The sequence below is a fragment of the Eumetopias jubatus genome, unplaced genomic scaffold, assembly GCF_037043125.1.
Source record: "Eumetopias jubatus isolate StellerSeaLion01/CBP00866 unplaced genomic scaffold, mEumJub1_p1.0 scaffold_6, whole genome shotgun sequence".
NCBI lineage: Eukaryota > Metazoa > Chordata > Mammalia > Carnivora > Otariidae > Eumetopias > Eumetopias jubatus.
In genome coordinates this window covers 121,138,757-121,421,823 of record NW_028274812.1, presented here as the reverse complement: position 1 = coordinate 121,421,823, position 283,067 = coordinate 121,138,757, and the positions used below count along the sequence as shown (strand labels likewise).

The following is a 283,067-nucleotide window of genomic DNA, read 5'->3' as shown; positions in this document are numbered from 1 at the left end:
GCCAAGCCCACTGACTTAAAATTCCAAACTTCAGGGACCTGGTGTGGTGAGGACCTGTGCTGGTCCTCTGAGAAAGAGTCTCATCATGCTAGGACTGATGCAAGTTTGGCCCAGAAGGGCAGTCGTGCCAGAGTGCCAGAGGTGTGGTATTTAGAGCAAGCAGGCTAAAGAATTATTGTCCTGGTCAGCTCCCCTCAACAGGTGTCTCTCAACCTATGCTGAGGGGCAGGAGGGAAATGGCACCTGCCAGTTCTCTTGTCCTCAGAAAGGCAATGTCACCTCTCACAGATGCACCCCAAAAAGAATTAAAAGTTTCTCCCTGTGCCAATTTGGTGATCCTCAGATCATCCAGTCTGCCCCAGGGTTGTTTGCCTGCCTCCACTCCAGGAATAGGGCAGCGTCCTCAGAACTCTATGCCAGCCGAAACTGCCAACCTCTCAAACTTCAGAGTTTGAGCCTCGTTGGCTGCAAAAACTCATGAAATTCAGCCCCTCTCAATTTCCCAGCCAATGGCTTTGGAAAAGTAATCTTGTGTGTATCCCTGTGCACTCCACTCTCTCTCTCTCTCTCTCTCTCTCTCTCTCTCGTCTTTCACTATGACTAGGACTCCCTCCCCTCCACAGCACCCACAATCCACTTCTCCCTCAAACCATATCTCACTTCGTACCTTCTTTGAAGTGGGCTCTTCTCTCCCTGTAGTTGTGCAGTTTGTTCTGTCTGTTCTTATGTCAATTTCTTGAGTATTCAGAACAATTTGAGAGTTATCTAGTTGTGTTTGAGGGACAAGGCAAGCCTAGAGTTCTCCTGCTATGTTGACATCTTAGCTCCCCCCTCTTCTAGTTTCTTTTTAAAGCCAAATGTGTAGTCTACTTGGGGAGCCTTTTCCTAAAATTTCACTTTCAGTTAATCATACTCATTTGTGCATTCATTCAAAAAGCATGTACTAAGTACTCATTTGGGGTAGAGCCCAACAGTGAAGAGATGAGTATGTAGCACTGACCATGGGCATATGTCAGAGCTAGAGACCAGGATGCCATTTCTAGGCACGTGACTGCCCCATCCCATTCTTATGGTGGAAGAACAAGAGGCCATAATTGTATAACATAACTTCCCAACCTCTACTCTCTTGGACACAGTAGATCGGATTTGAGGAGGCAAATGGCTGACACAAAATTGGCCAATCACAATTATTTCCTAGGAATTTGGAATTGAGACTGAGAGAGGAAGAGTTTGTCTCCCTCCATATAAAACAGTGTGGCTGTCAAAGCTATTTTCTGCCAAGTAGCAGCTACTGCAAAAATAAATGGAGCAGGCTGAAAAGGAGAAGTGGAGATAATGGAGATAATCTCCTAGGTTTATTGTTAATGTATTTCATCTTTTACTGAGTCCCCAAATTACCCCTGCTTATGACTTTCATGAAATACTCCATATCCCCGTGTTCTTATAATAAATATCTCCTTTAGCTTAAGTTAGCTCCAGTGTGCTTCTGTTGCTTACAATTAAGTCTTAACATGGTGTCCTTGCCCATAAGCAGATCTCAACTTAGTAAGACAAACTGAAAAATACATTATACAATACTTGATGGTGTTGCAGGACTCTGAATTCTTGAGGCAGGAACTGTATTTGTTGTTTGTTTTGTTTTATTTTAGATTTTATTTATTTATTTGAGAGAGAATGTGCACAACAGAGAACATGAGCAGGGGGAGGGGCAGAGAGAGTGAGAGAGAAGTAAACTCCTCACTGAGCAGGGAGCCCGATGCAGGGCTTGATCCTAGGACCCTAAAATCATGACCTGAGCTGAAGGCAGATGTTTAACTGAATGAAGCACCCAGGCACCCCCAGGAACTGTATTTGTTTTATTCATCCCTGTATCCCTGGCACATTGTAGCAGCTCAATGGAATGTAGTTGATTCTAAAACTATATGAGTGAAGGAAGAACACTGGGACCTTGAACAGGTTACTTAACCACTCTTTCTCCAGTTTCCTCATCTGAAGGGGCCCTTAGAAATTATTTGGTTTAAGTCTATAGTACAGAAGAGGAAGCTAAGGCCCAGAAAGTTACAAACCATTTGCCCAAATTCACACAGCTAGTTAGCAGCAGAACTGAAAATACAACTCATGTCTCCAAGCTCTGAAGCCAATATTCTTTTCATTGCCCTATGACACTCCCTGCTGAACCAACTTCCAGTGACCTCAATGGATAATACACCCACAAGTCCCCAAAGTCAGCCTCCCCTCTTTAAAACTTCTTCAGTGTAGGTTCATAATTCACCATATGGAAAACTCTCAAAAAGGAAATTCCTGGTGTTGATCATCACTGGGCTTGTCTAGCCACAGACACCATTCAACAAATGGGGGAGGAGTCACCCAAAGCTGGTGTGTCATGAAAAGACCCAACATGAGGTAACCAAGACAACCCACAAAAGTACTTCTTGGTTTTACTGTCCACTGAAATGGGATTTTTCTCTGCCCTTGCCAGTCATAAGAATAAATGAAGAATTGATTACCCCAAAACTGATGGGCAAAAAACATTCTCTCAAATACAATGATTGTGAAAGGCATATCTGAGTGGGACCTGGAAAGGAGTTAAAACAAACCTGCTAACCAAGATACACAAAGAAAAAAAATCTACTTTAAAAAGGACAGCAAGGGAATGATGAATCCAGGATTTAGGATGGTAATTACCATCCTAAATTTTGGGGAGAGAGAGGTAGAGATATAAGATGCTAGAGAACCAGAACACCAGAATTAAATTATTGTTAAGGTACTGATTTTTGTAGTGGCAGTGATAAGTGGTGGATTTTTTTACATTATTAAAAATAAGTAAATGAGCAAATTAATAAAAGAAGGACCAAGGAGAGAGTGTGTCATGAACTAAAAATTATGAATAATCTAATTCTAGGCAATTAATTTCTTGTTTCCATAGACAAGAAAAAAACAGTAAAAGAGTAATTATGGTGTTAAAGAAATGTCTTTATTATTTATCTCAAACCAGAAAATATATATTACATGACATTACAAATATTCTTGAGTTTTGTTATTGTTTTACTTATTGTGACAATTAATTTATTATTGTCAGGTAGAAAATAAAAATCTCTTTAATTTGATTAATATCTGAGCTAATCTATGCATGCTAAGTTAGTGTCAGCCTTACTTTAGAGAATACTATATTAGAAGCAATAGTGCCTGACCTACTACTAGAAGACACTCTGTGATAAACATGGGCTTCCTGTGGATGGCTTACAATATCAGACTGACATGCTAAAACTTGCTTTAGTTTCTGTTATGAAATAATTGAGGACACACTCTTTCAGGTCCTTTAATGTTTTTAAATGAACAAGAACATATATTTCTAAGACTTTGTGAAATAGGGTTCAAGATTCAAACAAAACTAGGAAGGAAAACTGGAACCAACTGATTAAGAAAGTTGGAGGGGCGGAGCAAGATGGCGGAGGTGTAGGAGACCTGGATTTCCCCTGGTCCCAGGAATTCAGCTGGGTAGGGATCAAACCATTCTGAACACCCACGAACTCAACAGGAGATTGAAGAAAAGAATAGCAACAACTCTCTGAACAGAAAAGTGACCACTTTCTGGAAGGTAGGATGTGTGGAGAAGTGAATCTGAGGTGATATTCAGGAGGATAGATGGTGGGAGAGGGGCCTCTGTCAGCCGATTCTGGCAAGTGATAGAGCAGTGGAGCACAAAATCGGAACTTTTAGAAGTCGGCTCTGCTGAGCGACATCGCTCCAGTGGCTAAGCAGGGGGTGGAACCCACGCTGGGACAGAGTGGTCTCAGGACCCTCAGGGTCACAGAAAGACCGGGGGTGCCTGAGTGCGGCAGAGCTCCCAGGTACTGGAGCGGGGAACCCGGCTGCAGAGACAGAACCGAGGAGCGGGCTCTCAGCTCGGGGTTGCCATAAACCGTGATCCATGGCACAGTTGGGCCACTGCTCTTCCAGCAGGGACCCAACAAGGGGCAGATCCGGGAAGACTCCCCTTCCTCCCCTGGGAGGAGCAGTGTGGGAGCGCACCGCAGGGATCTGCTGGGTTTAGAGACTCCACACGGAGTCGTGTGCCAGAGATAGAAATGCTCGGTCACAGGCCGGGTGAGCATGGAGTGCGGCCAGAGACCGGAGACAGGAGTGACTGACTGCTTTTCTCTGGGGGCACACTGAGGAGTGGAGCCCTGAGTTCTTGGTTCCTCTGGGGCAGAGATTGGGAGGCCACCATTTTCACTCTTGTCCTCCAAAGCTGTAGGGAAAGCTTGGAGGGAACAAAAGCTCCTGAGAGCAAACACGAGCAGATTACTTAGCCTACCCCCACCCCCCACCCTGCAAAGACATTTGGGAACCACAGCAACAGGCCCCTCCCCCAGAAGATCAGCAAGAACAGCCAGGCAAGACCAAGTTTACTGATCAATGAGAACGGCAGAACTCCAGCGCTAGGGGAATACTGCACATAAAATTCATGGCTTTTTAACCATGATTCTTTAGTGTTTCAAAGTTAATTTTTTTAACTGTCTTTTCTTTCTTTTTTTTTTTGAATTTCTCTTTTTCCCTTTTTCAACCAACATCTTATCAATCCCTTTCTTAAAAAATAATTTTTATTTTTCATTTTTAGACTCATATTCTATCTCTTCATAGTAGTTACCTTTATTTTTGGATATATATATAAGTTGGTCTCTCTTTAAAATTTTGAGATACAGTTTCTTCTAACAGATCTAAATATACCCTAAAACTCTAGTGTATGGCTTTGTTCTAGTCTCCTGCCTGATCACATTCTCTCCCTTTTTTTTAAATCCTCTTCTTTCTTTTTTCAACCAACTTATCTTATCAAATCCTTTTATATAATCTTTTATAATTTTCATCTTTACAATCATATTCCATCCCTTCATCGTATTAACCCTTATTTTTGTACATATATGTTTTTCTTTGTTTAAAATTTTGGGAGACACTTTCTTCTAACAGACCAAAATATGCCCAAAATCTAGTGTGTGGCACTGATCTATGCACCAGCCTGATCATATTTGATCACATTCTGTTTCTTTGTTTTGTTTTCTTTTTGTTTTTATCTTTTTCTTTTTCTATTTTTTTTATCTTTTTCCTTTCTTTCCCTGTCTCTTCCCCCAGTTTCAGATCTTTTCTGATTTGTTTAGTGTATATTTTCTGGGGACATTGTTACCCTGTTAGCATTTTGTTCTCGCATTCATCTATTCTCCTCTGGACAAAAAGACAGGATGGAAAAAATCACCTCGACAAAAAGAAGAAGATGCAGTATTGACTGCCAGGGTCCTAATCAATACGGAAATTAGTAAGATGTCAGAACTAGAGTTCAGAATGATGATTTTAAAGATACTAGCTGAGCTTGAAAAAAACATGGAAGATATTAGAGACACCCTCACTGGAGAAATAAAAGAACTAAAATCTAACCAAGTGAAAATCAAAAAGGCTATAAATGAGGTGCAATAAAAAAATGGAGGCTCTAACTGCTAGGATGAATGATGGACAAGAGAGAATTAGTGATATAGAAGACCAAATGATGGAAAATAAAGAAGCTGAGAAAAAGAGAGATAACTACTGGATCATGAGGGCAGAATTCGAGAGAAAAGCAATACCATTAGATGAACAACATTAGAATAATTGGGATCCCAGAAGAAGAAAGACAGAGAGGGGCAGAAGGTATATTGGAGCAAATTATAGCAGAGAACCTGCCTAATTTGGGGAATGAAACAGGCATCAAAATCGAGGAGGCACAGAGAACCTGCCCTCAAAATCAATAAAATAAGGTCAACACCCCAACATCTAATAGTAAAACTTACGAATCTCAGAGACAAAGAGAAAATCCTGAAAGCAGCTCGGGAGAAGAGATCTGTAACCTACAATGGTAGAAACATTAGATTGGCAACAGACCTATCCACGGAGACCTGGCAGGCCAGAAAGGACTGGCATGATATATTCAGATCACGAAATGAGAAAAATATGCAGCCAAGAATACTATATCCACCTAGGCTGTCATTAAAAATAGAAGGAGAGATAAAAAGCTTCCAGGACAAACAAAAACTAAAGGAATTTGAAAACACGAAACCAGCCCTACCAGAAATACTGAAAGGGGTCCTCTAAGCAAAGAGAGAGCCTAAAAGGAACATAGAGCAGGAAGGAACATGGACAATATACAGTAACAGTCACCTTACAGGCAATACAATGGCACTAAATTCATATCTTTCAATAGTTACCCTGAATGTAAATGGGCTAAACGCCCCAATCAAAAACACAGGCTATCAGATTGGATAAAAAACCAAGACCCATTGATATGCTGTCTGCAAAAGACTTATTTTAGACCCAAAGATAACTCCAGATTGAAAGTGATGGGGTGAAAAACCATATACCATGCTAATGGACACCAAAAGAATGCTGGGGTGGCAATCCTTATATCAGACAAATTGGATTTTAAACCAAAGACTTTAATAAGAGATGAAGAAGGACACTATATCCTACTTAAAGGGTCTATCCAACAGGAAGATCTAACAATTGTAAATATCTATGCCCCTAACATGGGAGCAGCCAGTTATATAAGCAAATTAATAACAAAAGCAAAGAAACACATCAACAACAATACAATAATAGTGGCGGACTTTAACACCCCCCTGACTGAAATGGACAGATCATCTAAGCAAAAGATCAACAAGGAAATAAAGACTTTAAATGACACACTGGACCAAATGGACTTCACAGACATATTTAGAACATTCCATCCCAAAGCAACAGAATACACATTCTTCTCTAGTGGCCATGGAACATTCTCCAGAATTGATCACATCCTAGGTCACAAATCAGGTCTCAACAGGTACCAAAAGATTGGGATTATTCCCTGCATATTTTCAGACCACAATGCTTTGAAACTAGAACTCAATCACAAGAGGAAAGTCTGAAAGAACTCAAATACATGGAGGCTAAAGAGCATCCTACTAAAGAATGAGTGGGTCAACCAGGAAATTAAAGAGGAATTAAAAAATTCATGGAAACCAATGAAAATGAAAACACAGCTGTTCAAAATCTTTGGGATACAGCAAAGGCAGTCCTGAGAGGAAAGTATATAGCAATACAAGCCTTTCTCAAGAAACAAGAAAGGTCTCAAATCCACAACATAACCCTACACCTAAAGGAGCTGGAGAAAGAACCGCAAATAAAGCCTAAACCCAGTAGGAGAAGAGAAATAATAAAGATCAGAGCAGAAATCAATGGAATAGAAAAAAAAAAGAACAGTAGAACAGATCAACGAAACTAGGAGCTGGTTCTTTGAAAGAATTGACAAGATTGATAAACCTCTGGCCAGACTTATCAAAAGAAAAGAGAAATGACCCAAATCAACAAAATCATGAATGAAAGAGGAGAGATTACAACCAACACCAAAGAAATACAAACAATTGTAAGAACATATTATGAGCAATTATATGCCAGCAAATTAGATAACCTGGAAGAAATGGATGCATTCCAGGAGATGTATCAGCTACCAAAACTGAACCAGGAAGAAATAGAAAACCGGAACAGACCTATAACCACTAAGGAAATTGAAGCAGTCATCCAAAATCTCCCAACAAACAAAAGCCCAGGGCCAGACGGCTTCCCAGGGGAATTCTACCAAAGATTTGAAGAAAACTTAATACGTATTCTTCTGAAACTGTTCCAAAAAATAGAAAAGGGAGGAAAACTTCCAAACTCATTTTATGAGGCCACCATTACCTTGATACCCAAACCAAAGATCCCATCGAAAAGGAGAATGACAGACCAATATCCTTGATGAACGTGGATGCAAAAATTCTCACCAAAATACTAGCCAATAGGATCCAACAGTCCATTAAAAGGATTATTCACCAGGACCAAGTGGGATTTATCCCTGGGCTGCAAGGTTGGTTCAACATCGACAAATCAATCAATGTGATACAATACATTAACAAAAGAAAGAATAAGAATCAAATGATCCTCTCAATAGATGCAGAAAAAGCATTTGACAAAGTACAGCATCCTTTCTTGATCAAAACTCTTCAGAGTATAGGGATAGAGGGTACATACCTCAATATCATAAAAGCCATCTATGAAAAACCTACAGCCAATATCATTCTCAATGGGGAAAAGCTGAGAGCTTTTCCCCTAAGGTCAGGAACACGGCAGGAATGTCCACTATCACCACTGCTATTCAACATAGTACTAGAAGTCCTAGCCACAGCAATCAGACAACAAAAAGAAATCAAAGGCATCCAAATCGGCAATGAAGAAGTCAAACTCTCACTCTTTGCAGATGATATGATACTTTATGTGGAAAACCCAAAAGACTCCACCCCAAAACTGCTAGAAGTCATACAGGAATTCAGTAAAGTGGCAGGATATAAAATCAATGCACAGAAATCAGTGGCATTCCTATACACCAACAACAAGACAGAAGAAAGAGAAATTAAGGAGTTGATCCCATTTACAATTGCACCCAAAACCACAGGATACCTAGGAATGAATCCAACCAAAGAGGCAAAGAATCTGTACTCAGAAAACTATAAAATACTCATGAAAGAAATTGAGGAAGACACAAAGAAAGGAAAAACGTTCCACGCTCATGGATTGGAAGAATAAACATTGTGAAGATGTCAATGCTACCTAGAGCAATCTACACATTCCATGCAATCCCCATCAAAATACCATCCACTTTTTTCAAAGAAATGGAACAAATCATCCTAAAATCTGTATGGAACCAGAAAAGACCCCGAATAGCCAGAGCAATGTTGAAAAAGAAAAGCAAAGCTGGCGGCATCACAATTCCAGACTTCAAGCTCTATTACAAAGCTGTCATCATCAAGACAGTATGGTACTGGCACAAAAACAGACACATCGATCAATGGAACAGAATCGAGAGCCCAGAAATGGACCCTCAACTCTATGGTCAACTGATCTTCGACAAAGCAGGAAAGAATGTCCAATGGAAAAAAGACCGTCTATTCAACAAATGGTGTTGGGAAAATTGGACAGCCACATGCAGAAGAATGAAACTGGACCATTTCCTTACACCACACACAAAAATAGACTCCAAATGGTTAAAAGACCTCAAGGTGAGACAGTAGTCCATCAAAATCCCAAAGGAGAACACAAGCATCAACCTCTTTGACCTCAGCCACAGCAACTTCTTCCTAGAAACATCGCCAAAGGCAAGGGAAGCAAGGACACAAATGAACTATTGGGATCTCATCAAGATAAGAAGCTTTTGCACAGCAAAAGAAACAGTCCACAAAACCAAAAGACAACCAACAGAATGGGAGAAGATATTTGCAAATGACATATCAGATAAAGGGCTAGTATCCAAAATCTATAAAGAACTTCTTAAACTCAACACCTAAAGTACCAATAATCCAATCAAGAAATGGGCAGAAGACATAAACAGACTTTTTCCAAAAAAAAATCCAAATGGCCAACTGACACGTGAAAAATTGCTCAACATCGCTCGGCATCAGGGAAATCCAAATCAAAACCTCAATGAGCTACCACCTCACACCAGTCAGAATGGCTAAAATTAACAAGTCAGGAAACGACAGATGTTGGCGTGGATGCGGAGAAAGGGGAACCGTCCTACACTGTTGGTGGGAATGCAAGCTGGTGCAGCCACTCTGGAAAACAGTTGGAGGTTCCTCAAAAAGTTGAAAATAGAGCTACCATAAGATCCAGCAATTGCACTACTGGTTATTTACCCTAAAGATACAAATGTAGGGATCCGAAAGGGTACGTGCACCCTGATGTTTATAGCAGCAATGTCCACAGTAGCCAAACTGTGGAAAGAGCCAAGATGTCCATCGACAGATGAATGGATAAAGAAGATGTGGTATATATATGCAATGGAATATTATGCAGCCATCAAAAGGAATGCAATCTTGCCATTTGCAATGACATTTAGAACTGGAGAATTTTATGCTGAGCGAAATAAGTCAATCAGAGAAAGACATGTATCATATGACCTCACTGATATGAGGAATGCTTAATCTCAGGAAACAAACTGAGGGTTGCTGGAGTGGTGGGGCATGGGAGGGATGGGGCGGCTGGGTGATAAACATTCGGGAGGGTATGTGCTATGGTGAGCACTGTGAATTGTGCAAGACTGTTGAATCACAGACCTGTACCCATGAAACAAATAATACATTATATGTTAAAAAAGAAGCAGGAGGGCAAGAATAAAGGGGGGGAATCGGAGGGGGAGATGAACCATGAGAGATGATGGACTCTGAAAAACAAACTGAGCGTTCTAGAGGGGAGGGGGGTGGGAGGATGGGTTAGCCTGGTGATGGGTATTAAAGAGGGCACGTTCTGCATGGAGCACTGGGTGTTATACACAAATAATGAATCATGGAACACTACATCAAAAACTAATTATGTAATTTATGGCGATTAACATAACATAATAATAATAATAATAAAAAGAAAGTTGGAGTCTAGTTTTGAATAGCAACAAGCTGGCTTGTTAGCACTTTACATTTTACTGTTAATTGATTGCCAGCCACTTGATGAGCCCATATTCTATAATCCACTCTAGAGATCACTGCTTTGTTAAAAACAGTAACATAGATAAATCTAATAAAATATTAACATTTGAGGATTTCTGGTTAAGAAAATATGGGAATCCTTTGTGCTATTTATGCAAGTCTGAAATTATTCCAAAATAACAAGTTTATAAGTAAATAAAGCAAAAATTTAATATAGGATTTGGAATGCCAAAGGAGCAAGATTGGCAATTAATTTGAAAGGCTCAGAGAATTTGACATCAGTACTCACGCATTATTTTCATAAAGATAAAAGAACAACAGCTTTTAGGAGAATGTAAGAAACTTATAGAATTGAGATTAAATGTTAACCCAAGTTTGCACATAGTTAACTGAAAAACCACAAGCCAGAGTCCAGGTCATGGAGGGACTTCCTTTAGTGACCTAATAATCATGCAGTAGTGAGGAGCATTTACAATGAATTCATATGCCGTGAAATCCTTCAGTGAACAACTATAAGATAATTTCTGTGCAATCAAATCCCCTAGACTGAATAAAGATAAGAAATGTTATCTTTAAGTTGTCCAGTTTCTGGCAAATAAAATTTCACAGTGCAGGGGTGGATAAGGTATAATTGAAGAGAACGGCCTGCAACAAAGAATGCTAAGTCCCTCAGAAGAAATTTCCAGCTGATGGACATTGGAAAACTCATCCTGAGATATGGCAATACAAGGAAAAAGCTAACTTTGTTAAAATAGATTTTGTCACTGCAGTTTTAACACAAGTTTAATGGGTATTTTTTTCTTTCAAGATTTTATTTAAATTCAAGTTAGTTAACATATAGTATAGTATTAGTTTCAGGGGTAGAATTAAGTGATTCATCACTTGCATATAACATGCAGTGCTCATTACATCAAGTGCCCTCCTCAATGCCCATCACCCATTTACCCCATCACCCCACTTACCTCCCCTCCAGCAACCTGCAGTTTGTTTTCTGTAGTTAAGATCTCTTATGGCTTGCCTATTTGTATCTTATTTTACTGCCCCCCTACCCCATGTTCATCTGTTTTTTTTTTTCTTCAATTCCACATATGAGTGAAATCATATGGTATTTGTCCTTGACTGATTTATCTTGCTTAGCATAATACTCTAGCTCCATCCACATTGTTGCAAATGGCAAGATTTCATTCTTTGCGATGGCTTATTCCATTGTATATATATTCCATTGTATATTCCATTGTGTGTATATATATATATACCACATCTCTTTATCCATTAATCAGTGGATGGTCATTTGTGCTCTTTCCATATTCTGGCTATTGTGGACATTGCTGCTATAAACACTGGGGTACACATGCAATTGTTAGATCATAGGGTAGTTCTACTTTTAACATTTTCAGGAACCTCTGTACCATTTTCCAGAGTTTTCCAGAGTGACTGCACTGCAGTTTACATTCCCATCAACAGTGTAAGAGATTCCCCTTTCTCCACATCCTTGCCAACATCTGTTGTTTACTGAGTTGTGAATTTTAGCCATTCTGACCAATGTGAGGTGGCACCTCATTGTGGTTTTGATATATATTTCCCTGATGATGAGTAATTTTCTTCATGTGTCTGTTAGCCATTTGTATGTCTTCTTTGGAGAAATGTCTCTGCATGTCTTCTGCCCATTTTCATTAACTGTATTTTTTAAATTTGGGGGGTGTTGAGTTTGATAAGTTCATAGACTTTGGATAAAAGTCCCTTATCTGAACATGTATCATATGACCTCACTGATATGAGGAATTCTTAATCTCAGGAAACAAACTGAGTGTTACTGGAGTGGTTGGGGGTGGGAGGGATGGGGTGGCTGGGTGATAGACATTGGGGAGGGTATGTGCTACGGTGAGCGCTGTGAATTGTGCAAGACTGTTGAATCACAGATCTGTACTTCTGAAACAAATAACGCAACATATTTTAAGAAAAAAAAAAGAAGAAGATAACAGGAGAGGGAGAATGAAGGGGAGTAAGTCAGAGGGGGAGACGAACCATGAGAGATGATGGACTCTGAAAAACAAACTGAGGGTTCAAGAGGGGAGGAGGGTAGGGGGATGGGTTAGCCTGGTGATGGGTATTAAAGAGGGCACATTCTGCATGGAGCACTGGGTGTTATGAACAAACAATGAATCATGGAACACTACATCAAAAACAAATGATGTAATATATGGTGATTAACATAACAATAAAAATTTTTTTAAATAAATAAATAAAGTCCCTTATCTGACATGTTATTTGCAAATAGCTTCTCCCATTCAGTTGGTTGCCTTTCAGTTTTGTTCATTGTTTCCTTTGCTATGCAAAAGATTTTTATGCTGATGAAGTCCCAATAGTTCATTTCTGCTTGTGTTTCCCTTGCCTCTGAAGACATGTCTAGTAAGAAATTGCCGCAACCTGGGTCAGAGAGGTGGCTGCCTATATTCTCCTCCAGGATTTTGATGGTTTCCTGTTTCACATTTAGGTCTTTCATCCACTTTGAATTTAGTTTTGTGTAGGTTGTAAGAAACTGGTCCAGTTTCATTCTTATTATACATTGCCGTCCAGTTTTAAACACCATTTGTTGAAAAGATTTTTTTCCACTAGATATTTTTTCCTGCTTTGTCAAAGATTAGTTGACCATAGAGCTGTGCGTCCCTTTCTGGGTGCTCTATTCTATTCCACTGATCTATGTGTCTGGTTTTGTTCCAGTACTATACCATCTTGATGATTATGGTACAGCTTGAAGTCCGGAATTGTGATGCCTCCAGCTTTGGTTTTCTTTTTCACATTACTTTGGCTATTTGGGGTCTTTTCTGGTTCCAGACAAATTTTAGAATTGTTTATTCTAGCTGTATGAAAAATGCTGGTTGTATTTTGATAGGGATTGAATTGAATATGTAGATTGCTTTGAGTAGTATAGACTTTCTAAAAATATTTGTTCTTCCAATCCATGAGCATGGAATGTCCTTCCATTTCTTTATGTCTTCCTCAATTTCTTTCAGAAGTGTTCTGTTTTCAGAGTACAGACTTCTACCTCTTTGGCTAGGTTTATTCCTAGGTATCTTATGGTTTTTGGTGCAATTGTAAATGCGATCAATTCCTTGATTTGTCTTTCTGCTGCATCATTATTGGTGTACAGAAATGCAACAGACTTCTGTGCATTGATTTTTTTATCCCACAACGTTGCTGAATTCATGTATCAGTTCTAGCAATTTATGGTGGAGTGTTTTGGGTTTTCTTTTTTTTTCTTTTTTTTGGGGGGTCTACATAGAGTATCATGTCATCTGTGAATAGTGAAAGTTTGACTTCTTCCTCACTTATTTGGATGCATTTTATTTCTTTTGGTTGTCTGATTGCTGAGGATAGGACTTCCAGTACTATGTTAAACAACAGTGGTGACAGTGAACATCCCTGTTGTGTTCCTGACCTTAGGGGAAAGCTCTCAGTTTTTCCCCATTGAGGATGTATTAGCTGTGGGTCTCCTGTATAGGACCTTTATGATGTTGTGGTATGTCCCTTCTATCCCTACTTTCTTGAGGGTTTTTATCAAGACAGGATACTGTATTTTGTCAAATGCTTTTTCTGCATCTATTGAGAGGATCATATCATTCTTGTCCTTACTTTTATTAATGTGGTGTCTTACATCAATTGATTTACAGATACTAAACCACCCCTGTCCAGGAATAAATCCTACTTGGTTTTGGTGAATAATTCTTTTAATGTACTATTGAATTAGATTACCTAGTATCTTTTTGAGAATTTTTGCATCCATATTCATCAGGGATTACGGCATGTAATTCTCCTTTTTCGTGGGGTCTTTGTCTGGCTTTGGAATCAAGGTAATGCTGGCCTCGTAGAACGAATTTGGAAGTTTTCCTTCCATTTCTATTTTTTGGAACAGTTTCAGAAGAATAGATATTAATTCTTCTTTGGATATTTGGTAGAATTGCTCTGGGAAGCCATCCAATCTTGGACTCTTATTTGTTAGGACATTTGGTTACTGATTCAATTTCTTTGCTAGTTATGGGCCTGTTCAGATTTTCTATTTTTTCCTGTTTCAGTTTTGGTAGTTTATATGTTTCTGGGAATTTATCAGTTTCTTCCAGATTGTTTAATTTTTTGGCATGCAAATGCTCATAGTAATATCTGATAATTGCTTGCATTTCTTTTTTTTTAATTTTTTTATTGTTATGTTAATCACCATATATTACATCATTAGTTTTTGGTGCAGTGTTCCATGATTCATTGTTTGTTCATAACACCCAGTGCTCCATGCAGAACCTGCCCTCCTCAATGCCCATCACCAGGCTAACCCATCCCCCCACCCCCCCTCCCCTCTAGAACCCTCAGTTTGTTTTTCAGAGTCCATCATCTCTCATGGTTCGTCTCCCCCTCTGACATACTCCCCTTTTCTTCCTCTCCTGTTATCTTCTTCTTTTTCTTTTTTCTCAAAATATGTTGCATTATTTGTTTCAGAAGTACAGATCTGTGATTCAACAGTCTTGCACAATTCACAGCGCTCACCGTAGCACATACCCTCCCCAATATCTATCACCCAGCCACCCCATCCCTCCCACCCCCAACCACTCCAGTAACACTCAGTTTCTTTCCTGAGATTAAGAATTCCTCATATCAGTGAGGTCATATGATACATGTCTTTCTCTGATTGACTTATTTCACTCAGCATAACACCCTCCAGTTCCATCCACGTCGTTGCAAATGGCAAGATCTCATTCCTTTTGATGGCTGCATAATATTCCATTGTGTATATATACCACAGCTTCTTTATCCATTCGTCTGTTGATGGGCATCTTGGCTCTTTCCACAGTTTGGCTATGGTGGACATTGCTGCTATAAACATTGGGGTACACGTACCCCTTCGGGTCCCTACATTTGTATCTTTGTGGTAAATACCCAGTAGTGCAATTGCTGGATCGAACGGTAGCTCTAATTTCAACTGTTTGAGGAACCTCCATACTGTTTTCCAGAGTGGTTGCACCAGCTTGCATTCCCACCAACAGTGTAGGAGGGTTCCCCTTTCTCCACATCCCCGCCAACATCTGTCGTTCCCTGACTTGTTAATTTTAGCCATTCTGACGGGTGTGAGGTGGTATCTCATTGAGGTTTTGATTTGGATTTCCCTGATGCCAAGCGATGTTGAGCACTTTTTCATGTGCCTGTTGGCCATTTGGATGTCTTCTTTGGAGAAATGTCTGTTCATGTCTTCTGCCCATTTCTTGATTGGATTATTTGTTCTTTGGGTGTTGAGTTTGATAAGTTCTTTATAGATTTTGGATACTAGCCCTTTATCTGATACGTCATTTGCAAATATTTTCTCCCATTCTGTCGGTTGTCTTTTGGTTTTGTGGACTGTTTCTTTTGCTGTGCAAAAGCTTCTTATCTTGATGAAATCCCAATAGTTCATTTTGGCCCTGGCTTCCCGTGCCTTTGGCGATGTTTCTAGGAAGAAGTTGCTGCGGCTAAGGTCGAAAAGGTTGCTACCTGTGTTCTCCTTTAGGATTTGGATGGACTCCTGTCTCACGTTTAGGTCTTTCAACCATTTGGAGTCTATTTTTGTGTGTGGTGTAAGGAAATGGTCCAGTTTCATTCTTCTGCATGTGGCTGTCCAATTTTCCCAACACCATTTGTTGAAGAGACTGTCTTTTTGCCATTGGACATTCTTTCCTGCTTTGTCAAAAATAAGTTGACCATAGAGTTGAGGGTCCATTTCTGGGCTCTCGATTCTGTTCCATTGATCTATGTGTCTGTTTTTGTGCCAGTACCATACTGTCTTGATGATGACAGCTTTGTAATAGAGCTGGAAGTCCGGAATTGTGATGCCGCCAGCTTTGCTTTTCTTTTTCAGTATTCCTCTGGCTATTCTGGGTCTCTTCTGGTTCCATACAAATTTTAGGATTATTTGTTCCATTTCTTTGAAAAAAGTGGATGGTATTTTGATGGGGATTGCATTGAATGTGTAGATTGCTCTAGGTAGCATTGACATCTTCACAATGTTGATTCTCCCAATCCATGAGCATGGAACGTTTTTCCATTTCTTTGTGTCTTCTTCAATTTCTTTCATGAGTATTTTATAGTTTTCTGAGTACAGATCCTTTGCCTCTTTGGTTAGATTTATTCCTAGGTATCTAATGGTTTTGGGTGCAATTGTAAATGGGATAGACTCCTTGATTTGTCTCTCTTCTGTCTTGTTGTTGGTGTATAGGAATGCCACTGATTTCTGTGCATTGATTTTATATCCTGCCACTTTACTGAATTCCTGTATGATTTCTAGTAGTTTTGGGGTGGAGTCTTTTGGGTTTTCCACATACAGTATCATATCATCTGCAAAGAGTGAGAGTTTGACTTCCTCTTTGCTGATTTGGATGCCTTTGATTTCTTTTTGTTGTCTGATTGCTGTGGCTAGGACTTCTAATACTATGTTGAATAGCAGTGGTGAGAGTGGACATCCCTGCCGTGTTCCTGACCTTAGGGGAAAAGCTCTCAGCCTTTCCCCATTGAGAATGATATTCGCTGTAGGTTTTTCGTAGATGGCTTTTATGATATTGAGGTATGTACCCTCTATCCCTATACTCTGAAGAGTTTTGATCAAGAAAGGATGTTGTACTTTGTCAAATGCTTTTTCTGCATCTATTGAGAGGATCATATGATTCTTGTTCTTTCTTATGTTAATGTGTTGTATCACGTTGCTTGATTTGCGGATGTTGAACCAGCCTTGCAGCCCAGGGATAAATCCCACTTGGTCGTGGTTAATAATCCTTTTAATGTACTGTTGGATCCTATTGGCTAGTATTTTGGTGAGAATTTTTGCATCCATGTTCATCAAGGATATTGGTCTGTAATTCTCCTTTTTGATGGGGTCTTTGTCTGGTTTTGGGATCAAGGTAATGCTGGCCTCATAAAATGAGTTTGGAAGTTTCCCTTCCATTTCTATTTTTTGGAACAGTTTCAGGAGAATAGGTATTAATTCTTCTTGAAATGTCTGATAGAATTCCCCTGGGAAACCATCTGGCCCTGGGCTTTTGTTTCTTGGGAGATTTTTGATGACTGTTTCAATTTCCTTAGTGGTTATAGGTCTGTTCAGGTTTTCTATTTCTTCCTGGTTCAATTTTGGTAGTTGATACATCTCTAGGAATGCACCCATTTCTTCCAGGTTATCTAATTTGCTGGCATAGAGTTGCTCATAATATGTTCTTATAATTGTTTGTATTTCTTTGGTGTTGGTTGTGATCTCTCCTCTTTCATTCATGATTTTGTTGATTTGGGTCATTTCTCTTTTCTTTTTGATCAGTCTGGCCAGGGGTTTATCAATCTTGTTAATTCTTTCAAAGGACCAGCTCCTAGTTTCGTTGATCTGTTCTACTGTTCTTTTGGTTTCTAGTTCATTGATTTCTGCTCTGATCTTTATGATTTCTCTTCTCCTACTGGGTTTAGGCTTTCTTTGCTGTTCTTTCTCCAGCTCCTTTAGGTGTAGGGTTAGGTTGTGTATTTGAGACCTTTCTTGTTTCTTGAGAAAGGCTTGTATTGCTATATACTTTCCTCTCAGGACTGCCTTTGCTGTATCCCAAAGATTTTGAACAGCTGTGTTTTCATTTTCATTGGTTTCCAGGAATTTTTTTAATTCTTCTTTAATTTCTTGGTTGACCCATTCATTCTTTAGTAGGATGCTCTTTAGCCTCCATGTATTTGAGTTCTTTCCGACTTTCCTCTTGTGGTTGAGTTCTAGTTTCAAAGCATTGTGGTCTGAAAATATGCAGGGAATGATCCCAATCTTTTGGTACCGATTGAGACCTGATTTGTGACCTAGGATGTGATCAATTCTGGAAAATGTTCCATGGGCACTAGAGAAGAATGTGTATTCCGTTGCTTTGGGATGGAATGTTCTGAATATGTCTGTGAAGTCCATTTGGTCCAGTGTGTCATTTAAAGTCTTTATTTCCTTGTTGATCTTTTGCTTAGATGATCTGTCCATTTCAGTCAGGGGGGTGTTAAAGTCCCCCACTATTATTGTATTGTTGTCAATGTGTTTCTTTGCTTTTGTTATTAATTGCCTTATATAATTGGCTGCTCCCATGTTCGGGGCATAGATATTTACAATTGTTAGATCTTCTTGTTGGATAGACCCTTTAAGTAGGATATAGTGTCCTTCCTCATCTCTTATTACAGTCCTTGTTTTAAAATCTAGTTTGTCTGATATAAGGATTGCCACCCCAGCTTTCTTTTGGTGTCCATTAGCATGGTAAATGGTTTTCCACCCCCTCACTTTCAATCTGGGGGTGTCTTTGGGTCTAAAATGAGTCTCTTGCAGACAGCATATTGATGGGTCTTGTTTTTTAATCCAATCTGATAGCCTGTGTCTTTTGATTGGGGCATTTAGCCCATTTACATTCAGGGTAACTATTGAAAGGTATGAATTTAGTGCCATTGTATTACCTGTAAGGTGACTGTTAACTGTCTGTTGTCTGTGTTCGTTTCTGCTCTTTGCTGCTTTTAGTTTCTCTCTTTGCTTAGAGGACCCCTCTCAATATTTCTTGGAGGGCTGGTTTCGTGTTTGCAAATTCCTTTAGTTTTTGTTTGTTCTGGAAGCTTTTGATCTCTCCTTCTATTTTCAATGATAGCCTAGCTGGATATAGTATTCTTGGCTGCATATTTTTCTCGTTTAGTGCTCTGAAGATATCTTGCCAGTCCTTTCTGGCCTGCCAGGTCTCTGTGGATAGGTCTGTTGCCAATCTAATGTTTCTACCATTGTAGGTTACATATCTCTTCTCCCGAGCTGCTTTCAGGATTTTCTCTTTGTCTCTGAGACTCGTAAGTTTTACTATTAGATGTCGGGGTGTTGACCTATTTTTATTGATTTTGAGAGGGGTTCTCTGTGCCTCCTGGATTTTAATGCCTGTTTCCTTCCTCACATTAGGGAAGTTCTCTGCTATAATTTGCTCCAATATACCTTCTGCCCCTCTCTCTCTCTCTTCTTCTTCTGGGATCCCAATTATTCTAATGTTGTTTCGTCTTATTGTATCACTTATCTCTCGAATTCTGCCCTCGTGATCCTGTAGTTGTTTCTCTCTCTTTTTCTCAGCCTCTTTATTTTCTATCATTTGGTCTTCTATATCGCTGATTCTCTCTTCTGCCTCATTTATCCTAGCATTTAGTGCCCCCATTTTTGATTGCACCTCATCAATAGCCTTTTTGATTTCGATTTGGTTAGATTTTAGTTCTTTTATTTCTCCAGAAAGGGTTTCTCTAATAACTTCCACGCTTTTTTCAAGCCCAGCTAGTATCTTTAAAGTCATGATTCTGAACTCTAGGTCCGACATCGTACTAATGTCCGTATTGAGTAGGTCCCTGGCTGACGGTACTACCTCTTGTTCTTTTTGCTGAGGTGATTTCTTTCGTCTTGTCATTTTGTCCAGAGGAGAATAGATGAATGAGAGAACAAAAGGCTAACAGGTTTACAACGTCCCCAGCAAATATACTGTATACAAATCAGAAAAGACCTGAAACCAGGGGAAAAGAAAGGGAAAGAAAGAAAAAAGAAAGAGAAAAAGAAAAAAAAAGAAAAAAGATAAAAACAAAAACAAAACAATTCAAAAAAGGCAGAATATGATCAAATATGATCAGGCTAGTGCATAGATCAGTGCCACACACTAGATTTTGGGCGTATTTTGGTCTGTTAGAAAAAAGTGCCTCCTAAAATTTTAAAGGAAGAAAGACATATATGTACAAAATAAGGGTTGATACAATGAAGGGATGGAAGATGACTGTAAAGATGAAAATTATAAAAGATTTTATAAAAGGACTTGGTAAGATAAGTTGTTTGAAAAAAGAAAGGAGATTTAAGGAAAAAAAAAAAAAGGAAAAAGGGAGAGAATGTGATCAGGCAGGAGACTAGAACAAAGCCATACACTAGTGGTTTAGGGTATATTTTGATCTGTTAGAAGAAACTGTATCTCAAAATTTTAAAGAGAGAACAACTTATATATATATGCCAAAAACAAGGATAACTACTATGAAGGGATAAAATATGACTCTAAAAATGAAAAAAAAATAAAAAATGTTTTTTTTTTTTTAAAGGGATTTATAAGATGTTGGTTGAAAAAGGGAAAAAGAAAAATAAAAAAAAGTCAACAAAAATTAACTTTGATGAAATAATGAATCATGGTAAAAAAAAAAAAAAAAAAAAAAAAAGAAGCCATGAATCTATGTGCAGTATTCCCCTAGCGCTGGAGTTCTCCTATTCTCCTTGATCGATCAACTTGGTCTTGGCTTGCTGGCTGTTTGTGTTGATCTTCTGGGGGAGGGGCCTGTTGCTGTGGTTTCCAAATGTCTTTGCCGGAGGCAGAATTGCCCCGCCCTTGTCGGTCCAGGCTAAGGAAGCTGCTCCAGTTTGCTCTCAGGAGCTTTTTTTCCCTGCAAGCTCTCGGTACAGCTTTGGAGGAGCAGGGCGAAAATGGCGGCCTCCCAGTCTCCGCCCGGAGGAGCCGAGAACTCGGGGCCCCACTCCTCAGTGCGCCCCCAGAGAAAAGCAGTCACTCCCGTGTCCCCGGTCTCTGGCCGCACTCCGTGCTTACCCGGCCTGTGATCGAGCGTTGCTATCTCTGGCACCCGACCCCGCTCGGAGTCTCCAAATCCAGCAGATCCCTGCAGTGCGTTCCCGCACCGCTCCTCCCCGGGAAGGAAGGGGAGTCTCCCCGGATCTGCTGCTTGTTGGGTCCTTGCTGGGGGAGCCGTGCCCCGACTGGGCCGCAGATCACAGTTTATGGCAACCCCGAGCTGAGAGCCCGCGACTCTGCTCCGTATCTGCAGCCGGCTTCCCCGCCCCGACACCTGGGAGCTCTGCCGCACTCAGGCACCCCCGGTCTCTCTGTGACCCCAAGGGTCCTGAGACCACACTGTCCCGGGAGGATTCCACCCCCCGCTTAGCTACTGCAGCGACGTCCCTCCGCCGAGCCAACTTTTAAAAGGTCCGATTTTGTGCTCTGCGGCTCTAGCACTTGCCAGAAGCGGCCGGCGGAGGCCCCTCCCCCGCCATCTATCCTCCCGAATATTGCCTCGGATTCACTTCTCCGCACGTCCTACCTTCCAGTAAGTGGTCGCTTCTCTGTTCAGAGAGTTGTTGCTACTCTCCTGTTCGATCTCCTGTTGAGTTCGTAGGTGTTCAGAATGGTTTGATCCCTATTCAGTTGAATTCCTGAGACCAGACAAAATCTAGGTCTCCTACTCCTCCGCCATCTTGCTCCACCCCCCAGCAATTGCTTGCATTTCTGTGGTGTTGGTTGTGATCTTTTTTCTTTCACTCATGATTTTATTTATTTGGGTTCTTTTTCTTCTCTTTTTGATAAGTCTGGCTAGGGTTTATCAATTCTGTTAATTCTTCTAAGGAGGCATTTTCCAGTTTCATTGATCTGTTCTACTTTTTTTTTTATTTCTATATCATTTATTTCAGATCTAATCTTCATTATTTCCCTTCTTTTGCTGGATTTAGGGTTTATTCGTGGTTCTTTTCCCAGTTCCTTTAGGTGTAAGTTTAGATGGTGTATTTGAGACTTTTCTTTCTTCTTGAGTTAGTCCTGTATTGCTATATACTTCCCTCTTAGGACCGCCTTTGCTGCGTCCCAAAAGTTTTGGATTGTCATGTTTTAGTTTTCATTTGCTTCCATGTATTTTTTAAAATTCTTCTTTAATTTCCTGGTTAACACATTCATTCTTTAGTAGAATGTTCTTTAACCTTCCTGTATTTGTGGTATTTCCAATTTTTTTGTTGCAGTTGACTTCAAGTTTCATAGCATTGTGGTCTGAAAAATATGCGTGGTATGATCTCAATTTTTGTACTGGATGAGGCCTGATTTGTGACCCAGTATGTGATCTGTTCTGGAGAATGCTGCATGTACACTCGAAAAGAATGTGTTGCTTTAGGATGAAATGTTCTTAATATATCTGATAAGTCTATCTGGTGTGTGCCATTCAAAGCCCTTGTTTCCTTGATGATCTGCTTAGATGATCTGTCCATTGTTGTGAGTGGGGTGTTAAAGTCCCCCACTACTATTGTATTATTACCAATAAGTTTCTTTAAGTTTGTTATTAATTGACTTATATATTTGGCTCCTCCCAAGTTAGGGGCATAAATATTTATAATTGTTAGATATTCTTGTTGAATAGACCCCTTTATTATGATATAGTGTTCTTCTTCATCTCTTATTATAGTCTTTGTTTTAAAATCTAGTTTGTCTAATATAAGTATGGCTACCTAGCTTTCTTTTGATGCATGATATGCATGATAAATGGTTCTCCACCCTCTCATTTTCAATCTGGAGGTGACTTTGGGTCTAAAATGAGTCTCTTGTAATCAGCATTTTGATGTGTCTTCTTTTTTTATTTATTCTGGGACCCTATGTCTTTTGATTGAAATGTCTAGTCCATTACATTCAGAATAATTATTGATAGATATGAATTTTTTGCCGTTATGTTGCCTGTAAAGTCACTGTTCCTATAGGTTGTCTCTGTTCCTTTCTATTCTTTGTTGCTCTTGGTCCTTCTTTCTCTCTCAAAGGGTCATCTTTAATATTTCTTGCAGAGCTGTTTTAGTTTTCATGAGCTCCTTTAGTTTTTGTTTGTCTTGTAAACTCTTTATCTCTCCTTCTGTTCTGAATGATAGCCTTGCTGGATAAAGTATTCTTGGCTGCATATTTTTCCCATTTAGCACATTGAATATTTTCTTCCACTCCTTTCTGGCCTGCCAGGTGTCAGTGGGCAGGTCTGCTGCCAACCTTATGTGTCCACCCTTGTAAGTTAAGGACATTTTGTCCCTAGCTACTTTCAGAATTCTCTCTTTATCTTTGTGTTTTGCCCTGTTTTTGCTGATTTTGAGGGGAGTTCTCTGTGCCTCTTGGATGTGAATGCCTGTTTCCTTCCCCAGATTAGGGAAGTTTTCAGCTATAATTTGTTCAAATAAACCTTCTGCCCCCTTTTCCCAATCTTCTTCTTCTGGGACTCCTATGAGATAAATATTATTGTGCTTTATGGAATTGCTGAGTTCCCTAAGTCTACCTTCATGATCTAGTAGTTTTCTTTCCCTCCTCTTTTCAGCTTCATTATTTTCCATAATTTTATCTTCTATTTCACCTATTCCCTTCTCTGCTTCTTCAGTCCTTGTGATTACAACCAGTCACTTTTGCATCTCAGTTATAGTATTTATTTCAGCCTTACTAAGTTTTAGGTCTTTTATCTCTGCAGCAAGGTTTTTCTCTGCTGTCTTCTATGCTATTTTCAAGCCCAGCTAGTAGTGTTATGACTATTGATCTAAATTCCTGTTCAGCAGAGTGGTCTTTATCTTCCAAGTGTTTTAATTTCTTCCAAATTTTTTCTTGTGATTGAGTTCCGGTTTTAAAGTATCATGGTCTGAGAATATGCAGGGAATAATCTCAATCTTTTGGTATCATTTGAGACCTGATTTGTGACCCAGTGTGTGGTCTTTTCTGGAGAAAGTTCCATGTGCACTCAAAAAGAGTGAGTATTCTGTTGTTTTAGGGTGGAATGTTCTGTCTGTGTGGATAATCTGATGTTATTCTGACGTTCCTCCCTCCATATGTAAGGAAATTCCTCTCCCTAGCTATTCTCAGGATAGATTCTTTGGCTGTAAGATTTGCAAACTTCACTATTTTATGTGGGGTGTTAATCAAATTTTATTGATTTTGGGAGAGGTCCTCTCTACCTCTTGGACATGAATGCTTGTTTCCTTCCCCAGATTAGAGAAGTTCTTAGCTATGATTTGCTCAAATATAACTTTTAGTCCTCTCTCTCTCTCTCTCCACCCCCTCAGTAATCCCAATAATTCTGACATTGAAACGTTTCATGGTGTCACTTATTTCTCTAATACTGTTTTCATGGATTTTAAGCTGTTTGTTCCAGGCCTCCCCTTTTTCCTTCTTTTCTATCAGTTTGTCTTCTAGATCACTAATTCATTCTTCTGCCTAGTTTACCCTAGCTGTTAGAGAATCTAGTTTACACTGCATCTCATTTATAGCATTTTTAAGTTTGGCCTGATTAGCTCTCATTTCTGCCCTTACAGAATCTATGTTGCCCTTAATGTTTTTCTCCAGCCTAGCTATTGTCTTCATAACTGTTACCCTGAAGTCCATTTCTTTTTAAGATTTTATTTATTTACTTTGACAGAGGAGAGAGTTAGCAAGAGCAGCAACACAACCGGGGGAGCGGGAGAGGGAGAAGCAGGCTCCTCGCTGAGCAGGGAGCCCAATGTGGGGCTCGATCCCAAGACTCTGGGATCATGACCTGAGCCAAAGGCAGATGCTTAATGACTGAGACACCCAGGCACCCCCTGAAGTCTATTTCTGACATCTTGCTTATATCAATATCCATTAGGTCTGTGGGAGAGGCCATTATCTCTAGGTCTTTTCTTTATTGGGAGTTCCTCCTCCTAGTCATTCTGTTGAGTTGTGGTTGAGGGGATGTACAGTTGAAAATATCAACCACAATCCAGGCAAGGTGCACCCTGGGAAATTTAGGAGCAGTTGGCAGCCACCACCAAAAAACCCAGCCAAAATGAAACCCGAGAATAAGATTTATAAAGTATAAAAATTTAAAAAAATAAACAAACAAAACCCACAACCCCCCCCCACAAAAATGACCCAAAAAACGACCTCTATGTGGGTGAAGTAGAGTGTTTCAGCTCTTCCTGGGGGTATTTTGTTCTCTTTGCTAGAGAATAGTACTTCTCAGAGATACAGGGAAATTAAAACTGGTATATATAGAGAGAAGTAGTATTGAGTAGGGGAAAAAAGGACTACATCTTCAACAAATCAGGAAAAAATATGAAATGGAAAAAAGACAGTCTCTTCAATAAATGGTGCTGGGAAAATTGGACAGCTATATACAAAAGAATGAAATTCAACCATTTTCTTACCCCATACACAAAGATAAACTCAAAATGAATGAAAGACCACAATGTGAGACAGGAACCCATCAAAATCCTAGAGGATAACATAGGCAGTAACTTTTTCGACATTGGCCACAACTTCTTTCAGAACACATCTCCAAAGGCAAGGGAAACAAAAGCAAAAATGAACTTCTGGGACTTCATCAAGATAAAAAGCTTCTGCATAGCAAAGGAAACAGTCAACAAAACAAAGAGACAACCCACAGAACGGGAGAAGATATTTGCAAATGATACTATGGACAAAGGGCTGATATCCAAGATCTATAAAGAACTTCTCAAACTCAACACCCAAAAAACAAATATTCCAGTCAAGAAATGGGCAGAAGGTATGAATAGACACTTCTCCAAAGAAGACATACAAATGGCTAACAGACACATGAAAAAATGTTCATCATCATTAGCCATCAGGGAAATTCAAATCAAAACCACATTGAGATACCACCTTACACCAGTTAGAATGGCAAAAATTGACAAGGCAAGAAACAACAAATGTTGGAGAGGTTGTGGAGAAAGGGGAACCCTCTTACACTGTTGGTGGAAATGAAAGTTGGTACAGCCACTTTGGAAAACAGTGTGGAGGTGCCTCAAAAAATTAAATATAGAGCTACCCTATGACCCAGCAATTGCACTCCTGGGTATTTACCCCAAAGACACAGATGTAGTGAAAAGAAGGGCCATATGCACTCCAATGTTCATAGTAGCAATATCCACAATAGCCAAACTGTGGGAGGAGCCGAGATGTCCTTCAACAGACGAATGGATAAAGAAGATGTGGTCCATATATACAATGGAATATTACTCAGCCGTCAGAAAGGATGAATACCCAACTTTTGCATCAACATGGATGGGACTGGAGGAGATTATGTTAAGTGAAATAAGTCAAGCAGAGAAAGTCAATTATCATATGGTTTCACTTATTTGCGGAACATAAGGAATAGCATGGAGGACATTAGGAGAAGGAAGGGAAAAATAAAGGAGGGGGGAATAGGAGGGGGAGATGAACCATGAGAGACTATGGGCTCTGAGAAACAAACTGAGGGTTTTAGAGGGGAGGGGGTGGGGCGATGGGTTAGTCCGGTGGTGGGTATTAAGGAGGGCATGTTCTGCTTGGAGCACCCGGTGTTATACACAAACAAAGAATAGTGGAACACCAAATCAAAAACTGATGATGTACTGTATAGTGACTAACATAACATAATTTAAAAAATAAAAATTTAAAAAATAAACTAGCTATTGTGTCTGTCAAAAACAAAAAACAAAAAAAAAAGTAATGATGTACTGTATGGTAACTAACATAACATAATAAAAAAAAATAAATTCTTGTTCAGATATATTGCTTATATGTGTTTTAGTCTCTGTCTGTGATATCTTCTTGATCTTTTTTTGGAGAGAATTCCTCCATCTTGTCATTTTGGCTTAGTTTCTATCTTCTGCGTGTTTTGAAAACTTGTTATGTTTCCTGTACCTGAGAGTAATGTTATATTAAAAGGGTCATACAGGGGCGCTTGGGTGGCTCAGTCGTTTAGCATCTGCCTTCTGCTCAAGTCGTGATCCCAGGGTCCTGGGATGGAGCCCCGCAATGGGCTCCCTGCTCGGCGGGAAGCCTACTTCTCCCTCTCCCACTTCCCCTGCTTGTGTTCCCTCTCTTGCTGTGTCTCTCTGTCAAATAAACAAATAAAATCTTAAAAAAAAAAAAAGTAAAAGAGTCGTACACTCTCCAGGGCCTTGCACTTCAAGAAGTGTTTCTGGTGGATTGTGCACCTGCTGTTGCATTTTGGCTGCTGTTTCCCACTGGTCAATCCTCTGCAAGTTCCTCCTTTCATGCAGTGGGGATTGTTTGGACATTTAACTAGGTGTGCTTTGATTTGTTTGTTAAAATAAGCCTGGAAAGGGGCACCTAGGTGACCCAGTGGTCAAGTTTCTGACTCTTGATCTCAGCCAAAGTTGCATTCCCAGCGTCATGAGCTCAAGTTCTGTGCCCAGTGTGGAGCCCACCTCACACCTGCCATGCTGTCTCCCTTCAACCATGGAGATCCTTCTTCCAGTCCTCAGATTGATTTCCTGGGTGTTCCAAATGATCTGACCTCAGTACAGCTGTGTTCCAGGGCAGAAAGCAAGTTTCAGTGGTATTTTTATTGTTGTTGTTTGGGGTTGTTAGGTTTTGTTTTTTAAAGATTTTATTTATTTATTTCAGAGAGAGAAAGAGCAAGTGAGGGGAAGAAGAGAGAGAATCTCAAGCAGGCTCCCACTGAATGCAGAGCCTGATGTGGGGCTTGATCTCACGACCCTGAGATCATGACCTGAATTGAAATCAGGAGTCAGAGCTTAACAGACTGAGCCACACAGGCGCCCCAGCTTTTGTTTTTTAAAGTACATTAGGAGGAAAATAATTCATCTCCTCTAATAACAAAAGAACAAAACACAACAGAATTAAGGCCTCTGTCACAAGGATGAAATGGTGGATTACCTCCTTCCTTACTCAGTCACTTTGGAATTAATGTGAGAATCATACTTTTTTTTTTTTACCAAGTTCTTTGTGAATGGATGCTGTATTTTGTCAAATGCTTTTTCTGCATCTACTGAAATGACCATATAGTTTTTATCCTTTTTCTTATTGGTATTGTGTATCATGTTGATTTGTTTGTGTATATTGAACCACCCTTGCATCCCAGGAATAAATAAATCCCACTTGATTGTGGTGAATGACTTTTTTTAATGTATTGTTGGATTCAATTTGCCAGTATTTTGTTGAGGATTTTTGTATCTATGTTAGATATTGGCCCATAGTTCTCTTTTTTATGTGTGTGGTGTTGTTGTTTTTTTAAATCTGGTTTTGGTATCATAGTAATGCTGGCTTCATATTTGCAAGTTTTTCTTCCTCTTATATTTTTTGGAATAATTTGAAAATAGGTATCAACTTTTCTTTTTTTTATGTGGTTATTTCTTTTTCTTTTAATTTTATTTTATTATGTTATATAAGTCACCATACAATATGTCATTAGTTTTTGATGCAGTGAGTATCAACTTTTTTAAAAATGTTTGGTAGTATTCCCCTGTGGAGCTGTCTGATCCTGGACTTTTGTTCATTGGGAATTTTTTGATTTCTGATTCAATTTCATTGCAGGTAATTGGTCTGTTGAAATTTTCTATTCATTTCTGCCTCAGTTTTTGTAGGTTACATATTTCTGGGAACTTATCCATGTCTTCTAGCTTGTCTAATGTATTGGCATATAGTTTTTCATAATATTTTTTGTAGTTGTTTGTATTTCTGTGGTGTTTGTCATTTCTCCTCTTTATTTGTGATTTTTGTTTATGAGTCTTCTCTCTCTCTTTCTCTCACTTTTGACGAGGTTGATTAGAGGTTTATTGAATTTGTTGATATTTTTAAAGAACCAACTCCAGTTTCACTGGTCTGTTCTATTGTTTTTTTAGTTTCTACATCATTTATTTATACTCTCATCTTTATTATTTCCTTCTGCTGTGTTTAGGTTTTGTTTGTTCTTTTTCTAGCTCTTTTATGTGTAAGGTTAAGTTGTTTATTTGAGCTTTTTTTTGCTTCTTGAGATAGGCCTGTATTGCTGTAAACTTCCTTCTTAGAACTGCTTTTCCCACATCGGTAAGATGTTGGACTGTTGTGTTTCCATTTCCATTTGTTTCCATATAATTTTTAATTTCTTCCTTGATGTTTTAATTGACCTATTCATTCCTTAGTAACATGTTCTTTAACCTCCTTGTGTTTGTGCCCTTTCCAGACTTTTTCCTGTGGTTGATTTTTAGATAGTGTTGTGGTCAGAAAAGATTCATGGTATGACTTCAATATTCTTGAATTTGTTAGACTTGATTTGTGGCCTGATATGTGATCTATTCTGGAGCATATTCCATGTGCAATTGAAAAGAATGCATATTCTGCTGTTTTAGGGTGGATTGTTCTGACTATATCTGTTAAATCCAAGTGGTCCTGTGTGTCATTCAAAGCAACTGTTTTGTTGTTGTTGCTGATTTTTTGTTTGATCTGTCTATTGATGTAAATGGGGTGTTAAACTCCCCTCCTATTATTCTATTACTATAGATTAGTTCCCTTATGTTTGTTATGTTTTATGTATTTGAGTGCTTCCATTCTGGGTGCATAAATATTTATAATTGTTATATCTTCTTGTTGGATTGTAACCAATTGACATAGTGTCTTACTTTGTCTCTTGTTAGAGTCTTTGCTTTAAAAGTTTGTTTTGTCTAAGTCTTGCTATCCCAGCTTTCCTTTAACATCCATTTGCCTGATAAATATTTCTTCAACCCCTCACTTTCAATCTGCAGGTATCTTTAGGTCTGAATTGAGTCTCTTGTTTTTTATCCATTCCATCATCCTATGTCTTTTGATTGGAGCACTTAATCAATTTATATTCAAAGTAATTATTGATAGGTATGTACTTATTGCTATTTTGTTATTTGTTTTATGGTTGTTTTTGTAGCTCTTCTTTGTTCAGTTATTCCTTTGCTGTCTTCTCTCAGTTTGTTGGCTTTTTGGTGATATGTTTGGATTCCTTTTTCTTTATTTTTTACCCATGTATTACTGTTTTTGATTTGTGTTTACCATTAAGTTTGTATATAACATCCTCTGCAAATGGCAGTATCAATAAGTTGATGGTTGCTTAAGTTTGAACTCACTCTTTTTTCCTCTCCCAACCATGTTTTAGGTTTATTGTGTCATAATTTACATTTTTTAATTTTGTGAATCCCTTGACTGATTTTTATAGCTATACTTCATTTTACTATTTTTGTGTTTCCTACTTTTCTTACTCGTACTTATCATCTTTCCTTCACACTCAAAGAGTTCCCCTTAACATTTCTTGTAGAGCTGGTTTAGTAGTCATGAATTCTGTTAGCTTTTATTGGGGAAACTCTTTATGCCTTCTTCTACTCTGAATGATGACCTTGCTGAATAGAGTATTCTGGCTGCAGGTTTTTTTTTTTTTTTTTTCATCATTTCAAGTATATCATGCCATTCTCTTCTGGCCTGCAAAGTTTCTGGTAAAAAAATCAGCTGATTGTCTTATGAGGTTTCCCCTCGTATGTAACCATTTTCTTTTCTCTTGCTGCTTTTAAAATTCTCTTTTTATCACTACTTTTTGCCATTTTAATTACTATGTATCTTGGTACAGACCTCCTTGGGTTGATTTTGTTGAGGGATCTCTGTGCCTCCTGGATCTGGATTTCTGTTTCCTTCCCCAGATTCAGGAACTTTTCAGCTATTATTTCTTCAATGAAATTTTCTACCCTCTTTTCTTTCTCTGCTCCTTCTGGGATCCCTATAAAATGAATGTTGTTATGCTTGATGGTGTTGCTGAGTTCCTTTAGTATTCTTTGCTATTATTTTTTACTATTTTTTCCTCTAATTCCTGTTCAGCATGATTGCTTTCCAATGTTCTGTCTTCCAGGTATATGACTCATTCTTCTGTTTCCTCTAGTCTAGTATTTATACCCTTCAGTGTATTTTTAATTTCAGTTATTGAGTTCTTTATCTTTGATCGGTTCTTTTTTATGTATCCTGTCTCTTTGTTGAGGGTCTCACTGAGGGACTCCCTTCTTTTCTCAGCTCCAGTGAGTATTTTTATGACCATTATTTTAAATCCTTTATCAGGCATATTAATTTCTATTTCACTTAGCTCTGTTGCTGTGATTTTTTTTTCTGGTTTTTCATTTGGGACATATTCCTGTCTCCTGATTTTGTCTAATTCTCTGTCTGTTTCTTGTTAGAAAAGTCAGCTACATCTCCTGCTCTTGAAAGTAGTGGCATTATGAAGAAAAGACTTGGTAGTGCCCTGCAGTGCAGTGTCTCCTGTTCACCAGAACTGGTGCTTCAAGGCTGTCTTCTACATGTGTTGAGTACCTCTGACAAAGTACAACATACATTCATGATAAAAAAAAAGTAGGTCTAGAGGGAATGTACATCAAAATAATAAAGGTCACATATGAAAAACCCACAGTGAATATCACCCTCAATAGGGGGAAAAACTAAGAGCTTTTTCCCTAAGGTCAGGAACAAGACAAAGATGTGCATTCTCACAAGTTTTCTTCAACATAATACTGGAAGTCCTAGCTACAGCAATCAGACAACAAGAATAAAGGCATCTGAGTTGGTAAGGAAGAAGTAAAATTTTCACTGTTTGCAGATAACATGACATTATACTTAGGAAACCTAAAAGACTCCACCAAGAAACTACTAGAACGGATCAACGAATTCAGTAAAGTCACAGGATACAAAATCAATGTAGAGAAATCTGTTGCATTCCTATACACTAATAATGAAAGGGAAATTAAGCAAACAATCTCATTTATAATTGCACCAAAAATAATATCTAGGAATAAAATTAGCAAAAGAGTTGAAAGACCTGTACTCTGAAAACTATAAAACACATGAAAAAAATTGAAGACAACACAAAGAAATGGAAACACATTCCATGCCAATAGATTGGAAGAACAAATATTGTTAAAATGTCTATTCTACCCAAAGCAATCTACACACATTTAATGAAATCCCTATAAAAATACCACCAGCAGTTTTCAGAGACCTAGAACAAACAATCCTGAAATTTATATGGAACTACAAAAGACTTGAATAGCCAATACAATCTTGAAAAAGAAAAAACTGGAGTTACCACAATTCCAGACTTAAAGTTACATTCCAAAACTATAGCAATCAAAACAGTATGGTACAGGCATTAAAATAGACACACAGGTCAATGAAAAAGAACAGAGAACCCAAAAATAAACCCACAATTATATGATCAAATCAACTTTCAACAAAGGAGGAAAGAATATACAATGGAGAAAAGTCTTTTCAAAAAATGGTGTTGGGAAAGCTGGACAGCTACATGCAAAAGAAAGAGGAACATTTTCTCACACTATACACAAAAATAAATTCAAAATGTATTAATCTAAATGTAAGACCTGAAACCATAATAATCCTAGAAGAGAGCATAGGCAGATCTCTGACATTGGCTGTAGTAACATTTTTCTAGATATGTCTCCATCAAAATAGAAAGCTTCTTCACAATGATGAAAATAATCAACAAAACTAAAAGGCAACCTATGGAATGGGAGAAGACATTTGCAAATGACATACCAGATAAAAGATTAGCATCCAAAATATATAAAGAACATATAAAACTCAATACCCAAAAAATGAATAATTGAATTAAAAAATGGACAGAAGACATGAATAGACATTTTTTCCAAAGAAGACATTTAGGTACCAAGATACACATGAAAAGATGAGAAAAATGCAAATCAAAAACTATGATGAGATACCACCTCACACCTATCAGAATGGCTAAAATCAACAACACAAGAAACAACAGTTGTTAGCAAGGATGTGGAGAAAGGGAAACGCTCTTGCACGGTTGGTGGAAAAGCAAACTGGTGCAGCCACTCTGGAAAACAGTATGGAGGTTCCTCAAAAAGTTAAAAATAGAACTACCCTATGATCCAGCAATTGCACTACTAGGTATTTACCTAAAGGTACAAAAATACTAATTTGAAAGGATACATGCACCCTGATGTTTATTGCAATATATCAACAATAGCCAAATTATGGAAAGAACCCAAGTGTCCACTGACTGATGAATGGTTAAAGAAGATGTGGTGTATATATATGCAATGGAATAGTACTCAGCCATACAGAATAATGAAATCTTGCCATTTGCAAGGACATGGATGGAGCTAGAGAGTATTATGTTAAGTGAATTAAGTCAATCAAAGAAAGACAAATACAGTATGATTTCACTCATATGTGGAATTTAAGAAATAAAACAAATGAACAAATGGAAAAAAAGAGAAAAACAAACAAAGAAACAGATTCTTAACTGTGGAGAACAAACTGATGGTTACCAGAGGGGAGGTGTGTGGGGGGATGGGTTAAATAGGTGATGGGGACTAAGGAGTCCAGTTGTGATGAGTACTGGGTGTTGTATGGAAACATTGAATCACTATATTGTACACATGAAACTAATATTGCACAGTATGTTAACTAACTGGAGTTTAAATAAAAGCTTAAAAATATTTAAAAAATAATCCAATAGGCTGGCAGCAAATTAAGAGCTTTTCTTCTCCTTGTAGGATCAAAGAACAACACAGGCATAGAGTTCTCACTGCCTTTTATGTTATGAATAACTTTCCTCTGAAGCCCTAGATGACTCCTAGTACAGTGGTAATATGGAGTAAGAGATGGCCACAGGGTGAAAGAAGAGTTACCAAGAAAGCAAAAATAAAAATGATGTGTCTGGAAAGATGTCCCAATGCAGCTCATGGTGTTCCAGCCATGGCACCAACAGCCAATAATAGAGGGATTTCCTGTACACCTGGGAGTGGTCCAGAGGTTGTATAGGACCATAAGAGAGCTTGGCTTTCACGATTGAGCACAAGCCTGTGGGTGGGGAGGGGATAGAGGCCTAGCTTGGCTGAAAATAAGTTTCTGCCACCCAGTGAAATGGACACAAAGAAAAACTGATTCTAGCTATAGAAGGAAAGTTCCATTTATTGTCCATACAGGTTTGAGGTCAGAAATGCAAAAATCCTACTTGACTGTAACAGTTTTTTCTAGATCCCCCTTTCCCCCATAATCATCCCTGAACAAAGTTCTCTCAAAATCTGGGTTTCCAGAAACATGGAGAAGGGCAATGGGGTCATGAAAGGCACAGATTGGTGGGATATTCCTTATAGCTGTTCTTTCAATATTTCTCTTTCTCCCTTGGCCTTACAGATATTAATTCTCCAATTTTATTTTGTAAATCTCCAAAGAGTTCAACCTCTTCTCCTTTGCTTTCTCCAGAGAAAGGTTTCTCTCTGTGAAATGATTAACCACACTCCTTCTTACAGTATTCAGTGTGTGGGTGGGTGCCTTGTCCTAGATGAGATAAGTTTCTTTTCTGCTCTGTGATGTCTTGAAAAAATGGAAAAAATGAAAAATATCTAGAGAGAGAGAGAGAGAGCACAACAGACGGAGGGAAATCAGCTCACCAGAGGAAGTTCCCCAAATCTTCTTCCTTTCCTTTTTTTTCTCTCTCTTTTTTTGAATGGGAAAATATTTATGTATACTGATCAATATTTGTGTTCACATATCATGGTTTGGGAAGAAACCCCGAGACCTCCAAGGCTATCTGGGTTCACTATGGAAAATGGTAGAGAACATAAGAATGAGATAGTCTTTTTTACAAGATAATCATGAATTTCTGAGGAAGGATTTGGAAACAATTTATTGACACATTGAAAAGTCATATAAAGTGCTAATAGGACACAGCTCCCCAACATTCCAAGAAACAAACATCAGATACTTTGAAAGGAGAGGACATTTATGGACTACTTATTTTTAAATACGTATGTTGTGATGAGCACTGGGTGTTATATATGCAACCAATGAATCACTGAACACTACATCAAAATTAATGATGTACTATATAGTGGCTAACTGAACATAATAATAAAAGAAAGTTGCATTCTAAAAAATAAATACATAAATATGTATGCACCAGCAGTGAGGGGAGGGCACCACTTTCACTTCCTTCCTACTTTGCTTCCTCCTGCCTCTACCTATCTCTCTCTTTCCCTCAATCTAGAATCCCCCTAGGCAATCTCCCCATTTGTCATATCTACTTTCTTCTAGTCATCCTGGCTAATAAAGATTCCTAGGCTGAGAGTCTGAAAGAATGAATGCATCCTTTCCAGAAGCTGATATTGAGGTCTCAGTCTGGGAGTCCTCACAGAAGTGACCATTTTCACATCTCAAAGCTGTCTCCTGAACTCAGCCCTTCTGATGACTTAGGGCAGCTCCTGGTAAAGAGTTCACTGTTGGGTTAAAACTCAGATCCGCACTTCTCCATTGTGTATCATATATATATATATGAATATATACATATATATATATTCTTCTTAAGACTTTATTTGTCAGAGAGAGAGAGAGCACAAGCAATGGGAGCAGCAGGCAAAGGGAAAAGAAGCAGTCACCCTGCTAAGCAAGAAGTTTGATACAGGACTTGATCCAGGACCCTAAGATCATGACCAGAGCCAAAGGCAGATGCTTAACCAATTGAGCCACCCAGGCATCCCATGTAGGCCTCCCCACTTTAAGAAAGTCATTTACCCTCTCTGAGCCTCAGGTTATCATATGAGAAATGGTGACAAGAAACAGTGTTACCTTGGGGACAATATAACATTGCCCTGTCTGCCTCACAAAGTGAGAACTCATAAACAAGATGATATTTGCAAAGCTCTTCACCTGGGTTGTTCTTCTGCCACTATTTATTATTACTATTAAGGCTTTTCTAACTCAATTTGTATTTCTAGGATAATAAGATTAAAAGCAATGGAACTAAACACCTGGCACACATAGTATGTTCTCAGTGAATGGCAGCCTTTATTTTTGTTGTGGGATTCCTGCTCTGGGCCTGGAGGACAGCAAGCACAAGGTAGGCCCTGAGCACCCAATGCAGTTGGGACTGAGGAGCAGTGCCACAAGCCCACAAGTCTTTCCAGGAAGTTGCCATGAGCTCCTCTTTGACAAGAGGTCCCTCCTTTATACACTGCAGGTTTCTAAACATATTTAAACAACACATTAGTTTATATAAGAGAATATGTTAAGATAGGGAATACTATACTTGGAATGGGAAGATCTGGGCTTTCATTGGGACTTGAACACTAATTTGCTGACTGACTTTGATTACGTCTCCAGGTCTTTGTTTTCTTATGGAGAGAAAGCAGGTGTTTGACCAGATGATCTTTCAGGTCCCCATCAGTTCATGTATTCTGTATAGTGTATTTCTCATATTCTCACACTCCCACATTGGTTTAAAAAAATGAACTCAGGTATTAAATAGGGCACATTCTGCATGGAGCACTGGGTGTTATGCACAAACAATGAATCATGGAACACTACATCAAAAACTAATGATGTAATGTATGGTGATTAACATAACAATAAAAAAATGAACTCAGGAATCTTTTTTGTTCATCAGGGAGTTAAATCTCTATATTGTCATTTGATTTTTTTTCCCACATCCATTGTTTTTTCAAAATGTAAAATTTGGGGCACCTGTGTGGCTCATTCAGTTAAGCATCTGCCTTTGGCTGAGGTCATGATCCTGAGGATCCTGCGATCAAGCGCTGCATCAGGCTCCCTGCTCAGCGGGAATCTGCTCCACCCTCTCCCTCAACCTCCCCACCTCCACCATTGTTCCTGCTCTCTCAATTGCACTCTCTTTCTCTCTCTCAAATAAATAAATAAAATATTTTTAAAAAAGAAAATGTAAAATTAATGTTATTACATAAACATTAATATTATAGAAAAGTAAACATAAGTGAAAAGAATAATGTAGTGTTGGTATGAGTGATTGAAGAGTAATTTCCCATTTCAGTAGTCATAAATATCTCCACCACAATAACCTTTAGCATGACATAAACCATTCTCAAAAGGCGTCAGAACCACAAATTATACACAGATATAGAAAGGGAAGCATGAACCCAGAGCAGTAGAGAAGAATCCATATGGCAGACACTGTTGGCTAACCCAACTCCCATCCTCTTCTCCCCTTTGAATCTCCACTATAGACATAAGTATTGAGCATGTTCAGGCTCTTTTGCATACAGGAATGGCTATGTGGCACAGTCCTGGCTAATGAAGTGGAAAAGGAAGTCTACCAGGAAGCTTGTATGATAGTTCTTACCATCTAAAAAAACAAAAACAAACAAACAGAAAGCACTGGCACCACCTTTTCCTATTTCTTCTTTGATTGCAAATGCAGAGCCTGGGACTGGAGCCATCTTTCAACCACGAAGGAAAGATAAGGAACACAGAAAAGCTGTTTCTGATATTGGTGAGCTCCTGCACCAGCTGCTGGACTGCCTATCTCTACACTTCACATTTTTTGATAATTAAATACTGTTTTTGGCTGAATTTTGTCTTCCTAAAATTCATATGTTGAATTTCTGATCTCTAGTATTTCAGAACATAACTATATTTGATGATAAATTCTTTAAAGAGGTGATTAAGTTAGAATGAGGCCATTAGAGGCCATCACATCCAATGTGATTGGTGTCCTTATAAGAAGAGGAAATTTAGACACAATAAGAGACAGAGGAATATTAAAGCACAGAGGAAAAATCATGTGAAGGGGTAGCCATCTGCAAGCCAAAGAGAGTAGACACAGGGGAAACCAATACTGCTGACACCTTGATCTTGGACTTCCAATCTCCAGACTGTGAGAAAATGAAGTGTTTGTAGTGCCTTGTTGTGGCAGCCCTGGCAAACAAATACCCTATTACTTAAGTTGTTGTTACCCATGTTTTCTGTTGTTGCTGGCTGGACTGATGAAACCCTGGGCCCCAGGGCTTTGACCCAGGCTATCCCAAGAATGTTGCCAAGGATTCTTGGTCTCCTCAGGAGAAAGAATTCAAGAATGGACACACAATACGGTGGATGAGCAACACAAGGGAGAAAGTTTATTAAAGTGAAAGTACACTCTTGAGATGTGAAAGTAGGAGAGCTTGAGAGAGAGAGAGCAAGAGAGCACTGCATGCCCTGGGGGGTTGGTTTTCTATCTTTTATTGACAGCTGTTGCCTGGGAGGAGGGATATTCATTACTTGGGGCAGGGATTTCTTGGAAGCAGGGTTTTCATGTCTTTTCTTCCTTATTTGGTCAGGGATTTCCTGTCATGGCACCAACCAACTTGGGCCTGTCTGATTTGATCAGCTTCTTTTAGAGGGCTGCCAGAGCAGGCCTCTGACTTTCCCAGGACAGGCCATGATTTTCTCTTTGCTGGCCTCCAGGTATTCTCTTAGAACCTAACTAACTGCCTCTAACACTTTTACTTTCATCTGAAAGCATTCTTGATACCTTTCAGTTCTTTAAAACATGTGATGGGATTCTTGGGGCTCAGGTCAGATATTTTTAATTCTCTCATGTTGAAACAAATAAAGTATGACTAACATTTTTTGCCTTATGTAATAACTACATTCTTCACAACAAATATCTTTTTTTAACTTAAGAATTTTTTATATTTTAAATATATTTTATTATTATTATTTTGGTTTCTTTCTCAACCTCTTTATTATGGTTATGTTATTTATCTGTTACACAGCTAGGTCATTGCTATAATTTGTATTCTATTTTGAATTCCCCCCAACTACCTGAGGTATTATTTATTTATTTATTTATTTATTCATTATTAAGTTTTTGATTCCTGTATAGTTAGCATACAGTGTTCTATTAGTTTCAGGTGTACAATATAGTGATTCAATAATTCTATACATTACTCAGTGCTCATCGGGACAAGTGTACTCTTTAATCCCCATCACCTCTTTCACCCATCCCCTCCTACCTCCCCTCCGGTAACCATCAGTTAGTTCTCTATAGTTAAGAGCCCACTTCTTGGCTTCTCTCTCTCTTTTTCTTTGCTCATTTGTTTTGTTTATTAAATTCCACATATGAGTGAAATCATATGGTATTTGTCTTTCTCTGGTTGACTTATGTGGCTTAGCATTATACTCTCTAGCTCTGTCCATGTTTTTGCAGATGGCAAGATTTCATTCTTTTTTATGGCTGAATAATATTTATTATTTATTAATCATATATATACCACATCTTTATCCATTCATCTGTCAACCCATCAAATGTCTTTAAAAGTTTTTGCAGCAATTTTCTACAGCCTTTACAACATTCTTTCACAGAATTTCAGCAAAAGGAATATTACCCTAATTAAACAAAAAAGAAATGAATACAGTTGAATAAGGTAAATTGTAGATTTAATTAGAACTGTGACAGCCCAGGAGTCTTTCACAACAACAAAAAAATTAGGAAACTTGACAATTGTTACTACAGTTGAATAAGGTAAATTGTAGATTTAATTAGAACTGTGACAGCCCAGGAGTCTTTCACAACAACAAAAAAATTAGGAAACTTGACAATTGTTACTGTGAACGTTTATATAATTATTTAACTTGCTTTCAAGTTTTCTCAAATAGTCATCTTTTCACATGATGAAAAGAACAAGCAACTAATGCATTTGACTTTGTAACCCTTGGGGAAAAGGGTACTTAGTATAAAAGTTCACCTGCAACTGCCAAATGTTGCACAAAAACATCACCCATGAATCACTGAGTTTGTGAATTAATAACTACTATCTGTTAAAAGGTGTGTTATATATTGCAATTAGTCATAATGTTAAGTTCTAAGAAAAGATAGTTGATTTCAAAAATAATTTTTTAAAGATTTATTTATTTATTTATTTGAGAGAGCAAGAATGAGAGAGAGAGAGTACATGAGAGGAGGAGGGTCAGAGGGAGAAGCAGGCTCCCCGCTGGGCAGGGAGTCCAATGCGGGACTCGATCCCGGGACTCCAGGATCATGACCTGAACCTAAGGCAGTCGCTTAACCAACTGAGCCACCCAGGTGCCCCGATTTCAAAAATAAGCTAGATGAAGGAGAAGGTCAGGAAATAATGAAGGAAAATATTAACTTTTCAAAAGAAATTAAATTTTTACATAAAAATACACAAAGCCAAAAGATACAATTTTGCAACATATGGTAGACCATGAGATTCTTTCTTTACTGTACAATAAACTCTGTCATATCAGTAAGAAAAAAGTGGATAATTCTATTAAAAGATGGGCTAGGGGCGCCTGGGTGGCTCAGTCGTTGGGCATCTGTCTTCAGCTCAGGCCATGATCTCAGGGTCCTGGGATCCAGCCCCAGATTGGGCTCCCCACTCAGCGGGAAGCCTGCTTCTCCCTCTCCCCCTGCTTGTGTTCCCTCTCTCACTGCGTCTCTCTCTGTCAAATAAATAAATAAAATCTTTTTTAAAAATAAATAAAATAAAAGATGGGCTATTAATAGCTAGTTCATGGCAATAAAAATGCAACTAGCCATTAAACATGGTACAGATTTTTCAGTTACACTCATAAGTAAAGAAATGCAAATCAAAATAACAATGCAGTAAAAACGGCTACCTATATACCATTGTCACCCAATAAAGCTTGATAAAATTTGGCATTGGTGGAGTTTACCCAGCAGTCTCTGGTGATACTGATGTGAAGGTAACGTTGTACAACCATTTTGGTGGGCAATTGCTGTTGAAATTTAAAATGCATATAACCTTTTCCGGGTAATTTACCCTATGGAAATGTGTTTTTAAGTACATCTTTATTTACCTATCTGTCATCTATCTATCATCATCATTATCATCATCTATCTATAGATATCTATATATAAGGATGTTTATTGCAGCATTATTTTTATGGCCAAAATAGTTGGGGAGGAGGAAAAAGATGATTAGATAAATTAAGGTATATACATGCCATGGAATATTTTGCAACTATTAAACAGAATGAGGTAGATCTAAATATGCTGATATGGAAAGTTCTACAAGTCATATTGTTAAGTGAAAAAGTGAGATTCTGAACCATATACATAAACACCCATATATAAACATATGTACGACATATATGTGTGTATAGGTATGTTATATATTCATATGTGTATATATATTTATAATGATTTCATTTTAGTATAAATGTGAAGGATTTACATCATGTCTGTATATTGGAAACAGGTTTAAGGGGACAGGGTCTAAAGTGAATGGAGTTTATTTTGGGGTTCAAGATGTCCTTCATTCTGAGTCAGCACTGAACACAAGGGCCAACTTGTTAGTTCATGACTCCAGGGAGTTGCTGGTCAAGGAAGTGGGTCCTGTTTAGCTGTAAGAAACCTACTGATTTCAGTTGATGTGAATTTGAAGCACACATTACATTACACATACATTACATTACTTTATAAGGGTCAACCTATTATAAGACATCAGTTTGAGGGTTTCAATTTGACCTTGGGGAACATCAAAACCTGAAGAACCAAAGCCAAACCACACACACCCAGGTGAGTTTCATTGTCAAAACCATTGAAACTGGCTTGGATCCACCCGGCAGCAGGGAAGTGAAAATAGGTCCACATATCACCACCCATGGCCTGGCTGAACCCCTCTCTAAATTTAGACATTGTGTGGAGGGGTGCAAACCTTCCCCTTAGTTCCTTGGTTTCTCGGGCACAACTTCTAATGTGCATCTTCTGTCTTGCCCTTATTCCAACACAGGCTTCATGGAAGGAAGGCTCATCAATCTGGGCTTTCCAGAATGTGGTAGCTGAGATTCCACCAACACTGCCTAAGAGTCTTAGAATTGCTTTAACAAGGGCACCACACATTGAGGGTTTGGGAGAAATTTCATCTTTGAAAAAAATAAATTTGCAAAGGTTTATTATTTAATTCTGTTCTGTTCCCCTGTCAATCTCCAAAGAAAGTGCTTATAGGTGAGAAAATAGGTGAGAAATATTTTTTTCCAAGAGCCAACCAGAAATGAGCCAAAAAGTGTGTGGTGCAAGTCACTTTTGGATGGAAAATGGATTATCTTTGTTTTATACTGACCCACAGAATGAAAAAAAAACAGAATTTTTTTGACATAAAATTTGTTTGCTCTAAAAGTTTGAAAACTATTAAGCCATAGTAAATCATCATGATATGGTTTAATTGTAAAGTACACTCATCTTTAAAAATATCTACAAGCTAGAACCTTGCTTTTTGCTGTTGCTGTTGTTTGCTCTACACTTGGCAGAAAGCCCAACTCTCCAAGCATGGCAGAGTAGAAGAGGAAAAAATAAGCTAGTCCTTAACAGCACCACTTAGTGGCTGAAACACCTTGGGCTCAGCTATCTCTGGACTTCTTAAGTAAACTAGAAATATTTTCATGCTTTAAGCCAGGTTTTTCTGTTACTTGTAGCCAAGAAAACACATTTTAATATATACAGAGGCTTTAAAGTCAAGTGGGGAAAACTATTAAGTTAAATAAGCAAGTAATAGTATTAATTATGACTACATAAACATGATCAAAGGGCTTTGGCCACACAGAAGATTAAACAATCAGGCCTGCTCAGAGGAGCTGGAGAGAGCTTACCTGAGAAGGACCATGAATGTTGGCCTTATGAAGAAGCCTCTTGTCAGGCAATGAAGGCGGGAGGGGCATCTTGGAAGTCATAGAGGCGCTTGGTGTCTAGGAAATAGTGAGGAGTTCAGTGCGGCAGGAAGGAGAGCTGGGAAGGTGAGATGAGACCAGGTAATTAAGGACTTGGCATGGCATGCTAAGAAGATACAGTTTTATTCTTTGGATGACAGGGGATGTGTGCATGTGTGCATTCATGAACATTCAGACATGTAGATACACACACTCCTCCTGCCTAATAAAGAATCTGCCTGGCCTTTGTCCAAGTTCCTGGGGGGAAACCTTCCCAGTGATTGGAGTATTTTTGTTATTTCTGGTGGTCCCTGGTAGTTTATGCTGATGAAGTGATTCTTGGTGGTCCCTAAATACATCAGGATGGCAGTAGCCATGCTGGAAAGACCAACAATGTCATTAGAGGATTGGGCTTTGAGTCATGTGAGGTCATCCTAACCTCTGGAGAGTGGTAGGGGGCTAGAGATTGAGTCAATCTCATGGCCAATGATTCAATCAATTGTGCCTATGGGATGAACCTCCAATAAAAACTCTGGACTCCAGGACTCAGTGGCACTTCTTGCTTTGTAAACACATCAGTGTGCCAGGAGGGTGGTACCTCCTGAGGACACAGGGAGAGGGCACAGAAGCTCTGTGTCTAGGACTTCATCCAGGTCCTTGGTCTAGTCCTGATTTATATCCTTTATAATAAAACTATAATCATGTATACAGCATTTTCCTTGAGTTCTGTGAGTCATTCTAATGAATTATTGAAACTGAGGGGTTATGGGAACCTCTGAACTTGTAGCCAGTTGGCCAGATGTGCGGGTTGTCTGGGGGCACTGGAGCTTGTGGCTAATGTCAGAAGCAAGGGCAGTCTTGGAAAGGATAGTGCCCTTCACCTGTGAAGTTTAGCCAAGTTTGGGTAGTTGGTGTCAGAAGTTACATCACTGTACATGTGAAAAGTGACTCAAATTTGGAAGAGAGCATTGTATGGAAGGTGTGGTATAGCCCGGGGCCTATCCTACAGAAGCCTGAGTGCTGGGGTCTTTAATCCAGGGTATGAAAAGGGCTTCTCTTCACTTCAAGCACACAGACTGACTTCTCTTTCAGAAAAAAAATGCTTACCTTTCATTAGAAAGGAGCTGGGGGGGTCAGGAGTGAAGAGATCTGAGAAAAATAGGGAGAACAAAAATCATCCCAACTGGCCTCTGAGGCAGCTCGTTGTTATCACTGTGACTCCTCATCACAGGACATAGTACTGTGGCCAGCATGTAAATGTTTTGCTGCTGCTCAATCCCATTTTTCAGAGAAAATAATAACAAAAGCAAACATAATAATAACTACCATTTATTGAACTTCAGTAGTGGGAGACATGTCAAATAACTTTTTATTTTTGTATCTGATCCTCATCGTGGTCCTGCTAAAAGATATTATTCCCATTTCACAAGTGATGCCACATTTGGGTAAATGGCCTAAGTCTCATAGCACACATAGAGCTCAGCTATGAGCCTAGCTCCCTGTGACAGCAAACCCTGTGCTCTAAGCACCATGACTCATTGCTTCTCACCCAAAACAATAAAAATGCAGGGTCAGAGTTAATGCCCCACAGAGGAGGTTATGACCCATTTACGGGGCTTTGCAAGATGAGTCACAAGGAGTGGAGGAGGCTGCATGTTCTCCACCACCTACCTCTCTCTCATCCTTCCCAAATCTACTTCCCTGCTAAAGGCTGCATCTTTACATGTAGTGTAAGATGTGTACTACACAAGTGTACTACATCTACACTTGAGTGAGTGAGTGTGTTAATAGAATCATGGGACTCAGGGCTGGAGGCTAAATGGAAGGATGTGAAGCAGAGAAGGGAAGGGTCCTTTTAACTTGCAGGGTGATTTGGAACTCAGGAGAGTGGGGGCAGAGTGGTGGTCACGCTAACTTGACTAGGATGTGGTTACTCATTCAAGAGAGGCAAGGGTGATGTCTGGTAGTGAGGCATAAATGCTCAGATAATTGTGGTGAAGTCACAAAGCTGGGATTGGGGGATATATTTTCTGCCCAAATCAGAGAGGTGAAGCAGGGATATAACAGATGGAGGTGAGAAGACAAAGATTAAATGGGCGGGATAAGGTATATATGGGTTCAGATAGCTCCAGATTTGAATCTTGCTTTTACCACTTTCTCCATCTCTCTGTTTTAACTATTCTTAATCTCTAAAATGGTTATAGTAATATCTACTTCATAGAGTTGGTGTGAAAATTAGTAATAAGATAGGTTAGGAACCACGTACAATGCTTGGCACAAAATAGGCATTCATAAAGTAATATCCATTTTTTATTTTTATTTTTATTTTTATTTTTTATTATTATGTTCAGTTAGCCAGCATATAGTACATCATTAGTATTTGATATAGTTTTCAACAATTCCTTAGTTTCATATAACACACAGTGCTCATCAATACATATGCCCTCCTTAATACCCATCACCCTGTTACCTCATCCTGCCACCCATCTCCTCTCCAGCAAACCTCATTTTGTTTCCTATAGTTAAGAGTAATGCCTCCCTCTCAGATTTCTTCCCATTCAGTTTTACCTCCCTTCCCCTGTGGTCCTCTGCATATTCCTCATGTTCCACATATGAGTGAAACCCCTTTCTCTGCTTGAATTATTTCACTTAGAATGATCCCCTCCAGTTCTATCCATGTCGATGCAAATGGTGGGTATTCATCCTTTCTGATGGCTGAGTAGTATTCCATTGTATATATGAACCACATCTTCTTTACACATTCAGCTGTTGAAGGGCATCTTGGCTCCTTCCACAGTTTGGCTATTGTGGACATTGATGCTATGAACATTGGGGTGCAGGTGCCCCTTCTTTTCACTACATCTGTATCTTTGGGGTAAATACTCAGTAGTGCAATTGCTGGATTGTAGCGTAACTCTATTTTTAATGTCTTGAGGAAACTCCATACTGTTTTCCAGAGTGGCTGTACCATCTTGTATTCCCACCAAAAGTGTAAGAGGGTTCCCCTTTCTCCACATCCTCACCAATACTTGTAGTTTCCCATCTTGTTAATTTTTGGCATTCTAACTGGTGTGAGGTGGTATCTCACTGTGGTTTTGACTTGTATTTCCCTGATGTCTAGTGATGTTGAACATTTTTTCATGTGCCTGTTAGCCATTTGTATGTCTTCTTTGGAGAAGTGTCTGTTCATGTCTTCTGCCCATTTCTTGACTGGATTATTTGTTTCTTGGGTGTTGAATTTGAGAAGTTCTTGATATAGATCTTGGATACCAGCCTTTTATCTGTACTGTCATTTGCAAATATCTTCTCCCATTCTATGGGTTGCCTCTTAGTTTTGTTGACTGTTTCCTTTGCTATGCAAAAGCTTTTTATCTTGATGAAGTCCCAAAAGTTCATTTTTGCTTTGTTTCCCTTGCCTTTGGAGACGTGTCTTGAAAGAAGTCGCTGTGGCCAATGTCAAAGAGGTTACTGCCTATGTTCTCTGCTAGGATTTTGATGGATTAACGTCTCAAATTTAGGTCTTTCATCCATTTTGAGTTTATCTTTGTGTATGCTGTAAGAGAATGGTCCAGTTTCATTCTTCGGCATGTGGCTGTCCAATTGTCCCAGCACCATTTATTGAAGAGACTGTCTTTTTCCCATTGGATATTCTTTCCTGATTTGTTGAAGATTAGTTGACCATAGAATTGTGGCTCCATCTCTGGGATCACTATTCTGTTCCATTGATCTATGTGTCTGTTTTTGTGCCAACACCATGCCTTCTTGATGATCACAGCTTGTAATATAGCTTGAAGTCAGGCATTGTCTTGCCCCCCACCCTTGGTTTTCTTTTTCAACTATCCTCTGGTGATTTTGAGGTCTTTTCTGGTCCCATACAAATTTTAAGATTGTTTGTTCCAGCTCTATGAAAAATGTCAATGGTATTTTGATAGGGATGGCATTGAAAGTGTAGATTACTCTAGGCAGCATAGACATTTTCACAGTGTTTATTCTTCCAATCCCTGAGCATGGAATGCTTTTCCATCTCTTTCTGTCTTCCTCCTCCATTTCTTTCATAAGTGTTCTGTAGTTTCTAGAATATAGATCCTTTACCTTTTTGGTTAGGTTTATTCCTAGGTATCTTATGGTTTTTGGTGCTATTGTAAATGGAATAGATTCCTTAATTTCTCTTCATCGGTGACATTGTTAGTGTATAGAAATGCAGCTGACTTAAGCTCTCAGTTTTTTCCCATTGAGAATGATATTCACTGTGGGCTTTTCATAGATGGCTTTTATGACATTGAGGTATGTTCTCTCTATCCCTATATTTTGAAGAGTTTTAATCGGGAAAAGATGTAGTTTGTCAAATACTTTTTCTGTATCGATTGAGAGGATCATATGGTTCTTGTCCTTTCTTTTGTTAATGTGACCTATCACGTTGATTGATTTGCAAATATTGAACCATCCTTTCATCCCAGGAATAAACTCCACTTGATCATGGTGAATAAGCCTTTTAATGTACTGTTGGATCCTCTTGGCTAGAATCTTGTTGAGTATTTTGGCATGCATATGCGTCAGGGATATTGGTCTGTAATTCTGCTTTCTGATGGGGTCTTTGCCTGGTTTTGGGATCAGGGTAATGCTGGCCTCATAGAACGAGTTTGGAAGTTTTCCTTCCATTTCTATTTTTTGAAACAGTTTCAATAGAATAGGTATTATTTCTTCTTTAAATGTTTGGTAGAATTCCCCTGGGATGCCATCTGGCCCTGGATTCTTGTTTTTTGGGAGGTTTTTTATTATTGCTTCAATTTCCTTGCTGGTTATTGGTCTGTTCAGTTTGTCTATTTCTTCCTGTTTCAGTTTTGGTAGTTTATAAGTTTCCCGGAATGCATCTATTTCTTCCAGGTTGCCTAGTTTGTTGGCAGATAGCTGCTGGTAATAACTTCTAATAATTGTCTCTATTTCCTTGATATTGGTAGTGATTTCTTCCCTTTCATTTGTGATTTTATTAATTTGGGTCCTTTCTCTTTTCTTTTTGATAAGCCTGGCCAGGGGTTTATCAATCTTAATAACTCTTTCAAAGAACAGACTCCTAGGTTTGTTGATCTGTTCTACTGTTCTAGTTTCTATTTCATTGATTTCTGCACTAATCTTTATTATTTCTCTTCTCCTGCTTGGTTTAGGCTTTATTTGCTGTTCTTTCTCCAGATCCTTTAGGTGTAAGGTTAGCTTGTGCATTTGAGATTTTTCTTTTTTTAAGAGACGCTTGGATGGCTATGTACTTTCTTCTATGGCCTGCCTTTGCAGTATCCCATAGGTTTTGAAATGATGAGTTTTCATTTTCATTGGTTTGCATCAATTGTTTAAGTTCCTCTATAATTTCCTGGTTGACCCATTCATTCTTTAGCAGGATGCTTTTTAACCTCAAAGTGTTTGTGTTCCTTCCAAATTTTTCCCTGTGTTTGAGGTCCAATTTCAAAGCATTGTGGTCTGGAAAAATGCAGGGAACAATCTCAGTCTTTTGGTATTGGTTGAGACCTTATCTGTGACCCAGTATGTGATCTATTCTGGAGAAAGTTCCATGTGCACTTGAGAAGAATGAGTATTCTGTTGCTTTAGGATGGAATGTTCTGTATATGTCTGTGAAGTCCATCTGGTCCAGTGTGTCCTTCAAATCTCATGTTTCTCTGTTGATCTTCTGTTTAGATGATCTGTCTATTGCTATGAGTGGAGTGTTGAAGTCTCCTACTATTAAAGTATTGTTATTGATATGATTCTTTATTTTGGTTATTAGTTGGTTTATGTAGTTGGCTGCTCCCATTTTGGGGGCATAGATATTTACAATTGTTAGGTTTTTTTTGTTGTTGGATAGACACTTTAAGTATGATATAGTGTCCCTCTACATCTCTTACTACAGGCTTTGGTTTAAAATCTAATTTGTCTGATATGACAATTGCTACCCCAGCTTTTTTTTTTTTTTTTTGAGTTCCATTGGCATGGTAAATGGTTCTCCAACCCCTTACTTTCAAACTGGAGGTGTCTTTAGGTTCAAAATAAATCTCTTTTAGACAGCTTATGGAGGGGTCCTGCTTTTTTATCCAATCTGAAACCCTGTGTCTCTTGATGGGAGCATTCAGCCTGTTTGCATTGAGAGTAACTATTGAAAGATATGAATTTAGTGCCGTCGTATTGCTGTAAAGTCTCTGTTTCTGTAGATTGTCTCTGTTAATTTCTGGTCTATATTACTTTTGGGGTCTTTCTTCTTTTATAGAATCCCCCTTAATATTTCTTATAGGGCTGGCTTGGTGGTCACATATTCTTTCAGTTTCTGTTGGTCTTGGAAGATCTTTATCTCTCCATCCATTCTGAATGACCGCCTTGCCAGATAAAGTTTTCTTGGCTGCATGTTTTTCTCATTTAATACCCTTTCTGGCTTGTCAGGTCTCTGTGGATAGGTCTGATGTTATTCTGATGCTCCTCCCTCCATACGTAAGGAAACTCCTCTTCCTAGCTATTCTCAGGATAGATTCTTTGGCTGTAATATTTGCAAGCATCACTATTTTATGTGGGGGTGTTGATCAAATTTTATTGATTTGGGGAGGGGTCCTCTCTGCCTCTTTGGACATGAATACTTGTTTTCTTCCCCAGATTAGGGAAGTTCTCAGCTATGATTTGTTCAAATATACCTTCTATTCCCTCTCTCTCCACCCCCTTAGGGATCCCAATAATTCTGACATTGGAATGTTTCATGGCATCATTTATCTAAGTCTATTCTCATGGGCTACTACCTGCCTATCCTTATCTTCCTCGGCTTCCTTCCTTTCTATCAGCTTATCTTCTAGATCACTAATTCATTCTGTCTCATTTACCCTGGCTGTTAGAGTATCCAGTTTAGACTGCATCTCATTCATAGCATTTTTAAGTTCAGCCTGACTAGATCTCATTTCTGCCCTTAGAGATTCCATATTGTCACTAATGTTTTTTTCAAGCCTAGCCATTGACTATTATTGTTATTCTGAGTTCTATTTCTGATATCTTGCCTATATCCATATCCATTAGATCTCTGGCAGAGGACATTGCCTCTGGTTCTTTTCTTTGTTGGGAGTTCCTCCTCCTGGTCAATCTGTTGAGGGAGGGCTGAGAAAATGGGCCGAGTCCAAAATACCAACCACAACCCAAGCAAAATTCACCTTAGAAAAAATCTGAAGTGGTCAAAAGCTACCACAGATACCCCACCAGAGCCAAGATGATTTAAAACAATAAAAAAGAAAGAAGAAAAAAAAGAAAAAAGAAGAAAAGAAAAAAGGGAGGACAGAGAGAGAGATTATAATCTCTCAGGGTGGACAAAGCAGGGTGATCTGCCTGTTCCTGCTTGATTTTTGGTCTGTGTGTTAGAAGACACTATATCCCAAAATTGCAAAGAAATAAGAATATATATATATGTGTGTATATATATATATATATATATATATATATACATAAAGATAAAATTGAATAAAGTGAAAAGTTGACTAGTGTGGGGCATAAATCTATAAAACATATATGTGAGAAAAATAAATAAAAGTTGAGAAGCGACTTAAAAACATAGGTTGGGACAGAGGAGCAAGGTGGCAGAGGAGTAGGAGACCTAAGTTTCGTCTGGTCCCAGGAATTCAGCTGGATAGGGATCAAACCATTCTGAACACCTACGAACTCAACAGGAGATCAAAGAAAAGAATACCAACAACTCTCTGAACAGAAAAATGACCACTTTCTGGAAGGTAGGACGTGCGGAGAAGTGAATCTGAGGTGATATTCAGGAAGATAGACAGTGGGGGGAGGGGGCCTCTGCTGGCCTCTTCTGGCAAGTGATAGAGCAGTGGAGCACAAAATCAGAACTTTTAGAAGTCTGCAACTGAGGGACGTTGCTCCAGTGGCTAAGTGGGGGGGTGGAACTCTCACTGGGACAGTGTGGTCTCAGGACCCTCGGGGTCACAGAAAGACCAGGGGTGCCTGAGTGCAGAGAGCTCCCAGGTATCAGAACAGGAAATCTGGCTGCAGAGATGGAGCCCAGGAGTGGGCTCCCAGCTCGGGGTTGCCATAAATCGTGATCTGTGTCGCAGTCGGGTCACTGCTCCTCCAGCAGGGACCCAACAAGTGGCAGATCCAGGAAAACTCCCCTTCTTCCCATGGGAGGAGCAGGTCCAGAGCGCACCACAAGGATCTGCTCAGTTTGGAGACTCCACATGGGGTTGGGTTCCAGAGATAGAAACACTCGGTCACACGCCGGGTGAGCACGGAGTGTGACCGGAGACCGGGGAGACAGGAGTGACTGACTGCTTTTCTCTGGGGGCTCACTGAGGAGTGGGGCCCCGAGTTCTTGGCTCCTCTGGGGCAGAGACTGGGAGGCTGCCATTTTCACTCTCGTCCTCCAAAGCTGTAGGGAAACCTCGCAGAAAACAAAAGCTGCGAGAGCAAACCCCAGCAGATTACTTAGCCCGCCACGGCAAGGGTGGAGCAATTCCACCTCTGGTAAAGACATTTGAGAACCATGGCAACAAGCTCCTCCCCAGAAGATCAGCAAGAACAGCCAGCCAAGACCAAGTTTACTGATCAATGAGCACAGCAGAACTCCAGCACTAGGGGACTACTGCACATAGAATTCATGGCTTTTTTCCCATAATTCTTTAGCCTTTCAAAGTTAATTTTTTTAACTTTTTTTTTAATTTTTCTTTTTCCCTTTTTCAACCAACATCTTACCAATCCCTTTTTTAAAAAATCTTTTTTATTTTTCATTTTTAGAGTCATATTCTATCTCTTCATAGTAGTTACCCTTATTTTTGGTATATATATATAAGTTGTTCTCTCTTTAAAATTTTGAGATACAGTTTCTTCTAACAAATCAAAATATACCCTAAATCTCTAGTGTATGGCTTTGTTTTAGTGTCCTGCCTGATCACATTCTCTCCCTTTTTTTTTAAATCCTCTTTTTTCTTTTTTCAACCAACTTCTTACCTTATCAATTCCTTTTATAAAATCTTTTATACTTTTTATCTTTACAGTCATATTCCATCCCTTCATCATATCAACCCTTATTTTTCTACATATATAAGTTTTACTTTCTTTAAAATTTTGGGAGGCACATTCTTCTAAGAGTCCAAAATATGCCCAAAATCTAGTGTGTGGCACTAATTTATGCACCAGCCTAATCATATTTGATCATATTCTGTTTTGTTTTCTTTTGTTCTGTTTTTGTTTGTTTTTATCTTTTTCTTTTTCTTTTTCTATTTTCTTTCTTTCCCTTTCTTTCCCCCTGGTTTCAGGTCTTTGATGATATGTTTAGTGTATATTTTCTGGGGACATTGTTACCCTGTTAACATTTTGTTCTCTCATTCATCTGTTCCTCTCTGGAAAAAAGGACAAGACAGAAAAAAATCATCTCAACAAAAAGAACAAGAGGCAGTACCGACTGCCAGGGACCTAATCAATATGGACATTAGTAAGAAGACAGAACAGGAGTTCAGAAGGATGATTTTAAAGATACTAGCTGGGCTTGAAAAAACCATGGAAGATACTAGAGAAATCCTTATTGGAGAAATCAAAGAAGTAAAATCAAACCAAGTCAAATCAAAAAGGCTATTAATGAGGTGTAATCAAAAATGGAGGCTTTAACTGCTAGGATAAATGATGCATGAGAGAGAATTACTGATATAGAAGACCAAGTGAAGGAAAATAAAGAAGCTGAGAAAAAGAGAGATAAACAACTACTGGATCACGAGGGCAGAATTCAAGAGATAAGTGATATCATAAGATGAACCAACATTAGAATAATTGGAATCCCAGAAGAAGAAGAAAGAGAGAGAGGGGCAGAAGGTATATTGGAGCAAATTATAGCAGAGAACTTCCCTAAATTGGGGAAGGAAACAGGCATCAAAATCCAGGAGACACAGAGAAACCCTCTCAAAATCAATAAAAATAGGTCAACACCCTGACATCTAATAGTAAAATTTACAAATCTCAGAGACAAAGAGAAAATCCTGAAAGCAGCTCGGGAGAAGAGATCTGTAACCTACAATGGTAGAAACATTAGATTGGCAAGAGACCTATTGCAAGAGACCTGGCAGGCCAGAAAGGACTGGCATGATATATTCAGAGCACTAAATGAGAAAAATAGGCAGCCAAGAATACTATATCCAGCTAAGCTGTCATTGAAAATAGAAGGAGAGATAAAAATAACTTCCAGGACAAACAAAGCCTAAAGGAATTTGCAAACATGAAACCAGCCCTACAAGAAATATTGAAAGGGGTCTTCTAAGCAAAGAGAGAGCCTAAAAGGAACATAGAGCAGAAAGGAACACAGACAATATACAGTAACAGTCACCTTACAGGCGATACAATGGCACTAAATTCACATCCTTCAATAGTTACCATGAAAGTAAATGGGCTAAATGCCCCAATCAAAAGACACAGGCTATCAGACTGGATTAAAAAACAAGACCTATCGATATGCTGTCTTCAAGAGACACATTTTACACCCAAAGTCACCTCCAGATTGAAAATGAGGGGGTGGGAACACAATTTACCATGCTAATGGACAGCAAAAGAAAGCTGGGGTGGCAATCCTTATATCAGACAAATTGGATTTTAAACCAAAGACTTTAATAAGAGTTGAGGAAGGACACTATATCCTATTTAAGGGTCTATCCAACAAGAAGATCTAACAATTGTAAATATCTATGCCCCTAACATGGCAGCAGCCACTTATATAAGCAAATTAACAACAAAAGCAAAGAAACACATCAACAACGATACAGTAATAGTGGGGGACTTTAACACTCCCTTGACTGAAATGGACAGATCATCTAAGCAAAAGATCGACAAGGAAATAAAGACTTTAAATGACACACTGGACCAAATGGACTTCATAGATTTATTCAGAACATTCCATCCCAAAGCAACAGAATACACATTCTTCCCTAGTGCCCATGGAACATTCTCCAGAATAGATCACATCCTAGGTCACAAATCAGGTCTCAACTGGTACCAAAAGATTGGGATCATTCCCTGCATATTTTCAGACCACGATGTGTTGAAACTAGAACTCAATCACAAGAGGAAGTCGGAAAGAACTCAAGTACATGGAGGCTAAAGAGCATCCTACTAAAGAATGAGTGGGTCAACCAGGAAATTAAAGAATAAAAAAAATTCATGAAAACCAATGAAAATGAAAACACAACTGTTCAAAATCTTTGGGATACAGCAGAAGCAGTCCTAAGAGGAAAGTATATAGCAATACAAGCCTTTCTCAAGAAACAAGAAAGGTCTCAAATACACAACCTAACCCTACACCTAACGGAGCTGGGGAAAGAACAGCAAATAAAGCCTAAACCCAGCAGGAGAAGAGAAATAATAAAGATCAGAGTAGAAATCAATAAAATCGAGACCAAAAGAACAGTAGAACAGATCAACGAAACTAGGAGCTGGTTCTTTGAAAGAATTAACAAGATTGATAAACCCCTGGCCAGACTGATCAAAAAGAAAAGAGAAATGACCCAAATCAACAAAATCATGAATGAAAGAGGAGAGATCACAACCAACACCAAAGAAATACAAACAATTATAAGAACATATTATGAGCAACTCTATGCCAGCAAATTAGATAACCTGGAAGAAATGGGTGCATTCCTAGAGATGTATCAACTACCAAAACTGAACCAGAAAGAAAAAGAAAACCTGAACAGACCTATAACCACTAAGGAAATTGAAGCAGTCATCAAAAATCTCCCAACAAACAAAAGCCCAGGGCCAGATGGCTTCCCAGGGGAATTCTACCAAACATTTAAAGAAGAATTAAATACCTACTCTTCTGAAACTGTTCCAAAAAGTAGAAATGGAAGGAAAACTTCCAAACTCATTTTATGAGGCCACCATTACCTTGATCCCCCAACCAAAGACTCCATCAAAAGGCAGAATGACAGACCAATATCCTTGATGAACATGGATGCAAAAATTCTCACCAAAATACTAGTCAATAGGATCCAACAGTCCATTAAAAGGATTATTCACCATGACCAAGTGGGATTTATCCCTGGGCTGCAAGACTGGTTCAACATCCACAAATCAATCACTGTGATATAATACATTGATAAAAGAAAGACAAGAACCATATGATCCTCTGAATAGATGCAGAAAAAGCATTTTACAAAGCACAGCATCCTTTCTTGAGCAAAACTCTTCAGAGTGTAGGGATAGAGGGTACATACCTCAATATCATAAAAGCCATCTGTGCAAAACCCACCATGAATATCATTCTCAATGGAGAAAAAGCTGGAGAGCTTTCCCCCTAAGGTCAGGGACATGGCAGGGATGTCCACTATCACCACTGTTATTCAACAGATTATTAGAAGTCCTAGCCACAGCAATCAGACAACAAAAAGAAATCAAAGGCATCCAAATCAGCAAAGAAGTCAAACTCTCACTCTTTGCAGATGACATGATACTTTATATGGAAAACCCAAAAGACTCCACCCCAAAACTGCTAGAACTCATACAGGAATTCAGTAAAGTGGCAGGATATAAAATCAATGCACAGAAATCAGTGGCATTCCTATACACCAACAACAAGACAGAAGAAAGAGAAATCAAGGAGTCGATCCCATTTACAACTGCACCCAAAACCATAAGATGCTTAGGGATAAGTCTAACCAAAGAGACAAAGAATCTGTACTCATAAAACTATAAAATACTAATTAAAGAAAGGAAGACACAAAGAAATGGAAAAACATTCCATGCTCATGGATTGGAAGAACAAATATTGTGAAGATGTCAATGCTACCTAGAGCAATCTACACATTTAATGCAATCCCCATCAAAATAACATCCACTTTTTTAAAAGAAATGGAACAAATAATCCTAAAATTTGTATGGAACCAGAAGAGACCCTGAATAGCCAGAGGAATGTTGAAAAAGAAAAACAAAGCTGGCGGCATCACAATTCCAGACTTCAAGCTCTATTACAAAGCTGTCGTCATCAAGACAGTATGGTACTGGCACAAAAACAGACACATAGATCAATGGAACAGAATAGAGAGCCCAGAAATGGACCCTCAACTCTATGGTCAACTCATCTTTGACAAAGCAGGAAAGAATGTCCAATGGAAAAAAGACAGTCTCTTCAACAAATGGTGCTGGGAAAATTGGACAGCCACATGCAGAAGAATGAAACTGGACCATTTCCTTACACCACACACAAAAATAGACTCCAAATGGTTGAAAGACCTAAATGTGAGACAGGAGTCCATCAAAATCCTAGAGGAGAACACAGGCAGCAATGTCTTCAACCTCAGACGCAGCCACTTATTCCTAGAAACGTCGCCAAAGGCAAGGAAAGCAAGGACAAAAATGAACTATTGGGACTTCATCAAGATAAAAAGTTTTTGCATGGCAAAAGAAACAGTCAACAAAACCAAAAACCAAAAGACAACCGACAGAATGGGAGAAGATATTTGCAAATGACATATCAGATAAAGGGCTAGTATCCAAAATCTATAAAGAACTTATCAAACTCAACACCCAAAGAACAAATAATCCAATCAGTAAATGGGCAGAAGACATGAACAGACATTTTCCCAAAGAAGACATCCAAATGGCCAACAGACACATGAAAAAGTGTTCAACATCACTTGGCATCAGGGAAATCCAAATCAACCTCAATGAGATACCACCTCATACCAGTCAGAATGGGTAAAATTAACAAGTCAGGAAACGACAGATGTTGGCGGGGATGGGGAGAAAGGGGAACCATCTTACACTGTTGGTGGGAATGCAAGCTGGTGCAGCCACTCTGGAAAACGGTATAGAGGTTCCTCAAAAAGTTGGAAATAGAGCTATCCTATGACCTAGCAATTGCAGTACCAGATATTTACCCCATAAATACAAATGTAGTGATCTGAAGGGGTACATGTACCCCGATGTTTACAACAGCAATGTCCACCATAGCCAAACTATGGAAAGAGCCAAGACGTCCATCAACAGATGAATGGATAAAGAAGATGTGATACACACACACACACACACACACACACACACACACACACACACACACAATGGAATATTATGCAGCCATCAAAAGGAATGAACTCTTGCCATTTGCAATGATGTGGATGGAACTGGAGGGTATTATGCTGAGTGAAATAAGTCAATCAGAGAAAGACATGTGTCATATGATCTCACTGATATGAGGAATTCTTAATCTCAGGAAACAAACTGAGGTTTGCTGGAGTGGTAGGGGGTGGGAGGGATGGGGTGGCTGGGTGATAGACATTGGGGAGGTTATGTGCTATGGTGAGCGCTGTGAATTGTGTGAGACTGTTGAGTCACAGACCTGTACCTCTGAAACAAATAATACATTATATGTTAAAAAAAAAAAAAGAAGAAGAAGAAGAAGACGAAGATAGTGGAGGGGAAGAATGAAGGGGGGAAAATCGTAGGGCGGGATAAACCATGAGAGATTATGGACTCTGAAAAACAAACTGAGGGTTCTAGAGGGGAGGGGGTGGGGGGTGGGTTAGCCTGGTGATGGATATTAAGGAGGGCACATTCTGCATGGAGCACTGGGTGTTATACACAAACAATGAATCATGGAACACTACATCAAAAACTAATGATGTAATGTATGGTGATTAACATAACATAGTAATAATAATAACATTTAAAAAAAATAGGTTGGGAAATAAGAATCTATTTGAAATGGGAGCAGGTTTAAAAAAAAAAAGAATAAGAAAAGAAACTAAAAAAGAAATGTAAAATTTTAGCCTGAATGAAAGCAAGTCATGAGGGAATATTTGGAGCTCCTTATATTATTTTCCCCTGGCGCTGGAGTTTTACAGTCCTGTGGGAAATGAGCTTAATCTTAGTCACCATTCTTATTCATTCATTCTTTCAGTCTGTCTTCTAGGGAATGGGCCTGCTGGTCAGCTTCTTTGGTGTCTTCGCCTGGGTCGAGTTACCCGACACTTTGTCAGGGGGATGGGCTTAATGTGAGCTGGTTGGCTGTGCAGCTTTGTTCCCTTGTGTCTTTCTGCTTCTCTTTAGAGGGTCAGAGCAAATATGGCCATGTGGGAATCTCTGCACCAGAGCTGCAAGGTCGCAGTCCACCCCCCTCAAAAGATCCTCCATGTCAATCCATCTCCACCTCTTCGCGTACCAAACTCCACAGACTCGCACATATTCTGAAGGAGGGGCCTGTTGAGTTGATTCTCAAATGTCTTTGCCCCAGGCAGAATTGCTCCACCCTTGCCTGGGACCAGGCTAAGTAATCTGCTCTGGTTTGCTCTACGTGGCTTTTGTTCCCTGAAGGCTTTCCATGCAGCTTTAGAGGATGAGAATGAAAATGGCAACTCCCAGTCTCTGGCCCTGGAGCCAAAAACTCAGGGCCCCACTCCTCAGTGAGCCCCCAGAAAAAAGCAGTCAGTCACTACCGTCTCCCTGGTCTCCAGCCGCATTCTGTGCTCACCCGGCCTGTGACCAAGTGTTTCTATCTCAAGCACATGACCCCGTTTTGAGTCTCCAAACCCAGCAGGCTCCTGCTGCACTCTCCCAGGCCACAACTCCTGGAGGAGGAAGGGAATTCTCCCCAGCCCTGCCACTTGTCGGTCCCCTACTCAAAGAGCAGTGGCCCGACTGTGCCTCAGATCACAGTTTCTGGCAATTCCGAGCTGAGAGCTCACCCCTGGGCTCACTCTTTGCAGCCAGCTTTCCTGATCCAATGCCTGGGAGCTCTGCTGCACTCAGGCACCCCTGGTCTTCCTGTGATCCCCAGGGTCCTGAGACCACACTGTCCCAGCGAGGGTTCCACCTCCCACTTAGCCACCAGAGTGAAATCCCCAGACTTCTAAAAGTTCTGATTTTGTCCTCCTCTGGTCTACCACTTGCTGGTAGCCAGCTGATGGAGGCTCCCTCCCCCTTCAGCCTATCTTCCCATATATTGCCTTTGATTCACTTCTCTGCACTTCCTACCTTGTGGGAAATGGTCCCTTTTCTATTCATAGAGTTGCAGCTATTCTTTTCTTTTTTTTAATTTAATTTTATTTTATTATGTTATGTTAGTCATCATTAGTTTTTGATGTAGTGATCCATGATTCACTGTTTTCGTATAACACCCAGTGCTCCATGCAGTACATGCCCTCCTTAATACCCACCACCAGGCCAACTCATCCCCTCACCCCCCTCCCCTCCAAAACCCTCCAAAACCTTCAGTCTGTTTCTCGGAGTCCATAATCTCTCATGGTTCATCTCTTCCTCCGATTCCCCCCCTTCATTTTTCCCTTCCTTCTCCTAATGTCCTCCATGCTATTCCTTATGTTCCACAAATAAGTGAAACCATATGATAATTAACTTTCTCTCCTCAACTTATTTCACTTAGCATGATGTCCTCCCATCCTATCCATGTTGATGTAAAAGTTGGGTATTCATCCTGAGTAATATTCCATTATATATATGGACCACATCTTCTTTATCCATTCATCTGTTGAAGGGCATCTTGGCTCTTTCCACAGTTTGGCTATTGCGACATTGTTGCTTTGAACACTGGGGTGCATATGGCCCTTCTTTTCACTACATCTGTGTCTTTGGGGTAAATACCCAGGAGTGCAATTGCTGGGTCAAAGGGTAGCTCTATTTTTTAATTTTTTGAGGCACCTTCATACTGTTTTCCAAAGTGGCTGTACCAACTTGCATTCCCAACAGGGTAAGAGGGTTCCCCTTTCTCCACAACCTCTCCAACATTTGTTGTTTCTTGCCTTGTCAATTTTTGCCATTCTAACTGGTGTAAGGTGTATCTCAATGTGGTTTTGATTTGAATTTCCCTGATGGCTAACGATGATAAACATTTTTTTAATGTGTCTGTTAGCCATTTGTATGTCTTCTTCAGAGAAGTGTCTGTTCACATCTTCTGCCCATTTTTTGACTTGATTATTTGTTTTTTCGGTGTTGAGTTTGAGAAATTCTTTATAGATCTTGGATACCAGCCCTTTGTCCTAGTATGATTTGCAAATATCTTCTCCCATTCTGTGGGTTGCCTCTTTGTTTTGTTGACTGTTTCCTTTGCTGTGCAGAAGCTTTTTATCTTGATGAAGTCCCAAAAGTTCATTTTTGCTTGTTTCAGTAGCCTTTGGAGAATGTATCTTGAAAGAAGTTGCTGTGGGCAGTGTCAAAGAGGTTGTTCTATGTTCTCCTCTAGGATTTTGATGGATTCCTGTCTCACATTGAGGTCTTTCACCCATTTTGAGTTTATCTTTGTGTATGGTGTTAGAGAATGATCTAGTTTCATTCTTCTGTATATGGCTGTCTAATTTTCCCAGCACCGTTTATTGAAGAGACTGTCTTTTTTCCATTGCAGCTATTCTTTTCTTTTATCTCCAGTTGAGTTCACAGGTGTTCAGAGTGGTTTGAGAGCTATCTAGCTAAATTCCTGGGACCAGACAAAATTAAGATCTCCTATTCTTCTGCCATCTTGGACTCCTCCCCTTTTTTTATGTTTAATATTGCCCAGTACATAGTAATGGCTCATAAGCCAAACTCTCAAGTCCTTTTGATATTTCCAAACGGTCTCACAGTTGGATGCTTCAGAACAACATGCTTTCCTATCTAGGCCTCCTGCAGTTTTGATTTAGGACACCAAGCTTCCCTATCACGTGGTCCCTGGAAGTAAACACCATTCAGTAGCCCTACTAAATTTCACCTTGTAAATACAATTAAGAGACAGAAAGCAGAACCTGGGAAATTTCCACCTTACATTCCTAAGAGAACAAGCCTTTTTCATCCTCTGATACTACTTCTCAGTGGGAGAATAGTTGGTGGCAGTTCCATCTAGCCACTCTGCTACCTCCTGAGGATGTGAGGCAGGCAGTAGGCCCTCCAGCCATGACGGGGAGAGGTTGAACTAGGCTGTGATATGAGTCAAACCCTTCTCTTCAAACCTAGTTTTGTGAAAGGCCTTGTCAAAATGTTCAGATTCAAGATGGAGGGTATGAGTGATTTCTGGATATAGCTCTATTTTGTACTGCTGGCCCTCTGTAGAGCAAACAATTTTAAAGAAGCCTTAGTCACAGATACTAAAGTGATCAGCCAATCTTGCTTTCCTCATGTCTGGTCCTAATGAACTACAGCACCACAGGAGGAATCATTTCCCCTCCAAAACAGACCATGATGTCTTAGACCTTAACAAAGTAGCCAAGTGAGGATCTATCAACAGCTTTTATCTGCTCAGATCCAGATTTGTCTGTTCTAGGACACTGCTCCCAGTTGGCTCCATCCCTTCTCTCCACTACCAGCATCATGTGGGACCATTTTTTGGTCTTTCTGCACTTGAGCCTGCCATGTTGGCACATTCATATTTCAGTGACTCTCTGTCACAACTTCCCATAGGTTTTGGGTAAATAGCATGGGCATTTAAGTGGGAGTGCAGAAAGATGAGCTGAACACAGCTCACATTTGCTGAGTACTGATGGCAGTCCAGGCCTTCAATTAATTGCATTCACATGGTGAATGTAGGATACATTTTCTAATCTCCATTTTGCATATGAGAGAGAGCCCAGGCTCAAAGATTAAGTAATTTTGCTGATGTTACTCCAAGAGAAACTTGTAAAACAAGAATGAGATCCTTTATTTGCCTAATGCCCAAATCAGGCTATGTCTTTTCAGCCACCATACTGGCAGGGCATTCTGAGGGCACCCAATATATACCAACCTGCCATGCTGAACTAAAAGGAGAATTCTAACCCTGCTTCACCACTGTGAGCCCTCTCTGGGCCTTGTTTTCCTCTTCTAAAAATGGTATGGTAATTTCATCTACCTCACAGCATTTTTGTAAAGATTTAGCGAGCAGATGTACCTACAATGCCCAACGTGGGGCCTGTACCATGGTTGGCTCCCTACCCTAGGTGATCAGTTGGCTGGTTGCATACAGAAGAAAGCACCTTCATTTTCCAAAGAGGTATAGCCTTTGGAGTCTGACTCCTAGACCCCATCCAAAGCCCCACATCCCCTTCCCATCTAGACAGAATCAGGGGGCCTTCACAAACCTTTTAGAATCTAGATTGTGGTTGAGCCATCATTCTCTCACATTGCAGATGGAGGACACATAAAATTAAATCAAGTGTTTGGTAGGAATTCATATAGGAAATGGGTGCCTGAACTATATACCTGACTCCCAGGCTTTGTCCTTAGGGTCAGAGGGAACATACTCAGAAATTGGTTACAATGTTTTTCTCTCAAAATATACCTCTACCAAAACATACCTCTAACAGGCTTAAATAATAAAGCAACGTAATAATACCTACCATAAGAAGCCCATAGTTAGGCAAACTCCAGAATGTATCAAGCTCTGATTGCACATGCTGTGATTCTTGAGACTCTAGTGTCTTCTAATGTAGCTGTTCTGCCAGGTGTCACAACCAGGCAAATCAGTCCTCTTTAGGAGTGACAGATCCTCTCCTAGAAGCTTCCAGTGAACTTCTCTTCATGTCTCAGTGGCTAGGATAGAGTCATGTGCATGTTGCAAAACCAGTCATTGGAAAGAAGGAAGCCCAGTGGTTCTTACCTTAGGTTGAACAGTAGAATTACACATCAAACTAAAAAGAGAGGCTGGGCTCCATCTTTAAAGGTTCAGATTCAGTTTGTCTGCAATAGAACCTGAACATCAGAACATTATAAACCCCTATGCATGCAGCCAATGACAGGAAAGAAGTTCATGGTGAAATGTGTGTTGGTGAGGCACAGCCATGACTAGGACATACGCCAAGAGAGAAAACAGCTCACACCCTCATTAAGCAAGATGCCTTGCTGAATTGTTGTGTAAAATCTTAGCTTTGCCCTCAACACATAAGAGATGAGTGGATTCCATGACAAAAACTCTGAACTCCACAACCAACTACCTGCTTCTATGGGGCCAACCTCCTCCCGTCCTTTCTAGAATGAAACTTTCTTCATCTTTTTTTTTTTAATGCCGGTGCAAGCATTCAGAGAAAAACCACTTCTAGGCATTCCAAGAATGAGGAGGGGCCAATAAAGGATGACATCTGCTTCATGTGCCCTGTGTCTAGCTGACCACACCCACTGGCTTTCAGGTTGGCTGGGGAGAAGACAGTCAGGGTCTGGATCTGGGTTGACATACATATGTCCGCTTGATGTGGAACAGTCTCAGGGGTCCTATATTCAGAGTTGCCTTAGCTGTAGCTGCAAAACGTCTTCTGTGTTCTTTGATATTTGTAAAGAGGGAAATGGGGAGTTTGTGTTTCTTAGAAAATGTGTTCATTTTCAACTGGTTCAGATAATTTTGAAAGAAACATGAGGACTTTAAAATGACTGGAAAGCTTTGTGTTTTGTTTGTTTTGTTTTGTTGGTTTTTGTTTATTCCTAATGAGTGATTTCCTACTTTGCATGCCTAAATATTCCAAGTAATATACTAGGTAAAGGTGGTGGAGACTGGCCATGATTATCACTAAAATAGGGAGTGCATGGAATACATGTTCACTACATATAGCTGGTCATGCTGGGTGCTGATGAAACTTTAGTCCCCCTCTCTGGGAAATTTAAACAGTAGTTGTAGAGACAGGACATAGCAACAAAACAATGTAAAATTACATGACCTAAGTACCAAGTAAGCCTAATAAGGGCCGCATGAGTTAGAAAATTTTCTTGAAAATTACTTCCAGGAGGAAGTAATTTCACCTGCCAAATGAACATAATAAAAAGTTATGAAGTAACTTTTCTTGAAAATTACTTGAAAATTTTCTTGAAAATTACCTCCAGGAGGAAGTAATTTCACCTGCCAATGAACATAATAAAAAGTCTATGTTTGAAGTGGGAATATAAGTTTGTTCTGATAACTGAATGTTGTGCCCTGGCTATGGAGAGACGACAAAAAGCAGATGAGTGAATGAAGGACTTGTCAAAGCCAAATCCCTCTTCCCAGAATTCAATGGAAAATTGACTTAAAGTGAGGAAGGCTTTTGTTACTGTCACTGTTGCAAAACACAATTGCCTCAGTTCTGACAACTATGAATTAGGAATTAAGCTGTAAGCATGAATAGTATAAGAAGCATAATTCCAATGTGCTTCCTACTAAACCACTTTTGTATAGTCTTTCACCAAAAAGAAATTATACTCCCACATTTATAAGAAATGCACAGGATTAAAAAAAAATGTTTCTTTTTAGAGCCAAGTTTGTCAAGCTGCAGGCATCTGATTGCTTTGCCTTTAGGTGTGAGGCGGCAGAGGGAAGGGGATTCCCCATGTAAGATCTCTCAATATTTCTACTCCCTGGGCCATATGGGGATATGGAAAGTCAAATGTGTGATCTCAGACAAATATAAGAAAGAAAAAAAGGCAACAGATTACATAATTGGATGTATCATTATGTCATTTTTCACTATCAAATAAAAGAAAAAGAACATTGACCCTTCACATGCACAAAGAAAATCTCAGAAACTCATACTAACCTCTGCAGTTAAAGTCCATTTTATTACTGAGGCAGATAGAACTATCTAGATTTCCACCTCTACAGATCCATTAGGTTTAAAAGTTCTTAAAATTTTGCTTATCTACTTAAAAATTGAATCTGCAAAATGGGTATAGATGCAAAGCTTTTAGCTTGCATGCATCCTTTGATGTTTTCATTCTGGCTGTTACAAAATACACTCTACAATAGTTTCTACCTTAACAACGCCAACTATCTATTTTTACAACCCACTTGCATTTATTTTCTTTTGAGGAAAATATGGGACAAATAAAAACAATTATTAGGAAAGGAGCCAAAGTGGAAGTTTCATATTTGTCAATGTGTATGTGAAGTTCATTCATTTTTCTCTTGTTATTTTTAGTCATCTTACAAATATGGAACCTCAGAGTCTTCACTTCCTTTGGTAATATAGCTCTTTCAGGTCTGGCAATTACAAATTCTTGACAATTTTTATGAGTTTTGAAAAAAAAGTAAGTTTCTTTTCTTATCAGAAAGTGTATTCTCCCCCTAGATGCATTTAAATAACTGAAATTGAGGACTTTGATGCAGCAAGTGGCAAAGGTGTCTGCTGACCATGCACTCCACTCTCAAACGTTCCTCAGTCCTTTGGTTGAGTATCTCACTCCTTAAAGGCAAGATATTATTCTAAATTCACTATCTTTTTAGGAGGCTCAAAGATAAGAGTGTTCTGAGGATACTTGCTAGGGGTTGCAAATTACTTCCTTATGTCTTTGGCAGCTTTGTTAATTTTTTTTGAAGTTGCTATTCTCTCTTAATGAATGACTGACCCCTGTTTCATCTTGTGGCCCTTTTCAAATTTAGCTATTTGGGTGTGCTTTTTCATGTACTTGTTCTCTCTCTCTCTCTCTCTCTTGGTATCACTAAATATTACCTTACCACTCAGTTGTAGTTTCACACAACCAGCTAAGTGAGTCCGTGGTGGCATTTACAGGAAACTGGGAGCGTTACTAGCACCCTCAATTAGAAGTGCCACCTCAGAAAGCAGAGCAGATAACACAACATTATTGTGGAAAATATGTCTGCATGATGCTCTGCTCTGTTTTTGAGTTTAAAACAAGAAGCTTCCATGAAATGGAAATAAACTATATATATGTTTAAATCAACAATAATTGTCTTGTTTCCCTCCAGTTCCCAGACCTCTCCAAAGCCAGTCTAATATTAATATTTCATGACTTCACCTGAGAACCTGGAAACTAGCCTCTAGATGAGAAAAGATGCAGACTTACCTGAGTCTGTTTCTTTAGAGTCCCTGTGCTTACGGCGTGAAAAATTCAACATCTACAGGGTGGTGAGGTGAAGTGATGGAGGCCAAGGCAGAACTCCAGACTTGCATTAATGCAAAATCAAGACTTCGAGATTCAAGTCAACCAGGCTAAAGAAACATGAGGTTCAATTTCTCCAGTAACTGGAAATAAGCTATGAACATTCAGTTTTCTTTCAGTGCATTCTGCTCTGAATTAAATTCCATTTAACAACTTATATGTTAAATTTCTTGAGTGTGCTGATGGTATTGTGGTTATGTGAGAGAATGTCCTGGTTCTTAGGGAGTAAGTGCAGAACTTTAGGGGTGATGTGATACGATTGTACAACTTATTTACAAATGGTTTGTGAGAGGAAGAGAATGAAAATATGGCAAAATGTTAATAATCAGGCCCGGGATGGCCTCCCAGAACCGCGACCCAGCTGCTGTCAGCGTCGCCGCCGCCCGCAAAGGAGCCAAGCCCCGCGGGGGCGCCGCCCGGGACCCGGTGGGCAAGAGGCTACAGCAGGAGCTGATGACCCTCATGATGTCTGGTGACAAAGGCATCTCTGCCTTCCCTGAATCCGACAACCTTTTCAAATGGGTGGAGACCATCCATGGGGCAGCAGGCACAGTTTATGAAGACCTGAGGTATAAGCTCTCTCTCGAGTTCCCCAGTGGCTACCGTTACAATGCGCCCACGGTGAAGTTCCTCATACCCTGCTACCACCCCAACGTGGACACCCAGGGAAACATCTGCCTGGACATCCTGAAGGACAAGTGGTCTGCCCTGTATGATGTCAGGACCATCCTGCTGTCCATCCAGAGCCTGCTAGGAGAACCAAACATTGATAGTCCTTTGAACACGCATGCTGCCGAGCTCTGGAAAAACCCCACAGCCTTTAAGAAGTATCTGGAAGAAACCTACTCAAAGCAGGTCTCCAGCCAAGATCCCTGACTGTCCAGCCTCTCTCTTTGTGTTGTCTTTTTATTTTCTCCTTAGATAGTCTTTCTCTTCATTTCTGTCTAGGACTCTGTATCTTAAGCTGTGGTGTCATTTTTGTTTTGTTTCTGTTTTTTAAATTAAGTCTCTGGTTGAGCCCTTGTGATGAATATATTAAATAAATACATTGGGGTTTTTTTAAAAAAAAAATCTTAATAATCAATCAACCTGGGTGCCTGGGTGGCTCAGTTGGTTAAGTGACTGCCTTCAGCTCAGGTCATGATCCCGGAGTCCTGGGATCGAGTCCCACATCGGGCTCCCTGCTCAGCGGAGTCTGCTTCTCTCTCTGACCCTCTTCCCTCTCATGTTCTCTGTCTCTCATTCTCTCTCTCTCAAATAAATAAATAAAATCTTAAAAAAAATCAATCAACCTAGGATGAAAGGTAAATTAGGTGTTCCTTTTATCTTTTTTTTAGGTTTGAATTTTTTAAAAATTAGGAAAAATACTTAAGAATAAATATAACAAAGATATAGGACCTATATGAATAAGCATATAAAATAATATTTAAGAATATAAAATGTGGTCTGAATATATGAAAAAAGTTACATATCGTTGTGGAAATGAATAAATATGGAATACTTTTTCTTATATTTAAATTTTGAAAACTCACTCATTTTTATGAATTTGGGAGGATATTAATTCAAATTGTAAAAAAAATACAGATGATTCATTTATTCATGGTTTTATTTTACATTTGCTTAGTTAATATTAACTCATCATACTGGACTCCAACATAGTAGCCCATACCCCTCAGCACCCACTCCCCATTCCCTGCAAGGTGTGGTGCTTAACAGGAGAGAAGGGAGAGGTGAGATCAGGGCTGGGGAGGCATTAAAAAATTGAACAATTCATGCTTCTCCTCAAGGATGTTGACAGGTTAATTTCACTATTCCAGGCTAGGAAAGGATGGACTTAGAACTTCTAGGGGGTCAGGGAATGTTGTGGCTTGAGATAAAGCCATGTTTGTGTGGCTGCTTTGGGATCCATGCATGAGCCTCTCATTTCCCATCAGTGCTATAATGTATTATTCTGCAGTTGGGTGTAATGGAAAGAGTGTTGAATTGTTGCTAAGAGAATTTGGTTACTGCCATTAGCTGGCTGTGTGATCTTTAGGCATGTTCCTTCACTTCTCTGGGCCTTTGTTTCTACCTATAAAATGCGGTGGGGGTGGACTAACTAAATCTTCAAGATTGCTTCCAGTTCTATTATATGCTACTCATTTAAAAACAAAAGGCCCCTGCTTCTTGAAGCCTGGTCCTTTCTTCCAAGTTAAATCTGTCAGAAAGTGACTGGGTGCCACACTGAGGAACTTAAACACATTAAAGGCTGAAAGCCAGTGTTACATGCAGATCAACAGATCTGACTCGAGTCAACAGATCAGTATAAATTGTGGGTCTCCACTCTCCCCCAGGAGAATCCATGATGTTTCTCTTGGCCACTTCCCAGCCCCTCAGAGTAGTGAGGTGCTGCAACCCACCTTGAGTATGTATGCTGGGGCTATAAGGGGGCATTTCCCTTTCACAAAATCAGATTCCCACACCATAGAGCATCATACACACTTACTTTGTATGATGAGATTTAGAAATTTCATGGCAACTCCTTGGCTTCAGTTGCTCTTTCTGTAATTAAGTCAGGCATCCAGAGAGCAGTATCCTTTCCTACTCATTTCTCTTCTCCCCATGCCCAAAATTGACATGGGAAAATATTTTTGTCAGATCTTTGTTCTGTTCCTCTGCTTTGAAGGGAGAATAAAAAGGACAGAAGATTTCTTCAGCGAATAGGATTGGTAGGAGGTGATGGTGGATCAATAAGAATGTAGGGGCTTTATTTGGTTTTAATTTTTGGTCACTAAGGGCATGTGGTGTTTCTTCCTTCTGATCATATCAATCAATTAGTTCATTTCTTCTCTGAAAGCTGGGATAGACTGCAAGCTTCCCAACTACTGGTACTAAGTTTTCTTCATCTTTGAGAAAATGTGGCCTCGAGGAGAGACCCTGGGTTTTAGAGTCAGACAAGCATGAATCTGAGGCTTCCTTCAGCACTAACTCAGCAATAACTTGACTACTGTTGGACTTCTCAACTCACTTTGGCTTCTAACAAGCATGGACGGCAGCCAGTGTCCCCTACGTCCCTTCCCTCCCCACCAATACCCCTTCATCTTGTGGGGACCCAAATGCAGGTGGTTATGACACATGATTTAGAGCATAACTTCCAGTAGTTGGCATCTGTGTTAATAGCCCATGGGAGGGCAGGGACCATGAGGGGGATTTCCTATAACCAAAGAGATGGTGTAATGTGGTGGAGTTTCTTTGGGATTAGAAATCAGGCTAATCCTGCCCTTTGGCCATGTTCCTTCAAATTTCTCAGACATCACACTCAAAGATAAAAATATTTATGCCAGGCACTTCACATAGAATTTATCTTCTCCCAAACCCTCTGGAGTCTGTAATATTATTCTCATCTGGACGTGGGTGAACTGAGCCTCAGGAAGCTAAAGGAAGTTAAAGGCAGAATATAAATTTGAACTCAACCTGGGTGACTGCAGGTTCTGTTCCATAATGAACATTGCACTGCACTGCAATTCACAGCCCCTTATCATCTCCAGCTAGACAAATTGTGAAGTTGACAAATCCTGAAAACCCCTTGATCTTCAACAGCTCTGTGTCCCTCAGGTGCAGGCAGTTCTCAGGCTGTCCCCTAGTGGCCCCAGGGGGTACCTACTGCAGTCCCTTAAAAAACACATCCTCCCACTCTCCACACTGGGGTGGGGCTCCTTTTTCCTCCTTAGGGTTAACTAAATCCACATTTCCTGATCTGTTTCAGTGTAAAGATAAGCAAGAAACAATGCCTGGGCCAGGAAAATCAAAGTTTAGTCAAGAGATAACTTTAAAATAAGTAGAAAACATAGGAAAGAATAATAAAAGCTTTGAGGGAGATGCAAATGGCTGAGGGAGATAATCATAGTAAATGTGTATGATGTTTTTTAGGATGAGAAGCTTTTTAGGATGATGCTTTTTAGGATGAGTAAGTACACAGTAATAAATACCATCATTGAGAGCTATGTACAGAGCACATACAGAGCACATTTACATTTGTTAATTCTAATCCTCACAAAAGTCCTCCAGAAAAGATACTCTTGTTCCCATTTTTGCAGATGAGAAAATCAAATTATAGCCCAGAGAAATTGATGATGGCCATGTAGCTAACAATGGGCAGAGCTGAAATTCAAACACATGTCTTTCTGGACCCCAAGTCAACCTGATTCCCATGATTTCGTACCATTATCTACCCCTCCATTTTAATCCAACCTTGTAGAGTTGGCTTCTTGGTGACCATTCAGCTGCTAAGTGGAAGGTTTGGATTCAGGCTTAGATGTCCTGTCCCTAAGTCTGCTGTTCTTTCCTAGGACAGAGCTGTTTGAGAGTGACCTGTAAAGGCCTTGGTGAAAGTGTGCCTTTGAAAAGGTCTTAATAAAATTAAAGAGTATTTATGTGGAGAAAAGGAAAAGGACATTCCAAAGGAGAGAACTACATGAGCTGTGGTAGGGGCAGGAAGAGTCAGGGCTTCTTTGGGAGTAGAGAGAAAATGGTATGGGGGTAGGTTAGAGACAAACTGTGAATGGCTTTCAGCAATAGGGCATTTGTAATAGAGGGGGTGGAAAGCCTTTGCACGTTCATAACAATGATGTGATGAGAGCTGCAGTGCTGTGGAGAGGGGTGGGAGTAGGAAGAGACTAGGGACCAGAGAGAAGCCTGTCATCCCAGGCCATAAGATGGGCCCTGGTAGTGGACAAGGTGGAGAACAAAGGTGTTGGAATGTGTTGCTGAACAAGGATAAAACCACAGTATTGGAAAGCACAAGAAGGCTATTTCAAGAAGCATTCTAAGGGCAGAATCTATAGGACCTAACTGGTTCTCTGAAATTGAAGAGAAAATCCAGGGTAACTGAGTTTTCTAGCCTAGGTAATGGAGAGATGGTGCACCATCCCATGGTGAATGGATAAGTCAAAGAAGATCTGGTCTGGATTTTTAAAATATTTACTTTCGAGGCTGTTGGGTGACAGAGGGAAAGCTGGGTGATATACTGTCAAATTACAGGAAGAGAAAGTGTTGAATTCAAGAACAAGAACACAGAGAGTTTTGGGTCATCTACAAGTAGCGATGGTTGCAGCAGGGAGAATCAAGAGGGCAGAGGTTCGGGTGCCTGGGTGGCTCAGATGGTTGGGCGTCTGCCTTCAGCTCAGGTCATGGTCCCAGGGTCCTGGGATCGAGTCCCGCGTTGGGCTCCCTGCTCCTTGGGAGCCTGCTTCTCCCTCTGCTTCCCTCTCTCTCTCTCTCTCTCTTTCATGAATAAATAAATAAAATCTTTAGGAAAAAAAAAGAGGGCAGAGGTTCTCAAACTTTAATGTGCTCAAGAATCAACTGGGAGACTTGGTACAGTTACCTGACATATGGTACATATTTAATAGATTTCCTTCCCTAGGAGATAATGTTTGCATAGAGTCTTAAGGTGTTGGTCTAAAGAAATGAGCAGTACAGTAATTTCAGGAAATATGGATGATATCTTAGTTGCTTTTGCTTGATTAGTTTAAATACACAGCCACTTACTACCTTTCAAATCATACTACATAAGCCTTTATTTAATCTGTTTACTATAATACTGATCTTAACCCTAAGTTATGTGAGCTAAGGTCTACACAGTCTCCATTGTCCAAGAGTTAAGAATGTGGACTTTGGATCTGTGAAGCTTGGGTTTGCACTTTACTACCTGCAAAATATGATCTTGGGCAATTTACCCAAATGTTGCAGCCTGGTCTCCTGCTCTGGATAACAGGATAACACATGTATACATCTCATAGGGCTGATGTGATGATATAATAATACAGCAATGTTCACGTACATGTACAAGAACATTTTAATAACTGTTGGTTGTAATTTTTATCATTGGTTAGTCCTTGGGGGAGGGGAACTCATACAAAGAAGCTGCAGGAAGATGTCCTGGTGAGTCAGAAGGTCATGAGTGGTTCCTTGAGTCAGGACAGGAGCAACATGCCAGCCTGTGCTACAGCAGAAGCTCATAGTGATACTCTATTTGAAACCCAACTAGGTTGCCATGGGTTGACAAGCAGAGGCCCCTTGCAAACATTCTGGCTACTTGGTCAAGTTTCTGATTTGGGAAATTACAATAATCTGTGGGAGAATTCCCCTTCTATTCCAGTTGACCAGGGAAATGAGCATTGTCATCACTTCCTATTCTTACTGTTGGCCAAGACTGATCTTTGTAGAGGGAATACACCATGCTCCTCCTGCTGGCTAGAAACCTCCCAAGAAACCGCATGGTCTGTGAAACATGCTATTACAGGCTGAAAAGCTTAATAGGCAAGCTAACAACAAGGCTTCTTTCTGATCTATAATTCAAATAACTTCTTAGGCTGATATGATTCTCCTTGCTTGACTGACCAATCAGTTATTATACTGATTTGGTCAATTTTTTTTTTCATCTTCTTGGCCCAGCCTATACCTTCAACATTATAAGAGCTGACATTTAGTGAGACCATTCCATGCATCAACACTGTGCTTAGCTCTTTAAAACATAATCTCACTTAATCCCTACAGCATCACTTATGAGGAAGCTACTATTTTCATTTCCATTTTGCAGCTGGGGAAATTGACACTGGAACCAGTGGGATCTTTTACCCAAGGGCACATCACTGCTGGTGTATATATTTGTAGGTGACCTCAAGACTTAAAATTCCTGAAACCTTAAACAATCCATTCATTCAAAATTGAAAAGAGAAGACAAAGCTATGTGAAATAGTTAAACAGAGTACAAAGAAATAAATAGCAGGATCATCATGGGAGGCCAGGTGATCTTCATGGAAGGGAGATATAAACAGGGAGTTGACAGAATGGGATTCCAATGGATAAAGAAGAGGGAAGAAGAGGAGGATACCTGAGTTGGGATGAGAGGGAAAGGACAGGCATAGGAGAGAAAGGGCTGGGGGTGAGAAAACAGAATGAGCAAAGGCCTTCACACTGTATTAAGGTGAATATGGCATAGCAAGAGTTGCTTCAAAAACAAACGATGTGTCGCTGCATTATTAAATTGTATTCATCTTTGCTTACTGAAGAAGCAAAAACAAATTGACTAAACAAAACTGCTTATTTTCTATGTTCTGCATTCTAGGGAGAGGGTGCACAATTGATATCAATGAGAAAATGTCTACACATTTCCCTTGCACTTAGAGAGATTGATAAAGGAGAGAGAAAAGGAGAAGACTAAAGTTTTCAAAGGATCTTGAATATTTCTATGTTGCTAAGGTATAAAGCCATTCATTTTAGAAGGGACATTTTTGAGTTTTTGATGAGTAAAGGGAAAGTATGGGTTGAGTAGGGAGTGGGAGGCTGAGGAAGGGGCTAATGGGGACCCAAGTGGGGAGGTGAGTCAGTGAGACAGGGAGAGAGTGAAGAGGTAAGAGAGTGGAATTTGGCAAAGGAGGATAGCCTGATAGCAAAACAGGCTGGTGGGAAGAGATAGAGGGAGCATGTAGATTGGTGTCTGAGCATATCTACTGCCAGTCCCTCTCACACTGAATCTGCAATATTTTGTAACAAACCTAATATCTTGGACGATGGTGTTGGTGTGTGGGATTCACACAAAAGGGATGATTTCCATATTCAGATCTGTGTAATAGAGAGGGATGAGGACTGTGTGGGAACTGAGACCCAAAGGAGATTATGGGCTCAGGGAGTGTGGGTGTGGGAGCCAGCAGCGGCCAGGAGAGTCCCTGTGTCCCAAGAGACAGGGGCATCTGAGGGGCTGTTGGACTTCCCACAGAATGTAGAGTAAAGGGACCAAGCTATTAAACAAATCTCAAGGATAGGGAGACCTCAGCTGGCACTTGGCCCTTCACAGATATCACTGTAGAAATATCTTATAATATTAGATTATTATTCACACAAAGTAATTGCTGTTTTGGTTTTGCTGTTTTTGCTTTTACCTGCTGTCTCTGACAAAAAGTCAGTTAGAAACAGATACTCCTAGGGAGTAACTGGTACTTTCATTATTTATGGCTTGGTTTCATGATATATATGGTCTCCTTCCCTTTCTCTTTTTACTGATCTCAACAGTATTTGAAAATTGGTATGCAATGTAGCTATTTACACAGTGGTCACTTTTGTAATTTCCCCTTCCAGAGACACAGGCTCCCTTATGAGCCAAAGAAAAATTCTCTCCCTCTCTTCTTTTCCTGTGCTCCTCAAGTCTCTCCTTAGTGGTCCCCATACTACTTGTCCTCATCTCTCTGATAAGCAGAGTCATGGGCATAACCTCACCCTCACCCAGCCCTGCCCTCCCAGGGCAACTTTGTGGTTGAGCTTCTCACACACCTCTGCTGACAATTGATGTGACAGCTCCAACCTTTCTGCAAAGTTCTAAACCATTGACCAACTCCCCCAAACCCCTTCCCTACCACACACACTCAAACCAGAATTATTCTGAGAACTGTTGATTCAGATTTCAAATAAGGACACATGAGTAGCAAAGAATAGAGCTGAAGATAGTCAAGGCTGAATTCTCTAAACTCAGATGAAAACACCATTGAAGTAGGTTATTATTATTTCCACTTTACAAATTAGGAAAATGAAGCTGTTTCTGCCTAGGAGGGGGAAAGCAGAAGGAGAATGCTCTAAGTGTCCTATCAAAGCTCTCCAGATGGAGACACTGTAGTATGCCCCTCATTCTGCCTCAGCAGCCATGGGATAATCTGTTAAGCAGAGAAAAGTCCTCACTTTGTGAAGAACACTTTGATTTCTTTAGAACTCAGTTTCTAAAGATGTTCTTCTAAGAAGAAATTTTCTTCTTTCTAGGGGACTCCCAGCAGAGTTCACACATCCTGGCTACTTTGGAAAATGCTCAGGTTATGGGCCAGATCAACTAAAACTAGCCAGGTGGCAACCTGGGGCTGCAGGTGCATGTGGGGGACTAGAAGACACAGGAACACTAGGACCTACTACATGGAGACACTAAGAAATTATTGTGAAACTATCAATGTATTCTTGCTGTTCATCTAGAGAGAAGGAAGATGTGGTCAGTGGAGGGGCTGGTTCCCAGTTGGCCTTTTTGTTTTTATTAGTTACCTTGCTTAATTTCACTGTTACCTGATAACAAACAAAACACAAAGCCACTTTGTATTCTTCTGGCATGCTTATACTTTAAACTAATCATAGGAATTTTAGGTCCAGAGAGAGAGTATATGTAGTACAGGGAAGAAGCACCCAATCTGGTATTAGGAGACATTGTTTGAATGCTCTATTTGTGTAACCTTCAGCAAGTTACCCTACCTCTTTGCTTGAATTTTTAGATCTGTAAAACAGGAACTATCTATCCCAGACTAACTGTGAGGATTAGACTTGGGTCATGAAAAGAGTCTGGGAGCTGCAAAATGTGTGTTAAATAATTTAATGTGTTGGGGCCCTGGGTAGCTCAGTCGTTAAGCATCTGCCTTTGGCTCAGGTCATGATCCCAGAGTCCTGGGATCTAGTCCTGCATCCGGCTCCCTGCTTGGCAGGAAGTCTGCTCTCCCTCTCCCACTCCGCCTGCTTGTGTGCCTGCTCTCGTCATCTCTGTCTCTGTCAAATAAATAAATATAATCTTTAAAAATAATAATTTAATGTGTCAAGGATTGAAGCAACAGGACTCAGACTTCAGGGCCTATCTGAAGTATGACTGGGAAGTTTGTCTTCAGCTTCCTTTTTCTGAAAATTTGCTCCCACTTAGTGGTTTCTCCTGCACAATTCAGACACCAAGTGTCTGGATATCTTGCCTACTGCACTGACTCTCAAGAAAAATATCAGAAGAAATTATTGCCATGTTCTTTCAGAGTAGGAAGATTCTCACTCCTCAGGGTGGAGTGCATTTCTGGGCTGGTGTATAGTCACTGCATAATCAAGGGATGTTTTCCCAGAGTATCATTTTTATTCCGTGATAAATCATTTTAAACATTGTTTTATATTTTAAATACTTGGACATGTCAGGAAGTAAAATGAAGAGCTCATTAGAATTTTAAAAGATTTTTTAAAAACAACCTTAAAGAAATGTTCCCATTTAAGACAGATAGGCATTTCAAATGATTTTCCCAAGCTCTGAAGATGCTTAATTTCTGGTACAACTTCCTCAGCTTATTTGATCAGAGAGAAAATTAGGTCCTAGAGAAATGAAGAGACTTGCCTATCTCCTTGCTATCTCCTCCTACAAGGAAGAGGTCCACGAGCAAAGATTTCTGTGTTGTTCTGTGATATATCCCCACTGTCTAGAACAATGCCTGATAACAATAGCTGTCACTCAGTAAGTATTTATTGAACAACTAAATTAATTTTAAGGGGGAAGAAGACTAGGAAAGCCTCTGAGTTTCCTAGGGGATATCCACATTAACTTAAAGAATGGGTCATGACATTTCCAGGAGCAGATAAAGATGAGATTTTTGATATCCAATTCTGATCCTATAAAATAAGAGTCTTTTTCTGTAGTAAAACCGACCCAAGCATTTCCTTAGAGATGAAAAGCCCTTCTTTCCTTAAGACCCTTATTAAAGCAGGACATACACTAAAATATTCAGAGATTATTTCTCACTGAGATTAGGAGTGAGTTTCACCACCTATAATTTTTTATAATGAAATTATATCACTTACAAAATAAGAATTATTAACTTTAGCACTTTATATGTATCAACAAAAGTGAGTGCTACGCAAATGACGTGTTTGCACCTTTCTTTAGTGCCCAAACAAGGCATTTATTGGCACCTCTAAGGAACATATACGCTAGCATACTGCTGTGTGTAGTGCTGGCCTCTTTCTTATTCCCAGAGGGGAAAGTGGCTCATACCAGCTTCATGGCTGGCCCTGCCACATGGGTGGTTTAACAGTGTCCCCAGCCCTCCAAGATTTGGTTAGAAAGAAAACCAGTTGGCTGACACATAACCAAACCATGACAGCCTTAACAGAACTTTCCTCACTCTTCAGGTCACCTACTCCACACCTGTGCCACACTTTCTTCTTTTGTGGAGCTCTGTTCCTTGTCTCTGCTGAAAGCATTTCCCTTCATGGCTGACATTTCTCTCCATAAGATCTCAGAGCTCTGTCTTTGCAGAGTGAAACGAACACAAGACATGAAGAGATTTGTTTTGTTTTGTTTTTTGTTTTGTTTTGGTTTGTTTTGTTTTGTTGTTTTGTTTTAGGGAGATAACAATCTTTGTTAGGGTAATACCATCCTAGACTGCTTGGAGTGGGGAAGGTGAAGCTTCAGGAATTGTTGGCTGCTCTGCAAAAGTACTTCAGAGGAATTTGAGAGTGGGGGCTGGGAAAGATTTGAGGAAAAAGACAAGGAAGACAGAGAAGGTACAGAGCTACATATCAGGAGTTTGAAGTCTGCAGCAAAAAGCAGGTAGGTGGGGGGGCGGAGCAAGATGGCGGAGGAGTAGGAGACCTAGATTTCGTCTGGTCTCAGGAATTCAGCTGAATAGGGATCAAACCATTCTGAACACCTACGAACTCAACAGGAGATCGAAGAGGAGAGTAGCAACAATTCTCTGAACAGAGAAGCGACCACTACCTGGAAGGTAGGACGTGCAGAGAAGTGAATCCAAGGCGATATTCGGGAGGATAGACGGCGGGGGAGGGGCCTCTGCCAGCCGCTTCTGGCAAGTGATAGAGCCGCGGAGCACAAAATCGGACCTTTTAGAAGTTGGCTCGGCTGAGGGACGTCACTCCAGTGGCTAAGCAGGGGATGGAATCCTCCCGGGACAGTGAGGTCTCAGGACCCTTGGGGTCACAGAAAGACCAGGGGTGCCTGAGTGCGCCAGAGCTCCCAGGTATCGGAGCGGGGAAGCTGGCTGCAGAGACGGAACCAAGGCGTGGGCTCTCAGCTCGGGGTGGCCATAAACCGTGATCCGCGGCCCAGTCGGGCCACTGCTCCTCCAGCAGGGACCCAACAAGCGGCAGAACCGGGGAGATTCCCCTTCCTCTCCCGGGAGGAGCGGCGCAGGAGCGCACCGCAGGGATCTCCTGGGTTTGGAGACTCCACACGGGGTCGGGTGCCAGAGATAGAAACGCTCGGTCACAGGCCGGGTGAGCACGAAGTGCGGCCGGAGACCAGGGAGACGGGAGTGACTGCTTTTCTCTGGGGGTACACTGAGGAGCGGGGCCCCAAGTTCTCAGCTCCTCCAGGTGGAGATTGGGAGGCCACCATTTTCACCCTGGTCCTCCAAAGCTGTACCAAGAGCTTGCAGGGAACAAAAGCTCCTGAGAGCAAACCCGAGCAGCTTCCTTAGGCCGGACCGACAAGGGCGGGGCAATTCAGCCTCCGACAAAGACATTTGGAAACCACAGCAACAGGCCCCTCCCCCAGAAGATCAGCACGAACAGCCAGCAAGCCAAGACCAAGTTTACCGATCAAGGAGAACGGGAGAACTCCACCGCTAGGGGAATACTGTAATAGAATTCATGGCCTTTTTTTACCATGATTCATTAGTTCATCAAAGTTAATTTTTCTTAACTTTTTTTATTTTTATTTTTCCCTTTTTCAACCAACATCTTATCAATCCCTTTTTTTAAAAAAAAACATTTTTTATTTTTCATTTTTAGATTCATATTTTATCCCTTCATAGTAGTTACCCTTATTTTTGGCATATATATATAAGTTGTTCTCTCTTTAAAATTTTGAGATACAGTTTCTTCTAACAGATCAAAATATACCCTAAATCACTAGTGTATGGCTTTGTTCTAGTCTCCTGCCTGATCACATTCTCTCCCTTTTTCCTTTTTTTTTTCTTAAATCTTCTTTCTTTTTTCAAACAACTTCTTATTTTATCAATTCCTTTTATAAAATCTTTTATAATTTTCATATTTACAGTCATCTTCCATCCCTTCATTGTATCAACCCTTATTTTGTACGTATATGTCTTTCTTCCTTTAAAATTTTAGGAGGCACTTTTTTCTAACTGACCAAAATATGCCCAAAATCTAGTGTGTGGCACTGATCTATGCACTAGCCTGATCATATTTGATCATATTCTGCTTTTTTTGTATTGTTCTATTTTTGTTCTTATTTTTTTTCTTTTTTTTTTTCTCTTTCTTTTTTCTTTCTTTCCCTTTCTTTTCCCCTGGTTTCAGGTCTTTTCTGATTTGTGTACAGTATATTTGCTGGGGACGTTGTAAACCTGTTAGCATTTTGTTCTCTCATTCATCTATTCTCCTCTGGACAAAATGACAAGATGAAAAAAATCACCTCAGCAGAAAGAACAAAGAGGTAGTACCGTCAGCCAGGGACCTACTCAATGCAGACATTAGTACGATGTCGGACCTAGAGTTCAGAATCATGACTTTAAAGATACTAGCTGGGCTTGAAAAAAGCGTGGAAGTTATTAGAGAAACCCTTTCTGGAGAAATAAAAGAACTAAAATCTAACCAAGTCGAAATCAAAAAGGCTATTGATGAAGTGCAATCAAAAATGGGGGCACTAAATGCTAGGATAAATGAGGCAGAAGAGAGAATCAGTGATATAGAAGATCAAATGATGGAAAATAAAGAGGCTGAGAAAAAGAGAGAGAAACAACTACAGGATCACGAGGGCAGAATTCGAGAGATAAGTGATACAATAAGACGAAACAACATTAGAATAATTGGGATCCCAGAAGAAGAAGGGGGGGGCAGAAGGTATATTGGAGCAAATAATAGCAGAGAACTTCCCTAATGTGAGGAAGGAAACAGGCATCAATATCTAGGAGGCACAGAGAACCCCTCTCAAAATCAATAATAACAGGTCAACACACCGACATCTAATAGTAAAACTTACGAGTCTCAGAGACAAAAAGAAAATCCTGAAAGCAGCTTGGGAGAAGAGATATGTAACCTACAATGGTAGAAAGATTAGATTGGCAACAGACCTATCCACAGAGACCTGACAGGCCAGAAAGGACTGGCAAGATATCTTCAGAGCACTAAACAAGAAAAATATGCAGCCAAGAATACTATATCCAGCTAGGCTGTCATTGAAAATAGAAGGAGAGATAAAAAGCTTCCAGAACAAACAAAAACTAAAGGAATTTGCAAACATGAAACCAGCCCTCCAAGAAATATTGAAAGGGGTCCTCTAAGCAAAGAGAGAGCCTAAAAGCAGCAAAGACCAGAAAGGAACACAGACAACATACAGTTAACAGTCACCTTACAGGCAATACGAGGGCACTAAATTCATACCTTTCAATAGTTACCCTGAATGTAAATGGGCTAAATGCCCCAATCAAAAGACACAGGCTATCAGATTGGATTAAAAAACAAGACCCATCAATATGCTGTCTGAAAGAGACTCATTTTAGACCCAAAGACACCCCCACATTGAAAGTGAGGGGGTGGAAAACCATTTACCATGCTAATGGACACCAAAAGAAAGCTGGGGTGGCAATCCTTATATCAGACAAACTAGATTTTAAAACAAAGACTGTAATAAGAGATGAGGAAGGACACTATATCCTACTGAAAGGGTCTATCCAACAAGAAGATCTAACAATTGTAAATATCTATGCCCCGAACATGGGAGCAGCCAATTATATAAGGCAATTAATAACAAAAGCAAAGAAACACATTGACAACAATACAGTAATAGTGGGGGACTTTAACACCCCCCTGACTGAAATGGACAGATCATCTAAGCAAAAGATCAACAAGGAAATAAAGACTTTAAATGACACACTGGACCAAATGGACTTCACAGACATATTCAGAACATTCCATCCCAAAGCAACGGAATACACATTCTTCTCTAGTGCCCATGGAATATTCTCCAGAATTGATCACATCCTAGGTCACAAATCAGGTCTCAACCGGTACCAAAAGATTGGGATCATTCCCTGCATATTTTCAGACCACAATGCTTTGAAACTAGAACTCAATCACAAGAGGCAAGTCGGAAAGAACTCAAATACATGGAGGCTAAAGAGCATCCTACTAAGGAATGAATGGGTCAACCAGGAACTTAAAGAAGAATTTAAAAAAATCATGGAAACCAATGAAAATGAAAACACAACTGTTCAAAATCTTGGGATACAGCAAAGGCAGTCCTGAGAGGAAAGCATATAGCAATACAAGCCTTTCTCAAGAAACAAGAAAGGTCTCAAATACACAACCTAACCCTACACCTAAAGGAGCTGGAGAAAGAACAGCAAATAAAGCCTAAACCCAGCAGGAGAAGAGAAATAATAAAGATCAGAGCAGAAATCAATGAACTAGAAACCAAAAGAACAGTAGAACAGATCAACGAAACTAGGAGCTGGTTCTTTGAAAGAATTAACAAGATTGATAAATCCCTGGCCAGACTGATCAAAAAGAAAAGAGAAATGACCCAAATCAACAAAATCATGAATGAAAGAGGAGAGATCACAACCAACACCAAAGAAATAAAAACAATTATAAGAACATATTATGAGCAACTCTATGCCAGCAAATTAGATAACCTGGAAGAAATGGGTGCATTCCTAGAGATGTATCAACTACCAAAATGGAACCAGGAAGAAAGAGAAAACCTGAATAGACCTATAACCACTAAGGAAATTGAAGCAGTCATCAAAAATCTCCCAAGAAACAAAAGCCCAGGGCCAGATGGCTTCCCAGGGGAATTCTATCAGACATTTAAAGAAGAATTAATACCTATTCTCCTGAAACTGTTCCAAAAAATAGAAATGGAAGGAAAACTTCCAAACTCATTTTATGAGGCCAGCATTACCTTGATCCCCAAACCAGACAAAGACCCCATCAAAAAGGAGAATGACAGACCAATATCCTTGATGAACATGGATGCAAAAATTCTCACCAAAATACTAGCCAATAGGATCCAACAGTACATTAAAAGGATTATTCATCACGACCAAGTGGGATTTATCCCTGGGCTGCAGGTCTGGTTCAGCATCCGCAAATCTATCAACGTGATACAATACATTAACAAAAGAAAGAACAAGAATCATAGGATCCTCTCAATAGACGCAGAAAAAGCATTTGACAAAGTACAGCATCCTTTCTTGATCAAAACTCTTCAGAGTATAGGGTTAGAGGGTACATACCTCAATATCATAAAAGCCATCTATGAAAAACATACAGCGAATGTCATTCTCAATGGGGAAAGGCTGAGAGCTTTTCCCCTAAGGTCAGGAACGCGGCAGGGATGTCCACTCTCACCACTGCTATTCAACATAGTATTAGAAGTCCTAGCCACAGCAACCAGACAACAAAAAGAAATCAAAGGCATCCAAATCGGCAAAGAAGAAGTCAAACTCTCACTCTTTGCAGATGATATGATACTGTATGTGGAAAACCCAAAAGACTCCACCCCAAAACTGCTAGAACTCATACAGGAATTCAGTCAAGTAGCAGGATATAAAATCAATGCACAGAAATCAGTGGCATTCCTATACACCAACAACAAGACAGAAGAGAGACAAATCAAGGAGTCGATCCCATTTACAATTGCACCCAAAACCATTAGATACCTAGGAATAAATTTAACCAAAGAGGCAAAGGATCTGTACTCAGAAAACTATAAAATACTCATGAAAGAAATTGAAGAAGACACAAAGAAATGGAAAAACATTCCATGCTCATGGATTGGGAGAATCAACATTGTGAAGATGTCAATGCTACTTAGAGCAATCTACACATTCAATGCAATCCCCATCAAAATACCATCCACTTTTTTCAAAGAAATGGAACAAATAATCCTAAAATTTGTATGGAACCAGAAGAGACCCCGAATAGCCAGAGGAATATTGAAAAAGAAAAGCAAAGCTGGCGGCATCACAATTCCGGACTTCCAGCTCTATTACAAAGCTGTCATCATCAAGACAGTATGGTACTGGCACAAAAACAGACACATAGATCAATGGAACAGAATAGAGAGCCCAGAAATGGACCCTCAACTCTATGGTCAACTTATCTTTGACAAAGCAGGAAAGAATGTCCAATGGAAAAAAGACAGTCTCTTCAACAAATGGTGTTGCGAAAATTGGACAGCCACATGCAGAAGAATGAAACTGGACCATTTCCTTACACCACACACAAAAATAGACTCCAAATGGTTGAAAGACCTAAACGTGTGACAGGAGTCCATCCAAATCCTAAAGGAGAACACAGGTAGCAACCTCTTCGACCTCAGCCGCAGCAACTTCTTCCTAGAAACATCACCAAAGGCACGGGAAGCCAGGGCAAAGATGAACTATTTGGATTTCATCAAGATAAAAAGCTTTTGCACAGCAAAAGAAACAGTCCACAAAACCAAAAGACAACCGACAGAATGGGAGAAGATATTTGCAAATGACCTATCAGATAAAGGGCTAGTATCCAAAATCTATAAAGAACTTATCAAACTCAACACCCAAAGAACAAATAATCCAATCAAGAAATGGGCAGAAGACATGAAGAGACATTTTTCCAAAGAAGACATTCAAATGGCAAACAGGCACGTGAAAAAGTGCTCAACATCGCTCGGCATCAGGGAAATCCAAATCAAAACCTCAATGAGATACCCCCTCACACCCGTCAGAATGGCTAAAATTAACAAGTCAGGGAACGACAGATGTTGGCGGGGATGTGGAGAAAGGGGAACCCTCCTACACTGTTGGTGGGAATGCAAGCTGGTGCAACCACTCTGGAAAACAGTATGGAGGTTCCTCAAAAAGTTGAAAATAGAGCTACCATTGGATCCAGCAATTGCACTACTGGGTATTTACCACAAAGGTACAAATGTAGGGACCCGAAGGGGTACGTGCACCCCAATGTTTATAGCAGCAATGTCCACAATAGCCAAACTGTGGAAAGAGCCAAGATGTCCATCAACAGATGAATGGATAAAGAAGCTGTGGTATATATACACAATGGAATATTATGCAGCCATCAAAAGGAATGAGATCTTGCCATTTGCAACGACGTGGATGGAACTGGAGGGTGTTATGCTGAGTGAAATAAGTCAATCAGAGAAAGACATGTATCATATGACCTCACTGATATGAGGAATGCTTAATCTCAGGAAACAAACTGAGTGTTACTGGAGTGGTCGGGGGTGGGAGGGATGGGTTGGCTGGGTGGCAGACATTGGGGAGGGTATGTGCTACGGTGAGCACTGTGAATTATGCAAGACTGTTGAATCACAGATCTGTACTTCTGAAACAAATAACGCAACATATTTTAAGAAAAAAGAAAAAGAAGAAGATAACAGGAGAGGAAGAATGAAGGGGAGTAAGTCAGAGGGGGAGAGGAACCATGAGAGACGATGGACTCTGAAAAACAAACTGAGGGTTCTAGAGGGGAGGAGGGTAGGGGGATGGGTTAGCCTGGTGATGGGTATTGAGGAGGCACGTTCTGCATGGAGCACTGGGTGTCATGAACAAACAATGAATCATGGAACACTACATTAAAAACTAATGATGTAATATATGGTGATTAACATAACAATAAAAATTTTTTTAAAAAAGCAGGTAGGTCTACGAGAAATTCATGGACTGGGGTTGATGAAAGATTTTTAAAAATAGAGCTATCAAAAAGAAAGGGAGGGCCGTCTACTCTTTTTTTTGTGGGTCTGTATTTCCAACCCTCTCTAAAGATTTATACACGTATAAATGCCCTATGTAGAAGATTTTAGGGGACACTGGGAAAAGGAACTGTCAAAGAAGAGTCTGCTCAGGGTAGGAAGGAGAGTTTGGCTATGGCAGGTGAAGGGAAAAGAGGGGTCTTAGCAGAGCAGATGTGTGAGGCAGACGTGACTTCTGAACACATAATATCCCAAAGAGTCCCGGATGAGAAAAATGCTACTTTTCCCATGTTGAGGGGTTGAGCCATATTTTGTTTAAACTTTAGAGAACAGCGTGACTGTAGCTGATACTTCAGTTCCACTTCCAGGTATCTTCCTAAGAATAAGAAGAGTTTAAATTCTGTGGAAATTCTAGAACTTCCCTTTTACATTTAAACAAGATTCCTCTGCTTCCATATCCTGAAATCCTTAAGAGGAGCTAATAAATATAAGCATGTTTATATTTCATTCTATGCATAAAGGACTTACTTGAGTCAACAAGTATTTATAACACATTTGCCTAAGGCTCAAACCTATAGAAAAATAAATGTCACTGTCCTTAATAATCTTATAACCTAATTGAAAATATGGAATAAAACAAATGAAGATTTGATGACATCTGTTTTAGTGTCAAGTCCTGATCAGTGCCAGGTTGGGGGGAGGTGAGGGAGATGTTAAGCAGGACAGGATTTAAAGAAAGGAAAGATCCTGGCAGACATAGGGGGCCTGGAAAAATTTTGGTGAGGGAGTGGGACTTGGAGAAGAATTTGAGGACTGACTACTGTTGTAGAGAACTACACAGAACTTCTCAGCCTCAGACCTATTGACATTAGGGGCTAGAAAATTCTTTGCTTTGGAGGCTGTCCTGTGCATTATAAGATGTGTAGCATTGTTCTTGGCCTCTACCCCCTAGATGCTGGTAGCACCCACTCCCCAGTTGTGACAACCACAAATGTTTTCAGACATTGCTACAAGTCCCCTGGGGACATAATTGGCCTTGGCTGAGAACAACATTTTGAGTAAAGGAAATAGCATATGAGTTCCAGGGAGAAAGAAAGTTGATTGACAGAGGTGAGTTCTGGTGCAGGCCTCCCTACAGGAGGCCTGAATTTGTCTGAAACAAATTCATGGACAAGGTTGAAATTATGTCACAACAAGGGACCAGTAAGGCACCAGAAGCTAGTGAAGCTATGAGAGACTTTCCAAGACCATTTTTCATTCCCATCTGGCTTGAGTGTGTCCGATCCTCCAACCACGTGGTGAGAGAAGACGTCCTGGAGTCTAGGCGCTGATGTCCTCTTAATCAGAATTGTCCACACCTGCTCAGTCAGTTGTAAGTGTCATTCATCTGGCCTACCTCCAGCTGAGTCAAGAAATATGCATCAAGCACACAATGGGTGACAGACATTTTGCTATGTGTGGAAGATACAATAATATGAGCATTCCTCCCCCCACCCAAGAAGCTCACCGCAAGTTGTAGGATAGCCCATGACAGAGGTGAGCACAAGACCACGAGGGATTGGGATGGGCTGGCAGGGAAGGCTTTCAGAAGGATGGGACTTGAATTGAGCCCAGAAGCTTGGATGGTTTTAAACAGGTCAAGGGAATATAAAACAAGGCCAATTCAGACAGGAGGAACAGCAAGAGTCACACTTTGAAGGCAAGACAGCTTAGCAATAATGATGAAGGGAGAGAGGAGATGTTATAAATATCAGGGAATAGTTATTAGGAAACAGTCATGTAACCAGGAGTGATATTCAAAATACTCAACAACTGATAAGCAAGGGAACTAACCCATCAGAATGGTGGTACCCCAATCAGAAGGATAAGATCTGTAGACAAGCAACAGAACTCTCATGGAGCCAGCTGGGGGACATCACCAAGGAAGCCCAGAAAATGGAATGGATGCTGCTCATTTCAAATATTTATTTAGTGTATGAATAGATTCTGCAACAGAAACAATCTATTCATACACTATTTAAATATTTGAAATAAACTTTTATTTATTTAATTAATGTGGAATAATGGAAATATACTTATATATTGGATGAATTTTTGGTTTGTCAATTCAGAGCAGTGTTACTGGGAAAGGCAAGCAGATCCTAGGGGACAAAAGAGATGGGCCTTTGCCTTTGCTTGCGTAAGGAGGGAACAGGGAGACTTGGGCAAGTGACTTAACCTTCCAGTGCTGTAGTTTCCTCATCTGGACAGAGGGATAATAAAATCCAGCATAAAAGCTATTGTGAGAATTAAACAGAATATGCATAAAGACCCTGGCTCAGAGAAGATGCCCAAGAAGAACAATAATAATGAAAACATTAAATTTGATTTAACTTATATCCCTCTGTTAGACTTTTCATATCAATTTCTATTCACACAGGTACACACATATAAAAACAAACAGGATTTGAAGGACTGTCTACCTCTTCCCACAGCTTATTAGGTAAGTCAAACTTTAAGGTCTCCAGTGTGGTGGAGAGAAAGCCTGGAGTGTGTATGCCTGTACTGGCAGCAGGTCCAGGCTGTGGATGATAGGATTTCTTATTCCTCAGGAGGAACTGCGTATCTGGATTTGGGAGGTGAGAATTCTACCACTGAACCACCAATGCCGTATCTAGATTTGTATGTGAGATTTCCCTATTTGTTTATTTTTTATTTTTTTAATTTTATTATGTTGTTAGTCACCATACAATACATCATTAGGGTTTTTTTTTAAAGATTTATTTATTTATTTGACAGAGAGAGACACAGCAAAAGAAGGAACACAAGCAGGGGGAGTGGGAGAGGGAGAAACAGGCTTCCCGCTGAGTAGGGAGCCCGATGCGGGGCTCGATCCCAGGACTCTGGGATCATGACCTGAGCCGAAGGCAGATGCTTAACGACGGAGCCACCCAGGTGCCCCATCATTAGCTTTTGATGTGGTGATCCACAATTCATTTTTTTCTATAACACCCAGGGATCCATGCAGTATGTGCCCTCCTTAATACCCATCACTGGGCTAATCCATCCCCCACCCCCTTCCCCTCTAAAACCCTCAGTTTGTTTCTCAGAATCCATAATCTCTCATGGTTCATCTCTCCCTCCGATTTCCCTCCTTCATTTTCCCCTTCCTTCTCCTAATGTCCTCCATGCTATTCCTTATGTTCCACAAGTAAGTGAAACCATATGATAATTGACTTGACTTATTGCACTGCTTGACTTATTTCACTTAGCATAATCTCCTCCAGTCCCATCCATGTTGATGTAAAAGTTGGGTATTCATCCTTTCTGACGGCTGAGTAATATTCCATTGTATATAGGGACAACATCTTCTTTATCCATTCATCTGTTGAAGGGCATCTCGGCTCTTTCCACAGTTTGGCTATTGTGACATTGCTGCTATGAACATTGGGGGTGCATATGGCCCTTTTTTTCACTACATCTGTGTCTTTGGAGTAAATACCCAGGAGTGCAATTGCTGGGTCATAGGGTAGCTCTATTTTTAAATTTTTGAGGCACCTCCACACTGTTTTCCAAAGTGGCTGTACCAACTTGCATTCCCACCAACAGTGTAAGAGGGCTCCCCTTTCTCCACAACCTCTCCAACTTTTGTTGTTTCTTTCCCTGTTCATTTTTGCCATTCTAACCGGTGTAAGGTGGTATCTCAATGTGGTTTTTTTATATATTTTATTTATTTATTTATTTAAAAGAGAGACAGCAAGAGCGAGAGAGGGAACACAAGCAGGGGGAGTGGGAGAGGGAGAAGCAGGCTTCCCACTGAGCAGAGAGACCGATGTGGAGCTCGATCCCAGGACCCTGGGATCATGACCTGAGCCGAAGGCAGATGCTTAACGACTGAGCCACCCAGGCGCCCCTCAATGTGGTTTTGATTTGAATTTCCCTGATGGCTAATAATGATGAACACTTTTTCATGTGTCTGTTAGCCATTTGTATGTTTTCTTCAGTGAAGTGTCTTTTCATATCTTCTGCCTATTTTTTGACTGGATTGTTTGTTTTTTGGGTGTTGAGTTTGAGAAATTCTTTATAGATCTTGGATACCAGCTCTTTATTGGTAGTGTCATTTGCAAATATCTTCTCCCATTCTGTGGGGTGCCTCTTTGTTTTGTTGACTGATTCCTTTACTGTGCAGAAGCTTTTTATCTTGATGAAGTCCCAAAAGTTTATTTTTGCTTTTGTTTCACTAGCTTTTGGAGATGTATCTTGAAAGAAGTTGCTGTGGCCAATGTCAAAGAGGTTACTGCCTATGTTTTCCTCTAGGATTTTGATGGATTTCCTGTCTCACATTGAGGTCTTTCACATATTTTGAGTTTGTCTTTGTGTATGGTGTTAGAGAATGATTGAGTTTCATTCTTCTGCATGTGGCTGTCCAATTTTCCCAGCACCATTTATTGAAGAGACTGTCTTTTTTCCATTGAGTGTTTTGTCCTGCTTTGTCGAAGATTATTTGACCATAGAGTTGAGGGTCCATATTCTGTTCCATTGGAAATCAAAGAAGAACTTAAACAATTCCCTATTTGTTTAAATGGAGGCAATTCAATTCTCCTTTTTTCAGAGGACAGGATGGATGTGGGTAAAGTTACTGCCTGAGACCGCATAATGTTCACTAACAGCCTGGAGAGTTCTTTCCAGATACATTAGAATGTAAATAAATACATAAAATTATAGGTGTATTCTCCTTTTCCATTGTGTGCTTACAAATGCACAATATTGCTGTAGCATAATTTATTTAACAGTTTGCTATTGATGGAAATCTAAATTGTTCCTAATTTTCACTGCTGCATTGCTGCTGGTGCCCATGTTTGTACATGTTTTTGCAAACTCCTGTGAGTGTATCCATATGATATATTACTAAAAGTGAATTGCTGATTAAAAGCTTTTACACATTCTACATTTTGTTATATATTCCTAATGATCCTCCAGAATGTGGTACAACTTTACACTCATATGGAAAATTATGACAAGCCAGTGTTTCCTAAAACTTAATATCCACAAGAATCAGTAGGAGGTTATTATGAGACGTCACTGGCTGAACTCCACCTGCCCAGAAATTTTGATTGCTAAGTCTGAGGTGGGCTCTATATATGTCTTATTTGTTTGTTTTTTTAACATTTTCACACAGTAAGTTTGACTTGAGAGGAGGTTGAGTATACAGGTCTGTGAATTTTAACCAGGTAGTAGATCTGTAGAACCACCCGATGGTGTAACAATCAGGATACAGAAGAGTTTCATTACCCTAAAAAGTTTCTTCATGCTATCAAGTTATAGTCACTCCCTATCCCCACCTCAAATCTCTGGTGAACACCAATATTTTCTCTATTACTATTGATTTTTTTTCTTTTCAAGTCTAGAATCATTTTGTATATAACCTTTTGAGACTGGCTTTTACACTTTGAATAATGCCTTTGAGATCCATCCAAGTAGTTGCCTGTATCAGTAGTTTGCTCCTTTTCATTTCTAAGTAGTATTCCCTGGTGTGGGTGTGCCAAGTTTGTCAGTTCAACCATTAAAGGACATGTGGGTTGTTTCCAAGTTTTGGGAATTGCCTTTTAAATAAACCCACCAAATGATTCTGATGCAAAAGTTCCTCAGATCATGCTTAGAAAACCAATCCTGGCATTTTCCCAAAAGTGGATATGAACAATCTTAAATTTTTGTTCATCTGATAAGTGGAAATGCTGTCTTATTATCAGATTTGCATATCTCTGATCCTCAGGGGATTGAGAATCTTTTAAAATCCATATTAGCCATTTGCAATTCTTCTGTGAATTGTCTACTTATATCCTTTGTCATTTTTTGAAATTGAGTTGTTTTTGCTTTTCATGTTTGACTTTTCATGTTTTGCTTTTCATGTTTGACTTTTAATGTTGACCACCATGTCATGGTGGTTTTTAAATTTATTTCATGGCTAAATAGCTTATTGGACAAGGCAGAGAAAGTAGATTAATCATTAGCAAGAGAGGATGAAGTGATATGTTTCAAAATGGGCCATTTAAGTTATCTAGATAGATAATTCTGTTGCCAGTCCTTTGTTGGAATCCCATCTGAAGGCCTAGGAATTTTGGTCAGTGTGAGTCACCCTGATTATTCCTCAACATATCAAAACATGATAGTAAAGCAGCAGGCCACAATACATACATACATACATAATAAAAAACAACAAGGGGTTAAAATTCTTAACATAAAAGTCTCCTAAAAGCCACTTTGGAAAACAGTGTGGAGGTTCCTCAAAAAACTAAAAATAGAGCTACCCTATGACCCAGCAATTGCACTCCTGGGTATTTACCCCAAAGGCACAGATGTAGTAAAAAGAAGGGCCATATGCACCCCAACGTTCATAGCAGCAATGTCCTCAATAGCCAAACTGTGGAAAGAACAGAGATGCCCTTCAACAGATGAATGGATAAAGAAGATGTGGTCCATATATACAATGGAATATTACTCAGCCGTCAGAAAGGATGAATACCCAACTTTTATATCAACATGGATGGGACTGGAGGAGATGATGCTAAGTGAAATAAGTCAAGCAGAGAAAGTCAATTATCATATGGCTTCACTTATTTGTGGAACATAAGGAACACCATGGAGGACATTAAGAGAAGGAAGGGAAAAATGAAGGGGGGGAAATCGGAGTGGGCGATGAACCACGAGAGACTATGGACACCGAGAAACAAACTGAGGGTTTTAGAGAGGAAGGGGGTGGGGGGATGTATTAGCCTGGTGATGGGTATTAAGGAGGGCACGTACTGCATGGAGCACTGGGTGTTTTATGAAAACAATGAATTGTGGATCACCACATCAAAAACTAATGTTGTATTGTATGGTGACTAACATAACATAATAAAATTTAATTTAATTTAAAAATAAAAATAAAGGCGCCTGGGTGGCTCAGTTGGTTAAGCAACTGCCTTCGGCTCAGGTCATGATCCTGGAGTCCCAGGATCGAGTCCCGCATGGGGCTCCCTGCTCAGTGGGGTGTCTGCTTCTCCTTCTGACCCTCCCCCCCCCATGCTCTCTCTATCTCATTCTGTCTCTCAAATAAATAAAATCTTTAAAAAAATAAAAAATAAATAAAAATAAAATAAAATAAAAACCACAACCTACTTTCAGCTCTATTAGTTTTGGTTCTATGTATTAAAGGGTCCTTTACTTTTGGTTATTGCAGCTGTTTTCCTGTGGTGGCCATAGCTGAAGATTGTTTTCATTGTTAATAAGCCTGAAAATTAAGAGATTTTTTTAAAAAGACCCCTGCATAGGGGCACTTGGGTGGCTCAGTAGTTAAGCATCTGCCTTCAGCTCAGGTCATGATCCCAGTCTCCTGGGATCAAGCCCCAAGTCAGGCTCCACACTCAATGGGGAGTCTGCTTGAGATTCTCTCTCCCTCTGCCCCTCCCCCTGCTCACTCTTGCTCTCTCTATCTCTAAATAAGTAAATAAAATCTTAAAAAAAGAATAGATGCCCTATAACTGGATGCAACAAATTAATGAGAATACCCTTAACCTTGTCCTAGTGGCAAATCAGATTTTTTCTGGCCTCACTGAGGCAAGTGTTACACCATCATTTTACACAAAGCATTTCCATCCCACATTTCTCTCTGTTTTGGATTTGAGTGGTCTGTGTGGAAAATCAGGCAAAGACATTGGCCCTGAGGGAGATTTAATCTCCACCAAATGGGCCTGGGGGCTGGACCAGATCAGCAGTTTGGAGAGTGTTGCAAGCTATGGATCCATTTTATTAATAATTGCCATATGGCTTTCATATGTTGAAAAGAAAAGAGTGACTCCGGAATTGTTTTCTGTTATGTTTACTGCAATTTATAAATATTGCAGTTGTATTATGGAGGTCACTGACTCTTAGAGACTGATCTGAAAAGAAAACTATTATTTATACCATTATGTCTAAGACAAATTACTTATGATTCCAAACATCTAGCTTATTGTTATATATAGAATAACATATTAGAAAACTGAGTAATGTTTGAAGTATATTGTACTTTGAGGAGCCATGAAAATGTAAAATTGGTTGCTTGAATAGTAAATTGTCTCGGACTATTCTGCCTTTTTAATTCTTGAGCTTAATATTTTAAAACAGTTTTGTGTAGTTTTTCACCTGCCTCCCCCCACCGTAAATTCAGTTTCCATTTCTGGGAGCTTTCTTTCTGTTTTAAATACCTTCTGTTAACTAGTTTTTAGTTAGTAATCAGGACTGTCACATTTGTTAGAATTGGGCCTAAAGGGTAAATAGATTTGAATGAAGGTGAAGGTCACTCATGTATGATGCACAAACTTTGTAGCATCTGTTTTTCTGTTTAGAGATCTTTTGTTCTTTACTCCTAAATTTGCTACTGGATTTCAGATAGTTGAAACTGGAGCCTAAATCTCTGAAGGTTTGTTTGTTTGTTTGTTTGTTTTGGTAGGTTGTTTCAATTCATTTTATCGACAATTTCCAACACACACTTGTCATGATTTTTTGTGTGACATTATTACATTTTACATTTTACATTTTTTTAAACTTTCCCTCTTACAGAGAGATTAACTTTAGGAGTTGCTGGATAACTCTCTATGTGAAGGCAGAGAAAGACCCCTTTTCTCCCTTAGACTAAGAGGGGTTGGAGTTCAACTTCTAAGTATATTTTGCCTTGTGTTCATCTCTAATCGTATAATCTTTTCTCTTCAAAAAAAGTTATAAATTCTCTTTAAGCAACTTTCTGATACTGTCTAAACAGAAGCTTGATTTGGGATATGTGAGTGAAACCTGAGTTCATCCCTTAAAGCACCCAAACAAAACTACAGGACCAACAAATCAGTGCTATCTCATCTCAACTCCTCCCACCCTATCCATCCATCATCCATCATCCATCCATCCATCCATCTGACACAGCTTTTATTTCATACCTATCAGATGCCAGGCACTCTGACTGATTCTTGGAAGGCAAAGGCAAACAGATGTGATCCAGTCTCTGTTCTCATGGAGTGAATCTCACATTCAAGTGGAAAAACTGAGACCAATAATAGGATCTACTCAATATATCAAGTGATGCCTGAGGACCTCACAGAGGAGTAGAACTGGTATGATTCAAAGCCAACAGTTCATGGTTATGAGATGCTAAATATATCTCAGTGTTCCCTGGACCTGGGTTGAAGCACTCCTTCCTCCACAGGCCTCCTTCAGAAAGAAGTCATATGACCATTTCCTATAATGAATTCACCAGTATCAACCAACCTATACCAGCACATGATTTTTCTATGTGGTAATAAACCTAAAGGGTAGAATGCAAAATATCTTTGTTTATTATAATTTATGTGGTTTGGGTTTTTCTTAAATAAGATAGTGGCAGGCACAGACAGAGACATTAGGGAGTGTATATGGTTCTGGAAAACACAAACAGTGAGGCTAAAGGTAAAAAGACCAAATACTCTCAATGTTAGAAAGATTCCATCCTCACAGCTATAGCAGGTGACTCATGAAGTATAGCTTTCTTTTCAGGTATTTTCATTTCAGGATCCGTTTGAGGTGCATGACTTTCCAGAACAATTCTGAGGTTTGTCATTGCAGAAAGGTCAGTGTTCCTCATTCCAAGGCCACCGCTATGGAACAGATGAGCTGGGGACCAAGTGTATTTCTAGATTCCCATTCAAGGAGCCCAAGTTCTTGATCAATCCCCTTATATCTCTTCTCTACTCCTAGACTCAGATGATGGCCTTCAGTGAAGAGGAAAGAGGAGACTTTTAGTGAAATGGAAAAATGTTAATTATGCAATGTTTAGTGACCAAAAGCTGGCTACAAACACAGTATATAACATCTGATACAACTGTATATGAATGGAACAGTACAAAAACACCTACCAAAATGTTATTATATTTTCTTCTTGAAGTTTTATAGTTTATGTTTCACCTATAAGTCTACAATCCATTTTGAGTTATCTTTGGTATCAGGTATGAGGTATGGCTCGAGGTTAATCTTTTGGCATATGGATGTACAGTTATCCCAACACTGTTTGTTTGTTGTAAAGACTCTCCTTTCTCAAATGGTTTGTGTACTTTTGTTGATAGTTGATCGACCATATTTGTGTAGGTCTATTTCTGGACTCTACTGTAATTCATTGATCTTTTTGTCTAACTTCAGGTCAATGCCACACTATTTTTTTAAAGATTTTATTTATTTATTTGACAGAGAGAGATACAGCGAGAGAGGGAACACAAGCAGGGGGAATGGGAGAAGGAGAAGCAGGCTTCCCGCGGAGCAGGGAGCCCGATGCAGGGCTTGACTGGGATCACAACCCAAGCCGAAGGCAGATGTTTAATGACTGAGCCACCCAGGCGCCCCAATACCACACTATTTTAATTAGTGTAGCTATATAGTAATTCTTGAAATAAGTAGTGTGAGTCCTCCATCTTTATTCTTCTCATTTCCTTATTTTAGTTTTGCTAAAATATTTCAGATATTAGGTATTTAAGGCATTATGACATTTCTCTCCTTATATTTCATTACACAGTGACATCACAAGCCACCATTATAATCCTTAACAACATTAATAATAATTTCATATTGTCCTCCAGTTCTTGGTACCTTTTCATATTTCTAGAAACAAATATCTTTTAATACTTCATTTCTATTTTTAAGTTTTTGAGGACTTTTCATACTGTTTTCCACAGTGGCTGTACCAGCTTGCATTCCTACCAACAGGGCATGGGGGTTCCTTTTTCTCTACATCTTCATCAATACTTGTTTCTTGTGTTTTTATTTCGACCATTCTGACAAGTGTGAGGTGAAATCTCATTATGGTTTTTATTTGTATTTCTTGATGATGAGTGAAGTTATGCATCTTTTCATGTGCCTGTTGGTCATCTGAATGTCTTCTTTAGAAAAATGTTTATTGGTCACCTGGGTGGCTCAGTTGGTTAAGCAACTGCCTTTGGCTCAGGTCATGATCCTGGAGTCCCAGGATCGAGTCCTGCATCGAGTCCCACATTGGGCTCCCCGCTCAGCGGGGAGTCTGCTTCTCCCTCTGACCCTCCCCCCCTCATGCTTTCTCTCTCTCTATCTCATTCTTGCTCTCAAATAAAAATAAATAAAATCTTTTTTAAAAAAAGAAAAATGTTTATTTAGTTCCTCTACCTATTTTTTAATTGGATCATTTGGGTGTTTTTTCTGAGGGGGTGTTGAGTTCTATAAGTTCTTTATATATTTTGGATATTAACCCCTTATTGGATATATCTTTTGTAAATATCTTCTCCTGTGCAGTAGGTTGCCTTTTTGTTTTGTTGATGATTTTCTTTACTGGGCAAAACCTTTTCATTTTGATGTAGTCCTACTAGTTTATCTTTGCTTTTGTTTTCTCTGCCTTAGGAGACATCTAGAAAAATGTTGCCATGGCTGATGTCAGAGAAAATACTGCCTATGTTCTCTTTTAGGATTTTTATTGTTTCAGGTCTCACATTTAGGTCTTTAATCCATTTTTTTAGGTTATTCTTGTGTAGGATGTTAGAAAGTGGTCCAATTTCATTCTTTTGCATGTAGCTGTCCAGCTTTACCAGCCAGCATTTATTGAAGAGACTACTTTTTTTCCAATGCATATTCTTGCCCTTTTTGTCATAGCTTAATTGACCATATATACTGGGCTTATTTCTGGCCTTTCTAGTCTGTTCCTTTGGTTTGTGTGTTTATTTTTGTGCCAGGACCATACTGTTTTGATTACTACAGCTCTGTCATATATCTTGAAATCTGGAGTTGTAATACCTCCAGCTTTGTTCTTCTTTCTCACAATTGCTTTGGATACTTGAAGTCTTTTGTGGTTCCATACAAATTTTAATATTATGTGTTCTAGTTCTGTTAAAAATGTTGTTGGCAATGAGCATTGGGTGTTATATGCAACTGAGGAACTACTGAACTCTACATCTGAAACTAATGATGTACTCTATGTTGGCTAATTGAATTTAAATAAAAAATTTTGTTGGTATTTTGATAAAGATTGTATTGTAGTTTCCTCAGAAAATTAAAAATAGAAATACTGTATGACCCAATAATTCTGCTACTAGATATTTACCCAAGGTAAACATTAATTCAAAAAGATGTATGATGTATGAACCTCTTTGTTTACTGTAGCATTATTTACAATAGCCAAAATATGGAAGCAACATAAGTGTCCATTGATAAACAAGTGGATAAGGAGAATGTGGTGTACACACACACACACACACACACACACACACACACACACACACACAGGAATATTACACAGCTATAAAGAAGGATGAGATTTTTGTCATTTGCGATAATTTGCCATTTGCCATTGTTGTCTAAAGGATATTACACTAAGTGAAATAAGTCAAAGTGAGAAAGACAAATATCACATGATTTCACTCATATGTGGAATCTAAAAAACAAAACAAATGACTAAACAAACAAAAAGCAGAATCAGACATATAAATACTGAGAATAACCTGATGGTTACCAGAGAGGAGGAGGGAAGTGGGAAGAGCAAAATGGGCAAAGGGGTGTGGGAGATACAGCCTTCTAGTTATGGAATGAATAAGTCATGGGAATAAAAGACATACCATAGGGAATATAGTCAATGATGTTATAATAGCACTGTATGGTGACAGATTATAGCTATACTAGTGGTGAGCATAGATAACATATACAGTTGAATCATTATGTTGTACACCTAAAACTAAGGTAACATTGTGTCAGCTATGCTCAAAAAAATTGAAATAAAATACTTCTTGTTTCTCTCTCCCATTAAGATCTCTACCACCTTTCTAGAAGAAAATACAACAAAACAAATTCACCTGATATTACCCACCACATCTCTTCTTATTACTTCTTACCACATTCATTACAGAAAACCTCAGCTAAGCATCTACCTCAGAGAGTGCAGAAGGAGAATGAAATTTCTGATAATATATGATTTTTAATTCCACCATAACAAAATAAGTGGGCTATCTTCTATTTGCTGATATTTTGTTATTGGGTGAAATTCAATGCATTGAAATTTTAGAAATCAAATCCCAATTTTATCTCTGAATTGCTTTGTGGTTTTGAACACATTCTCTCAGCATCTAACTAATCTTATGAGAATTATGCTTCCTCTGAATCCAAGCTTGGGATTAGTAAACCACAAAAAGTTTTCCTGAAGATATTAGGTATATCACAAATACCCTTAGTGTGTGGCTTTGGGGAAAAAAGAGGCAACAATATAAGCATCATAGTCTATTTCTGGTGTCACAATAAGTCACATAGGACAAGCACATAGAATTAGGTCCCTAAAAAGGTCAAGAAAAATCTAGGCATCCAGAGTAAAAGAATGGTCAGAAGTATGCTGAATCATGATGCAGTTAAAAATGGGACTAGGGGAATTTTCTCAATCTTGTTAGTATGCTCAAGAGATTTAAAGTAAGACTAGAAAAAGGAAACAAAGAGGAGAGAGAGGAAGGAAAACCAAGCAGATGTGCATTAAGGAAGTTACTTTTTTGAAACGTGCAAGGTGTTCCTCTGAGTGGCATCTGATCTAGAAGACTAGTCACAACGTTCTAGGGAAATTGCGCTCTGCCTATGTGTAGGAGTCATTCGTCAGTGGGAATGCCCCAAGGTGCTCCACTTCTTAAAAATTCATAAGGTAAAAAGTACAGACAGAATTTGTAATTCTCACCCCTACAGCTATCTCAGACAACAATTTGACTTAGGAATCATGCCCTGCTATGATAATGATTTAACCTCAATAATAATAGGTGACATTTGTGTAGTATTTACCATGTCCTGGTAACCTAAACACAATACATGTATAATTCATTTAATCCTCACAGAAACAACTCTAAAATGTGGATACTATTATTATTCTTTTTTTATAGTTAAGAAACTGAGGCCCAGAATCTTGCCAAGATCACCCAGTTCAAAAGTGGCAGTGCTGAAATTTGAAGTTAATTTTCTAAAACCAGAGTACAAAATTGTAATGTAATACCACCACTGTCTCACTAGTTTTCAGGCATTATCCATCATAAAATGATCAGATTCTATGCAAACATGTGTACATGTGCATATGCGCATGCACATACACACACATCCCACATGACAGCATCTCTTGGTTGTAAGTAAAGTTAACATTAATTTGATCAATCAACACTGCCTCTATTGGTTCCTCAGTTGCCTCCCATTCTAGGTAGCCACCACCATCTTGTGCCTGCCCTAGCACAAACAGATTCATTTCCATCTTGAGTCTTCAGGCTCCAATTTTCCCTCCTCCCAGAAGTCTTCCTCCCTCCTCTCTAAGTTCTGCTTTCCTCCAGGCCCTGCTGCAGGCCCAGTTCACGGAGCAGCTGATGCCATCTTCTCACCCCCTACACTCGTACTAGAATTGTTCATTTCTTACCTCAACATGATCCACACTGAGCTTCACTGCAATTTACTTTGTCAAACAAGAGTCAAGCTGGCAAGTTAAAGTTGTTGTTTTTCTTTTTTTTTTAAGATTTTATTTATTTGACAGAGAGAGACAAAGCAAGAACAGGAACACAAGTAGGGGGAGTGAGAGATGGAGAAGTAGGCTTCCTGCCAAGCAGGGAGCCTGATGCAGGGCTCAATCCCAAGACCCTGGGATCATGACCTGAGCAAAAGGCAGACACATCGACTGAGGCACCCAGGCGCCCCTAAAGTTGTTTTTCTTAAAGAACATTTTTATGTTTAGATATAACACATAAAAATGTGCCCTTAATAAATTATTATTAGCAAACAGTCTAGCCACCATCCAAGAGGAAAACTGTACATTGCAGGGATGAAAGATGTTCAAGGTGTTCTAGGTGGAAACAAATGCAAGTACACAGGCTCTGACACAGGAGAGCTTGGGTGAAACCAGGCTACTGTGAGTAGTTTATACTGAACATTGTGCTCCTCCATGCACTGGGTCTAGGGTTGGCTTCCCAAGCATGCATCCTGGGCTGTCACACAAGATCTTGTGCTCAAAAGAACCACACACTTGGTCCTTTGCCATCACCATCTTGAGATTTTTTGAAAAATATTTTTGATATTTTTTGTACAAGGAATCCCTCATTTTCATTTTGCACAGTGCCTGCAAATTATGTAGCTGGTCCTGGTTGGACCTGTCTTTAGAGTAGAAATGGCTGGTTCTCCTTCCATGCTGGTCCTTCACTGGCCTTTTCTGATGGCTAGAAGCTACAACCTTCTCCAACTCTAGTCCTAACACAAACCAAAGTAGGACCTTCAGAGAGAGAGCCAGCCCTTTTATTTCTGTCTTCTGCCCATACCCCAATAGCAATAGGCTCTCAAGGACTTCTCCACCCATCACAGAATCTGGGGCTTCCATCATGAGCTGAGAGTGGCCCTTCTTTCTTCTGGGGACTTTTTATTTATTTATTTATTTAAAAGATTTTGTTTTATTTATTTATTTTAGAGAGAGAACATGAGCAGGGGGTGGGGCAGAGGGAGAGTTAGAGAATCTCAAGCACACTCGATGCTGAACCCAAAGCCTGATGTGGGGTTCGATCTCATGACCCTGAGATCAATGACCTAAGCTGAAACCAAGTCAGACACTTAATCTACTGAGCCACACAGGCACCCCTCTTCTGGGGACTTTTAAATGCTTGTGTATGTTGCTTGCATTTTCATTGTGAGGTAGCATCTGTCTCTAGTCTGGTGATGGCTGCTGTAGACAGTATGTGAATAAGCAATGACCTCTGATCTTGGTGGTTACCCTTTGGTCAATGATCTTTATTATTTCTCTGTTGCTAAAGGTAATCAGGAAGCCCATAAGTTAAGATGTTTTTGAGCCATATTTTTTTACAGTACCCTCAACAATAGCCAGGGCTAAATCCTTGCCCTTTGGTCACACATTGAAAAACATAAGACTACTCCCTTACCTGCCTCCTGGGCATGGTTGTTAGGGGCACAAGTGAATAAACCTACCCCAGTGCTCCAAAGACTGCACCCAAGCATCCCCATGAAAATCTAAATCACTCTTCCTGTGTCTGTGGAAGTCTAAAATATAATACTTCTTTGAAAATAACTTTGAGCTACAGGGTGTAAAGTGGGAGATGAGGTGTGCTCCAGCCCTCTCTTCATTTTCTGATTAGCTAGAGGACATTTCTATGGTCACCTCAGCTCTCCAAGTAAGAACAAAGCTAGGTGCAGCATTCCCCTTAAGAAGGAAGCCTCCATCACACTGAGGCATCCTTCATCATTACAAGTGAATATTTAGTGGAGCACCCAGCAGGTTCAGAATCTTACCCTTAGTATCATCATTCATTCATGAAGTCCTTAAGTCAGTCCTTCTTTCACTCACCAGATCATTGACTTATATATTGCTTCATTCAACCAACATTTCCTGATATCTTATATGTCTCAGCCCTGTGTTGGGCAGAGAGGAGGACATATGAGAAATGCCAGTCATGGTCCTGCCCTCAAGCAGCTCACAGCTTGCTTGGAGGGCCTCCACATACAAGAAATAGTTAGAAACAAAAACAAAAACAAACAAACAAAAAACAGCTGTAAGGTACTGGTCGTAGAAAATCCTGGTAAAATTCTAAGGGAAACATCAGGGAAGGTGTCACTGAAGAAGTGCAGTTTAGGCTGGCTTTGATAGTTTGTACAAGTTTGGGGTAGGTAGAAGAGGGCATTCTAGTGAGTGGAAATAGCAAGAAGGTTTGGAAACAGGAATATATACCTGATGTATATGTGAAGCCTTTCTGGCTAGCCTCTCCAGAGTGTGCTAATTTACCAGAAAGATATGGAGAGCTTTGGAACAAGGCAGAGACTTTCTAAGTTGGTTTTGGAAGTACTAGAAAGTCACTCTCTGTGAGTCACTCTGTGTCCTTGAGCAACAATAACCATGCAACAAATCTAGTACTGTATGGTTTTAGGACTATAGCTTTTTGTAGGGAGGACTGGCTGGAGGAGGTGTGTCAGGGGGCAGAGGGCACCTGGAGAGGAAAGGGCAGACTACGGGGGTAGACATGGAGAGAAGCAATGAAACATAACTAAAGATTGGGGAGGGAGAGGGAACACTTATAGCTAAGAGTAAGGTTTCTAGCTTGGGCATTGTTATGGGTTGAATTTTGTCCCTCTCAAATTTATATGTCTTAATGTCCAATAACTCAGGATTTGACCTTATTTGGAGACAGAGACTTTACAGGAGTTATCAAGTTAAAATACAGTCATTAGGGTGGGTTCTAATCCAATATGACTGCTGTACTTCTACAAAAGGGAGGTTTAGAGACAGACATGCACACAGGGAAAAGTCATGTGAAGATGAAGGCAAGGATCAAGTATACCAAAGATTGCCAGAAAACTACAAGAGACCCTCAGATGGAACCAACTCCCAATACCTTTATCTCAGACTTCTGGTCTCCAAAGCTGTGAAAGAATAAATTTTTGCTTTTTTTTTTTTTTAAGAAAAGCAGAAAAGAAAGAACTGTGCTCTGAAATAACAAGAATTCACAGATAAGCATCAGAGCCTTGTTTTTTCCTTCAGAAAACACCTGCAGAGATAAAGCCAATCTTGTATGAGAGTCCACATTCAAAGAAGAAGGAACTTTGCCCACAGGGACCCTTACATTAAATTTCATGGAAAGATCTGGATTTGTTACCTACACTAAGTACTATTAGCCAACTCAGGTTTCACTTCCACCAAGTAAAAGTTACTTAGAAAGAAAATGTCAGATTTTTAAGATCACTGACAATATAAACACAATGATTCGGGATTTGGGGCAACTGTCATTAAAACAAAAATCTTTCATGATTGAGGAGTTAACCAAACACACCGAAGAAGGTGGTTTGTTCCTCTCCCACAATCATGTAGCTCCCTCTAGAGGACCCCTTTGCCACTCAAAAGTGAAGGGGAAACTTTACGGTTTCACCCACATTAGTTGATCTATCTTCCTGTCAACTCCTGCCCATAACTGTGGGGAAAAGAGTCACTGAACATGGTCTGGGGGGTGAAACTCAGATGAAGCTTTCAGCTCAAATGCCTCTTCCTCTGTGAAGCCTTTTTGGATCTCCCCAAGTGGTTTGTCACTTGTTCGTGTGTGTTGGTGCATTATGGCACAAAATATAATTTATGCATGTCTCTCTTTCCCTTAAACCATGAACCCTTGAGTATATATTTCTTTCCTTATTCATTTTTGTCTTCTTTCACCTAGCCATGGTGCCTGGCACATAGTAAGTGTTCAGTAAATAGATGTTTGTTGACTTAATAAATCAATAACATGCTAGCAAATTCATTGTCTTCTTTCTACCACATACAAATAAAATATTGGCACTTTCAAGATTAATATCCTGTAGGTCAGTGGACTTTTTTATGAACTGTAAGAATGAAAATATTGGGGGATATTAACCTTTTACAGTGTAGATAGGTTAAAAGAGTTAAGGCATTGTGTTTCTTGGAAGAAATAAAGTATTAACAGGAAAACAAAAATTCTAAATTATATGGTAAAATATAAGCATCTTTTGTCACAGATAAGCACAGGACCCAGTGGGAAGGAAACTTAGGGTAGTAAAGTTTCGATGTGTAATGTGTGATTTACTCATAAAGCCCAGAAGAGGCCTAGGGCTGCCAAGGGCAATGGGAAATTACAGAAATTAAGCAAAGGGAATTTAGGAGCAAGGAAGCACTCACTTAGTGGATCTGATTGGGACTGAAAAATCTCAGGCCTTCCAAAGGGAGTCACAAATAATTCAATACATTGTGCATGAGAAGCAGAGAGGGGGTGATTTCAGAGACCATTTGGTCCAGTTCTGTCACTAATGAGAATGCTCTGAGGATAATGTGATTGATTCAGAACCACACAACCACAAGACTCAGAACCTTCACATCAGAATCATGCCTTCAGATTCGGGAGCATAAAAATGAGAACTCTGACCTCTTTCCTGCTGCAATGACCAACCCTTCTATTTAAAGTTTGTTTGAGGCCATGGGCCGGAGGGAGGCAGCTTTATGAGCAGCCACTAGGCAGGCAGAACTGGCAAGAGTAGTGAGAAACCTAAGGTGGCTGAACTGTAAGGTGCTTCAGAACACAGAATCAGGGTAAGAAAGTTATTTTGGGGTTGGTTTTGACTATTAGGTCTAGGATTTGGTTTTAGGTCCAAACATTATTCATAAGTAAGCTGGATATGTGTCCTAGCTCTGCCACTTAGTAGCTGGCTGATCTAAACAGAGGGACTTACTCTTACACTCTTCACTTTCCTCTTCTTTGAAACAATAGCTTAAGTGATTATGAGCTCTGGTATCAGCATGACTACTTGTTCTCCTGATGCTCAGAAGCAGGTTGACTGAGGAAAAGTCAGTTGCCTCTTTGTTCTTCAATTTTCTCAAATGTAAAATAGGAAAATAAAGCTACTTACTCACAGAGTAGGTGTGATGGTTAAACAAGTTAATACACATAAAGAGTGTAGAACAGTGTGTGGTACATAGTAACTCCTCAATAAGTTGCCTATTATTATTGTTGGATTTACTCTAAGGTTAACCAAAAAATAATAATAATAATACCCATAATCCTATCACTTTAACACACTGTTTTCTTTTTTTATTTCATCCTTCCATAATTTACCCATGTTTGTAAATATATATATATTTATATTAGAGTTTTAATAATATATGTATATATTATGTACATATATATGTAATATATGAAATAATACATGTATAAATATATATTAGGGTTGTAATCATGTCATATATACCTAATGTTCTGCTTTAGTCATTTTACTTTATATCATAAACATAAACTTTGCACAATTTTCACCATTATCCTGCATACTTCACTGTGTTGCTGGACCATAATGGTTAGGCTTTTAGGTTGTTTTTAGCCTGTTTTTTTAAAAGCAAGATCAAGCCCTAAACACAATAAGGAGAATAAATTTGGCATAGGAAGAGATTCCATATGCCATTTTGCTTTTCAGTAGTGTACTTGCCCTTCTAATGCACCTATTCTGCCACCATGTTTGGCATACTCATCCGAAGGAGAAAAAAACTCCTGGAGCTTTCAAATACTTTCTGCTCAGAGAAGAAAATACCTGGTTCACTGCATCCCACTGTAGCAGTAACTTTGAATGCTATCCTACATCTCTGTAGGAGGGTTTCATTCCAAAAGAAAATGTGAAGGACAAGCAATAACAAAACCAAATGAAAGGCTCTTTAATATTGTTCTTAGAGTCCTAGTTAGGATACTTTAGGGATATAGGAGCTATACTGTACCACAAATAATATTTCCATGCCATGGTGGCTGTTGGGATTGGCTGAAATCTTGCAGTAAGATTCTTCATCCATTTCTGCATCTCTGAAATATACAGTTCTTACTAACACATTAATATAATATTTTCTCTTAAATAGTTTGTTTTATGTAAGATTGATATTTGTTTCAAGGTCCCAACAGAAAACATGATTAGGATATTTTGAAATTAGGAAATTTGAGTGGGGCTTAACAAAGGGCCTATTTATAAAAGTGGACAAGAAACCACAAAGGAAAGTGGAGTTTATTCCTGCACTTGTAACAAGGAAGCTCTTACCACTCCTATGTATACTGAAAGCCCAGAAGCCAGAAGGAGAGTTGAATAGAAAGGGCCATCTAAAGAGGAATAATGATGGCTGAGACTCAGCTAGTACCAATACAGTTGGGTGTAAATGAAAGATGCTCTCCTCCCTGCTCTGATCTCCTCCAGGATCTCCATTGGCCAACACCAACTAGAAGCTAGAAGGCAAGGGGCCATTGTGTGGTCACTCTCATAAGTCACCTAGGGTGGAGAATAAGTCTAGAAAGGGCAAAAGGAAGAAATCTGAAACAAAATTTTTGAGAGGTGCATTTCTCAAAGGGCACAGACCATACTTTAAATTCCTAGCTTGCTCGAGTTAGACAAGAACACAGAAATAGTTCTCATTTGTAAATGGGCATAATAATAGTATGACTAAAATGAAGCTATGGTCACTCCAGGAAGACCAGCCTTAGAAAAGATACTAGAAGTTTATATTCCTAAGAAGGTAGCAGAAGGCATGTGGGTGATTTGAAGGTACTTTCCCTAAGATGGTACTCTCCCTAATTCAGCTTGCTCAACTTTAGCAGCTGCTGCCTCTGGAGAACCAACTTGGGGGTGAGTTGGGGTGGAAAGCAGCAGAGAGTATATGAAGCAGAGTATACTCTAGTTAATCTTTCCCAGTTACCTTTAAGTTCCTCTTAACTTGCAGTCCTTGGAAATACATTTTCCTCTCCACTGCCCTGTAATTGTCAATAAGGAAACTCTGAGCTACCCCATAAGCTGTCTAGCACCTGTTTGACCAACCCTCTCTCCAGTTGTGGACCACCTGGAGAGGAACAAAAGCAAAACAAAGGGCACCTTTTTCCCCCTGCCCCCAGAGTGTGGGTCTCCCAGCTTCCTGCTATTCTTTAACTGCTTCTTCAGACTAAAGTAGAGAGGAGATGGACTTCAGGCCGTCTCTTCTGGAAGCAGAAAGTTGACATTCAGAAGGAAGACTTGTGGTTTTTGAGTAGAAGATATTTACTCTTTCACTGACAGGTTCTCTAGTTTTATGGCTGTATCCACATGGGAATTCAGAAGCAGAAGTATGAACACGGGAAGGAATAAGTAAGGCCTGAGTTGGGAAAAGAGACAAAGAATCAAAACCTCAGGTTAGTGCCTTAATCAACATTACGGTTCACCTTATACACATTTCTATGAATTAAGGTTAAGAGATATACGATTATAACTTTGCCTAAATACAATTTCAATGGTACCCAGTTATAAAAGGTGTGTAAAGAAACAGTAAGATTCCTGAGTCACCAGCATCTGAAAGTAAGGCTGAGGTCCTTTGTTGGTGCTTATGGCACCTTGGGCTGGCACTTTCTGAATCTCATAATTGAATGGGATATTAAACATCCTCTCCACAACCTTCCAGGAAGGCCATTTGTCATTTCCAGTGAAATAAGCTTCATTACCTTTTAAGAAGCTGCTCTTTTTTTTAACTACTCTTTTTGTTTCAACCACTTTAAGATATAATTGACACTTTAAAAAACTGTACATGTATAATGTATATAACTTGATGAGTTTGGTAATAAGTATACACCCACGACCATCACCACATGGTGTGACGCCATGCCATAATATATCCATCACCTCCAAAATTTCCTCTTGCTTTCTTTACTTATTCATTATTACTACTGCTAGAAAGTGTTACCCGATATTTGCATTTTGTCTAAATGTAATGTTCATGTCCAAATAAACTTCTTTACATCATTAAGTGGAATAAGAAAATTGTAAACTTCAGATATCTTGAATTCAGCCTTGGAGAAAGCAGTTGCTTTTGAGATTAAGTGCTTAATTAACCATTAGACTTTGTTTAGAAAGACAAGAGAAGGTTTGAAAATGTATATCCTTTATGATAAATTTCAAGTTGAATCTATACTTATTTTGTATGTTGTCATTTTAAAAAAGTGTTTATCAGTCTATTTTTTTTATTATGTTATGCTAGTCACCATAAAATACATCATTACTTTTTGATGTGGTGATCCATGAGTCATTGTTTTCGTATAACACCCAGGGCTCCATGCAGTACGTGCCCTCCTTAATACCCATCACTGGGCTAATCCATCACCCACCCCCTTCCCCTCTAAAACCCTCAGTTTGTTTCTCAGAGTCCATAGTCTCTCATAGTTCATCTCTCCCTCCGATTCCCCCCACCTTCATTTTTCCCTTCCTTCTCCTAATGTCCTCCATGTTATTCCTTATGTTCCACAAATAAGTGAAACCATATGATAATTGACTTTCTCTGCTTGACTTACTTACTTAGCATAATCTCCTCCAGTTCCATCCATGTTGATGTAAAAGTTGGGTATTCATCCTTTCCGATGGCTGAGTAATATTCCATTGTATATAGGGACAACATCTTCTTTATCCATTCATCTGTTGAAGGGCATCTCGGCTCTTTCCACAGTTTGGCTATTGCGACGTTGCTGCTGTGAACATTGGGGTGCATATGGCCCTTCTTTTCACTACATCTGTGTCTTTGGGATAAATACCCAGGAGTGCAATTGCTGGGTCATAGGGTAGCTCTATTTTTAATTTTTTGAGGCACCTCCACACTCTTTTCCAAAGTGGCTGTACCAACTTGCGTTCCCACCAACAGTGTAAGAGGGTTCCCCTTTCTCCACAACCTCTCCAACACTTGTTCTTTCCCTGTCCATTTTTGCCATTCTAACTGGTGTAAGGTGGTATCTCAATGTGATTTTGATTTGAATTTCCCTGATAGTTAATGATGATGAACATTTTTTCATGTGTCTGTTAGCCATTTGTATGTCTTCTTCAGAGAAGTGTCTGTTCATGTCTTCTGCCCATTTTTTGACTGGATTGTTTTTTCAGTGTTGAGTTTGAGAAGTTCTTTATAGATCTTGGATATCAGCCCTTTGTCCATAGTATCATTTGCAAATATCTTCTCCCATTCTATGGGTTGCCTCTTTGTTTTGTTGACTGTTTCCTTTGCTATGCAGAAGCTTTTTATCTTGATGAAGTCCCAACAGTTCATTTTTGCTTTTGTTTCACTAGGTTTTGGAGCTGTATCTTGAAAGAAGTTGCTGTGGCTGATGTCAAAGAGGTTACTGCCTATGTTCTCTAGGATTTTGGTGAATTTATGTCTCACACTGAGGTCTTTCATCCATTTTGAGTTTATCTTTGTGTATGGTTTTAGAGAATGGTTGAGTTTCATTCTTCTGCATATGGCTGTCCAATTTTCCCAGCACCATTTATTGAAGTGACTGTCTTTTTTTCCATTGCATGTTTTTTCCTCCTTTGTCGAAGATTATTTGACCATAGAGTTGAGAGTCCATATCTGGGCTCTCTATTCTGTTCCACTGGTCTATATGTCTGTTTTCGTGCCTGTACCAAGCTGTGATCACTGCTTTGTAATATAGCTTGAAATCGGGCAATGTGATGCCCCCATCTTTGTTTTTCTTTTTCAACATTTTCTTGGCGATTTGGGGTCTTTTCTGATTCCATACAAATTTTAGGATTGTTTGTTCCAGTACTTTGAAAAATGTCATTGGAATTTTGATCAGGATAGCATTGAAGGTATAGATTTCTCTGGGTAGCACAGACATTTTAACAATGTTTATTCTTCCAATCCATGAGCATGGAATGTTTTTCCATCTTTTAGTGTCTTCTTCAAACAAGAGTCCAGGGCCTTATGGATTCCCTGGGGAATTCTACCAAGCATTCAAAGAAGAAATAATACCTATTTTCCTGAAGCTGGTTCAAAATATAGAAACAGAAGGAAAGCTTTCAGATTCATTCTATGAGGCCAGCATTACCTTTATCCCCAAACCAGACAAAGACCCCATCAAAAAGGAGAATTTCAGACTGATATCCCTGATGAACATGGATTCCAAAATCCTCAACAAAATCCTAGGTAATAGGATCCAAAAATACATTAAAAGGATCATCCACCACGACCAAGTAGGATTTATCCCCGGGATGCAAGGGTGGTTCAGCATTCACAAATCAATCAGTGTAATAGAACACATTAATAAGAGGAGAGAGAAGAATCATATGGTCTTCTCAATTGATGCAGAAAAAGCATTTGACAAAATGTAGCATCGTTTCCTGATTAAAACTTCAGAGTATAGGGATAGAGGGAAGATTCCTCAAGTTCATAAAATCCATCTATGAAAAACCCACAGTGAATATCATCAACAACGGGGAAAAGCTGAGAGCCCTTCCCTTAAGATTGGGAACACGTCAAGGATGCCCACTTTCGCCACTATTGTTCAACATAGTACTAGAAGTCCTAACAACAGCCATCAGACAACAAAAAGAAATAAAAGGTATTCAAACTAAGACAAAGAAGAAGTCAAACCCTCTCTTTTAGCAGATGACATGATACTTTATGTGGAAAACCCAAAGGACTCCATCCCCAAATTACTAGAACTCATACAGCAATTCAGTAATGTGGCAGGATACAAAATCAATGCACAGGAATCAGTTGCTTTCTTATACACTAACAATGCATCTGTAGAAAGAGAAATTAGAGAATTGATTCCATTTACAATAGCATCAAAAACCATAAGATACCTCGGAATAAACCTAACGAAAGAGGTAAAGGATCTATACTCTAGGAACTACAGAACACTCAGTCTGTTTACTTTTTATGGTTTTTTAATTTATTTTAATTAACATATACTGTATTGTTAGTTTCAGAGGTAGATTCAGTGATTCATCAGTTGCACACAACACCAAGTGCTCATTACTTCAAGTGCCCTCCTTAATGCTCATCATCTAGTTACCCCAACTCCCCACCCACCTCCCCTCCAGCAACCCTCAGTTTGTTCCCTATAGTTAAGAGTCATCTTATGGTTTGCCTTCCTGTTTCCCTCTTATTTTCTTTTTCCTTCCTTTCCCCTGTGTCCGTCTCTATTGTTTCTTAAATTCCACATATGAATGAAATCATATGGTATTTGTCTTTTTCTGACTGACTTATTTTGTTTACCCAAATACCCTCTAGTTCCAACCACACCATTGCAAATGGCAAGATTTAATTCTTTTTGATTGCTGCATAATATTCCATCATAATCTGTTTAGATAGGGCAAAACTTTTAGATAATACCAAAAGGTTTGTTTTGTTGTTGTTGTTAAGTTTTCCATCGTGGGATCATGGATGTTTATCAAAGGAAATGGTATTTGTTGGAGTGTTTGTTGTAGAAAACTGATGTTCACTTCATGTTGGGATCTATGTTTGCCAATGAGGTTTGGTCTAATTCCCTAACCTTGCAATGACTAGCTTGTTGATTATTACCTTGCTGATCTCTGATGTGTCGACTTAAATACCAAAAGACTTTATAGCCCCTTGCAGAGTTAATATAGCTAATGGCTTTCCTCTTAGTAAAACATTTTATAAATATAATAAAGTGACCGTAGATTAACTTTATAATACAAAGCAGAATCTCTTGGGTGTTGAGTTTGAGAAGTTCTTTATAGATCTTGGATTCCAGCCCTTTATCTACAGTGTCATTTGCAAATATCTTCTCCCATTCTGTGGGTTGCCTCTTTGTTTTGTTGACTGTTTCCTTTGCTGTACAGAAGCTTTTTATCTTGACGAAGTCCCAAAAGTTCATTTTTGCTTTTGTTTCACTAGCCTTTGGAGCTGTATCTTGAAAGAAGTTGCTATGGCTGATGTCAAAGAAATTACGGCCTATGTTCTCCTCTGGGATTTTGATGGATTCCTGTCTCACAAACAATCAAGTCAAAAAATGGGCAGAAGACATGAACAGACACTTCTCCAAAGAAGACATACAAATGGGTAACAGACACATGAAAAAATGTTCATCATCATTAGCCATCAGGGAAATTCAAATCAAAGCCACACTGAGATACCACCTTACACCAGTTGGAATGGCAAAACTGACAAGGCAAGAAACAACAAATGTTGGAGAGGTTGTGCAGAAAGGGGAACCCTCTTACACTGTTGGTGGGAGTGCAAGTTGGTACAGCCACTTTAGAAAACAGTGTGGAGGTGCCTCAAAAGTTAAAAATAGAACTATCCTATGACCCAGCAATTGCACTACTTTGGAAAAGAGTGTGGAGGTGCCTCGAAAAATTAAAAATAGGGCTACCCTATGACCCAGCAATTGCACTACTGGGTATTTACCCCAAAGACACAGATGTAATGAAAAGAAGAGCCATATATGCACCCCAATGTTCACAGCAGCAATGTCCACAAATAGCCAAACTGTGGAAAGAGCCGAGATGCCCTTCAACAGATGAATGGATAAAGAAGATGTGGTCCATATATACAATGGAATATTACTCAGCCATCAGAAAGGATGAATACCCAACTTTTACATCAACATGGATGGGACAGGAGGAGAATTATGCTAAGTGAAATAAGTCAAGCAGAGAAAGTCAATTATCACATGGTTTCACTTGTTTTTGGAACATAAGGAATAGCATGGAAGGCATTAGGAGAAGGAAGGGAAAAATGAAGGGGGGGGAATCAGAGGGAGAGATGAACCATGAGAAACTATGGACTCCAAGAAACAAACTGAGGGTTTTAGAAGGAGGGGAGTTGGGGGATGGGTTAGCCCGGTGATGGGTGTTAAGGAGGGCACGTACTGCGTGGAGCACTGGGTGTAAGACAAAAACAATAACTCGTGGATCACTACATCAAAAACTAATGATGTATTGTATGGTGACTAATGTAACATAATAAAATTAAATTAAATTTAAAAAAAACAGCAGCCGCATGTAGAAGAATGAAACTCAACCATTCTCTAACACCATACACAAAGATAAACTCAAAATGGATGAAAGACCTCAACATGAGACAGAAATCCATCAAATCCTAGAAGAGAAGATAGGCAATAACTTCTTTGACATTGGCCACAGCAACTTCTTTCAAGATACATCTCCAAAGGCTAGTGAAACAAAAACAAAAATGAACTTTTGGGACTTCATCAAGATAAAATCTTCTGCACAGCAAAGGAAACAGTCAACAAAACAAAGAGGCAACCCACAGAATGGGAGAAGATACAGACAAAGGGCTGGTATCCAAGATCTATAAAGAACGTCTCAAACTCAACACCAAAAAAACAAATAATCCAGTCAAAAAATGGGCAGAAGACATGAACAGACACTTCTCTGAAGAAGACATACAAACGGCTAACAGACACATGAAAAAATGTTCATCATTAACTATCAGGGAAATTCAAATCAAAATCACATTGAGATACCACCTTACACCGGTTAGAATGGCAAAAATGGACAGGGAAAAAAACAAGTGTTGGAGAGGTTGTGGAGAAAGGGGAACCCTCTTACACTGTTGGTGGGAATGCAAGTTGGTACAGCCACTTTGGAAAACAGTGTGGAGGTGCCTCAGAAAATTAAAAATAGAGCTACCCTATGACCCAGCAATTGCACTACTGCATATTTACCCCAAAGACACAGATGTAGTGAAAAGAAGGACCATATGCACCCCAATGTTCATAGCAGCAATGTCACAATAGCCAAACTGTGGAAAGAGCCGAGTTGCTCTTCAACAGATGAATGGATAAAGAAGATGTTGTCCCTATATACAATGGAATATTACTCAGCCGTTAGAAAGGATGAATACCCAACTTTTACATCAACATGGATGGGATTGGAGGAGATTATGCTAAGTGAAATAAGTCAAGCAGAGAAAGTCAATTATCACATGGTTTCACTTGTTTTTGGAACATAAGGAATAGTATGGAGGACATTAGGAGAAGGAAGGGAAAAATGAAGGTGGGGGGAATCGGAAGGGGAGACGAACTGTGAGAGACTATGGACTCTGAGAAACAAACTGAGGGTTCTAGAGGGGAGGGGAGTGGGGGGATGGGTTAGCCCAGTGATGGGTATTAAGGAGGGCACATATTGCATGGAGCACTGGGTGTTATACGCAAACAATGACTCGTAGATCACCACATCAAAAATTAATGATGTATTGTATGGTGACTAACATAACATAATAAAATAAAATTTCAAAGAAATTTTAAAAATTTAAAAAAGCAAAGTAGAATCTCAATTTTTCTCAATAATAGTAAAGACTAACACATATATAATTTTTAATAGGCTTTAAAATTAGCCAATTGTTAGGAGAAAGGCCCATATAATCTATTGTAATCACTTTCACATTTTTAAATTTAGGTCTATATAGATGTGTAATATCTGAGAGACTGTTGAATGGTGACCTTTTTTCTAGTAAATATTCTACCTTTGTCTGGAATTTCATTCCATAATATGCTAGAAATATATGATACTTCAGCACACCATAACACAATATCTAAAAGCATAAATGACTATTTTCTCAATAGAAATAAGTGCTAATAAGTATTGACTTTGGTATTAAATGGCAATTAGGCCAAAACAACCTGAAATTCTGCTTTCTGATACCAAGAGTAAACTTTGCTGAGATTACTGTTTCACTCACCAAAAATATCATAAAAATACTCAGGGGAGTTATTTTTTTTCCCCAATGTAACTTTCAAAATGAATATGACGGAAATGTGGGAATTGAAACATTATTCAGCTAGGTATCTCAGCACTCTGTATGAATTTGATTGCATTCTAAGTAAGTTGATTACATCATATATTTTAGATTTTCTGTGATTTAATTCACGCTAAGCAATCTTATGCCATTACAAAGCAGATTTTTTACATCGACTTCTACTTAGTGAAAAGAAATAACAGATCCTTTAACTTTTAAAACAGCCTGTTTCAAGTACACTAGTCCAAATATCCAAGTACATTTTGGGTACTTCTCATCAAGCATATGAAATCATTTCTTTATTCCTGGAGCCTGTGACTTCTTTCTCCCACAAGGCACACCTTTTGTACTTTTTCTTATTGACAAGTTGGTTTTAAAATAAACTTCTATATTTGCCCCCATAACTCCAACTCCTGCTTCTATATGAATCTTTCCCTACAGGAGTCTAATCCTTCACTTAAACTTAGATTAGCACTGTGCAGGACCACAAGCCAGCTCCCTTTGAATTTACTGATATCCTTTCAAACTCAGCATGTCCAAATGTGAGTATATCTTCTCTCAGAATATCTCCATCACTAGGCCCATTCTGTTACCCTGGCATTTTTCCAAACACAACTTTTCTTCTTTGTGCTTGGAATGATTTCCCCATCTTCTTTTCCCTTGTGAGATAATCAGCTCCCCATTATTGGTCATGTCCTGGCAGAGGCTGAACGACCTCACAATCTGTCAAGAATACTGGGTAATGAGATAGGCTGGACGATGTTTAAGGTCTCTGTCAACTCCTACATTCTATGAGTGCCTAGATCTCCTGATTCCTGAGATGAGATCATCTCCTGGCCTGTTAGATCTAAGAAGTTCTATGTCATCCTTTCTCTGCTTCCAACACCCCATAAATGACCCCCTCTCATACTTAGTTTCTTCTATATGTAGAACTACAAGTGAAATTATATTTGAAATTAAAAATTGAAATTGTAGGGGCATCTGGGTGGCTCAGTTGGGTAAGTGTCTGCCTTCAGCTCAAGTCATGATCTTAGGGTCCTGGAACCAAGCCCAGCATTGGGCTCCTTGCTCAGCAGGGAGCCTGCTTCTCCCTCTCCCTCTGTGTGCACTCTCTCTCTCTCAAATAAATAAATAAAATCTTTATAAAATTACAGTCGTATTATTTATTTTTAAATTTTATTTTATTTTATTATGTTATGTTAGTCACCATACAATACCTCATTAGTTTTTGATGTAGTGATCCATGATTCATTGTTTTTGTGTTTAAATATCACATTTAAATATCACTATTTGTATTTGTGAAGAGCATTGAACTTTTTAGCTTACTGGATAATGAGAATTTTTAGTAGTTGCTTTGCTTGCTTGCTCCTTTAAAAAGAGATATTGCTCATTCTACTTTCTAGATTGTTCCCATCCTTCCTGCTGCTCCTACATGAAATTCTAAGGAGGCATGGAGATACACACACACACACACACATACACACACACATTTTTCTTGTTTCTGGACTTCCAGTCCATTCATAGTTAGTACTGCATAACTTGGTACTCTTTCAAAATTTTTCAAATATATTAGTTCTTTGGCTGCTTGAAAGTGGGATAATACAATGAAAAGCCTAACTTTTCTGTCACCCAAACTGCCCACTCCCAAATCCATGTAGTGATATTATGGATTTTCAGATGGCCATTGAGACAAAAAAATGATTTTTGCCTTTGTAGTGGGAGCATTCATCAGTTTAGTTATGCTTAGTTATTTATTCTCATTCATTTACTAATTCACTCATTCATTCCATAAACATTCATTGAGGGCTTCCAGTATGACTAATCCTGTGCTTAATTAATCCTTAAGGACCTTATTGTTTAATGAGGAAGACAAATAAATAAGTCTTTTGGTGCTGTAAAAATAAGTCTTCCCAGAACACAGAAGGCCTTTTAAAAAGCTGTTAATTCTACTTGTGAGAACAGGAATAGTTTTATGGCGATATCACAAAAACTTTAGGTAAGTCTTTAAAGGCATACATTCTTAAGATGGGCAAATGGGAGTAGGAGATTCCCTCAAAAAGGGCAGTATCAGCAAAAAGCACCAATGTACAACATAAGGCACATTCCAGTGAATGTGGATGCCCATGTGTAGGGAGTGAGGATGGTAAGAAATCAGGCTGGAGAGAAGTCAGCAGTCTCAGATCATGGAACTTTTTGTGTGATATTCCAGGAGCTTGGATTTTAGCCTGTGAGCCAATAAGAGTGGCACAATCAGATTGATTAAAAACAAAGAGAAACAAGGATGATGTAAAGTATCTGACTGGGATGAATACTTGGATGGGGAGGCCATTACCAAGATGAACATGAAGGATGAGGAGTTTGGAAGGAAAATTACAAAGTCTGTTTTGAACAAGCTCAAAGTACCCATGGGACATAAATGTAGAGATGTTCAGTAGGCAGTGATTGAGGAAAGAGGTCTGAAGATGACATCAAGATCACATAGTGGGTAAATCTTAGGAAAGGATGAAACCATGTAGAGGAGGTACAAAGACTGAAAGGACAAGAGAAAGGAAGGGAACAAAAAGGAAGAAAAGGAGGGGAGCAAAGAGGAGAAGAAACAAGCAGAGATCTAGGACAGAAATGAGGAACATTGACATTTAAGAAACTATTAGAGAATAGATATGACAAGAAAGAAAGATCAGGGATGAAGTAGGAGAAAAAAGAAACATATGACCAACAGTAAGCAACTCAGAATATTTAAGTGATATGTTTTTATAAATATCATTGGCTTTGCAGTTGGAGAAAATTGTGCAAATCAGTGGGTCAGTGAGGTTTGCAAAAGTTGAAGAGGGAATGGTATCCCCCGGCCATAGTTCCACTCTGTCTGATCCCTCCCTTCCATGAGGGTCAGTTGGAGGAAGAAGCAAATGAGCCAACTGAAGGCCAAGAAGAGAGACAATGTTGGTATCCAACAAACTTGAGACTGAGTTTCTAAAACTTCATGAAAAATTACATTGTGATTGTGATTAGGTTTGCAATTGAATTTTTAGATTTATTAGAGAGATTTCACATCTCTGCTATATTGAGTCTCCTTGTTTACAAGTACAGTATTTCTCTTCATTTCATCATAAAGTTGTATCATTTTATAAGATACGGATTTATAGAAATTAATACTATTGTGAATATAATTATTTTTTTGCCCAGGAATGTCTTGTGCATTCTGCAGTTACTTTTTTGTATTTAAACCATTTCTTTTGTATTTAAGCCATTATCTTTAAGATAAACGCAGATTTATTTCAGTCAGAGAAAGACAAATACCATATAATTTCACTCGTATGTGGAATTTAAGAAACAAAACAGATGAACATAGGGGAAGGGAAGGAAAAATAAAATAAGATAAAAACAGAGAGGGAGGCAAACCATAAGAGACTTATAACTCTGGGAAACAAACTGAGGATCGCTGGGGGGGGATGGGGTAAACGGAGAATGGGCATTAAAGAGGGCATTTGATGTAATGAGCACTGGGTGTTACATGCAACTGATGAATCACTGAATTCTACCCCGGAAAATAATAATACAGTATATGTTAACTAAATTGAATTTAAATTAAAAATTTTTTAAAAGACAAATGCAGATTTACATGTGGTAGAAGGAAAAATACAGAGAAATTCTGTGTACTTTTTACCCAGTTTGTGCCAATGGTAACACACCTGCAAGAGTCTAGTGTAATATCATAACTAAAATATTGACATTAATAGAGTCAAAACACAGAAAATTTTTTCTATCAGCATAAGAATCCTTCATATTGCCCTTTATAGCCACACCCACCTTAATCCCTAGAAAGCATCAATCTGTTGTCTTTTTGACAATTTTGTCCTTTGAAGAATGTTATGTAAAAGGAATCATACAGTCTGTAGCTTTCTGTGATAGGCTTTTTTTTTCATTCAGCATAATTCTCTGAGATTCATCCAGGTTGTTCTGTGTATCAGTAATTCATTCCTTTTTATTGTTGATGTATATTCCACTGTACGTATATAACACAATTTATTTAACAATTTCTCTGCTTAAGGACATTTGGATTGATTCCAGTTTTTAGCTGTTCCAAATAAAGCTGCTATAACCATTCATGTATAGTTATTTTGTGTATATAAATAGAACTCTTCATTTCTCAATGATAGTGTAATAACTAGATTGTATGATAGCTGCATATGTTAATTTAATAGAAATTGCCAAAATGTTTTCCAGAGTGGCTTTAAATTTTACATTCCCACCATCAATGATCCAGTTTCTCCGCAACCTCATCAGCATTTGGTGGTCTCACTATATTTTATTTTGCCCATTCTGATGTGTGTAATAATAATACCTTCTTTTATTTTTTTTCTTAAAGATTTTATTTAAATTATAGTTCAGTTAACATAGAGTGTAATATAAGGTGTAGAATTTAGTGATCCATCACTTACATATAACATCCAGTGCTCATCACTACAATTGCCCTCCTTAACCCATCACCCATTTACACTATCCCCATACCCACACACCCGCTAGTAACCCTCAGTTTATTCTCTATAGTTGAGTCTGTTTCCTGATTTGCCTATCTATTCCCCCTTATGTTTATCTGTTCTGTTTCTTAAATTCCACATGTGAGTAAAATCATGTTATTTGTCTTTCTCTAACTTATTTCCCTTAGCATAATACTCTCTAGCTCTATCCATGTCCCAATCCAAGTCCCGAGAGATCTCGCCCACACATCACCCAGTCTTGGGTGAAATCTCCTGAGAACTCTTGGTGCTCCCGCGAGATTTCACGCCATGTCCCACCATTTGCATCCAAGTCTCTGAAATCTCAGAGTCCAAATCTCATGAGATCTCTCCCAAATGTCACCCAGTCTTGGAGGTAATCTCATGAGATCTCATGGAGCTTCAGCATGATTCTGCGCCATTCCCCGAGGTGCATCTAAGACTCTGAGACCTCCCATTGCAAATCTCGTGAGATCTCGCCCACATGTCACCCAGTCTTGGCAAAAACTCGTGAGAGCTCCTGATGCTCAGGCAAGATTTCGCCCCACGTCTTGCCATTTGCATCCAAGCCTCTGAGAACTCGGAGTCCAAATCTTGTGAGATCTCGCCCAGTATCACCCCGTCTTGGGGAAATCTCATGAGATCTCACGGACCTCCCCTGATAGACAAATTTCGGTAGATCTCGCCCATATTTCACCCTGTCTTGGGTGAAATCACGTGGGATCTCACAGAGTTCAGGCAAGATTTTGCACCCTTCCCGCAAGCTTCCATCCAAGCTCAGACTCCTCGCAGTCCAAATCCCGGGAGATCTCACCCAAGTCTCACCCATTTTTGAGAGAAATAGTGAGATCTCATGGAGCTTGGGAGAGATTTCATGCCATTCCTGCCAGGTGCATCCAATACCCTGAGACTTTCCAGTCCAAATCTCGTGAGATCTCGCCCTAATTTTGCCCTGTCTTGGGTGAAATCTCGTGGGATCTCACGGAGTTCAGGCGAGATTTCACACCTTTCCCAAAAGCTTCCATCCAAGCTCTGAAACCTTGCAGTCCAAATCCCAGGACATCGCACCCAAATCTCTCCCCATCTTGGGCGAAATCTCCTGAGATCTCATGGAGCTCGGGCTAGATTTCGTGGCATTCTTGCCAGGTGCATCCAAGACCCTGACACTTCCCAGTCCAAGTCTCGTGAGATCTCGCCCAAATCTCACCCAGTCTTGGGAGAAAACTGGTGGTAGCTCATGGAACTCGGGGGAGATTTTGCAACATTCCCACTAGTTGTATCTAAGAATTCGAGACTTCGCAGTCCAAACCTCGAGAGATCCAACCCAAATCTCTCTTCGCGGGCATGTCATCTCATGAGATCTCACAGTGCTCAGGCGAGACATCACATCATGTTCCGCCATTTGCATCCAAGCCTCGGAGACCTAGGAGTCCAAATCACATGAGATTCCACCCAATCTTGGCCCTTCTTGGGCGAAGTCTCCAGAGGTCTGACGGGGCTCAGGCGAGACTCCACACCATTCCCACCAGGTGCATCCAAGACTCCGAGACCTCCCATTCCCTATCTCATGAGATCTCGCCTAAATCTCACCCAGTCTTAGGCTAAATCTTGTGAGATCTCACGGTTCTCCTGCGTGATTTCACCCCACATCCTGCCAATTGCATCCAGGCCTCTGACACCTCAGAATCCAAATCTCCTGAGAACTCGCCCAATCTTGCCCCATCTTGAATGAAATCTCATGAGATCTGATGGAGCTTGGGTGAGATTTTACACCCTTCCCTCCAGGTGCATACAAGCCTTCATATTTCCCAGTCCAAATCTCGTGAGATCTCGCCTAAATCTCGCCTAAATCTCACACAGACTTGGGCGAATTCTCAGATCTCACCTTTTTCAGGCGAGATTTCGCACCATACCCACCAGCTCCCATGCAAGCCTCCTAGATCTCACAGTGTAAATCTCAGGAAATCTCGTCCGAATCTTGCCCCTAATTTGTTGAAAGCTCGTAAAATCTCACGAAGTTCGGGCAAGATTTCCTGTGATTAATGCCAGGTGTATCCAAATCCCTGAGACTTTGCAGTCTAAATTTCGTGAGATCTAGCCTACATCCTGCCCCGTCTTGGGCCAAATCTCCTGAGAACTTAGGTGCTCATGGAGATTTCCGGTCAATCCCGTGAGCTCCTATCCAAACTCCGAGACCTCGCTGTCCAAATTTCGAGAGATCATGCCCAAATCTCATGCAGTCTGGGGCAAAATCTCGTGAGATTACAAAGTGCTCCAGCAAGATTTCACCCCATGTCCTGTCATTTGCGTCCAAGCCTCTGAGACCTCAGAGTCCAAATGTCATGAGAGCTCACCCAATATCGCCCATGTAGGGCCAAGTCTCGTGAGATCTCAAGGATGTCAGGTGAGATTTTGCGCCATTTCCGCCAGTTTGCATCCAAGCCTCCAACACCTCACAGACAAATTCTGTCGATCTCGCCCCAATCTCGCCCTGTCTTGTGTGAAATCTTGTGGGAGCTCACGGAGTTCCAGCGAGATTTCGACCTTTTCCCACCAGTTCCTATACAACTTCTGAGACCTCACAGTCCAAATCCCAGGGGATCCTACCCAAATCTCACCCCATCGTGAAGAAAACACGTGAGATCTCAAGGAGCTTGGGCGAAATTTTGGGCCATTCCTGCCAAGTGCATCCAAGACTCTCAGAATTCACAGTCCAAATCTCACGAGATCTCTCCTAAATCTGGCCGAGTCTTGGGCAAAAACTCCTGAGAGCTCACGGAACTCGGGGCAAGATTTCACACCATTCCCTTCAGGTGCATCCAAGACTCCGGGACTTTGCAGTCCAAATCTCGTGGAATCTAGCCAAAATCTCAGCATGGTTGGGCGAAATCTCAGGATTTCCTACTGTGCTGGGGAGAGATTTTGCCCCATATTCCACCATTTGCATCAAGCCTCCAAGTCTTTGGAGTCCAAATCTCCTGGGATGTCACCCAATCTCATCCCATCAGGTCGAAATCTCATGAGATCTGATGGATATCAGGTGAGATTTCACGCCATTTCCTCCAGGGACATCCAAGCCTCCGAGACCTCCATTCCAACCCTCCTGAGATCTCACTCAAATCTCATACAGTCTTAGGCTGAATCTCCTGAGAGCTCACAGTGCTCTGGCGAGACTTCACCCCATGTCCTGACATTTGCATCCAAGCCTCTGAGACCACGGGGCTGGAAGGGCGGAGACGGCGGAGGGGCGGCGGTTGCCAAAGGAGGGCAAGGGGGCCGGCGGCTAGGACCGAGGCAGGGCTGCGGGGGGAGCCCGGCCCCGCCGTTCCGTCTCCACAGTCATGCGCTCCCTCGGTCCTCGGCCTCTGCCCTGCCTCCGGGCCCTCATCCCAGGAGCCCCTAGCCATTCCCTTGGACCGCCCTGAGCGCCCAAGCCAACCGGCAACCCGCCCCACCTTATGCCTGGGCCCGCCTACACCTTCTCCCCACCAGCCCTGGGGTGCGCGCCCTCCCCGCCCGCAAGGGCATTCCCTTCCTTCACGCGGTCCACCGTCCCTTTGCCCCCGGTCCCGGGGTCCACGCTTCTTGTGCCCGGGACTCAAGACGGCCGACTGCCCGGGGCCTCAGGCCCCGTTGGCACCCGGGTCCGTGCTCAGTCTCCCCGCAACAGCGAAGCCAACGGCGAGGCTCGCTCCCTCAGCAAAACCGGAGGCTCCCGGCACGACGGCGATGATAGGCCCGCGAAATAAAGGACGAGACCAAGGAAAGAATCCCTCGCATGCCCCCAAACCTGACGGGGCCCTGGGCACGAATGGGAGCACAAGGGGATTCCTGACACATTGGCTGCTCGTCCTCGGACTCCTCTGGCAGCTCCAGGGCGCGACCACCTTGCCCAAACCCCGCCCAAGCATGACGACCCCCCGTGGGCTGGATGCCTCACCAACACAGCCTCCAGTGTCTGTGGTGTGTGTCTGTCGGTGATGTGTGCACCTGTGTCTCGGTCCCTGACCCTGTTCCCGTCAGCATCCAGTCAGGGTCTGTAGGTTTGTCCTGGGGTCTGAGCGGTCTGTGTGTTGGATACTCGTTCTCTTCCTCTCTGTCTACATCTCACTCCCTCTGGTCTCTGTCTTTCCTTGTGTGTCTGTGTGTCTGTGTATGTCAGTCGGCCTCTCGGGTCTCTCCGTTGGGTCCTGGAATCGGTGGGTGGACAGGGGAAGGGTGGGGGAGGAATGGCCACGGGGTGGAGCTGATGAGGCTGGTGTCTGGTGGCGCCCTTAGCTGCGGGTTGGCTTTGAGCAAGGCGGGTTGGAGAGGAGGCCAGGCCAGGTGGCCGGCGGCGCTAGCCCTTGGCGGGCCAGGGCAGGGGTTGGGGGCGCTGAGAACAGCGCGCCGGTCTGGAAACCCCCGCCGCGACGAACCCCGTTGCCTTCTCGGGAGCCAAGCGGCCGCGGGGCTGGAGAGTGCCGGGATGGGGGAGCGCCGGGACTTGCGCGACTCCTGCGTGCCGGTGGAGTCTTGTCCAAGGGCGAGCTGGCAGGCTGGCGCCAGGCACAGGGCGGGCGCAGGGGGTGTCGAGGGGCAAGCGCTGGGCGGGGAGTCGCAGAGCAGGCGCTTGGGGCACCCAGCGGCAACTGTACTACGCCTCTTAGAACATACCACCCTGAACTGGCACTCTCTCGTCTGTTCTGGGAAGCTAAGCAGGGTCGGGCCTGGTTAGGACGTGGATGGGAGACCGCCGGGGAATGCCGGGTGCTGTAGGCTTTTTCCTTTATCCATCAACAGATGACTGGATAAAGAAGATGTGGTATATATACACAATGGAATATTATGCAGCCATCAAAAGGAATGAGATCTTGCCATTTGCAACGACGTGGATGGAACTGGAGGGTGTTATGCTGAGTGAAATAAGTCAATCAGAGAAAGACATGTATCATATGACCTCACTGATATGAGGAATTCTTAATCTCAAGAACAAACTGAGGGTTGCTGGAGTGGTCGGGGGTGGGAGGGATGGGGTGGCTGGGTGATGGACATTGGGGAAGATATGTGCTACGGTGAGCGCTGTGAATTGTGTAAGACTGTTGAATCACAGATCTGTACTTCTGAAACAAATAACGCAACATATGTTAAGAAAAAAGAAAAAGAAGAAGATAGCAGGAGAGGAAGAATGAAGGGGAGTAAGTCAGAGGGGGAGACGAACCAGGAGAGATGATGGACTCTGAAAAACAAACTGAGGTTTCTGGAGGGGAGGAGGGTGGGAGGATGGGTTAGCCTGGTGATGGGTATTGAGGAGGGCACGTTCTGCATGGAGCACTGGGTGTTATGAACAAACAATGAATCATGGAACAGTACACCAAAACAAATTATGTAATATATGGTGATTAACATAACAATAAAAAAATTTAAAAAAAAAGAATGGAATGAAATCCAGGGCCTCCAGGGACAGGGTCATAGTGGTGGAACACTGGACAAAGGTGGCCCAGGTATGCTATGGGAGACCCAGCTGAGTTGCTCTCCTGAGTCTCAGGAACTGCTCTTCCTTGTATCAGTTCTCAGGGTTGAAGTCCCTGGTCTAAGCCCTAGGGACTGTGCAGTCCCCAGACTCTTCCTCCAGGGGCATGGCCCAAAGTTGGAATGCTCAGTTCCTACCTGGCCGCTTCCTTGGAGTGAGGTAAAATTCTCCCTCTCCCCAGGAGAATTACTCTGGGTCTTACACATGCCTTTCTGCAGGTCCCTGTCTCATCCAGGAGCAGAGATTTAAACTGAGGGGGACTGAGGCTCTAGAGCAAATAGGGCTCCTGCTTCCCACCTGACAGCTCATTCTCTTCCTTCCCCAGGCCTGTCAAATCCTGCAGAACTCCTCCCTGCTTGCCATTCTCTCGGCTCTGCAGACTGCCTCAGTTCACCGCCTGAAGAAGACATGGCAGAAGGTTTCCAGGTGAGTGTGCCTCTTTCCATAGAAGGACCAGGATGGATGAGGGATCTTCCATAGGCCTGTTGTTTTCCCCCATCAGTCAGCTTGGATCTCCTGGGAGGCGGTAAACCCTGAAAACAGGACCTGGACTGGTGGGCTGCTCTCTCAGCCTCCCTGGGGAATAGGCCACCCTACCTCCTGCTTTAGAAATCAGTTTTCCTAAATGTCCTACACTAGACTGAGACGAATTAAATATTTTCACTTTTACTTTACAGTTTTACTAAACTCTCTCCCAACTGAAACCAAAATTGGCCAAAACAGAGCTACTCCATTAATATGGGAATGGAGGCAACTAGATGACCCTCATGAGAGCTCCCTCCCACGTCCTACAAAGACCTTAGGGCTCAGAGGAACCCAAAGAAAACCTTTATCCAGGCAGTTTGACACATTTGGGTTCTAAATAAAAGGGACTTACACTCAACCCTGCCATATTATTCCTACACTGATCCTGCCTTCTTTCCCCCTATTCAGGAAGAGCTTTCAAAAATTTAAAATGCTGTGCATTGAAGACAGCTCACAGAGTAGGAAATGTGCAGGTCTCGAAAGAGAGGAAGGGTGAGCAGGGAACAGGGTCCTGAGTGGATGAAGTAGGGAATGGTCTGAAGCATTCCTTGGAGAGGGGAAGCCTTTGGCATGAATGTGGTGACAACCTGGTGGGAAGATTCCATTGAAGATTCCACTCATCAGGTGCTGCTCAACCAGACTTCCTAGCCTGCACACCTTGTCTCTCTGTGTCAACAGCTGGTCCAGATGGGGGCCAGTACAAACCTTGAGAGCCCAGAGGACAGGCCTCTGCTCAGGGATGGGGTTGGGATGGGTTGAGGGCCACAAAGATGATGTGAACAATGACACTAAGTCCTCAGGAGACCATGGGCGGTAGGTGGGTTCTCACTTTTCCTGATGAGAAAACAGGCTCAGGGAAGCCAGGCTGCAAACTCAAGATCACACGTGGAGTGAATGCTGGAGCTGAGATTGTTCTAGAATCACTCATGTCATGCTTAAGGATAATGCGGCATTGGTATCAGCTGATTTGGGTCAGATGTCCAGGGTCTGAAGTAAAAGATGATGGAGGGAAGTAGACTGATGGTATTATGGTCTCAAGGAATTTGTCCTTCGTCCTGCAGGAGCAGCAATCTAAATTTGCCACCCTGGTGATGGACCTCCAGAGAATCCAGAAGAGGCTGCAGAAGAAGGTGGGTGGGGAGGGGCCCAGGGCTACATACCCTGTGATTTTCTTCTTTTTTTTTTTTTTAAGATTTTATTTATTTATTTGATAGAGAGAGAGAGAGAGAGCACAAGCAGGGAGAGCAGTAGACAGTGGGAGAGGGAGAAGCAGGCCTCCCACTGAGCGGGGTGCCCGATGCAGGGCTCAATCTCAGGACCCTGGGATCATGACCTGAGCTGAAGGCAGATGCTTAACTGACAGAGCCACCCAGGCGCCCTTACCCTTGATTTTCTAAAAGCAGTCCCTGGAGGTGATTAGGAGGAGTCTGATGTTCTTGGAGGATGAAGGGCAGGGGAATTGAGGGAAGGCTGCTAAGGGCCCTAGGCCGCTCCACGTGGGAACCTGGGGTGGGCCAGGAGGTTGAAATGTTTTCAGGGGGGGTTCCTATGGGCACCAGAGAGCAGGGACTCACCCCACCTACACAGGGTGTTGCCCCCTTCCTTGGCACTTTCCTCACTGACGTGGTGATGCTGGACATTGCAATGGAGGACTATCTGGAGGAGGGTGAGCCTGATTGTGGAGGAGGGACCACAATCCTGAGGTTTGGGAGCAGAGAGCCCCCGTACTGAGCCCTGAGCTCTCAGGACTTGGCAACCCTCCCTTCATGACAGCCTCACAGCTGCCCCTGTGGGCTGGGGTTTCTTGCCCATCTCAGTGATGAGTGAAGGGAGGCTGCTCTTAGGACACAGCTTGCGGTCCCCAAGACGGGTGAGGCTGCCTGAATGCAAAGCTGCACCAGGTTTGTCTGAATTGACCTGAGCCTCTCCCTCTGAGGTTGCCTGTGGGAGGAGAGTGAAGTCAGGACCCCCCACATCAGCAAGCACTTCAGTAGCCTAGCAGCACCTTCCTACCTGAGGCTTTGGCCTCCCCTTCTGTCATCAGAGAGGGTTGTGCTACAGGGTGCCAGACTGTCCACCCCATATCCTCCTTTTGCTGGACCCCAGAGCCTGGCCTAGGTCCCAGTCCTGTTATCTGTGTATGCACGGCCCCCCTCATGTGTCCTGGCCTTAATGCAGCATGAGAAGTGGTGGGTATAAGGAGCTAGTAATAACCAGGGACTTTTTCTGATGGACTTTGGTTGTCTGCTTTCCAGGAGAATGAGATCAACCACCAGAAGAAGAATAAGGTGAGCATCTGTATCACTTCCTGTAGGGAAGTGTAACAGAATGGATATCCGATATGTCCCTGGGAAGAACGTTCCTTGGCTCCATCCCCTCCATCTCACATTTACTGGGATAGTTTGATAATAAAGAATGACAGAGATCATGCTGCTCCAGGCAGCTGAAGATAATTACAACCTAGAGTCTGAGGATCCATTTTGGGCCTGGTTCCAGCCTATGGAGCGGCTCGGCAAGGGTGAGAGGTGAGGCCCGTCAGGAGCTGGTTAGGGTAGGGTGGACTCTTTCTGGTGGCCATTCCAGGGATCTTTCTTCTATGGCTCCCTGGGCAGCCTCAGGCCTCACCGGGGGACCAGACTCAAGCTACTGGGAAAACAGTGGGAAGGACTCCTGAACTGAAGCTCCTGGCAACCCACAGGTGTCACTCTGTCTTTAGCTACATCTTGTCCTGCCAGCTGGAGCCCTGGTCCTAGCTGACCGGCAGCACTCAAGAATAAGTGGCCATAGGCAACCTCAGGGCTGAGCGAATATCCAGTGGCAGTGCGAGGTTTCCTCAGCAGCTGGGGCACTTGTGGTGCATGCGCCCCATCTGTTCGACACCTCTTCCTCCCATCTCTTTACTTATTTGGAGGGGCAATATTTAATTGTCTTAAATAGTAAGTGATAGGTTTGAATATTATTATATTAAAGCCCGTTTTCTTTTAGAGCCCAGGAGTGTGGTTGGGTTCTTTTACTTCCTACAGTAATTTAAAAGATGTACAGACTCTCATATTCATTCTTGAACTAAGAAATCTTACAGAGTCATCGGCTATTGTATGTGGGAGAAAGGAGAAGAGCCAGTCCTCCTCCCCAGCTACCAAAACACCCCAAGACCCCCTTTCTCAGAGGACAGATTCATTTCAGTATAACGAATTTGGGCAAACAGCAGAGGAAGCCCCTTAGAACTCCTGAGATTTAGAGGTTGCAGGTCCTTTCACAGGAATAGCAACAACCACTGAAATTGGGTGTCTTTAAGAATAACACTTGCCAGGGGCGCCTGGGTGGCCCAGTCATTGAGCGTCTGCCTTCGACTCGGGTCGTAGTCCCAGGGTCCTGGGATCGAGCCCCGCATCGGGCTCCCTGCTCGGCTGGAAGCCTGCTTCACCCTCTCCCACTCCCCCTGCTTGTGTTCCCTCTCTCGCTGTGTCTCTCTCTGTCAAATAAATAAATAAAATCTTTAAAAAAAAAAAAAAGAGTAATACTTGCCAGAACTACCTCCTACCTCAGGACCATGGCTGCCTTTCTACGCTTTAAAGGAAGGAGGACTTTTTCTTGCTTCTTTTATCGATGTGGGGTGTTTCTTTTTAATATTTTATTTATTCATTTGAGACAGAGAGATACAGAAAGAGAGAGCATGAGCAGGGGAGAGGCAGACGGAGAGGAAGAAGCAGACTCCCCGCCGAGCCGTGAGCCCTACGTGGGGCTTGATCCCAGGACCTGGAGATCATGACCCGAGCCGAAGGCAGACACCCAACCATCTGAGCTACCCAGGCGCCCCTATGTGGGGTGTTTTTGGTTTTGGTTTTGTTTGGACCCAGTATTTGGAATTTATAGTTTTCTAGTTCAATCTCTGGAATTGCATCAGCATTAAGTGGGAAAAACATGTACAGAGATCAAATCCTGCATGTGGAAGGGACAAGGCCAAAGGAAGATAATTTGCAGATGGATTAAGGGCACACAGGACTTCCCATCCTCAATCTTCATCTAAGGGCTCCAGGTTCAATCTTTACCAAGATGAGAATCCTCCTGGGATGCTTGTCAATGATCTCTGAATACGTTTTCCTCCTTGTTTTGTATGTAGGGGAAAAGATGTTCAGTGTACCTTTAAGACCACAACTGGTCCTGTTTCCATTAACATCTATGCTTACATATGAGCTAAGATTTCCAGCATTCCAGCATTTCCTTGTGCAGTTATTTTTAAGGCAGAAATTCCCTCAAGGCCCAGCCTCTTGGTCAGATAAATGGTAGCCACTGTTCCCTGGCTGGGACCTGATGGATCAGAGATTGGTTCTCTCTTGCCGGGATAATGGTCCATATTCTTGACCAAAGAAACCCCCACACTCTCCTTGCTGGCCAAGGTGACTTTTAAGTCCATGTTGTTCTGATGTCCATAGTCTCAGACATTCACCAAATTACACCCTCAGTCTCAGTTTACACACTTAACACTGACTTGTCCTAAATTGCTGAGCTTGACCCCACAGATCTGTAGCCCCTGAAGTAGCTCTACGCTTTTCCACCATCGTGTGCTTTGGTTATGTCATAGGGCTCCCTGACAAAGGCTCCTGTCAGGAGCTTTGAAAGATGACAAATGAGAGGTGAGGATTCAGGGGGTTCCATCAGGGGAATGCCACCAAACTGATGACCAGAGCAACCAAATAGCAATAAATACATTCCTATCAATAATCACTTTGAATGTAAATGGCCTAAATGCTCTGATTAAAAGACACAGGGTGACAGAGTGAATTAAAAAACAAGACTCATTAAAACAACAACAATAACAACAAAAATAAAAATAGAGCTACCCTATGACCCAGCAATTGCACTACTAGGTATTTACCCTGATGATACAGATGTAGTGAAAAGAAGGGGCACATACACCCCAATGTTCATGGCAGCAATGTCAACAATAGCCACACTGTGGAAGAAGGTGAGATGTACTTCAACAGATGAATGGATAAAGACGTGGTTCATATATACAATGGGATATTACTCAGCCATCAGAAAGGATGAATACCTACCATTTGCATCCACAGGGATGGAACTGGAGGGGATTATGCTGAGTGAAATAAGTCAAGCAGAGAAAGACAATTATATGGTTTTACTCATGTGGAATATAAGGAATAGCTCTGAGAACCAAAAGGGAAGGGAGGGAAAACTGAAGGGGAAGATATCAGAGAGGGAGACAAACCATGACAGACTCTGGACTCCGAGAAACAAACTGAGGGTTACAGAAGGGAGGGGGGTGGGGAGATGGGGTAACTGGGTGATGGGTATTAAGTAGGGCACATGATCTGATAAGCACTGGGTGTTATAGGCAACTAATGAATCGTTGAGCACTACATCAAAAACTAATGATGTACTATATGTTGGCTAATTGAACACGGTAATTAAAAAAAAAAGACAATGAGATACCACCTTACGCCAGTTAGAATGGCCAAAATTAACATGACAGGGAACAACAAATGTTGACAAGGATGCAGAGAAAGGGGAACCCTCCTACACTGTTGGTGGGAACGCAAGCTGGTACAGCCACTCTGGAAAACAGTAGGAGGTTCCTCAAGACGTTAAAAATAGAGCTACTTATGACCCAGCAATTGCACTACTGGGTATTTACCCTAAAGACACAGATGTAGTGAAAAGAAGGGGCACCTGCACCCCAATGTTCATAGCATCAATGTCCACAATAACCAAACTGTGGACGGAGCCAAGATGTCCTTCAACAGATGAATGGATAAAGAAGATGTGGTCCATATATACAATGGAATATTACTCAGCCATCAGAAAGGATGAATACCTACAATTTGCATCCACAGGGATGGAACTGGAGGGGGTCATGCTAAGTTCAAGTCAAGCAGAGAAAGACAATTATCATATGGTTTCCCTCATATGTGGAACATAAGGAACAGCACAGAAGACCATAGCAGAAGCGAGGGAAAACTGGGAAGAACTCAGAGAGGGAGACAAACCATGAGAGACTCTGGACTCCAGGAAACAAATTGAGGGTTTCAGAAGGGAGGGGGGCGGGGGATGGGGGAAATGGGTGATGGGCATTAAGGACCGAGCACCAGGTGTTATTCGCAACTAATGAATCACTGAACATTATATTACAATCTAATGATGTTACTATACGTTGGCTAATTGAATTTAAATAAAAAAGAAAGCAAATGTGAACATCCAGCAGTCTTCTAATGTGAGAGACTTGCAATGATGCAATATGTACAAAGATCAATATTCTCACTACTCTGTTTATTTTGGGAAATAGTTATTTTTCACAAAACAATTTTTTGTTTACATGCAATGGTTTATTAATATCATTCAAATGAGCTCATGAAAAAAATTTTAAAACCCCTTTATTCCTAGTATGGTAAATATTGATAGGTATAACCCAAATACACAAAATTATCCTTGGATAATTAGTCCTCACTAAATTGTAAGATTGTATAGATATCCTGAAAACAAAATGTTTGAGAATCACTGGCTCAGCAGTGAGACAATGTGACAAGACCACTCAGTGCAGGAGAAGTGGGGTCAGGACAAAGTCACAAATCCTGGGCGCGTCTCTCAGCGTCCCCGCGCGAGGGCGGTGTCTTGGGCGGGAAAGTTCAGTGTTAGGCGGTCCGCATCTCCCCTGGTTTCACTTCTCACAACCTCTGTCCGGTCCTCCTGCCTGGATCCTGATGACGCGACCCCAGTTCGCACTCCCATTGCGTGTCGGGGTTCCAGAGAAGCCAATCAGCGTTCCGGTGTTTTCACCGGCCGCGGGGCGACTCAGCTTCTCCCCGGAACAGGTGGTTGCCAGTCATGCGTCCCCCAACCCTCCTCCTGCTGCTGCTCTCCGGGGCCCCGGCCGTGACCGAGACCTGGGCGGGTGAGTGCGGGAGAAACCGCCTCAGCGTGGGAGGCGGGAGGGGGCTGCCGGACCCAAGCGCTGCTCCGCTCCGCCGCCTGGCACTCGGAGCCCTCACCTCCGCCCCACCCACGCCTTGGTCCCGACTCTTCTCCGACCCAGTGCCCCTTTTCCGTCGCGCGAACCCTCGCCACCTGCCCTCCCGGCCGCCTCCCCCTGGGCCCCGGTCCCGCGCCGGGAGGGGGGTCGGGCGGGATCTCAGCCCCTCCGCGCCCGCAGGCTCCCACTCCCTGAGGGTTTTGCTCACTGTCACGTCCCGGCCCGGCCGCGGGGAGCCCCGGTACGTGGAAGTCGGCTACGTGGACGACACGCAGTTCGCGCGGTTCGACAGCGACTCTGTCAGTCTGAGGTACGAGCCGCGGGCGCCGTGGATCGAGCGGGAGGGGCCGGGGTACTGGGACCGGCAGACGCGGGGCTCCAGGAATTGCGTACAGACTCTCCGAGGGAAGCTGAACGAAGTGCGCGGCTACTACAACCAGAGCGAGGCAGGTGAGCGACGCGGGCAGGGGACAGATCACGATCCCCATCCCCACGGACGGGCCGGGGTCGCCCCAAGTCTCCGTGTCCGAGCACCACCCCGAGGCTGCGGGACACTGCCGTACCCCGAACGGGGAAGAACCCTTGCGGAGTCTACTGGGTTTGGTTTTCAGTTTAGGCTTTAATGACGATAGGTCGTGGTGGGGCGGGGCCAGGGTCTCACACCATCCAGAGAATGTACGGCTGCGACGTGGGGCCTGATGGGCGCTTCCTGCGCGGGTACTTTCGTGAGGCCTACGACGGCGCGGATTACATCGCCCTGAACGAGGACCTGCGCTCCTGGACCGCGGCGGACACGACGGCGCAGATCACCCGCCGCAAGTGGAAGGCGGCCGGTGAGGCGGAGCGGTGGCGAAACTACCTGGAGGGCACCTGCGTGGAGTCCCTGCGCAGGCACCTGGAGCACGGGAAGGAGACGCTGCAGCGCGCAGGTACCAGGGGCCGCGGGGCCTCCCCGATCTCCCCTCCACTGGGGCTGGCTTCCCACCAGGAAGGGAAAATGGACTCAGTGTCAGAACACCGCCCCTCCCACAGGTGGGGAGACGGAGATCTGCCTGGGTGTTCATGTCCCTACTACAGAGGGAGGGCCTCACCCAGAGGGCCGCTTCTCGCTAAAGGACAATCCAGTCTCTCCCCGGAGGCAGGTGGAGACCGTCCCTGAAATAAAATAACCCATCAGCGGTCCCCTCCATCCTGGCAATCACCTTGTAAACCATGACTTTCCCTCTGAAAGCCTTTTTCTCCATCTGAGAACATCCTTGGAGGTCTGACTCCTGGTTTTCTGAGTCACTGATGCTCCACCACAGTCAGGACCATTAGTGTGTTCCCCACTCTAGACGTGCATCTCGCCTGTCCTGGGATCTCTCGCTGCTTCTAAAACATTATTTCAGATCCCTGAGTCTAGGCCGTTGTCAGGGTTTTGTGCTTTTCCCTTCTAAACCATTTGTCCTTTCCATCCTCAGGATGATCACGAGGGCTGCTTATAGTGACCCATGAAGGTAACCCAAAGTGTGGACTTTCTGGTTCTTCTTCCTCAGAACCCCCCGACACACATGTGACCCGCCACCCCATCTCTGCCCATGATGTCACCCTGAGGTGTTGGGCCCTGGGCTTCTACCCTGCGGAGATCACCCTGACCTGGCACCACGATGGGGAGGACCTGACCCAGGACACAGAGCTTGTGGAGACCAGGCCTGCAGGAAATGGGACCTTCCAGAAGTGGGCGGCTGTGAAGGTGCCTCCTGGACAGGAGCAGAGATACACCTGCCATGTGCAGCATGAGGGGCTGCCCGAGCCCATCACCTTGAGATGGGGTAAGGAGGGTTTTGGGGTGGAGCCTCTTCGCAGAGAAAGTAGCTCTTCTGCAAAACATCTGCAAGGTTATGACTCAAGCCTGAGGTCTGAGACCCTCACCTTCCCCCTTCCTAGAGCTGCCGCCTGAGCCCCCCATCCCTATCATGGGCACCATTGCTGGCCTGGTTCTCTTTGTGGTCACTGGAGCTGTGGTGGTGGGAGCTTTGATGTGGAGGAAGAAGCACTAAGGTAGGGAAGGGAGTGGGAGGGGAATTTGAGTTTTCTCGTCCCACTGAGAGGTTTCAAGCCCGAGGTAGTAGTTTGTCCTGCCTTGTTAATGAGAAGTACCATCCACATACCTGTGCTTGTCCACTCTGGAGCCAATTGCTAACATTAACTCTTTAGTAAAGATTTGTGCAAATGAAGGAAAAGTTTTTTACCTTTATATTCTGTTGTTGGGGACCTGATCCCCAGCAGTTGAAGGTCAGGTCAATTCCTTGATGTAGACAGACCTCCAGAAGACAGTTGGTCCAGTGCCCCTACATCCTTTCTTCGTGTTTTCTGATACAGCCATGAGTCTTCAGTTAACAGTTCTGGAAACTTCATTTTGGTATAGGTCTAGGGTATTCCTCTGGATATCATGACCAGCCTTCTCCCTGGCCTCTGACATGATGTTTTCTTCCCACAGGAGGGAAAGGACCAGGCTACTCTCATGCTGCAGTTAAGTGTGGAGGGAGTGATCCCTGAGATCCTGAGATAGTGTAGACAGAGCCCGACGGGGAGCTCGCCCACCCCGTAGCTCCTCCTTTAGTCTCCTCTCCGGTGGGCTCTGACCATGGCCTGTTTGTTCTACCCCAGGCGATGACAGTGCTCTGTGCTCTGATGTGTCTTTCATGGCTCCTAAATGTGAGACCCTGGAGGGCCTCAAGTAGGGAGGGGTTGGGGCCGAGGGGACATGACTGGGTTATGAGGATTGTTTGAATGGGACAGTATAGCATTTAGTGGGCTGTGGAGATGTCAACATTTACATGATTGACCTGAATTTGTTCATGATTATTTTCTTTCACAGTGTGAACCAGTTGCCTTGTGGGGGACTGAGTGATGCAAGATTTGTTCACACTCCCACTTTTTTTTTTTTCTTTATTTGACAGAGAGAGAGTGAGAGAGTACAAGCAGAGGGAGCAGTAGTGGGAGAGGAAGAAGCAGACTTCCCGTTGAGCAGGGAGCCTGACTCAGGGCTTGATCCCAGGACCCTGAGATCATGACCTGAGCCGAAGGCAGACGCTTAACCATCTGAGCCACCCAAGTGCCTCACACTCTTTTTTTTTTTTTTTTTTTTTGACATCAAGAGCCCGGAATGTCTCTATCTGCTAACGGTGTCTGAATGTGTCTGTGTTCCTATTAGCATAATGTGAGGAGTGGGGAAACTGGCCCACCCCTACCCATCATTACCTCTCCCCAAAATGACCTATGCTCTCTTCCCTGATCTGCTTTCCTGTTCCAGCAGAGATGGGACTAGGTCATCTCCATCCCTGTCTTTACTTCATGTTTCAGAAGTAATATTTTACTTCTCTACTGAAAATCTGGATATTTGTTTTCTGTTCTTGTCATATAGGACTAAGGTGGTAATAAAGGTAGTAAAGGAGAAGACTCCTAAAGTTGAGATGGGAAATAAATGGAAGCGGAGAACCTTCCAGAAGCTGCCTGATTGCTGTGCTGTTATAGGTGGGGCAGGAGAGGCTGTGAGTAGCCAACTGTGGTCAGAACTGTGCCTGGTTAGTACTCAGTGCATTGTGGGCTTTAACATGGTCACTCCTCAGCTGAGTCATCTTCGCTATTCCCTGGTCCCTTCAGTGGAACTTGTTCCACCAGGACCTGTGATCACAGGGACTCAGACATTACCTGTGTCTAGGACCATGGGCATCAAGAGCTTCCTCACCCAGGTCAGCCTAGGCTCCAGCTTGGATCAGGCCCTCAGCCCCCAACTTTTGGGTGGTTTATATACAGAATTTGGCCTATTCTTATTCTTGTGTACGAGTTCTGGTCTCATGTTCCTCTGGTGTCCCCTAGTCTGTGACCACCACAGGGATCCTATGGCCTCTCATTGTTCCCACAAGGCCCAGTGAGCCCCTGCACACAAGAGTCTCTGTGGTATTGCAAGATGAATTTTTTCAGACCCATCTCTTCTCCTTCTACAGCTGTTCTGAATCATTCTTCCCATCTTCCCCCCATCTTTTTTTAAAAAGCAGATTCTGGAGTTAGAGACAGGATCTGATCGTTTCTCATCCTTATTAAATTTCAGTTTGTTTTCTCTGCTCACTTACCTGCCCCCCTGCCCTTAGATCTAGTGATCCTCGTTCTGGTTCCAATCCTAATTCATAGTTATAAAGCAGTGTGTAATTTGAATTCACATTTATCTGGAAAATATGACCCATAAGCCTACGTACAACTTTTCTGAATGGAGAACTGTAATTGTTTCCTGTGCTGTGCAGGAGGGATGGTGTGGGAAGGAGGCAATGGGGGTGGAGCAGGGAGACCAGCAATGGGGAGAAAAGTGGTAGCTACCACGAACAGCTATGGCCTAAGTCTCATCTAGAAGAGAGAGGTGCTCTATGCAGATCATTCATTCAACTGGTAATTATCAGATACAGGAACATTATTTTCACATCTAGGACACCTCAAGTAAAAAACGGGCAAAATTTGACTACCTTGTGGGGCATATGTTCTGGAGTGAGGGGCAGACTGTATGCTAGTAACTAAGGGAAGTGTGTGTGTTAGAGGTTGGGAAGTACCTGTGGAAGGTGGTCCAGAGAGGTACCTATGCTGGAAAGGGGACGATGGCTACTTCACTACAGCGATCAGAGGGAGCCTCACCAAGGTGCCTTTGAGAGGTTTGAAGGTCATGAAGGAATTGTGTAAGAGGAGATCTGGGGGGAGCTCTTTCCAGGCAGGGAACCCCCAGTGCACACGCACTAAGGCAGGAGCTTGTCCTGTGTTACAGAAGGGCAAGGAGGCCACTGGGCTGGAGCAGAGAGCAGCTGAAATGACATCAGATGTCCAAGCCTTAGGATATTAGAACAGTTTGAGCTTTCTCCGAGTAACATGTGGAGTTACAAGATGGTTTGAAACAGACGATCCACCCAGTACCACCTCTCCTTAGAAGCATCTGTTTGTTGCTGTGCAGAATTGAGCGGTGCAGGGCAAGTGACCAGCAGAGAATCTGTAGGAAACCAGTGCAGTGTCCCAGGTGGGGGATGTGGGCTGTACGTCTGGGGTTGAGAAGGGAAGATAGTAGGAAGTGATTGGGGGTTGGAGATATTTAAAGATGGACTTTGCAGCATTTCCTAATGGATTAATTCTAGGGAGAGAGAACGAGGAATCAGGGAAGGCATCCAGTATTTCAGACTGCAAGTAGAAATGTGAGTGCCTTCAGTGGAAATGGGGAAGTGTCTGGAAGTAGCATATTTGAGTAAGCAGCATCACAAGCATCCAATTTAGGAAATGATTAATCTGAGATGTCTACTAGAAACACAAGTGAGGAGCACCTGGGTGGCTCAGTTGATTAAGCCCGACTCTTGATTTTGGCTGTCATAATCTTGGAGTCATAGCATCAAGCCCTGCATCAGACAACCCCACCCCCCTCCGCTGCTCAGCAGGGAGTCACTTAGGATTCTCTCTCTCCATCTCCATCTGCCCCTCCACTCTCTCTAAAATAAACAAATCTTAGAAAGAAACGCAGGTGAGGTTAGCAGGTGGATATAGAGTTCAGGGTAGGAGAAATATCTGGGTTGGAGAAATAGATGTGGGAGGTCATGCCATATAAACTAGGTTTAAAGCCTTTACTAGAGATGAAGAGATGAGGTCCCTAAGGGGGTGAGGGCGATAGAAGAGAAAGGAACAGGACCAAACCCTGGACTCCTCAAGGCTAAGCAAGCTGATCAGAGCACACACCCAGAGTGTACCGTAGTTTGGTTCTGCACCTAGAAAACACAAAGACCAGGGAGGCCCACCCTTCAGTGTGCACAGGAAATTCCTGGACTATGAAGATCTAGACAGTCTGGAGTAGAGCATGAGATTCTGGGTTGATAACAAGGTTGGTGCTGATGCTGCTGGTCTTCAGATCCCACACTGAGTAGCAAGCACATGAAGCAGGATCCCCACATGGCCGTGCATCAGCCTCTCCTGTAGGGATTATTAAGTGATTCCTGGGCCCACGTCCAACATTCTAAGCTGGTGGGTCTGGGGAGAGGCCTGAGTATTTGGTAACAAAGCCATAAGCCATCATGGGATTCCACACATAGGGAAGCACTGAAGCCATTGATGAGAGCCTTCATTGTGGGACGGGGTCTTACAGACACATTTAAATAGTTTTTTTGTGGGGTGCCTGAGTGGCTCAGTCATTAAGCATCTGCCTTCAGCTCAGGTCATGATCCCAGGGTCCTGGGATCAAGCCCCGCATCGGGCTCCCTACTCAGCGGGAAGCCTGCTTCTCCCTCTCCCACTCCCTCTGCCTGTGTTCCCTCTCTCACTGTCTCTGTGTCAAAAAATAAAATCTTAAAGTTTTTTTGTAGGAAGAAAAATGCAAGACATGCTGGGAGAAACCTATTTTCTCTCCCATGGGGTAAAACGAGATGAAAGATTTAGGAAGTGATTATCAGCTCAACATAAAGAAAAACTCTCATTGCTAAGAGTAGATCTTAAATGTTCCCACCACACACACACACACAAGGAACTATATGTATCATGATGCAGGTGTTAGCCAAGGCTATGGTGGTAATCAATTTGCAGTATATAAATGTATCAACAGGTTGTACACTTAAACCTACAATGTTTTATGTCAATTATTTCTCAATAAAACTAGAAAAAATTTCCGAATCCCTGCTCTCTGAAAGTATTCCCTCATGGATTTCTTGTTCCTTGTTTTGAACAACAGATTCCAAGTTGTTTTAATTGAAACTACATATATTTACAGAGAAACGTGTATCTTATATAAATACATAATATAAAGTATGAATAATATAAACATTAAAGCATATTTTAAAATATATGAAATATATAAATTACATGAATAGGAAAATATATACTATAGATAGAGAGTACTGGGCCTCATTTTATTTCAAGGAAAGCCACAGAACAGGCCCGAGGCTGCAGAGCCAGGAACAGAATCCACCATCCCACCCTAGGTCAAGGCCCAAATAGGAATCACTGCCCCCGGTGCTGGGCACAGATCCCGCTGTTCACATCACTGCACCCTGAGGCCAGGACTGCTGTCGCTGCCGCCCCTGGCAGCTGGATGACACGACAGCCACTCACGCCACCTGTGCCAAATGCATGCAGCACTGTCCCAGTTTCTGTGTCACCACATCCTGGGTCAGAGTCTGGCTTGTGCTCACCTGACTGGTGGAGCCTCAGGCCCTGTCCACCTGCAACAAAGTGTGACATCCCGACTCTGATCTGGATTCCTGGGGAGTGACCAACACCCTTGGACTTGAACTCTTCATTCAGTCTGGTCTCTGCATTTCTAGCCACAGGCCTGCGAAAGGCCACGCATTCAGGTGGTTCCCAAAGTCACCCCTGTTGTAGGCAGACTCCAAGATGGCTCCAGTGTTCCCATCCTCCAGTATTCATGCCCTTGTGTAATACCCACTTTGGGAACAGAAGCTGGACATAGTGACTTGCTGGTGACACACAGAATAGGGTGAAGTCATGCAGTGACTTCACCAGGGGACAAGATATGAGGGACCTGGAGTCAACTGTCTCAAGGTGCGCCGTCCAAGGCAGCCTCGGACGTACAGAAATCTAAGAGCGGATTTCTGCCGGAACCCCACGACAAGTGACCCTGCGTTCCTTCTCCATCTGAGGGGATTCTTCTCAGGATCTCGACCTCCACAGCCACCACCCTCAGCCAGGAGGAGGAGGAGGAAAGGTCACCAGCAGGGATTCTCATCCTGGCTGCAGTGAACAGAGGAATTCTGGGAAAAGGACGGGAAGGGAAGGGAAGAAACACAGGTCCCCAAATATAACAGCTGGTGAGCCCCCCCATGCCTCCAGGCACCCCCGTGGCTACAAAGATGAGAGAACAGTCTCCAGTCTCTCTGGGCTGCCCCTGGGGCCCAGCTCTCCCTTCCTCCAACACAGAGAGTGTCCAGGGAGCCCACGGTGCTGCCCCCTGGTGTCTATCTCTGCTCATCTCCAGAACAGACCACCATGGCCACCCCGTCCTGGAAGTCCTCTCTTCTCCATAGGCATTAGTTCAGGGTGTGCAGCAGAAACCCAGCTAACAGTGGTGTAAGCGGGACAGCAGCTTGTGTGTGCATGTCCCATGTGTGAGGCGAGCCGTTGGGGGCTGTAGGGCCGCTCTGCACCACAGGGCTGGTGCCGATGCCCTGGGAAGTTCCCTTATTAGCATGACCCAGGGCACCGAAGACTATGTCTGTGGTCCATGAGCAGGGCAGGGAGAGCAGAAAAAGAGGAAGTTTCCCTCCTCTAAGGGCAACACCTACTACCTCATTCTGCATCACCATAATGGCCAGAATGTAGTCACACAGACAAAAGTAGCCTCCTGGAAGGCTGGTGAATGAGGCTATTTTTAATCTAAGTGACCATGTGCTCCCATGAAATTCTGTCACTATGGAATGAGGATGATTTTTGCTTCACTTAAAGTTTTGAAAATCATCAGCTACAGAACTGTCACTATCAATATCAAATCTTGAACCAGTTTGTATGTAAATAGTGAGAAAGTCTCACAATATAATAATTTAGAACAAAGATGCAGATAGAAAACTTGGTAAAATACCACCTGCTAGGGGCGCCTGGGTGGCTTAGTTGGTTGGACATCTGCCTTCAGCTCAGGTTGTTGATCCCAGGGTCCTGGGATCGAGCCCCATGAGCCTGCTTCTCCCTCTCCCCTGCCCCTGCTCTCTCTCTCTCAAATAGAAAAAATAAAATCTTAAAAAGTACCACCTGCTAAAATGGAAATCTCTTCCTATAATACTGTTGAAACTGGTTAACAGCTGTTATGTCCAGGGAGAGAGTTTGGAAGAATTATGGATGGGATGGAGGATGAAATTTACTTTTCACTCTATACTTTCATGTTATGTAAATTTTTCAAACATTGTGCATATATCAGTCAGTTGAAAAAAATTTTGAATTGCCAAAGTCCCACTTCCATTTGGCAGACACATATTAGGCAGTAGTAGATGTCAGGCTCTCTGCTAGGCTCAGTGAGAGAAACATGAAGGAATTCAGAGTTGGGTGAATAACCTGGTAAATGCAACTATTATAATGAGTTTTGGGGAAACAGCCTCCACACAGAAGCTAATTGAGTGCCTACTGTGGGCCAGGTGTTGCACCACATGCTAGGGACAGAAAGAAGATGCAGGTACACACCTTTGTGACCTACCTGTCTCATGCTGATGAGGGTCTGTGCCAATCGCTGACTCTCCAGGAACCCTACTACTGTCCTGTCCCTGTGTGGGAAGGGGCTGAGACTTGGAAAGAGAACCTTTGCCCATTTGGTCCAAAAATTAGTGGAAAGGTTAAGTTAGAGAATACTGACTTCCTAATGTAACTGACTCACGAATACAAGAGAAAATCACTAAGAAATAACCTGGATGAAAGGAAAAAAACCGACCGAGTGGAATCACAAGAAGTGACTTTGTAGGATCTCGTCGGAGGCAAACTGGCAGAGATAGTGGGAGACCAGGATTTACCTGGGAACATGACACAGGAAAGCAAAAAAATGGTTCAGTTTAGCGATGGTGCCTTCCTAGAGATTCAGAAGGTCTGACAAGGGAAGGGGGAAATATTCAGGGAGGACAACCTCTCAGGTTCCACAAAGTTGAGACAGACCTTCCCAAATGACAGCCGTAATTCTTGTATCTAGGACCCTGCTTGGATAACACAGCTCAGCCTGCAGATCATCTTGTCCAACATGGAACCCAGAGTGATAATTACCTTGTTCAGTGACTGTGCAGTCTACGTATGAGCATATGCAGTGCAGAGACCTCGCTACCCTCCATTCCTGCCATGTCACCTGCAACATCCTGGGAAGACAGAGTCTATAATAAGCCAATGGTCCGCAACTCCTGGTCCACATGGTCTTGTGGAATCTCCTCCTACTGAATGTGGGTGGGACCTGGAATATATTCTAACCAATAAGATGTGGCAGTGGTGATCTTGGAATATAAACAATCATGACTTCCATTTTGCCAGCTGGCGTTCTACTATCTTCTCCACTTGCAAGCTTTGCTGAAGCAAGAAGCTGTGCTGAAAAGACCAGAAACTGAGGTCAGCCTCCTGCCTACATCCAGCAAGACACTGAGCCTCCAGTCCACCAGCTCACAGGGAACTACTCAGTCCTCCCCATAAGGTAGTCCTTCCCTTTCTTGAAGACATCGTATTTTTTTTTCAATTTAAATTCAATTTAGTTAACATATAGTGTATTATTAGCTTCACGGGTAGAACTTAGTGACTGATCAGTTGCATGTAACATCCAGTGCTCCATACATCAAGTGCCCTCCTTAATGCCCACCACCCAGTTACCCCATCCCCCCATCCACCTCCCCTCCAGCAACCCTCAGTTTGTTTCCTATAGCTAAGAGTCTCCTATGGTTTGCTCCCTCTGTATTTTTATCTTATTTTTCCTTCCCTTTCCTTTGTTCATCTGTTTTATTTTCTCTTTAAAACATGAATGTCAAGGGGTGCCTGGGTGGCTCAGTCGTTAAGAGTCTGCCTTCGGCTCAGGTCATGATCCCAGGGTCCTGGGATTGAGCCCCGCATCGGGCTCCCTGCTCAGCGGGAAGCCTGCTTCTTCCTCTCCCACTCCCCCTGCTTGTGTTCCCTCTCTTGCTGTGTCTCTGTCAAATAAATAAATAAAAAATCTTAAAAAAAAAAACAAAACCATGAATGTCAAGTTCCTACCATCCTACTTCCCTTCCTCTCACTCCAACTGCGAGGCCGAGGAGGGAGCTATAGGCAGGGTGGGAGGAGTGCCCTGAGCAGGGGTGAGGCTAGACTTCGCCTCCCCTCTCACCTTGGAGAGCAGGCGTCACCAGGAAGTCAGTCGGAAGAAGGCAAATCAGGGACAGCAGGGTTGGAAGGACATGAGTGGTCACCCCAGTGTCTCTCAGGCCCACACAGGATGTGCTTGCAAACTGTGAATAGAACAGTGAGGAATGAACTCTGCCCACCCGCTGCTGGTCTCCCCCTTTCCGCATTCTGCACAGCCCACCTCACAGCCCAGATGCAGACACCACTGATTCCCTACAGCCCAGATGTGACCTCCCTTCCTGCCACCTCCAGCAAACACACTCCTGCAGCCAATGTACAAGCAGCTCTCCTGTCACTTCAAACCCCATGGACTCACCTAGAGGGACAGTGAGGAATGGCTACTCCTGACCAGACTCACTGCTGGAGAAGGAGAAGCTGCCAGAGCCACAGAAGGAGGTGACCCTTAACGAGGCGGGTGAACAGTATACAGGAGTCAAAAAAAACAAACAAACAAACAGTGGGCACTTGGGCTCAGCAGCCTGATGATTTTGTTAGAATCATGGCTCAACCAATTAAGTCACTTAGCCTCTGAGTGACCTCACTTTCCCTAACTCTAAAATGGGGTTGACAGCAATCCCTATTTCATAGGGCTATTATAAGGTTTTAAATAATTCAATTCATGTACATCCCTTAAAACAATGTCTGACACTTTTATTAAGCAGAACCCAGGAAAGGAAGAGTCCCACCAATTTAGCTCCTGTTTTCTTCTGACTACTATGAAGAGTACCAGTTCTCCCCATCACTCATCACCCCGAACCCCTCACTTCCTGCAGATGGAGAGCTGTTCTGCCCCTTATAACCCATGGAGTGGGAGTGGGGCAACCATGAAATGGCCTGAGTAGAGGCAAGGATGAGGAATTTTCAGAGCGACACTCACACACACACACATATACACACATGTATGCAGACACACATATACAAACCGTACATGCTCCTATGTGTTCAATTACACACATATATACAAAGCTCCATACACAAATACCCACACACCAATCTACAGGATTGTGAACCCACCCAGAAAGACACACACAAACATAGCACACTCCTTTTACATTTGCCAATTCAACTGCGGCCCACTTATTCCATCTTTTTAAATATTTAGGGGGGGAGTTAAGATGGTATACGAGTGGAGGACCCTAAGTTTGTCTAGTCCCACAAATACAGCTAGTTAGTTACCAAATCATTCTGAACACCTGAGAAATCATTCGGAGATTTGAGAAAAGAAATGCTACAATTCTACAAATAAAAAGCGACCACTTTTTGAAAGGTAGGAAGTGCAGACACTTGAATCTGGGGTGATATATCTGAGGATACAGCAGAGAGGAGGGAATGTGCTTTAGGAGGATACCACAAAGTGTTATAAGCAGCAGGGTGCAAAACTGGAACTTTTAGAAGTCAACTACAGTGGCATAAGTCCCTGACTTAAAGCTGGTCAGGTGGCAAAGTGGGACAGAACCCCAGGTGTGACAGGGTGGTCTCAGGATCCCTGAGGGTCACAAGAAGAACGGGGGGTGCCTGAGTGTGGCAGGTTCCCAGGAATAAGAGTGGGGAAGCCGGCCAAAAACAGCGAGTCTAGGTGTGTTTTCTGCTCTGTGTTGCCATAAACTGTGAACTGCAGTACGGTCATGCATCCACTCTCTGCGCAGGGACCCAGCAAGCAGCAGAAGCACGGCAAGACCCCCCTCCCTCTGCGGGGAGGAACAGTGCAGGTCCGTGCAGCAAGAGTCTGTAAAATTTAGTGACTTGAAACAGCATGCCTGAGATAAAAATGTTCCATCACATGGTGGGTGAACAGAGTTCTGATGGAAACCGGGGAGATAAGAGCTTTTGATGGCTTTTCTGTGAGGGCTCACTGAAGAGTGGGGGGCATGAACTTTCAGCTCCAGGGCTAAGAGAGAGGGGCACCACCATTTTCATCCTGTGCATGGGTGCTGAAAGCCTTCAGGGAGCAAAACAGTGCCACCTCGTGGAATCTGGAGCCACTTAGACTGGAGCCCAGCCTCCTGGCAAAGGAAACACATTTGCAATAGGCAAGTACATCTCAAAATCGGCACAGCACAACTGGCTCGCACCAAGATTATTGATCACAAAAAGCTGCAAAGATTCAGCTCTTGGGGAAAACAGTGTACAACATTGTTTCTCTACCCCTTAGGCTTTCAGTATTATTTTTTCAGTTATGTTCCTATTTTTTCAATCTTTTTTGTTCTTTTTAAATTTTTTTTTAAATATTTTATTTATTTATTTGACAGAGAGCGAGCGAGCAAGCACAAGCCCGGGGGTGGGGTGGAAGAGGGAGAAGCAGGCTCCCCGCTGAGCAGGGAGCCCGATGTGGGACTCGATCCCAGGACCCTCGAATCATGACCTGAGCTGAAGGCAGATGCTTAACCAACTGAGGCCACCCAAGTGCCCTAAATTTCTATTTTTATATACAAATTATATATATTATTTTTTAGTTTTTGTTTCCTTTTATTGAATTTTATTTTACTTCATTTTTATGTATATGCAAGTTGTTCTACTTTCTACATTTTTTATTTTTTTTAAAGATTTTATTTTATTTATTTATTTGAGACAGAGAGAGAGAATGAGAGACAGCACGAGAGGGAAGAGGGTCAGAGGGAGAAGCAGAACCCCTGCTGAGCAGGGAGCCCGATGTGGGACTCGATCCCGGGACTCCAGGATCATGACCTGAGCCGAAGGCAGTCGCTTAACCAACTGAGCCACCCAGGCGCCCCAAGTTGTTCTACTTTCTTATCTTGGAATCTCGTTTCTTTTAACGAGCAGAACAAAACACATCCAGGATCTAGTTTTGTGTTTTGCTTTGTTTTTTGTTGGTTTTTCATTCGTTTCGGTTTGGTTTTGGGTTTTGTTTTGGTTTTTTCCATTGTCGTTGTTCTTCTTACTGTTTTTTCTCTTTCTTTCTTCTTTTTCTTTTCTAGACAAAATGGCAAGATGGAAAAATTCACCCCAAAAGAAAGAATAGGAGGTAGTACTCACTGTCAGGGATTTAATCGATACAGATAGAAGTAAAATGTCTGAACTAGAATTTAAAACAATGATTATAAAGACACTAGCTGGGCTTGAAAAAAGCATAGAAGACACTAGAAAATCCCATACTGTAAAAATAAAAGAGCTAAAATCTAGTCGGGCCAAAATTAAAAATGCTATTACAGAGATGCAGTCTCAAGTGCAGGCTATAAAAAAAAGAGGATGAATGAAACAGAAGAGCAAATCAGTGATATAGATGATAAAATGATGAAAAATAAAAAAGCTGAAAAGAGAGAAAGGAAACTATTAGATCACAAAGGGAGATTTAGAGAACTCAGCAATTCCATAAAGCAAAATAATATTCGTATAACGGGGTCCCAGATGAGGAATGGAAGGAAGGGGCAGCTGATACTTGTATCAGACAAACTAGGTTTTAAACCAAAGACTGTAAGAAGAGATGAAGAAGGACACTATCATAATAAAGGGGTCTATCCAACAAAAAGATCTAACAATTGTAAATATTTATGCCCCTAACTCGGGGCACCCAAATATACAAACCAATTAATAACAAACTTAAAGAAACACATTGATACTAATACAGTAATAGTAGGGGACTTTACTTATTTTTTTTTAAAGATTTTATTTATTTATTTGACAGAGACACAGCGAGAGAGGGAACACAAGCAGGGGGGGTGGGAGAGGGAGAAGCAGGCTTCCCGCGGAGCAGGGAGCCCAATGCGAGGCTCGATCCCAGGACCCTGGGATCACGACCTGAGCCAAAGGCAGACGCTTAATGACTGAGCCACCCAGGCGCCCCATTCAGAGTATTTCATCCTAAAGCAACAGAATACACATTCTTCTAAGATTATCGCAACTAATGAATCATTGAACATTATATCAAAGACTAGTGATGTACTATAAGTTGGCATATTGAATTTAAATTTAAAAAAAAAGATTATACGGGGCGCCTGGGTGGCTCAGTTGGTTAAGCAACTACCTTCGGCTCAGGTCATGATCCTGGAGTCCCGGGATCGAGTCCCACATTGGGCTCCCTGCTCAGTGGGGAGTCTGCTTCTCCCTCTGACCCTCTTCCCTCTTGTGCTATCTCTCATTCTCTCTCTCTCAAATAAATAAAATCTTTACTTAAAAAAAAAAAAGATTATACCATGCATATTTTCAGACCACAATGCTTTAAAACTTGAACTCAATCACAAGAAAAAATTTGGAAGGACCACAAATACATGGATGATAAACAGCATCCTACTAAAAAATAAATGGGTCAGTAGGATTTAAGACGGTGGAGGAGTAGGGGATCCTAATTTTGTCTGGTCCCTAGAATTCAGCTATATAGTTATCATATCATTCTGAATACCTATGAAATCGATTGGAGATCTGAGAAAAGAATTACTGTAATTCTACAAACAGAAAAAGAAACCACTTTTTGCAAGGTAGGAAGTGCAAAGAAGTGAATCCAAAGTGATATAGTGGGAGATGAACCAGGAAGAGGAGGGAGTTTAAGGTGTCTACCAGAAAGTATTATAAGCAGCGGAGTGCAAAATCATAAGTTTTAGAAGTCTGCTACACTTGGAGGTGATCCTGGCTTAAAGTTGTTCAGGTGGCGAAGCGGCGTGGATTCCAAGTGGGACAACGTGGTGGCAGGATACCAGGTGTCAGAAAAAGCCAGGGGTGCCTAAGTGCAGCACAGTTTCCAAGCATCGGAGCAAGGAAGCTGGCTAAAACAGCGAGTCTATATGCCAGCTTCCTGCTCCATGCTGCCATAAACCGTGAACTGCTGCACGATTACGCAACCACTCTCCAAACAGGGGCTTTGTAAAAGGCAGTAGTCTGGCAAGATCCCCCTCCCTCACCCAGGAGGAATGGCATGAGTCCACACCACAGGAGTCCATAAAGTTAGGAGACTGGAAACTCGGTCATGTGCCTGAGATAAAAACGCTCAGTCACAGGCTGTGTGAACACAGGACAGAAATCAGGGAGACCAGAGTGATTGACTGCTTTTCTGTGAAGGCTCACTGAAGAGTGGGGGTGCAAACTTTCAGCTCTGGGGCTAGAGATCAGGGCACTGCCATTTTTCATCCCCCCAAGTGGTGCTGAAAGCCTTCAGGGAGCAAAACAGTGCCATATAGTGCAATCCAGAGCTGTTTACACTGAGCCCGGGGCCCCTGGCAAGGGGGGCAAAATTTCACCAGGGAAAGGACACAGGCCCCTCCCCTAGAAGACCAGCAGGAACAACCGGCTAACACCAAATAGATCATAGAGAACAGCAAAACTTCAGCTCTTGGGAAAAACAGTATATAGCATCTGTGGGTTTTTTATTACTCTGTAGTCTCTCAGTTTGTTTTTTTTTTCCAGCTATTTTCTTAACTTGTCAATTCTTTCTAATTTTTTTAAAATTTTTACTTATATATGTTACATATGTTTCTTATTTTTGGTTTCCTTTCATTTTATTTTTAGTGTATATATATATAAGTTTTTCTTTCTTTCTTCTTTTGGAATCATTTGAGAGAGAGTGCGAGCGAGAGTACAAGCAGGGGGAGCAGCAGCGGGAGAGGGAGAAGCAGACTTCCCACCGAGCAGGGAGTCTAATGCGGGGTCGATCCCAACACCCTGGGATCATGACCCAAGCCAAAGGCATCTGCTTAACTGACTGACCCACCCAGGCGCCCGAGAACTAGAGGGTATTCTAAGCAAAACAAGTCAGTCAGTGAAAGACAAATATCATATGATTTCACAAAATCAGAGAGGGAGACAAACCATAAGAGACTCTTAATCATAGGACACAAACTGAGGGTTGCTGGAGGGGAGGTGGGTGAGGGCATGGGGTAACTGGGTAATGGGCATCAGGGAGGACTCTTGATATAATGAGCACTGGGTGTTGTATGTGTTATATGCAACTGATGAATCACTAAATTCTACCTCTGAAACTAGTAACACACCATATGTTAATTAAATTGATTTTAAATTAAAAAAAAAAAAAAAAACCCAGGGTGCCTAGGTAGCTCAGTCGGTTAAGCATCTGCCTTGAGCTCAGGTCATGATTCCAGGGTCCTGGGATCAAGTCCTACACCAGACTCCCTGCTCGGTGGGAAGTCTGCTTCTCCCTCTTCCTCTGCTGCTCCCCCTGCTCGTGCTCTCTCTGAATCAGGCTCCCACTCCGCAGGAATCTGCTTCTCCCTCTGCCCCTCCCCCTCCATGCACGCACTGGCATGCTCACTCTCTTTCTCACAAAAATAAAGGTCTTTAAAAAAAAAAAAAGCCCAATTTGGCTTTCCACTTATAGAGGGGAAAAAAAAGATGTAGTATATATACAGAATGGAATATTACTCTGCCATCAGAAAGAATGAAATCTTGCCATTTGCAACAAAGTGAACTAGATGGTATTATGCTATGCCAAACAAGTCAATCAGAGAAAGACAAATACCACATGATTTCATTCCTATGTGGAATTTTCTAAACAAACAGATGAACATAGGGGAAGGGAAGAAAAAATAAAATAAGATACAGAGGAAGGCAAACCATAAGAGACTCTTAACTACAGGGAACAAACTGAGGGTTGCTGGAGGGGAATTAAGCAGAGAATAGGGTAACTGGGTGGTAGGCATTAAGGAGGACACTTGATGTAATGAGCACTGGGTCTTACATGCAACTGATGAATCACCAAAATTCTACCCCTGAAACTAATAATACACTGTATGTTAACTAAGTTGAATTTAAGTATAAATTTTAAAAAATATATTACAATTTATATATGTTTTTATTTTTAATTCTCCTTCATCTCATTACTGTAATGCATTTTTGCATACTCCCGTGGTGGAAATCCCTTATATATAAATAAATCAACATTACAACTCAGCATTATTCCACATCTCCTGAACTACAATCCCTTTCAATTATGAACAAGGAATACACTTTGTTTAGAGAACATATTTGTATCCTACTACATTCATAAATCTCAGCTTACCAAGTTTCACAACTCATAATAACAAATGTGGGTTAAGATTTAAGATTTCCTTTATTATTTTGTGTATTATTATATAGACAGATGGAAATAAGATATCACAGCATTTGGTTCACCCTTGTTCCCAATTACTCTCTTAAAACATCCTGGGTACTTCACTATTGTTCTATGTCAGGGGTCGGTCTAAGAATGGTTTTTACATTTTTAAATGATTGGGGGTTAAATCAAAAGAAAAATAAATATTTTATGACATATAAAATTCAAATTTCAGTGTCCATACAAAAAATTTTATTGGAACAAAATTCTCATTTATGTATTGTCTAACACTGTTTTCACAATACAAATACAGAGGAAGAGTATGAGCCTCAAAGCAGAAAATACAGCTTACCTGGTTCTTTACAGGAAAGGTTTGCCAACCCCTGTTCTATATCATAGTACATTACCTACATAATTTTATATTTTTATCTAAACATTCTCTCGCCTTTCCTTCCATATTCAGCATAAAATCTTGTTAATAATCAGTCTCCAAGCAAAAAAACATTCTTAACAGACCTTTGAAACACACTTCCTCCTCAGAATGGTCACCTACAAACAGAAAGCCAGAATGGAATGCTAGCAACACCTTAAAAGTTACAAATGAACAAATCAAAACCAGAACCAAACCTCACCATCACCACCCTCCCTCCAAAGCAAAGCTAAAGTGGTTGACCCCCCAGTTAGTGGCTTTCAAACTACCCTATCTTAGAACTGAGGTGTTTTGGGCACCTGGGTGGCTCAGTTGGTTAGACTTCTGCCTTCCGCTGGGGTCATGATCCTGGGGTCCTGGGATCGAGTCCCTCATCGGGCTCCCTGCTCAGCTGGGAGTCTGCTTCTCCCTCTCACTCTGCCCTGCTCCCGATCTCTCCCTCTCTCACACGTGCTCTCTCAAATATATAAAATCTTTAAAAAAAAAAAATTGAGGCGTTTTGTCAACTAAATTTTACCACTGCTAAAATTCCTAACAGTCAAAGAACAATGAGGAAAAAAAAACAACGTAATTTTCCCAAGTTTAATCCTCTTCAAATCATTGGCCACCAGGAAAAAAAAAAGGGGCAAGGAGACCAATTATATCAGTATGCCTGATCCTAAATCCCTGTACCTCACACATTTGGTATTTTCTGCAAGTAAATAGTTTCTGGCTCCTAGGATGAAAGGTTAAATACTGCACTGTGTTTATAAACAACATCACAACTTACACAGGAACAAGATGGGCCATTAGGCCATTTCCTCCTAGAAATGGGTACACCAAAATTTGCCCATGTCTTTCATTCCGCATGCCAAGTGTTGCGGGAGAGAAGGTGTGGGACAAGCTGCCTTTTCCATGAACAATACTCAGACACTCCTAGCACTAACTCCTCCCCAGTCTCATCACACCTCTACCCTGCACTAGGTCCTCCCCAGCTCCATCACCTCTATTCAGCACCACCTCCCTATTTCAACACACTTCTTTCAGCAGGCTCTTCCTCCAAAGTCACAGACCTGCAAAACTTCCAGTAGCAGAAGAGGAAAGCAGGCAAAAGTCAGAGTCCCCACACAAGCATCATCTGCTCTTTGGGACAATCTCAAGTCACAGCCCCCAAAGTGGGAATAATGGGCGTTAGCTAGCACCCACTTTAACAGCTTGCCTGCGGTGGGGGCCGAGTGAGGAGTTGAGGATAAAAAGGTGCGCCAACAGAATGGCAGGACTTCCACTCCACCGGGGAAGATAAACAATGTCTAAGCCCGCTTGGCGAGGGTAGGGCGAGGAGCATCTGAAGCCCACGGCAGGGAGAACTTACCTAATCCTGGAATGTTAAAAGGCTAAAACTCAACCAGTCGGAAGTGACGTGCCAGCTGAGACCCGCAGGTCCGCCACGTAACTGGCCGCCTCAGCTCGCCACCTTCTCTCTGGACTGGCCTGAAGAGAGGATAAGTGTAGCTCAAAGTCCACAACCGCCCTTGCCCTGCCCCAGCGGCTCCCGGCCCCACCCGGGACCAGCGAGCGTGGCCACAGCCGGGCCCCGTTGCCTGGCGGAGCAGCCACCGTCCCTGGCGCCCATCGGCGCCCTGCGGGCAATGGGGCTTCAGCGCTCAACCAGGCGCATGCGCGGCCCTCTTTCTCCAGAGGATTCCTCCGGTCACCTGGACGACCACATTTCAGACACCTGCCCCTCCCGGTCCCTTCTCGCTCTTGACTCCTCCAGCTGGTTCTCACCTCTGGCCCCCCTCCTTCTCCTCCCGCAAGCACCGCTAGGCCTTCCCGCGGCAGCGAGCCGACACCCGGGTTTCCACTGACACGAGCTTCTCAGCGCGGCTTCCGCTTCCGGCGAGTATTGTGTGTCGCGCTGCGGGGCGGGGGCGGGGGGAGGAGGAAGGAGGGAGGCAGCGCTCCGGCGGCTCCGCGCCCCGCACTCCCGGACCTGAAGCCGGGAAGGTAGGTGCTGTCCCGCCGCCGCGCCCGGGCCCTGGGGCCTGCCCCTGCCGGCCGGCTCCGCACGCCGCGTCCCAGCGCCCCGCGACTGCGTCACCGGCCCCCCGCACGTAACCACAGCTGCCTCCGCCCGCCTCAGGCCCGGGCGGACGTTTTGCCGCCCCGGCGACGTCAGCGCGTCCGGCGTTGCTTGGCTACCCCGCCGTTCCCCCGTCCCGCTGCCGCTCGCCTCCCCGGGTGAAACTCTGACGCCGTCACCGCGGGCCTCGGCTGCGTCATAGCGGCGGGCATCCCACCTTCACGTCACACCTTCTCCTCACCTGGACACGCATTCCTCCCTCCCTGTCAACCACGACGTTTCCTCTCCCCGTCTCCAATCCCCTTACGCCAGATCTGGCGAGAGAAGATGGAGACGAGGGTGGGACTGAGTTGTGGACGACGCTCAGGAGAGGGTCGCAAGGTGGGACCCCGGACAGTGGTAGAAACAAAATGAGGACGTCCCTGAAGTTTGCCCTTCTACTGAGACACGAGGAATAGAGGGAAAGAAATGACCAACCCAGAGGCACCCGAGGCCTCACTATGGCTGTAAAGTCCTCTCTCTGCTTCCCTAACCTTTTCCCCATTTCTCTTTCACACCACTTCTTTGCCAGTCTAGATCCATCCTGGTCCCTAAATCTGCGTACAGTTCAACTCACCCCAGGTGAGAAGGCCACCTTATTTCTAGAAGAAAGGGGCAGGTTCACTAGTCAAAGTTGGTTTCCCTTCGGTGAAGAAGAATCATCTGACTGAACTTCTCTCCTGGTTGAGGGAAGAATTCAGGTCCAAATAAATTATCAGCTCCTACTCCAAATTAAAACACTTTTCATGTGTGCCATCAGTATATACAATAATCATTGTTAACCCAACTCATGACATGGCCACTTCTCTCTTAGCACTTAGACCTACTAAATTTCCTTTCTTCTGTTGGGTCCCTTGGTGTGGAGAGGAAGGAGGGTGGATAGAGAAATCAACTATTTCATGGATAAAAGTGGTGATTTTTAAGGAAGGAGTGGGGGACCAGCCTTCTGCTTTATAAATCCCTTTGATGCATTTCCAGTATTTTGAGCCTTCACTTGAGAGAGACTTTGATTGACTCTTTACTTTTTCTTCTCTAATTCCCAACCACTCCAGCACCTATTAGTTGGAGGCACAGTACCTCCAAGGAATTAGTTTTCAGTAGCTCTTTCAAAAGACTCCAGTCACTGCTGAATATTTAGAAAAGACTTGTCAGCCCTCTTTTCAAAAAGCGTATATTTTTCGAGAAGTATATACTAATAAACTTTAGTGTAGTTGCCAAATATTTATCACTTTTCAGCAGTTCCAAATGTCCAAATGCACACAAAGAAATGGGATGTTGTGTGAGTCATTTCATTCCAAGAAGGCACACTTCCTCTAGACTAGTCTGATGAAAGAAAGAATAATTTCAAATTTTCCTGAAAAGAAGAGCTTGTTTACTCTCGCCTAACTTATTCCTTTTCTTACCCTCTGAAAGAGCGACAGAACAGTGGCAGAGAAGCTTATGCTTCAAAGAGCTATTGTAATAAAAATTTTTCTGTAATATTAAACTTTAAAATATACTTAAGAAATCTTAATTAATATTTTGACTTTTATGGCACTTTTCAGTTTGCCAAGCTCCTTTCTTATCTATTAGAAAGATATGTCAAACTAGGGATACATTGGTCTGTTTTTAAGATACATATGGGATAAGTCTGGATTAGGAGAAGTATGCTGGACTAGCATTGAAGGAAGCCTCTAAAGAGAAAGCAGAGGTAAAGACAAAGATTGGTGGTTGGGTGTCAGTGTGCTGAGGAGGAAAAAAAAAATAGATTGATGGCTGGGAGTCACAGGTTTGGAAACAGAAACATAAAAGAGGTTGAGGGGGACCTGGATGGCTCAGTGGGTTAGGCGTCCAACTCTTGACCTTGGTTCAGGTCTCAATCTCAGGGTCCTGAGTTCAGGCCCTGTTTTGGGCTCCACACTGGGCATGGAGCCTACTTTAAAAAAAAAAAAAAGTTGAATCTAGTGGAAGAGAAGATGTAAAATACCAAAATAGGGCTAACTGGAGTTAGGACTTATCATGGGAGTAAATGTCAGGCCAGGGGTACAAAGAAATTAAACCTCCAACTAATATTTTTCTCTCTCTGCTCCCTTTCCATCCCTAAGTTAAATAATGGCAGAGACAAGTCTGTTAGATGCTGGGGCCTCTGCAGCCTCCACAGCTGCAGCGCTGGAGAACTTACAGGTGGAGGCGAGTTGCTCTGTGTGCCTGGAGTATCTGAAGGAGCCTGTCATCATTGAGTGTGGACACAACTTCTGCAAAGCTTGCATCACCCGTTGGTGGGAGGACCTAGAGAGGGACTTCCCTTGTCCTGTCTGTCGAAAAACATCCCGCTACCGCAGTCTCCGACCTAATCGACAACTAGGCAGTATGGTGGAAATTGCCAAGCAGCTCCAGGCTGTTAAGCGGAAGATCCGAGATGAAAGCCTCTGTCCCCAGCACCATGAGGCCCTCAGCCTCTTTTGCTATGAGGACCAGGAGGCTGTATGTTTGATATGTGCAATTTCCCACACCCACCGGGCCCACACCGTCGTGCCACTGGATGATGCCACACAGGAGTACAAGGTGGGGAACCAGACACATGATGCCAAGGTGGGGCAAGAGAGAGGAGCACAGAGGATGGGAGACTCCCTGGGTAGAGGATCCTAAGCTGAGGGCGACTGTATCTGGTCCTTACTCTCTAGTCACCTCAAAGCTATATACACAGAGGGCACACAGTACATCTGATCAGTTATCCTCAAGCATGAAGAAGAGCAGTTTTGAGGAGTGCCTCAAAATTGCTTTCTGACTTTTCCTAACATCATTTGAGTCTTATGGGTGAATATTGGTTTGTGTGGTCTTATAATGTATCATTTTTTATAAATGAATGAAACCACTTGGAGATGGTCAAACTTAGGAGGAACTGAAAAGTGGTCTGATTTCTTCATTCTGTCCCCCTGCTCAGAATGTTATGTATTGGGAATACATAACATTAGTTTAGACTGATCCCCACCAGACTAAGCTGAACTTGTCTGCCATTTGTATCTGCCTAGATAATAGATAATGTGGCATCGGATTTAATTACTGTTGGGACACAGGGTAAATGTTCGAGTAATAGGAACTAAAGATTTTGATATCTTAGCACTGATCAAGTATTTTGTTTAATTATGTTAATAAAATCTTGGACACAAGATTTAAAGTTGTTTACAGTATAAGTAATAAGTAATAAAGACTTTATTATATTTGTAGGTGGTTTGAGTTGGATGGGAGGACAAGTGTAAAGAAGGACATCAGAGTACAGAAGGTCACTTTGACCATAATAGGCAGTCACTTGAGTAAGAAAATGATAGGACTGGGGAAGGACACGGAGTTGGTGACAGCTGGACAACTGTGAGATTCAGTGAGAGGAAAGTTTGGAGAGCAAGGAAGGTGATGGGGACAGGCTGGCGGCAGGAGGAAGGACCAGAAATTGACACCCCAAATGACAGGCAAGGAAGGGAGTGGGATCAAGAGGTGATGAGATGGATAGGAAGCAAAGAAATGGTTTAAAGTAAATGGGTTAATCTCTGAATGTAGGATGTACCAGCCAACCCCAAATGCTACCTCTCCCACTTCCCACCCTCAGGAAAAATTGCAGAAGTGCCTGGAGCCCCTGGAGCAGAAGCTGCAGGAGATCACCCGCTGCAAGTCCTCTGAGGAGAAGAAGCCTGGAGAGCTCAAGGTAAAGGCAGACGATTCGATTTGGGCTGCTCTGCAGGCAGTTAACCACACATTAACCACACATTCTTTAATCCACCAGTTCTGATTCATTCGAAAAATGCTGTTCTCTCAAAAACAATGGTATTTTATTAGGCTTCTTTGTCATTATACGTTGTACTTAAATTATTTGTCATGATTTAAGTTTTGAAGAGAAGGATGTAGGAAGTGAAGGAAGGACAGACAGGGCATCTTACGTGTGGCAAGTTGAGGGAGTTCATGCCCATTGGTCTCCTTTTTTTCTTGTAAGGCAGGGAGAGAGCAGGAATAGGAGTTTCTTAGAGAGATTGAGGAGAGAAGAATTTGGAAGGTTCACTGGGGAGAAAGAAGGAAGAAGCTAACAAAAGAGCTCCCAGAACTGCCCAGTGACTTTAGGACCACATTCTCTTAAGTAAGTTCAGGTATGCTAGATGATGTTGGTTCTCCTAGACTGTTGCTCTCTCCATCCTACATCTATAGGATCCTATCTATCCTTCATGCAGGATAAAAGCCACTTCCTATGCAGCCTTCCTTGACCCTTCAGAAATTAACTTTCTTAATTTGCATATAATTTTGCTTCTCTTTCTTAGCATTACCATATTTGTAGAATGATATTTTGGTATCTGTCTTATTTTACTGGACAGTGAACAATTTTTAATAGTGGCAATAATAACTAAGTATTTATTGAGTCCCGTGTATGAATTCATTGGGTGCCATGACATTCCAAACTTACAGGGTTGCATTAGGTTTTAAGGTTCTGCCCAGGTTAGAGTTCTAAGAGTTCAGGCCAATGAACATGTGGGACCTAGAGAAGCTATAAGACAAAGGAAAGGGAGTCCTAGAGGTCATCTTTTGCAAAGATGAACTTAGATACCTTTGTAAAAGTGGTATTATTACCCTCAGTTATCACAGGAGGAAACAAAACTTGAATAAGTATCTAGTCCAAGATCACACAGCCAATATGTAGCAAAATCAGGGGTACTAGCTCTGCATGAATCCATAAGTATGTATTAAACTTCCAGTATAGGCCAAATTCTGACACTGGGGAACAATGATGAGCAAAAACACAGTCCCTGTCCTACTTGAGCTTACAGTCAAGTGGAGAAAATAGATAATGACTTGGCACAAAAAGCACAGTTGCAAATTCATAAGAAGACAACATAGAAATTTGACCTCATTAAAAGCTTCCAGAAGAAATAATGAATTTTTGGAGTTGAGATTTAGGGATCACCAGAAATTAAACACAAGTTTGAAAATAGTAGAAACACTAATTTTTTAACAATGACAACATTTTGATAGAAAGCAAGTATTATTAAGTATTACTAAGTACTACCTTAGTCCTTTATATATTTGAATAAAGCGAGCATTTGAGTTTTTTAAAATTATAACTAATTTTGATTGCAAAGGTGAACTTTAAAAAAAAGTTCTTTGTTCTTTTGGAGGGCTCCTGAGAAACTTAAAATATGTGAAAACGAAGCTTATTCCCAGTCATTAACTTTCCTGTTCCTGTTGATCACCTTCTTAAAGGTAAAGGATAAAGAGGGGAATAAAAATTTTTTAAAACCTTCTAAATGCTTGAACAGATCTGTGGTGTTTTTAAAAATTCAGTGGTCTCTGAAACTACCACCAACATTCCTTTTGTGACCATGTAAATTCTCCTTCCTACCTCTCCCTCATCCCTACTTCCAAAATCAGACCCAGTGCCCCTTTTAAACATAATTAGTAATTAACCATGCTGAAGGGAAAATTATAGATAAAATAACTTATCTGCATAATTTTAAAAAGAGACTTATGCCCAAATACACACACACACACACACACACACACACACGACATAAAGGAAAGTGATTTATATAAAATATGTAAATATTTGGGCACAACTACCCTGAAAGACACCACAATGTAGTTTTATCCTTGTACCTATATGTGACATCATCAACAATGCAGCAAATACAAATTCAGACTGAAATAATTGCATAGTAATGTTGACAAGCACCACAAGGAGCTTAGCTCTTGGTGACATTATTTTTCAAAATGATAAGTAACTTTTGGTAAAGTTCTAAGAAAAAAAATCTTAGTTTTATTCAGCCATTTCTGAAAAATTCAGGTATATTAAAACTGGGTACGGATTAACTCTGTTTAAATTACTATGTATAAAATGACATTCAATTCCAGGCCTATGTTTTTAAATATACAGCAGAACATAGAAAATGGTGCAGGACAGTGCATGTTGCAGAGTCATCTCACATATTGGAGTGCTAGCAGCCTTACTAGAGTACCCCCAGTTATGGCAAACAAAAAAATGCCCCTCGTTTCCAAAATATCCCTAGTGGGAAGTAAGAACCTCATTAAGAACCACTGCCCTACATATATAGAGTGAAAAAAAAAGAGAAGGGATTATGGGATTATATAAAAGACAGCCCTTTTGCTTCCTATTTACCACAGTTATGAATCCTAAATTCTACCTATACATCACCTCTCCGACATACACCAACACACACGTGTGTGTGCACACACACAAGGAAAAAAGTACTTTACTTAGGGGTTAAATAAAATTCAGTTACTTTACCAGCATAAATGAGTTTATTCAGGAATAGCAGAGAATTGCAATTCAGGACAAGCAAGCTAAGGCAAATCCACAGGCAAGTGTAGAGAACAAAGGAGAGGACCACTCTTCTCAAGAGGAAAGGAGGTAGTTGGGAGGGGCTCTTATAAATGAAAAGTCCTTGAAGTGACCTGAGAGTTCAGAGTACAGTGACTTTTCATTGGCTGGGTTGTGACAGTTTGTCACTGGCTGGGCTTGTTGCCCTGCAAAAAGAAACCTTCCTTCCTCCCGTTGGGGTGGTTAAGATAGTATGGACTTGCAAGGTACATCTCTTCCAATTGGGTTTACGATTGACCAGCGGTAGGGTGTGAGTGCTCCCCCTGCTGGCGTCCTGACTCCATTTTAGTGAGGTTTCCTTTTATAATTTTCACAGGGTAAATGCTGTAAGAATATATTTTGTTCCAGTGTGCACCTGAGAAGGCAGCAGTGGAATGGGAAGCAGCAGCAGCTCCAGAACTGGAGCTAGCCAGCCTCTGCTGAGAACTAGCTTGAAATCCAGAAACACCAGGCTTCGAAGGCCCACACTGGCTTTGCAGCCCCTCTCTATTCACCCTCAGCCCTGCCTTTCAGTCCCTATCTACTTTTTACTTCCAGATTCCCTGTCTCTGCTTCTCTTTTACTTCCCTCTTGGGTTTACTTTTCCCCATCAGTCACGTGACACTTGGGAGACTCCATCTGGGCAGATCATTTGTTGCAGTGGAGGTACAAAAGGAAGGAAATGCTAGGTGATACCCTTCAGAAAGTATTATGGCTGGTGTTTTAGTACTATATTATCAAATTTCAGGAAGGTTAGAGGTTTAATTCTGTGTGGTAGCTGAGAGAAAAGATATTTCAAATTTCAACAATTAATTCACAAACTTTTGGAACCTATTCCTGGGATGGGAACTGTCAGTTCTCTGAAGTGACTTGAAACTATTTAACAGGTTCTTCCCTGAAATCTATATACAGTTGACCCTTGAACAAGGTTAGCAGTGCAATGGAAAATCTACATATAACTTTCAACTCCCCAAAAACTTAACTCTTTTTTTTATTAGTTTCAGAGGTAGAGTTTAGTGATTCATCAGTTGAATATAACACCCAACACTCATTATATCACATGCTCTCCTTAATGCCCATCACGCAGTTACATCATCCCCCCCACCCACCTCCCCTCCAGCAACCTTCAGTTTGTTTCCTATGATTAAGAGTCTCTTATGGTTTGTCTCCCTCTCTGATTTTGTCTTATTTTATTTTTCCTTCCCTTCCCCTATGCTCCTCTGATTTGTTTCTTAAATTTCACATATGAATGAAATCTCATGATATTTGTCTTTCTCTGACTGACTTATTTCACTTAGCATAATACCCTCTAGTTCCATCTATGTCGTTGAAAAACTTAACTCTTAATACCTTACTGTTGACCAGAAGCATTAGTGATGACATAAACGGTATTAACACCTATTTTATATGTTATTTGTATTATATACTGTATTCTCACAATAAAAACTGGAGAAAAGGCAATGTTACTAAGAAAAGCATAAGGAAAAGAAAATACCTTTATGGTACTATACCCTATTTATGGAAAAAAAATCCATGTATAAATGGACCCTCACAGTTCAAACCTGTATTGTTCAACAGTCAACTGTATGTATTTTGTAACAACCCATTACTAAAATCTTGCTGATTCTGATAGTTTTCCAGTTGGTTCTCTGGTTTTTAGAGGGTAGATGTCTGGTAATATACAAATGATCACCATCTCATCTCTAATTCTCCAGTACTTATTTCTTTCCTTTTCTTGATAAATTGCATTAGCTAGAACTTTAGAGTTGGGAATAGCAGATATATCTTGTATCCATAATAGTAGATGTCATTATATTATTGAGTTCTTATATCTTGTTTTTTTTTCACTAAACCATAGAAGTACAGCTTTTTTTAGAAGTTAATAAAATTAAAATTTTTTTAAACACTGATTTTTTTTAAATTCCCCAGTGGTCTTCATTCCCGAGTAATCAGTAAGGGTGACATTGGGGAAGGAGCCATTACTTACAGAAGGAAATTTCAATGGAGAGAAACATGAGTATCCTGTTAAGCTATTTCCATTGACACTGGAAGTCTGTTAATTCATACACATGGTGGGTAGGAAAAGGCCCCGCTGGCCCTGCTAAATATAACACCTTCCCTCTTTTCTCAGAGACTAGTGGAGTGTCGCCGGCAGCAGATCTTAAAGGAATTTGAAGAGCTTCATAGGCGGCTGGATGAAGAGCAGCAGATGTTGCTTTCACGACTGGAGGAGGAGGAACAAGACATTCTACAGCGCCTCCGAGAAAATGCTGCTCATCTTGGAGACAAGCGCCGGGACCTGGCCCACTTGGCTGCTGAGGTGGAGGGCAAGTGCTTACAGTCAGGCTTCGAGATGCTTAAGGTTCGACCTTTGCCCCTGCATAGCCCCTCAGGTCAAGTGCAGTATAGCTTTGCACAGGCCATTCTGTCAACCTGGGATGCTCACTCTTCTGCTCTGCTTCTCTAACCAGTTCTTTATTCCAGACATACTCAAAGGATCTTTTTCTATAGAAAGGCTTCTCTGATTTCTCCCATCCCCTTCTAATCATTTCTGTGTTCTTATGTCTTGTGAACAATTATGTGCTTAATTTGTACCAAAGGAAAAGAATTCCCTTTGAAAGGAGGGAAATTGAGTCTGAATTAGTGAAAAAAACTATACATTAAAAATTATGTAAATGTAGTTGCCATTACTTTTAGGTCCTGGAACTTGATTTACCTACTGCTAAAAAAAATACAAACCTAGTTTGAAGGACACTTGAAATTATGTATAAATAATATATTACTTTTGATATGTAAATAATGCCTCTAAAATGTTTGAAATAATTTGTTCTTTTAAGCAGATGAATGGTGTTAGCAAAGCTGTAGGAAATATGTCTCTTATTTTAGAGGTCAGATTACCAACATTTGAATCAGTGAGGCTTCGTTGTACATTTATCTGCATGTTATGTATTGCTTGGTACTTATTCTTGTGTCCCTTCATGTATGTGTGTTCTGCCTTCCACATTAAACTGGGAAATCCTTGGGGGGCAGAGATTTCTCTTCTTTGTCTTCTGGACCCCAAGTATTCACAAATCAGGATTGGCACACAGTTATTAATATTTATTAACCAGTACCAGACAGGGATAACAAACAACAACAGGAAAGTGTGATTCATTCCTATGCCACCAGTCTATACTGATCCTCAAGGAGACAGGTGTGTGGTTGGTACTTGGGGGACAGAGTAAAGAGTAGACAATGCAAATGTCCTTTGCACTGAGCTCCCAGTGTCCTTAAGGAGCAAGACAAAGACACAAGAAACCATTTGGAAGTGAGAAAAATTACCAAGCTTCATGCTAACCAAAAGTTGAAAATAGGGATCAGGTCGAGAGATGTACTCAGATCCCTCTGGAGCTCTTCCCCTTGCATTGTGACCCTTAGTTTGCCCTATTCCTATTGTATAGATCTAGGACTTTGGGGAGGGGGGAACCTTTTGCCTGTAGGACCCTTGACTACCAGGACCAATATTGCTTTCTTTTCTCCTTCCCTCTAGGATGTCAAAAGTACCCTGGAAAAGTAAGTGATTCTTGCATCTCTTTGAGTGAGTTAGGTCTTAGCTTAGAGACCAGGAGTACAGTAAGGAGTTAGGGGAGGATAGGAAAGTCACGCAGTGTCTGGGTAGGATGTGGGAGAAGATTCATTGCATCCCTGAAGCCAGTTAGAGAGCAAATCATTGGGAGTAATAGTCCATTACCTTTTCCCCTTTGAGCATCAGGACTAACCTGGTAAGGAAGATACCAAGGTAATGTAGAACCAGATTCTCCCTGTGCCTGTGGGTGGAAATGTGTCCAAACAAGACAGACAAAGGAAGGGGTTGGGAGAGTGGGGAGAGTGATTACTACTTGCATGAAATATAGTCACACCCCCAGAAAGTTCTGAGACTCATTCTTAAAATAAGGCTCTGTCCAGGGAGCCATGTGGCTCTCCATAGATTGGCAAAAGAAAGCAGTAAGTGAGTACTTGTCTTCAGAGAGGAGGGAGAAAGTGGGAGGATGGAGAATTTTAGTTTCTCCCTAAAGAGAATATCTGCATACTCACTCAGCTGGAGCTTCCCCTGACCCTGCCCTTTCTTCCCCTATCTCCCTATCCCTCCTAGATGTGAGAAGGTGAAGACCATGGAGGTGACTTCAGTGTCTATAGAGCTGGAAAAGAACTTCAGCAATTTCCCCCGACAGTACTTTGCCCTAAGGAAAATCCTTAAACAGCTAATTGGTGAGTTGTTCCCAAAAGTAAACTAGCAGAGGGAATCAGCAGAGAAGAAAGTCTTTAGATCCCACATTATCTGGGCTTAACTTATCCCCCATCTGTCACTTTTTGTGCCTATCCCTTTACCTGGCTTTCAGTTTCACTGTGAGTAACAGAGCTTAGGAGTCATCTACTCTTAGGTCCACACTTTTCTAAATAGGCACCCAGAGAGGTTAAATAATATGCCTAAACTTGTCTCCCCCCACTTGAGAGTGAAAGGGAGTATCATTAATATTTACTCAGAGAAAATAGTCGTGAACCAGGACTGTTTCAGATACATAGTCACCCTATCCCTAGACCATAATGCTGTCTTGCTGTGTGTATCCTTCTTAACATTTTCTGTTCTTTCTGGCCCTTAGACTGTGACTTGTGCTTCTTCACATAGTGAGATGATGTCACAGGGTGGTGGAGAAGGGATCAGGCAGGAGCCTAAACCATCAGCCCTTGCAGAATCAAGAGATCATTAGCTGTTTACTTTAGGGCCAGGGTGAGAAGGGAAGCCATTGCTCCCTCCTCTCCCTTAGGTGAGACCATGGATTGAGAAAGTTAACCAAACCACGGTGTTCTGGGGACCGTTAAGTAAGCAGGCTGTGTAAAGGCAGGCTGGAAGAGTGAGGCAGGGGCATTTAGCTATTCCCATCCTCATCTAGCTCCCCACTCTGGCTTCTCCCGCCAGCGGATGTGACCCTGGACCCAGAGACTGCTCACCCTAACCTAGTCCTGTCAGAAGATCGTAAGAGCGTCAAGTTTGTGGAGACAAGACTCCGGGATCTCCCTGACACACCACGGCGGTTCACCTTCTACCCTTGTGTCCTGGCTACTGAGGGCTTCACCTCAGGCCGACACTACTGGGAGGTGGAGGTGGGTGATAAGACCCACTGGGCAGTGGGCGTGTGCCGGGACTCCGTGAGCCGAAAGGGCGAGCTGACTCCACTCCCTGAGACTGGCTACTGGCGGGTGCGGCTGTGGAATGGGGACAAATATGCAGCCACCACCACGCCTTTTACCCCTTTGCACATCAAGGTGAAACCCAAGCGGGTGGGCATATTCCTAGACTATGAGGCCGGCACACTGTCTTTTTACAATGTCACAGACCGCTCTCATATCTACACTTTTACTGATACTTTTACTGAGAAACTTTGGCCCCTCTTCTATCCAGGCATCCGGGCTGGTCGGAAGAATGCTGCACCACTTACCATCAGGCCCCCAACAGATTGGGAGTGACAGGTAGGGATGTGGGAATAATTGGGGTGAGTCAGGGTCAAGAGCTATGGGCCTTCCTTCCTGTGACCTGCTGGAACGTCTTCATGTCTGCCTGGTTCCAGTCCTGCACTGTCTAGGAGAGGCATCTTGGTTTCTAGAATGGTTTATATGGAGGAGTAGATAGGACTGGTCTGGGATGAGAGCACAGCTGTGACTCCCTTCTGTCAGGGTGGGGAGCTAGTTCCCAGGGGTTGTCTCCCCTGAAGTCCATCAGGTTTTCCTATTGCACATGGATAGGTTGGGAAGGAAGGAGAGGCTTTTCCGGAAACAGAAAGTCTGTGGGAGGGTCTGACTTGCTCAAAACCAGAAGAGGAAACAGAAACCCCTGTACATCCTTTTAGGGGGTTCTTTGACCCAGAATGGTCTTATTTCTTGAGGAGGATCAAAGGGGTCTGTGTACCTCTAGCCTAAAATAAAGATGAATGATAGTTGCTCTTATGGGTCTAGAAGTTAAGGAGTTTTTTTTTTTTTTTTTTTTTTTTGAGGGCAGAGATTGAGCATCAAGATTAGAAAGAAAGTCGGGAAAGGGGCTAAAGGAACAGATTCCTAGTGACTAATGAAGGGGAAAGGGGTTTCTTTGGTCTTCCATTCCCAGAGTAAGTTGCCATTATGAGTAGGATTGGCCAGAGGTAGGAATGTGGGGAGGAAAGGGTGAGAAGAAAGGAGAGGAGAGCTCAGGTCCCTGCCTCAGCCTTCAGCAAAGCTGGCTTAGTGCCTGCCTCCTTTGAGTTGGTTGTCTCCAAGATGTCGGTCAGTCACCTTTCTCCTGCAGAGATGAGGTACCAGAGACCCCTCAAGACACATCTGCCCTTTCACTGCTTTCCCAAGGGAACCTGGAAAGGACAGTCAGGTATTAGAGGAAAGAGAAAGGTTTTTCTATCCAAAGCCCTGGCCTTAAAGAATGTTACTAAGTAGCTGCTCCCAAGTTGTCAGCCTTGTTCCTTGGCTAAGGTCTCCAAGCCAAAAAGGGAGAAAGGAAGTAGAGTCTTCCTCACCCTGAGGACAGGGTAGAAGAGAGGGTGTGTGGAGGGAAGGGCAAGATAGGCAACTTCCTTTAGCCTGTGTGCATATGGCCTGGAACTAGTGTTCACAGGAGCCAGTCTTTTGCTTATTTGTTGCCATCCTTCACCTTTTGCCATTTCCCCTATCAGAGAATGTAAATCATTTTAACATTAGGCCAAAATAAACAACTTGTAGGGTACATATGTTGTCAAAAAAGGTTAAAGCTATGCATGCCAAACCGAACTAAAATGATTTGGAATATCTGCTATTTGGGTGATCAGGGGTTCACAGAAGATTGGGACGAGAAACCGCAGTTTATTGAGGGTGTTTCAATTCCTCCTACCACCTCAACAGGACTTTGTCCAGACTCTCCTCTTACCTTTGTGCCTTGACTGTGGTTCTTTGTGGCAAGATGCTTTGGTTGGTAAAACAATATGGAACAAAGGATCCACTGAAGTGATCTCTGTGTTGTGTGGTAATTTGACGATGGCCTTGTGTTGATGTGTAAGAATCACTGGTGTTAAGAATGCATGATCCTGGGGTTCGCCCTCAGTGATTAATCAAGGTCTGGGGTGGGCCTGGATGTCTACATTTTAAACATACTCCTCATTTGAATTTAGGGATCCTTGTGAAATTAATCCCAGAGGAGGTTTTGGCCATTTCTTCTGAGCTGGAGGCCTGGTTCCCTGCCTGGCCTGATGGGGTTTGAGAAGGGAGAGAGGCCTTATTCTCTCCTTAATGCTGCCCTCTCCCTGTCTCAAGGTTCATTCATGTTCTGCCCCTCCAGCTCACATCCCTCTACTTCTGACTTCAGGAACTGGTGGTCATTAACTATGAGGCAGAAGTAAACACAGGATGTCAAACAGGACAAACGGGAGACAGGTCAGAGTACGGGATGTGAAGTATATGATTGGAATAGGGGAGGTGAGGGAGGGGTGAGTTTCAGGGGCAGGAGATGTCAGAAGTTTCTGTGCTCCAGTACCTAAGACTAGAAGTTAGCTAGGATCACCTACTGTGTGTCCAGCACTGCATAATAGGAAGTGGGGTTTTTGTTTTTGTTTTTTTTGCTAAGTGGAAAAGAATGGGAATAAGCTGTGCTTCCTTCCTTTGACCACCCTCATGATCCTTTCCAATTTCACTCCCACTGGTACCAGTGCTTTTTTTGAATGTATAACTTCTGTTCCTTCAGTCTGTAGATCTTTCAGCATCTGCCTTTGGCTTCAGGAGCGTAGGGCAGAAGTTCTAGCTGGGTATAAATTGCACATAAGCATCTCCCCAACCTATCTGCATAAAGAGAGCAGTCTTTTGTCCTAAAAATGTTTTGCAGTTTAAGATCATCTCCTGTTCACTAGACTTTCCTACCTAGTATAACTGATCATGGGCTTGAGGAAGACTAGAAGGTAGCCAAAACTCAGAAAGGGACCCTGGACTTGGGTTGCAGGGGTGGGTGTGGGTTTACAAATAACTGGGGTCCCTGAGGCCGCAGGGTAGTGCCGGAGTAAGGATCGCGGAGAGAGGCTCGCGGGCCCAGGAACTACACTTCCCAGGAGGCCATGCGCGGGCGCCTGAGGCGGGGCTATCGGAGGGGCGGGGCCTGCGGACTGTCGTGTGTGAGGCACTCGCGCGGCGCAGATGGCTGGGCCGGTGAAGGACCGCGAGGCCTTTCAGAGGCTCAGCTTCCTGTACCAGGTGAGTCGGTGTCGGGGGGCGTACGGGGAGGCGGCCGGATGTGGCCGGCCACGAAGCAATGGTTTCCTTTCTCCAGGCCGCCCACTGTGTCCTTGCGCAGGACCCCACGAACCAGGCGCTGGCGAGGTTTTACTGCCACACGGAGAGGACCATCGCAAAGCGGCTGGTCTTGCGGCGGTGAGACGCTCAGGGAACCTGGCGGCGGGTGGGAAGCATTGGGAGAGGGAGCGCGGGCGCTCGGACCACCATCCCCTTCCGTCCGCAGGGACCCCTCGGTGAAGAGGACCCTCTGTCGTGGCTGCTCTTCCCTCCTCATCCCGGGCCTCACCTGCACCCAGCGCCAGAGACGTGAGTGCTCCTGATGATGTGGGGGTGATTGAGGAGCACCAGTGGGCTGGGGAGGAGACCCCCTTCCTCGCTTTAGACCGGCGTCTGGCGTGGGATCTACAGCAGCCGGCTTTTTCCAACTCTGGGTTGAATTGCTAACTTCACCTGGACCAACTAAGGAAAGCCAGTAGGGAAATGATGTTGCCATAAGACGTAACCCAGCCATACATACTAATAGATGTTATTTTGCATGGTGGAGGACAGAATTCACATCACCATTCGTTCATTCATTCGACAAATATTTTTCTAAGATGAGTCAAGTATTGTACAAGATCCATTATTCTCATTGAAATTATAGTCTGATAGGACAGACTAAGAAACAAGATAGTGTAGAAAAATGCTTTACTTGAGGAAATAAAATGCTAAATTACTTATACTAATAGTGCTGCGGTTCATGATAAGCAAAAGGAGTGAGAAATGGAAATTCTAGGCATGTATGAGGACCCTGAGACAGGAGAGCTTGTGGTGCTGTCAAGGAGACCAGACTTCAGGAACCTGGAGTTTGAGGTAGGCCAGGGCAAAACATGAGGCTGAAGAAGGAAACAGGGCAGATCTTGAAGAGGCTTGTTAGGGAGTTTGGACTTTATCTTAAGGGATACCAAGAAATTGACAGACTTTAAGCAGAGGTAAGAAACCTCAAATTTGTATTCAAACTTGGGGAGTGTTGGAATTCTTACTGAGAAACAGGGGAGGCAAAATTGGGTGCAGGAGACCTTTTCTTCTGCTAAACCTCGGCACTTCCCTCCTCCTCCCCACTTTCATCCAGGCTGCAGGGGACAGCGCTGGACAGTACAGACTTGCCTAACTTGCCAACGCAGCCAGCGTTTCCTCAATGATCCTGATCATCTACTCTGGGGAGACCGGCCTGAGGCCCAGCTGGGGAGCCAGGCAGGTGAGAGGTTTGTAGAGAAAAATTGGGGATGCCCCAGGAGGATAGGCGTGATGGGGGGCATAGAGCTGAAGAGAACACACAGGTGGATTCTGGATTGGTGTGAGAGGTGCCACAATCTTAAAAAACTCAAATTCTCATCTACCCAGATCTCAAACCACGACAGCCCCTGCCAAATGCAGCTCACCCCATTCCAGCCCACCTCCCTGAGGAGAAAGTGTAGCCTCAGAGCTCCAGTCACCAGTGATGGATTCACCCTATCTTTCAAATAAATAAAGTATAATTGTGTTTCACTTTGTGTGCTTCTGTGAGTATTTCAGCCCTTTATTTTCCTCTGTTTCAGTTTGTATTTTTCAGTCACTGGCTAACCTCTCTTTTTACCCATGCTCATATTCCTACCATTAAGGAAGATCCTGATTTCCATAGACCACTTGACACCACTAAGCAGCTTCCATTGCCAGGGCCCTGACCCCGGTGTTCCTTCATCCCTGCTTCCTCAGTACAGTGCCACATTTGGAACTCATGGTCCAGGGTTGTCTGGAAGAGCTTGAGCCTTCAGAGAGCATTTTTTATTTAGGTACCCCTAACTGTTGACTAAAGGGCTAGACAGACTACTGATGCCACTGGTGTTGTTTTTATTTTTTTTTAAGGTCTTTATTTATTAGAGAGAGAGAGAGAGAGAGCAGAAGTGGGGGTAGGAGGGGAGGGGCAGAGGGAGAGAGAGAAGCAGACTCCCTGCTGAGCAGGGATTCCCAACTTGGGGCTCGATCCCAGTACTCTGGGATCATGACCTGAGCTAAAGGCAGATACTTAACTGACTGAGCCACCCAGGTCCCTGGTGTTGTTTTTATTTATTTATTTTTTAAAGATTTTATTTATTTATTTGACAGAGAGAGACACAGTGAGAGAGGGAACACAAGCAGGGGGAGCGGGAGAGGGAGAAGCAGGCTCTCTGTGGAGCGGGGAGCCCGATGTGGGACTCGACCCCAGGACCCTCGGACCATGACCTGAGCCGAAGGCCGACGCTTAACGACTGAGCCACCCAGGTGCCCTCTGGTGTTGTTTTTAAACAAGGAAAAAAGTTTAGGGGGTCAGAGTGGCTTCAGATCCTCCAGACTCACTCAGCCTTTCCCACTCTCTCGGTTTTCTTTTATAAAACCTAACAAGGGAAATTGTACAAATCTGAACTAACAAGGTCAAAGGTGCTAATGAAAGGACACTGGTGGACACTACACAAGTATGCCCCATAGGTAAACCCTCAAGGTTTTCTTGAGAATGAGTAAATAACAAAAATTGTTTTATTTGCTATCCCTAGGAAACTTATTCAAAGATAAAATTTCAGACTGACCACTTTGCTAGGTGCCAGCTAATCAATTTACCTCAAACATACAAATAAAATTCACTGTTCTCAGAATGCAGTATTTTTTTTTTTTTTGGTCCCTTTCTCTTATAAATCCTGTGTTGTACTTATTTATTGCTGCATAAAAGTCACCGCATAATGTGGCTTCAAACAACAATGATTCTGTGGACTAAACTGAGAGCTTGGCTGGGTAGTTTCTTCTGCTCCATATGTCGTCAGCTGGAGTCACTCAGCTGCATTTAGCTAGTGGCTGTGGCGCCTGATCTGGAAGACCCAAGAAGCTTCTTTTGCCCCTTATTGCTTTTCAGTGTGGCCTAGCTACATAGCTGGTTTTGAGGTCCTCACAGCATGGCTGTCTCAGGGTGGTTGAACCTCTACGTGCTCTGGCTTCCACAGAGAGCATTTCAAGAGGACAAGCTCCAAGGTGCAAGTACTTATCAAGCCTCTATATTCATCACACTTGCTAATGTCCCCTTGACAAAGCAAGTCAGGTAACCAAGCTCAGACTCAACATGTAAGGGGCTACTATGGGGCATGAATACTGGGAGGTTCATTCATTCCCTGGGGACCACCAATGTAGAATTTTACCACATCTTTATTTTGCCTTCATCCCTGACTCAGTCTCTCTACTGATTGCTTCATATGTCAATAAGTTAGGTGCATGAAAAATAGTAATTAGTGTGCAAGTAACTAAATGCTTCCAAATTACTTTTTGATCACTTATTTCTGGAGATAATGTCTGCCTGGGTCGGGGTAGATCTGGACCCTTTTTGTCTTCAGTTCATATTCCTTGGCTACACCCATGAGTCTCATTTCTGAGCTCATTGGCTCTTGCACACTAGACCTGATTTTTGGCTAAGTTTGTTTTAAGTGTGCTGTTGGTTGCGCATGACTGAACATGCATGCCCACCGTGGGATAGTAATGGGGGAACTTGTGAGTTCTGATTTAGTGACTGAATCATAAAGTGATACCTCTCATATGGGAGACTATAGGAAGAATGTCCCAATTAGGAAAATAGATGAAACAATGCGGAATGTGGTTCACTTAGGAGTTTGTGGTTCATTCAACTGTTTTATGTTTTTATCAGAATAGGTTCCTCTAACTAGAGGCATACTCCTATTCCTCCTTTCTAAACTCTGTCCTTTTACATGTTTACTTTTTTTTTTTAAGATTTTTTATTTTGGGGGTGCCTGGGTGGTGCAGTCGGTTAAGCAGTTGTTTAAGCATCTGCCTTCAGCTCAGGTCATGATCCCAGGGTCCTGGGCTTGAGCCCTGGGTCAGGCTCCCTGCTCAGCGAGGAGTCAGCCTCTCCCTCGCCCTCCCCCGACACACACTCATGCTCTTTCTCTAGCTCTGCAGTCTCTCTCAAATAAAATCTTTTATTTTTTTAAAAGATTTTATTTATTTATTTATTTGACAGAAAGAGACACAGTGAGAGAGGGAACACAAGCAGGGGGAGTGGGAGAGGGAGAAGCAGACTTCCCGCTGAGCAGGGAACCCGATGTGGGGCTCGATCCCAGGACCCTGCGATCATGACCTAAGCCGAAGTCCGAGGCTTAACGACTGAGCCACCTAGGCGCCCCTAAATAAAATCTTTTTAAAAAGATTTTTTATTTTCAAGTAATCTACACACAACATGGGGCTCGAAATTACAACCCCGAGATCAAGAGTCACATGCTCCACTGAGCAGGCCAGGTACCTCTCATGTTTACTTATAATAAGATAGTTGTCAATATATGCAAAAGTGGACTCCCTGTAACAAGGAAATCAAATCCTAGTATGCAATAGCTTTCCTTAATGTTTCTAAACAATTTAGTAATTCAAAATGTGTGCCCTTTGCACTGGGTGTTGTATATAAGTGATGAATCACTGAATGCTACTCCTGAAACCAATATTGCACTATATGTTAACTAGAATTTAAATGAAAGTATTTTTAAAAAGCCAAAACAAACAAAATGTATGCCCTTTTTGGTTTCTTTTTTTTTTAATTTAAATTCCATTAATTAACATATAGTATATCATTAGTTTCAGAGGTAGAGCTTAGTGATTCATCAGTTGCATATAACACCTAGTGCTCATTACATCAAGTGCCCTCCTTAATGCCCATCATCCAGTTACCCCATACCCTACCGACCTCCCCTCCAGCAACCTTCAGTTTGTTTCCTGTAGTTAAGAGTCTCCTGGGGCACCTGGGTGGCTCAGTGAGCTGGGCATCTGCCTTCAGGTCAGGTCATGATCCTGGGTTCCTGGGATCAAGCCCCACATCGGGTTCCCTGCTCAGTGGGGAGTCTGCTTCTCCCTCCCCACTGCCTGCCGCTCCACCTGCTTGTGCTCTCTCTCAAATAAATAAAATCTTTAAAAAAAAAAAAAAAAAGAAGAAGAAATAGAATCGAGTAAATAAGAAAATTTGGTATGCCAGTAAAGTGGAATCTCAAATCTCTGGGGGAAAGATAGGCTTTTTAAGTAACAGCATTAGAACAACTGGATAGCCTCTGGGAAAAGATAAAATTAGAGCCACACTTCACATCACACACTAGAATAAACTCCAATAGATCAGAAATTTAAATATAAATAATGATACCATATAAGTATTAAAAGAGCACACTGATTAATTCCTCTATAACCTGTGGATTGGGAAGACCTTTCTAATTATTATTCAAAATACAGAATAAAAGAAAATATTAACAAACATTATATAACAGTAAAAATACATGTGTTTTGGAAAAAAATAGACAAAATCAAAGGACAAATTACAAAGACGTGTAACATAGTACAAGTAACTTGTAGCTTATCTTCCTGCTCCAGTTCTTAAAAATCCAGAACACAAACACCAAAAAAAGAAAACTTTTAAGCAAAAGACATCAGTGGAGATTTCATTGAAAAGGAAAGGCAAATGGCCTTGATACATATGAAAAGATGTTCAGTTGCATTCATGATAAAATAAAACTATACCAAGATAACAATATCCCATTGATCAGAGTGACAAAAGTGCCAAACTTTGTCAAAGCACCCTGTTAGTAAGGCTGTGGAGAAACAGTCCCATTATAACATTGCTGACTGGGGGCAAAACGTTTAATAGAATCCCCGTGGAGTAGAATTTAGCACCATCTAACAAAATTACATCTATAATTACCCTTAGACTCAGAAACTTCATTTCTAATTATCTACTCAGTATATATTTCCACGGTGAACATGCATGAGGGTATTCATTTTGGCATTATTTGTCATAACAAAACACTGGAAATGACACAAGTCCATCAGTAGGAGACTGAATAAACTGGTATGTCCAGACAACAATGCTATGCAGCTGTAAAAAAGAATGAAAAAGACCTGCATAACTAATATGGAGCAATCCTCAGGATATATTATTGAGTACAGAAGCTGATGTGGGAAACAAAGGCAGAAGAGAAATAATTGAATTTCCTTACTATCTACAGTCCATTGACAAGTCCTTGAAACAGGCACAGCAACATTCCTCTAGGGACTCAACTGCCTGGCTGTTAATACTTTGCTAAGGGCAAAACACAATCCTAGCCCAACCCCTCCGCCTCAAGGATCCTGTAAATTTACTCTATTTTTTTTTTTAAGGATTTTATTTATTCGAGAGAGAGAATGAAAGACAGCACGTGATGGGGGAGGGTCAGAGGGAGAAGCAGACTCCCCGCTGAGCAGGGAGCCCAATGTGGGACTCGATCCCAGGACCCCGGAATCATGACCTGAGCTGAAGGCAGATGCTTAACCATCTGAGGCCACCCAAGGTGCCCTAAATTTCTATTTTTATATACAAATTATATATATGTTATTTTTTAGTTTTTGTTTCCTTTTATTGAATTTTATTTTACTTCATTTTTATGTATATGCAAGTTGTTCTACTTTCTACATTTTATTTTTTATTTTTTTTAAAGATTTTATTTTATTTATTTATTTGAGAGAGAGAGAGAGAATGAGAGACAGAGAGCACGAGAGGGAAGAGGGTCAGAGGGAGAAGCAGACTCCCTGCTGAGCAGGGAGCCCGATGTGGGACTCGATCCCGGGACTCCAGGATCATGACCTGAGCCGAAGGCAGTCGCTTAACCAACTGAGCCACCCAGGCGCCCCTAAATTTACTTTAACATATAAAAATTCCTTTGGAAACTTCCTTTATCTCTACCCCCCAAGATATGTGTTGGCAATCATCCCCCAAGTGTATGGCCCACCAGTATACATCTGAAGGGTCTCATGTCTAAGGCTTTATTAGATGCTAATAAATGACCTTTTCCCAACAATAGCTAGCTCCTTCAGGATCCTGGAAACCTCGCTTCCAAAATTCCTTAGAGACTTAATGCTGTCCCTAGCCCCCTCCCAACTTGAAAGTATGTAACGGGCCACTCCTCATGACCCCATTGCAGCTCCTTCTGCCCACGGGGCCTGTCCCTGGGCTTTAACAAAATCACCTTTTTGCACCAAAGACGTCTCAAAAATTCTTTCTTGGTCGTCAGCTTCGAAACCTAACATTCTTTCCTACATCAACAGATATCCTGCGGGGCTGGGTCGGAGGGGCATTGTGGGGTGTCAGCTTGTGCTTCCTCATCAGCTTGGCTTCCGCTTCCTCATCAGAAGCAAGGTGCAGGACGCCTGGGTGGCTCAGTTGGTTAAGCGTCTGCCTTTGGCTGAGGTTGATGAGGCAGCAGAAGGCAAGCTAAGGACAAAGCACAAGCTGACACCCCACAACCTACCTCCCCATTCCTGGAAGGGGTATGTGTGACATTCATCCAGGAAGCTCCCAACTGTCTTAATGGTAATGCCTTGCTAGAGTGGAAAACAACCTTAACTTGACAATGGCAAGGCCTGCAGTATCCTGTGAGACTTTAACATATGAAAATCCTTCTGAAATCTCCCTTTTCCTTACCTCCCCCAACTCCCAAATATAGAATCAGCCACCCCTCACAACCCCGGTTCAGCAGCTCTTTCTCCCCACGGGTCCTTGTCCCTGTGCTTTCATAAAACCACCTTTTTGCACCAGATGTCTCAAGAGTTCTTTCTTGGTCATCGGCTCCGGATCCCACCCCACCAAACCTCACCTACATTCCAAAACCAAATCGAAGTCATGATCCCAGGGTCCTGGGATCGAGCCCCGCATCGGGCTCCCTGCTCAGCGGGGAGCCTGCTTCTCCCTCTGCCTGCTGCTCCCCCTGCTTGTGCTCTCTCGCTCTCTCTCTCTCTCTCTGACAAATAAAAATCTTAAAAAAAAAAAAAAAGAGAAAGAAAGAGCGGTGCCTGGGTCGCTCAGTGGGTTAAGCATCTGCCTTCAGCTCAGGTCATGATCCCAGGGTCCTGGGATCGAGCCCCGCATCGGGCTCCCTGCTCCGCGGGAAGCCTGCTTCTCCCTCTCCCACTCCCCCTGCTTGTGTTCCCTCTCTCGCTGTGTCTCTCTCTGTGTCAAATAAATAAATAAAATCTTAAAAACAAAAAACAAAAAAAGAAAGAAAAAAGAAAAGCAACCCCTTTTTGGAAGGTAGGTGGTGCGGAGATGTGAATCAGGGGCAATATGTAGGATACCGCAGAAGGGAGGGAGCCTGCCTAAGGAGGCCACCGCAAAGTACTACAAGCAGCAGAGTGCAAAATCAGAACTTCTATAAGTCTGCTCCAGTGGTGCTCAGGTGGCAAAGTGGGGCAGATTCCAAGTGGGACAGCGTGGTCTCAGGATTCCCGGGGTCACAAGAAGAACGGGGGGTGCCTGAGTGTGGCGGAACTCCCAGAGAAGAGAAGAGAAGCCAGCTGAACACAGTGAGTCTAGGTGCCAACTTTCTGCTCAGTTTTGTCATAAATCACGGAAGGCTTTACACTTGCACAACTGCACTCCAGGTAGGTGCCTGGTACAAGGCAGAAGCCTGGAAAGACTTCTCTCCCTCTCCACCAGTCCCCCACTGGGAATGGCTCAGGTCCACATCACAGGAACCTGTAAAGTTCAGAGACTTGAAACTGGGTCACGTCCCCGAGATAAAAATGGTCAGTCACAGGTGAAGTGAACAGAGTTCAGACGGAAACCAGGGAGACAAGGGTGATTGACTGTTTTTCTGTGAAGGCTCACTGAAGAGTGGGGGGACGTGAACTTTCAGTTCCATGCTAGAGATCCTGGTGCCACCATTTTCATCCCCCTGTTGAGTAAGGGACAGGCGGGGCTAGGTAGGGAGAGATGGGGGCTATGTGATCAGGCTCACAGAAATCCCAAAAATGCAGAAGTGGAAGGAAACTAGAGACAAGGGAACACTCCAGACCACCCTGCCCTAGGTGTCCAAGGGGGAAGTCTTATTTATGACAGTCTCCTGTGGTCAACAGAAAATAACCAAACCCTAAAAAGAAGTAAGCCATTAATGATGTTATCACTAGTCCTTAATCATTGGTGCTGCCAGTAGAGAAGTCGAAAAGATTTAAGTTCTCTCCCTGGTTAGCCTTCAAAAAAGGACGAACCCTAAAAGCCCTCAGTTGCAACCCTGTCTGAACTCCTCTCACTCCTGGGAGGTTTTTCTGTATCCTTGTTTAAAACTCTATCACTTTACTCACTCTCCTTTATCCGGGAGATTGAGTCTTTGACTCCTTGAGACAAGAACCTTCTCTGTAGCTTCACCATCAGTGCTGAAAGCCTTCAAGGAGCAAAATAGCACCACATGATGGAATCCAGAGCTTCTTACATTAAGCCCAGCCCCTTTGCAAGGGAGGCCCAATTCCACCAGGGCAAAGACACCTGAGATTCAGCACAACAGACCCTTCCCCCGGAAGACTAGCATGAGCAACTCACTAGCATGAGGCTTACTGATAATAGAAAACTGCAAAACTTCAGCTCTTGGGGAAACAGTGTATACCATTCGTGGGGTTTTTTTTATTATTCCTTAGTCTTCCAATTTTTTTTTCAGCTATTTTCTTATTTTTTTCAATTCTTTTCTTTACTCATTTTTATTTTTATATATACATTATATATATTTTCATTTTACGTTTCCTGTCATTGTATTTTATTTTATTTTTGTATATACATAAATTTTTCTTTCCAATTTTGGTGTCTAGTTTCTTTTAACAAACAGACCAAAATACACCCAGGATCTAGTTTATTGTTTTGTTCTGTTTTATTCTTCTTTGATTTTTTCTTATTTTGTTTTGTTTCGTTTTCTTCTGATTTGTTTTGTTTGTTTTTTTCTGTTGTTATTTTTGTCTTTTCTCTTTATTTCTTCTATTCTTTTCTCAACATAATGATGAGACCGAGGAACTCACACCAAAAGAAAGAACAGGAGGTAGTACTCACTGCAAGGGACTTAATCAATATGAATGTAAGTAAGATGTTGGAACTAGTTTTCAAAACAACGATTATAAAGATACTAGCTGGGTTTAAAAAAGCATAGAGGACCCTAGAGAAACCACTACTGAAGAAATAAAAGAACTAAAATCTAATCAGGCTGAAATTAAAAATGCTATTACTGAAATGGAGTAAAAAATGGAGGCTCTAACAGGTAGGATAAATGAGGCAGAAGAGAGAGTCAGGATACAAAAGACAAAGTGATGGAAAATAAGGAAGCTGAGGAAAAAAACTACTGGATCACCAAGGGAGACACTGAAATCAGTGATACCATAAAGCGAAATAATATCCATATGATAGGGGTCCCAGAAGATGAAGAGAGAGAGAGGGGCAGAAGCTTTATTTGAGGGCGCCTGGGTGGCTCAGTTGGTTAAGCGACTGCCTTCGGCTCAGGTCATGATCCCAGAGTCCTGGGATCGAGTCCCACATCGGGCTCCCGGCTCAGCAGGGAGCCTGCTTCTCCCTCTGACCTTCTCCCCTCTCATGCTGTTTCTCTCTCTCTCTCTCTCTTAAATAAATAAATAAAATCTTTTAAAAAAAAAAGATTTGAACAAATTATAGCTGTGAACATCCCTAATCTGGGGAAGGAAATGTGCATTCAAGTCCAGGAGGCACAGAGAACCCCCCTCCAAATCAATACCTCCACATATAATAGTGAAGCTTGCAAATATCAGAGATAAAGAGAAAATCCTGAAAGAAGCTCGGGGCAAGAGGTCCTTAAGCTACAAGGGTAGAAACATAAGGCTGGCAGCACACCCATCCACAGAGACCTGGCAGGCCAGAAAGGACTGGCATGATATACTCACTATGCTAAATGGGAAAAATATGCAGCCAAGAATACTTTATCCAGCAAAGCTGTGATTCAGAACAAAAGGAGAGATAAAGAGTTTCCAGAACAAACAAAAACTAAAGGAATTTGTGTACACTAAAACAACCCTGCAAGAAATAGTAAAGGGGATCCTCTAAGCAGAGAGAAGCCCAAAAGTAATAAAGACCAGAAAGAAACAATCTACAATAATAGTGACTTTACAAGTAATAGAATGGCACTAAATTCATATCTTTCAATAATTACTCTGAATGTAAATGGGCTAAATGCTCCAATCAAAAGACACAGGGTATCAGATTGGATCAAAAAAGACAGGACGAGGGATGCCTGGGTGGCTCAGTCAGTTAAACATCTGTCTTCAGCTCAGGTCATGATCCCAGCGTCCTGGGGCTGAGTCCCACATTGGGCTCCCTGCTCAGCGGGAGACTGCTTCTCCCTCTAGCTGCCACTCCCCCTGCTTGTGCTCACTCTCTTTCTCTCTCACTCTCTGACAAATAAATAAATAAAATCTGGGGGAAAAAAGAATAAACGAAGACCCATCAATATGCTGTCTGCAAAAGACACATTTTGGACACAAAGACACCTCCAGATTGAAAGTGAGGGGGTGGAGAACCATTTATCATGCTAATGGACATCAAAAGAAAGCAGGGGTAGCAACCCCTATATCAGACAAACCAGATTTTTTTTAAAGAATTTTTATTTATTTGACAGAGACACAGCGAGAGAGGGAACACAAGCAGGGGGAGTGGGAGAGGGAGAAGCAGGCTTCCCGCGGAGCAGGGAGCCCGACGCGGGGCTCAATCCCAGGACCCTGGGATCATGACCTAAGCCGAAGGCAGACGCTTAATGCCTAAGCCACCCAGGCGCCCCAGACAAACTAGATTTTAAACCAAAGAGTGTAGGAAGAGATAAAGAAGGACACTATATCATAATAAAAGGGGTCTATCCAACAAGAAGATCTAACAATTATAAATATTTATGCCCCTAACTTGGGGTATTTAACACTCCACTCAGAGCGATGGACAGATCATCTAAGCAGAAGATCAAAAAGGAAACAAGGGCTTTGAATGACACACTGGACCAGATGGACTTCACAGATATATTCAGAACATTCCATCCTAAAGCAACAGAATACACATTTTTCTTGAGTGCACATGGAACATTCTCCAGAATAGATCATATCCCGGGTCACAAATCAGGTCTCAACTGGTACAAAAAGACTGGGATTATTCCCTGTCTTCCCTGCATATGTTCAGACCACAGTGCTTTAAAACTTGAACTCAATCACAAGAAAAAATTCGGAAGGAACACAAATACATGGAGGTTAAAGAGTATCCTACTAAAGAATGAATGAGTCAACCAGAAAATTAAAGAAGAATTTAAAAAATACATGGAAATAAATGAAAACGAAGAAACAACTGCTCAAAATCTTTGGGACAGGGCCCCTGGGTGGCTCAGTCGGTTAAGCATCTACCTTCAGCTCAGGTCATGATCCCAGGGTCCTGGGGTCAAGCCCCGCATCAGGCTCTCTGCTCAATGAGGACCCTGCTCCTCCCTCTCCCTCTGCCTACTGCTCTGCCTACTTGTGTTGTCTCTCTCTGTCAAATAAATAAATAAAACCTTAAAAAAAAAACTTTGGGATGCAGCAAAGGTGGTCCTAAGAGGGAAGTATATAGCAATACAGGCCTTTCTCAAGAAACAAGAAAAGTTTCAAATAACAACCTAACCTTATACCTAAAGAAGATGGGGAAAGAACAGCAAATAAAGCCTAAATCCAGGAGTAAAAGATAAATAATAAAGATTAGAGCAGAAATCAATTTAATTTAATTTAATCAAATTAAATTAAAAATAAATTTTTAATATAGAAATTAAAAAAAAAACAACAGTACAACAAATCAATGAAACTAGGAGCTGGTTCTTCGAGAGAATTAATGAGATCAATAAACCTCTAGCCAGACTTATCAAAAAGAAAAGAGAAAGGACCCAAATAAATAAAATCATAAATGAAAGAGAGGAAATCACAACCAACACCGAAGAAATACAAACAATTATAAGAACATATTATGAGCAATTATATCCCAACAAATTAGGCAATCTGGAAGCAATGGATGCATTCCTAAGACATATAAACTACCCAAACTGAACCACCATGAAGAAACAGAAAACCTGAAGAGACCCATAACCACCAAAGAAATCGAGGCAGTAATCAAAAATCTTCAACAAACAAGAGCCCAGGGCCAGATGGCTTCCCGGGGAAATTCTACCAAACATTTAAAGAATTAATACCTATTCTTCTGAAGCTGTTTCAAAAACTAGAAATGGAAGGAAAACTTCCAAACTCTTTCTATGAGGCCAGCATTACCTTGATCCCCAAACCAGACAAAGACCCCACCGAAAAGGAGAATTGCAGACCAATATCCCTGATGAACATGGATGCAAAAATTCTCTCCAAAATATTAGCCAATAAGGATCCAACAGTATTATTCACCAGGACCAAGTGGGATTTATTCCTGGGCTGCAAGGGTGATTCAACAACTGCAAATCAATCAGTGTGATACACTACATAAATAAAAGAAAGGACAAGAGCCATATGATCCTCTCAATAGAGGCAGAAAAAGCATTTGACTAAGTACAGCATTCTTTCTTGATTAAAATTCTTCAGTGTAGAGATAGAAGGTACAAGTATGGAACTTGACTGGATCCTGGTGGGTTTTTTTAATTAATGCTATAAAAGACATTTAAATTGGGAAAGTTTGAATATGGATTAATGTTAGATGATAGTAGAAATTATTAATTCATCATATAATTCCATTGTGGTTGTGTAAGATATATACCGAAGATTTAGGGATGAATGGTGATGGTGTCTGTAAGTTGCTTTCAAATAGTTCAGGAAAAGAAAGATAACTATACAAACAGATGAAAAGATACAGACAAATAAGGGTAAATATGGCAAAATATTAAGATTTGTTGAATCCTTGTATGTATGTATGTAGGTATGTATGTATTTTGGCACAAAAAAAGGTGATTTTATTAAAGCATGGGGACAGGACCTGTCAGCAGAAAGAGCTGTTGCTGAATCCTTGTATTTAGTGTTTGGGTGTTTATCATCTCTTTTTTCTGTTTTTCTGTATGTTAGTTTTCAAAATAAAACTGGGTGGCTCAGCGGGTTAAGCACCTGCCCTCAGCTCAGGTAATGACACTGGGGTCCTGGGATCGAGCCCAGAGTCTGACACCCTGCTCAGCAGGCAGTCTGCTTCTCCCTCTCTCTCCAACCCTTCCCCCTGTTTGTGCTCTGTCAAATGAGTAATTAAAAAATCTTTTTAAGAAATTAAAAAAAAATTAAGTTGGAAAGAATGTTCATATTATTCTAATTTTTACACAGTAATTTTTACATATTCCAGGATGCAACCCATTAATATTATTTTTTTTGTTCTCCTCAGGCATCAAGTGATTTTCACTTTGATATTTCAAAAGACACATTAAGAAACATATCCAAACTTTGTTCTCTTTACCCGTTTGGTTTTAATATTTTATTAAAAATTCTTGAGTTTGTAAATATTAAAACACTGCAACTTAATGGCACAGGAATGACAATGTGCTAGCAATAAAATAAAAATAGAAGCTAACTATTTAGAAGCAGTAGCAACTCTGTACTTCAAAGATAATTTAAACAGGCAATTTTAAGAGTGCTTCATATATGTACAAAGCCACTCTCCGCCTGCAGTGGTGCTGCCACACCGGCAGAGGACGCTGCTAAGCGTCTTAGATGCCGCTGCAAACCCTTTAACCAATAGCTGTTGCAAGCTCTTAATTAGCTTGAATCGAGGAGTTCATATCAAATTTATTTTATTAATTATGTTTACCGCTTATTGCACTTACTTATACTACGTACTAACTGGTACAGAAGTGTTCCAACTGGTTGAGCCGTACCAGTGCAGACCAGCTGAATGTCAGTGCTGTTTCCTTCTATTAAGACAGCAGCCACTCGGCTCCTGCAGGAGGGTACTCCGCACCGGAACTTTCAGTACCACCAGCTTCTGCTCTCCAGGGCTTGTCCCATTCTAATTCCTACTTTCCCGCATTTCCAACTTTTCTGCCTCACTTGATCCTTCTTCTTAACAGCATATTAAAACACTCAAAACTTTACCAAAAAAAAAAAAAAGTTTCCTCAATTCTATATACTCTGCTCCCTCCATTTTTCTTCCCTTGCAAATACGGCCCAATTTATTGAGAATTGTTTCCTTTCCTCCACTGCCTCCATTTCCTTCCTCCAAATTATTCCTCCATCATCTGACATCTGGGGCTTCTGATCTCACCCGTCCAATCGAACTGCTCCCACCAATACCATCAAGGCTCCTTGCTGCCAAATCCAGTGGCCCCTCCTCATTCTTGGTGTCATCACTCCCCAGGCGCATCTCACACTTCGCCTTCCTACCTGGGCTTCCACCGCACCACACTTTCCCGGTCTCACCCTGTCAGCTGGCTTCTCTTGCCCTGCCTTCCCTTTGGTGTATGTTCTTTACTTTCTTCCTTAGCTCTCTTCTCTTTTAATGCTACACATTTTCTGAGGGCTATCTCCATTACTCTCCTCCCGCTGTGTGTTGATGCCACCCAAATCTGTGTGCAGCCATGACCCCCCTTCCTCCAAGCTCCACTGTCGCAGAAAATGGTGCCACCCACCCAGTTGTCAAGTCAGAAACAGGGTACACAATCTTGACTTGTCTCTCTCCCTCCTCCACACAGCAAAACGATTCCCCAGACATTAACTTTACCTCCTAAGCACCCCATAAAACTACTTCTCTTCTTTCCATCAGCCACTGCCTTAATTCCAGTTTCCATTCTCTTCCCCCTAGGATCACTGCAAAAGCCTTGGATCTCTCTCCCCTTTCCAAACCAGTCTCTATACTGCAAAGTGATCTAAGTCACAAATCTCTCCTTGTTCTTAGGCTTAAAGTTCTTCACTATTCCTCTGGATAAAGCCTCCATCTTCAGCATGGCTGACAAGGCCCAAGCCTCCCTCTCCTGCTTCACCTTCCCCCACCTCTCCCTTGTACCATAAGCTCCTAAGTCACACTGAATACATTGGTCTTCCCAGTTTGTCATGTGTTTGTTCCTTAACCTTGGCTGTCCCCTTTGGAATGCTCTTGCCCTCTCAATGCCTGGCTAACTCCTAATCAGTCTTCAGGCCTCGGCTTGGACCTCTGTTCCTCTAGGCTTCTTTTGACTCACCAAGACTAGTTTAGCTGCCCCTGTTGAGTATTTTCATAGCAATTATTTACCATAGACTACTGATTTTTTTCACAGTCTTACATAACTTGCTATACAAACACAGCTTCCAGCCCTGTCCACCACTTCTTCCTGATAAGCATCCAAGACACCCCCCACCCCCATGGAGCCACCACTAACCCATGGGATCCTGTATGACCCTTCTCACAGCATTTATTATACTTTTTTTGTAATTGTCATTTGTCTCCATTCTCCAATAAACTGTGAGTCCCACCAAGGACCACTTTTTTTTTTTTTGATTTTATTTTTTTGACAGAGAGACACAGCAAGAGAGGGAACACAAGCAGGGGGAGTGGGAGAGGGAGAAGCAGGCTTCCCGCGGAGCAGGGAGCCCGATGTGGGGCTCGATCCCAGGACCCTGGGATTATGACCTGAGCCGAAGGCAGACGCTTAACAACTGAGCCACCCAAGCGCCCCCACAAAGGACCACTTCTACATCACTTACCACTTAGCAGCAACTGGCAGATAATGATTGCTCAACAAATGTTCAGTGGGTGAATGAGTCCTTGGGGTGATTATAGTTCTAGCCAGCTTAGTTATTATGTTCAATGGACACATGTAATTAATTTACATAGTGCTATAGAATCATTGTATTATTAGTATCTAGCTGTTTTAGTCCTTGAGGGTACAGTCTATGCCTTATTCAATTTCTTTGTTCCAGAAAACTCAGCATGCCTGGCACATATTGTTTTCAACCAACTTTTGTTGATTGTATCAGTGATCATAAGAAATTAAGAAACAGAGGCCCAGATAATTGAACAACCCGAGACTGCACATTGTCCCAGAAGCAGGATTAGAACTCAGTCTGATGTGGTGCCTGGGTGGCTCAGTTAGTTACGCATCTGCCTTTGGCTGAGATCATGATCCCAGGATTCTGGGACTGAGCCCCTCGTCGGGCTCCCTGCTCAGTGAGGAGTCTGCTTCTCCCTCTCTCTCTGTCTGCTCCTACCACCCCCAACCCACTGGTGCTCTCTCTTCTCTATAAGTCTCAAATAAATAAAATCTTAAAAAAAAAAAAACACCTCAGTCTGAAAAAAGGGACGCTTGGAAGGAAGTTCCTCAGTGTCTAAATAGAATGCCAGTATGAATGAAAGAAGCACTGAGTTCTCTCCATCAATAGACTCACCAGAGAAGTGCCTGGCTGGCTTAGTCGGGAGAGCATGTGGCTCTTGATCTCAGGGTCATGAGTTCAAGCCCGACATTGGGTGTAGAGACTGCATAAATAAATAAACTCTGAGAGAGACAGACACTGGCCAGAAGCCATGGGAACTGCCAGGGCCCCAGACCTCCATGGTCAAGTATCCTCATAGTAGATGTGACGTAGGCCAAGGAATGTGAGGACAGGGGTCTTGGATATTTCAGCATGGAAGGGAGATTGGACCCCTGGTTTCCTTTGTCCCTTTTAGTTTCAACTCTCAGCCCCAGGTACTGGTATTGGGGTATTATTTGTCCTTCTCTGAAATCTGTTTGATGCTAAGATAGTTCTTTTCCCAGTCTTTCTTTGCTACAGTGAGTGAGTCACTGACAGGTGCCTGGGAAGAATCATTTACAGTATAGCCCGTGGGGGATGTTACCTCCTTCTAGGTGTTTAGCATAAAAATCCCCCCTCTTGGGGCGCCTGGGTGGCTCAGTTGGTTAAACATCTGTCTTCGGCTCAGGTCATGATCCCAGGGTCCTGGGATCAAATCCCACATTGGGCTCCTTGCTCAGCAGGAGCCTGCTTCTCCCTCTGCCTGCCGCTCCCCTTCCTTGTGATATCTCTCTCTCTCTCACTCTCTCTCCCTGACAAATAAGCAAAAATAAATAAATAAATAAAAGGAAAAAAAATAAATAGTAAAATCTTAAAAAAAAAAAAAATCCCCACTCTTCAGCTTCCCCTTCAGCTCCAGGTCTCACCTTTTCATCCCCACACCCAGACTCTCTCAATAGCCCTGGTGAAATTCATGACACACCAAAGAGATAAAAGTGGAGAGAGGCAGCATTGCAGAGGAGGTGGGGAGAGGACAGGTGGATTTCTGATTTTCTCCTTTTCCTCCATTTCTTGAGAACACTCCAATGTCCCTACCTCTAGAAACAGATAAATCCGCTGCTTCCCTAAACATCATGAACCCTCAGAGGAAGCTGAGCCTTAGCTCCTTTCTTCCACCAGAAGAGTCAGCCTCGAGGCTCAAGAGCCCAAGACGGGAGATAGGTGGGCTTTTCTCTAACTGGGACTTTTTCTTTTACCACACATTTTGAGTAACCTTCAAGCACATTCACATGCTGATGGTATTTTATCTTTGCACTGGACTAGAAATTCCAGGACTTATGTCTTCACTGGGACCAGCAGACGGTGAGCTTGGGAAAATGTGACCAGGACTCAAACGCCAAACATGTCAGCCTCTCCTAAATATACTTTGTTTCCTTCACTTCTGGATTGACCAGGTTTCTACTGGCATTACAGAAAATTGCCCAGGGACCCAGATCCTGCAGGGGATGCTTTACAGGGAAGAGAAGGAATCTGGTACTCCATCTTCTCCTCACCCCTGCACCTAACAGTATAGGTTTGTCAACCTGTTGAAAACACTTTTTGCTACCACTTAACTCACACAACACTGTGGCAACCAACAAAACAAATCCCATTCTCCCTTTTCTCCAATAATTAAGTCTAGGAGTCTAGCTGCCTGCTTAACAAAGAAGTACAGAAAGTCTTCAGATGCCCTGACTCACAAGATAACTGACTGCTGCTGAGATACACAGGGCTCCATAAGATAGCTTTGGCCACCTGCTGAGTTCTAGCTCAGACCCTGCACTGATCGTCTCTGTTCCGTCCCCAAACCAGGCTAACTGGGATTCAAAACACCGGCTCGGGGCGCCTGGGTGGCTCTGTCGTTAAGCGTCTGCCTTCGGCTCAGGTCATGATCCCAGGGTCCTGGGATCGAGCCCCACATCGGGCTCCCTGCTCGGCAGGAAGCCTGCCTCTCCCTCTCCCACTCCGCCTGCTGGTGTTCCCTCTCTCGCTGTGTCTGTCTGTCAAATAAATAAATAAAATCTTTAAAAACAAAAACAAAAAAAAACAACAAAAAACAAACCACTGGCTCTGTGCCCTCTCCTATGAATCTCATAGACCTTTAGTGCATATGGGCCTTTAAATAATAAAGCTTAACACTGTACTTAAGGGGCTGGTCTGCTTAAATCATAAATGTGCACACTAGTTGTTTGCCAGTAATTAAGATGCTACTTGTACACATTTAATCACCATTTTCACAAACGTTGTCTTAACTAAAAATTTCTATCAACAGGAAGTCCTAAAATTATAGTGTATGAGCCCCAAAGATTTGGAGAATATCACACATCCTTCTTAATCCAAAAACTTGGGTGCCTGAGAACGGGGTCTTAATCATGGCCAGGCTGCATGCACATTTAGGTCAGGCCCTGTCTGCGCATCTTTATATGCTCAGTGCTTAGCAGAGATCCAGACACACGGTCGGTCCTTCATAAGTATTTGTTAAATTTGAATAAATCCTATAAAAAGCTCACATGGAGACATCAGCTTGTCCCACCTCTTATCACTTCTGCTCCAAAAAGCTCCTTACTAGTAGACCTTAGTAGACACAGGTCTAGCAGCAGGGGGGCACACAAGAGAGAAGGAATGGCACAAACTCCGAAAGAGGGTTGGATTCAGACCAGGCCTCAAAGCCTGAAGTGACTTCCCCTCCCCATGTTGATAATGGGATTCATACGGTGCAGAGTGGGAGAGTGAGCAGAGACAGTGGACTTCAGGGCCTTACAACCCAGTGAATTAACCCCTAAGAGAACTCTTCCTTCCCCAAGAGGGGAAAGAAAGGAGGAGAGGAGAGAGGCCTCCTGCAGCTGGTGGCTAAAACAGCCGCTCTCACCTCAGTCCATTCGGGGAAGGGGCTACAAAGCAGACAATCTTTATTCACAACTGGGGCAGCAGAGGGGAGGTACCCCCAGGTCAGTCCAGAAGCAGAGACGCTGGGGGGAGCAGGTGGAGCAGGGCAGGGACTCAGCACTCGTCCTCTCCCAGTAGGGCGTAAGGGTTTCGGGCAGCCAGGCCGGACCCTGGAGCTGAAGTTGGGGTGTCCTCATCCCCTTCCCCCTCCTCGTCCGCATCCCGGTCCTCCTCTCCCTCCTCCTCACAGGAGCTGCTCAGCTCTTCTTCTTCCTCCTCCTCCTCGTCACCTGCTGGCCCCACCCTGCCCTGCAAAACCACCAGCTCTGTGGTCTCCGGATGGGACTCCCAGGTGCCTGGGGAACCGAAACAAGAAAGGAAAGTTTTAAGCAAAGAACTACAGCCAAAGAAAGGTGGGGAAGAGGCAAAGACTAAGAAGTGACAATTGGTCTTGCAGCTGCCAGCATCCGCCCGTTCATTCACTCAGACTCCCAGGTGCCGGGCACTGAACAGCAGCTCCGCCTACCCGAGCTCTGCACCGCCGCCTGGCCAGGGGGCAACTCCCACCCTGCCTTTGCAGATCAGGAAACTGTCTCAAAGACGCTTAGGAACACAGGGCGGGCCGACGGGTACAGAACCCAGGCCTGACCCTTGTTCTGTGTGGCCACAAAGCCCACACCCTTCTGCCTACAGTACAGCACAAGAACACTGGCTGTCTGACCTTTCTGTTCACTGTAGCCCGGGGGATGAAAACACAGGCTGAGGCGCCCGTCCACTGCCAGCCGTAGGAGGCTATTGGCTGCTCTGTACACATCGTTCCGCGCTGCCTTAGCTGTCTTATAACCACGCTTCTCTGCCCAGGCTGGAGAGAGAGAAGAGAATAGTGCAGAGGGAAGCCATTAACTGGGCCCAGTCACCACCACCACCCCATTCCCATACCACAGCCCTTCCAGTTTTCTCCAGAACACCCCAGGCCACTGATCTTGCAGGCCCCACGACAGAAATCCAGGCATGAGTAGCCAGGTGCTTCATCAATGGCAGAAGCTCTGAGGAGAGGTGAGGAGATATGGCAGGGTTCAGGGTAAGGGGAGGAGAAACCAGGGACATGGAGCCCACCTTCACAGATGTCCCAGGCACACCAGGGGTGTTCCGCTGAGGGATCCTTGGCCTCTGGGTGGCGCAGGTGGAGCAGGACCTGCACAGGGATTCGAGTGGCCAGGTAGCCCACGGCAGTGTATGGCTCCTGGATTTGGGCAATGGGGTAGATCCCTGCCAGAACCTGAGGGGAAACAAAATGCTCGGTCTGTTCCTGACCTCCTGCCTCCTCTCCCTCCCTGCCCACCTCCCCCCCACCCCACCTGCATACCTGTAACTGCCTGGGCAGAAGGGATGGGAATATGAGGCCAGGGCAGTCACAGAGCTTCACAGAGGGGGTGAGAAAGTAGGTCTGAAAATATCTGGTGTGGCCGGGAGTTCTGGAGACACTCACAACCTTCCTGCCCACCAGCCCGTTGATCAGAGAAGACTTGCCCACATTGGGGAAACCTAAGGAAGGCAAGAAAAACTAACATCAGACAGTTCCCTACTCTGCGACAGGCAGGATGCAGTGCTGTAGCCATAGATAAAAAGGGAAGTAAAGCACAGAAATTAAGGAAGCAATATAACCGTGCAAATTTCAAATCAGACTCTGGGCCGCCAGGGCTGAATCCTGGCCTCTCCACTTATCAGTTTTGTAACCTCAAAGCAATTCATTTTCTGAGCCTCTGGTTCCTCATTTTACAAGTGCAGATACCTTCAAGCTCAAAGTGGTCAGGATTAAAGATGACTGTGTGGTTCACTGCCTGCAGTACACTAAATGCCCAAAACAAGTGAGACATGCAGCTCATAATCATCGAAACTTCTCCACGGAGAAGACTGAAAACCCTGAGGCTCACTGCCACTCTCTTCAGGAGCCCCTCCATCACTCTGGGTGACTTTGGTATCTGCACAGGTGGCCTGTTTAGCACCTTGGCCTCTCGGTGCCAGCATCTATCTTCCAAAAGTCATTTCCAACTACCCACTACCGTGGTCATACCCTGGATCTGGTCAATTCACACCTCCAAAATCTCAACTGCAAGCACCACTCTCTGCCCTGATATCCTATCGTTCCAGCTCACTTATTCTGTTCCTCAGTTCCAATGAATCTTCACTATTCCATACTGGACTCCTGTCCTCACTTCCCTTCTTACCCAACTGAGCTACCATGACCCAGCTCTACAGCCAGCCCCTTTCACAGACCATGAACTCCCAAGTCGTGCCCCTCTCCTCCACCTTACTTATTCCCATGGCTCCCATCTCCCAATGCTCTGACACTCTGGCTTGTCCCATAATCACCAAGCTCACTCCCACATCAAGATCTTTTCATTTACTGATCCCTTGGCCTGGAAGGCCCTTTTCCCCTATCTCCAAATGGCTACTTCCTCTCAACATCCCAGGTTTTCTCAGAGGGGGCTTTCCATGAGAATCCCCCTCTCTGCGTCACTCTCTGCTCCCTTTCGTTGCCGCTAAATAATATGATTTCAAATCATGAATCAATTCACTTCCAAGGCAATAAGCTCTGTGATAGTAGGGACTTTCCTGCCACTTTCATGACAGCATAATGTGCTCCTGGAACACCTCCTGGCACTTAGTAAATATTTGCAGAAAACTATTAGTAAATCTAAGCTCAGCACTGCCTGTGCCACAGAAAATGCTCTCCCTTACATAACTCTGAACACAGAGAAGTTACTGTAGATGCTTAAAAGAGTGGACACCCCACCTCCCACCCTTGCCAGGGAGAAGCAGGAGGAAAGGACTGGAAAGGGTGCCATCCGTCAGCAGTCAGGTAGGTTGTTCCCAGGACAAAAAGGAGACTAAGTCAGGAGCGTTTCCAAGGAGTCCAACTAACTACTCTACTCTCCTTAATTTGATTCCCCTATCACCTCAAGATGCCACAACTTTGCCCAAGTCGCTTCTTACCTCTGCCACCAACAAAGGAAAGAGGCCCTGGGCCCGAATCATACATTCCTTTCTTCCCCACCAAGAGCAGAGACAAGGCTCTTAATTCAGGGAAGATTCTCCTTGATGACAGACTTAAAGGGTAAGTCTCAGAAAGATACTAATGCTAACTAAGCTCCTGCTAGGACTTAGTGATTTCTCTACTACAAACTGACGAATACCATGGAACAGTTAAGATGGATGTCATTTAGAACAACGCCTGGTACCTGGTAAGCACCATGTAAATATTAAATTGTAACAATTGTGATCATTACTATTAACACTATTTGTCAGTCATCATTAGGCTATTCCTATGCTAGTCTCTTCATTCCTCACATCCGTTCTTCTAATTGTGTGTCAGCATCTTCATTCTAAAAATCAAAATAACTAAGACTCAGAGTGGGTAAATAACAGTAAGAGCTAAGAAAAGCCTGAATTTAACTCAAGGGTGCCAGGATCTTTCCACTATTGCCGACACCTTCCTTTTCTGAAACTCTGTACTTCAGAGGAGGCCGCCATGCATGGGCCACCACTTCCTTACCCACACAGCCAATGGTCACCACCCCATCTTTGTAGTGTTCCCGGGTCGGGCCGGCGGGCTCCATTGCTGAGTCAGTCTGCTGCTCCACCAGGACGGCAGGTCCATCCTCTTCTTCATCCTCCTCCCCAGAGCCGTTTCCCCACGTGGCCCCTGCCACATCTCGGGCAATCTTCTCCCGCCAGCTGCTCAAGTCCACTGTCAGGGAAGGAGAAGCTGAGGAAGGTTCTCCCCAGGGCCACCACAGATGATTGCACAGACTACGTACGGCACAGCTGACCTAACTGGCACCCTCTGGAGTTGGAGAGTGCCAACCTACATGACAGATCGTCCCTAGCCTTCACTTGACCCCACCTAGAAATCATGTCAGTTTTTGAGTTTCAGAAAAATACTGGGAAGACTGAAGACAACAGACCACTGGGGCTCCTGCCTACCTGCTGCCTTTGTTGCCGCCAAGTCAGTTTGCTCCCTCTTCTATCCCTCCCCCTGGCTGCTCACCTACCTCCATAATAGAAAGGACTAACTTCAGGGAAGGTAAGCAAAATGACTCCAGGCCCTGGGTCGCCCCCATATCCTTCCACAGCTCCCCTCTTAAGAGTGTATACCTTTCCCTGCAGTGATGGCTTCACAGGCTCTCAGCAACTGCTCCGGCCCCAGGGCCCGAGTCCATCCTCTCCCCCGCCTCCGACTCTTCTTCAACACTGGGATCAGAGGGCACAAGTGTTAGTGCATGGGCTTATGCACCCCACCTCACCCACCACCCTTAGGCCCAAGATCAGGACTCCTTTGTCAAGGATCTTTGTCAGATCTTTGTCAAGGCTCTCTGTTCTCCCTGTTGTCCCCTGCCACCCCACCTCTCCCATGCTGCCTTCCTCATTGCCCACTCACCGCTACTAGGATCCTGTGGGGTGCGGGGGTCCCGAGGGAAAGAGGTAAAAAGGACTATGTGGAGCTGGGGATAGTGTTGGTGAAAATAATGCTTCCAGGCAACCACGAGAGCCGGTGGGGCTAGATCCACCTTGTTCAGGACCAAGATCAAGGCCAATCCAAGTTCTCCAGTCACATACTCGTAAAGTGCTGGTGGGAAATTCACAACCTGGGATAGGGTTGGTGAGAGGAGAGAGCAATGAGAGGTCAACCCAGAGTTCTCTGCCTCCAGCTCCCCACTCACCAGGCACCACTCAGAGACAAGACTCTGGTGGTTAGCAGATTCTGGGGCAAAAGGGTAAATCAGCAAGACCGAACTAGAAAAATAAAGTAGCAGTAAGCAATACCTGTACATTTGTCTCGGGGGGACTTCTTACAGGTCCTGATTAGGGATAGAAATGAGCCAAAAACAAGACAAGGAAACAGTGATACCTAGTATACTGGTGTAAAGCTTGGGGTCAGGATAAAACTTAATACCTGTTTTTGTGTGCACACAACTATCTACACGTATATACATGCATGTACACACATGTACGTGTCTGCAGGTTTGTGATGAGCATGTGTGGCTGTGTGAGTGCATATGAGCACACACATCCGTCTGTGTGTGTAGAAGTGTATGTATACGTGCCGTTAAGGACTTCCAACCTAAATGTCCCCACAGACCTCTCTTTCTCCCACTAGAGGACAGCAATGGAGTGGTACAGCCAGGTTAACACAAGGGTTGTCCAGCAGCCAAGTTTAGAGCCTTAACCACTATCCTAGCCTTCCACATAAGGCTGATGTGGTGGGGCGGGGGAAGCCCTCAGTTGCCTTCACAGAATCCCCTGAAGCACCACACTAGAACTTTCTACTGGCCTAGTTATGGTGGAATGAAAACGGGATACACAGTTTTTCACCAAAGGAAGTAAAAAAGAGCGTCTGTTAACCGGAGCAGGAGTGACAAGCTGCGACACTGATGAATAAAGTATTGAGTTCCTGACTGCAGACATCACTACGAGGTAGAGAAGACTAGAAAAGAAAGATACCTCTCCATCTCCCAACTCCTGCCTCTGCCCTTTACTCCACAAGAATCCTCCTCCCCCATCCCCCTTGTCACCCTCACCCCCAGTACTCACTGGATGTCGGGTATCAGTGATAAGCAAGACAATGTCAGACATCTCCAACACACGCCACAGCTGCCGCCATGTCTGAAAAGGCAAGATCAGTGGAAGAGTACCTAAGGCCAGAAATCCTCTCCTGACTGACCCCAGACCAATTTGACCAAGGGTCACTATGCCAGACTCCTGTCCCTACTCCATTCTCACCTCCAGATTATGCTCAAAGTAGCTGAGTTTCTCAGAGGTGTAAGACCCATGAATCTTCCCAAGATACTCCTGGAAGCTCCGTTCCTCCTGGCTCATTAGCTGCTCTTTGGACATCTCATAGCTCCAAGGAGGACGTCGGGGAAAGTCCAGGACTGGGAAGTTAAGAAAAAGTCCAAGTAAGTCTGAGAATAGTTTCAGGGCTCAAGAGTGGATCCCAGACCTCTCACCCCTCACAGTCAGCTCTTCCTCTTCCAACCTCCTTCCCCCAGCCCATTGCCTCTCCCAAACATCCAGCTGTTGAGCTCTCACCTGAGCCAGGCTGATAGACCTCCCGGATGTCCAGCTCCAGCAGCTCAGCACTGACCGGCTGTAGCACTTGCTCGCGGGCTGCCCTCTTTCTCCTTTCCACCTCCTCCCGGCTATCTCGCTCAAAATGCAGCCGGTATCTAATGGGACAGGGACCACAGCATCTCTTGCAATCCCGTGGCCACAAACTCCCCTCCTGGGCAGACAACCTCGTAGAGCTTTCTCTCCAGAGTTGTTCAAGTCTCCTCTCAGTCGACTCTCCCTCAAGTACCTCTCCCCCAACATTCGGCCTTCCCCTAAACCTCGCCCTTTTAAAAGCCAGGAACTCTCTCCAGCCCCTCCGGAAGGAAGGATTGTGGCCCGCTCCGGTGAGCCAGCTGCCTGCGGAGACTCGGCATACCAGTCCCACCTCCTCCACCAGCAGCAGCCAGCTTTTCCCCCCAACACTCTCGCTTCCGGGTAGGCGGGGATGCCCCAGCCAGCGCCCCCTGCCTGCTCTCACCGATTTGGGTCATAGCTTCGAGGACCCAGCCCCTGGGAAGGCTGCTGGTTGAGCCTGCGGATATGATGGGTCACAGATTCTCCGTCCGAGGTGTCGGTCTGCTCCTCCCGCCGCTCCCTGCTCCCGCTGCGGCTGTTGGAACTGGATCGCAGCCCATCTTGGAGCCCTGCGGGGAGGAGGCGGTGACGCCACTACGGGACGGCTCTAAGGGGCCGTAAGACCCCTTCCCCGGTCTGTGTGACTTCTCCTCACACCACCCCACTTCTTTTGAGGCCCGATCCTTCCACCATCCTGCCCAAGACCCTACCGGATGTGCGTGGGGGGGAGTCATTCCTCCTCCAGGGACCTGCGGGGATGGCGCCCCGTTCGAGCTGGAGGGATTCCCCTCCCCCAATTCTCCATCCTTTCCCACCCCTTCCAGGGAGACTGGGGTGAGAGAGAATCGCGATCTTCGGCGCGCTGCCAACACCCACTCCCACGCCCCGCGGGGATGCGGCGGGCACACCCCTCCTTCCAGAGGTGCGGGAGCCCGAGCCCCGCCCCCTCCCCTCACTACCGCACTGACCTCGCTTCCGCTCCCGCTTGTCCTGCAACTGCTTCTTCTTTTGCTTCACGCTGAAGGGCTTCTTTCTCGGCATGGCCTGGACCAGTCACCTGGCCCACCCTCCGCCGAGCTCCCGCCGCCTCAACTGACTCCCCCCCCACCCCCCCGGGCAACCCCCGCCGCCAGGGCCTGGGACCCTAGAGGGGGCGGGGCTATGAGGTGACGTCAGCGGGCGGGCCTGGCCGATTTGCCCCCCGTTGCCTGGGTGAAGGCGAAGGAAATACGGCCACTTCCTTACGCGAGCGAGGCAAGACGAGGATGCGGGGTGGGCTACCCGCACGTGAGAGTCAGCGGCACCGAGAGGGCGCAGCGGCGGCGAGGAAGGAGGCGCGCGTGGGAGGATCAAGCTAACTTCGTCACGGACGCTACCAACTCGCGTTCGGAGGAGGGGGGACGTGTGTCACCGCTACCTTGCGCGCTGGGAGGGAAGCTACCACTCACCTGGAGGGGGCGGTGGAGCGGAGGGCGGGTCCTACCACCTGGGAGAAAGAGGAGCGTGGATGCGCTGAACCTACTCTACCCACCCCCACCCCGGGCTTGACCTTAATGGAAAGACGGGACTGCGCGTCCCGGGAATGAAGTCCAGTTGCTCGTCTACGCTGGGGGTGGGGTCAGACGTCTTGGGGGGCGGGTAGCGGTCTGAAGAGTCCTGGGACCCAAATTCCTTGTGGGAGCGATAAAGAGCAGGTTTACAGATCATAGGGGCACGCGCAGGCGAGGAAGGAAACCCAGGTGGGACAAGGATTTTTGGAGAGAGGTCAGAGGGCATGAAGTTGTGCCTGCAGCCGTTACCATAGTAACCGGGAACCGGATGTGGCGATCTTAAGGGGCGACAACTCTCTCAGGTCCTCTGGCCCGAGAGCCTATCGACTCTATGGCACACAATGAGGAGCCGGTTGTGGGGTTTTTTTCAGCGAGGGGCGAAGAGAGGAATTTTTCAAGGCATTTATAGGAACGCAACAAAAAGAAGGCTTGAGACTGCCTCTATGCCTGGCAGAGACCGAGGGAGACGTTTTATGAGAGAATGAGCCGCACAAAAGCGCCTCGGAGCCTTCCGGAAGTGAAATGGCGGGAGCCTCAGCCTCTCCATCCACCTCCCGGAAGCGGAAATAGAATCCCAGCGTGCCCCTTCCTCACTGCCCTCCAAATCCCGCTGCAGCCATTGCCGCAACCACGATGCCGAAACGAAAGAAGCAGAATCAGCAGCAGCCGCCACCACCGCAGCAGCCCCCGCTGCCAGAGCGGGAGGAGATTGGAGACGAGGAGGATGGGAGTCCTATCGGTGAGGAGCCCGGGAGGGGTGTGCACATGCCTGTCAGCTGGTCGAGGCGAGGGGTTAAGGTCTGGAAAAGGTGCGGGGGAGGGGGCTCTAACGGAAGGAGGAAGGGCGCAAGCGCTGGGGCGGGGATAGGAGGCTGTCCGGTGTGGAACCCTGAGCGAGTTCTCTTCCTTGACCCCTCAACTTCGGTCCAGCCTCTAACCTTTCTGAAGAAGGCAGGGGAGGAGAGGATAAAGAGCTCGTGTGCGCAGTCGCAGAACGGCAAGGGAGAGGGGGCCCTAGAGAGGTTGCAGATTGCGATGACTAGGATAACACTTTGTTACCAGACTTGCACAGGGAAGGTAGAAGTGCTGCCTTCTCTAAACTACTCTGGGGCGGGGGGGATCGTTCTGATTGGCCAACAGTTAAAGAGAGGGATTGGATTACTTGTGGAATCACCTGGGATGTTTTGGGTAGCAACTATGTAAGGGAAAGAGAACGATACCCTTCCCGCATTATCTTTTTTTTTTTTTTTCCCCAAACGAATCGCTTTTTTGAAGAAGGGGCAGGGAGATTTGCCTGAGAACTTGTTAACACTGCTGAGAATGTATCAGGCTTTACTGATTGAATTAAGAAATGAGTAGTAGAAAAACATAGGATCATCGGTACGTTAGTCCATTCTGATGACTATACTTTCATATCTACTCTTAGGACCACCCAGCCTTCTGGGCCCTCCCCCCATGGCCAATGGAAAGCCTGGTGACCCCAAGTCAGGTGAGGATGAGGGGGCTCTGATTCTTTGATTAGGTCCTGGAGAAGGGAGCAACGGAATGGCTAAAACCCAGGAGGACTTAAAACCAAAAGATCAGGGATTCTGTACAGAAATGAATGGAGAGATGTTGTAAATTCACAGATTGGAAAGCTCAATGTTGTAAAAATGTCACTTATTCCCAAATTGATCTATAGATTCAATGCATTTCCAGTTACAGTCCCTATAATGGAAATAAGCATTCTATGTTATTACACGGAAATGCAAAGGATCAGGCTGAGACATTGCAAATACAATCTTGAAGTAGGAGGACTTACCCTGAATATCACCATTTAGAACTATAATAGTTATGGTGTGGTATTGGCACAAGAACAGACCTAAAAGTCAATAGCCCGGTACAAAAAGTCCAGTAACAGGCCTGCACATACGTAGACACCTCATTTATGATGAAGATGGAACTGAAATAGTGGTCATTTCAGTAAATGATGCTGGATTAATTGGATATTCATGGGGGGGGGATGAATTCTGACCTCCTATTCATATTGTATGTAAACATCAACTCAGTGAACTGTAGATCTAAGTGTTAAAGGTAAAGGAAAATATTTTCATGGTCTTGGAGGAGATAGGAGTTCCTAAACAGACAAGAAACAAAGATTGATAAACTGAACTACATTAAACTTTTATTAATCAAATGACACCATTAAGAAATTAATTGGAAGCCATAGAGTAGAAAATAGTTGAAATAAATAGAACCAATAAACAGCTCGTATCTAGGATATACACAGGACTCTTTTAGACAACCTGTTAGAAAAATGGGCAAAGTATCAGAACTCTCTCAAAAACTGAGCTCTAAATGATCAAGAACATGTGAACAAAACTCAGTATCTTTAGTTGTTAAATAATCGCAAGATGAAAACACAACACTTAAGACCCTTGTGCATGTTGGTGAGATTGTAAAATGGAGCGATTCTATAGAAAACACTACGGAGTTTCCTCAAAAAAAATTAGAAATAGAACTACCACGTGATCCAGCATTCCCACTTCTGGGTATATATCCAAAAGAATGGAAAGCAGGATCTTGAAGAGTTATTTGCACACTCGTGTTCATAACAGCACTATTTACAATAGCTAAGAGCTGGAATCAACCCAGATGTTCATTGACAGATGAATAAACAAAATATATATTCATACAACGGAGTATTATACAACCCCCAAAAGGAACGGAATCTTGTCACATGCTACAGCATGGGCGAACCTTCAAGCCATCTTGCTAAATGAAACAAGCCAATCAAAAAAAGGCAAATGTATAATTCCACTTATGAGGTACTTAAAGTAGTCAAATTCATAGAAGCAAAGTAGAATGGTGGTTACCAGGAGCTGGGTGGAGGGGGAAAAGGGGAGTTGTTTAGTAGCTATAGAGTTGCAGTTTTGCAAGATGGAAAAGTTCTAAAGATCTGTTGCACAGCAATGAGAATTTACTTCACACTACTAAAACATGCATTTAAAAATAGTTAAGATGGCAAATCTTTGGCACCTGGCTGGCTCAGTCGGTAGAGCATGCCACTCTCGATCTCAGGGTTGTGAGGTCGAGCCCCACGTTGGGCATAAAGTTTGCTTTAAAAAAAAACAAAACAGCAGATTTTACGTTATATTACATGTACAAATTTAACGTTACATGTTCCCCAATTTAAAAAAAAAAAAAAACCTCTCCAGAATGGCAAAAATGAAAAAAATTGACAATACTAAGTGTTGTCAAAGCTATGGAACAGTTGCCGGTGGGAGTGTAAATTGGTACAGCCACTTTAAAAAAGTTTGACTTCATTAAACTTTAGCATACATATACCCTAGGACCCAACAATACCTCTACTACGTTTATACTCAACAGAAATGCATACATATGTGTAACAAAGACATGTATAAAAATGTTCATAGCAGCATTTTTCGTTATAGCCCCAAACTGGAATCCACCCACATGTCCACCATCAGTAGAATGGATAAATAAGTTGTTGTGTGTGCATGCAATGGGATACTACACTGCAATGAAAATGAACGAACTCCTGCTACAGGCAACCTGGATGAATCTCACAAACACGATGTTGAGCGAAAGGAGCCAGACAGAAAAGAATGCAGACTGTATGATTCCATTTATGCGAAGTTCAAAAACAGGCAAAAACTAACCTATGGTGCTAGAAGTCAGGATAGTGGTTACCTTTGGGGAGGAGGGTGGAATAGTGGGGTAGGAGGGGCACAAAGAGGGGGGAGGAATTGCGAGTGCTAAGAAGGCTCTATCCTTTCACCTGGGTGGTAAAAACACAGGTGTGTTTACTTTGACGGTAATTGAGTTGTACACTTAAAACTGGTGTATTTTTCTGTATGTATATTGTACTTCAATAAAAAGTAAAAAAACAACACAGGGCTTCCTTATCCGGATTAAACTGGCCACTGATCACCTTTCCATGTCTGTCTGTCTCTCTCCTTCTCTCCAGCTCTTCACAGAGGTCCTCCAGGATCAAGGGGACCAATGATTCCACCACTGCTGAGTCTCCCACCTCCTCCCCGGGGCAGAGGCCCAATTCGGGGAGGCCTAGGCCCCAGGTGTGGCCCATATGGTCGTGGTTGGTGGGGAGCCAATACTGAACCTCCTTTTCCTGGACCAGGCCATGGGGGTCCTTCCAGGGGAGGCTTTCACAAAGAGCAGAGAAATCCTCGAAGGCTCAAAAGTTGGTCTCTTATCAAAAATACCTGCCCGCCCAAGGATGGCCCCCAAGTTGTGGAAGGTGAGGTCCATTTTTTAATGCCTATACACATTTAATACCCATCACTCCCAGAATGCCTGTGACTCTACCATTCTAAAATGTCTGGAAATGGTAGGGAGTAGAAAATCTGACTGCCCTCTCTATCTCTGCTTTTTGTTACGTGTTTCCTTTCTTATATTTTAAATATACCAATTTTCACTTGTTTACAGACAAATCCAACCGCCCTGTCTGCCGACACTTTGCCAAAAAGGGCCACTGTCGATATGAGGACCTCTGTGCCTTCTACCACCCAGGCGTCAATGGACCGCCTCTGTGAGACTGTGCCTTCCCATCGAGACTGGAAGGAGCCCTCTGACCTAGCGGCCATATGTTTCCCTGTGGCCCTGTGATGGCTACTGTGAGGCTGTTCCACCCACCACCCTCAGTCAGTGACACCCACCCCCATCCGCCACCTCCCCAATTTGGGGTCCAGAGCTGTGTTTCATCATTGATACCCAGTGTGTGGGCTTTCTTCTGATCCAGCCTCCAGAGACACGCCTTCAGGACCCCATCTTTGCTCCCTTCAACTGCCTCCTGGATCCTCTTCCCCCTCGCCAACTGACTGCTGAACAGGAAACCTCTTTGGTGCTGTTTCTTGTGCATCTGTCCACCCAGCCCCCGGTACTGCCCTCGATTCCTGAGAGCCCTGGAGCAGTTTCCTACCATTCCCTTCTTCTAGCTGCTTGTTTTAAGTCCTTTTTATGTGACAGCCCCTACCCCCAAAGTTGCCAGTTGCTCTGTGAAACTCACCAGGTTGACCTGGGGTCAAGTATGGATGACTGGTGCAGAGTTACTCCCTGAAAGGCCACTCTCCCTGCTTTTGGATTTTGTAGTTTCTACGTCAGTAGCATGATCCCCACCGCTCTGGTCTGTGATCACTGTGCTTTGTGAAACTGTGCATCCCCTCGTACATAGCCTTTCTCAGTGTCCGTGGCATCTTTGTGACTTCCCAACACTAGAGTAAGTTTTTCTGCCAAAATGAGTGAGGCTCTTGGTGCCCTCTAGACTTTCCACACCTCCCAACATGGGAGAAATGTGAAACTTTCCACAAGACTGCCTCCCTGGTCTCCCCATTCTCCTGGTGTCGGTTTTTCTGGGTTTGACACAAGCCCATGAGATGTCCTCTGAAGCCTCTGACGGGCTACCCTATTTGCTCTCCAGCCCACTTTAGTTAGAGTACGTCATCGTGAGGCGACCAGCCCTTTCGTCTGAATTCTGTGAATCTCCACCCGGCCTACCTTTGGGTGGAACCTGGACAGTACTGTCGCCCTCATCTAAGCTTCTTCCCTACATCCCTGGCACTGGTTGTTTTCTGTGAAAACGGCAGTGAACAGGTTCGGTTTTGAACTGGCCCTGAGGAAATGGGTCAGGAGTTGTGTGGGCAAGATGGAAGGATGAGAGCCGTTGGAGAACTGAGAATGAATTTTTTTTTCTTTTTAACATTTTTTTATATTAGTAATAAATGCAGTGGAAACAAGCATTTTCTTCAATCCCTGTGTTCCAGTCATCTCTGGAGGTGCAGATAAGGCTGTTCTTCTTGTAGTCACTTTATTCTTCCATTTGTTCATACACGGTGGTGATGGAGAAGGGAAAAGCTTGAGTTTCTTTCAGTCCGAAGGAACAAGCGAGGTCCCATTAACCTATAAGCATAAAACACACCAGGCTGCATGACGTTCAAGGGTAAGGTTTTAGAGGAGAAAGGAAAGGCCAACTATCCATGGAGTAATTTTTTAATATTCTACCCATCTTTGTAGGTTTGATGTTTTTAGAGTTGTAATGGCTAAAACGGCCTTTCAACAAATATTTGTAGATTTGACTGCGGGCCTGACACTAGAAATAACAGAACTAAAACCAATGAATTTAAATCTACAGGGGAGATACGTTTATCAAAAAAATCACGAATATGTGTAAGGTCACACCTGTCAAAAGTGAGACAATGAAAAGGGAGTCTGTAATAAAGGGAGACTAGGAAGGTGACGTCTGAGACAAGCTCTGACAGAGAAGCAGGAGGCCTGAGGTGGAAGAGCAAAGTCCAAGCAAAGGTGTTTGCTAAGAGATGGGAAGAATAGGAGACAAGGCAGAAGGAAGAAGAGCGAAACCACTCAGGGCCTTGCAGAACATAAAGATTTGGGTCTTTTTCTTAATACCAAAGCCTTTGAAGGATCTTAGGCAGGTTGATAAGGATTAGATTTGTTTTCAACAAGATTGACTCTGTATGGAGCTGACCAGGTTTGGAAGTGCCTTCAAAGGTAACTTAGGTAGTCCAGGTGAGTTATGATGGTATAGACTGGGTAGTAGAACAGGAGAAAAGTAGGTATTTGAAAAGAGATCAAAATGAAAGTATTTTAGGTTTATCAGGGTAGTTCTGGCTTACATAACTACCATTTAAAAAGAAAGGGAGAAAACAGAATGCTAGGAATTTGGAATTACTGAGTTTGAGCTGCCTTTTAAGATCTCTGGTAGGAGAGAGAAAATAGGTGGGTATACAGGTTTGGTATTCATATTAAAACTAGAGACAAATGTCTAATGCATATCTGAGTGTTTTACAATATAGGTGGTAGTTAAACCATGAGCATGGTTTCACACTAAATATTAAGTACCTACTATGACCCAGTTTATCAGCTTTTACGTTCAATTGTAACAGAAACCAAAGGTAGTCTTAAAGCAAAATATAAGTTTATTTTGTACAGTTCAAGAGGTAGACAGCCCAAGGTATCAGGCCACCACCTCAGGTATTCAGAACCCCTCCCCCCAGGTTTCAGCTCCACAATTACTGGGGTCAGATCCTCCTATTCATGGTTTGGGAAGTAAAGATAGCTTATCCATGTTCCAATTCTCAATATGGACCAGGAAGGGCAGAGGACACCAGCTGTCTTGGAGGAGATTTCCTCAAAGCTAATACAGCTCTTCAACTTTATGCCACTGACCGTAATAACTAGCCTTTGTAGCTGCCACTGAAGCTTGGATAAGTGATCTTTATTAAAGCAGCTATGTGCTAAGCAAAATACTGGACTTTCAGGATGAACATCCTTTATCAGCCCCTCTGCTAAAATTTCAGGATGCAGTAGAGAATAAGACTAAAAGTGTCAATGCCCTCCAGCCAAAGACCACCAAGAACACACCCATAGTCAAGCAACTGGGTATACTAATTCTGCAAAGGTTATCTCACTAGAAGAGGTTAGGAATGACAGGACTAGTGTTTGTGCTAGGTGATTTGGGGGGAAGGTTCAGGGAAGTGAAATTGTTCTGGGTTGGGTGCTATCAGAAAGTGAGGGCAATTACAATTGCACATCTTAATCTCATATAGAAGGAGAGAGGAATGAAACATGGCTAAAAGTGTAGCTGGTCAAAAAAAGCCACCATTTTAGTGGAGAGGGGGCTGTTTAATATTTATGGTGTTTGCAGAGTGACCTTATCTTTGTGCTTAGAGAAGATTATGAACTTTGTCTTCATGACAGTCACAGTAGCCTTGTCTGACATTGGTGTTCTGTGAGATTATGTTCAACCTGAGCACCATGGCCAAGCTGTTAGAATCAGGCCAATTCCCAGTTGTCAGGGGCTGTTTTTCTCAAAAGTGAACACATGAATAATTACAGGTTGTGATTAATGATATTAAGGAAATAAATGAGGTACTGTATAGAGAATAATGGTTGGGGGCTACTTAAGATGTGGTGGTTGGGTAGAACTCTCTGAGGAATCCGTTGCTAAAGTCACCTGAGAGGAGAATGTCAAGTGGGAAGAGAGGGCCCAGAACAGCCTGGAGGATGGCTGACATTTGGTGGCCAAGCAAGAACGAGGATGAAACAAGGAGAGGGGGGAGGGTTGGCCAGAGGGGGTTGGGGAGATATCTCAAGAGTGTCGTGTCTTCTCTTTGCTTAATAAATATATATTTTTTAAAGATTTTATTTATTTATTTGAGAGAGAGAGAATGAGAGATAAAGAGCACGAGAGGGAAGAGGGTCAGAGGGAGAAGCAGACTCCCCGCTGAGCAGGGAGCCCGATGCCGGACTCGATCCCGGGACTCCAGGATCATGACCTGAGCCGAAGGCAGTCGCTTAACCGACTGAGCCACCCAGGCGCCCAATAAATATATTTTTTGAATAAATAAAGTAGACATGGCTTGCTGATGAGGGGGAATGAAGAAAGAGAATGACCTTTCAGTTTGGGCCCAAGTAACTTAATGAAAGGTGGTATGATTTTTTGATGGGAAACCTGGAAGAGACACAGGGTTAAGGAGTAAAAACAAGAGCTCGGTTTTATACATATTAATTTGAGATATTTATTAGAGATCTCAGGACGTCCAATAAGAAGTTGGATTTGTGAGCCTGGAGCTTACGGCAGAAGTTGGGGTCAAGAAGAGAAATTTGGGGGGCGCCTGGGTGGCTCAGTTGTTAAGCGTCTGCCTTCGGCTCGGGTCATGGTCCTGGGGTCCTGGGATCAAGCCCCACATCAGGCTCTCTGCTTGGCAGGAAGCCTGCTTCTCCCTCTCCCACTCCTCCTGCTTGTGTTTTCTCTCTGTGTCTCTCTCTGTCAAATAAACAGATAAAATCTTTAAAAAGAGAGAGAAATTTGGGGGTCTTCATCAGTTATGGATGGTATTTAAAGTCATGAGACAGGGCGCCTGGGTGGCTCAGTCGTTAAGCGTCTGCCTTCGGCTCAGGTCATGATCCTGGGGTCCTGGGATCGAGCCCCGCATCGAGCCCCGCATCGGGCTCCCTGCTCCGCGGGAAGCCAGCTTCTCCCTCTCCCACTCCCCCTGCTGGTGTTCCTTCTCTCGCTGTCTCTCTGTCAAATAAATAAAATCTTAAAAAAAAAAAAAAAAGTCATGAGACATGAGTGCTAAGTCTAGAATAGAGAATGTCAAAGAATGTGCCTCAAAACATTTAGACTTGAGGAGAAGCCAGGAAAGGAGGGAAAGGGAGCAGCCACTGAAATGGAAGGGAAACCTACAGAGAGCAGGGTCCCTGAAAAAAAAAAAACAAAAACAAAAAAACAAGGAAGTGGGAGTGGTCGTGTATGTGTGTCAAATGCTGCTGGGAGAGTAAGATAAGGACAGAGAATTGGCCCCCTATCTGTTGATCTTGGCAAGAATGGACTCATAATGGTATAGAGACAAGAGCATGGTTTTAATGGTTTAAGGGGAGAACGGGAGCTGAAAGAGCTATGGGAGCGTCTTGCTCCCACGTCTATTAAGTGGTACAGTTAGAAGCAAACCCAAATCTTGACTGTGGTGGTGGTTTAATGGTTATATATATGTCAAAACTTTGATCCAAGTGTACATTTTGCAGTTTATTCCCTGACAATTTACTGTATGTGCAGTTTATTGTGTATCAATTATACCTCAGAAAAACTGTTAGCCCCACCACCAACCCCCAAAATGAACCCAAGCTTCACCACTCTGTTAGGGGACAGTTCATCGTTTACGACTCTACACTTTATGGCCTTGCAACATATCTCAACACCAGGCCTCTTCCTAAGTAGATGGACTGCGTCTTTCTGCTCCTACTACTTAAAAAACAAAAAGGAAAAAAGGATGCCTCTGCCCCTCCGCACTAGTCCGAAATTACTATGTTCAGTACTTAGTCATGCAGCGTCGTGGAGTCACCGGCTCAGGATTCTCCGACAGCCGTTAAGCGCTTTGTTGACGTTGTGAGACTAGGCGGACACCGGCTCCGCCCCGTCGCCGCAGGCACGCCCCCGAGATGACGGCGCGGCGCGCACGTGCACTGCCGAAGTACAGGGCCGGCAGTGGCGAGCCCGCCCCCTTCGGGACCCCACGCTGCCGGAAGCGGAAATAGCGCCCGGCGTCTCCAGAGTAGCTGTAACTGCCACCGCGATGCCGAAGGGACCCAAGCAGCAGGCGCCGGAACCCGAATGGATCGGGGATGGGGAGAGTACGAGCCCCACAGGTGAGGCTGATAGGCAGAGAACCAACGAGGGAGAAAAGGGGAGAAGAGAGTACGCGTGTTTTAGGAAGGGGTTACGGGGTGTGTGACAGTCCGGGCCGTGAGGAAGGCCACTGCGCATGCGTATAATGGGGCTGGAAAGCGTTTACCCAGGCCGGGGGGAGTTGGGTGGGAGCGAAAGAAAAAGTGCCGGGCTGTCGCGAACGAGTTGCAGTGGGACTGGGCAAGAGACGAGGAAAAGCATATGGTGCCTTGGGAGAGATGGGGAGAAATGAGAAAGTCCTCCTTCTCTTTTGGACATCTTCCGCACCATACTGTATTCCACATTCCACAGGAATCTGTAATTGGTGCCTCGATACCCCTCCCACTGCGCGCTCATGCACGCACGCACACATCCCGCGCCACCCACCTATACCCGCTCCGGAGCGAGAGGATGACTTCCTCTTGAGCTCTTGCATAATACACATCAGGCTCATCTGGAGCAAGAGTGTGGTGTAGCTAGCTACTGGGTGTTGGAATGAGAGTTAAGGTTTACTTAAAAGTAGTGAATGTTTGTTGAGCAGCTGCTTTTAATCACGATATATATTGTGCTTGGGGGGCGGGGAGAAAAAAATAGGAAGACATGCTCCCAAATTTGAAGGCACTCCAAGGGGAGAGAAAATGGATACAAATAATTACTAGGTACACAGTGACTAATTTTTCAAGCATTCATTGGGTGCCTCTTGTATACCTGGTACTGTACAGAGAACTGGGAAAGTAGAGATAAAAAATAAGACTTGCCCCAAAGGGGCACCCAGTTTAATGGAGGGGACAGCATTAATCAGAAAGTAGTTGACAGAGTGATGAACGTGCTTGAGAATGCTGTGAGAGTAGAGCAGAGAGGAGAAGCATCTATTCAGACAGATAGGGTAGGAATGTCCACAAAGCCTCTCAGGAATATGTGGTAGCTGAGTTGATTCTGGAAGGATCAGTGTGTGTTAGCCAGGGGAGGAGCATTCCAAGCAGAGAAAGAAGTCTGTGCAAAGGTAAAGACAGGTGAGCCTGGCTGGTTCCCAGTATTGGGTGACTAACGTGATGGGGTTGGAAAGATATGCAGGAGACAAATAATGGAAGACTTCATACACTATTCCAAAGACTTTAATCCTAAAGACATTAAGGAGGACTCATTGAAGTGCTTAAGGAATGATCTGATCAGCTCATCCTGACAACACTGAGCAGTGGAGAATGGCTTGAATTGGTCAAGATTGGAGGCAGGATGACCATAGAATAGGCTCTGGCGATGATTTAGGTGAGAAGTAGTAAGAGAGTAAGCCAAGGCAGTGAAGACTAAAGAGTTACTGAGGAAAGGGCGCCTGGGTGGCTCAGTTGGTTAAGCGACTGCCTTCAGCTCAGGTCATGATCTTGGAGTCCCGGGATCGAGTCCCACATCGGGCTCCCTGCTCAGCAGGGAGTCTGCTTCTCCCTCTGACCCTCTTCCCTCTCGTTCTTTCTATCTCTCATTCTGTCTCTCAAGTAAATAAATAAAAATCTAAAAAAAAAAAAGTTACTGAGGAAATAATATTGAGCAGGTCTGAGAACTGAATGAAGGAAGAAGAATGACACTCAAGTAACTCAGTGGGTAGTAGACTATTGCTTGAAATCAGGAATGGGCTGTAGGATTGGGAGTGGGAAGAGGTAAGATCAACTTTTGAATGCCAAGTTGGGGATTTCTGGGAAACTTCTAAAAGCAGATGGCAAGAAGAGAGATCTTAGGCTGGAAGTAAAGATACAGGTGTGTTGTTGAAACGTTGGATGCAGAGAAGTCTGCTAGGGAGAGTATGCAGATTGAAGCCAAAAGAGGACAGAAGACAGGAACCTGAAAGAACCTCAACCTTTCATTACTTCTTCTGCACATCTTTTCAACTCACGATGTGGGGATCAAATTTTGAAATATGTTCTGGATGGAAGACACAGATTAAGCAAAGACAGACTACGTATGCCTGGGAAGGAGAGGTTAATGTCCAGAACATAGGTGTGGGTAGGGAAACATAGCAGAAAAGATAGAATAGGACCCTTTTAGTTTGCAAAGCCTTAAATTACAGGGATTGTCCTTCGATGACTCCAGTTTTAGGTAGAGTAGATGTTCACTAAAACGGTGAGGAATCCTGAATAGTGGATTAGTATGGACTATATGGACTATATGGAATTTTAGCCTAAAAATACTTAATGTGGGGGACGCCTGGCAGTCTCAGTTGGCAGAGAATGTGACTCTCGATCTCAGGATCAGGAGTTCAAGCCCTACATTGGGCATGGAGTCTACCTTAAAAAAGAAAAAAAAGAGAGCTGGGGCACCTGGGTGGCTCAGTTGTTAAGCATCTGCCTTCGGCTCAGGTCATGGTCCCAGGGTCCTGGGATTGAGCCCCGCGTCGGGCTTCCTGCTCCGCGGGAAGCCTGCTTCTCCCTCTCCCACTCCCCCTGCTTGTGTTCCGTCTCTCGCTGTGTCTCTCTGTCAAATAAAAAAATAAAATCTTTAAAAAGAAAAATACTTAATGTGGTTGGTAGCAGAAAGCCTTCCTTCCTTCCTTCCTTTCTCTCTCTCTCTCTCTCTTTTTCTTTCTTTCTAGCTAAATGATTACAGGAGCGCTCCTGGATAGAACTGGATACCAGTGGATGGATGGGATTGTTTGGAGGGGAACATGATGGTGGGTAGGCCTGGACAGGAAGAGAACTTGTGAGGCTCCTGGTTGCGTCCCTGTCTGATGGGGGCAGGGAGAGAGGAAGTTAGGCAGAGTAGTAGAGGGAGTTGCCTTCAGGGAAACGGGGTTGGATAGAACGCAGGGGCTGGAATTTGTTCAGTTAGTCAGGTTTTATATAGGACATCCCACTTTGGTCCATGGGAACCCAAGCCAGACAGTCTGTCAGGTTGTTCTCTGGGGTGAAACACTGATGTACAGACAGTTAAATAAAACGCAGTGTGATTTGTGCTAGAATGTTATGTGAGCAGAGCAGGTGGGGCATAGACCCAGATACTCGTTTACTTACCAGAGAGCTCTGTTTACATGATCCTGTGCTTTTCACAAATGATACAGGAAACTGAATTTATAATATTTTTTGTCCTACTTTTCTCCTCATGGGTGGCAGGGGTGGGGAGAGGGGACCTTCTCTTCCAGTATATTCTGAGTTAATAAATTGTACCACTAGTGCAACTAATTTTGCCAAGCTAAAAATATAGGAGTCATTGGGGCACCTGGCTGGCTCAGTCGGTGGAGTGTAGGACTCTTGATCTCGGGGTTGTGGGCTTGAGCCCCATGGTGGGTATAGAGATTACTTAAAAATAAATAAAATAATAAAATAAGTAAAATCTTTAAAAAACAAAAAACACAGGAGTCCACTCTGAATATTGTGACTGCTTACTTCCCGCCTTACTTACTCTGCCATATGAATTCTCCTTCTCCCTTCCACTGCCACCAAGGCACCATTGTCTTTTGTGGGACAGTGCAGATGCCTAGAGAATGATAGAAAATAGCAAAATAGGGTGGAGTCACTGAGAGCTTTGCAGGGAAGGTCGTGCTGCTTTGGAATTTGTAGATAAGCATTCACAATGTCTGCTTAACCTTCTAGACAGAGTGGTGAAGAAGGGGAAGAAGGACAAAAAGACCAAAAAAACGGTGAGGAAATGAGGGTTGTGGGTGAGAAATGACCGTGGGTGTTTCCAATCAAAATATGGCCATGTGGGGCGCCTGGGTGGCTCAGTTGGTTAAGCATCTGCCTTCAGCTCAGGTCATGATGATTTCAGGGTCCTGGGATCGAGTCCTGCATCGGGCTCCCTGCTCAGCGGCGAGTCTGCTTCTCCCTCTCCTTCTGTGATCTCTCTCACTTTTGCTCTCAAATAAATAAAATCTTAAAAAAAAAAAAAGAATATGGCCATGTGAAGGAGGCGGGGGGTTCAAGGGAGGAGGAAGGATTTTGTCAAGAGAGGAAGAAAGGTGAGAGTGGACTGGAGGGTCACTGGGCCTGTGTGTGGCAGAGAAGGGCTTGGTTGGTCTCAGAGACACATTTACCTATATCTAAATTCCTTTGCAGTTCTTTGAGGAGCTAGCTGTAGAAGACAAACAGGCTGGGGAAGAAGAGAAAGTGCTCAAGGAGAAGGAGCAACAGCAGCAGCAGGTTCAAGTGTCAGGGGATCCATCCACCAACCCCTGCCTAGCTCACATTCGTTCCCTGAGCTCATGGGGAACTCTGGGGCAGGGATGCAGCAGGGGACTGGGCTTCATTGTCTTACTCTGTTTTCCTTTCAGCAGCAAAAAAAGAAACGAGACACCCGAAAAGGCCGGCGGAAGAAGGATGTGGATGATGATGGAGAAGAGAAAGAGCTCATGGAGCGTCTTAAGAAACTCTCTGTGCCAGCCAGTGATGAGGAGGATGAGGGTAAATGACCTGAGGAGAAATGGGTTCTCAGAATCCCTGAATCATGAATAGTAAAGTGCCTCGTTCCTTGATCTTTGAGTTGGATTAGACTGAAGAACCAGACATTATAATCATTTCCTACCTCATCGTCTCCCCTTATCATTTCAGTCCCTGCCCCCATACCCCGAGGAGGGAAGAAAACTAAGGTAAGCCATCTGTGTTGTAAACAGGGACCCCAAGGGGGCAGCCTTGACCATCCCACTGACTTCTCCGGCCCTTTCATTCTCTAGGCTGGTAATGTTTTTGCAGCCCTGATTCAGGATCAGAGTGAGGGTGAGGAGGAAGAAGAGAAACATCCTCCTAAGCCTGCCAAGCTGGAGAAGAATCGGATCAATAAGGTGAAACTGGCAGCTCTGCTGGTCACTCCCACCCCATATAGCGCCTTCTGGCTGTGGTGTGGTAATTCCCTTGCCTTTTTCCCTGCTTTTATTTATTTAAATTTTTATTTTTTTAAGATTTTATTTTTAAGTAATCTCTACACCCAAGTGGGGCTTGAACTCACAACCCTGAGATCAAGAGTCAGATGCTTCACTGACTGAGCCAGCCAGGCCCCCCTTTTCCTGCTTTAAACCAGTTCTTGTAGGGACTTCTGGGTGGTTCAGTTGGGTAAGCATCCAACTCTTTATCTCAGCTCAGGTCTTGGTCTCACAGTTGTGGGTTCAAGCCCCGTGAGTTCAAGCCCTGCTTTGGGCTCCATACTGGTCATGAATCTTGCTAATTAATAAGTAAATAAGTATATACATACATCCATACATACATACAAACTAACTAGATCTTCTAGATCTGTCTCACTGACACTATCAAATTAGCTTTTTAATATCTCTTCTCATCACTCAGAAGTCTGTAATGATTCTGTGGCCTTCAGACTCAAAATCTGAAACAAAGGGCCTCAAGTCTTTGCTCTTCCACTTGGACCCTTCTGCAGGGTTACTTGGGCTTCTTCCATGTGTATGTTTTAGATCAGCCTGTTCATGCTTCAGCATTCATTTCTATGTCTTTTGAAGCATTTTTTGGAGGTTTTTGTTTGTTTGTTTTAAGTAATTTTTACATCCAATTACATCCAAAACCCTGAAGTCAAGAGTCGTGTGCTCTACCGACTGAGCCAGCCAGGCGCCCTGAAGCCTTTCTTTGTTCTTTATGCTGTGTCTTCCCTTTTCCTTTGAATGCCTTTTCCAAGCTCAGCATCCATTATCTCCTCTCAAAATTTGCCCTCCCGAAGCCCTCCAGTGCCAGTGCCACCCCACCCACATTGCTTGCTTTCCTGATTTCACGGTCCTTTAGCTTTGCTGACATCGTCTAATTAGCTCTTCACTGTTTCATCTGAAGCCGGAAGCTAGGGTTTTCCTAGAGCTCGTTTTGTCTTCAGCAGCACTCGGTATAGTTAATTCCCAGTTCTAGATTCCTTAGAAATGCTTAGTAAACAACAAGGTAGTAAATTAATTTTCTGTCTGTGTGTGTTCTCCAGGCTGTATCTGAGGAACAACAGCCTGGGCTGAAGGGCAGAAAGGGCAAGGAAGAGAAGTCAAAGGGGAAGGCCAAGGTGAGGGAGCATTGGCAGGAGGAGGGTCCCCTGCTGGGTCTCAGGAATTTGAACATTTCATCAGACCTACTGTCTTCCCTGTTAGCCTCACAGTAAATTTGCCACTCTGGACAATGAAGAGGAGGAGGAGGAAGAAGAAATAACAAAAGAGAAGGAGCCACCCAGACAGGGGAAGGAGAAGGCCAAGAAAGCAGAGCAGGTGTGTATTTTGGTGTTGGGAAAAGATGGGCTGAGGGACTAGCACTCTGTGGCCCTTGGTTTGGGGAGGGGAGGAGAATCTGGGGGTGTTTCTACTACTACAGGAGTTGACAAGCGTCTGTAAAGGGCTACATAGTAAATATTTCTGGCTTTGTGGACCACGTACAATCTCTGATGCATACTCTTTTTTTAAAAACGACTCTTTGGGGCGCCTGGGTGGCTCAGTCGGTTGAGCGACTGCCTTCGGCTCAGGTCATGATCCTGGAGTCCCTGGATCGAGTCCCGCGTCGGGCTCCCTGCTCAGCGGGGAGTCTGCTTCTCCCTCTGACCCTCCCCCCTCTCGTGTGCTCTCTCTCTCTCACTCTGTCTCTCAAATAAATAAAATCTTTAAAAAAAAGTAAATAAAAAAAAATAAAAACGACTCTTTGAAAATGTGTGGCTCAGGTGGTTAAGCGTCTGCCTTCAGCTCAGGTCATGATCCCAGGGTCCTGGGATTGAGTCCCGCATCGGGCTCCCTGCTCCTTGGGAGCCTGCTTCTCCCTCTGCTTCTCTCTCTCTCTCTCTCTCTCTCTCCCCCTCCCCCTCTGTCTCTCATGAATAAATAAATAAAATCTTTAAAAAAAAAAAAAAGAAAATGTAAAACCATTCTTAGCTTGTAGGCCATATAAAAATAGGCATCAGGTAAGGTTTGGCCCATGCCCCATTCAGCCCTTGATTCAGAGAGGAAAGGACCGTGGTGTTAGCCTCAGATGATCTGGGTTCTGGCTCTGCCATTCACCAGCTGTGTGACCTTTGCACCTCAGGGGCAGGGGGGCGCAGTTGTCTGTGTGATCTAGTGATTTCTGAGGTCCCTGCACCTCTAGCACTTTCTGATTCTGGATTCACGTAGATTACTCGGTGCTGTATGTTAGGATTCCTGGACCTTTTCTTTGCATGTTAGCATGTAAGCCACAGAAACTCATTTGATACATGAAGAAAGGAACCTGTTTCATTTATTCCCCTCCCCCCCCAGTGGTATGGGTAGTTAAATTTGTAGGTATGTAGAATTGTTAATATTTTATACATGCACGTTCATACCATTTATCTTATATTATTCCTGGTGGCAGAAGTGGCTGAAGGACTCGAGGGAGCCCAGGGGTGTGTATGAGAGCGAGAGGACCCAGCAAGATATTTCAGGACTCGGGGTGGAGAAGGAACAAGCTGTGGGACTGGGTGAATGACATGAAATCTGGGTTCTAGAAGGAGTCTCTTGTTTTTTTTTATCACCCCCTGGTTCTCACAGGGTTCAGAGGAAGAAGAAGAGGAAGAAGAGGAAGGGGAGTCTAAGGCTGATGATCCTTATGCTCACCTTAGCAAAAAGGAGAAGAAAAAGCTAAAGAAACAGGTAAGACCTTGGTCTAAGTTAGGAGCATTTGATTTTTTTAATATTTCAGTGGGGTTGAGTCGTGCACCTGGCTGGCTCAGTTGTTAGAGCATGCGACTCTTGTTCTTGGGGTTGTAACTTCAAGCCCCACCTTGGGCATAGAGATTACTTAAAATCTTTAGAAACATGTATTTTCAAATAGGGGACATCTGAATTGGGAGGGCAAGAAAAGAGAGCTTCGGGGGTTACTGCAAGAAAAACAATTGGAGTAAGGAAAGAAGTGTATCCTGTTAGCTTTTTTTTTTTTTTTTTTTTTGGTGGCTGATGACATGTGGCTGTGTTGTGACGGATAACTGGCAGACAGTGGCCTCATAAGTGATTTTCCTTCCTTCTCAGATGGAGTACGAGCGCCAGGTGGCTTCATTAAAAGCAGCCAATGCTGCTGAAAATGATTTCTCCGTGTCCCAAGCAGAGATGTCCTCCCGCCAAGCCATGTTAGAAAATGCATCTGACATTAAGGTAAGGTCTGAGGGGGCTCCTGCCCAACCATTTTGCTCAGGGAAGTGCCACCTTTCCCTGAGCGGCCATGGCAGCCGAGGGAGTAAGGTATGAGTGGCTTAGTCCACTGGAAGAAAGCCTGGAGATGTGTTCCATACCTTGAGTTCTGCCACCTTCAGCGAGAAAATAAGAAAATCAACAGAAATAGAGGGGCCCCCCCTCAGGGGCGAAGTAGGGTGGGATGGGCTAGACTGGCTTAGAATCTGGGAGACTCCTGTCCAAAGCAGTGGACGGGAAGGAGACCAGCGTGGTGAGGAGAGGGTCTTGCTGGAGCTGTCTGTCAGAGGCTTCCCAGCAGGGAGAAAGTTGCAGCTGCTGTGTGAGAGGGGGGCTCTCGTATACTTGTTCCTTCCCTCTGCCACTGTTTCCCTGATGACTACAGCTGGAAAAGTTCAGCATCTCGGCCCACGGCAAGGAGTTATTTGTCAACGCAGACCTGTACATTGTAGCTGGCCGCCGCTACGGACTCGTGGGGCCCAATGGGTGAGGAGAGGGGCTGGAGCTGTAAAGGGGAAGGGGCTGGAAGGAAAGTAAGAGATTTTTCAGGGGTGGCTTGGTCTCAGTAGTTCTCATTCCCCAGCAAGGGCAAGACCACTCTCCTCAAGCATATCGCCAACCGGGCCTTGAGCATCCCTCCCAACATCGACGTGCTGCTGTGTGAGCAGGGTGAGGCCAGTGGTGGGACAGGGGCTTGTGGGGGAGGTGAAACGGGTCTGAAGGGTGGGCAGTTGGGGGAGAAGAGTCAACCAAAAATAGAAGAAATTGTGGTTATGGAGTGGGAAGGGCTGTGGGGGAGACTGGGGACAGGGAGATGGATGCTAAGGAGAGGAGAGATTAGAGAATATTTTATTTGGAACAAGTACAAAATGTTGGGCACGGTCAGGCAAACCAGAAATAGAGCTGAAGGAAAGAAGGAATGGGAGTCTTGGCTCTCTGGGTGACCTGTCTGTTCTCCCCTTACCCCGCATGGTTCTCCCCTTACCCCCCAGAGGTGGTAGCAGATGAGACACCAGCTGTGCAGGCTGTTCTTCGAGCCGACACCAAGCGATTGAAGCTGCTGGAAGAGGAGCGACGGCTCCAGGGGCAGCTGGAGCAGGGAGACGACACAGCTGCTGAGAGGCTAGAGAAGGTAGAGGAGATGGCGCAGGGGACATGGGCTAAGTCTTGGGGGTTTCTGGAACCTTCGGACATGTGTCCTCTTCTCCCTCCTCCAGGTGTATGAGGAATTGCGGGCGACTGGGGCAGCAGCTGCAGAGGCCAAAGCCCGGCGGATCCTGGCTGGTCTGGGCTTCGACCCTGAAATGCAGAATCGGCCCACACAGAAGTTCTCGGGGGGTTGGCGCATGCGTGTCTCCCTGGCCAGGTGGGCCACCCACATCACCACCCTCCCCCTTCCAGCCTCCATCTGCTGGGGGGCTTTCCCTTCTTCCTGTTCTAAGGCCAGGAGGGAGTTTTAAGGCTTTCTGCTTCCTCACATATCGTCTGCATTGTCAGACTCAAGATCTTTCCTCCCTACCTGGTAGTACATTTTCAACGACATCTCCTGCACAGTAGCTTCGCTGCGGAGAGATGGGGAAGGAGTGTTCATGGTCTCACCTACCAGAGGCTTTTGTGGGGTTTTCTGAGCAAAGACCTTCCTACCCCGAGCCTACATTCTGCCACCCCACCCTCTAGGGCGCTGTTCATGGAGCCCACGCTGCTGATGTTGGATGAGCCCACTAACCACCTGGACCTCAATGCTGTCATCTGGCTCAATAAGTGCGTCACCCTCGATTACAGTCCTCATACCCTTGGTTCCCATCCTGTCCTGTCTCCTCTCGCTGTTCACACTCTGTCCTTACCGTCTGGCACTTCCTCTTTTCTTCCCTGTTTTCGTTGTCTGTCTGCTTCCCCTGACTTAACCCTAACCTGACCGTTGTGACATGTCCACACTCTTTTCTAAAACCCAGCTACCTCCAGGGCTGGCGGAAGACATTGCTCATCGTCTCCCATGACCAGGGCTTCCTGGATGATGTCTGCACTGATATTATCCATCTTGATGCCCAGCGGCTCCATTACTATCGGGGCAATTACAGTAAGTAGGATCATTTGTAGGAGGAGGAAAGAGATGAGGCCTCAAGGAAAGGCCTCAGAGGAAGGCCGCCTAGGGATGTGGTGATAAGCTAAGTCTTCAGAGTCTAGACAGTAATGCCCCCGTCTGTCCTTACTGGTCCCGGTTGTCCCTCTGCTCGGGAGAAAGACAGCGGTTGATGCCCATCCTCCCTTTCTGCTGTAGTGACCTTCAAGAAGATGTATCAGCAGAAGCAGAAAGAACTGCTGAAGCAGTACGAGAAGCAGGAGAAAAAGCTGAAGGAGCTAAAGGCAGGCGGCAAGTCCACCAAGCAGGCGGTGAGCACCTGAGGATCATCCTGGCCTGGGGGCGGGGCTCTTCTCTCAGTACAGAGAAAGGGGGGCCTCTGGGACACCGCCCTTCATTTCAGGGACTGCTGTGAAGGGTGCGGATTTCTCCTTTTTCCCTTCCTTTCCAGGAAAAGCAGACAAAGGAAGCCCTGACTCGAAAGCAGCAGAAATGCCGGAGGAAAAACCAGGATGAGGAATCACAAGAGGCTCCGGAGCTCCTGAAGCGCCCCAAGGAGTACACTGTGCGCTTCACTTTCCCCAACCCCCCGCCGCTCAGCCCTCCTGTGCTGGGTCTGCACGGTGAGTGGCTGCAGAGTCCGGCAGCACAGGGCGCGAGCATGTGTACCCCGCGTCCTCCACCCAGCATAGGAGTCATTCCTCTTCTCCAAGGCCAGGACAGTACCTTCAGGGTAACCCTGAACAGGAAGTGAATCACTTCTTTTCCTGGTTCTCAGGTGTCACGTTTGGTTATGAGGGGCAGAAACCACTCTTCAAGAATCTGGATTTTGGCATTGACATGGACTCCAGGAGTGAGTTGGTGTCCGGTGCTTGGGGATGGGGAGCTGGACCGCAGGGACAGTTTCTGGGGCCCTCTTTAACTCCCTGTCTTCCTCCCTGCAGTCTGCATCGTGGGCCCCAATGGCGTGGGGAAGAGCACCCTGCTCCTGCTGCTGACAGGCAAGCTGACCCCAGTAAGTCCTGGAGCCGGGACAGGTCTGAAAAGGCGGTGTTCACCAGGTGCTAGAATCAGGGCGCCCCCTTCTGTGCTGGAGATTTTAATACGGCACTCCTCACCGAGGCCTCACTGTCCTGAGAGATGCTGCAGAGGAGAACGCCGTAGATGGGCGTGGCGGGGGAGAGCCAGGGGGAGGGCTTGGACTGGGGGTGCCCCTCCCCCACGTGTGTCTTGGTTACACGAGAAATGCAAGTCCACTGTAGAATGCTTAGAAATTGCATAAGTCAGAGGAAGCTCTAGAGATCGCTGGTATTAATTTTGATGGATTGCTTTTTCTTTTTCCTCTGCAAATGTGCATATAATTTTTTTTAACCAAAATGGGCTCTCAGATGAATTGTTTTACAGCTAGTTCTTTCAGGTAACGTACATTAAGCATTTTTCCATGCCAGTAGTTATCTGCGTCTTTTGTGGGTCTGCTATGATTTATTTGATGTCAGTCACTTCGATCATTTCTGTTTTTTTCACTGAAGGTCAGTTGTATAGTAAATACTGTTAGTGTATGTGTTCATGAACGTAGTGTTTTTTTAGAATATCCTCCTTAGATTCGCTTTCAGCACTTTTACAGCACACTGCCATACCGCGTTTTAGATTGGTTGTAGCCCTCTTACTCCCTCCAGGAAAGTGTTGAGAAGGGCCCTTTTCTTCACACACCACAGGGTGTTTTTAGGTCCTCTCACAAACTGTCTCTTAACCCTTATCTGAGGCTGAAAAAGATGCCATTGGTGGGTCTTCCTGGGTGGGAAGGGGGTGTTCTTTGGTTGTGGTCAGTCCCCTCCTGGTTCTGAATCTGTGCTTTTTGTCTCCCCTCTTTATTCTCCCTTCACTCCTCTTTGGCTCTGTACTCTTCTCTTTTCCCGGGTGTGCCGTTGTCACATTAGGGAGAACATCTGGGTTCCCTTTCCTGCATGGACTACCGATTTTGGTATCTGTCTCCCCTCCAGAAAAGTTGGGATGTGGAGCGGCAGCACCTCTCCCCTTTCCCTTATCTTCCCATGTGTTTTTTCCTTGCAGACTCGTGGAGAAATGAGAAAGAACCACCGGCTGGTAAGTTGGCTTTGGAAATTAAGGAATAAAGAATCTGAGAGAGGAAGTATGATTTTCACAGACCACCTCCCTCTCTTGGGCAGAAAATTGGCTTCTTCAACCAGCAGTACGCAGAGCAGCTGCGCATGGAGGAGACGCCCACTGAGTATCTGCAGCGGGGCTTCAACCTGCCCTACCAGGATGCCCGGAAGTGCCTGGGCCGCTTTGGCCTTGAGAGTCACGCCCACACCATCCAGATCTGCAAACTCTCTGGTACCACTGTAGCGGGCTAGGGAAGGTGTCGTCCTCCTTAATTTTCACACTTCCAGACTATACTTCAAGTCAGAAGAGAGGAGGGGCTGCGACTTGGGGAATCTCTGCATACACATGTTCAGCTTACCTTCAGAAACATAAGGCAGTGAAGTGTGATGGCCCTCCTCTTTCCTTTGCTACAGGTGGGCAGAAAGCCCGAGTTGTGTTTGCTGAGCTGGCTTGTCGGGAGCCTGATGTCCTCATCTTGGTGAGTGAGGTGGACTGCGGGAGGGGCTAAATGTGACAGTAATGAAAGGAATTGTAATGCTTGGTCATGGAATGTCTCCTCCGTAGGATGAACCCACCAATAACTTGGACATCGAGTCTATTGATGCTCTCGGGGAAGCCATCAATGAATACAAGGGCGGTAAGTTGGCTCAGGGTGCACCCTCTTCCTTTCCTTGGGAACCAGGCTGTAGTGTCCTTTCGCCAGAGCTCCCTTCTTTCAGGTTCTGATTCCCCTCTACCGCCTCTCTCCCTGCCCTCCATTCTCTCATCTTTTTTCAAAGCTGTGATTGTTGTCAGCCACGATGCCCGACTCATCACAGAAACCAACTGCCAACTGTGGGTGGTGGAGGAGCAGAGTGTTAGCCAGATCGATGGTGACTTCGAGGACTATAAGCGGGAAGTGTTGGAGGCCCTGGGCGAAGTCATGGTCAACAGACCCCGAGAGTGAGTTTTCCTTCTTGGAAGTCTCCTGAACGACAAGCTTGCGTGGCCTACAAGTCCCCTGTTGTCTCCCTTTCTCCGCTTGGACACCTTCCTCTGGTCTGCAGCTGACCCAGCAGCCACTCAGGCACAGGAAGGCGGAGCATGATCTTGATGCGACCAGGGTACCACTTTGATCGGTTCCTTGTCTCTGAAAGACCAGTCTGTTTCAGTTTTCTTCAGATAACTAAGCTAGCCTTATCACTGACGTCCCTCCGTATACACAGAGGTGACCTGCATTGTGTAGGCCTCATCCAGCCAAGCTTAAGTAGCCAGTTGTCTCGAGATGCTTTTATCATTAAGAACCCTGCCTCTGGTCCACCTGAAAGCTTCAGGCCCAGCTGGCCTCCTGGTCTTTGAGCGGCGCTGCCCATTTCTGGTGGATTTAATGTTGACTCACGGACACCGACAGCTGTTGCAGTGCAGTGCTGGAGGCAGGTTCTGAGGCCTGTGCTATTACTCAGCCCAGGGTTTGGTGCCTGCAGTCACTTGTCTAGTTGGGGACTTGGGGGCAGGAAAGAATTGCCACTCAACTTGAATCTCCCTTTACAAGGGGAAGAAATAAAGGAGTTGTTGCCACCCTATCGCTGTTTGGAGATTTCGTGGGAATTGGGACAGCTTTTGGTCTGTTTGCTGGCAGCATTCGGTATCCACTCTTCCCCACTAATACCGATGGCCCTAACTTGCAGTCTTAATGCATTTTAGATGGTGCTTGCTGTTTGAGGGGCCTCCCTCCCTTCCTCCAACCCTTCAGACAGGAAGGAAAAGGTTCATCTCTCCCATCTGGGACTCTTGGGCCTCTCACTGTCCAAGCTGTGCCCTGTGGCAGAGCACCGATCCTCTCTAAAGTTTCTGAGTCAGCCATCGTGTACAGCACCGTGGGGTATACAAAAAGGAAAAGACAAGGTCTGCATCCATCAGTAGTCTGGCTACAGAAGACTTAGAAAATGAGACTTGAGCGTGAAGGTGATTTAGTTAGTTGCCAAATGTGTGGTACTCTAGATTCTATAAGTTGCCAAATGCTCGTAGAAGGGAAAGATTATCCAGAACTTGATTATTTGACTGACAGGATCACTTCAGGGTGGGCCTTTTAAAAAAGAAGAATTTGAATAATGAGAGAACAGGGAGCCATTTTTAGAATCTAGGAAAAGAGCAGACCGAAGGCCTGGAAAGAAGAAAAAACTATTTTGGGAGTTAATGAGAAAGAATGGCTGGTGTGGCCATTTTTCTTGCTAGAGTTAGTTCGGAGAGGTAGCTTTGGAAAATAACCAGTGGTGAGTGGTTGGTGAGTTTAGGTGGGTTTAGGTGGTGGTGTGACTATTAGAAGCGTGTGAAGTGGAGCCCATGACTTGTTGCAAGTGAGGTAACTAAATGCTGAAGTGGGCTGCGGGAGGGATGGGGAGGAAAGGACGGGGGAGAGGCATGGGGATTGGGGAGAATTCTAGAAGAGAGTGAGCTGATGTGTCCAGCTCCGGAGGGAATATGAGGAGCTGTTTGGTTAAGACTTTAGCGTGAACACCTATTTTTGGTGAACTGTTTTTTGACCAAGTGAATAAATAATGGGCCCGAAGGACAGATTTTATATTGGAAGTGCAGGTTTGGTGTGGAGATACCATTGTTGGGAAACGTCTCAAATTAGAGGGGAACCATCCCTTTTATGGAATTTGAGGGGAAAAAAATCAGGGTCTTGAACCAAGCACCTGAGTGAGATGTTTCATGTAAAGTAATTTCCACACATCTGTGAAGTAAATCTGTCACAGGACAGTGGGAGCCAGGGTTCAAGTCCACTTACTAATGGCATGATGTTGGACAGGTTACTTCACCTCTTGGCACCTGTTTCCTCATCTGTGAAATGAAGATGATAAAAAATACCTATCTCATAGAGTTATTAAGGGATTAGATATGTAATTATTTTGTAAAATGCTTTAAATTTTTTGCTTTTGTTACACGCTTCACGTTACACGCTACACTTAAAATTTTCAGTTCGCTAGTCTAGAGGAGATGATACGTAAAATACGTAGGACTGTTATTTATAAAATGAATGCTGAAATTTTGCATTTCAAGTTTTTGATCACTAATTTCACTACAAGTACTTCAGATGCTCCAAAATAGCTCCTGTCCATGGATGCAAATTGCACTTTTTCCTTCAATATACAAAGTAATGGAATTACTAATAATGCACTTAAATATGGGCCAAAGGCCCCTCCTCCTCCTCCAAAAAAAAAAAGCAACATAGAAATTAAATTCAAAAACAAAACAAAAAAAGCAAAAAAGAAAAAAATTAAATGCAAGAAGAACAAAAACGGTGTGCCTGGATGGCTTAGTCAGTTGAATGTCCAACTCTTGATTTTGGGTCAGGTTGTGATCTTAGGGTTGTGAGATCGAGCCCTGCGTTGGGCTTCCCGCCCAGCACAGAGTCTGCTTGGGATTCTCTCTCTCCCTCTGCCCCTCCTCCTGCTTGTGTGTGCACACACAAGTGCACACTCTTTCTCTCTGTCTCAAATAAATAAATCTTTTAAAAACATACACAGTTTACATGGTACAGTATATGTGGGTAACCCAAAGCCTGGAAAATGGAATTTCGTTAACAGAATTAAATATTCTTATTCATAAGCAACTTTTGTTATCTATAAGTCATGCACTAATGTCCATAATAAGTACCATAGAAATGTTTTTGAAAAGCAGAGTCTTCTGCACACCTTCCTAATGAAATGAAGACTCAGAGGACAGTGACCTGCCCACAGTGACCCACCCTCAACAGAGAGGGTTGTTGCTGATATGATGGCTGTTTTTTTGGTATGTTTTCTTGTTTTTATGATGGCCCTTATTTATCTGACTGCAGTATCCTGGACCACTTCGCTCTTTGTGTAAAATGTGGACAAGGTGACCAAAGCATGAGTCCTGGAGGGGCATGAGAACCAGGATAGCACTGTTTTAGGAACACACGGGGGTTTTAGGGAATAGTGTCATACTACAATTGGAAAAGTGAAAACCAGGAGAGAGCCCTGTGGCCATCCAGCACTCAGAGGAGGCCGGGGAGTGTCTGAAATTGCCATCGTGTGGCCAGTGCTAAGTGCAACGTCGGAGACACTTGAACTAGCTGCTCTAGGGTAGTGGTTTTCAAAGTGTCCCAGGCCAGCAGCATGAGCATCACCTGGGAGTCTGTTAGTGCAAAGATAGGAACTCCGGTGCCTTTAGAGCATGTCAAAGGAAACATGGTGCTAGGAAAGTAGGGGGTCATCTTTAAATCTCGTGAATAAGGAAGACATCTCAGGAAGTAATGTTAAAGCCAAGGCCCGAAGGTGGTGAAGAAACTAGGTGAGTGGGAAAGAAGGGCCCTAGGGAATGTGCAGAGGCCCTGAGGCTGGGAGGAGCTTGACATAGGCAAGATATGTGGCTTGAACTTAAGCAGGGGGGCCAGGACACTCCAGGCTTGTAAGCCTTGATGGGGGTGGGCCACAATTTGAGGAGCAACAGGAGACCACTGGCATCTGCACAGTGGTGAGAATTGATCTGTTCTCATTTTTACAAAAATTGTCCTGGTTGCTGGGTGGAGGACACAGGAGATACTGAGAGAAGGGTTAAGCCTTGGAAAAGAGCTACCCTTCTTCCTCTAAGGAAGAAAATGTAGACTCAGATATTTTCAGGTGAAGGGGAAATGGTGCTCACATTGAATGGGGCTCACTCAGGAGTTTTGGTGCCAGATGAGCAGCAGTAAGTGTTGAGTTGGTGTTAGCAATTTGTACTGAGCCAGGATGGTAGGATTTCGTGTTTTTGCAACATTAGGTTTACCGCCCAAGAGTAGGAATGGGAGAACTAGAGCAATGATTATCCAGAATTGGAGATGGAACTGGTGTGCCTGGGGAGGGATTGACAATGTTTACAGCGGGAAGGGTATTTTGAGGGGACGGGGGTGGATGGGAGCAGAAAGAACAGACCAGCTGCAACCGAGAGAAGTGCCTGTGGGGACTTGTTGAAGGTGTGGAAATGGGCCAGTGGCTGAAATGTAGATGATCAGCCTTGTCCAAAAAAAAAAACTCTTAACAGGTTACTTTGGATTTTCATGCAGAATTTGAAAGAAAAATGGCTGAACTCGTTTTTAAATTAAAACAGAAAAAACTTTGAGTTCTCTTTAAAGGTTCTTGTGGCCTGATGCCAGAGATAGAAACACAAGTCAGAGAATGACCCACTAGGTCGTGACATGTTCACTTTTTCCACTTGAGATGGGTACTGCCTGTTTTTTAAAAAAAAAACTTTTCGTAAACTTTAAGTAATCTCTACCCCCATCGTGGGGCTCCAGCTCACAACCCCAAGCTCCAGAGTCGCACCTTCCCCTGACAGAGCCAGCCAGACACCACTACTTCATTCATATTTTACCTCTTAGTTTGGCTCTTACGTTAGGTGCTCTTCTCAGGTCCTGAGTGCACAGAGCCGCTATAGGCAGACTGAGCATAGTCTGGGCGGGCTGGGCAAAGGGAAAATAAAAATATGCTCCATTGGCCTTGCTCAATGTAAAGGAGGCCTGTGAAATTTAGGTTATTGCCCTCCTGTGGCCAATTCTGGAAACAGCAGTCGAGAAACTTGTGTTCTAAGTAATCTCCATGCCCAACATGGGGCTCCAACTCATGACCCCAAGATCGAGTCTCACATATGCTACTGAGCCTGCCAGATGCCCCAAAATGAGCTGTTTGTAGTCTTTTGTTTACCCAACCCAACATGGGGCTCAAAACTCTGACCTAGAGATCAAGTCACATGCTTTACTGACTGGGCCAGCCAGACGCCCCTGAAGACCATTCTTCTTAACCCATGCCCCCATAGCCCCCCACCTTCCTCCCCAAAATGCACTATCCTTCTAATTTCTAGTTTCAAGAATAGCAGAAATTCCTATTTGAAGTTAATCCTATCCATGTTCTGATCTCCAAAACCTGTCTCCAAGACCTTACACAACTAACACCTGTCCTTAAGAATCCAACATCATGGGGCGCCTGGGTGGCTGTCGTTAAGCATCTGCCTTCCGCTCAGATCATGATCCCGGGGTCCTGGGATCGAGCCCTGCATCAGGCTCTCCACTCTGTGGGAAGGAAGCCTGCTTCTCCCTTTCCCACTCCCCCTGCTTGTGTTCCCTCTCTTGCTGTCTCTCTGTCAAATAAATAAAATCTTTAAAAAAAAAAAACAAAACGGGAGCCTGGGTGGCTCAGTTGGTTAAGCGACTGCCTTCGGCTCAGGTCATGATCCTGGAGTCCCGGGATCGAGTCCCACATCGGGCTCCCTGCTTGGCAGGGAGTCTGCTTCTCCCTCTGACCCTCCCCCCTCTCATGTGCTCTCTCTCTCTCAGATAAATAAAATCTTTAAAAAAAAAAAAAGGATCCAACATCATCAGGCAGTAGGCTTAGTGATGTCTGCTCCGCAGAGCCACTTTCTGGGGGGAAGAGCAGCCTACGCTGTTCTGCTTTTCTTCTTTGTCCACTGAAACTGCTCTTAAAAGGAGCCACCAGTTTTTCCTTCCCCCAGAAACTGCTCTTCGGAGTTTTCCCTCCTTCCACCCACCCTCACTTAAAATTCCTTTCCTAGGCAACTCCACGGGGATGGTAGGTTCAACTAGAGGTGGAACGAATGTCCACCCACACCATCAGCAGCTCCAGCATTCTGTGAAAAGCTGTTTCCCTAGGTCCCAAGGATTGCTCAAAGAATGTTGACCCATGAGATTTACCCTGTACCTGTGGTCTTTTATGTTCACAGTATTCTTTCACCAGTGTTTCACTTAACACCCACACTGACCTCACAGCAAAACAAATGTTAGCTACTCAAAGGGACTGAGTAACGGATTCCACAGAGGGTCGTACTAACGTACTTAAGGCAGCAGACAATGGTTGGTTTTTTTTTTTTTTTTTTTTAAACAAAGAGCCCAAACACACTAGGGGTTAAATAAGCTGCTTCTCTTTCCACTGTTTATTATTAATGTACAAAATATACAAAACCAAAAGAAAAAAAATACTCATCCCTCAAATCCATCGTGGCTCTAACCCAAGACCCTGCACAAAAGCCAACCAATCCACTGTTTTCATAGAAAACAAACTGATGCCGAGACCTGGGAAGGAGAGGGCTGGGGAAGGGCACGTCAGCTTGCGGCACCCACCCAGGAAGGCACCTGGTGGGACTCGGAGGTGGCTGACAGGGCAAGGGAGCCAGAGGCCTCGCACCGACAAGGCTCCAGGTGGGGGCAGAGCGGTGCCAGCTCCTGAAGGCAGTGCGTGTAGTGTGACTGTCAGGCCCAGAATGCGGCCAAGTTGATGGAAAGCTGGTCTCACTGAAGTGTTTTACAAAGTTTCCAGAATGAGCTGCAGGCAAGGGTGGGCCGACACCACTAGCCTCACCCGTGCCAGCTGCAACTTCCACTGGATGCAGACGTGAATTGACCATCACTGAACCTAGCAGACCCATGACGCAGACCTGGGTGTTCACAGAAGGTTGCGAAGTCTTACTTGAGAAGAGACTCAATGGAAAGCCTGTGCCAGGGCAGAAGTGGGGATGATGTATTCCAGAACTCAAATCCAGCCTGATTGAGCCCTCTCAGTGCAGTGGGATATCTAAGACCCCTTTTACCATCTCCCCACCCCATGAGAAGAATGAACTTGGCTGGGATGATTTCATAAGTGCAGCTGATCCCGTGTCAGTTCTGTGTGCATGTGGAGGACCCACAATAGGAGAGTAGAGGTGTTCTCCAGGATAACCAGCTTTAGGTTCTCAGGCATAAAGGGTAATACTGGAAAGGGGTTTGGGGTTATAGGGCACATCTCCTCAAAAAAATGAAGCCAACTGGGTCTTCTCTTCAGCAGTCCAGGGTACAGAATGTAGCCAGTCTCTCTCCTCCTCAGACTGGAGGAAAGTATGTACATCAATGCGCACCAGTGATCAGAAAACCCCCAGCAACCCAAGCAGGTGGGAACTGAGGGGGCCGGCTCCTCCTCAGCTGGGGACAGGGGAACGTGGGCCTCACAGAAGCCATAACAGGGTGGAAGGAGCAAGGCTGCAGTCCACAGGGGTGTGTGTGGGTGGGGCAGAGGCGGCGGTCCCTAGGGCAGGGGGGGCCCATTAACACCCGGGTGGTAGAAGGCACAGTTGTTCTCATAGCGGCAGTTGCCCTTCATCATGAAATGTCGGCAAACAGGGCGGTTTGACATGTCTGTGGGAATGATGGTGGAGTCGTTAGAACACGGCTAAGAGGTTGATGCCACCCTCGCACCCCATCCCCACCCCGTCCATAGCATCCTGAAAACTATCTTTCAGGGAGACATGGAATCTTACGGATTTGAGGAAAGGGCCAAGGGTAGCAACTGCCAGGCATACTGAACAAAGGGTGATTTCATGTCTGGCCTAGCACACCCAGGGTAGTGATGCTCCCCCAAAACTTGCAGGGGACACCAAAAGCCATGTAGTACCGAGCAGGAACCATTCTCACCTCCTCCATGGCTGTGGCCTCCATCGTGCCCTCGGTGGCCCCCTCCTCCGTGGCCAGGGCCATCATGGCCACGGTGCTCATGAGGTGGTGGCCCTCGATGGTCATGGCCTCGGTGACCAGGGACATCATGAGGCCGGTGGCCATGGGGCCCCCCATGTCCAGGACCTTCATGGGGGCGATGTCCACCACTTCCACCCATGCTCCCACCAGGGCCTTCATGGGGGCGATGTCCACCTCCAGCACCCATTCCTCCACCAGGACCTTCATGGGGGCGATGTCCACTGCCTCCACCCATGCCACTGCCAGGGCCTTCATGGGGGCGATGGCCACTGCCACTGCCCATGCCACCACCAGGGCCTTCATGGGGACGATGTCCCCCACCTCCACCCATGCTACCGCCTGGGCCGTCGTGGGGGCGGTGCCCACCACCCATGCCACTGCCAGGGCCTTCGTGGGGGCGGTGTCCGCTGCTGCTGCTCATGCCCCCACCAGGGCCTTCATGTGGACGATGCCCACCACCTCCAACCATGCCCCCACCAGGGCCCCCTCGTCCATTTGGGGGTCCTCCTCCAGAGCGACCTCCTCTGGCCCCCCGGAAGGGAGGAGGAGGAGGTGGTTCATTTCCTCCTCGGCCACCACGGCCTCTATGGTATGGTCCAGGACCTGGTCCTGGACCCCCCCGCATTGGGCCACCCCGCATGGGGTCACCTGGACCATCCCAGAAGGGATCACCCCCTCGTGGAGGGGGTGGGGGACCCAAGAGACGTGGACCCACTGGCCCACCAGGGCCTCCATGAGGACCTGTGAGGGAAAAAAAGAGACAACATCAGCTACCTGTTACACTCAGGGACGGCGTCTCCCAGCCTAAACCACCTCCCACCTTTGGGTCAATCCTACACTATTACCAGGCCAAAATTAAAGCAGGTAAACCCATTCCAACCTCTCACCACTTACCTGGCATAGGTCCCCCAGGCCCAGGGGGGAAGTGTTGCATGGCCTTGGGGCCCCCAGGGCCTCCTGGTGGGAAACCATTGGCTATTGGACCAGGGCCTAAGAGTCCATGTGGCACTATTAAAAAAAAAAAAAAAAAAAAAAAGTAGAGCAGGAGGATTCTAGAAGAGGCATGACTTCCTACTTAGATGTGCCTCTCTGGCCCTCTCAGACCAACTTGGCAGAGTAATGCTCTGTCCAGTCTTGCCTTCCCACCCAGCAGCAATACCCCTGGCTTCCCACTCACCCCCAACTCCACAGTAGGCTTCCTCCCCCAGGCCCCAGGGCTGGCCCTGGTGATTACCGAGCATCTGCTTGATCTTGTCTGAATAGTCTGGTTGCTTTAGCAGTTCCTCTGAGGGATGACTATTTGGGCTACCCTGTAAGGCAAGATGATTAAAGAGCAAGGTCAATAAAATGCAAAAGAGCCAGATGAGAAGGTAAGTGAGAAGATGAGTACTGGGGTAAAAAGAGAGGCAGATTCCAGAGAAAGTGAAGAGGAAGGCATGCTCATACCATGATGGAGGTGAGGATCTCTTGGACATTGATGCCTCCTCCTCCAGGACCCTGGGGGCTCTTCCCAGCACCCATGCTTCCCATGAGATTGGCCAGGACAGGAGGCAACTTGGAGCCACCTGGCCCATCAGGTGAGCCACCAGCTCCTCCGGGCTCCAGGGTCTCAATATATGGGGTCTCATCCATGGAACACTCCTACAAGAACAGAAGAACAATCAGGACTAACTTGAAAGAATGAAGAGACATTCCATTAGAAATGGAAATGAAATGTTGAAAAACTCATTAAAATCGATCACAATCTCCATCACCACATAGCGTGTGCTCACCTCATCTAGGGGGATGAGCTTCGGGGGGACAGGTTCATAGGGCTCAGGATCAGGTTCATGAGGACTATCAGGAATGCCACAGGTGATGGGGAGGAAAAAAAAAAGAATGACAGTCAAATTATTTATTCAAGCCCTCACATTCCCTCCTAGCCTCCACCTGTGTCTGAATTACCCAGGGCATGTTCCCTTCAGGGGTCCAAGCACTTAACACAAACATGGTTCATGCCGCCCAGGGTGTGAACCATGTTTTGCTCACCTTTCCTTGTTTAGGAAGAGCTCCTGGAGGATTCCTTTCTCCCGCTCAGCCTGGATATATCGCTCCTGGCTGTTGCTTCCAGGGGTGACAAGGGGTGAGGGCAGAACCAGGGGCCGTGGGCACACCCAGGGCACCTTCTCCTCCATGTTGTCATGGCTCAGACGCCGGGCCGTCTCAAATGCATGTCGGTCTGACAGTATCTCTCGCTTAGCTGCCTCGCCAAAGTCCTTGATCTTATTCACATTTACTATTGGCAAGGAGAAAAAAGAGAAAAAATAAACACAACCCAGTCCTTTTTAAACTCTCTATACCCACTTTCTACACAAGAATCTTGACCGCTAACCTCGTTCAGTTTCATCCAGTTCAAAATAGAAATATTCTCTCAGTTTGCCCTCCTCCGGCCACGTCACAGTCTTCCTCTTCCTGCCTTTCCGGGTCAGCTGGCTAGGCTCTCCAGGACTCTCCACTGGCTTTGCATCCAGCGCTCCTGGCTCCAAAGAGGCTGTAAGCAAGAGAGGTTTCAGACCCAGATCCTTCCTTTTATTTTTTTTTTAAAAGATTTATTTACTTATTTATTTAAGAGAGCAAGAATGAGAGAGAGAGAGAGAGAGTACATGAGATGGGGGAGGGTCAGAGGGAGAAGCAGACTCCCCGCTGAGCAGGGAGCCCGATGCGGGACTCGATCCAGGGACTCCAGGATCATGACCTGAGCCGGAGGCAGTCGCTTAACCAACTGAGCCACCCAGGCGCCCAGGTCCTTCCTTTTAGAAAACACCCAAACCTAAACCAATTTCTAGACTTACCTGTATCCATGAGCTCTGGGACTTCAACAGGGGGAACTGGGGTGCCTGGGCGGTCTGTGTCCATAGCCTCACAAAGAGGTGCTGGTTCTGGGGAAGAAGGTTTGGCTGTGCTTGGTTCTGTGCTCGCTTTGCCTTCAAATGGGCTTGGCTATTGAGAAAGAAAAAGAAGTTAATGAGCAGACATGAAAGCCAAGGTTAAGGTAAGGCAATTGGTCCAGGGTCCTAGACAGGATTCCCCATGAGTTCCTCTAAAGGAAGACTCTGCCCCCCACACTGCCGCCCCGCGCCCGCCCCACCCCAGTCCACATCTTGTTGTCCTCCCCAAACACTCGTAGCTGCTGGACCCTTCCTTCTACTTTAGTTTTGACACCCGGTCAAGTGACACCTACAGCCCAGGGCTCATACCTTGGCAGCTGTAGGTGACAGCACCTTCTTCTTCTTCTTAATTTTGATGCCTGGAACAGGGGCTGAATTGAGCGCATCCAGAAAGCCCAGGCCCTCCATTGCTACAAAAGGAAAAAGCATAAAAGGGAATCATCAGACCTCTTTCACAATCCTATTCCTATAGACAAAATCTGGGCAGTAAGTGGGCCAATGGAGACCCTGCCCCAACTGAGGACACAGTAAGTTCAAGGTGACCAGGAAGCATATGCTGGATTCATACAAGAAATTCTTGTTGTTCTTTTGTTTTTAAGTAATCTCTACAACCAATGTGGGTCTTGAACTCCTGACCTGGATAAAAAGAGTTGCATGCTCCTCCAACTGAGCCAGCCAGGTGCCCTTTCTTTTAAAGGCAGGCAACTTGAGGCTCTGAGTATGAATCAGAGCTCAGGTAACTGAAGAAGCCAGCCCCCATGGACAGGACCGAATATCCCAAAGCTGGGAGTACCCCTAAATCAGTCACTGAATAGCACACCTCCATCCCTCATCTCTAAAATTACTTTTAAGTAATCCTATGAAAGGGGAGCTCCAGAGGTGCAAAAGTTAATTAAGACACCAAGAATCCGTCCCCTACCACCCCCCAACATTCACTCCCATGAAGAGTTTGCTCCCAAAGTGTATTCCTCCACTTTAGACTCACGCTGTGGTGGGATGATCTTCACTTTGATCTCTTTGGTGGCATTCGGTGTGGTGTTCAGTGGCTTGTATTTCTTCTCTGCAGGGGGTGCAGCATCTCCTGGAGCAACTGTGGTGCTGTCAGAAGAGGAACTGTCAACATCTCTGACTCACCCCTTCTTTCTCCCTCATGTCCACAGACCTAACCCATGCAGAAACCCAGGAGGTGGTCCATACCTCTGACGCTTGAGGGGGATGGGTTTAAGATTGTACTTGTCAGAAACTACCACTGCACTGGCATTCTTCTTCACAGGCACCAAAGATGGGGTCTCCAGCTCTAGCCCTGTGGGAAGAAACATGCTGTTAGGGTTGAACTCACTCCCACTCTCTTAACTCTTCCTCCCTGGTCCAAATCTTCATCCAGCCCAAGCTTCACCCACCAATCCTCCCTCTTCCACATGTGTGCCCTATCATAAATCAGCTATTCTACTACAAGGTCCTAGGTGTACATCTGCCCACAGACCCTCCCAAGACCAGTAAACAGCCCTACCAGTGGAACGGAATTTGGCGTGACTGGGTGCCGTTGTTCGGAGAGACTTAGGTTTCTCTTTCTTCTTCTCTGGGGCCTCCTCAGCCCGGGTCTCAGTCTTCACCTCAGTCAAGGGTCGCTCAGGAGGGGTGGTTCGACTCTTCCCCTCTTCTTTACGTTTTTTCTTATCTTTCTCTGTTATGAAAAAACAAAGTAGAAAAGGATTTTACTTAAAGAGAAAGACTGTCAGAGGTGAAGCAGGCTAAAGACACTTGAAGGCCATGTCCCAGTGGGAAAGAAATAAATACGAGGGATAAAAGACTAAGGAGCTTACCAGCAGGCTGGGTACTGCTCTGGGAGCGGATGACAGCCATCCAGTCACTGACAAGGACTGAAGCCAATTTCCGGAGCTCTGCAGGTAAGAATATAAGGGAAATGCCTAAGTAGCTAAAAACACTATTCTTCCAGTAACAGAAAATAGAGATGTTTAAAGATACACTGTGAACATCTATGTAACAGAAAATGTAACCAAGAGTTTTAAGAACATGACACGGGCTCAAAAACCAAACTCTTCAAAATGGAACAATGAATCACATAGCAGTCTTCTATTCCAATCCAACTGGGGGCAGGGGGGAGGACATTAATTATATACATAGTACATTATTAAAAAACTACATCAGTGTTAATAAATTAAAATTAAATTAAAAGAAACTGACAGTTTTTTACATGTATTTCATGCGGCTGTTATAACTTGAAGATTTTTATTCCTCCTTCATAGACAGACAGCAGCATAAAGATCAGAGTCAGAAAGCTAGAAAGCTGCAGAATGAAGCCAGTGCCAAACTAAAATCAGGAAAAAGGCAGGCAGGGTTCAAGTATCTGAAAAGCTAAGAACAGTATCACTCTATGTTGTCCTAAAGGCAAAGTTTCAAGGAGGCAGATTTAGATCCATTTTTTTTTTTTTTTAGATCCAGTTTACAAAAGATTTTCTAAGCCACCTTTCTTCCTAGATTGCTACTAGTGATAATGGCTTAAAAAAAAAAAAATTAAGTGTAGCAAAGGTGAAGAGCTTAAAGCAGACCACTTTAGGGATGGGGAAGGCTTTGTTTATTTGGATAAAAAAGATGGGTAGAGAATTTAAAGATAAAGGACAAAATGTTTTTCCAAATATATAGAAAGGAACAAAAACCTTTACAGCTCTTGCCTTTTGTACTTGGCAAATAACATCTCTTATCTATGGCATCCATTCTCTTGCCAACATTTCCACTTATAGACTCATTTAATAATGAGATTGTTGAAAACATTAAACCACAACTAGCAATTTCTATACTTAAGGCAACATGAACTCCAGTGCATCCCCAATACAGGGATATCCTAAAATCTTTTTGGACCAATTGGTACTATGGTCTATTGAAACTTTAAGGTCTATAAGGAATGTACAAATTTCAGTATTCAAAGAAGTACTGAACAATTAAATCTATATTCAAAGGTGGCAGCACAACTGAGCTAACTGGAAAACAAGGGACACTATACCCAACAATAAAGAAACAAGAAACGAGCAATGATTTAATAGGAAATTCTATAGTATGTGTTACATTACAAATTATTATTCAAGATGCTGTGTAACGTCACAAATACAGAAGTGCTCAGTATCTAAAAGGACCTAAAACCGAGAATGAATACAACTAAAAGAACAGAAAGCTAGAAAATATTTTTTCACTTAAACACTATGAATTAAACACTTTATCTTGGTAAATATTCCCAGTGTTTTCTCCTACAGCTAAAGGAACTTCAGAAAGGCTTACCCAGGCCTACATGCTCCTTCCACACCAAACTGCCAAAGCCTCTTTCCAAAAGGACCTAGCACGCCATTCCCTTTAGACAAAAGAGTAAGCCTGTATTCTGATCAGGGGATTAGCTCCGCTAGAATACTGCTCACTTGTGGCCCACTAGTGTCTTCAGTAGTGGTTTGTGCCCTGGGTATAAACCCTTTTCTTCACTAAAGAAAAGGCTGTGACTTTCTGAAGCCAGGCCCTGTCTTTAAGCCAGAACTGTATGGCCCCTGCCAAGGGCTCCGATACGCTTTGTCTTAAGAAAAAGAAAGACTCTGTTGCTACCAAAGCTATGATCTACTCCAGCAGTCAGGAATCTTTCTGCCCATGTCCTAAACGAAGGTGTTTATTGGTAAAACTATATGTCTATTGTTAGGAAAACACACACTGAAGGTCCCAGAATGTGCTATATTTATTTAGAAAAACAAAAGGAAATGATGATGACACTCTCTTGGATGACACTATTTTCTCCAAAGAATTTTAAGTGTATACCTTTTACACCAACAGATAGTAAGAATCAGCTTCTTGTTAAAATATGGGGTCTTGTCTCACATTCAGTAGCAGAGAAATGGACAAATCCCACTCGGAATTGAGAACAGGAAAGGGTGACGGGTTAGAGAGGCTCCATTTTTAAAAGAGGAAAGTAAAGTGAGGTAAGGAGGAGTGACGGGCAGTTCAAGGCAGATAATGAGGAGGCAGTCGTGAGGAAGGATGGCCCCTACCTTCATCCTCACTGGACTTGCTCAGCTGCTTCACCAGTTTGGCTGTGTTGTTCTACGAGAGATGGGGAGAAAGGTTAAGTACAAGGAGGAAAATGAGTCCTCTTGGAGCTAAGAACTGCACAAATTCCTGCACCATTTCTTTTTTGTGAGACTTTAAGTCGTCTCTATACCCAAGCGTGTGGCTCAAACCCACAATCCCGAGATCAACAGTCGCACACTCCACCAACTGAGCCAGCTGGGTGCCCCGCCCATAACTTCTTAATGGTCCCTAACTGCGGCCACCACTACTGTAGTACTTTACCATTTACAAAACCTTTGTAGGCACAATCTTAACCTTAAAACAACCAATGTAGATAGGTACAATCATTCCCAACGACAGACAAGAAAACTGAGGCTCAAATACCCGAACTGCCCTAACCACACACCTATTAATGTACATAAACCAAGTCTTCTGATTCTAAATTCCTATCTTTCTACCACTCTCCTGCACAGGCTCAAGAATGCAACCACATCACAGTCCGTGTGTTTTATCTATTAGGCTAAAGCAAAAAGGAAGCACTAGTGTTGTAGAGACTTAAGGTACCTGCTTGAGATGGTCCACAGTGAGCGGGAGGTGCTGCAGGGTCAACAGAATTTGCTGCAAGAGGGGAATGTTGTTGGTTGTCTTTGAATAGGTCAGCCAATTGTTAAGCAGCTTGTAGCCACCAACATCAATAAACCTGCAGGCAGGTAAGAGAATCTGTAATGCCTTTCCTGGGTTTTGGAGTGCCATATCCCATAATCCTAGTCCCCCAACAATGACCTAGGAACCCCATGCCTCCCCTCACCCACCTTCTAAGTACATCTTCCCAGCCCAGCCACTCAGATCCCCACTTACTTGACCAATATTTCTGGTGACTGGGTCTGCAGGAGAATGTTCAAGTAAGTGCATCGACTCACCATCTTTCGTGCCTCCTTCATCAGGCTGTAGGAGAGAAATTAAGGTTAGAAATGGAGCAAGAGGCTCTTCTTTCAGCAGAAGCATCTCTGATCTGTGGGAGTGCCTAAAAATCCCTGATGACTTGGGACTTTGCCACAGAGTGGGAAGGTCACACAAGCCTCTCGGGGGATGGGATGGATCCAGAGTGAAATGGAATCTTATGAGAGGATGGAAGACAACTGAGGAGTCACTAAAGTCTCTGATCTGGGGAGGTGAGCATCACTGCTTCTCTAACCCACAGGCCACACTTGATTCTGCTTCCCAGTGAAGTATCCTAGCACTAACAGCCATCCATTCATAGTCTGTTCAGGACTGGCTTAGTCTTTTTGCCTTCCCCTGGGAAACTGGAGGATCCCTGAAGGAAGACGGCAGTTTGGTTATATGGAATGTGATCCAAAACAGAACCAAGAATTCTGTCACCTGGCTCCCCTGCTCCCTTCCTTCCAAAGCATGACTTCCTCGAGACTGTGGATATCCAAACCCCGATTCCATTACGGCGAGGAACCAAGGGATCACCTTTTCCTATCTAAAATTATTGGATACCAATCTTAGTCCACTCTTTCCCCTCCAAAAACACTCATTCTTGTCAGTCTTACTTAAAGTCATATTACAACATACAGTATCCTCTGCTCAGTGAATCCAAAGATAAGCAGACTCACCTGAAGATCTTGGAAATCCCATCCACACTCTTGACTTCCCCATCTCGGTTAAGGAAGCTATCCAGGCCCTTGAGAAGCTCTTTGGGATCTATGGGACCCGAACCCATGATCGAGGTTTCTAAGACAAGGACAAAATAAACCCACAGGTTAAATGGGTGGCAAGCACAGTCCCACTATACCCTCTAATAAATTCCATTTCTACAGTTGACAAAATTTTGTGACTAATTATTCGATCTATATTCAACTACACTCACCATTTCCTAGGTAAGAAAAAATCAACCATCACTACCACAGACGAAAAAAAGCCCTGGCAACTTAAGCATGGTGTTAATACAGGACTGAATGGGAAGACAATTAGACTGGAGGACTGGGCAGCACACCTTTCTCTCTCCCTCCCAGTTACATCCTTTCTAGATAGCTGAACTTCACTAAATTGTATTAGAGCTGAGTCAAGTTCCCATAACAGAACACTGAACATTCCAAGGTATTTCTGCTTATTGTTAAGGTCCTATTTCTTCTTAGCTGCTGATAAATAAGCTTGGGGGAAAAAAAAAGCCTATAGCTTGATAAGAACTGGGACAATCTTGGACACTTGGGCTAAACGTCTTCTAAGATTAGTCAGTTCCTTTTTATCTTAGTCTGTTAAGAGTAACAGTCACCTCAAGCAGAATATGCTGTTTGCACCAGGAGACAATCAGCTGAAGCGGTAAGTGATAAAAACTTGAAAACATAATCTTTCCCTCAAGAGAGCTGTGGGTAGCTCCCAGAAATGGAAACAAATGGATATAAAGAAAATCAAGCAGGTACTCCTAAGCCATGAACAGAATCGTCACTCATTAACCAAATACTGTACAAATTTTATTGTTTTAAAGTTAAGAGGAAGACTGGTTTGTGATTTCAAAAGCAAAGATGCGAATTTGATTACTACTCCTCTCCAAAATCACACTACCATCCAAGATCCCCAAAAGAAAGGCCTGAAATTAGAAACCACGGAGCCAAAAAGAATGGAATAAAACTGGAAGCTGGAAAAATGCCATTAAATTTTAAGTAGCTACTTTAGACCAGGTTAGAAAAGGAGCTCATTAAAAGCTAACCTCCTGTTATGGGATAAAGTGTGAAGCAATTTCTAGGCCAAAACCCAAGGCAATTTACAATCAATGTGGCTCTGACTAGGATTTTTATGCCTCTAAACACAGGCCTCTGAGAACCGAAAAAGCAAGCTACCTCAGTAATATTTGCGTTTGGAATGTAAGATTAATGCTGGGTAGAAAGGAGGCAAGAAAAAAACAATTTCTTGCCTTCTGCTTATAGTACAGATAACAGACATGATCCCAGTAGAAGGGTGGGGAAATCAGTGTTTTACAAGCTGTGTTTTGTGCAGGAAAGAGAACAAGTTTCTTATAAAACAACAAAAATTTGTTCTATTTGTTCTCAGACAAATAAAAAGAAAAACAAGCATAACAATCTCAACCTTCTAGTCCTCCCAACAAAAAAGGCCAATAAATTTCTAAATAGATAGACCCTAACCACCTAGGGAAGCAGCAGCAGCAGCAGGGAAGAGGCTGGTTCTTGAGATCTGTGGGCTGAATACAGAGATGAGGTAAAAAATGCTGAGGTGGGCAACTCTGGGTTAAGTGTGCTATTGCGGCTGCTATGGAACCTCCACAAGGACAGGGAGAACCTGAGGTCAGAGGAGAAATACTGAAGTAGAATACTGGATAAGATTAGAAGCCCATGGGCCAAATCCACTGAAGTGTGGTGATTCTTAGCGACAGACACGGAGAGAAAGGCATTCTTCCCATGTAGTAAGACACCATAAAGGGATATAATATAGACACTATACCAAGAGATACACACAGAGACACAACAAAGGGATAAAACAGATTTCCCATCTATCAGAGACTGGAAAAGCAGTAAGTGACTCTAAATAATACATATCATCGGCAACCACAATATACACAATGTGACAAAAAGACTTCAATTAAATTAACATCACTTCAAACCAGCACCACCGCCCCCACCAGGCCAAATACTGCTGACCTGATTCAAACCCAGAGTAGATATACATCACCTTGGAGAACTACCTTTTGCATATCCAAGTACGAGCTGAGCCAAAAGGACCTCTACCCCTACTTCCTTCAGAAACTCAAAAGAAGTGTCACCTGAGCTCAAATGTTCCTCTTCACGTAAGAGGGTGGGAAAGAAGAGAGAATAACCATCCCCAGAAAGAGACCAATGAGTACAAAGCTAAATTCTGTCCAGTGCCGTCTGCTGGGAATGGGACCCAGGGACAACTTTTTCATTCCCATTCACAAGCAAGAATAGTCAGGGGAAGCTAGAAGACAAAGCAGAAATGTTAAATATTCGTTTCCCACTAATATTTTTCCTATTATTTATATTTTGGAAATACAATTAATAGAACTAAGTTTCGTCTCACAAGTACCAATCGTGACAAAATGTAAATGGGTTTTTTCATGGCTTTCCTAAAGGCAAATTAGTTCTGACTCATTTAAAATTAAGGACTCCAAGTGTCTTACAACCAAATTTCCTTACTTCGCAGCCAGTACATTTTGAAAGAAGCTACAAGGCACTCGAGTGGAAAGGAATGAAGAGCCTAAATTCCTGGCACAGGCCTACAGTGGAAAAGGCAGAGTTGACCAGGAAGGAGGGGCAGTAACCCAGTGTCAACATTACCTAGTGCTATCTGGAGCCTGGAACGAATGCTTAAGGAAGCTTTCTGGAAGCAAAAATAATCTAGGGCATGGTATGTTTGCTTTTAATTTCCTTGAAGACAGAACATACAGAAGGGGCGGGAGGGAGGGGAACCACCCCAGCCTTATCTCCAGCTCGTCCTAAGCTGTGCGTTCCTTCTCATGGAGGATTTTGTAGAGATGAGCACTACTGACACACACAAGGCACTGGGGAGTTTTCTACATTTCTTACCAGAGAGAAACTTAAGTGACACCAACTCCTGCCTCCGAAATGAATTTTACTTGAGGGTTATTAAATTAACAGGGTGAAAAACATCTAGCTTGGTCATCCATACCCATCACCAAGAAAAAAGAACTTAATTGGTTCAGGACAAAATCCCTATGCAAATCAGAGCCCTTTTAAAAACAATCATTAACACTCTTGTAACAAAGGAGGAAGGAGTCTGAATTTACCTTAACTTAGAAGCCTTAGCACTTCGGGAAATGAAAATGCTTTGTACCTGACCCCTGACATTCCACTTCCTTTTCTTGGGTGTTTGAGGTTATGTCCTAATATGACTCAGTGGACTGAATTAGGTCTCTCAGGTGATGCACGAGGTCTTACCTCTCCTAAGGAGTAAGCCCCTACCCCTCAAACTCATTTTGAAAACCTGATACAGTGATCTCCCCAAAACCTTATCTGCCTCTCAGTGAGAATGTACAATCACCAGCCCCCTCCCCCCAAGCCCCAGCGAAAGATCCCAGAATTTAACTGGCCACAAACTATAAGGATCAGGTTCTCCGAGGTTCTCTGGATGGATGTGGTTTCCCTAGACGACCTTGTTTCCCCATCTCCCATGTTAAGGAAGATCTTATTAGTCCCCTGTTCACTAGAGATCAGGAACCCCAATGGGTGGAACAGTCAGCTCCCAAGGAAGGTATGCTGCAGAGGCACATGGCAAACTGCTTAAAAGATAAAAAACTTGCGGTCAGTAGACATGTAGAAGAGTCCCTCCCACCCAATCCAGAAGTACTAATTTGAGAATCCGTACCCAGCAGAAAATTAGCCCTGAAGTCTCACCAAGTCACCAAAGGACAGCTGTACAAAATGGCTTTCCAATTCTGCCTAGAACCTCCACACTTCAAATTAGGACTTTAAAAAATGAAAAGTATATGGAGAGTCTGACAAAGATTTGACTTTGAAAAAGTTGGAGGAAGATAGAGAAGGGACAGGACACCCAATACCACCCTCAGATTGGGCATGGCTTGAACATGCACCCACTGCCAAAGCACTGCACGAGTTAAAAAATGAAGAAGACATTATTATTCTCCCATTAATGTTTTTAAAAGAATTTCTTTCTAAAGGGAAGGAAAAAGAAATTCAAAAAAGGTGGTTCTTTGGAAAAAAGAAATGAAGGTTGTGAAATGTAATACCAGAAAGGTTTTGCTTACCAGACACCGTAGCTCGCATCCCCCTGCCTTGAGTTTACAACTGCCGCCTCCTTTCCTATTCACTTCTCATCCTAGTACCAATGTAGAGGAGCTACGCAACTGGAGAACGTGACACAGCACTGAACACAAAGAGTTTATCCCCAAACCCAGAGGTGGGAATAAGGGTGATTTAAAAAGAAGTCCTGAAGTACCCACCCTCCCCCAGTCTCATTATACAAAGCGACCGAATGCAGGCCCAAGGACTAGTTCCTGAGCAGCAATGGCACAATTCAGTGTCATTAGGCCCCATTTGTCTATTCAAGTCACTTTCCCAAGTCCTCCTTTCCCCACTATCCCCCCCCCCCGCACAGATCCACACACACACACACACACACACACACCCCAGAAGGCTCCCAGTCTTAAAGTATAGTTGGTTTGACTGGTTTTCCACCCCTAGCAACTGAAGCGGGGAAAACTTCCAAGCAGTTGTGATGAGTGAAGGAAGGTGAAATTAAAAGCAACAGGCTCTGATTGTTAAATATAAAAACTAGAGCTGCCCAGGAGATGGACAACTTCAAGACCTAATTCCTATAAGCTTTTTCCCTTTAAGATTATAAAAGATAGTCTAAAGAAAAGGTCTTTTCCTGTCTAGCAGCAGCGTGCACAGGAGGCCAGAAAGCATCTGCTCAGGGGTGGAGTTTCAAGAGGGTGGAGAGGAAGAAAGCTGATTACATCACCTCTCCATGCTGCTCCTCCCCCTTGACCAAGTTTCTAGGGCGGCCCTAAGCTCGGGATGGCAAAAGGGGGAGAAAAAAACAACAAAGAAGCAGGACGACGCCATTTTGTAATGGAGAAGAGGAAAACTTAAAAAAAGCTATCCCGGCACTGCCGGCAGCTAGTTACATCAAAAAAACACCCCTTTTCAGTAAAATACCCCAAACCAACACCCATCCTGAATGGTCTTTGACCTAATTTGAGTAAGAGAGTTGTGAAAATAAAACCAATTAAAATATTTAAAAGAACAACTTTCTGCGGGGAAGAATTGAATTTGCAATTGAGGTTCAACCTGCTACCATCGACCACCCCCATCCTCCCTATAAAGGGAAAGGGGGGAGGATTTGGACCCCTCTCAACAAATAGGGTTGAGGTGGGAGGACAGGAGAAAAATGGGCCAAGACACAACCTGCAACGCCGCTTGGAAGACAAAAGGACAAGGAAAAGTCGCCATATTGAAGCAGGGAAGAAAAAAATTCCTTTTAACGACACAAATCTTTTAGAAAGCTAGCATTCAATTGCACTAAATGGCTTTTAAAATTATACTCCTGAATTCCACATTTCCCAACCTTTCCACCCCCTATCAGACTGTATTACCACCCACCAATACGTATCAAGTTAAAATGTTAATCATTTTTGCTCTTAAATAACCTATGCAACCTGCAACAATTACAAAACATTCTTTACCTCCCCATTATCTTGTATGTACTGGCACTAAGATTATATTTTGTACTGAATAGTGTCTTGCAATCTTTATTCCTAGATTGCCACCTATTTTAACCACACAAATATACCCCAAGCAAATTACATTAAAATTGAGAGGATTTAACAATCATTTAAAAAGTCATAGCCAGTTATTCTCTGCCCATCTCCTTACCCTGCAATCTTTATGTACAGATTGCTTATTAATCTGGCAAATTGAAAGGCGCCCTGCTTGTCTCACACACAAAGAAGTGGGACTTCTGGGCCACAAGATCCACCATCTTTTGTATGTGAGCTCATTAACCCTTTTGAAGACTGCTAACAAGAGGAAGTTAACCATTCCTCCTTATAAAAAGCAAACACTTATGGCTTTGGCAGTCTGGAAATTGGCTGGATTACGAAGGGTTAACCATCAAAATCCTCACTTGCTGGCCCTCCCTCCACCCTTTCCTTTCCTGCAGCAGGGCAGGAAGGTAGGTGGTAGGGGAGACAGAACAAGACTGTTTAAGACCAAAGGCCCTTTTTTAATGGAGATTAAGTGACCGGCTTGGTCCTTCTCCAGTTCTATTTTGTTCTATTGGCTCATTTCTTCCTCTCATTATTTTTGGTTTCACAACGGGAAACGTTGATTTCTTGTTGCAAGGCTGGTTTTGGAAAATTCGACACTTACTATCCAATTTTTTTGCGACGTCAGCACCTCGGGCTCAGGGGGGGAGGGGGTTAAAATTTTGGAGAAAAAAAATAAAACAACCAACCAGGACCCAAAACTCAATTATTTGGGGGGCCTCATTGGATCAAAAAGTCTTTTAAAAAAATGAAGGCCAACTCAGTATTCATTTTCCCCCCACCCAACTCCATTTAGGGAGGGGGGTCGTAGAAAAAAAGTTCTGAGTGGATTCAAAAAAGTAAACGCTGGATGAGTGAATTTGGGTGGGTTTGGGATGGGTGGGTGGTTGATTATTTTTGAAGTTATGTGGTGACGGTCCTTCGGCCACAGATTTCAAGTCCCATGCAGCGTGGGCTGGTGGGGTGGGCAAGATAGGTGGGAAGGGGCAGAAGACACAAGTGGTTGGGCTGGTGGCTGCTGTTTTCCCTTTCCCCCCTCTCAGGATCCTTTCAAGGGCTTAGATGGTGCTGCGGCTTGTTTCTTTTTTTTCCTCGTGGCCGGCCTGTCTTTCTCCGAGAAAATTCAAACCTGGGATAAAAGGAACACAAGGGAGAAAGATGTAATCAAGACGGGTTGCTTTAAACACCCTAAGTACCATATCTGTTGTCTCCGAACACCTCCATGTCCCATCCCGAACACAGCCGCCTTCTATAAGCCATGGTCCTTAACAGAACCCACGCCTAACCCCTGCCCCAGTCCAACGATTTTAACAAAACTTTACCCTCCAACCGACAAAACACCCAAACTTACCTCTAAACGAACCCCAGAATGGCGGCTGCCTGCTCGGGCGGAGTCTTTTATACCCAGACGCCGCCCAACGCGCCCAAACATGCTAGTGAAACGCCCTTGTCGCGAGACATTGTGCGCGAGGCGTGAATTCATTGGCCAACCCGAAAGACAACTCGCTAGATGATTGGCTATCCTTCCTTCACCTTCGCTCAGCCCCTTCCCCCCAGTACCTTCTTCCGCCTCCTTCCTGGCCCCCCCCACAAGCGCGTGACCGAAGAGCCTAGCACCTCCCTTTCCTCTGCTTCCACCACTTCCGTCCTCGAGAACACTTCTCACCCTGGTTGGTAGAACCGGGCCGGCGCATGCGCATTGAGAAGATGTCGGTACAAATCCCCTTCAAAATTGCTTAAAATGCAAGCTCTAAGTATGAGATCTAGAAGTCGTAGTGACTGGCTTGAGAAAAACTCAATTTTGAGGCCGAATTCGATTGTGACGCAGTTGAAATTGGCCTCTCCCCACAGGCCCCCCCCCTTTACGCTTCCGTACTGACGCAAGTGCGCGGCCGCCTCCCGCACTGCGGGCTCGCCCTTGGCCCACCCTAGCCAGTTTCTTGGAGCATGCGCAACTGCCTTTCCGGCCTTTCCTGCCTTGGGCGTACGTCAAGATGGCGGCCTCCGTATTGCGTTCATTGCTGAGGCGCATTCCTAGCTTTTCGCTCTTCAGAGGTGCCTACGGAGTTCAGGTAACTCCTTGGAGCACGTTTTGTACAACCGCCACTTAGTTATACTTTCTCTAGGTCATCAATCCATTGCTGGGAATCCAGCAGCGGAGACTTTCCCAAGTGCTTATTATGCCTTGGCTGTCTAGGCAACACTGCTTCCACCACCCTTTCCCTTCCCCTCATCCTCCTCAATACTGCGCGGATTTTTAATCCCCGGCCAAGGGAAAAGAGTTAGATATCCTTTTCCAAGCTACCCACTCGGCTAAAGAATTAGGTGAAGGATTGGGCCTCTTGGTCGTACACAACCAGCTCTTAAGTATGCATGTAATGTCTAAATCTGTGATGCCCTGGAGTGTCCTTGAGTTGAGGGACACTAACTTCTACCTGCTGAGCTATCTCCCGGTAAAGCCAGGATATGTTCTCACGACCTGGGGACCAGTTTCTTAGCTCTCTTTCTGTCACTAAATTAGTTTTGTTTTTTTAATCAGAGCATACATGAGACCTTAACTTAGTCCTTTAGATTGAGATTTCTCTCCAGCCTCATGTACTCACCACACTGGAGGTTCTTGGTAGGGCAGGGTAGGTTCTTGGGGGGGCACGGTGAGCTAGGAAAGCTTTCACAGCCGCCACTCCCTAACAGTGGTGACAGGGGTCACTACAGAGTTAATAACAGCCCTGGTAGCTTTAAAGCTAGCGTTAGGACTCAAGTTTGTTCTGACCTGTGGAATGTTGACCTTCAACTTTTCTAAGGCTGGGCAGTTCAATGATTCAGGGTTGGATTGGGTTGGAGACTCACCTGTCATGCATCCTCTCCCCACCAGACATCTTCCTTCCAAGAAGCTAGACACCCTCCCTATTCCTTTCTTCTCCCTTTTCTTAGTACGTCTTCAAAAGCACGAACACATCATGTGTGTTTTCTCAAATAAGACTGCTTCCCAGTCACCTGGGGCGCCTGGGTGGCTCAGACGGTTAAGCGTCTGCCTTTGGCTTGGGTCATGGTCCCAGGGCCCTGAGATCGAGCCCCGCATCGCTTCTCCCTTTCCCTCTGCCTGCTGCTTCCCTTGCTTGTGCACTCTGTCAAAATTAAATAAAATCTTTAAAAAAAAAAAGAAAGAAAAAAGACTGCTTCCCAGTCACCTATCCTAGTTACCCTCTCACATTAGCTTTTCCTTCAGGATCCACTCAGAGACAGGAAGAGTGGTTGTTGATCTAAGTTTTACCCTAACCCTAAGAAAAATGCTACTTTCTATATGTATTCCTGCTATATTCCATTAATACAATGGGTATGTTCTTGTCTCTAACATATGGGCAGTGAAACTATCACGTCCTTTCCTTGAACTCCTTTTCTCATTTTTTGCCTTTATAGGTTCCCCTCCAGACTCTTTGCACCAAAGGACCCCCTGAGGAAGATTCTTTGTCCCCAGTTCCCATAACCCCTTATAAGAATGAACCCTGGAAATATCTGGACTCAGAAGGTACCTCTGAATGGGAAAGGGGAGGATCATGTGGAATCTGAAATAAATGGACAGAGACACTTCTACTATCCCCACCAGGAATAACTTATGTGGTCTTTCAGAATACCAGAACCGCTATGGCTCTCGCCCCGTCTGGGCTGACTACCGTAGAAACCACAAAGGTGGAATACCCCCACAGCGGACTCGAAAGACATGTATTGTGAGTTTCTGAAGGTGGTACATGGATGGGATGTGGAGTGGGGGTGGACGCCATAGTGACAATGGCAGTAGCACTTTTTCTCACAGGACTTTGACCATCCTTCACCTACTAGTTTTTTCTTTCCACAGCGTAAAGATAAAGTTGCTGGGAATCCCTGCCCCATCTGCCGGGATCACAAGCTGCATGTTGACTTTAGGGTAAGGACAGTCTTTTCTCCAGGATAAGGATTTGGAGCCTCTTTGTAGTGCTAAAGAGATTACCATGGGTGTCCCACTCTTCTTCATAAATTAGTTTAACACCCCTGCAGTCCGTTTTGCATTGACTTTCTAGTAATATAAAAACACTCCTCTTTCCAGCTTTTTGTCCTTTACTGTGGCTCGTACTAAAAATCTTCATTTTTTTTACCTATGAAATTTACAGTCTAAATTGCGTGGCCAGAAAAATGTGTATTTCTAATGGGAGAGCTATATCCAAAGGTTCATTTATATCCATTTGCAATTATTAGCAAGTAGATTGGGTTAGTTTTTTCCTGAGGTTTGTTTTTTTTGAGAGAGTGAGGGAGAGAGAGCACGAGCGGGAGAGGAGCAGAGGGAGAGGGAGAAGCAGACCCCCCGACAAGCATGGAGCCCAATGTGGGGCTTGATCCCAGGACCCCAGGATCATGACCCGAACCGGAGGCAGATGCTAACAGATTGAGCCACCAGGCACCCCTGAGGTTTTGTTGTTGTCGTTGTTTTTGTTTTTTTTTAATTTTTGTCATGTTGATGTTTGGTGGCATGCCAAGATTTAAGGCTGGAGGGCAGATACATGAAGCCAGATACAGAGCTTATTTTTCAAAAAAGCGTTTATTGCAAGGATGGGCAGGACTTGCTCCTTAAAGAGTTCAAAAAGCATGTAAAAATAATAATGGGAAAAATGCTCTTCTGAGCTTGCAGTAAAGGTATTGGAGCAGAAGCTGAATGATTGGTCATGAGGGGAGTTGGAAGGAATTCGTATATCAGTCAGCAGATTGGGGTGTCTGACTGCTCTCAGGTGCCTTCTGACACCACTGTACAAGGGTCCCATAGATAGATAACGTCTCCATTTCAACTGTGTATGATTGGTTATAAAAATAGAACAGGCATCTGGGTGGCTCAGTCCGTTGAATGTCCGACTCTTGATTTCGTCTTAGGTCATGATCTCAGGGTTGTGAGCGTGAGCCCCTCATCAGGCTCCATGCTCAGCGGGGAGTCTGCCTGAGATTTTCTCCCTCTCCCTCTGCCCCTCCCCCTTACTCACTCACACATACACTCTCTCAAATAAATAAATCTTTAAGAAAAAAAATAGAACATAACCAGTTGTATACAGTTTAGAATCAATTACATGACTGAGGAAGAAAGATTATAAATTGAATAGTGCATATGATTCTGCTTGCTCTTTTACTCCACAAGTGCATCTCCTTTTTTCCATGGGTGCCATCTCCTGTGATTAACCTGCTGGCTGATAGTCATTCTACATAATTAGACCTCTAAAATTGACATTAGTGATGTATATGTTACATGTAGTATACTATCATATACGTTCATATTTATATATGCACATTATAAATACATATTATATTTTCTTATGTGATTTCAGGGATTGCCAACTGACTCTTCCCAGTTTTTTGCACGAAGGGCTGATTTTAGAACCTAATCCCTGTAGAAGAGGGTTCTATGTGAGTCTCAGTGACAGAATGTAGGGTGTGCATGTGAAATGGTTGCAAGGCCAAGAAAGAGGAAATGTTTGCTGGAGTTTTCAAGAATGTATTCAGCAAATTGATGGGGCTAAAACTGGGACTTGAAGGAGGGTAGCACCTGAAGAGACACAGAGGAGTTAAGGGCGTCCATGCACACATGTAGGGATTGTGCACTTTTAGGATCTCAAGGTCTTGCTGCTCTCCCTGCCCTCTCTTATATTTCCCCACCACTTTCCTCCACAGAACGTGAAGCTCTTGGAACAGTTTGTCTGCGCCCACACAGGTATCATCTTTCATGCTCCATATACAGGTTAGTCTATCGTCCTTGTCACCACCAGAATAGCTTTTCCTTGGAGCACTCCTCATTTATTCAGTCATACAACAGTTATCTGGTGGCCGTTACGTAAGGCATAAAAAGTGTGAATGAACTTTTTTTGGAAATCTTGCCTTAATGGATATATTCACATATGGACAAAAGATACAAGTAAGTACCAATGTAAGTAAGTTACCTAAATGTAGCTGTTAGAAGTGGTGGTAATTATTTCCTTTCTGTAGGGTCTTGTTTGCTCTTGCAAAAGGCTTTCTAGCAAATTGACTGTCCTGTAAATTCTTTTTGCCATCGACAGTCCAATTAGATCTTCCATATTTGGAGTTATAATCCTAACAATTCAAGATTACATCTATTCCTTAATGAAGGCCACAGGCCAAATCTGGCACACCGCCATGTCCATTTATTTTCATATTGTCTGTAACGGCTTCCAGGCTACAATGGCAGAGTTGAGTAGCTGAGAGACTGTAGGACTTGCAGATCCTAAAATTTATGTGGCCCTACACAGAAAAATTTTGCCAACCCATGCTCTAAAGCAGGATAAATTTGCAAAGAATAATCTGAATCCACTATTTTGGGGATGGCAGCATGATCAGTGGAGTTTGGTTTGTCAGGGAGTTTTGAAGACCTTTATAGCCGGGATGCCTGGGTGGCTCAGGCGGTTAAGTGTCTGTCTTCGGCTCAGATCACGATCCCAGGGTCCTGGGATTGAGCCCCATGTCAGGCTCCTTGCTCAGTGGGGAGAGATCTCCCTCTCTCTCTGCAGCTGTCCCTGCTTGTGCGCGCGCTCTCTCTGATAAATAAAATCTTTAAAAAAAAAAAAATGCTTTGGGCGCCTGGGTGGCTCAGTTGGTTGGGCGACTGCCTTTGGCTTGGGTCATGATCCTGGAGTCCCAGGATCGAGTCCCGCATTGGGCAACCTGCTCAGCAGGGAGTCTGCTTCTCCCTCTGACCCTCCCCCCTCTCATGTGCTCTCTCTCTCACTCTGTCTTAAATAAAAATGAATTCTTTTTAAAAAAAAAAGCTTTATAGTAAAGCTATAAAAAGCTAAAGGAACTATTTTCCTACTCTCTCAGATCACCTTCTCCAGATCGGGAGCCCTTTCTTCCTTTACTGAATCTTTCTCGATGGATTGTTCAACCCAAACCTTTAATTAACCACACTTGCCCTTTGAATTGTTTTCTGCTTTCTGTCTTGGAGGTTTTACCATTAAATAGCTTTTCTGTAATGGCTAGACCCTCCTAAAGTCTTTTTTTTTTTAATTTTATTTATTTGACAGAGACACAGCGAGAGGGGGAACACAAGCAAGGGGAGCGGGAGAGGGGGAAGCAGGCTCCCCAGGGAGCAGGGAGCCCAATGTGGGGCTCGATCCCAGGACCTCGAGATCATGACCCGAGCCAAAGGCAGACGCTTAACAACTGAGCCACCCAGGCGCCCCTAGACCCTCCTAAGGTCTTAATCTCAGCTCTCAGAGAGGGGGGATTCTTCCCATTGGGTAGGTGGGGAAACGTAGGCCAATCAAAGGGTCAGAGAACTAGGATTATTAGGTAGAGCAAGTTTTCCAAACCCAGCTCTTTATAACCATATAGAAGCAGTTGTATACTCTGTTTACTGTGCTTTCTAGAATGAGCACCGAGTATTGCTTCTTGGCCTTTTGGCTAAGATCAAGTGTAGAATGAGCACTGAGTTTTCTTTTTCTCCCTACAGGCGTCTGTATGAAGCAACATAAGAAGTTGACCCAGGCCATCCAGAAAGCCAGAGATCATGGTGAGCATGAGAAGGGGCCCAGTGCATTTTTCTTAGCCATAATGAAGGTGATTTAGGGCTGGAAGGCGGATATAAATACTCCTACGTGTCTTAGGAGGTGGCATCCAAATCTCCTTTCAGTACTCCACTGTCCCTTTTTCTCTTTCCTGAGTCTCTTACCTTGTCATTGCCCTGTTTCCGTAATCCTCTGTCCTTTTTCTTCCCTTTTATAACTATCAGTCCCAATGCCAGAGACAGATCATGGGAGATCTTTGTATAAATTTCTGGCCCTGGGCTCCATGACACCTTTGCAGAAATTAAAAAAGGTATGCCTCTGCTAGGGCAGATGCAGCTTTGTAGCCCTGGGGCAGGGCTGCGCAGCTTGGCAGACTAAAAAGCCCCAGCAGTATGTCAGTCCACATTGCCCCCTTGGCCAGTTGCCTTTGTGCGGTGTAGAACATGCATAAATATACTCAGTGGTTCTGACTGGTTCCTGCCTCCCTTTATATGTCATTTTACATACTGTCTTAACCCAAACTACCCTTCCTTGCTTCCCTCCCTCACTTTCTCTCTTTTTTTAATTCCCTAGGTCTCCTCAGTTACCACATTCCTCAGGTTGAACCTCGGGACCTTGACTTCAGTACCTCTCATGGAGCTGTGAGTGCTACTCCACCAGCCCCCACCCTGGTTGCAGGTGACCCCTGGTATCCATGGTATGGCTGGAAACAGCCACCAGAGAGAGAGCTGTCCCGCCTTCGACGACTCTATCAGGGACATCTCCGAGAAGAGAGTGGTCCCCCACCTGAGTCAATGCCTGAGGTGCTGCCCACAACCCCAGCTGAAGCCTCCTCCACTGAGCAGAAGCCCCAGAGTGCTCTGTAGGAGCTGTAGACTGGGAAGGAATTAACAGATAGTGCCTAGTGGGGCGCCTGGGTGGCTCAGTCGTCAAGCGTCTGCCTTCGGCTCAGGTTATGATCCCAGGGTCCTGGGACCGAGCCCTGCATCGAGCCCTGCATCGACCCCTGCATTGGGCTCCCTGCTCGGCAGGAGGCCTGCTTCTCCCTCTCCCACTCCCCTTGCTTGTGTTCCTGCTCTCACTATCTCTCTCTCTGTCAATAAATAAATAAAATCTTAAAAAAAAAAAGATAGTGCCTAGGAATTACATGATGGGATTTCACTCTGAAGAGTTGTGTCTGTATGTGGCCAATGGCAGGCCCAGGGCCAGAGAGAAGTAATGATTGCTGAAGGGAATAAATGCTTCTGAGGCTTAGGGGAGGGCAGGACAGATGTGTATGGGAAACCCCAAACCCTGTATGTTGTGAATAGTAGACAGGCTATAAACATTCTGTACTTGCTTCAGGTTTCTGCTAACTTGGCTTTTCCACAATAAAGCTGTATCTCCTGTTTCTGGGCTGAGTTTCCAAGATTAATGCCATTTGTGTTGGGGGTGGGGGAGTTGGGGAATGGGTGCTGCTGTGGGGAGAGGAGTGGTCATGATTGAGCCAGACTGGCCAGTGATTCTCGGGACCAGAAGCCACCAGATATGAACAGTTGGGCCATTATGTCAGGATCACCTTTCTGGCCTCCTGTGCCCAAGGCAGTGGCAGTGTCCTCACCATACCTAGCAGTTTCCTGATTGGGGCGGGGGTGTGGGGAGGGGCAGTTGAAAGGGCCGGGGAATGGGACAGTAAGCTAGGAAAAATGCGTTGCTATGGCACCCGCGGGGTGGGGGGCGGGGGAATGGCGTTAAGGGACTGGCCTGGCGGGAGTTAGGGGAGGAGGAGGGGTGGGGGCGATGAGGGGGGGTGGGCGGGGTGGTGGGGCGGCCCCCCTAGGGGCGGGTCCTGAGCCCCTCCTGCATAGCGAGGAAATAAAGGCTCCCTGAAGTGCTTCCTCTCCGTCCCCCAACCTCCGCCTTTCAGGGAGGGGCGGAAGTGACGTGGCACGGGGCGGGTCCGTCCACGCACAATGGGCCATGGAGTTCTCGTTCGATGTGGATGCGCTGCTCCCGGAGCGGATCACGGTGCTGGATCAGCACCTGCGACCCCCAGCCCGCCGACCCGGAACCACAACGCCGGCCCGGTGACATCTCAAACCCGCCCCAAGGCCCTTATCTCCTTGTTCTTCTCAAAAACCTGGTCCAGGCACCACGCCCCCTTCTCACCGACTAGTGACCTCTCCTTTTGTTGCTCTGGCTCGCCCTTCTGGTGACCTTTGACCCTAGACCTAGTGGAGTTGATGGGCACTTGCATCTGTGACCTTTCACTCCTTGGCCTGATTTGTTCTAACCAAAGGATGTGGTTGACCCGCCCTTCCTGCTTCCCCACAATAACCTCAGGGAGGGGGGAGTGTAATGTATTGAAAAGAGGTGTGGCAGAAGTTTGGGTTCCAGAATGGTGGGGTGGAAAATCAGATCAGAGGTCTCCAAGGTAAGGTCAGAGAGTCTTAAGTGCCGAACCTGGGTTGAGCTTGTGGCCAAGGTTCCCGGGACCCTCTAATTCAGTGAGTATCTGACTCTTTGTTTCTTTTTTTCTGTAGTGTTGATCTGCAGCAGCAAATTATGACCATTGTAGATGAACTGGGCAAGGCTTCTGCCAAGGTACTGGGGAGTCTTTAGATGGAGGGGCTCTCTGGGGCCAGTAGATAAGGGAGGCATAGGTCCTTTGAAATGGACTTGCAGAAAGTCTGTCTATCTTCCCGGCAGGCCCAGCATCTTCCTGCTCCCATCACCAGTGCATCAAGGATGCAGAGTAACCGCCATGTCATGTATGTGCTCAAAGACACTTCAGCGCGACCGTGAGTTCCAAATGCCCTTCCATCCCATACTTGATTCCTTCCTCCCCTACCCCCTCTTCCTTTTTTGACTCTCCCTTACAAATAGTTGCTACTAGCTTGTTTTATTATTTTTCCCCATCCTACAGGGCTGGAAAAGGAGCCGTTATCGGCTTCCTTAAAGTTGGATACAAGAAACTCTTTGTACTGGTGAGTGTTACTGGAAGCTGAGAGTTCACATGCCTTGGCTTCTGAGAATAGAAGTGCTGGGAGTTGGGAGGCGGCAACGATGTCTGGGTCCTAAAAGGTACTTGTTTTTCTTTACCTCGTAGGATGATCGTGAGGCTCACAACGAGGTAGAACCACTGTGCATTCTAGACTTTTACATCCATGAGTCACTTCAGCGCCATGGCCATGGGCGAGAACTCTTCCACTATATGTTGCAGGTGTCACTTATCTTTTCACCAGTCCATCCAAAATAGAGACCAAAGGCCCCTTTGCGCTGAGCCCTTCCAGAGGCCCTGCCTTCCACCCTCCTGCCTGCCATGTTCCCATATCCTCCTATTCCCTTCCCAGGCTGCTGGGTTCCTGTTGGCATGCTCTCCCCCCACCTTCTCCTACCCTGAGTCTCCTGTTCCCTGCAGAAGGAGCGAGTTGAACCACACCAACTGGCCATTGACCGACCCTCACCGAAGCTGCTTAAGTTCCTGAATAAACATTACAACCTGGAGACCACAGTTCCACAGGTTAGAGGTTTCAGAGGGTAGATCCTTACTGATCCTTACTAATGCTCAGCAAAGAAGTGGCATCTTCCAAGCACTTCTTACTCCCCATTGTATAGGATTCATTTCATACAGTTAAGCTCTTCCTTTTTTTTCCCCTTTTTTTGTGGTAACATCTTTCATTCTGCAGCTATTCATTATCATCTGTTTTAATTTTTTGCTGTTCTGTATACCCAGTAATATGTTTGTGTCCCAAAAATAGCCAGCTCATTTGCACCTCCTTGTTTTTACAGAGGCCTTTACTGTTTATTAAGGCCCAGAAAAGTATATATTTTTTATCTTTCGGGAGCTTTGGCCTGATATGGAGAATGTGGTTAGTGTGTAAGTAAATACGGTATAACGTTACTAATGCTATCCATTCATTTAGCAGGTATTTATTGAGCACTTGACACTGTTCTGGACACTAGGAATACTTGACAAAACAGATAAAAGTTTCTGCCCTTGTGGAGCTTATATCCTAGTTGGTGAGACAAACATAATATATGACTATGTAGTATGGTTGATGGTACGTGCTCTAGAAAGATGAGAGCCACTAAGAAGGCTTGCGAGTACTGCCGTGGGGATGGGAGTGCATGGGGTTGTGAGTCAGATAATGGAGAGTGCAGAGAGGGCATCCCAGGCAAAAGGAATGGCTCATGCAAACTCCATGAGATAGGAATGTGCCTGAGCAAGTGAATTGGCTGGTGTGGCTACAGCCGCAGGAGTGAAGGGGAGTATGTAGATTAGATCAGGCAGCAGCGGGGGAGGAATAATATTTCCAACCTTACAGGTTATTGTAAAGGCTTTGGCTTATGCTCTGAGTGGAAAGAGGAGAGTCATAGTGGGTGTTTGAGCAGAGGGATGATATCATCATACTTTTAGCCAGACCACTTTGGCTGTTAAGGATAGAAGCAAGTAGACCAGTTAGGAGGCAACAATCCTGATGAAAAATGGTGGTGGCTCAAACCAAGATGGTAGCAGTAGAGAGGGTAAAGGGTGGTCAGATTTTAAATATTGTGAAGTTAAAGTAAATAAGATTTCCTGGTAGATTATCTGTGGAGAAAGAGAAAGAAGGAGTGAAGGATGATCCCAAACTCAGCCTGAGCCATTGGACAGATGAAGTTTATGTAACTGAGATGGTAGGTGGAGCAGCCTTGGGAAGATATAGTAGGAGTCCACTTTGATTTTGAAGAGGTTTGGAATAGAAAGGTCTCTGCATACATAGGGTATTGAAAGCAGTGAGGCAGATGAGGTCACCAAGGAGTGAGTATAGAGAAAGAAATGGTTCAAGGACTTGAGCCCTTGAGTACTCTTTTTTTTTTTTTTTTTAGATTTTATTTATTTATTTGACAGAGACACAGCAAGAGAGGGAACACAAGCAGGGGGAATGGGAGAGGGAGAAGCAGGCTTCCCGCTGAGCAGGGAGCCCAGTGTGGGGCTCGATCCCAGGACCCTGGAATCATGACCTGAGCCGAAGGCAGACGCTTAACGACTGAGCCACCCAGTACTCTTTTAAGAGGTGTCATGGATCAGGAGAACAGCACTAGTGAATTAGATGACAATTTTTAGGTAGGGTGCCCTGGAAGGCCAGTGAAGAAGGTGTTTCCAGGAGACAGAAGTGGCTTACTGAGTAAAATGCTGCTGATCAGTGAGTTCAGAAGAGGCCTGAGAGGTGACCGTTGTATTTAGTTACCTGAGATCACTGGTGATCCTAACCAGCCTTTTCTCTGCAGTGGTGGGTGGAAGTCTGAATGGATTGGGCTTTAGGAGATTGGGAAGCTAGGAGTGGAGATAACAAGAATAGGCCAGTCTTTTAAATGCTGACTTAATGGGGGCACCTGGGTGGCTCAGTTAGTGAGGTGTCTGACTCTTGATTTCAGCTCAGGTCATGATCCTCAGGGTCCTGGGATTGAGCCCAGTGTCTGTCGGGCTCCATGCTCAACGGGGAGTCGGCTTGAGGATTTCTCTCCCTCTCCCTCTGCCCCTCCCCCCACTCGCTCTGCAAGCTCATGCTCTCTCAAATAAGTAAATTTTTTTTTTTAAGATTTTATTTATTATTTGAGAGAGAGCGTGAGCACACGAGCGGGGTGAGGGGCAGAGGGAGAAGCAGGTTCCCTGCCCAGCAGGGAGCCCAATGTAGGACTTGATCCGAGAACTCCGGGATCGTTACCTGAACCGAAGGCAGATGTTTAACTGGCTGAGCCACCCAGGTTCCCCTTTCAAATAAGTAAATCTTAAAAAAAAAAAAAAAAATATGCAGCTTTACGGGGAACAAGGAAATAGACAAGAGCTAGAGGGGAAAATGGATTGAGAGAGGGTTGATTGTTTTCAGTTGGAAGAACCAACAGCATAAGAATGACTCGGTAGAGAGAAAATGTGATGATGTCAGAGAACGTGAGGAGATTTGCTGAAGCAATGTCATGGGCAGGAGGGGTTGGGATTGGGTTGACAAGTTTGCCTTGGATTCAGAGCATGGACACTTAATCCACTGTAATATGATTTGATTGATGTGCTTACAAAGGAGGCATAAAGACGTGGTGAGTGCTACCCTTGGGGTGGGAATTGGGTAAAGGAAGGCTTGACTTAAGCTTAATCTTGAAAGGTGAATGTCATGGGGATAGTGGACAGGTGGGCAGGCTAAAGTGCATTTCATATACAGGAACCAGCATGAGCAAAAGCAGATAGGTATTCAATTATCTTCTGGGGTACTGCAGGCAGTTTGGTGTGGCAGGAGCGCTGGGCATGTCCTTGTTTCTGGAGGAGGGTGGGTGGCTGGACAGGGTCAAGGCAGGAAACAGGCAGGGTCTATTTATATTTAGAATGTCCTCCCCTAGTACATTGTTCCATTAAGAGGCAGTGGAGAGCAGTGGAAGGAGCAAAGTATTAGGCATAGCCAGGTAACCTATAAGACCAAAACATTATAGAATATAAATAATCATGTAAACAATGATTCATGAGCTCTGTGTGCTAGCTACATGGATCATCTCAGTTGATCCTTGTACATCTCTTTGAGGTGGGTACTTTTATTGACTCCATTTGGGGTTTATACAGATTAGTGATTTGACCAAGTTCACATGGCTAGTAAGTGGCAGAGCAAGAATTTGAACCCATTGCCACTCTTTTTTTAAAAAATGTTAAACATTTTATTTATTATTTGTTTATTCCTTTTTTTTTTTTTAAGATTTTATTTACTTGACAGAGAGACACAGCGAGAGAGGGAACACAAGCAGGGGGAGTGGGAGAGGGAGAAGCAGGCTTCCCGCGGAGCAGGGAGCCCGATGCAGGGCTCGATCCCAGAACCCTGGGATCATGACCTGAGCCGAAGACAGCCGCTTGACAGACTGAGCCACCCAGGCGCCCCTATTTATTTCTTTATTGCTATTTTTTAAATTTAAATTCAATTAACCCATTGCCCACTCTTGATGACTACACTGTATTATTCCTGGCTGAACTGCTACAGCTAGGGTCTGGGGCTTGAGGCCTAGTTCTGTCACTTGTCAGCTACTTGGCTTTGGGCAGGCCATGTCTCCAAGCCTTTACTCTTTTAACACAGGGACTCCAAGGATTGTTGTGAAGGCCAAATTGAATATGATAATATAATGAAATCACTCTAAGTCAGTTACTAGTTATCAAAGTGGCACCCTGTTCTCCAGCATGTCTTCCCTTGACAGTTCCACCCATTTGAACCCTACTTAAAGCTTAGTTTTTCTCAGTATTTGTATACTTAAGCCGTTTGGCCTGGTGTGTATATGTATGTATGTTTAAGCTTCTGTTTTGAAAGTTTTGGATGCCTCTTCTTCCCTGGTGTTTTGTGCGCTCTGTCTCCATTAGCCTGGGTTCTGGGAGAACTAAAAAGTAGGGTACAGACTTTTGGTTTTTGAGATAAAATGCACTCTTTTAATTATCTAAAATACACAGTTCAGTGGTTTTTAGTATATTCACAGTGTTGTCTGATTTTCCGTGCTAATTCCAAAACTTTTCCATCACACAAAGAGAAACCCAGAACTCATTAAGCAGTCACTTCCCATACCCCTTTCCCCAGCCTTTGTCGACCAGTAATCTGCTCTCTCTGGCAATTTGCTTATTCTGCACATTTTATATAAATGGAGTCCTACAATTTGTTTGGCTTTCACTTACCATAATGTTTTCAGAGGGTTCATCCATGTTGCAGCATGTATTAGTACCACATCCCTTTTTATGGGTGAATAATATTCACCTATATCATATGGATATGGGTGAATATTATTACCCATAATATTATTACATATGGATATATGATATCCATATATCATATGGATATACTACATTTTGTTTATCCATTCATCAGCTGATTCACATTTGGTTGTTTCCATGTTTTAGTGATGAATATTTGTAAGATTTTGTTTGCACGTATCTTTTCAGTTTTCTTGGGTATATACCTAAGAGTGGAATTACTGGGTCGTATGGTAATTCTTCAACTTTTGAGGAACTGACACAATGTTTTTCCACAATGACTACAACATTTTACATCCTCTACCAGCAATGTACAAGTATTCCAATTTCTCAACATCTTCACCAACATTTGTCATTTTCCTTTTTTTTTTTTTTTAAGATTTTATTCATTCACTTGACAGAGAGAGAGAGCACAAGCAGGGGGAGCAGCAGGCAGAGGGAGAGGGAGAAGCAGGCTCCCCACGGAGCAGGGAGCCTGACATGGGCCAATCCCAGGACCTGGGATCACAATCCGAACCCAAGGCAGAAGCTTAATTGACTGAGCCACCCAGGCGCCCCACCTTTTTTTTAAATTATCTATGGTAGCGGGTATGCACTGGTATCTCTTTGTATCTCTTTGTAGTTTTGATTTGCATCTCCTTGTTGACTAATGATGTTCAGCATCTTTTCAAGTGCCATTTGCATATCTTCAGAGAAATGTTTATTCAAGTGCTATGCCCTTTTTTTTTTTTTTTTTTTTAAGTAGTTGCTACACCCAGCCTGGAGCCCAACACGGGGCTTGAACTCATGACCCTGAGATCAAGACCTGAGCTGAAATCAAGAGCCAGATACTTAACCAACTGAGCCACCCAGGCACCCTCCTTGTGCTTATTTTTAAAGTGTGTTCTTTGTTCTTGAGTTGTAACTGTTCTTTATGTGTTCTAGATATAGAACAGATGTATGATTTGCAAATACTTTTTCCTATTCTGTGGGTTTTTTCATTTTCTTGATCGTGTCTTTGGAAGTAGAAAAGATTTTGCTTTTGGCAAAGTCCAGTTTCTTTTTTTTTCTTTTGTTGCTTGTGCTTTGGTGTCATATTTAGGAAACGATTGCCTAATCCAAGGCATGAAGATTTTCCCATTTCTTTCTTTCTTTTTTTTTTTTTTAGGGAGAGTGCATGAGCAGGGTGGGGGCGCAGAGGGAGAGAATCTTAAGCAGACTCCTAGTTGAGTGCGGAGCCTGATGCGGAGGTCAATCTCATGACCCTAAGATCATGACCTGAGCCGAAACCAAGAGTCAGCCACTCAACTGACTGAGCCACCCAAGCACCACCCCCCCATGTTTCCTTCTAAGAGTTTCATAGTTTTAGCTCTTGACAGATCTTTGGGGTGCCTGCCTGGCTCAGTCTGAAGAGCATGTGACTCTTGATCCTCCAAATTGTGAGTTTGAGCCCCACATTGGATGCAGAGATTACTTAAGTAAATAAACTTAAAAAATTTTTTTAAACCCAAAACATTTAGGGTTTTTGACCCAGTTAAAATTATTTTTGTCTGATGTGAGGTAGAGGTCCACATTCATGATCTTGCATGTGAATATTCAGTTGTCCAAGCACCATTTGTTAAAGAAGCTGTTTTCCCCCCATTGAATCGTATTGGCCCTCCGTTGAAAATTAACCATAGACATTTGGGTTTATTTCTGGACTCTATTCATGCCATTGGTCTGTATGTCTAGCTTCAGGCCTCTTCCATACCATTTTGATTGCGATACCTTGTAAGTTTTGAAATCAGGAAGTGTGAATGCTCCCAAGATTGTTTTGGCTATTTGAGGTCCTTTATAATTCCATATCAACTTTTAGAATCAGCTTATCAGGGTCTGAGTTTTTGACTGAGTTTGTCAACAAGGACAGGAAGGCTGGCTTCTGTTCCTCCCGCTGTGGTTTTTATGGGACCAGGTTCTGTCCCCATGTAGTGGTGAATGGCTGAATGAACAACATATATTTCACTTGTTTCATCTCATAGGTCAACAACTTTGTGATCTTCGAAGGCTTCTTTGCCCATCAGCATCGTAAGTTTTGTCACCTTGTGTGTGTTGGCCAAGTAGTTGGGGTGAGGGGAAGGAAAGAGGTGGATTCTTGATCCCACTGGCCCCCTCACTGAGGGGCACCGCCGCTTCCTTCCTCACAGGGCCCCCTGCTCCCTCCCTGAGGGCATCTCGACACTCTCGGGCTGCCACGGTTGATCCTACACCCGCTGGTAAAGCTGCAGTGAATGGGCGAAACTGTAGGCCATGGTGGCTAGTTCTTCTGGAGGCCACAGGGGGCACAGTGCAATTGTGGTCAATTTGGGAGAATTCTCAAGCAGCCCAAGTCTCCAGCAGTTGTTACCCATCTGCTTTTGCCCTCATGAGCTTAGTACATCTTACGCTTGTCAGAACGTTTAACTAAGTGAGCTCACTGGGACCTGTTTGGTGATTGATATTGGTGCGGTCTCTTGTCGCTTCAGGCCCATCGAAATAGGCCAGGGTCACCTTCCTTTGCAGACCCCTCAGGTTTCTGTCAGTCAAGGGACAGACAAGTGCGGTCAGCCCTTCCATTTCCAGTCATAGAATAGTGACATGAATGGTCCAAAGTTTAAATATGAGTTCTAGAAAATAACGCTCAGATTTTATATTTCCCACCAAATAATGAAATCAATCTGGAGAAACCAAATCTAGGAGGTACTGAAATGCTGCCCGAGCTCCCCATTCCACCCTCAAACACACATATTCCCTGCCAGTCTGAGCCCCACTCCTCCTTCCTCACTGCCTCCCACAGCTTGCATGGAAGTGCCCTCTTGCTGAGCTAGCTGGCTTTGTGGCTAGCTCTCCCCTCCTCCGTGGCCAGGAACGGGAGTAACCACTACCCAGAGAACAATCTGTTACCATTTACTAGCTTTGACCAGTGTCAGGCACTGGGAAGCAATTCATATCCATGACTCGCTTTGCTTGCCACGGCCTCACCCATCCAGCTCCTGCGGACTACAGGCTGTGAGAGGGAGTGAGGGCCACCTAGGGCGGTGAGGGCCCAAGCCCACAGGGGAGGGGACCATGGATAAAGCTTAAGTGGATTTGCTGAGAAATCTCTCCTTTGCCACACACAGTAGAGAACCTCTTGAGAGGGAAAGGGAGGGAGCAAATAGAAGAGCGAGGGCATGGGAAGCAGAGCTTTGGGTAGTATGTTAGCCTCCCATTTACTCTGCTAACTCCAAATGTCTTTGTTTTCTCCTCATACTTTGTTTTTCCTAATAAAGCTTCAATCTTGCTCTAGAAGGAGAGGTTCTGCCCTACCCTAACCTCCCCTGATCTCTCCAAAGCAATTCCTAATTAACCAAGGACTTTGTCCATCTCATCTAGAGGGCCTGGCTGGGACCATTCCACTGCCCCAGAATACCAGGGGGGCCTGACAGCACCCACTGACAGTAAGAGCTTGCCTCCCTTAGCCGCCTTTCTCCTGCATCTCCCAGGCCTGAGTCTCCCCCTAGAACTTTTCCCCCAACTCTGCATTTGGCCTGCTCCTTCTGGCTCCCCTCAAAAGTGCTCCAGCATTTCCCCTGAATTCCCTCTTGGTGTGAAGGCATTGCCACAGGGCTTCTTCTGCGATGGAGCTGAACTGAACTCTCTCCTTCCCCAGGAGGAACTGTGGTGTCAGGGAGCAGAGGTTTGGGGTCAAGGGGGTAGTAGCTGGGAGGAGGGGTGCAAAGTATATCTTCTAATGCTTACCTTGTCTGTGTCCTGTCCACTGTCAGCTCCAGCAAGAAAGCTGCCACCCAAGAGAGCAGAGGGAGACATTAAGCCATATTCCTCTAGTGACCGAGAATGTAAGAATGGGGTAGGGTGGCTGGGCCTTGGGGGCGTTAACCCAGGACAAGGAGTAGTTCTCTCTAAAGGCGCTGATTTCTCTTTTTTTCTACCCAAATCTTTCCTGTCATCACTCTCTTCTCCTTTTTCTTCTTTCTCCATCTTGCTGTGTATTTTCCCTCTTGCCAGTTCTGAAGGTAGCTGTGGAACCTCCGTGGCCCCTAAACAGGGCCCCTCGCCGTGCTACACCTCCAGCCCATCCACCCCCCCGCTCCAGCAGCCTGGGAAACTCACCAGAACGGGGTCCCCTCCGCCCCTTTGTGCCAGAGCAGGAGTTGCTGCGTTCCCTGCGCCTCTGCCCCCCACACCCTACCGCCCGCCTTCTGCTTGCTACCGACCCTGGGGGCAGCCCAGCCCAACGTCGGCGCACCAGGTAATAGGAGTTGGAGGGTTAGGGAGCCTCAGAACTGTCAAAGAGGGTGTTAGCAATGGCAAAGGGCAGTTTGAATCTGCCAGAGATGAGCAGCAATAGGACAGGGGGATTGGAGAGTCCTGACACCTTTTGAGAAGAATATATTGGACCAGATTTGTGGGAGCAGTCTAGAAAGCAGTTACGTGAAGGAGTAGAATAGTACTTTATATGGCGTCTAGGGACTCTCGTTTTTAAAGTGAGAGGTGGGAGAAAGATTGGAATAACAGATCCATTGGGTTGGGGTGAACTGAGTCTCTCATATTGGGGAAATCTTGGTTTAATGCCTACTGGGAAGATGCAATGTTTCTGACAGTTTGGGGAGCCACTGGCCTCATGTTAGTGCTTTGTATAGCAGGAACCCATCCCAGCAAATGGAGTGGGTATCTCCTTGATTTCTCTCCCTAGCTTTCTCTTCACCTCTGACTTCTCTTTCTGTTTTTCTCTCTCCCCCATTTTCCCTTTCCCTTTCTCCTGTCCATAACACCCTTCCACAGCTCCCTTCCCCGTTCTGATGAGAGTCGATACTGACAGATAATTACCCCCCCCCCCCCGCTTCCTTCCCTGGGAGACCTGGGGTAGGCAGAGCCCCTTCTCCCTGAGAACCCCAGGTCCACTTTTCCATTGTAGTCCCCAGGTTCCAGCGGAACCTGACAGAGCTCGTAGGAGTCCCTCTTCCTCTTTCTTGGGCAAAGGTGTTGTCAGGGTCCCAGATGGCCTAATACTTTGTAGCTTTTCTTACTGTAGAAAGCACGCCTTCTTTCCTAAGTGGGCTCTGAACACTCCCACAAGATAGCCTGATTCGCTGCCAGATCCCTTGGTTGGGGGGCTCATACTCATTATCCAGAGAAGCACACTCTTGCTTGCTATTAGAATCTAGAACAGCTTAGGAAGGTCCAAGGGCCTCCTATGCCAGGGAAACCTTTTAAGGAGTCTTGTCCATGGAGTAAATCCCATAGTCCTTCTACAGTGTTACTGGTGGCTCAAATACTGTTTTGTGCTGCCTACCACACTTATTTTCTCAGCCTGCTGAAGCCAGCCAACGAGCTTTGCTTCAGAGCAGTTCAATGATAAAGGACAAGGTCCCCAAAGGGATCGACTCAACATTGCCAAACTTTTAATCTCCCCATGTTTTGTGTATGTGTCCAGGAACCCCTAAGCCGATGTCTGCTTTGAGGCTCTCAAGATTCCCCACACTTCTAAAGATACCACCACTTCCCCCAGATCCAGATTCTGTGAGGGAGTTTGTTTCTTGGCAGTAGATCCCACTGAGCATCCTGGGATCACTCTTAGCCATGTTTCAGAAGACAAGCCCTGAGTCTCAAGTATCCGTTAGCTTCTGGGATCCCCTCTCGCATACACCCTGCCCCAGTAGCTAGGTGATGATATATTCCAGTCTAGTGAGATTGTTTCGAGGTGATAGGGGAACTCTTCCTCTGGCCTTCCTCCATAGCAAGAACCTTCCCTGCTCCATACCCAGGGTATGGACCATCTTCCCCCCCTACTCTGAATGTGTGGTAGATCAGGTACCCCCACTGTGTTCCCCCATCCCAGTACTTGGGAGCAGGATCTCCCTCTCTCCCAACTCCTTTTCCTTCTCCTTTTCAGTGTTGTCTGAATAAAGTGTGCATTCTTTTGTGTTTTTTAAATGGACATTTTCAATGAAAAAAAAAATCAAAAAACCCCAAACTTTAGGTCTCAGCCTCGTTTGTGTGTCACCTGATTTTTTTCCTTGGGATCCCTGGTCCTCTGATCTTCCTTACCTTTGTGATCTGCTGGATCTTCTGCGGATTCTGTCTCCTGTCAGTCACTGGATCCCTCTGTATAGGCTTCTAGATCTACTCCCCCATTCCCTCCAGAAACTCCAGCTCTTCCCAGTGACTTCTACCCTTTAGCGTAGGCCAGCCATTGCTGAAATGTCAAGATTTACCCACATCTCTGGGATCCACTCATTGCCTCCTGACTATTCCCTGGATTCCTCTTCCCATTGATTTCTTGCCCGCTCCCCCCACCCTTGGACCTCTCTCAAGACAATTCCTTTTCCTCCTGAATTCAGCCTTGTCACTCCCTATTTCCCTCTGGTCTGATGTATCCTATAATTAAAGTAACCATGTTTTCTAAACCAAACACCAGGGCACCTGCTCCAACAAATTTTTTTGCCTGAGTCTGGTTTTCTGACATAGCTTGGATCACATTTAGCCTTACTTTTAACACATTAGACCTTAACAGCAACAAACCAGAACTGCTCCAGAAAATCTTGGGGTATTAAAATGAGCTCCCTTCCCTTTTCTGAGGCACAGCTTAGTTTAAAACCCCATAGGAATGGTAATTACCCTTCTCTGTTTCCTGTACTATTCCTTTCATTCCTCTCCTCTGATTCCTCCATACCCACTCATCTTTCTTCCTATAGCCTCTTCCCCATCATCTCCCATTTCTTCTACAGGGGGGCTCCCCCGGGGCTGGTAGCCCAAAGCTGCTGCTACAGCCGCCATGGGGGGCTGAATTCCCCCTCCCCCAATACAGGTAAGTATTCATCCCTCCTTACCCTCAAATCGGGTAGGCCATATTCTCTACCTACTCCAGCCTTCCCATGCACGTGCCTGGTGTTTCCATAGGCAACCAAGAATGGAAGCAGGGGGAGCAGGAAACAGAGAATAGGTGAGGTCTGAGCCCCTCCTCCACCAGCCTCCCACCACCTCTGACTCCTTTTCCTAACATCACTCTCAGCTCCTTTCTCCTCTGAACTTCAGCTCCTCCCACAAACTGTTCTGCCTAACATCCTAATATCCTGAAACCCTCTTTCCCCATAGGCTCAACTCGTGCTTACCTTTGGTACTGAGGGGTTTCAAATTTGGACGTAGCACTAATGGTTTCAGCCTCATACGCCATCATATGTCCTACTCTACATCAGGGCCAGACAGACCTTCAAGAGCCTCTGCTCTTAATTGCCACTTTAATATCCCTATAACCCACTCTCCATCTCCCTCCCACCTACCAGGTCTGCCGGCGAGGAGCAGGTCTTGTCACAGGCTGGCTCTGGGGAGGAACACATGCACACGGTTCCCCCACAGGCCCAGGCCTGGACAATGGGTGGGGACATATTCAACGCCAGGTTCATTCGAAACTTGCAGGACCGTCGCAGCACCAGGCCTTGGTGACCGCAACCCACCCCCCCCTCACATCTTCGAAGTCCGTATTCTCACTACAGGAGGCAGCCAAAGCCCGCCCTCATAATGGATGTATTCATGCATTCATTCATTAATTCAACAGGCTTTAACAATGCCAAGTCACTTGTATTTTATTTTTAACCTGAGTAATAAAAGTATTTATTTTTATCACGAGAGCTACCGGAAGTTGATTGTCATTATTTCGACCCCACCCCTCGCTCTTCGCTGTACCTGGTTCGGGCCCATCTTCTCCCAGGTTTTTGCGCAAGCGCCACGGGTGACGCGGCCCCCGCTCGCCAGGACCTAATTTACTGCGCAAGCGCTCTGAGACGGCCTCGCGAGCCGGCAAGCGCAGGCGCACTCACTGCAGACAAGTGCCTCACCGCCTCCCTGGAACCCGCTGCAGTGCGCAAGCGCGCAACATCTCTGTTTCCCTCCCTTCAGCCCCTTCACCCCCACCCCCCCCTTTCCCCTTCAAGAAGCCGGCTCCGGGGCGCGCTCTCCCCTGTGAGGAGGCCGGAGGCCGGACACTGGAGGCGCTGTCTCCGCTCCCGTTAGATCATGTACCAGCCCAGTCGAGGGGCGGCCCGGCGTCTCGGCCCCTGCCTCCGCACATACCAGGCTCGCCCCCAGGTGAGAGCAGAGGGGAAACGGGAAGGGAGGAGAGGGGGCGGGGAGAGACCCTCCTCAGAGCCGGCGTGCGGGGCGGAGCGCGCGCCCCTAGGCGCAAGCGCAGTGGCGTCCTACCGCCCCTTCTCACCTATGCAGGGCGGTGCGTGGAGGGGCGAGGGGTCGCTGGGACTTCAGGACTGCGCAGCGCGGCGTGGAGTGCACGGGGTGTTCTCCCGGGTCTAGGGCGTGCAGGCGGGGTTGAAGCAGGGACGGCGGGGCGCGGCCGCATTTCGCCGGCGTTTCCGCGGTTACCTGTGCCTGGAGGTGATTTGAAGGACAGGGGGCGGAGAGGTTCGCAGCCTGGCCGCGGAGCCGCCCCGGCATTCCGAGGTCCCGACCAGACAGACCTGCGGGCCGCCCTCTGCAGCCGGCGCATCTTATACCGGCATAGCGGTCTGGGCAGGAAGGCCGGCCTGGTTGGATCCGGTTCGGGCCCCTGAGCCGGGCCGGGCAAAATGGCCACGCCCCCGGCGGAGACGGCTCTTCGGGGACCGAGGTACCCGCAGGGCCAGCCAGCCTTCCCGGAAGTGAGACCCCCCCCCCGGCCCCCCAGGGGCTCCCTGAGAGCGGAGGGACTCGGGCTAGGCCTGACTTTGGGTGACCTCCCGCCCGTCGCACTTTCAACGTCGGTAAACCAGAGGAATGAAGCCCAACCTTTCACGGCCTCCTGGGCTTGTTTGTGTCATTAGAGGAGCCCGAAATGATAGTCGCTTACATTTGCATACAACTTACGGATGGCGAAGTTTTATTTACATTTATTATGTCATATGGTTCTCAAAACAATTCAGTGTGGCTTCATCGTGCTCGTTTATAAGAGGGCATTTATAAGAGACAGGCATAGGGAATGAGAGTGCCTAAGGTGTCAGAATGTAATCAGAGCTAGGAGAAATGTCTTCTTACAGTTGGATGTTTTTTTCTATCACACACTTAGTGGTGGAGTTTTGTTGAGGGCTACATCATTTTATCCACAGTACACTAAAATCTGTTGCTCCGTTCCTTTGTTCATTTTTCAAAATATCAGGATTCTTTCTGTAAGAGAGGTGTAACTGCCCGCAAACAGTGTTGGGATCTTAAACAAATGTAAAGGTATTTACTAACGTTTCTGGGGAAGTACTTGTACCTGCTTCCTCCTGTTTTCAGTAGAGATGGAGATGAATTCATCCCAAATTCCTCCTCCCAGGAGGAGCAGGTGGGATAGGAAGCATATTAATGAAGAGTTTAGAGGAGGGGGCATCAGGCAGCTAGATTCTTACATTTTTCCCTTTTATTCTTCCTCCTTAGGACCAGCTTTCTCCACGGGCTCTACCATTCCCACCCCTTTGGCCCCCCTCCACCACAACCACTTCTCCATCTTCTCTTCTCGGGTCTCCCCCACCCCCTCCCATCTGGCTGCTGCCTCGAGCTCCCCCACTACCTCTCCCTCAGATCCAGGCCCTCAGCTCACCATGGGTGGTTCTTCCTCCAGGAAAGGGGGAGGAGGGCCCAGGACCTGAGCTGCATAGTGGCTGCCTGGATGGGCTTAGGAGCCTATTTGAGGGACCTCCCTGCCCCTGTCCTGGGGCTTTGATACCTTTCCAAGCCCCTGGGACCTGTCGCCCTTCCCCTGCCACTCCACCAGGAGATCCGAGTATGGAGGAACACCTGGCTGTCATGTATGAGAGACTGAGACGAGAGGTAAGTCAGCTTGAAAGTGGCTTTCATCTGCAGTGAGAAGGGATGTAGGTAATACTTGGAAGTAGAGGGTTAGTCAACTGGATTTTCTTGGAATTAACAAGGCAGGAAAAGATGTTCTTCAGTTTGGATTTAAGGGAAGTTAAACATGCGATGACGTGACTTTTTACTCAGAGGGGAGTAAGGAGGCATCAAAAAGAGAAAACTGACAAGTAGGATCATCTTTTCTTTCCTCCTGGGCTGATGCCTTCTTCTTCCACCTAGCTTCCCAATCTCTTCCTTCACTCCCACGACTATACTCTCTACTCATCGGATGTGGAATTCATCAATGAGATCCTGAACATCCGTACCAAGTGAGAATCCAGGCACGGGTAGGGCCTTGGGGAGGAAAAGCACCACGTGCTTTCTACTTGATCTTTTTCATTTACCAGAGAAGGTCCTGCCACTTCTCGCAACTGTTTCCCGTTCCCCAGACAGAGGCCAGTTTGGTTTTCTAATTATGCCATCGTGAGCGATCTTTCCCGTCCCTTCTTCGCAGGGGCCGGACATGGTACATTCTGTCGCTGACCCTGTGCCGCTTCCTGGCCTGGAACTATTTTGCACAGCTTCGGTTGGAGGTTCTACAGCTGACCCGCCACCCAGAGAATTGGACCCTGCAAGCCCGCTGGCGGCTTGTGGGGCTGCCCGTCCACATGCTCTTTCTGCGTTTCTACAAGCGTGACAAGGAAGAGCTTTATCGGTAAGAGAAGGGAGAAAAGATCCGGTTTCCTAATCCTACCTTCAGGACTCTGGGCTAGTCTTCCAGACAATCCTTGATCTACCCTGACTTGACTGCAGGCTCCTTGAGGGCAGGGATTTTCTCTATTTTAACATAACAGAAATCAGGGACTTTGAGGGTGTTAGGAAACCTCTAGACTCAGTTTCTTTTTGTACATTATGTGGCACATGGTAGTCATTCAAGTGTTTAGTGAACAGATGAAAATTCCTGGCTACTAAGTTGAGCCTCGCAACCTTAGGTAGAGTATTTGGTAAATTTCTGGCATAGAATAGAATCCCAGGAAATTGTTAGGCTCAGCCCAAACCAATGATTCTCAAACTTTGCTGCATGGTGGAATCATCTAAGGATCTTTAAAAAATATTGGTGCCAGACGTTCTGATTTAAGTGGGACAGGGTACAACCTGGGCATCAGGAGTTTTTGTAGTTCTCCAGGTGATCTGATATGCAGCAAAATTTAGGAACTACTGGCTTAAACAAATGCTTGAATTAAACTTTGGGACCAGTCACCTCCCTCAGTAAGCTTCTCTTTTTCCCTTCACCAGGACCTATGATGCCTATTCCACCTTCTACCTGAATTCCAGCGGCCTCATTTGTCGCCATCGCCTAGACAGAGTGAGTCCTTAGGCTGGGTGGGGATGGGGTGAAGGTGTAGAACATCCCACCAGCTGGCATTAACCTCTGTCCCTGCAGCTGATGCCTTCACACTCGGCCCCAACGCCTGTGAAGAAGCTGCTAGTGGGAGCCTTGGTGGCTCTGGGACTGTCAGAGCCAGAACCCAACTTACACTTGTGTTCCAAGACCTGATCCGGGAACTGGGGTGGAGGCAGCACTGAAGACTTTGCTATATACGCACAAGAGGAAGAGGTGGAGGTGGAGACCTGGAATCTCAGGAGCCAGCTTCCTCCCCTCTTTATTCTTTTTTTTTGCCATCTCATGCTGTGTAAAGCTGCTGTGTAATTTAACTTGTAAATAATAAAGTCCAAGTGAATATATGAGAATTTCCATGTCACCTTCTCTGCATCTCAAAAGTTCCCACAAGCTTGGGGCACCTGGCTGGCTCAGTCGGTAGAGCAAACGACTCTTGATCTTGGGGCCGTGAGTTCAAGCCCCATGCTGGGCACGGAGCCTACTTAAAATAATTCTTTCGCTCCATTTCTCTTTCTCAAATAAATAAAATCTTTAAAAAATAAATAAAAAAGTTCCCACAAGCTTTATTCCAAAAATAGATATTAAATAATGTTACAGAAGGAAAAGGAGCTGGTGTTGGGTTCTGATGGTGTCCCCTCCCCTTTACCCTAGTTCTTCTCGTGTCTTGCCTGTTTTTTTTGGCATTTTCTTAGAATGGGGATCTTCTAGCTCCTTGGCCTTATAATAGTGGGGAGCCACCTCCAGAAGCCAACTGCTCTCAATCTCCAATACCTACAAGAGGAGAGAAAAAATCAGTAGGATTCCCCTTTTTCCAACCTAGACTCTAATGTATGTGTGATCAAAAGAGTTTCTTTCTTCCACCTTTGACTACAGGGCTAGGGGAAAGGTGCCAGGCTCTACTACTATATACCCCAAGGGCAGACACACCTCTACACGTCATTCAGAATCCCCAGTAAACTATCCCTAAAAAACCTGATCATAAAGACTGTAAAGTACACTCAGGACAGAGATCCCATCTGCTTTGTTCACCATTCTCACCCCAGCATCTGAAACACCAGGATAATAGGCATTCAAATATGCACTAAATGAATATGCAGTTCTTCAGTCTTAGCAGATGCTGACATAGCTGTCAAGACACAATGCCTTTCTATTTCATCCTACCTTACACCAATGTGTGTGCCTGTTTCTCTGCTGGTCTCAGCAACTTGAACCTGGGTTTTTAGCTTGCTAGGATCCCTGCCCCCCATCTTCACTGTCCTGGGCAGGGGAAGGTCCCCTCACCTGTCTCATGAACTCCTTGGTGGTCAAGACAAGTTCGTGGTAGAGCAGCCAGCGTGGCTGTTCCTCGAAGAGGGAGGAGTTGGGGTGAATGAACACCGTCTGCCGCTGTTTGACTGTGCGGTAGCCGCTCCGGGTCAGCCGAGCCGTGTGGTAGAAGTAGCCAGCAGTGATGGCCTGAGGGGCGGGCAGGAAAGACAGTCACCTGGAAAGCCACACACCTGGCGACGCTGACACTCACTACCTTTTTAGTTCAGGCTTCTGGAGAACCAAATAGGTAAGGAATACATGAAGAAGCCACTGAGAAGGAACCCCTCGGTTCCTTCTCAATGGGAAGTTCCTCAGTGGGAAGACAGCCCAGAAGAGCACACCTTCCACAGGGGAACAGGGCACACCCTCAGGCTGGAGGGACCGCTGCAGGCCCCCAGAGCAGCTTTGCTCTGCAGGCGGAGGGGATGTGGGCGACAGGGAGACCAGGCAAGCGCTGACCTTGCGGACACGGATATAGTCCCCCTGGCAAGAGCTGAGACCAACTTCCACGCGCTCCAAGAGCCCCTCCAGCTGTTCCCGCACATCCCGGGCTCGGCGCATTGATCGGAACTGCACAAAGTTCTCATAGCACCACTGGGAAGAGTAACCGCTCTCAGCCCACTGGGAAGATGGTTACAAAAAAAGGGGGAGGTTAGTGTACAGAGAAACAGAGCTCCCCCAGGCCTCTGTCCCTCCCGTCGTCACCCGAGCCCCGTGACCTGCGTATAAACGTTCAGCAGAACCAGGTGGTCTCCACCAGGGAGGAAGAAGTTGACCCGGGCGTTGTCGGCATGGACAAGCTTGTCCTTGGGCCGGTAGAAGATGGAGCTGTTCACACACAGCATGGCAGCCACCGTCAGGATCTCTTCGGAACAGCTGTACCTGGGGCAGGAAGGGCGACGCGTGAGGGCTCCAAGGAAGACACACAGCAACAGACACGCGGGAAGGGGAAAAGTGATCGCTGTGCGGGTGTGTCCTCACACGGAGACTGCCGCTGGGACAATGGCTACAAATCAGAGCGGACAGATTCTGGTGGTGGCGATGGCAGTACGGGTGGGTGTCGAGGAGGTGGGCTATCCGTGGAGGTGGGGGCAGGAAAGCGCTGGGGACTTCCGAGGGTAGGAAGGATTTCTGCAGGAGGAAGGGGTGTATCATGTGCATCAGGGAAAGACGGCACTTCAGGTTCATGTAATGACCTCTGCCCTCAACTACGGCAGCGGAATGGCATTTAAAGGTGGTCCCTCCGCAACTACGTCTAAATGTTAAGAGCCCCAAACCTTAGGAAGGAGAAAGTCTCCAAACCAGTCCACACAGCACTCCTCACAGGTGCTAAGTCTTCCACATCCATTTATGCCCCCAAATTTTGTCTGTCAATCTTACTCATTTGGTTAAGTGTCTTACTGCCCCTGTGGAGCCTCAAAAGGGGCAGTTAAGAGTTTTCTAATAACTTATTTGTTAAAGAATGATACAGTAGGGAGAAAAAGAGGAAAAAGAGCAATGTAACAAAGACGGCACCATAGCCAGCTGGTGTGCCGGGGGCCCGGCCCAGGGGGCAGGGGTGGGGGTGCGGTGTGGTGCTTACTTCTCAGAGGCCAAGATCATTTTAGATAACATGGGGTCCACCGGTAGCTCTGCCATCTTTCGGCCAGACTAAGGAGAGGAAAAAGAGTTGAGGCCAGTCCTCCCTCAGGTGTCCCTCCACCACTCAAGAGGTCACCCCAACCCCCTTCATCCTGCCCCAGCCCATGCTGCCCTCCCACCTCACCGTGGTGAGCTCCCCAAGGTGGTTGAGGGCTCCCAGAGCATACAGCTGCTCCAAAGCCAACAGTAGGGTCTCATACGGTGGAGGGTCCAGGAAATCAAAGTGCATTAGGTCATGGATCCCTGAGGAAAGATGTGACGGGCTAGAACAGTTTCTCTGCAGGGATCAGTGACTCTAGCCCCACGACCCTCCTCTCTCAGGAGGACTGGGGGACCCCAAATAACCTAAGCTCTTGAGCAGCAACACAACATTGCCCAGGCTGGTCCTCTGGATCTCTGGCACGGTGGTTTCCTCCAGCTCGTGCTGATAGGCCCAGGCAGTATACAGGCGGAAGCACTTGCCGGCAGCCACCCGACCGGCCCGGCCAGCCCGCTGATTGGCTGAGGCCTGGAAAGGAAGGAGAGGCAGGCCTGCTGACAATTGGAGAGGGAAAAGGGAAAGAGCAATACTGATGTAAGAAATCTGAGAGGATGTAGGCTGCTTATTCCCTGTCCTCTAAGAAGCTCCCACAGGCTTCTGAGTTGAACCTTCCCCATGGAGACCCTGCTGGAGCCCAGTCAGGCTGACCTTGCTGCACGGCGTGATAGTGAGGGATTCCATGCCCGTGCGAGGGTTGTAGCTCTTCTGCTTACAGAACCCTGGATCCAGCACATAAATGATGCCTTCGATGGTGAGTGACGTCTCAGCGATGTTTGTTGCCACAACCACCTGAGTGAGAGGGTGCAGAGTCACCCGGAGACCCCACCCACCGCGTGACCTAAAAAAGCCATCCTGGAAGATTCGGATAGAGAAGCAGCTGCAGATAAAGGACAGGAGCTGAGGGGATTCGCGTCTAAAGTCAGGAGAGGGGGACAAGGCCAGGCAGGAGCGAGGGAGAGTAGGGATGAACAGGGACATAATGTGGAAAGGAAATGGGAGAAGAAGGGTTAGAACTGTTTTCAGAGATGGGAGAGGGGGTCCAGGTCCCTGCCTCCATCTTTCCCACCAGCACTTGCACGCGCATCCTCATCCAGGACTTGCTGCAAGAGCCTCCTCGTGTGTCTCACTGCCTCTACTCCTGGCCCTGCTTACCTGGCATCATTCTGGCATCCAGATGGCCCTTTAAAAATGTAAACCTGTCACATCACTAACCCCATCCATCAGTGGCTTCCCGTCCTCCTTGAGAATTATATTCCAGCCCCTTAAGGCCCTGAGTCCTCTAGCCCTGGCTACCTTTCTGCCCTCACCTCCGAGCATTATGGGCTCCCTCGCTCCACTCCTGCACACTGCTGCTCCCTGGCTGGGTAGAGCACTCTCCTCCCTCGGGTCCTTGGCATGAGCTGTCCCCTCTATTGGACACACTCACCTCCCAGATATCAGCCTGGCTCCCTCCTTCACTGGGTTCAGGCCTCAGCTTCCCTTTCACCTTACTGGAGAAGGAGAGGCCTTCCCTAGACCCCAAGGAAAATACCTTCCTGCCATTCCGCACTCCCACTCCCCTGGGGTCAGTCTCCATCTCCCCATGTGGCACTGTATCTCTCCATGGCACTGGTCACAAATCAGCATTGTGTATTTACGTGTCCACTGCCTCCTAACTTACGTTAGACTGTACACTCTGTGAAGCTAGGGACTTTGCTCTGTTCATCATTGTATCTTCATTCCCTAGAACAGCACCCGGCATGTGGGAGGGGCTCGTTAAATATTTGTTGAATGGAAGTTTCGTCTTTGCTCAAAACCCTTTGATTGCCACCCAATCGTCTAAAGTCCAAATGCTTCCAACTGCTATCAAAGGCCCTCCCTAATCTCAGTCCAGAGTTGTTTTCACCATGTGGACCATCCCCTCAACCTTCTAGATTACACTCTGACCTCAAACATACCTTAGGCCTTACTCTGGAATTCCCTACCTTTTTTCTTAAAAGATCCAGATCAAATCCCACCTTCTGGCACACCAAGGACTTCCCTTCTCCTCTGCGCCCCCACAGTGCTGACTTACCCAGTCACGTATTTGGCTGTGTCTCAGTTCATGCTGAATTCATCCTCTCCCCAGCTCTGGAGGCGAGGGACTGACTACTACTGAGCCTTGTGGCTGCAGCAGGGCCCAGGACATATCTTGCATAGGGCAGGCACATACTCTCTTTTTCACTACTAGTTGTGTGAACTATAGGGGTGAAGAATGTGGGTTTCTCCAACTGACCTTTCGTGCCCCAGGGGGTGTGGGCTGGAAGATACGAGCCTGCATGTCAGAAGGCAGGTTGGCATAAATGGGTAACACCAAGAGCTCCCGGATTTTGGAGCCGAGGCGGCGGCAGCGATCCTGAAGCATCTCACAGGCGGCCTCAATCTCCTCCTGGATTTGGGATGGCGAGAGCAGCACAGGCCCCGGAGTGACCTAAGGCCCACCTGCCAGCTCTGTCTTCCCCTGGGATACATCACTGCCCCTCCCCCCGCTTCTCACACCTGTCCCGTCAGGAACACCAGGATATCCCCAGGGGGCTGGGTCACATGGATCTGCAGCACAGACACTACACAAGCTTCCAGGTAGTCAGCCTCTGGAGCCTAGGGAGGAGGAGGAAAGGGGTCACAGGAAGGCCATCTGTTTGGGAAACTTCTTCTCCCAGCTCAATAACCAGTTTATCCCAGTTCCCTTTTGGACTCTCCAATTCCCCTTCCCTCCCTGGGACAACCTTCTCCAAAGGCCCAGGCTTTGCTGCCTCACACTTAAGCCCACCCTCCCTGAGGGGAGCACCTTGGTATAGAAGATGTCAACTGGAAACCTGCGTCCAGGGATTCGGAAGACAGGGGCATCATCAAAGAAGGTGGAAAAACGGGCAGTGTCCAGTGTGGCTGAAGCCACCAAAACCTTCAGCTCAGGCCGGAAGCGAGCAACGTCTTTGATTAACCCAAAGAGAATGTCTGTGTGTAGGGTCCGTTCATGAGCCTCATCTACCATCACCACACTGGGGAGAGATCAGGGGAGCAGTGAGCCAGGAAAGCTGGCCAGGAGAGGACACCAGGATCCCCTGGGCGAGGGCACAGAGGGAAGCAAAGAGCCCGAGGGTGAATGTGGGAGGAGGGGGTTCCAAAGGGAAGCCAATCACCCCCGTCAGGGAAGACAAAGAGAAAGTTAAAGAAGACCAAGACCCCGAAGCCTGCAGCTTATCCCAGCCTGGGAGGACAGCAGCCAAGATTTGGAGGCTGGAAGCCAAGGCCGGGACAAGTCAGACATCCTCTCTGGGTCAGAGTCACGGGTCTGTGAGAGTCAACAGAAGTAAGTGTATCTGTTTTAAAGGGGAAAAAAAAGTGAGAGCAGGGCCTCTTTGAACAAGGCTGGCTCCCCGGGCTGGCTGGGAATGAACAGCCAGACCTGAGCCACCATGATTCGAAGAGCCCAGGAGGCTGTCCCTGTTGGCCCTGCTGCCTCCTTCTAGGGAGAGAGACCGGGCAAGCCTTTCTGCCCCAAGCTTAGAGGGCCCTGCAGGATTTTTGGTCTCCTCCTTAGTTATCTGAGTGCCACGACTTCTTTATCCTTGCTCAAGTCTTTGGATTTCGAGGTGACAGCCAAGCCTGCAGGAGCTCACCCCGACTATGCTGCTGAAGCCCCCAGCTGTTCTACAAAGCAGGCTGGCTTGATAGGAAAGCCCTACACCCCAAACACTCTTGCACTGGCTAGCCTTCTATGGGTTCTGAGATTTCTGCAAGGCATGTGAAGGCTCAAATCATATTTGTCCTATTGCTCCATTTGTGATTTTTTTTTAAAGATTTTATTTATTTATTTCAGAAAGAGAGAGAATGAGAGACAGAGAGTACATGAGAGGGGGGAGGGTCAGAGGGAGAAGCAGACTCTCTGCCGAGCAGGGAGCCCGATGCGGGACTCGATCCCGGGACTCCAGGATCATGACCTGAGCCGAAGGCAGTCGCTTAACCAACTGAGCCACCCAGGCGCCCCTCCATTTGTGATCTTCTAAGACCAGAACGTCAGAGCCTCCTAAGAGCTAAGAAAGCTCATATTGCTCGGCTGGCGTGACCCCACCACAGGCCATGCACAGACCCCCTCTCCTCCTAAACACATTCGTCCGAGTCCTGCCTGGCCAACACCAGCACTGAGAACTCACTATTCACAGACCAAGCCATTCCAAGACCTGGGCCAGAGGCCCAAGAGTGAGGGCCCCAGCACACCGACAGCCCCTCCAATCTCCACCACTCCGGCTTCGTAGTACTGCGCTGAAATCTGTCTCCCTGTAACCTCTCTCATCATTGCTAGTTGCGCTCTCTGGGGTCATGTGAAACAAGTCTGACTTCTTTGTCCATGTGAACCAGGAGGTCTCCCCTGAGTTTCTCCTCTCTAAGATGAACATTCTAAATTTCTTCAAAGGGTCTTCATGTGGCTTTTTAAGTCTCCACAGCACCGCTCTACCATCCTGATGTTTTCTAAACTCTGGGGAGCGAGGGAGAGAACTTCTCTGCAGTCTCTTCTACCTCATCTCCATGGCACCTGCAGGTCAGTCCTAGGACCGTCCACACCATAAAGATTCAAGAACTGGTGGGCTAGTCAGAAGACAAAGGCCAAACTAGCTGGATGAGAAGAAAGGAGAGAAAGGCCGGAGATTTAAGGAGCTACAGGAAGGTGCTGAAGGGGAGGAAGGCAGTAGACTGGGTGGAAGAGAAGATGGTGGCTCTCTCGTGGGAGACGGGAACCCTATGTGTACCTGTAACTTGCGAGGTCAGGTTCAGAGAGGAACTCCCGGAGGAGCATCCCATCTGTCATGTAGCGGAGGACAGTTCGCTCTGATGTGCAGTCCTCAAAGCGGATGCTGTAGCCAACCTGTCAAAAGGGCCATTAGCGATCGAGATTGGACTGGTGCTCCCTGAAAGGAGTGCAGGGCTAGGGGATGAGGGGTCAGTGCCTGGACCTGTGGTGTGAAGCCCTGCACAGTGTGGAGTACGTCTCAGACCCTAGAGGCTCCCCTCCCTGCTCAGTCCCCATAGATCTTACCTCATTCCCAAGCTTCACACCCATCTCCCGGGCCACCCGGGCAGCCACACTCATGGCTGCTACTCTCCGGGGCTGGGTACAGGCAATCTTCATTCCCTTCTTTGTGTAACCCTGAAGGACAAGAGAAGAGGCTTTTCCTTGGCTAAATATGCTCCTTGGGGGGTAGGGGGGGCACCTGGGTGGCTCAGTCAGTTAAGTGTCTGCCTTTGGCTCAGGTCATGATCCCAGGGTCCTGGGATCGAGTCCTGCATCGGGCTCCCTGCTCAGCGGGGAGTCTGTTTCTCCCTCTCACTCTGCCCCCCTGCCCCCGGCTCGTGCTCTCTCTCTCAAATAAATAAAATCTTTTTTTTTTTTAAGATTTTTATTTATTTATTTGAGGGAGAGAGAATGAGAGATAGAGAGCACGAGAGGGAAGAGGGTCAGAGGGAGCAGCAGACTTCCCGCTGAGCAGGGAGCCCGATGCGGGACTCGATCCCGGGACTCCAGGATCATGACCTGAGCCGAAGGCAGTCGCTTAACCGACTGAGCCACCCAGGCGCCCTAAATAAAATCTTTAATAAATAAATAAATATGCTCCTGGGGCCCAAGATAATTCAGAGAAAGAAGGTGTAAATGTACAACAAGGCAGGGGAAAAGGAGGGAACAGAAACTGAAAAGCAGACCACCAGGGCAGACATAAGGATGGCAAACCCTAGGGCCCTCAAGGGCATCCTCATCCAGCCCTGAGAGTCCCAGCCTTCTGGGTAATCACATTCCGGCTCACCTAGATTTGAGTTGGAAAAGGACAGACCCACTGGGGCAGACCCAGAAGCAAAGGGGAACAAAAAAGGGTGAAAAGGCAGGAAACCGAGTCCTCTGACTCGTTCTTTGGCCCTTGCAGAGGAATGATGGCCAAGCTGGTTGGCGTGGGAAGGTCCCCAGCCCACCATCTATCCGTCTACAGGTCTTTCCAAAGGGAACGTTGGAACTAGACACAGACACGGTGGCAGAAGCGAGAACAGAAAAACGAAAAGGGTTTGTCCTTATTCTTAAGAAACTCACAATTTAGTGGAAAAGACTAAATGACTAAAGATGGAGAAGCTAAGTGACTACTCAAAACAACATGTAAAAGGAGGTCTGACAGGACTGTGCTTGTCAAGGGTCGGTGCTCGGCAACCTGGAGGGTGTGAATGACTGTACCTCCTCAAAGAGATACTGCGGGATCTGGGTGGTCTTCCCGGAGCCCGTCTCACCCTCGATGATGAGGACCTGGTGATCAGCAATAGCTGCCAGGAGCTCCTCGCGGAAGGGGAACACTGGGAGGCTACGGCGGACAGCCTGGATGGACTCCTTCTGCTGGGCCTGGGTTGGGGGCGGTGGGCCTGATGGCTCCTGAGGAGAAAGAGGGGCGTGAGCTTCAGGGCTGGCTTCCCGGCCTCCTTAGAACGTCCCAGAGTTCTCCCACTCACCTCGTCGCCCTGGAGCTGAGTGGCCCGCACAAACTCGATGGTCTCCTCTTCCTCCAGCACCAGCTGATACTTGGGCTCCTGGGAAGCAGCATCTCGGGCCCCAAACTTCAGGGATGCTGCCCCCAGCCGGGCCTCCTCCCAGCGTCTCTGCTCCTCCCCAGGGGCGCCTGATTCCTCCTCCACTAGATCCATAGGTCGTGCTGGCTGTGGAAAGAAGGACACGTGAAGACAGAGGAATGCCCTCTCCCCAGGCCTCTCCTTCCCCGTCACTACCCCCACCCACTGGGGTCGGCCAAGGCACTGTCCAGGGTCCTGAAGACCTCCCGCCCCTCAGCTTGGGGAGCAGGGCTGAAGTGGACTCTGCTTTGCCTCACCTGGCCTCGGGTCTCCTCGGGCATGTGGTAACGATTGGTGGCCTCCAGCTTCTCCTGCTCCCCAGCCGCCCGGTACTCTCGGGCTAGATCACGAACTCGCCGCTTGTATTTGAGCTCCCGCCGTTCATGTCGGCTCAGCTCCACATCCCCAAAAAGAAACTCCTCATCAGCCAGCTCTGCCTCCAGGTCCTCAAGCTTCTCTCGCTCCCGCTTAGCCAAGTACTCTCGGCGGGATTTCTTCCGCAGCTCAGGGACCTGGGTTAAGACAGGGCAGCCAAATCTTCACCTCGCTGGGACAGCAACCCCTTCCTTACCTATCCGTAAGAGTGACAAATTCCCTGACAGGCCAGCAGTGTCCCTTGGCAATGTCCAACCTGACTAATGGTGTGCCCCAAGCCGGGCCCATGTGAAAGCCACACACTGACCCTACACGCTATCTTCTAGCAGCACAATCCTGCTGGAAGGTCCTTCTGAACAGCCTCACCGTCTTTGTCAACATAGATACACTAGGGCAATTATTTGAATATTTTAGATTTTCTTCTTACTATTTTATTCGACTTAGTGGAAAGGAGGAAAACAAAAGGGCTAATACCAGCATTTAGAAGCACAGATCTCAAACTGAAAACAAGTGAGACTATTAGAAACCACTGGATGTGCCAACAGGAGGTAATCTTCAGCCTCAGTTAGATGCTCCCTGGTCTGAAATCAAATGACTATAGTTTGGGAAAAGGGGGAAAATACACTATACACAAAAAACTGGAAGTACAGCATCAGAGAGTGTTTTTGTAAGGCAAGATGTAATCAGAAATGCTTAGCCTCTGAACCTCTCCCCAATTCATACAATGTGTCATCTGGCTTCTACATGTTTCCTTTGACAGGAGCTTTTCAGGACACATTATGGATGACAGTAAAAGACTGGCCACATCCTTAAGGCCTTTCTCAGCTCTCACCATGAGCCCTCCCACTGTGGCAACAGTGTCTTCCCTTTGATCAAAACAACCTCCTCTACTGTGGTGGCAAAACCTCATCAAGCCCTCTCCTTGGGAGCCCCAATTCTATTTAATTGCTTGGCTTTTCTTGTTTGTTCTATGAAAACTTAAAAGGAACTTATGCTCATGATCTAATCTGAGTACCACAATCAAATACTCTTTCAACCTGATGGAGGGAGGAGATGGATGTTCTTTTAAAATATGGGCAAAAAAACCAGGGCAATGTGAAGGGCACCTGGATGGCTCGGTGAGAAGAGCATGCAACTCTTGATCTTGGGGTCCTGAGTTCGAACTCCACACTGGGTGTAGAGATTACTAAAAAAAAAATAAAATAAATAACCACCAAAAAAACCCCCCCCAAACCAAAACAACCCAGCTCAGGGCAATTTGAGTATCAAAAAGAAAAATGAGGGGCGCCTGGGTGCCTCAGTCGGTTAAGCGACTGCCTTCGGCTCAGGTCACGATCCTGGAGTCCCAGGATCGAGTCCCGCATCGGGCTCCCTGCTCGGCAGAGAGTCTGCTTCTCCCTCTGACCCTCCCCCCTCTCATGTACTCTCTCTCTCTCATTCTCATTCTCTCAAATAAATAAATAAATCTTAAAAAAAAAAGAAAAATGATATGCAACTATAAAATATTGAGAAATAAAAATTCATGAGTCTAATGTGACACACATACACACAAAAAATGGGAAAAAAGCTTTTGTTACCAGTGAGGTGACTATTAGATCAAACTCCTTTTTCTCAAAATTAGTAATTAAACGTTTGCTCTGCCTTTTAAGATTTACTTGTTTGTTTGCTTATTTATTTTTCAGAGAGAGAGAGCATGAGTGGGAAGGGGGTGAGGGGGAGAGAGAGAATATCAAGCAGACTGTGTGCCAAGCTCGGAGCCCGACGCAGGGCTCAATCTCCCAACCCTGAGATCATAACCTGAGCTGAAATCAAGTCAGATGCTTAACTGAGCCCCCCAGGTGGCCCACTTGCTCTGCCTTTTAAGAAGGAATTGTAGCTCATGCCTAGTTTTTTTCTTTTTTTTTTTAAGACTTATTTACTGGGGCAGCTGGGTGGCTCAGATGGTTAAGTGGCTGCCTTTGGCTCAGGTCATGATCTCAGGTCCTGGGATCGAGCCCCACATTGGGCTCCCTGCTCAGCGGGGAGTCTGCTTCTCCCTTTTTCCCTGCCTCTCCTCCTGCTTGTGCTTTCTCTCAATAAATAAAATCTTAAAAAAAAAAAGACTTATTTATTTATTTATTTGAGAGAGAGAGAGAGAGAGAGAGAGAGCAATGCAAGCAGGGGAAGGGAAGAAGATGAGGGAGAAGGAGAGAAGCGGACTTCTCCCTGAGGGCAAAGTCCCATGTGGGGCTGGATCTCACCGCCCTGAGATCATGACCTGAGCCGAAATCAAGAGTCTGATGCTTAACTGACTGAGTCACCCAAGCGCCCTGCTCATTCCTAGTTGTTAAGGAAACGTTCTTCTCTACATAAAAAGGTTAGCCAATAAATGTAGAAGGAATGTCAGGCTCTAAAAATCACCTTGTTGTAATCCCCAGTGAAACAGCAGATTTAGGAAAGGATTAGTAGTGATTATACTAAAACCGTTAGATGGGGCGCCTGGGTGGCTCAGTCGTTAGGCAGCTGCCTTCGGCTCAGGTCATGATCCCAGGGTCCTGGGATCGAGCCCCACATCGGGCTTCCTGCTTGGTGGGAAGCCTGCTTCTCCCTCTCCCACTCCCCCTGCTTGTGTTCTTGCTCTCGCTACCTCTCTCTCTGTCAAAAAAAAAAAAAAAACATTAGATGAAGGGCTGTTGGCAGAAACGCTACCTGCACTAACAGGTACACAGTCAGTGCGTCCCCCCGATGTGGTGTAATATGAAGTGCACATCGCCACCCAAGAAGTGTTCTGTCACAACTTTTTAATCTGAGTTGAGGCAAGATTTAGACCCAACTTCCACTTTAAAGGAAGCAGGGCATAGAAGAACTCAACACCATAAGGTAAAGAGTCAGATAAATCCAGAATGTGGGGCATGGTACAAGATGAGAGCGAGAGAAAATAGGAAACAAGTGAACAAAAGAGACAACCACCAGATGCAATGCATGAAACCTGACTGGGTTCTGGTTTGAAAAGAGCAGGTACTGAAGACATTTTGGGGTAACTGGAGAAATTTTATTGTGAACAGGTTCCTCATTGATACATGAGAATTACTGTTCATCTTCTGGGGTATGGACAATGGCACTGTGGTTTTAGAGGACAGAGTCCTCATTCTTAGGAGAGACATACTGATGGGATAAAATGCCATGATGTCTAAACTCCTTTAAAAAGCTGAGAAAGAAAAAAAAAAAAAGCCCACATTTACACAGCCATTGCAAATACTACACATAATATTAGCCATTTCTGAATCTTAGTAGTTTCTATATGAGAGTTTATTATACTCCTCTCTTAACTTTCCTGTTTGGAAGTTTTCACGATTGAAAAGGAAAAAAATAAATAAATTCTGGCAAATAAAAACATTGCGCCCATACTGACAGATGGCTCAGAAGTCTCTGACCATGGTGGGTCCTGAGATGGCTTGGCCAGGAGAGACCTGAGTTCCACTAGGCCAGTTTTAGGATCTCAAGGGTCTCAAAATTCTTTTGAGAATCCGAAGTGTGACCTTACTTGGGAAGACCAGGCCTTTGGAAAACCGCTTACCCTACCAAAACTCACACCATGACAAGTTCAGTTCATGAGTTATAAGGGCTGTGTCCCCATTCAGAAAGAAGAAACTCAGGAAACTAGAGGAAGATCACTAGACCATGTTTGGGATGGAGGGATTAGGTGGTAGGAAGGTATTTGGAATTGGGTGTGCCCAAGCTGACCAGACAGCACACACCTCAGCAGTGGGATGGCAGCCCTGCCCCCATCCTCCAGCCAGCCCCTTGGATGTTCCAGCTGACCTCTGATCACATCTCCTTAAATCTCAGGGAAAGCTCACATCTCCCTCACGAACACAGTGTGATTCAGATCCTAAGGAGTAAGATGGTTTGTGGGCAGCTTCTTTCCCACTACAACTTAAGTAAGTCCTTGGCAAGCTCCTGTCAAAACAGACCTGACAGCCCATCAGCATCCCCACTGTACTTCCTTTGTGTCCCTTTTCCCTACCCCAAACCACTTCATCAGAAAATTATTTCTTTCGCCTTCTTACGGTTGGCTTCCTGGGCACTAGGACTCACCATGGCTTTCCGGTCTTCCTCGGCCATCTTCAGGCGCTTCTGAGCCTCTTCATAAGCCTAGGAGAAGAAACCAAGAGTGGAGGGCTGTAAGGCCAAAATCTCCCACAGCCACTCCCCCTCTAGAATCACAAGGCTCATTCGGATTTACCATTGCATAAAGAAACGGGCCTTCTCAGTGAGGAATCTCAAGGGCTACAGGTTCGGCAGAGGGTCGCCACAGCCAGAGGACCCAGAAAGGCCCTCTTACTATAAAGATGAACACCACCAGAGCCCATCCTGGTCTTCCCGGAGATCAACATCTCTGCAATCACACCCAACCTCAGGTCTGACCCAGGGATCTTCCTGCGGATTTATAGAACATGCTGCTCTTATGTACCTTCTTGTCTGACCGCTCCAGGACATTTCGAGTTCGATCTTTGTCCCGCTGCCGAACCCGCTCAGCGAAGGCATCACGTTCCTCCAGGTCCTGAAGGCGCTCTCGCTCCGTCCGCTCCCACTCATCCTCCGACTCTGGCTTCCCAGTCTGCTGTTTACTCCCCCTGCAGCCCAGCCCGAAGGATTAGATAAGGCCTCCTACGAGGCTTATCGCCCCCCTCATCCCGTCCCATCCTTTCTCACCCTGCTTCTGACTTACCCTGTCTTTTTTTTCCCCTTCTCAGAAATCTCTTCCTCCTCTTCTTCCTCCTCCTGACATTTCTTCCTGAGGTATTTCCGTTTTTTATGCTTCTTCTGGAGACTGCTCCCAGCTCTACCTACGGTCTCCTCGCTGCTCTCCTCACTGTCTTCCAGCAACTTATAGGATCGGTTCTTCTCCAGCAGGGCTCGTGCCTCTCGCTCGGCCACCCGAGCTGGCTTTTCTACCACTGCCTTCCGTGGTACCTATCAGAAGGGAAGATAATGGGATGTGAGCAACTCCTGATCTCTGCCAACCTACTTTGCCCCATTCCGAATTTAAGGAATGACCTGATCTTAAACCAGCCTTCATTGTGTCTTTTCCCCATGGCTTCACACCATGTTCATCAATCAGCCTGAATTGGGCTTCTCAGCTTCTGAATCTCCTTGTAGTCATTCACTTAACAAACATTTAATGAAGCCTGTCTGATGCACCAGGTACTTACTAGGGACCAAAAGACAACAATCCCTGCCCTCATGGAATTTATTTTACATTCTCAAAACCAATTCTCAGTTGTTCAGCCTCTGTTCTTCCCCACGACTAAGTCATCCCAATGCAAGAACTGATATGCTACAAGGACTGGTTTGCAGAGGCCTGTCATAAGCTTGGCACTGTACCAGATTCCAGGATACATGCTAAACAGATATACATAAAGTCCCTATGCTCATACCACTTAGGTTCTAAACTCATCTCCCGCCAGGCACCAGATGTGACAACCAAAGCAGGCTACTTGCCATTCTATGAACATGCTGAACACTTTCTCTCTTCCATATACCTAACTAAGCACCTGTTCTGTAAGGTGCTGTCAGGTGGGAGAAATGCAAAGACAAGAAATACAGAGTCCTGTCCTCCCGGAGCTCACCTTTACAGCTTTATTCCTTCTCCCTTCTCTACCAGACAGATTTTGGGGACTCTTTGGGGCTGCTTCCCCTGATCACTACGCCTACCTTTTCTGCCTTTTCCACAGCACTTCTCACATATCTTTTCTATAGCCTCACTAGTCAAAGTGTAGCCTGTGGACCATGGGATTCACCAGGAAACTAGTTAGAAATGCAAAAACTAAGATCCCATCCCGAAACTACCTAATCGGAATCTGCATTTTAATAAGGGTCCTGGATGAGTCGCACGCATATTAAAGTTCGAGAAACACTGCTCTATAACACTTAACGTTCCTTGAACTTCTTCCCAGAGCTGGACGTCCAGCACGTAGCACAGTACCCAGGCGACAACGGACAAAAGCTACGTGCTTGTGAACTGAACTTGCTTAATTCCCGGAAAGCCAGTTAGCCCAGCCTCACCTGGACAAATAACCTGGGGCCCCTCCCCTGCTCCACCTCCTCTCCCGCCACTCCCACGCCTGGCCCCGCCCCGCCCCTCTCGACACCTTGTTCCACAGCCTCAGGGCGAAGTCCCGCGCTGGCCCGCTGAGGTCCAGGGTGTCGGTGTCTCGCAGGCGCTGCACAAACTCCTCGGCCGAGGCGCAGCGCTGCGCGGTACCAATCAGGAACTGGGCTACGTGCCGCTCGCTCAGCCCCAGCACCGAGTGCAGCTCGTCCTGCACCCAGCGCTCCAGCCCAGCCGGCGTCGCCATGATGACCCACGCTGCCCCGTTTCCGGCCCTGAACTGTCTCGAGTAGCCACGCTGGTGGCTGGGCCCGTCGGAGGCCTGGAGGCCTGGAACCCTGGGCCGGAGTCTGAGTTCCGCAAAGTACCTGCCTTAGGACCTTGGGGCTCGGTTTCCGACAGCCCGAAACCGTCTTCCCGGATCAGGGAGGCCGGTAACGGCCGGTCATTTCCGGCCTAAGCACTACGGTGGCCGAGCCAGTTCAAACTTAACGGAACCGCTCGTGAAGCTCGGGGTAAAACGTTTTATTTCCGCCTCCAGTTAAGTCTCTCTGTCGCCCTCTGATGGCCGGTCTGTGGTTACCTCACTCGCTCATTCAACATAATGCTGTGTGCTAAGCACAATTTTTAGTTGCTGGGGATATGGCAAGGAACTAATTAGACAAAAACCCCTTACGGAAGGGAGGGGGGAAGACAAGATACATAATAAATAAAACATGTAAGTCCTATGGAGCCAAAAATAATGCAAGGTTTGTGTGTTGGGGGGAGATTATATCTCAAATTGGAAGGTTAGGGCCATGTTGATGAAAGATTAGCCCATGCTGATTAGGAGTAACCTTTGCTAGTACCGGCACCTGCCGCAGGAATGAATACAGGTTAGACGTAATCGAAGACCTCCAAGCAGGAAGAAACAGGGTCTGGGGGAAAAAACCAAAGGTGCCCTCTTTTCTTGGTGCTCTCAGAAAGGTGCTTTTTTTTTTTTTTTTTAAGATTTTATTCGTTTATTAGAGAGAAAGAGCACGAGTGGGGTACGGGGCAGAGGGAGAAGTAGACTCCACACGGAGCAGGGAGCCAGACCTGGGGCTCCATTCGGAGACCCCGGGACCATGACCTGAGCCAAAGGCGGACCTCAACCGACTGAGCCACCCAGGCGCCCCAGAAGTTATTTTTCAAAACCTCCAACTATGGACTGTGTAAACTGTGTTCTGCGTTTCTGCTAACAGCTTGATTAATTCACTGGTGGTGCTTATAAGCAGAGCTGGGGCACCTGGGTGGCTCAGTCGGTTAGGCATCTGCCTTGGGCTCAGGTCACGATCCTGGAGTCCCAGGATCAAGTCCTGCATTGGGCTCGCTGCTCAGCGGGGAGTCTGCTTCTCCCTCTGCCCCTCACTCTGCTCATGTTCTCTCTCTCATTCTCTCTCAAATAAATAAATAAAATCTTAAAAAAAAAAAAAGCAGAGCCTATTACCCTACTCTGCTTATCTGATGTCGATTTGACCCCGCTTCATACTTCCATGAGTAATTGGACTTATCAGACACTACTGTTGGGAAATGAAATATTGCTATTCCAATAGCTCCTTAGCATTGACTTCTCAGATGCATTGTTTTGTTTCTGAGATGGACTGTGGGCACCCCTGGCATCTCAGAGCTTCCAGCCTCTCTGGTTTCCTAGGTCAAAACTGATTAGGATCTTTACCTAATTAGCTACTAGTGTAAGCATTGTTTCCCTCCATACTCATACCCTCTCTAAACTGGCTCATTGTTTTAACACCTTCGTTGTTCCTTTGCTAGTAAATTAAAGACTTTGATATAGGTTTAAAATCAATTTGTCTTATTTATTTTGTACTTCGTAAAAGGGAGTCTCCTCTAAGCTGAGAAAAATTCCTGTAGTGGAATAACTACTCAAACATGTCTTTACTACCCTAGCAAACTGAAAAAAAGAAAAAAAAAAAAAATGACCTGATAAGTAAACTATAGACCTGCCACATTTGTAAAAGAGAGAAATTCTTTGAAATGGGAAAATCTCCCAATTAACTATAGTTGGGCAACAAAGCCATGAATTATCAACAGTTCTTAGTTAAACCTTTAGGAATATAAAACCCATTGTCTGTGAGAGACTTTTTTTCAGGAAACTGCATATACTCTATATTATGGTCCTGAGTCTTGGAGTAAATGCCCCTAGATTAGCCATTGTTATACACGAACTAGCCGGCTGCTTCT

At 44.1% G+C, this 283,067-nt stretch overlaps 12 protein-coding genes and 1 long non-coding RNA gene across 38 annotated transcripts; 9 read left to right on the top strand and 4 right to left on the bottom strand.

Annotated features, from left to right (window-relative positions):
• The first annotated feature begins 65,695 nt into the window (after positions 1-65,695).
• Positions 65,696-66,379, top strand: LOC114199263 (ubiquitin-conjugating enzyme E2 C-like). Of its 4 annotated transcripts, none has more exons than XM_028091120.1 (2): positions 65,696-65,831; positions 65,913-66,379. In XM_028091120.1, exons 1-2 carry the CDS (start codon positions 65,696-65,698, stop codon positions 66,233-66,235), a joined length of 459 nt encoding a protein of 152 aa, XP_027946921.1. In that variant the 3' UTR covers positions 66,236-66,379. The 4 variants fall into 4 exon arrangements, with proteins under 4 accessions (XP_027946921.1, XP_027946922.1, XP_027946920.1 ...); XM_028091121.1 differs by having other exon boundaries at positions 65,696-65,848; positions 66,026-66,379; XM_028091119.1 differs by having other exon boundaries at positions 65,696-65,980; positions 66,053-66,379.
• A 63,808-nt stretch (positions 66,380-130,187) lies between these two features.
• LOC114199238 (class I histocompatibility antigen, Gogo-OKO alpha chain) lies at positions 130,188-141,021 on the top strand. Of its 5 annotated transcripts, XM_088024093.1 has the most exons (7): positions 130,192-130,306; positions 130,565-130,834; positions 131,038-131,313; positions 131,920-132,195; positions 132,311-132,424; positions 132,864-132,895; positions 133,327-133,878. In XM_088024093.1, the coding sequence occupies exons 1-5, from the start codon at positions 130,240-130,242 to the stop codon at positions 132,421-132,423; spliced, it is 1,002 nt and encodes a 333-aa protein (XP_087880219.1). In that variant the 5' UTR covers positions 130,192-130,239; the 3' UTR covers position 132,424; positions 132,864-132,895; positions 133,327-133,878. The 5 variants fall into 5 exon arrangements, with proteins under 5 accessions (XP_087880221.1, XP_087880219.1, XP_087880220.1 ...); XM_088024094.1 differs by lacking the exons at positions 132,864-132,895; positions 133,327-133,878 and adding an exon at positions 140,061-141,021; XM_028091069.2 differs by lacking the exon at positions 132,864-132,895.
• On the bottom strand, positions 137,257-150,725 carry LOC114199239 (uncharacterized). 2 transcript variants are annotated; one of them, XR_003607245.2, is made up of 6 exons: positions 150,421-150,725; positions 150,005-150,123; positions 148,576-148,772; positions 141,210-141,330; positions 140,132-140,220; positions 137,257-138,147 (listed from the first exon to the last, which is right to left on the bottom strand). It is a non-coding gene; the product is annotated as an uncharacterized LOC114199239 (long non-coding RNA). The 2 variants fall into 2 exon arrangements; XR_003607244.2 differs by lacking the exon at positions 148,576-148,772 and having other exon boundaries at positions 150,421-150,716.
• Positions 150,562-165,204, top strand: TRIM39 (tripartite motif containing 39). 8 transcript variants are annotated; one of them, XM_088024092.1, is made up of 9 exons: positions 150,562-150,639; positions 152,839-153,298; positions 154,338-154,433; positions 159,220-159,450; positions 160,618-160,640; positions 161,221-161,336; positions 162,046-162,230; positions 162,529-162,596; positions 165,121-165,204. In XM_088024092.1, exons 2-9 carry the CDS (start codon positions 152,846-152,848, stop codon positions 165,134-165,136), a joined length of 1,188 nt encoding a protein of 395 aa, XP_087880218.1. In that variant the 5' UTR covers positions 150,562-150,639; positions 152,839-152,845; the 3' UTR covers positions 165,137-165,204. The 8 variants fall into 8 exon arrangements, with proteins under 8 accessions (XP_087880218.1, XP_027946880.1, XP_027946879.1 ...); XM_028091079.2 differs by lacking the exon at positions 165,121-165,204 and adding an exon at positions 164,449-164,529; XM_028091078.2 differs by lacking the exon at positions 165,121-165,204 and adding an exon at positions 164,422-164,508.
• A 30-nt stretch (positions 165,205-165,234) lies between these two features.
• On the top strand, positions 165,235-166,892 carry RPP21 (ribonuclease P subunit p21). Of its 2 annotated transcripts, none has more exons than XM_028091080.2 (5): positions 165,235-165,323; positions 165,400-165,500; positions 165,589-165,671; positions 166,477-166,602; positions 166,749-166,892. In XM_028091080.2, the coding sequence occupies exons 1-5, from the start codon at positions 165,267-165,269 to the stop codon at positions 166,820-166,822; spliced, it is 441 nt and encodes a 146-aa protein (XP_027946881.1). In that variant the 5' UTR covers positions 165,235-165,266; the 3' UTR covers positions 166,823-166,892. The 2 variants fall into 2 exon arrangements, with proteins under 2 accessions (XP_027946881.1, XP_027946882.1); XM_028091081.2 differs by having other exon boundaries at positions 166,477-166,609.
• Positions 166,893-185,300: 18,408 nt separating this feature from the next.
• GNL1 (G protein nucleolar 1) lies at positions 185,301-192,580 on the bottom strand. The gene is made up of 12 exons (XM_028091084.2): positions 192,452-192,580; positions 191,887-192,052; positions 191,388-191,524; positions 191,079-191,230; positions 190,890-190,961; positions 189,736-189,943; positions 189,453-189,548; positions 188,851-189,045; positions 186,661-186,839; positions 186,411-186,573; positions 186,016-186,156; positions 185,301-185,650 (listed from the first exon to the last, which is right to left on the bottom strand). Exons 1-12 carry the CDS (start codon positions 192,522-192,524, stop codon positions 185,409-185,411), a joined length of 1,824 nt encoding a protein of 607 aa, XP_027946885.1. The 5' UTR covers positions 192,525-192,580; the 3' UTR covers positions 185,301-185,408.
• A 365-nt stretch (positions 192,581-192,945) lies between these two features.
• Positions 192,946-198,802, top strand: PRR3 (proline rich 3). 2 transcript variants are annotated; one of them, XM_028091086.2, is made up of 5 exons: positions 192,946-193,772; positions 194,460-194,522; positions 196,468-196,650; positions 197,004-197,294; positions 197,483-198,802. In XM_028091086.2, the coding sequence occupies exons 1-5, from the start codon at positions 193,667-193,669 to the stop codon at positions 197,587-197,589; spliced, it is 750 nt and encodes a 249-aa protein (XP_027946887.1). In that variant the 5' UTR covers positions 192,946-193,666; the 3' UTR covers positions 197,590-198,802. The 2 variants fall into 2 exon arrangements, with proteins under 2 accessions (XP_027946887.1, XP_027946888.1); XM_028091087.2 differs by lacking the exon at positions 196,468-196,650 and having other exon boundaries at positions 193,594-193,772.
• A 4,299-nt stretch (positions 198,803-203,101) lies between these two features.
• On the top strand, positions 203,102-217,086 carry ABCF1 (ATP binding cassette subfamily F member 1). 3 transcript variants are annotated; one of them, XM_028091099.1, is made up of 25 exons: positions 203,102-203,221; positions 206,823-206,865; positions 207,281-207,364; positions 207,496-207,625; positions 207,773-207,810; positions 207,895-208,002; positions 209,130-209,204; positions 209,290-209,403; positions 210,685-210,786; positions 211,162-211,284; positions 211,706-211,806; positions 211,904-211,989; positions 212,313-212,452; positions 212,538-212,686; positions 212,998-213,081; positions 213,273-213,397; positions 213,599-213,711; positions 213,852-214,023; positions 214,179-214,253; positions 214,345-214,415; positions 215,471-215,503; positions 215,587-215,755; positions 215,938-216,002; positions 216,089-216,161; positions 216,304-217,086. In XM_028091099.1, the coding sequence occupies exons 1-25, from the start codon at positions 203,187-203,189 to the stop codon at positions 216,468-216,470; spliced, it is 2,475 nt and encodes an 824-aa protein (XP_027946900.1). In that variant the 5' UTR covers positions 203,102-203,186; the 3' UTR covers positions 216,471-217,086. The 3 variants fall into 3 exon arrangements, with proteins under 3 accessions (XP_027946900.1, XP_027946899.1, XP_027946898.1); XM_028091098.1 differs by having other exon boundaries at positions 206,819-206,865; positions 207,499-207,625; XM_028091097.2 differs by having other exon boundaries at positions 206,819-206,865.
• A 5,337-nt stretch (positions 217,087-222,423) lies between these two features.
• Positions 222,424-239,666, bottom strand: PPP1R10 (protein phosphatase 1 regulatory subunit 10). Its single transcript, XM_028091051.2, has 20 exons — positions 239,644-239,666; positions 238,897-239,421; positions 232,630-232,747; positions 231,869-231,955; positions 231,575-231,710; positions 230,992-231,043; positions 228,772-228,849; positions 228,459-228,632; positions 228,146-228,251; positions 227,934-228,046; positions 227,258-227,358; positions 226,853-227,000; positions 226,393-226,551; positions 226,050-226,296; positions 225,794-225,857; positions 225,468-225,662; positions 225,256-225,331; positions 224,916-225,029; positions 223,962-224,762; positions 222,424-223,685 (listed from the first exon to the last, which is right to left on the bottom strand). The coding sequence occupies exons 3-20, from the start codon at positions 232,734-232,736 to the stop codon at positions 223,576-223,578; spliced, it is 2,868 nt and encodes a 955-aa protein (XP_027946852.2). The 5' UTR covers positions 232,737-232,747; positions 238,897-239,421; positions 239,644-239,666; the 3' UTR covers positions 222,424-223,575.
• A 586-nt stretch (positions 239,667-240,252) lies between these two features.
• Positions 240,253-247,219, top strand: MRPS18B (mitochondrial ribosomal protein S18B). Of its 2 annotated transcripts, none has more exons than XM_088024090.1 (7): positions 240,253-240,364; positions 241,710-241,818; positions 241,920-242,017; positions 242,146-242,214; positions 243,978-244,017; positions 245,770-245,829; positions 246,398-247,219. In XM_088024090.1, the coding sequence occupies exons 1-7, from the start codon at positions 240,287-240,289 to the stop codon at positions 246,688-246,690; spliced, it is 747 nt and encodes a 248-aa protein (XP_087880216.1). In that variant the 5' UTR covers positions 240,253-240,286; the 3' UTR covers positions 246,691-247,219. The 2 variants fall into 2 exon arrangements, with proteins under 2 accessions (XP_087880216.1, XP_027946853.2); XM_028091052.2 differs by having other exon boundaries at positions 243,978-244,044.
• Positions 247,220-247,746: 527 nt separating this feature from the next.
• On the top strand, positions 247,747-261,178 carry ATAT1 (alpha tubulin acetyltransferase 1). Of its 6 annotated transcripts, none has more exons than XM_028091056.2 (13): positions 247,748-247,890; positions 248,347-248,407; positions 248,513-248,604; positions 248,730-248,790; positions 248,913-249,026; positions 249,225-249,326; positions 255,551-255,596; positions 255,716-255,784; positions 257,315-257,386; positions 257,556-257,799; positions 260,279-260,358; positions 260,451-260,493; positions 260,834-261,178. In XM_028091056.2, exons 1-13 carry the CDS (start codon positions 247,784-247,786, stop codon positions 260,991-260,993), a joined length of 1,251 nt encoding a protein of 416 aa, XP_027946857.1. In that variant the 5' UTR covers positions 247,748-247,783; the 3' UTR covers positions 260,994-261,178. The 6 variants fall into 6 exon arrangements, with proteins under 6 accessions (XP_027946858.1, XP_027946857.1, XP_087880215.1 ...); XM_028091054.2 differs by lacking the exon at positions 247,748-247,890 and adding an exon at positions 248,078-248,237; XM_088024087.1 differs by lacking the exons at positions 247,748-247,890; positions 260,451-260,493 and adding an exon at positions 248,076-248,237.
• A 275-nt stretch (positions 261,179-261,453) lies between these two features.
• Positions 261,454-265,115, top strand: CUNH6orf136 (chromosome unknown C6orf136 homolog). Its single transcript, XM_028091060.2, has 6 exons — positions 261,454-261,635; positions 262,956-263,348; positions 263,610-263,698; positions 263,884-264,084; positions 264,666-264,735; positions 264,814-265,115. Exons 1-6 carry the CDS (start codon positions 261,564-261,566, stop codon positions 264,925-264,927), a joined length of 939 nt encoding a protein of 312 aa, XP_027946861.1. The 5' UTR covers positions 261,454-261,563; the 3' UTR covers positions 264,928-265,115.
• A 195-nt stretch (positions 265,116-265,310) lies between these two features.
• DHX16 (DEAH-box helicase 16) lies at positions 265,311-281,334 on the bottom strand. Its single transcript, XM_028091083.2, has 20 exons — positions 280,888-281,334; positions 279,465-279,709; positions 279,207-279,369; positions 278,831-278,887; positions 274,636-274,890; positions 274,262-274,465; positions 273,993-274,184; positions 272,814-272,924; positions 272,527-272,642; positions 270,567-270,777; positions 270,278-270,376; positions 270,015-270,167; positions 268,409-268,549; positions 268,066-268,228; positions 267,845-267,963; positions 267,662-267,729; positions 266,799-266,961; positions 266,539-266,700; positions 266,053-266,226; positions 265,311-265,542 (listed from the first exon to the last, which is right to left on the bottom strand). Exons 1-20 carry the CDS (start codon positions 281,092-281,094, stop codon positions 265,414-265,416), a joined length of 3,132 nt encoding a protein of 1,043 aa, XP_027946884.1. The 5' UTR covers positions 281,095-281,334; the 3' UTR covers positions 265,311-265,413.
• Positions 281,335-283,067: the final 1,733 nt, after the last annotated feature.

Excerpts from the sequence above, each read along its gene's own strand:
- GNL1 (XM_028091084.2), bottom strand. The coding sequence starts at position 192,524 with ATGCCGAGAAAGAAGCCCTTCAGCGTGAAGCAAAAGAAGAAGCAGTTG. Across the intron at positions 191,231-191,387 it reads GGTCTATCAGCCTGGCTCAG|TCCTGGACTTTCCCCGACGT; the intron begins GTGAGAGCTCAA and ends TTAACTTCCCAG. Across the intron at positions 189,944-190,889 it reads TCACTGATACCCGACATCCA|GTTGTGAATTTCCCACCAGC; the intron begins GTGAGTACTGGG and ends ACCCTATCCCAG.
- RPP21 (XM_028091080.2), top strand. The coding sequence starts at position 165,267 with ATGGCTGGGCCGGTGAAGGACCGCGAGGCCTTTCAGAGGCTCAGCTTC. Across the intron at positions 165,324-165,399 it reads GGCTCAGCTTCCTGTACCAG|GCCGCCCACTGTGTCCTTGC; the intron begins GTGAGTCGGTGT and ends TCCTTTCTCCAG. Across the intron at positions 165,501-165,588 it reads AAGCGGCTGGTCTTGCGGCG|GGACCCCTCGGTGAAGAGGA; the intron begins GTGAGACGCTCA and ends TTCCGTCCGCAG.
- LOC114199263 (XM_028091118.1), top strand. The coding sequence starts at position 65,696 with ATGGCCTCCCAGAACCGCGACCCAGCTGCTGTCAGCGTCGCCGCCGCC.
- CUNH6orf136 (XM_028091060.2), top strand. The coding sequence starts at position 261,564 with ATGTACCAGCCCAGTCGAGGGGCGGCCCGGCGTCTCGGCCCCTGCCTC. Across the intron at positions 261,636-262,955 it reads CATACCAGGCTCGCCCCCAG|GACCAGCTTTCTCCACGGGC; the intron begins GTGAGAGCAGAG and ends CTTCCTCCTTAG. Across the intron at positions 263,349-263,609 it reads ATGAGAGACTGAGACGAGAG|CTTCCCAATCTCTTCCTTCA; the intron begins GTAAGTCAGCTT and ends TCTTCCACCTAG.
- TRIM39 (XM_028091077.2), top strand. The coding sequence starts at position 152,846 with ATGGCAGAGACAAGTCTGTTAGATGCTGGGGCCTCTGCAGCCTCCACA. Across the intron at positions 153,299-154,337 it reads ATGCCACACAGGAGTACAAG|GAAAAATTGCAGAAGTGCCT; the intron begins GTGGGGAACCAG and ends TCCCACCCTCAG. Across the intron at positions 159,451-160,617 it reads CAGGCTTCGAGATGCTTAAG|GATGTCAAAAGTACCCTGGA; the intron begins GTTCGACCTTTG and ends CCTTCCCTCTAG.
- MRPS18B (XM_028091052.2), top strand. The coding sequence starts at position 240,287 with ATGGCGGCCTCCGTATTGCGTTCATTGCTGAGGCGCATTCCTAGCTTT. Across the intron at positions 240,365-241,709 it reads GAGGTGCCTACGGAGTTCAG|GTTCCCCTCCAGACTCTTTG; the intron begins GTAACTCCTTGG and ends TTGCCTTTATAG. Across the intron at positions 245,830-246,397 it reads CCAGAAAGCCAGAGATCATG|GTCTCCTCAGTTACCACATT; the intron begins GTGAGCATGAGA and ends TTAATTCCCTAG.
- LOC114199238 (XM_088024094.1), top strand. The coding sequence starts at position 130,240 with ATGCGTCCCCCAACCCTCCTCCTGCTGCTGCTCTCCGGGGCCCCGGCC. Across the intron at positions 130,307-130,564 it reads CGTGACCGAGACCTGGGCGG|GCTCCCACTCCCTGAGGGTT; the intron begins GTGAGTGCGGGA and ends CCGCGCCCGCAG. Across the intron at positions 131,314-131,919 it reads GGAGACGCTGCAGCGCGCAG|AACCCCCCGACACACATGTG; the intron begins GTACCAGGGGCC and ends CTTCTTCCTCAG.
- DHX16 (XM_028091083.2), bottom strand. The coding sequence starts at position 281,094 with ATGGCGACGCCGGCTGGGCTGGAGCGCTGGGTGCAGGACGAGCTGCAC. Across the intron at positions 278,888-279,206 it reads TGGAGCGGTCAGACAAGAAG|GCTTATGAAGAGGCTCAGAA; the intron begins GTACATAAGAGC and ends TTCTTCTCCTAG. Across the intron at positions 267,730-267,844 it reads ACCTTGGGGAGCTCACCACG|TCTGGCCGAAAGATGGCAGA; the intron begins GTGAGGTGGGAG and ends TCCTCTCCTTAG.
- ABCF1 (XM_028091097.2), top strand. The coding sequence starts at position 203,149 with ATGCCGAAGGGACCCAAGCAGCAGGCGCCGGAACCCGAATGGATCGGG. Across the intron at positions 207,365-207,495 it reads AGGAGCAACAGCAGCAGCAG|CAGCAAAAAAAGAAACGAGA; the intron begins GTTCAAGTGTCA and ends TTTTCCTTTCAG. Across the intron at positions 216,162-216,303 it reads CATCAATGAATACAAGGGCG|CTGTGATTGTTGTCAGCCAC; the intron begins GTAAGTTGGCTC and ends CTTTTTTCAAAG.
- ATAT1 (XM_088024087.1), top strand. The coding sequence starts at position 248,104 with ATGTGGTTGACCCGCCCTTCCTGCTTCCCCACAATAACCTCAGGGAGG. Across the intron at positions 248,408-248,512 it reads TGGGCAAGGCTTCTGCCAAG|GCCCAGCATCTTCCTGCTCC; the intron begins GTACTGGGGAGT and ends TCTTCCCGGCAG. Across the intron at positions 249,027-249,224 it reads TCTTCCACTATATGTTGCAG|AAGGAGCGAGTTGAACCACA; the intron begins GTGTCACTTATC and ends TGTTCCCTGCAG.
- PRR3 (XM_028091086.2), top strand. The coding sequence starts at position 193,667 with ATGCCGAAACGAAAGAAGCAGAATCAGCAGCAGCCGCCACCACCGCAG. Across the intron at positions 193,773-194,459 it reads GGAGGATGGGAGTCCTATCG|GACCACCCAGCCTTCTGGGC; the intron begins GTGAGGAGCCCG and ends ATCTACTCTTAG. Across the intron at positions 197,295-197,482 it reads TGGCCCCCAAGTTGTGGAAG|ACAAATCCAACCGCCCTGTC; the intron begins GTGAGGTCCATT and ends ACTTGTTTACAG.
- PPP1R10 (XM_028091051.2), bottom strand. The coding sequence starts at position 232,736 with ATGGGTTCGGGTCCCATAGATCCCAAAGAGCTTCTCAAGGGCCTGGAT. Across the intron at positions 227,359-227,933 it reads GAAGATCATCCCACCACAGC|CAATGGAGGGCCTGGGCTTT; the intron begins GTGAGTCTAAAG and ends TTCCTTTTGTAG. Across the intron at positions 225,332-225,467 it reads AGATCCTCACCTCCATCATG|GGTAGCCCAAATAGTCATCC; the intron begins GTATGAGCATGC and ends CTTGCCTTACAG.